The sequence below is a fragment of the Vidua macroura genome, chromosome 8 (genome assembly GCF_024509145.1).
Source record: "Vidua macroura isolate BioBank_ID:100142 chromosome 8, ASM2450914v1, whole genome shotgun sequence".
In the NCBI taxonomy this organism is placed as follows: domain Eukaryota; kingdom Metazoa; phylum Chordata; class Aves; order Passeriformes; family Viduidae; genus Vidua; species Vidua macroura.
Genome location: NC_071578.1, coordinates 13,747,014 through 14,014,235, shown reverse-complemented (window position 1 = coordinate 14,014,235; position 267,222 = coordinate 13,747,014). Strand labels below are relative to the sequence as shown.

The following is a 267,222-nucleotide window of genomic DNA, read 5'->3' as shown; positions in this document are numbered from 1 at the left end:
TTTATATACTGCTACTGAGCTTAAACTGCTTTAAATGCCAAGATGACAACTAGAAAGCTACAAGGAACCAGGATTTTTGAGGACTAAAATATATTAAGTAAACAAAAATAAAGTATACTTGGGGCCAAATGCCCAGTCCATTTCAAGAATGAGCAGTGCATATTTAAAACAACAGCAATGGTGTGCCTAACCTTTGAAAATATGAAGTTGCTGGGGAGGGGGAGAGGCTAACAGAATCAATTGTTCCAGAAGTCATTCAGCATCCCTAGGGCTCCCATGAACTTTGAGAAACCACTTTCACTGACATCACTTAATGCTCTCACACAAAAACTCCAATGCTTCTTTTGGTTGTGCAAATGGGGGGAAAAAATGGTAATTCTATCTACCTTTTGCACAGATTAAGACCAAATTGCTTCTACCTGAAGAACCAGCAATTACGATTTGGTCATGTTGTGGTAAGTCCAGTAAGTTCCACTTAGTTACTGACCACTCCCGCAGAAAGTATCAAAGATAAAAGTTCAGTACAAAACTTATCCTGGATCTCCACAGAAGCATAAAGATATCACCATACTGAAAAAAAACCCCAGATTTGTGGTTTACGGAGTGCTTTTTTTTATGGTGTTTAAATGCTTATTCTAGCATGTGCTAAACCACTATCAAAATAGATTAAATAAAAACAACAACAAAAAAGCAGGATTTAAATAAATTCCTGCTACTGGCAACTGTAATATTTAAAAAGGAAACACCCATTCATTGAGTGTTCGACCCTGACAGTATTACAGATAGATATGATGCAGAGCCTGAATTAGATCAGGCTACCAGTGTTTTACTTCTTCCCTGAACATTAACAAGCTCCTTCACTAATGTGGATATTTGGGCAGACTACTGAGGTTGTAACGTTTGAGATCACCGTTTTGTGGGCTATTTTTTTTTCTTTTTTTTTTTTTTTTTTTTCCCAGTATCACAGTAGTTTGTTACACAAATCCCCCATCCCTGGATTAGAGTCATTTAAACTAGCTGTTGGGACCACATAGGTTCAGAAAACTCAGAACCAAGTCTGTAAAAAGTGTAAAGGTCAAAAAGAACCATAGTTCTGGTATAATGAGGCATACCCTAATACATCATTTAGTGTACCCTGACTGCTCCTGACTGTGAGAAGCTTGTCTTCCATGAGATAAGGCTACATCCTCAAGCAGGTGAGTCTAAATATCACCCTTCAAAAACACCAAGTAAAATTACAGCGAAGGTAGTGTTATAAATAATTAACTGACATTTTCTGAAGGTAGTGTATGTAAGTTTTCCCTCCCCTCCCCTCCCCTCCGGGTGAGCACTAAGCAGACAGCAAATGGTAAGTACAGTTAATTTAGAAAGAAAACAGTGGAGAGCCTAATTAGACCCAATTGATTATCTATCTAGTTGACAAATCTGAGTTCAAGAGAGGTACCATTCCTAAATAATTTGATTTAGCTCAAACCTTTCAATCAACTGGATCATCAAAAAATAAGAAGGGGAAAAAAGATTTCTGAAACATTTTTGAAGAATGACAGTCTGATTTTCATTTGAAAATTGCCTGGTTTTAGGAAAGTGTCAGTTTAACAAAGTGGACTTATTTCTATAAAGGCAGATATGAAAAATCCAACATCAGAAGTTCAGGTAGGCTCTACAGGCAAGATGTCCACTTCTACAGATCTGCATTCTTTGTGAGGTAACTCAATTCTCTATTACAGAGAAACATGCAAAAGGCAAAAGAAAGAAAAAGGAACAAAGAAAGAAAGAGGGCAGTGGGCAGGTGAAGGAGGGAAACTGTGCCATATTAGGCCAGAAAAATTTACAAATGTGACATTCAGAGCACATCTTTCACCTGTGTTCACATAAGTCTATGCTAAACTGCAAAGGAAAGAGCATTGCAGTAAACAGGAGACTCAGGTGCGCTCAGTGATGGTTGAACTATGCAGTAGTGCTCACCCAGTTTGCAAAGTAATTGGCACTCTACAACATCCCTATTCATCCTTCAATTCATTTGCACTTTGTGCTGCTTCTCCCTGGGGATCTAATTCAATCTTTACTGAAACATCCTGCCCCTCCGACCTCATTAATTTCATTTTTTTCTTTGGAGGGTTTTTCAAAGTGCCCAGCCTCTCTTTAACTTTGTACTCCAGTGTACTGTGGGGGATCCCATAAATACTCTGAGCTTTGGAAACACTCATTTTCCCGCTCATAACCACAGAGATTGCTTCCTCCAGTATCTCGCTGTTGTACTGTCTGTATCTCCCTCTTTTCTTCCTAGGTTGCTTGGAGCCAGGATCTCCCTCTTGATCTGAGGTGGGATATGGCTGTCCAGAGGTAGACTGCTCAGCATCTGAGCCCCAGGAATCTGGTCCAGCATCCAGCAAACTTCTCCTATTTTGTTTTGGAAGGATAGCCCTTAACTTTTTGCTAAGCGCGCTCTCCGTTTGTGAACCCATTACCAAAGAGCTATAGCTGTACTGGTCACCAGTGCGGGACTCCCATGAAAGGTCCATGCCTCGAACTTGTGGTATCTTTAAATCCACAGGAGATGAATGGCTCACGTCCTTTTTCCCATCCTGTTTAGTGTGAAGTGCCATTTTTTGAAAGGCAGAGTTTTCTGTAAGAAAAGGAAGGTCACTGATGTTGCTGAGTGCACCATTTCCCCTGAATTTCATGCGGCTGAAATTGAATTCGTAGTGTGGTTTTGCCCAAGAAGCCTCCCTGGATAATATTAAGTGCTGTCCATGATTCTGTAGTCCAGATGGCCCATGGCTGGCAGCCGTAGAAAACTGGTTTCTGCTCAGCAGTTCTTCACTAATCTGGAGTGATCGAGCCAGCGGTACTTTAAGAGATGTGGAGTGGCCATAACCTTCCCTGGTTCCATCCTGCAAGCTTCTTGGAGGTACCCCATCACCACTCTGTAGTCCCTCCGGATGGTGCTGGCTGGGTCTCCCAGGTCGCCTAATTGGATGGAAGGAAACTGATGTGAGCAGGACTTGCACAGGTAGGGAGGGATGGGTGAGGGGGCCACTCCTTTATTAGAAGGCCTTGCTTGGGTAACATCACTTTTTGTGTTATTTATTTTTCTCTAAAATTTTTTTATTACTTTAATTTTTTTTTTTTAAGGTCTCAGCATCAGTCAGTTTTAAAACTTGTTCGCAAAAAAAGAGAAGCTTTTTGGGCAAAGAAAAATGAAACCTGTTGGCTGGTCTCTGGTTGGGTTCACAAATTCTCGGAGTAGAAAAGACTTCGCGCAAGCGTCTGAAAATAGCACCTTAATTACAAAGTAGTAATCAATCGCCATAGATCTACACACAACTGTGTTACTGGTGTGACGTTACCACTAAACAAGCACAGTAATAAAAGAGTAAGCCAAAGTGCAACATATTCAACATGTAAATATGACTGCCACCTGCAGTATCTACACACAGGTGGAAACCCTGGATAGTGTTTCTTACAGCATATTGAAGAATTGCTGCTCAGGATAAAAGAAAAAGCTTAGCAGGCCTCAGAGGTATTTGCCTGACTTTCATTAAGCACCAAATATGAAAGCTGGGATACTGCGGATCACAAAGAAAAACACTTACGCTAGACTTACCAACTGCTCTCTTAACAACTAATTGCATATATACAGAGCCCTGAATCTCATTTGATATAAAGCATGCCTAGGAACAGGAAGATCTAAGCGCCAACTGTCATCCAGATCAAGGGTTAACAAAAAAAAAACCAAAAAAAAGGCAGTATGTATTTTTACCATTTCCCTTTCATCACAAGTGTTCTTTCTATGAAATTAAGTACTACTGCTGCAGAGAATCACATCTATTTTAATGCTTCGATTGCTTAGCCCCGTGTAGTTATTAAGTCACATTGGTTTCAAAATCCACCTCCAAATTTCTCCATGTTCAGCATACAAATTAACAAAGAGAATCTATTTTAATGCTCTGGGACACTATACTGGCGTCAAGTCCTCTGGCTAAGTCAGCATTACTTAAGGATAGGATACATAGTACTGAAAAGCTACATTATTATTTTTAACATCACACTAGGATTAAAAAGAGTCTTTAGAGAAAAGACATCCACTGCAAGAACCTGGCATGTAACATACACAGTGCTTGAAACACATGCTGTTCACTTCTCTCCAGGATGCAACAAGTCATAGGATGTGCACAACAAAGTCAACAAGGATTCAGAACAAAATCCAGAGAAATGGATCAAAGTTTGCAGTTCCAGAGAACCATCTCAGACAATGTGCATTCTCCACCCCTTCTACAGCATGTATCAGCATCACAGTGTGCACCAGTGATTCTAACACCTAAAGGTCATACTGGCAGTTAACAGAGGGTTACATCCGACTTAGTGATGCTAAACAAACTGCAGCCAGCCTCATATGCCACACACCTGGACAAGTAACCACAGGTGCCAGTATGCCACATCCTCTCTGGACACACAGGACCGAGCAGGACAGTGCCAGATGCTAGCCCTGCCATCCCTGTGTGTTGGACTTTGGCCCTCACTTGGTTCACAAACACGGGAATAAACAGTACAGAGCCTCAGTGGCTTCTGCTGCCTTCCTAGGAAAATAAAGATGGAAATAACCTGTTCAGAATTAGAGGAAAAGTATTGCTGGGGAAGATTTATGCTAAAGAATTGTAAAAAGTATTAAGACTAAGTTTTAAAGAAGGATTGAAGTATTTTATTAATAGAAATATTAAACGGAAAAGTAACCTTGAAAGGAGAAATCTGAGACAGTATATTTTTCCATAGAGAAATGCAAAAATTCCATCAGCTGTTATCAGTACATGGGAATGGTGGTGGAAGAGGGTTGCTAGTTGAGATATTCAAGTTTTTCAAAGGCTATCATAAAGCTAAATCCAGCAATTAAATAGCATTTTAAACCATATACTATTTCTGTACTTCAATAAAAATATTTGTTCACAGTAGCTTCAAGATAATCAACACCCAAAATCCCTCTTAGTCCCAAGTCAGCCTCTCCAGTACAACCCTAAGAGTAAAGGGTTTCTAAATGTATGCAAATGGTGACCATTAGAAATATGAAACCTAAAGATTTTTAAATTATTTAACAGTATTTCACACCTCGAACTGATTAGGCAAGAGTAGTACACCATATACTTTGTGATTACTTTTAAAAAAACTTCTTCAGTATTACAGAACAATTGCAAATCCAAAGTTACATTTAAAGTTTTTGAACTACCAGACTCCTTGCCCCATGTCCTCTTCTAAGTTGTAGTTTATGCTAGGAAATATTAAAAAATAGTATGCAGTGATTTAAATCTAATTCAGCATGGTTTATCACCCAAATCATTGTCACCTCTAAAATAAATTTTCCTATTAGCTAACTTTGCCCTAAGTGAAATGAAGTCTAAATATACTGCAAAGCCTCTAAGACTCTTCATTATTTGAACTTGCATCTTCACGGAAATCACCTATCACTAAACCAAATAAACAGGTAATGGAAGGACCTATGGATAAGCACCAAACTGGCAAAATTAACAGATTTTAGAGTCTTTAACTGCAAGTTAAGCCTGTCTCAGTTGGCAACAACTCTTATTTGGCAGGTGGGGTGAAGGTATTTGCCAAAGGTACAAGTTGAAAACACATTACTCCAAAGGGTTAACACCAAAAGAAAGTTAAAATTAACAGAAGTTAAGCACACATTTTAAGTAAAAAACTGTTTTAAAAGGTCATAGTAAGTTGCTTTCTCTTACCCATTTCCTGAAGTACTAGAGCACCCTGGAGAGTGACTCAGAGAGGTGCTGCCAGCACAAGGACTCTTCTTAGTGGATAAATCAAGCACACCGTCTGCAGAGACAAAAGAATGACTTCAGTGTTTGAAGAAGCAGGATCAGCCATGCTGATCTTGTCTTCAGCTGAAAAGACAAAGAAAGTCTTCTGAACTGAAGTAATTTTTAGCACACAACATTTTTGGTTTATTGTATTTTTAAACAAAATAAGGCTTGGAATTTTTCTGCAATATGGTTTACATGTGACTTCAATATAGTCTTCGGAAATCACAATGAAAATTAACAAAATTAAAAGTGCATCTGTTACAAGAGCCATAGCATAACAAATTACCTACAAGTGACAGTTCTGGATACAATAGAGCCTATCACATAACTATCTTTCAGTGGTCCAGAACTGAGACTATCTTCAAGACTTGTCAACCTGAGATATTCCCCTCCTTAAAGGGAGGCTGCAAGCCAGTATTCTGATTTTTTTTCTTTTTTTATCCAAATCTCTTGTAGGAAAATTCATTGAGAATTTCATACTGAAATTAAATTAACACACATATAGATGCGAGATTCCTTCTCACATGGCAGCCAGCTTCATCTTCTTTTTTCATATCTCCAGTGGGTCCCTACTGGAAAAGCTGCTGCCTTCCTCCTCTATTGTGTCATTTTATTCACTGTCTTCCATATGCCAAATTGGTTTTCCTGTTAGACTGCTTCCTCCACTCTCACTAACGGCACATCCTCAAGCTCCCCCCATGCTCCCCTGCAAACCCTTACATAAACTCTGCATTTATAGGCACCAGAAAAGGGAGCATGTTTCACCAGAAAAGCCTTGCTTCCTGCTGCACTGAAGCAGCTTGAAATTCTGGTCGTTTTAATAAAGGCAATATTGTCATTGAAGCAGCCCAGACATCTGAAGTTCCTGGAAACTTTCAAACAAAGAATTTATGAGCAAGAGATAAATGAAACCTGTTGGCAAGGTGAACTTGAAACATATGAAATCTCCTCACTCATTCCATCTAATCAAGCGAATACCACCCAACACAAGAACAATGTAAGGCGGCTTTCAGATTGCTTAAAGTTCTCATTTGACATATGGAGAAAAAACACGATAAACAGTGAACTAGAATTAACTTACGAAAAGCTGTTCCACCCACTGCATTTGGGAACACACCATAACCCAAACTTAAGCAAGCAGAAAATTAAATTTTCTTTCTGAACAACACTTATGCAGGCACAAGAGACACAGACTGGATCAAGTCTTTCCTTCTTTTCAAGAGGCTGGACAGCACAGGCAGCTGCTGGAGGCACTTGCAGCCATGCTTCCTCCCTCAGAAGAGTCAGTATGACCTAGAAGCCTCTGAGGAGAAGCAGGGCCAACCTCATACCCCAGGGAGAATCTTACAACTAGCTGGGTTCCCTTCAACCTACTAGAATAAACTATAGCACAAAGCACCACTAGCAATCTTTCATGACAGCCTCTGAAATCTCTCATTAACAAGTTTGGCAAAATCTCTTTCCAATTACATTAAATGTAAATTGGGAAAAAAATTTACATCCGCAAACAGATTACTGTATAATTCAATATGCACATGTTCTACTCTCTTAACAAGCCTTCTGAACACTATACAGTATCTTACAGCTTTTTCCATCACATGGTAGCTAAAGAACAGTTCATGTACATGTTTCTTCTTCACCGTACCATCCTCTAATTAAAGAGACAAAGCAAAAGCAAAACTGATTCTCTCCCGCTTTCTTTCAGCAAAAAGTTTAACAGTGAGAACAGTTTAACCTTTATAAACATACATAACATACATGCAAAATACACTCAACAAAATGCATTTATAATAAAGACAGGTAGAAACAAATGCCTATCAGCTAACTCTACAGGTCCACATTTCAAGAGAGACACTATTCAACCTCTCACTGCAGTTTGTAATTGAAGTGCAACGACAGCTTTCAGTAAGTGCTGTAAGTACAGTATGTGTCCAGATGTCCAAGCAGCATATTACCAGACACATCAAATCACCCTGTTTACAGAAAGCTTCATAAACCAAATTTAAAAGAATAAAGGGATACCTACTTTTCTGTTGTAGCTAGAAAAAGGCTTTTTTTTTTTTTGCAGATGGACAGCCTATGGTGACAGAATGACTTCAAGCACTAACATTTTTCTGAAGAAGGATAAAGGGTCTAATTTTAATCAGTACGATACACTTAGGATTCAACAGTTTCAGAAAAGTTCATATACTATATCACTCACAGAATTTGCTTCTTCAAAAAAAAGGCATTTCTGATGGAAAGCAAGGTTTTTGAATTAAAATAAGCTCTGAAACACTGTTACAAGTTATTCAATCTGTGCTCTGCAGAACAAGTCTATTTTTAAGGTAGAAAAGAGACATTTCTTCCAAACACACAAACCTGGAAGTTTAGTGCAGTTCATGGGTATCATTTTCATAGCCTTCACAAAGAAATTTCTCACAGATTTTTAAAAGACTCTTCTCACACCAGGACCAGAAAGAAAATAAATTAGCCTTTCAGTCAGACTGTGCACTAATCTTCAGAGAAGAGACAACATTATGATTTTCATGACCACATTAACTTCTCATATCAGCAAGTGTACAGTCTATTTTGGCAGACTGTTTCTTGCAGCTCCCAGTAGGAACAGCACGTTTATCCTCAGAGTCTAGAGTGTGTCCATCCCCTTTGCCCTTCTTCAGAACAATCTCTCATATCTATGGGTCTACATTCTTTCAAAAGGAATTAATTTTCTCTCCCAGCCACCCTGAATTAGTCATTATTTTATTGTAAAAACATCTACTGCTTTTCTACTTTACATTTTATGCAAAAGTACAACCGTCTAATTGTCTGTTTCTGCAACAAGAATGCCATTAATGGATTGCCACAGGATGTGAGACACTGTTAAGAGTCCTACCTTGTTCACTAGGTTCTGACTGAGACTTTCTGACAGTAAGGTCCAGAGGTGAGTCTTGGTCAGCCATGAGCAGTTTGCTGAGCACAGGGTTCTGAGCAGTTGCAGCCGTGGGAGAGGAGGCGACCAGAGATGCTTTCAGCAGGCTTTGGTTCTTTGTGCTATTGGGCTGGCTGGAGTCCTGAGTAGAGCTATTTTTTGAGGTATATTCAGCAGCAAACTGTCGGATCATTCGCTGCATGATCTCACGGGCCACTAGGGGAATATTGGGGTCGGAGACCCTAGGACTGTCTGCAAATATTAGAGATTTCTTTTAAGGAAGCACTTTAAGTAAAACCGCTTTTATATTAAGTCATTGTTCATTTACAAAAACAAATCCAGGGAAAAAAAAAACCAAAAACAAACTAAGATAAAATAGTTTCTGTAGAAAATGCACTTTAGTCTTAGAATGCCTGAATAAAAACCATTGCTAATTCTGGTACAGCCTTCCCAAAATAACACTTTACTAAAAGAAATACACAATCTCATATTTTGTTTTAAAATATAGATATATTCAACCAGACCTTTAAGAGGTGTGGAAATGGAAAGGAGAGCAAAAGTACCAAGTAATGGAGCTCATCCAAAAATATTGAACAGGTTATACAGTGGAAGAGTTGCATAACTTACCTGCAGCTACAGAAGGGTAAAATGGAGATTAAAGTTGCAGCAGTCCCCTATAATTTTACTAAGAAATAAAGCCCTGTATTCTGATACTTTACATGAAGATGAAATGTTCAAGTGTCTTCCATCTCATTCTATGTATTCCTTTTGATATTTCTAACATTGTAATCAATGCAGGATCAGGAATCACCCAAAGAACTTGCATATACACAAAACCCCAAGACGTGTCACATGACAAGTAATTATATTTCTAGAAGCACTATTAAATCTATTAGTAATGGATGTGAAATAGAACAAGAAAGCATTGCAATTTATTTATATGAAATAGTGTATAAATAAAAAGGTATCTGGGCATGTGGACAACCCAAAAATTTATTGACAAAAATCAGTATTTTAGACCAGTAGTAATTTGTGATGTGAAAGTAAATATGTAACTCCTAAATCACCAAAGCTATGTCCTGCCACTTCACTTGAAACACTGTGTTTGTTCTCTGGCCAAATCAGTTTTGTGTTTTCAAACAAACAAACAATCCCCAAAAAACCAAAACAACAACAAACACCAACCACCCACTTTTTTGGAATACCCAATTCTCAAAAAATCCCCAAAGCACAAACAACCACACACCACTATTCCAGAAATGGCTCAAAAGATTTGATTTTCTATTACTGAAGAAAAATTCAGAAAAAAACCTGTACAGCAGAAGACCAAATAAATCTTTAAAAGCAGCTCTCAAGAGGGAACAATAGAGAAGTGTTTACTACCTCTTTTTAAAAAATTGCCTAGGTTGAAAGGTAATCTATTGAGATTGAGCTATTAGAAGCATTAGCAAAATCTTCTGTGGGACCTTTCAGTGTTAGATTTGCCTTTTGCCACCATTTTTGTCAAAAGTACATTAATCCAACAAACCAGCTTTCTGGTATGTGTAAAAGATGACTGACATGAAGGTTTGAGCAGAGCTGCCTACAAATCAAAGAGCAGCAGTAGCAGCCTGTTTCTTGATGAAACACCATATTGAGCTTTAAATACTTATCAAGGCCAAATTCCTTTCTGTTAAGCACAACTTTCTACACCTAAGATCTTATAAAGTCATTATGTACATTCTTACAGTAAATTTCTGTAAATCCTATAAATTTCCAGGATGTTTATGTAAATATGTAACCATTTTCTTTAAAACGTTATGTAGATTTTACTTGTTGTTAAGTATCAAATACTACAGTTTTAAGAAGACACCAAAAAATGAGTCAAACTTAAATTTTGGTACATTTATAATCTCACTTTTTCCCAAACTCCACAAAGACACCAGCCTGGAAAAGCGTGGAGGTTTTGTTCTGCTGTGGTGGCATTTCTTCTACTTTTCTAATCTCTTCACTCTAACCTCCTGAAGGACATAGAAAAGCTCTAAGGAGGCCCAGAGGGACACAATTTGATGGCATGACCAGACAGATACCAACTGTTTGACATGTGCTTGCAGCATATACAAGTGGGGCTGGCAGGAATGCAGAGCTTTACGGCACTTGTGTTTTCTGAACGAAGAATCCGGCCTTTACTCTGCACCATGTTCTTATGTTCATTTCAAAAATGCTTACATCTGAACATATTTATGCATTCAGAAATAAAGTATTACATATGCCTACAGGCATGCATCCTTGTAATCTGCAACTTCAAACAATCAGCCCAGAATGACAGCTTTCTAGTGCTGTTTAAGATAAATGCACTAATTCGGGTCACAAAATTCTGTTTTCAAGCAGAAGGGTAGGTACCTAGCACATTAAAGGCTTCTTGCTTAATATAAAGCCTGTATGCTGAGGATTAAAGCTGTTCAAAAGTGAGTGGAAAATATGTGCTGGTGCCCATCCAGCATCACTTGAAATCAACCACATATTTATCTTGACTCCACCTGTCCAGGCTTTTTTAAGAAAATAAAACTAAAATTAACTAAAACGTAGAAATTCTTTGAGAAGAAAAAAATACAGCAAAAAATTATCAGCTATACATAGTCTGGAGCAGTACCTCTGAGATTTAAAGCCTTAATAGCTTTTGTGTATTTTTATACCAAAATCTTAAAAGGGCAGTATCAAACAAATAAAGGTATGATTTCATTAAACCAGAAGAAGGTCCTGTCCTGCCACAAAGTAAAGGTAACAGACAACCAAGTACTACCACTCTGCTTTGACTAGAAAAATATGAATATTTGAAGGAAGCACTACTGGGTCAGAGTGCCAGGGACAAAAATTTCAGAGAAAGGATTAAGATTAATGGACAAAAAACCTGTTCAAAAAGTTTTCTGATCTTTTAATTCTCTATTCATGTTCAGTACATTAATGTGTGGCCAGTGTTCAGAGAGCAGCTGCATTTTCTCTGATCTACCCAGGCTACAAAATACCCATCTCAAATGTTACTGGCAGTGAGGATGGAAAGAAGAAAAAAACTAATTGCTGGCAGGAAGCCAGGAGAGCTCAGCATCTCTGAGCAATGTAGGAACGTTAGAGTTCTGCCATTCTTTGTGTCCTCTTTGGTATGACAGTGCCTTGGGATCTTATGGCAGTAGGATGAGTTAAATTTCAAGCAATCTAAATAGAGGCAAGCTTGAAAATCATGCATTAAGGATTCATAACTGACTTAGTGCCAGGCTTCTACCCCTCGCCTGTTACTCTTGCACCAAGCACAGCTTTGTCCAAGGAAGAAAAACAAAGGTATATTTTTTAAAAATTCTCAAAGATTCTTAGACATCTGACATGTTTCATTATCTTTTTTCTGGGTATCCAGCCATGGACAGAGTATTATACCCTTCATTAACACACTGCAATATCTGCTGCTGGCTCCTCAGTGAATTTTAAAAAGCCTACTTTCCTAAAAGACACACACACACATATGTCATACATAAAGATTTAAGTTTAGTGGTAAAGGAATGAGGTCTTTAATAAACAATTTGGAAATGATGGAAAGGCTTTTTTTTCCGACACCGGAAAAAGCAATATGGAAAAAAATTGTATTTTCTCTAGACTTTAGTTTTCTTAAATTCCTTCTGGATTTGAAGATAAATGGGATAAACTCAAAAGCAAAAGGAAATATTAAGCTTACAAGAAAAAAGAAAACTTGAAAAGGAAGCCTTGGAATAAAGGCATTATCTGAACTATTGGTAGTAGTGCAGTAACTATCCTCCCTACCATCCTGCATGTATTACAAGAAGTATAGAAGCATCATATTGTATACCTTGTATTTATTCATTTGAGTCATAAAAGAAAGGCTAAGATACTGTTATCTACTTAAAACACCTTTAAATATTTTGGTCACTGGAAGGAGGGGCTGAGGACTGGCTAGACCAATTTCTAATTTGTTAAACGGAAGCCTTGCATTGTCCCCCAGCAGATAGGTTGGAATTACTGATTTGGCAGATTTTCTCACACATGGGTTAGACTGATAAGTACGATGCACTTTCATTCAGGATGTATTTGGAAGCAACCTCTGGATTAATGTTTCTCAGATTTGTAGAAAACAGTGAAATGAGCTCTGTGCCTTCCTTAAGAGCAGTTTAAGCAACAACTCTCCAGAAGATATTTATGTTTCTAGCATTAAGCATGTTCTCAGCATATTCTACAGCAATTCTTTTGCTGACCACATTTTGAATTCTTCATGTATCACCCTTAGCATTATTCCAATAATATTTTATACTCTAGATTGTTGGGAATAGGGTAGGTAATCATTACCAATAGTGAAAAGACTGATGACCTTTAAGAAAAACTGCATTAGTACATATTCCATCAAAATAAAATAAATTAAAAAAAAAAAAAAAAAAAAAAAAAAAAAAAAAACACCAAACAAAAAAAAAAAAAAACACATTGCCCACCTACAACCACCACTGCCACTTGACCTTTCTTTCAAACAGCCCGCCCACCTAAACACTGGTTCTGGGGAACAGTTCTGTGGGCTAAGAACTGAGTCATCTCTCCAAAAGTGAAAACACCAGTGTTCTCATGGAGAGATTTGGTTTAGGGTTAAACAGTTTTATGCTCCCTAGGCATCAAAACTCTCTTCCAATGTCCCCACTGTTATATCATGACATTATTTGAGAGTCAAATTTTATCCTTGATAAATATATATAAAGAAGATGACTGAAAAATACTGAACATTCAACTTGAACATCAGATCTTTGATACCTGCATTACATGCAAAAAGACCACAAGAGAGACTATTTCCCGCATCCACCTCCCCCCATTAAAACCAACCTTTTCTGTAAAAGACTGCATTGAGGAACTCTTCCGCTTGCCTTTCAAAACGAATGATTTTTGCTTGCTCTTGTCTAAGCAGAGCTTCTTGTCCAGCTTCTGAGGCTGGCTCATCCAGACTGACTAAGTGTTCCTGAAAAGATATTTAAAATTTGTAAGATCTTCCAGACTCCAAAATTAATAAAGCATCCTAGGCACTCAATATTTTACTAAATTCAAAACGTTTTAAGGTACTCAGCACAGAATTGAATTTATTTAAATCAAAATTTGTTTTATTGGCTGCATCAGAACATTGTACTTTGTCCTGTTTTCTTGTTGTAATTTGGGCTGGTTTGAAGGTCAACCAGAGGGAGGAATTAACCCCACACAAATACCTTGCAAGTGATTTCCAGATGGAGCTACAATTTAATAGGAAAGTTACAATAAAGGCAATAGTACAGAAACACTGGCTTAAACTGACAGAGCCAGAGTACAACTGGGCACGCTGTTGGTCAGGGTGGTGGTGGCACTCTGATTAAATGGTGGTTGCAGTCCCATTGAAATGATAGACGTGGAATTGTCAAAGCAGCAGTCCTGTGGAAAGGTCTGGTCCTTCCCTGGAGGTCCAGTGGTGCTTCCCCCAAGTCCCCAAACCTCAAGATCATACACCCTCAAATCCAGGCAGGAACGTTCAGTACCTCCCCGAGGGCAGGGAATTTTACAATAGAATGATGTCATCCTATGAGACATTGGATATTTTGGGGAGTCTTTGATGCTGCATTAGCAGAGATGACCCCCCTTAGGCTGGGTGTAACAAAGAGAACGCTACACCCAACTCATAGTTGGTGTATGCAGCTGTTACAAAGGACCCACCACTAACAGTTCATCAGAGGGTGATGGTGGTGGCAGCAGAATACAGGTGGCACCTTCCACTGTAACCTAAGACATCCACCCCTTATTCTACACCATCTATATCATATCCAAATTAATATTCTTCTTTAACTCTACTTTATATATATACACATACACAATGAAACATTACACACAGTTCTCATTTAAAATTAGGTGTGTTGAGGTACACAACATGTTTCCCCATCTTTCTGCATTACCCTAAAAGTACAGCCAGGTCCTTGAGCAATAACAATCCCACAGATGGATTTGCCTTTGCCTGAGGTAGGATTAATCCAAACTATCTTTCCTAACATACCTCTCATGTCTACCACAGGGACTTTATCTCCATCTGCAGTGTGCAAGGGTTCTGATGGGCAGGACCAGCTCAGTTGATGGGGCTTTGGCTGTTCACCAACCAGGTGGCCTTTGCTAAAGGCATCTCCCAATCTTTGAAGGTCCACCTGCCCAATGCGTTCAGGGTGGTTTTTAGCAGTCCATTGCACCGTTCAGTTTTCCCAGCAGCTGGTTCATTATAAGGAATATAGTACACCAACTCAATGCCATGTTCCCTAGCCCAGGGTTTTTATAAGGTTGTTCTTGAAACAAGTCCCGTTGTCAGACTCAATTCTCTCAGGGGTACCATGTCTCCATAGGACTTGCTTTTCCAGGCCCAAGATGGTGTTCCAGGCAGTGGTGTGAGGCACAGGGTAGGGCTCCAGCCATCCAGTGGTTGCTCCCACTATGGTCAGTACATAGCACTTGCCTTGGTGGGTTTGGGGAAGGGCGATGTAGTCAATTTGCCCTGCTTCCATGTACCTATGTTTTGACTACTGTCCACCATACCATAAGCTTCATCCGCTTGGCTTGCTTGATTGCAGCACATGTCTCACAGTCATCTGTGAGAGATAGTGTCCATGTTTAAGTCCACCCCCTGGTCACAGGCCCATCGGTATGTCCCATCTCTTCCCTGATGACTGGAGGCTTGAGGGCCTAACAAGCTAGAAGTAATTCTCCTTTTTGCTACCAGTCCAGATCTACCTGAGATACTTTAATCTTGGCAGCTCAACTCACCTGCATGTTGTTACTTGATCAGCCCGACTTTTGGGTACACGTACATCAATGTGACAGACCTTCACAGTCAGCTTCTCTACCTGGATAGCAATGTCTTGCCAGATCTCAGCAGCCCAGATGGGTTTCCCTCTCCGCTGTCATTTGGCCTTTCTCCACCAATCCAGCCATCCCCACAGAGCATTAGCTACCATCCACAAGTCAGTGTAGTGTCTCGGCCACTTCTCTCATTCAGCAGTATTCAAGGCCATCTGGACGGCTTTAACCTATACAAGTTGATTTGATCCGCCTTGTCCCGCAGTACCTTCTGCAGCTTTCTGTATGGGGGTCCTTAGAATAGCTTTCCATTTCCAGTTTGTTCCTACAATTGGGCAGGAATCATTTGTGAAGATGGCATTATCACTTTTCATTCTCTGGTAGTTGGTTATTTGGTGGGGCCCCCTCAGCATGTGTCATCGCTCCTCTTCTTCAAAAGATAGTCCAAAACTCTCATCTTCAAGCCATCTTCTTATGATTTCCAGAATCTCAGTGAGATTAGGATTTCCTATCTAGGTTCCCTGTGTGATCAGTGTGATCCAGTTGCTCCACACAGCATCAGTGGCATGATGCGTAGAAGGAACCTTCCCTTTGAACACCCAGCCCAGCACTGGTAGCTGGGTTCACAGAAGCAGCTGTGCTTTGGTGACAATCACTTCTGAGGTGGCTTGAACCCCTTTGTAGGCTGCAAGAATCTCTTTCTCAATTGGGGTACAGCTGGCCTCAGACCCTTTGTATCCCCGACTCCAGAATCCCAACGGTCATCCTCGGGTCTCCTCAGGTTTCTGTCAGAGGCTCCAGGAAGGACCATTCTCCCTAGCCAGAGTGTAGAGAACTTTTTTTACATCCTGCCCTGTCCTGACTGGCCAAAGGCCTACTGCATGGGAAATCTCCTGTTTAATTTGTTCAAAAGCTTGATGTTCAGGGCCCCACTGGAAATCATTTTTCTTTTGTGTCATGAGATTGAAGGGGCTTACCATTGTACTGTATTCTGGGACACACATCCTCCAAAAGCCCACAGCACATTGGAAGGCCTATGTTTCTTTCTTGTTGGTTGGTGAGGTTGAAATCTGGCAGTGTCCACCTTGCCACTTTACTCTTGGAAACTGAATTTCTTGAGCAGGTGCCTTAACCTTACTTTGTTTAATGGCAAGCTTTCAGGACAATCTGGATTATCTTCTCTCCTCTCTCGAAGACTTCCTCAGCTGTGTTTCCCCCTATGATGGTGTCATCGATGTACTGCAGATGTTCTGGAACCTTACCCTCTTCCAGTGCAGTCTAGATCAGTCCATTGCACACTCCTACAAGTGAAAACAAACTGGGGCTTGCACTCTGCTGCCAAAGGAACAGAGAAAAATTATTGGCAATGTCAATGGCCGCATGCCACTTTACTGCCTTGGACTCCAGCTCATATGAAGATCCAGCACGGCTGGCACAGAAGCACTCAGTGGTGGAATGATTTAATTCAGGCCAAGGTAATCCACAGTCAGACTCCAATCTCCACTGGACTTACGCACAAGCCATAGAGGGCTGTTAAAGGGTGAATGAGTCTTGCTGACCATCCCTTGGCTCTCCAGTTCATGAATCATCTTATGGATGGGAATCACAGAATCTCAGTCGCTGCAGTATTGCCGATGGTGCACTGTTGCTGTGGCAATTGGTACCTGTTGTTACAGCAGAGGGTGGTCTGAGAGACCAGGCATGGTATTCAGTTGTCTGATTTGCCCTGTCTCTAGAGCAGCTATCCTAAAAGCCCAGCAATGTCATTTTGGGTCTTGAGATAGTCTATGCTGAGGATGCTGGGGACCTCTGGACCAGTCACAATGGGGTGTTTCTGCCACTCCTTCTCAGGCAAGCTCATTTCAGTGTCCAATACAGTCAGTTGCTGGGATTCCTCCTGTCACCTCAGAAATAGAAATGCATTCCACTCCCACATACCTTGATGACATCAGGCTACACTGAATGCTGGTGTCAACCAAAGCCATAAACCTTTGTGGGTCAGACATGCCAAGCCATTGGATCCACACAGTCCAATAGATCTGATTGTCCCTTTCCCCTGTCTGGCTAAAGGTAGGGCCCCTCTAATCCCAGTCATGGTACACACTGCTCTCCTCCTGTAAATATGACCTTGAGGTCCCTTCAAGAGGGTCAGTCATATCATCATTCCTTTACCACCTGGAGTCTTGTCTATGAGAGACTGGAGCAGCATTGACCCTAGATGAGCTTCTCGCAGTTGTTCCTCCTTTCAGTTCCTGTATCTGGGTGGCTAAGGAAGAGGTGGGTTTTCCACCCCACTTCTTCATGTCTTCTCCATGCTCCTGAAGGAAAAACCAGAGGTTACCTCATGGAGTGTATCCTCTCTACTTGGCTGGGGGACACCTGGTCCTAATGGCAGAGACTCTTCTGGTTCTGGCAAGATGTGGTAAATTCCTTCCTTAACCTCCTCCCTCAGTTTCTGGTGGTCCTCTTCAATTTTCTCTTCCAAGCTCCAGACCTACCCAGCCAGTTTTGTTTCCACAGATGAGATGTGAGTGCATAACAGGGCAGTGACAGCGTCCTTGTAAAGTCTTAGTTTATTGACCAATGCACCCACCTTGTCCTCTCTTTCCTTCCATTGCAGTGTTGCTAAGTAGTGGGAATATATTTCTGGTCCAAGCCATGTGAATTTCAAGCACATTTGTGATGTGCACTGGACATCATCTGGGCTCTTAGGGAATTTCTTACCTTCCAAAAAAATTATCTCCAGCACGCCAATTCCCTTAGGCATTAGCTACCTTGTTCCATTGTGCTCCATATTCCTTCTTGCACATGGACGTCCCCTTTACAAAGGTATCTGGCCCTTTTACTTGCTAGTAGCCACTGCCAGAGGCTGAGAGCTTCCTGGGTTTCCCTGATCCCCTGGGTCAATGACCACATTCTGGGACAGCGATCCCAGTTGCCCAGCCTCGCATCCTTTCAGAATGGTGTCATTAGCTGCGACATCCCAGATGCAGAGCAGCCAGCTCAGAATGGACTCATTTACCTGGCGGGTGAACTCCCTCTGCAGCTCACACAGCTCACCCAGGGACAGAGACCAAGTGATGATCTCCAGCTCCGTCTCTTCCACTGGGTGCGAAGGTCCTGCTGTCTCCTCGTCAGTCACTATGCTGACTGATTTGCTCTTCAATTTCCTTTTCTGAACAGGGGCAACTGCTACTGACTTAGGCTGTCCTGGCTCAGTGACAGTTTGTGTGGACACAGTGCCTGCTGATTTGCTTCTTTTTTCCTCCTCCTCCTGAATATGCTGAACCACACCAAGCTTGGTCCTGACTCCAAGCATGGTGTACACAGCACAGGCCTTACAGAGAAGACAGAGCAACACTAACAACAAGATTATGGTGTCCTTGACATCCAGACAGAACTCAATATTTTCAAAAACTGCTGTGTTGGGCCTGAAAGGCTGGAAGAAACCATTCTCTACTCTTCCCGTAATTGGCTGGGTGTGATTTTTAACAAGTTCCCAGAATCACCAGCCCAGATCAGGACAGGAGAACAAAACTGAATATACATTCTGAATGAGGTTTATTGCTACTGATATTATCATGCAATAGACATAAAGAACTAACAAAACCATTTTCATACCATTACCTGGCCTCAAAAGGAGCATCACACCTGGCAAATAGTTCCCCATATGCAGAAAAATATAGAGAGCAAGGTGCAACATCCATGCAAACATGTCAAGCATCATGGTGAATAGGCAATTTCTGTAATACAATGCAAATCGGCAATTCCGACTTCTCTCAGGATGCCATACATTAGGTGCTAAAATATGTGCTGGTTTGAAGGTCAACCAGAGGGAGGAATTAACCCCACACAAATACCTTGCAAGTGATTTCCAGATGGAGCTACAATTTAATAGGAAAGTTACAATAAAGGCAATAGTACAGAAACACTGGCTTAAACTGACAGAGCCAGAGTACAACTGGGCACGCTGTTGGTCAGGGTGGTGGTGGCACTCTGATTAAATGGTGGTTGCAGTCCCATTGAAATGATAGACGTGGAATTGTCAAAGCAGCAGTCCTGTGGAAAGGTCTGGTCCTTCCCTGGAGGTCCAGTGGTGCTTCCCCCAAGTCCCCAAACCTCAAGATCATACACCCTCAAATCCAGGCAGGAACGTTCAGTACCTCCCCGAGGGCAGGGAATTTTACAATAGAATGATGTCATCCTATGAGACATTGGATATTTTGGGGAGTCTTTGATGCTGCATTAGCAGAGATGACCCCCCTTAGGCTGGGTGTAACAAAGAGAACGCTACACCCAACTCATAGGTGGTGTATGCAGCTGTTACAAAGGACCCACCACTAACAGTTCATCAGAGGGTGATGATGGTGGTGATAGGATACATACTTTGGTCACACCTTACACTATAACCCAAGACATAAATGCAACAGAAGCCTGTAAGATCTGATAACTATACAGAAGAGTCCATTATAAAGAAGAATTTAGATATCATACACAATTTGGCTGCAAATCTCCTATCTAGGACTATTTGGCTATTATTTTTAGATCCAAGAAACAACAGTTGAAGGCAAAACAGACCCAGTTCTTCTTACTCCATACATTCTTCATGCAAATTAAGCAAAATTGACCAAGCATTAACAACAAACAGGACCTTTTGTGAGGAAGCTCAGTAATAGCTACTTTTAAGTGCAATAAATTTAACTTAGCTGTTACAACACCTACAATGAAATAAAATCCATTCTCAGAATTGGAAGCAGCTGAGTAATCTCAAGAATATACTCAAACTAGGGTAATTAAGCATGTGAGATGCCACTATACATCATTAATTTTAAATACACCCGAGAAACTAGAAGACAAGATTACAAAAATACAAAATCTAAATGCTTAGGTTCCACCCCCAGATGTACACACCTTTTCTCATTTCTTTCAGTTTAATGCCTTGTTCCTGCTCAGAAGAAAAATCTCTTTACTGGCCCTCTCCTTCCACTTTCATTTTAAGCTATATTAAAGATACCTGTATTTACCTACTCCAGGAATGTATACACAGCCACTCTTTGGCTTCAGGGAGTGTTTTGTTTTGCTAACCTTTATAAAGTATAAGTTACCAGAATATCTAGGCTGCATCTGTTTTTTTGGCCTCTACTATAGAAGTTGATTTCAGATTCATATCCACATGGAACTAGAAGGGAAAAACTGGAAATTCATTTCTAAACCACAATAAATGAAAAATAAGCAACTCTTAAGTTTGTGCTGTCTCAACTTCAAAAGGTTTAAGAAGCAAGGTTATATGACAAGCCCACAGTAAATTAGCAAACACAGCAGTCACATGAACTGAGTACTAAGGGTAACAATACCAAATGCTGTGGACTCTGGCCTGAACCACATGGACAGGCTTTCACATCGTATTTGTGATTCAACAGCTCCCAAAAGCAAAGGGAGATATTATCTCAAGGTACAGAGACAAAGTAATATTTTATGACAAACAGAAATACAAGGAACATGTGATGACAGAGCTAACAGCTGAGTAAAAACATCTTTGATTCTGTGAAGGTAAGAGCCTGCAGAAGTGAAGGCCTCACAAAATAACTGATGTTTTCTTCCATAGCAGAGATTCAAACCTGCTTGCTCCCATAGGAGAAACTTCTATTGAGACAGATTTTAATTCTTTCATATGAAATTGAATGAATGGTTAGCTATAATAAAAGTGTCCACCTCTGTGCCAGGCATTGCTGTACCAGTAACCAGTAGCAGTTCACTGGCATTTTATGAACACACTGAAAATGCAGTTGTACTTCTACAATACTAAAACACATTAAGTATCTGTACATGATTTCACAATAAAGGTATTTCTGGATAGTAAGCCAAATATCTTCTGAGAGATATTACTCTTCAGGTGGAAATTCACAGAACACACTTGTATCCTCTTCTTGTGTTGCTGCATCTGATAAAGCCTTATGCAGGATCTATCCTAGTTATTGACAGAGTCTGAGATCAGCTCCATTATCTTGTAGGCATTACCAGGATAACAGTAAACTCATCAGTTTGCATAAAAAGCAGATGTGCAAAATAACTAGTAATATAAGTAATCTAGGCACACAGAAATGTTGGAATAATCACTGAAATTTCTAAGCCTTTAAAGAAGTTTGCTTTACAAGGAAACTCTGCAGACTGATGCAGAGATTTGCCTAGATAAGATCCATTAGCTTTAACTGGCATCCTCTATCTAAAGTCCCATGAACCTTTGCAAAAAACTTTTTAATTCAAGAGACAAATAGAATTCAGACTTCAAGGAAACATTACTCCTCCAACCTTATCTGACACCCTGCCCTTTAACAGACTATAGCTCTGGAAGAAGCCTAAAATAAAAACAATCCTTGGCCAACACAATGCATGTCAAATCTTCCTAGCACTTTCTGCATCTGTAACAAGACACTGTAAATACTAGCCTGGCAACTCAGCCAAAAAATAGTCCAGTAGCACCCTGCCTCACCATAAACAAATGTATTTTATATTACTCATATAAAGGAAACATAAGAAGAGTACCATTTAATCTACTGAATCTAACCAAAGCTGTACACTTGCTACATAGAAAAGGAATGCAGAAAAAGGGATCAGCCAGAAGAAAAAAATTCGAAGTGGCTTATGCTGGTGAACAGCTCAGTAAAGGATCTCTTGATCTGCACTCAGGAGAGGAGAGGAATAATAGCAAGAAAATGGCAGTGCTTAGTTTTTATCCCCCCAATTAAGGAGCATCTCCTTACATGTATGGTTTTTACCAGTGTTTATGCTAAGACATCAAAATAAAGAAATACAGTTATATAAAAGAGTCAGATTTAACCTCACACTTTGAATAAAAAAAGTCTTTGGGCATCCTCAGTACAGCATTGACTATGTGAGACAAAATATACTGGAAATAGTTCTACTTATTGCACTTTTAAATTGTTTTCTTATCCATTGTACCATAGTTATTCCATGAATCTGCAGGTTTTTTCACTCTGGAAGGAAAATTCTAGCTTTCACACTAAGTATTTGATTGTGATTGCTATTCTACTTCCACAAGTGAAGTGTTTTTGTTTGGTTTGGGAGTGTCTGGTTGGTTGATTTCTGTTGGTTTTTGTTTTGCGGGTTTTTTTTTTTGATTGGGTTTTTTTTTTTTTTTTTTTTTTTTTTTGGTTTTTTTTTTAATGTTTTACATTTTCTAGTATTTCTTCCCAATAACCATTACTTAGAACCACTACTTTCAGGTTTACCCAGTCTACAGTCCTAAATCACACCAAACATTTCAGTAACAATATGCAGGTAGTAGGAAGAAAAAAAACCCAATAACATCTAGATAGCATTTTCATTGGTTATAAATACCCTGAAAAAAACGCCCAATCAGTTACTTTTAGGTATTATTTATAACACGGGATTCTTTCTGTTCTCTTTGTGCTTCTCTTCAGGTGGGAAGCATGCCCCAGAGCATTCCTAGAATCCACCAGTGAACATGCAGTATCACTCTATTGAACAATACACCTTCAGAGGAAGATACCTGGAGTGGTTTACACGTGCTCCTTGAGGGCTAAAGCTCTTTTTGTACATTAAAATAAACAGCATAACTATGTAATTAAGTCAAAGAGCTCAGGTTTTTAAAACTCAAGGTCAATGTGTGACCTTGCAAGACCACCTAATCCTGGGCAGCCCAGCCTCGTCAGCACTAGTGCTGGATGCTCACTGAGAGCCTTCTTGTAGGAAATGTTGATACAGCAATTCCAAATGCTAAACTGCTGACATGAAGAGAACTCTATGATGCAGCCTGTTGTTGTGTAGATGTGCAAACAGCAGTTTCATGTTTAAGCCACAGCACACACACAGATGGAATGGGAAGGGCCCACAAGCCAGAATAGGATGAGATAATTCCTATCCATCTTCAGGGAGAAAAAGGAGGGGGGCTGCCCAGAGACCACTCATGGCTGACTGGTAAACCCATGGACCCTAGGGATAAAATCCAGCCTCCCACCCTGCCTCAAAGCAAAATCAGGAACACTGAGTAAGAAAGGAATGTTACAACATCCCTAAGCTGTCTTCTCCAATGCTTTTTTTTCCTTAAGATTGTACAGATTTTTAATTCATAGCCAACACAAAGGAGAACAATTTTTCTGTAGACAACCTTTAAGGGTACCATACACTTCTTTCCTTCTACCTGCAAGAGAATATCATTCTTGTTGCTTTTATTTCGATTCTATACAGTTTGTTTACATGTCTCAAAATTCTATGGTCATTTGAGGCTTCACCAGCATTCAGGTTTTCCTCTCCAGGTATTAACACAAATTCTTCTCTTGAAACCGTCCATAAAGTCACTTACTACTTTGACAATCCTATCACTTTTATGACATCTGTAACTTGTGACTTGACAAAACAGGTCTGTCTTTAATTTATCAAGATCAGTTTTAATTCTGAGCATGTCCTTCAAAGCATCTACAACTGCTCCCAGCTTAGTATTAATAAAAATTCAGATGGTTTACTCAGTTTTAAGACCTCCCTCACTTACTGAATATATATACCTTTATAGTAAGATGACTGACATCATATTTATCAAATTCAAAACAAACAACTTCACTGATCCATAGCTATTGACTATCATTTATTGTCTATAGTAGGGGGAAAAGAAATATATCAGTGGAATATAAATGTAAGCATCTTGTGGTGTGGAACCACAACATGCTTACATTAACACTGATACACAAAAAAGCTCCTGCATTACTACTAAACACATCTGGAGATTATCACAATCTCTTCAAGTTTTAGCCTCCATATCAAATTATTTTAAAATGACACAATACAAAACTGACAGTCTAAATGCTTGAGTTTTTTAAGTGATGAAATCCATTTAAAATGTTTTATAGCATGCTCCAGCACACTTAGGGAACTCTACACAGCTTAAACACATTCTAAAGCCATAGAAAATTGTAAGAGTTCTGCAACTTCAACTCATTTTCAGATATTTCTTTCGCCATCTTCAATTATTCTACAAGTTAATGCTTTAGATGAGTGATAACTTCTCTTCAGAATTATTCAGACATTTACTACAGTTCATTTCTTACTGGTTATGTTCCTCCATAGTCAAAGGTCATCAGATTTGTGTAAAACAATTACAAGCTTTTAAAAATACCCAAATCATAATAGAGTAATTTTGAATTTTAAAATAACTTCTTCAAATTCTGTACCTTAACACACTTCTTCACAAATGAAAGAATTGTGAGAGGTCCTTTCACTGAAGCCCAGGTATTTCAGAGAACTTTGCAGACCAGAATAAATCTTCTGGCATCAAACAGCCTACAAATCCAGAATATGCTCCTGGAAGTAATATTTAAGCTACAAAAATTGCAAGAGAGAAAATATCTATAAAATAGTTAATGTGCTTAGGAGTATTATCCTTCTTGTTCTGCTCTCACCAGCTAATGAGATTAGTTGTTTCCATGTGTGTGTGTTCATTTTTTCTCTTAACACACATGAATTGCTTTATGTCACTGTAGACAATAGTGTTTTCTTTTCCACATGAATATACTCAACTGAACATTCTTAAAGAATTAATTTTCCAGTTTCTCCTTTCTTCTGGCCTTTCTTAAACTAGGCTTGATCTCCAGCTATGAGCAAATGACACTAGAGACTGCCTAATTTGATACAAACATTCTACATGGTGCCAAAGATCTCTCCTGTAATCACAGCTTAGTCAGATTATTTAACAAACCACAAAGAAAAATTAGGAATCATAATTAAAAAGAGATAAGGCAAGTACACTTCAATCCATCGCAAGTGACGAGTCTTTGCTGTACCACAACCTTTTAGAAGGAAAAGTGATAAAGACCACAAGCAATAGAGAATTACCAAAATTGCATATTATCCAAATGTGAATTTGTCAGATTTGGTCCCATAGAACCCAATCTTTCTCTCACCTTATGGAGGCAGCCAGAGCTGCTAAATATTTTGGGGTTTTTTTGTCTTTCAAGGTATCTGTACATTTCTGCACACAGGCACCCACGTTAATAACCTGGTAGCGGCACCTTAGGTAGACAGTTATTTTCCTATCACACCATACAGAAACAATTGTGTATTCTGCATTCTGTGATGAAAAGAAAAAATCCAGTTTCTAAAAGTTTTATATTACTGGACATAACCCTTTGGATTTATGAAAAAAATGTATCTGGAAGATGCTGGCTCCCTACTTTGTATTTTATTATCTCTTTCAAATGAAGATACTTAAGTCCATTTCTCTAACAACCTGTTTTGTATTTTGACTGCCAAAAAATGCAGGTATTTGCTCAGTATTTGCAATTAGAACTGCTGCTACAAATAAATTAATCTTTTTAGAATACTTCAGCAGATGGTTTTCCATCCTTTGAAGAAGTCATGTAATTGAACTTGACTGCCTGCAAGAGCAACAACGACTATCACTGAAAGAGTGGGACAGCTAATGTGGATTCTTACCCTGTAAGCAGCTCTGCCAATAAACTAACACTGGCCTCCAATTCTCACCCTAAAGTCCAGAACTAATTTTTACTTATGCATAACTACTGGTCTCCTAAGTTACAGGTAATTCTTATGGGCAAATGAAATCCAGAAAAAAAAAAAAAAATGGAGATATTTACTGGTTTTGAACTTGTTACACTAGGTACCTACATGTCACTTACAGGTGAAAATCAAGTACATTGCTTGATTATTCAACTAATCCAAAAGGAGGTATTGGTAATTATGTATTCAAAAAAAACCCCAAAAACCAGGCCAGCCACAGCCACATGCTATCATAATACATGGCTTGTGGCTATCCCACTCCCAGTTACAGCATCATTTACAGACCTTTTCAATCTGTAACTCAGCACTTATGCAAGCACCAACCCAAACCATGCCACCGTGCCCAGTTCTTTTCAAAACAAGGTGAGAGGATGCACATGAACAGCCTGCAACTCCCTGAAGAATTAAAGATCATTCCAGATGCTCAATGGAAGAGATGTCAAATAAACTAGTATGATCCCAAAATTAGTTGAACTAAATTAGCTGAAAACTGTCCATTATTTAGCTAAATATCAAATTAAGTTACAACCTTTCTTCCAACAATTTGTTCTCTGATCTTATAATTCCAATTAAGATGTTGTCAAATTCACAATATTTGAAGGCTCTTGTGAAAGAATCATATTTAACTCTGTATTGCAAGCTAATGACATCAGTGCTAGCGGGACATCAATCTGCTGCACACACAGTGGAAAGGAAGCACTCCCATCCTACCATCTCTCAGATGACACACAAAAACCCTAGACCTGAAAGGACACGTATTATTCCTTCAGAAACAAAACAAACAAGAAGACAAGCCAAAAAGCCAAAATACCCAAACCCAACAGAATTGTCAGAGAGGCTGGAGGGCAGTAAGACTGCCTTTTTCAATACCTACCCATACACTGTCCAATTGGCCCACACTATGACCAGTCTCTCACCCACCACAAAATAAATTTCTGAATCAATTCAATGGCTTCACTAGAGCTGTGCTTAACACCAGATTTTGTCCTTTTATGAGATGAGGTAAGAAAAAAGACAGAACTCCTTACACAAGAAGCATACATACATGTTACCTGCTGTCAGTCTCAACGAAATAACTATGACTTACATCTGTTCTAAATGCAAGCATTCCTAAACGTCCTCTTTTCCCTTAATAAAAGCTGTAATACAGAAACACACATGAACTGGCAGCATGGCAAATATCAATGCCACAAGGCACTTCCTTTATGGACAAGCCATGCAGCTACGTTTTAGCTGCTGCAGAGGAAAGAGTGCTTTTGTTTCATTCCTAAGTTGAAAGAGATCCATTCTGGTGCTGTTTTATATTGGGCAGGAAGAAGCAGTAGTTACAAATTTCAGTAAATGAAGTTTTGCCAAGACAGATGATCCTTCCTTCCTATGTTATAGAACAATCACAATTTCAATATGTGGGCTGAACAATAATCAGTATAGCACCATAGCTTTTGTTTTATATATGACTATAATCGCCTTAGGAAAATAAACTGCAAGTTTATTGTGTTGGCAAACCTGATTTGTCCATGTTTAGGTTTTGACTTCATTATGAACAAGCACAGCACAAAATCTACCATGCAGAAGAGCACTTTAATAAAAGGATATGGCCCACAGGGCCATGATTCCAAGACACAGAACAATTCTAGATTGTTAAAATGGACCACACTTCCATACAGAAGATAAGTCCATCACCTGACTGTAGCAAACATGCACAAGCCACAGTCTGGCTCCCTTGGGGAGGGTTTAATGATTCTCAACAAGATCCCTTACAAAGAACTCAAGAAAACCCAAAACAAATAAAAAACACCAAACAGAAAGAGGTAATGCACGGGGGAAAAAATAGAAACCCACTATCTGTATTACATACTACAAAGAAAAAGTTGCAGAGAAAGAGGCAAGTCTGTTCATTAACTTGCATATTTTAATTCAGAAAACCTTTTTCCAAAGGAGAAGAAAGGGGTAGGAGGTTGCAGATTTTCCATATTCAGTTAACTAGGAGCAGCAAACTCCCTCCCTTTGTCCCTCCCCTACAACTGCTAGCTTCACACATCTGTATTGTTACCTTCACTTTTTCTCTTCTCAGGCAGCAGAAAAGACAATTTTCATCAAAAGACCAATCAGAAACACCTTCAGGCTCACAGTCTGTAAATCAGAAGAATAGCAAATTACTTCATATTCATAAACCATGACACAACTGGAGCCAAAAGAGAAATGCTGAATTAAATACCTGTTTCACAACATTCTTGCCTGCTTTCTGAGGATTCAGGCTTCATTTCGGCCATTTTTCTAAATCCCCAGATTACCAAACTATATACATTTTATCTATGCACAACAAATCTGTTTTTCTGAGCACTGCAAAATACACTCCCAGCTACATAAAGATGAACGCACACTCATTAGTAATTTTAGCCAATATGAAACTAACTGTGAGCACTGCCTGGGGGAGGGGGAAAAAAAAGCACAAATCACCACGGTAACACACATTTTCTAGAGGCAGAGCTGAGGCTGCTTCTGTCATTAGAAATGCAGAACAAGATACAAACATAGAGATTGAATACCTTTAAACAAACTGAGATCTTTTAATAATCCGGGTCCAAACAGGCCTTCTAGAATACTTTCAAACCCTAAAAGCAAATAAAAGAATTGTTAGCTTTCTAGATTAGTACGTCACTACAATATTCACAATAGCAGTTCTATATTTATCTGTTCCAAGAACAGAGCTCAACACGTTTTCTCCAAGTATTACAAGATACACGGGTCAATTGTGATGACTGAACTACTGATAAATCATAGCACAATCTAGAGTCCACTGACTCCTGTACTTTTCTAAGTAGCTAGGTTAAAAAACAAAGAACATCACAACATTGAAATAAACCATTTTGAAAAGAACATAGGAAGTTGCAGGTTCTACAACATGACTGAGTAATTTCTACACAAATAAGAATACTCTCATTGAAGCCTCCAAACTGAAAGAAGGTACATTTTCCCAACTTAAAATATACATTCTTCCATCTCAGTGGCATTCAGTTACTTTTCTGAATTTCAGTAAACATTAGAATCAGTGTTTCCTCAAGAATGGCAGTTTTGAGGAGAGAAAATTAAAAGGAGAAGGATTCAGAGTTGCCATATCACTAAGGAATGAAATTTCCATCACAGATCCACATCCAAGACACACACAGTCCGATTTACTTCACTGCCACGATTTATACCTCACTTAAAACAAATCTAATCAATTTGAGTTTATTCCAGAAGAGGGAAAACGTGCACCAAAATTACTGCCATTATTTGGAAAAGTTCAATCAATATTACACTAACCCCCTGCTGGCGGTAAAAAATCTACAGAGCTATTAACTACCCAGTACTGTGAGAAGATGGGTTAGCAGAGTAAGCATGAAAAGTACAAAGGTTACTTTAAGGGTGATAGACAAACTCCACCTTATAAAAATGTATAAAAATTGGAATGATCAGAAAAATTCAAGACTATAACTTACTATATTGTCTGCCCTTCCCTCCCCCCTCCAATACTTTTTGCTTTATAGCTTTAAGAATAGTTTGCAAGCAGCTAGGGGCTTCTAGCTTCTCCTACTTGAGTCTTTGAGTGGCAGAAGAAGAAATAAAAAACAAATTAAGAAACAAAAATATGGTCTTAAATTTAGAGAAACTTGCATGGGTGAATCAGGGACAGATAAACTACCCAAAACAGCAATCTTTAAGATATCAGTCAAAATCTAAATGATCGTGTACTATGAAGGAAATAGTTTATCACACTTCAAAAGAGCGGTAATTCTAAAATAATTTTGACCTCATCCAGATCTAATATCTAAGTTATGTCTTGGAGAGCAGTGTTCAAAAGGAAATGACAAATAGTGTTTCACCTCTCTGGGTGTCAGCAAGAGTGTCAGTGCACCAACATCTTCAGCGATCAGATGCAGGATGTTACAGAATCTGCAGGGTGCAACATGACTTAGATGGCAAAAGCATTGCTGAGGTACAACACTAAAAATATAATCTCAGAAAGGACCAGGAACCAAAAAAAGAAAAAAGGTGAAATAACAGTCAAGAGTAAAGAGAAATAAGGAGAAATCAGAGAACAAGGTGGAAGAGGAGAAACTGGAAACACATCCCATTGAACAGCACCTTGTCAGGCAGAGAAGTAGCACTGCCTCCAAAAAAAGCCAATTCAGGCTTCAGGAAATGGCAGGAACAGTGGGAAAGGGCCGACCAACCTGACCTAGAAGAAAAATAATAGAATCAGGGTATTGACCCATAGGTTTATAATGCTGAATAGTTTATAATGTTTTTAACATATGGGTAGAGACCCTCAGAATTTGACTCTGGAATGAAACCTTAAGGAAAATAGCTAACCAACCCTGTTCTTGATATTTTTGTTCAAAACTTATATTTTATATATATGTATAAAAATCAAAATACTTCAGAAATTTTACTCAAACTCATCAATCTTTTAATAGTAACTGCCAGTGACTCATGCCCCACAGTTTGCTATGCATGCAATTGCACACTGAAGTCCCTGCCAAGTTTTACAGCTTGGATATTGTACAATGGTAGTTTGCTAGCCCACTGTTCTGAGTGATGCTAATGCCACTCGGGTTTTATTAATATTAAATATTGGATTTAGCAGTTGCATAGCAACAGCAGAACATCTTATGTGCAATGTTTGACATTAAAAAAGGCAAATAAGGGAAGTATGAATGTATTCAAAAATTATACTAGAGACTGGTAAAACTGCCATAAAGCTGAACTCTATTCCCCCCAAATGCAAAGTGCAATGCAGCAAAGGCAGTTTAAGCCCTGTGATGTTGTGTTCAGTCATTCAGGGCTCCAAAAGAGCAACTGTGTACAGTTAATCATGCAGAATACATTGAAAACAAAATCTTGAAAAAGGAGCTGCCTACTTTTTATAGTATTTTTTCTCTCCATTGTCACTGCTCTTAGAAGCTTGAAAAGAACATTTCTTTTCCCACCGATTGTCCTTTTCCATTTGGCAGATGATATTTTCCTGCATTTCAAATGGAACAGAGATTAACATGGCTCCCTCTGCTAAATTCCAGTTTCTATATTTTCATCATCTGTATTTCAGCGTCTGATAGTTCATAGCAGCTGAAGAGCAGAGCCAGTGGAAAAGTTGCAGGAATAACAGAAGAAAGAAAGAGAAAGAAAATTCCACTGTTTTAGAAATTAGTATTATTTATATATCAGATTAGATTTTCAATATCAGATGTATTTAGATCTCTGATATGCTCTTCACAATCAAAGCAGCCACATATTTAACTCTCGCAAATGATACTGGTGACCTTTCCAATAAAAAACATTTTTTGGATGTTAGTATAAGAATTTATTTAAAAATATTTGAATTAAAAAAGAAAAAACCCTGAATATAAAGTGTAAAACATCTCTCTTTTCCAGATGGCTCTCTAGGAAGCCAAGAATTAGAAAAAATAAATCCCAGAACAAAGAAAGAAAACCTTTAGTACTGAAGCAAGGGTGGAATAACTTTTTTAATGCAGAGGTTGTCACACACTTATTCCTATTTCACAACAGTTAGCTCTACAAGTAAAGCATCCCCTAAAACATCCTCTGATAAAAATCAGAATACATATGTGCCATTTTTCTGCTAAGGATAGCAAGGAAAGAAATTAAAACTAAAGAGAAGAGAGGGGGAAAAAAACTTGACTACGCAGTCTTCATCATGATCAATTTTCACTAGTTTTGTCTCTGCACCTAAACAGTTTTATTTTCATATTTTCTTGGCATTTTTACTCATCTGTAACCAAATATTTTGTCATAAATTTAAACTGTAATTGTAGTTTGATGGCTAATGATGTAAGACAACAATTTAACACAATAGTTTAATTTAAGCTTTGCAAAGAAAAAACCAAATCCAGTTAGGCCCTCATGTCATCTTCTCCCTTAAAACTGAGAACCCTTGTGATCATTAGGTAGGTACCAGGCTCCTTGGGATAACAGCCTTAGAGAAGTCACTGGCCATCTCTAGTAATGCAGATTAGCCAATGACACATTCTCTGCTATAAAAACAGGAATGCAAGATCTTCAGAAAAAGATAGGGATGCATTTCTGGAGTGCCATTGACACAGAACCTAGCATGTCAAACAATGCTTTTTTCCCCCTCAAGACAACACAGCTCAAATATACCTTTGAATAGTCACTACATAATTCAGCCCTAGATATGTATCTAGTCAAAGCAGTAAAGCTTGACTTTATCTTACAGGTACAAATCATTTTGGGGGTAGTAAAAAAGCACAGACTACAATTGCTCTGAATGCATGATTACACAAATTGTTAATAACTCAAAAAAAAAAAAATCAACATAGCAAGGCCAGAAAATTAAAATCAACATACATAGTTGTCAACTCCTCAGCCCTCATCTGTGCATATTAATTTAATTGGTAAATATCAATTTATAAACTAAACCTCAATGGAATTAATGAGTACTACCCAGGCCAGTAGTTAAGTACAGCAGGTCATAGAACCAGAGAATCAGAATATCCAGAGTTGGAAGTGATCCACAAGGATCAAATCCAACTGCAATTGACCAGTTGTAATAGAAATTAAGACAAGTGATTCACCAGCATTTATTTATAATAAACAGCCCAATATATAGCAATTTGCACATTAAAAGGACAACTTCAAAAAGCTGGAAATTTAGTCAAGTCACTTAAGACATTAGCTGGCTATATATTTTCTTTAAATTTCTTAACCATCTAAGAACATATTAAAAACCATCAAAACCATGAAGGAAAGAACCTGACCTGCTAAATGGGGAAAAAAAATTTAAAAACCAACAAAACCCAAACCCAAGTGACTAGGAGTAAAAGCACAAAGAAGAGACAAGCGGTTGGATGATGGACAGGAAGATTCAGAGCAGAAAAGATAAATCAAAACTCAGAAATGTTGTAAAAGTCACAGAGGAGATGCAGTCAGCTTAAAAGCAAGCAAAGATAAAATCAAAACCAAGGCACATTGGATTTTTTAGCTAATATATGTAAGAGTATAGTATATTACAAAACATTCAACAGAATGGCATATAATTATTCAACAAAATCTATCAAGGTGGTGTTACTAACATTTGTAAGTTAATTGTCTTAATATGTGCTGGTTTTCTTTCTGTGAGTTACTCAGAGTATTTGCAGCAGTGTTTAATTCTAGAAAGTCCTGAAATATTGTGGACGTCCCAATGGGCTCAAAAAAAGGAAAAAAAAAATCAGTTTGAAATGTCACAACATTAAACAAGCTGGTAGCGGGGTCTCAAATTGGTAAAGGTTTTCAAAACAAATGAACAGTTCTCAGGAATTGATAGCAAAAATGGTGTCAATCAACATGGGCTTACAGAAATTCTTATTAGAGTCTTACAAAACTAAAATTTAAATAACAACAGGTTTGATATAATATTTTTAGACTTCTGGGCTGGCTTGACACATCTTGACTAAAACCAGATATTAAAAAAAAAAAAAAACCCTAAGCCAAACCAAAGGAAAAAAGAATCAGTCAAATAAATACAAAACATTAGAAATCAATTAAGTGACAGCTCTTGAAATATTGGTGGCAATGAGAAATTACTGGCAGTGAGGTCCATCAGGTACTGGCTCTTGGCCCTGTGCCATTTGCCATTTCAGTCCTAGTCAGTGACTTGGAAGAAAGCAGTCACTAAATTTGCTGGAGCTACAAAGACAGGAAGAGCAGCAATTAACAAAAGGCCCAGGTCACAGAGGCTGCTTACGAAAGCAAATGCAATTAAACACTACTTGGAAAGGGGGGTAGGGGGAATGAAGAAAGCCACAAATCACACATCTAGGAACAGGAAAAACAGCTTCTCAAAGACATATCCATATCCAGCAGCTGAAACTGGAAGCTGATCATACTCAGCCAGACATAAGACACTCTTTAATTTTACAAGGGTCCAATTGAAGACACAAGACATGCACCCTAGGACTGGGTCATCATTTTCCCTACTCTAGGACTCTGAAGGTGTTATTTAGGAGAGCATAGGCTGGTTGCTGAGATCTATTTCCCTTTCATTCTCCCCTAGCACTTGGATTCATCTTGTTAGGAGTCTCATTAACTAGTTTGAAGCAAGAGCCACCACCATCACATCAGGTTTTTACTGGATTTCTCATGCCTACATTTTCTGGTCAAGATTGGTTATATTTATCCACAGCTATGGGATTTGAAGCAGGAATTAATTCAAAAAAATCCTATACTCTATGTGTAACACGGGAATTCTGTCTCTTTCAGGACAAAAATCTATTAAACTGGAATGTTTCAGTCACAGGCATCTTAATAGAAAAGCAAGACCAAGCAACAAGGGAGGTGGAAAAAAGTCACAGGACAGTTATTAATATACACTAAGTCTCATGACATGCATATAATTATAAGTTGTGAATATTCTTTTATTCATGCAACAAAATAAAAGAAACTCCCATCCACCTATGGTGAGAGATCTCGTTATCTTCATAGAGACCAATTAAGGACTCCAACTACAAGTTAAATCAACTTTGCTTTAGCTTCTTGGGGAACAAAGTAAAAGCTGCACATCCCAACCAATTTTTCAAATTTCATGCTTCCCCATTCTTATTAATGAAACTGCACTGTTCAGGGACTTACTGCAGACATTCCTGCTCCAGAGGATTATGAGGACCTTAAATATCAACCTGGTTCTTTAAGAGCAATATAGACACATGCATACAAAAGAACTAAGGATGTTAAGACAGGTACTGTTTAAAGGAACAGATATATCCAAGTTCTATATAGCAACACACAGCTCTTCTGTAGCTTTTTGCACCAAAATGCCTTCTGTTCTCAAGACAGAATACAGAGTATCATGTCCTGAGGTCCCTAAACAGGCCCTTGGAGCTCAAAATAGTTCTTTGGCCTTAGAGTAATGATTTATTCACTATAGAAGAGCATCTCCAGTAGAGAAGCAAGAAGTGAACAAGGTGCATGTTCTGCCAAACAGCCACTACATCACTGTTGCAGTAACTTACCACAGCAGTAAGCTGAGAAATCAAAAAAGCAGCAAAAAACTACAAGAACTGTTAATAGGGGTGCTTCTGACTGACCATCAATCCTTCAGGACTTTATAGAAATTACAAACTAGCATTGGAATTTTAATTAAGAAGCTGCAGCAGACCATCCTCACTCTGCTCTCCAAACATCCCTCTCAACCAAGCTATTCCTTTTCCTCTGAGAACCAAGTCTAAGAACACTTTCTCTGATGCAATCCCAAACTCACAGCAAGGCATTTAAAATTTAATGAGTTAAATATGACAGCATAACAGCTACATATCAGAACTACTAAAGAGCTGCAATGCACTTGCCTTCACAGCAGAAAAGCGCCCTGCCAAATACCCTAGAACTGGGAGATCTCTCTGCTCTACAAGGAAGAACAGAGAAGCAAAGCAAGTTACCAGCTTGTGTCACAGTACAAGAAATGGAGACAGGAGACTCTCCATCCAATGTTAGCACTCTAACTGGCAGGTTATTTCACTGATTACAACTGAAAATTCAACCCCAAAAAATCAGAAGTGACAAGTTATAAAGCTTGTTGCCAGAGTGCAGAGTATAGCAAAATATGGATCATCTCCTGCTCCCCTCCCACGAGGAGTATTTTTGTGTGTGTGATCTGATATCAAGAAGAGACTTACACAAAGGCATGCAAACCTCTTATCTCCAATCAAAACTCTCAGAAGAAAAATTCAAGAAAAGTTAAGGACATTTCAATGGCTGCCTCAAGATCCCCACAGGATACCTTAATTGCTCTGGCAGGGTGAGTTGCAATCTTCATAGGGATTTGCAGGGGTGAAAGGATCTTACAAATAGTAGATACTGCACCACTAATCCGGCTAGTTGTTCAAGTCAGGGGTTGTGGGTTTCTGGTTTATATTTTAGCTCAAAATCAGGAGACTGGTTTCCTTCACAGCTAGTCACCACTAATGCAGGACCTAACTGGAATCCTCTCATGTAAATACTTGCATTTTATTACCTTAGAAAATAAACCAGAAAATACCAACAGCACAAAATGACAAAGAATTACAGCAGAGGAGTTTCAGTAACTACCAACTTTCTACGCATCCTTAAAAATATAAATTTTACTTAATGGTAGAATAGGATCTAATTTTTTTTTAATAACTTAATTAAACTAAAATCGAAACATACAAATTTTTAAAATAAAAATTGAAGTGAGATTTGCTTTTCAGTTTCTCAGTTCAAAGTCAGTGCTCTTATTTGTTCAACCTCCAGGCACGGAGTTCCAGCAGGCAACCAGGTACAACTTTCACTGATAAGAAACTGTAAGAACTAGCTAGGAAGTTTACAAACAGATTAGAAGAGTCAAATAGCTCAAGAATGAGAATGCACACTAGCACAAATCATCATGGGCCAAATTACGAAGACCCAAACATTTCTCAAACTTGAGGCTATTTTTTTTTATTTTTAACCGTGTTGCATTACTTATTGCAGCAAAATAAAAACCTTGAAACTTTTTTCCCATTGGAGACAATCAGTTAATGCTTCACTCCCAAGCAAAGGTAAGGTGGCATTCATGGGGATAAACCACTGTTTATCCCCATGTCCCATGCTCCTAAGGCACAAACTTAAAAATAGCCTTGCAGTAGATGAAATTGATCTACCTGGAAAATGCCTCCCACGGAAAAGATAGGATTTCCAGCAGCATCAATTCTCTGCTCCGCTTTATTTCATGGCCACAGTAATGCTCGTATCACAGAGCAGGCCAGGTGTGCTATCAGAACAACTTGCCACAAGCAGGTACAGCAGAGGTCCAAGTCAGTCTAAACCACAGAAGAACCCTCCCTCTCCCACAGAAGCTGTCTATGTGGAAGCACAGGACACCAGTGGTTTTCATCCCAACCTCAAGAGACATTGGCATAGTCCAGAAGCATTAGAGGATGAGCTGAACTAGCTGAGATATGAGCCACATTTCATACTCCACAACTGTCCTGTTTGAAGAGGGTTGCCTTCCCTCAGCAATTCAGTCTTGCCTGACATTGTTCTCTGTCTGCAACACAGTCATCTACTGAAACCACGTTAATTGAAATAATTCAAAGGTAAAAAATCAGCCCAGAAACAGTTGGTACAAGCTGCTGAATCCACTTAAACATGGACTGCCAGCAGAAAAAGCATCTACCAAACCACAGCTGTGATCTAGAAAACTCCTGCAGTGTGATTCAGTTTCAACTACTTTACCACAAGAGGTCATTTATACCATGATTCATTACTGAATTAACTGAATACATTATTCTTTTCTTTCAGCTCTCAAGTTATAGATATCCCTTCCACCATCTCTACAGAGATTTTTCAGATTTATTCAGTAATCGGCAAATGGGAATGAAAACATGATTCTGTTTAGGAAACTAAACATAATTATATCACCAATCATTGAAAATCTGATGACCTTCAATGAATAGACCCATGAAAACAATTGAACATTTCTGAGTTGAGAGGTGAATATCCTGAGCTTACCTGTAAGGTAAAAATTGCCAAGAGCATTTTTACTCTGTTATTTGTGATTGTAAGTCTCTCTGGTGTAAAATGAACCTCCACAATAAGCCATTACATAATTGCCTCAATGAACAGTACACCTTGACTCCAGCTACCTCACAGCATCCTGAAAAATCTTGTGGTATGCAATGATACAACACTATTAAGTCAAGTGATTCTTTCACTACACCAGTGAGTATATCTATATTCTGATTAAGAAGCTAACAAAAGCAAAAAAAGCTCTAGGTTATGGAAAGAAAGCTGAATCATGACTATAGGGAATATGAAGCATGTGATGTTTTGAGAAGGCTTTCCAGAAATGCTACAAAAGTATCCTTAGCCTTTTCAGATGGATGGCTCAGTTCTGTCTCAAAAGGAAGGACGATCTAGGCAAAATCAGAAGGTGATACAGGCAGCTACACAAAAATGAAAGGGTAAATGAAAGCAGGCCAGGGAGTCACAGGTTATATACCTTAAACAAAAACCCTGAAAACAAATCAACTCACACAGAGGAGTATCTTAACACAGAAAGACACGGAATTCATACCAGCTACAGGGCAGGTTATAGTGACCAATTGTCATCACTGAAGTCACACTTGCAACTATACATCAAGCGAGGCATTATTCCATGAGTCTACAACACAAGGTGCAAACCCAAAGGAAGCAAAACTAAGCCTAACAATCTTCTCCAGCTTTATGGCTGTTTGCACAGCAGTAGTATTAAGAACACAAAGGTACAAAGTTAGCACATGACTACTCTTGCATACAGCAAGGAAGATACAGCTGTATTACTGTTGTTATTCTTGTGTAGAACCAAATACTAACAGAAATATTCTTAAACTGTCCTTCAGTCACCCTTCAGGTTATGCCTATGCTCTAAAGAAGCTGCAAGCCCTGACATTCGTCTGGAAACAGAAAAGCATCAGCACCGGTGCTAGCAACTTTGTAACAAAATGTTACAGCAGAAAAACCATTTGGTGCTGAAATTAACTGCGGGAACTGAAATTGCCAGATGTGATGGAACATTACTCAGTATAGATGAGGAACAGTAAACCTTTTCTAAAAAAATAACTACACTCAGATGCCAGAAATCCACAGTAAATAGCTGTAAAAAAGCTTGACCTTTGGGGTTTAGTGAAATTTTCCCAAAGAGCAAGTGACTGGTAAATCTTTCTCTCACTTTTGATGTCACAATGTCTACCATCATTTCATGTTGCAACCCTTGGAGTCTTACTAACCCTTTAGTCTCAGACACATATCACCAATTCTGTAAGCTGAGCTCAGACTGCTTAACCATCAGCATTTCTAATTACACTTTTGATTGGAAATATAAATTACTACATATGAACATACAGAAGATAAAAAAAAAAAAAAAAAAATCACTTTTGCTTGCCTTTTTTCTAGATTGGAACAATTTCCTGGCCTAGTCCAGTTACATCAGCAGGAACAAGTGGCAGGACCGGGGAGGGACATCATAAACAACATTGCAGAAATCAAGATATGTCCAACTTAGCTGTTTGCTCTCTCAGACTGCCTTTCCCTTATTCAGATTAAAGACAGATACCTGAAATAATTCCTAGATCAGAAGAGAAGATCATAGCCAGAAAAGATCCCTTGGGATTTGGTTGATGCAAAAGTAACATGATAAAGAACACAGATTTCATTATGCCCATTCAGTATTTCAAAGTTATTCCCAAGTACCTTTTCTGGATAGCTACAGTGAATTTTGTGTCCAATGGTATATTTAACAGCTTATAGTGCACCTGAGTTATATACATAGTAATTTCAGCTCCTATCATCATCTTTAAGTCTTCCTCAAACCAAGCAGTTATGTGCAGCTTTTTGACACTGCTGTCTTCTCCATCTCATTTATTCTAGACCTTCTGGAATTCCTGAAATATAGCATATATAATTGGCCTTCTTTAGTCAAATGTTTAATCCACTGTACTTTGGTTGAGGCCACCCTATACCCTCACACATTTGTTTCCAATCTAGTTGAAGTTCTTTGCTTCAAAGCATCCTTTGTGATCTGAACTTGAGAGAAGACAGCAGTCCCATACTTTCTGCACACTAAGTTTCTCAATGTCACTGTGTTGCAGTAGAATCTCAGGATATGCTAACAGTTAAACAAATAACAGGTTTCTAGTCAAGAACAAACAGTTACAAAGATAAGACATCCGAAGATAAGACTTCTACAACAGCCAGTCTTGCTCTAATTTTACACTTAGTATCTCAGTAAAAAGGTCTTAGTAAACCTGCTACACCTCCCTCAGATCTTTTCAAAGAATGTAGTCACTGTCATCACTAGGATGATCAGAAGATCTGAAAACAATTCTTTGATGCTAAGTGAAGAAACACTGGGAGAGCACTCAGCCTTCCAAATCAGAAGTTAGTCCTTTGTTCCAAATCAGAATTAAATTTTCCAGGTAACCTATACACAAATCTTTTCAAGCTTGCTCACTCTGTTGTATTGCTATATTCACCAGAAACTGAAGTATCCGGTACAACCTTTATAAGAAGAAACAACAAAAACCCTTCCCAATTTTGAGTGCTGCTTTGCTAGAAGATTCAGCTTTTAAGATCAGTATCACTGTCCACTTATAATCAAAGCAGCTCTTTTTGTAACTTCTTAATTGTTCTTTCAGAGCAAAATCTCAGAAATGGATTTCCTAATCCACAGCTAGGAAATGCCAGCAGTACAGCCATATAAACAGCAAAGGAATTTGATGCAAACTGAGCTTCTGCAGGCTACACCCTAATCATCTGATCCTAAGGGATTAAAAGTCTACAGTAGCACTAACAACTATTCAATGTTTGTGATGTCTATGACACTTTGTAAATATCTTCCCTTAAAGTCATTTCTTCCCCTACATAATTTTTCATACATAAGTTTCTCTAAAAGAAAAAGACTATCATGCACGCGTAATGCACAAAGTATGGCATAAAGAGGGAACAGTAAATTACTGATGACTGCGTGTGCAAGAAGCATTAATAACTACTTCATGTGAGTGCCCTGCTCTCCACTACCATAAATTTATATCTTAAGTACACTGAAAATTATTTAAAATATAGCAAACTTTTCGAAAAAGTTATCTTTGACACCATAAATATTTCCAAGTTCAAGGAATATTAAACTTCTAGAACACATTGTAGCGACCAAAACACACTTTTCTATAAAACCACAGCAATAACACCAGAGGTATTAGTGAAGGAAATCAGACACTAAAACAAAATGCAGGGGTATACTAGAACAAGTGTTGCAGAACAACTTCTTTTGCCAAAGTAGCCAAGCTAAAGAAGAATTGCAATTTTACCTGGATTTATAACCCATGTACAGAGCTGAACAGTACCAATTAAAATCCAAGCAGAGAAACTATATCTAATCACTGTAAAATCACAGCCAAGAAGGTCAGCAGCAGTTTTAACAAAAGAAATTCAAACCTCATGAAGAGAAGCTTCCTTTTATTTACAGGGGAAAAATAACAGAACACTGGAAAACTAAAGCTGGAAATGAACCTGCAAAATCCACAGCTCCACAATGAACACTGTATTCAGCATCCTAGTGACTTCAGTATTTTAAATTCTTGCTTATATTAGTGTTCAATAAGTAATTCAATTAAATACAGCAGTAGTTGAACACATGGAACACTCCCAAGAGAAGCCAAGTCAAAGACCCAACATTTTTCAAAACAGCACATAGTTTAATGCTGACTTTGTCTTTGAATTGCTAATTATTTCCATACAATTATTTACATAACAGAAAACATGCAATACCTCATTTTGTAGTAGTGATACAATCACAAAACACATTTTTAAGAAAGCTGCATTATCAAATCTGCAAAAATAGTTTAGCATAGGGCTTATTCTTCCAGACAACTGGCTCCTTACAAGTCCCAGAATAATAATATGACCTGCAATGCAGGGAATCGAAGAAGACTTCAGTGTGCAATTTTGGGTTTTGTTAACACTTATTTGATACAAGTATTTCTGTAGATATTTGACTATTTCAAGTATTTAAAAATCTCCATGCATTCAGAAGTCTGAAATGGTCTTTCATAACTATCTTGAACATAGTCTAAAAATTTTATATGTTCATGGATTAACCTACAGTTAATCTTATTACACAAAGAGCCAACACTCAAGAATGAGTGCTAAAGCTGTAACACTAAATAAGCTCATTTAAAAAGCAACCCTGAAATTCTTTTTACTCCTGCACCCATTTTAAAGTCACCAATAAGCACTAGTCAGACTGCAGAATGTTTTTACCAGCAAGCTTCTGAATATGCATAATGCCAATAAAATTAATTACATTTAAGAAATAATAGTCTATGTGCAATTAAGATACTGGCAACATTTTAATGCAAAAAAAATGTTTAAATATACTAACATCCTAGTCTTGGGATATCCAGTCAAGCTACGCAAAGAGATGTGTTTGTCCCTTGCATACTCCCAAATGTGGAAGTAGGATCAGAAACTGGATCTGGAAGAAAGGGTAAACAGCACGTTAGTTAAATTCACAGAGGATACTATGTTTGGAGATGTTGCAAACATTAGTGAAGACAAATACATAAATGACCCAGAGAAAAAACAGAATTACTTTGGAAACAAAAACACCTCATGAAAAAATAACTCCAAACCCTCAATGTAGAAGAACCACAAGGATAGCAGAATAAAATGCAAAATGAAAGGAACCTAGAAGCAGCAACAGTGGACAGTCAGCTAAATATCTGCATTGAAAGACAGTCTGGAGTTGCAGAGGCACCAAACAGAGCAGGGAAATTAAAGTTCTTTCTACAGTCTTTGAGCCAATAACAATAGCCATCTCTGCACAATTGCCAGGGACTGAAAAATTCCCCTTCATGCCCAGCAAGTAGAAAGCTCTTCTCAATGGCAAATCAAGTTCTGCAGGAGGTAGGGTTTAATTTTTTTAAGCAAAGTTAACATACGGTTAGCATAAGCCTACGCAGCAGGCTCTTCCAGTACTTCTGCTGCTTGTGGCTTTGTGCAGAACAGGAGGAAGCTAAGAAAACGAATCCATTTTTACAGGTGCAACTCAACCTTGCATTGTTCAGATTTATTCCTGTGGTCCTTGAGAAAATAAACCAAAACAGCTAGTTCAACTACTAAAAAGAAGAATTTAAAAAAAAAATCCTTCACCATTTACTTTTGCCTTAAATTTACTTTTCCCAAGAATGACATCTACTCATCCATCAAGGCAGATGCCAGCACTATCCAGCTTTAATAGTAAAGATAACAGGAGGAAAGCATGGACTCTGCCTTTAGAAAGGCTACAAGAGACTCCCCACCCACAGCAGACAAATGTAAATGTAAAAGTTACAGTAACCAGCATACATCTTCAAGGATTGTCAAGTCTGTTTCTAAGAAATATTTCTAGACACAAACTAAGAACCATTTATTCTGATTCATTCCCAAATTAACAAAATAGGCTAATTTTACAGAATTTGTTTCCCTTGGTAACAAGGGTTCCATGAGGCAACCATGTACTCATGGCAGTCCACAGAGAAAAAAAAAAAAAAAAAAAAAAACCAAAACAAAAAAACCAAAACAAAACAAAAAAAAACAACATCCCAAACCAAAAGGTTCAACATTTTACCACATTTTACCTGCCTATCATATTGCTGAATATTAGGAGAAGTTCCAGCATGGAGACTTATGCTCCAGTTTATACATCCCATCATCACAAGCAAACAGGAGACTGGAGGTTTTCCCTCTTCTTGACAACTGCTAAGCTATGTGATTTCTGAAATAAGTCATCCTAATCACATCTTCAGCTGCTGCTTGTGGTGTGATGGCAAGAACAAAACAGCTCCTACCAGCTTGCCTCATCTGTGACAGAAATTGGTTAGCCCTGCATATTTCAATGGAGATTTAAACAACATGTTGCCAGGTATCCCTCAAGCCAAAGGTACATGAAACATAGCTTAGGTTTTAAATTAGTTCAAACTATAAAGACAGTACAGAACCAAGAATCACATAATCTCATTGAAGAACTCAGTGTATTTCAGGAAGATGCAAGGCTTCAGATATAACAAAAATTAATCTCTGATTTTGTACCAGAGGACACTAGCAAACTATCTCTGTAATCTTTTGCCCTTTTTAAAAGTTCAGTGCTAGCATGAGGCAAGATTCATAGAGGCAAAGTCTAATCACTTTACAGATTCAAAGCACAGTCTCTGGAGCAGTAGCAACAGCAGGTTTTGCAGCTCTTTCCTTCTCTACTCCATCACTCAGTCCTACTCCTACACTGCATCAGTTACACTGCTAGAAGTTCATGAGACTGCAGAAAGGATAAGTGGTTTTGCACACACACCCCTCACTTCTCTCTTTTTTTTTAAGCAGTAACTTCTATAAGTTCACCTTCCATGAGAATGGGTGTTCTGTGTTAAGACAAAGGTTTAACTAACCCAGAATCCCAATTCCAATAAGGGCAAAAGTGTAAGTGGCAATACAAGGAGATGACTTAAACAATGCCATCAACGAAAAGCATTGCCAGCAAATCACAGAAAGCCTCTTTTCAGAAGTAGAAGCGTAGCTGCTGCTTAATTGTCTGTTAAAGAACAGCATGCAATTACTCCAGTTTGTCAGATGTATAACTGCACTGGACTCCTTGCAAATGAAAACCATGTGAGATGCATGGTACAGTAAAAATGCTGGAAAATCAAGGCCTATTAAAACAGGAAGGAGATAGAGTCAACAATATTCCATGGTCCACAGGTTTTGGCACAGTGTGCTTCAGAGAACAGGTGAGACACACAGGAGCAGGACAGACCCATGCTCCTGTAGGAGAGGCCAGCAGCACACAGATCACACAGCTCTTATGGAAGGCAATGGGACCCACTGCTGAATGAGCAGAAAGGTGTTACCAGGGTCTGGTTCTTGCTCCAGTTCCCTCTCATGAACAGAGGGCTGGTCGGACACAGCCCTGTCATACTTCTTGGTCAGCCATCAGGAGTTGCTGGCTGATGAATCGCAGATGAACTCAGCACAAGAGCTAACTGCCCTTAGCTCTACCTGCTTTTTCTCCCTAATGACGCCCATTTAGAAGCAAGCCCTATGAGAGTTTTAAACCTTGTCTTAACACAAAATCCCTAAACCAGTGCTGAATATGCATCCTGACTGGCTGACCACATAAAAAGCCCAGTCCAAACCTATGCATCCCTCCGTGGCAAGGACTGTTTTCACTGAAAATGGAAGATACTGCACTAGACCAAGAATGCTCTAAAGTCTGGTGTAATGAGGGGTTGAGCTCCAGGAGGTTCTAGAGGCTAGAAACCCACTGCCCCTGCTCTTTGGGAGAACACTGACCCCAAACAAGCTGTTTCAGCACTGGCCCATCTCCCTAGTTGACATTATAAACCTAAGGTGTAAGGTACCCTAGCAGAGATTGTTGTCATTTTGTTAAAGCCCAAATACACAGATTACCCAAAGAGGTAAAGAGAATCCCTTCCTTTAGGCCAACATTCAAAAATGTGTTGACTCTAGTTCAGAAGGAGAATTTAGACTACCATTATTTCAAAGGAACCAGAACAAGGAAATACCTAGGAGAATGACTACTAGGGGATATAAAGATAGAGTCAGCTGGTTTCTCCCTGAAAACCACTTTTTGCTAACTAGTGATGACCGTAATGTCCCAATTACAGCATGAGTTTCTCTGTAACTTCCTGTTAATTTTATGAAAAACAAACATATTGGATAAAGATCTTTATCTGCTCAAGACTTACTGCAACTTAAGGCACTTTGACTAATAAGGCAGCATCAAGAGTAAAATGAGGCTTGCCTGACTCAAGTGCATTAAAGGAGGGTGATAAAAATTAAACAGCAGTAAAATGCATGCAAAATGTATGACTGCAAAATATACTATACAAAAATTGTTAACTATGAGAAGCAGAGTAAGAAAACTCAAAATTCCACAATTCACTCATCCCAAGTCACTACAAGACAGATTACTGCAAACTGAAGGTTACTGTAACAGGGAAGTTCATTCTGCAGCATGTCTTCAATGTTTTGAAGCTATGATTACTGATCACCTGGCATTTTAATCCGTGATAAATCCACCTCTCCACTGAAAGAGCTGATCCCACTCATCCTCCCCATCCCCCCAGATGCTCACTCATCTCACATTTGCACAGTAACACAACAAGATGGCTCAGGGATCAGTTTCCTGATCCAACCCAGCGCGCATTTACACAAAGTGAGGGCAGTGGCACAAAGGGAGTGGTATGATCACCCTTCTCCTGCAGCATTTTAAATCTATATGAAAGTAAAAACTGCTGTGCAACCATGACCTGTGTTTTTATACAGAAATTCACTTTTACTGCTATGCATCACTTGGACACGTATTCTGTTCACCAGTGGTGGAACCAAAATGTTTCCTGAATAATCTTATATACTGGTCAGCATTAAACAACTATACTCTCCCATACTGCTCATTTACGTTAAAAGACAAACAACTGTGATTTCTCAGAAATTATGGTAGGAGTTACTGCCCAAACCTGTACCTACTTTAAATGTAACACTAAATTGCAGTTTGGCAAGGACCGAAATGTGGACTTGCAGATTCTTCAATATCAGGGTGAAATGCTTTATTACAGTTGCTCTAGCATAATCTCTCCTTTATTTTAAAAAGGAAAAAGTCTGCTTAATGTTTCCTATAGCATCTTCTACAAACACTGAACATCACTTCTAGGGTATATAAACTTAATTAATACATTTCAATATTTTTCACCAAAAGAGTGATATTGCAAATAGAGTAATTTCATGCCTTTTCAGAAATCTGACCCTCTAGAAAGTTGCTTAATGTCATGCAATACAGTTTAAAAAATAGCATAATGTTTAACTTCATTCTGGACAAAGAATAACTCACAGTTCAAAAGCCAACAGTAATTTTATTAGATATTCTTGAGGATCATTTTCTGTTAATTTCCTTTAAAAAAAGATTCAGAGAACCTATCTAGGCACATCCCTATGCTGTCCTAACCTTTAAATCTTTAACTGAAAACAGTATGTTTTTAGAATAGCTTTTTGATGGTGACTTCCATTTGACTTTTTAAGCCTAAAACAACAAAAACAAAACGAAACCAAAACAAAATAAAAACCCCCAACCAACCAAAAAACCAAAACAAACCCACCAGAACCTGTTACCTTGTCCCACCAGTGCCTCCCCAAACACTGCCCCCTCAAGTTTCACATTAGAACTTTAATAAGCAAAGGCTTCAAAAGAATACACTTTTCTCTTTGATGGGAAGATCAGGTAGTTAGTTACCTGGAACTGTTTTTTCTCTATAGTGGGAAATATTTTGACCATTCCCCAAAAATGCTTTAAGATGTATTTGGGAAACTTTAGTCTTTACACAGCTATTAAAGCTCATCATCTCCTTTTCAAAAAGCATTCTTTGTGAAGCATCCTCATTTATGCTAAAGCTGGATTTTCAAGAGACCTAGTTTTGAGGATACATTCATTTTCCTTCACTGGTTCCAAGAAAAACTCTTAGGATATTTCAATGCTATGATGTCCTGTTAGTTCATTTTCATCTCCACCTCCCCTCAAAAAAAAACTAGCAGGGAGAAGCATTAAACAATGCCATAGCAAGGTGTTTGAAAGCCCACAGACAAGTATTTTACATGTCATTTTGAAAACAACAGGAAGTTTATGACCTTCTGTGAGGTCATCTGAAGCAAGAGATCAATGTCCTAAGACCACCTGACTCAAGCTGCTTTAGACCCCAGCCCTACAGGAGTGTGGACTGACAGCAGAGGGTGAGGCAGTTATTGCACTACAGCCAAAGCACATTTACACGCTGGCTGCCATGCTGACAGAAAGCAGGAATTAATCCTCAGGAGAGCCTCACTTGTCACACATAGCCACGAGGTGCTCCTGCAGGCACTGGTGTCCTTTCACTGTCACTGAGAACAGACGGTTCCTAGCTCAGAGGTAAGGACATCCCTGACAGGGATTCCTCCACACACCCACATCCATGGCTCTCATTCTGGCCCACTCACAGCTAAGGTCCCATAGCCTCTGTTCACACTAACCTGAGATTTCTCATTAGAGCCAAGGCTTATTAAACCTTGTCTTCACAACCCAGCTTAAAACTGGACCAAATAGAGCTACACCAGCAAAACTACAGGGCAGCAAACAGTGTTCAGAGCATGATTTATTTATTTATTAGAGAAATTTTTGACACCACCAACAGACTCTCAAAACTGCACAATAAATTCAGCACCCTTAACCCTTCAAGCCTGCTAGTACAAACCAACTCAGAAATTAGCTCTGTTTGCTGCTTACCAGCGGAATCATGAAGACTCCCCTAGGCAGCACCATGGCATGCTGAGAGCAAAGATCCATCTGCCTTAAAGATGAGATCAGAGGATTGCTTATCTCTTTCCCCTAACTGAATAGGAACTAACTTCTCTTCTTCCCTTACAGCAATGGAAAGCCCTCCAACTTTCAGACACTAGAAATACAAGAAGAAACATCAAGAGGGATATAAGGTTGGGATGCTGAAATGCCCACAAACATGATAAGCAGAAGGTGTCGATTTCTTGGGAAAAAAGTGCTTTTGCGTAGACTTTTTTTTTTTAAGTAGGTTTAGTAGTTTTAGTCCTGAGGGGAAAAAAGTTTCCAAAAATAACTGCTTACTTTCTGAAGTTTCTGAGGTGTCATCACAAGCGCATTTAGCTGCTAAAGTTCATCACCATGCCAGTAAGTATAGACCAAAGCAGCTGTGATCGACTTCTTGCCTTCCTCTCAAGCACCTCCCATTATATACCAAGCTGTGTAAGGCATTTCCTACCCTAGGGCCAGGAGCAGTCCTTGGGCTACAAGGAGTTGAGAAAACGTAAAGTCCTGTCTGCTGTTCTTATTTGGAGCACAGAATTCACTTCAAAGTACAAGCAGCAGAAAGATACAAATTCAAGATTAGTCACAGGCAAACAGATGATTTAAGAACAAGAATCAATCTGTCATAGGAAAGGAGTGCAGCCTTCATGGCAAAGTCAACTGCAGTTCTGCAACATCTTTAACATACAAAGTCAAATTTTAATCTATTTTAAAACTGAGTAACTTGTTGAGCAGAGTAACCTCTGAACTCTATTCAATTTTGTACTGTTAGCATGCTCAAACTGTGACCTCAGCTATGGTTCTAGCAAAAAAAGTCAGGTGGACAGTAGCCAGGGTGGAGACTATTTGGGTTTTGATACCCAGAACAGCAGTGCACTAAGGGATTACCAAACAGCTTAGCGTCCATCCTATACTTCAAATGCCTTCTAGTCATTAAAATAAATAAATCCATGTCCTCTTGAGACCCGAAAGGCAGTTTACCTGTTGTTTCAGGGCATCTGCCAATGCGCTGCATGGAGACTATGTCAGTTTACGCTCAAGCCTGCATATTTAAAGTTCCTTTCACAACCGTGTAAGGGAGGAATGCAATGAAATCTTTAGATCTAACACACACTAGCAGTAGTTTGGCCTTCATAGCAAGATTCTTGGAAGGGAAAATGCAGAAGCTCTACATTCACAGAGTGCAGTTCTGTAAACAGACCTACTAAACACCACTCTAACCTTTTCTCAGGAGTCAGCTTTCAAACTGAAGTTTTCCAGACTTAGTATCCTCCATGATATCCATTTTTGGATAAAATATACTTTTAAATAGCTAAGTATAAGAAGAAGGAAAGATAAAAATCAATACTAATCTAATAGATCACTAAGTATCAGCTCATACTCGTTAACACCTACAGCCACTTTGGAAAGGAAAAATAGCCCTCATTTACAAATCATTTCGAGCAGTAATTTTTAAGTTGTGGAATCCCGAAAAGCATAAAAATGCCACACAATTTAAACTACTGGCAATAGCCTTGTTTTTCCATAGTTGCTTCTTGCCAACTTCAGATTGAAAAACACTGTTTTAAGAGAGCTCTGGCAAAACACAGCTCTCTCAGTACTTTAGGGTTGTTCAAGAAATAAATGCAGCATCTCTGCTGAATTCAAAAAATCATATGCAAAATGGACCTCTGCATGGCCTGTGTCAACTGAGCACTAAAGCCATTCATTCCCAAATGACTGTAAATCACTCAAGAAAAACTGCAGAGGCAAGACCAAGGCATTAGATTTTGTGAGTTTACAAAAATACTCCTGTAAGATACAAGAACTAGGTTCTCATAGCATCTTACTGTACAGTTACAGATTATTATGTTTTTCTTATTTTGTATGAATGCACAGGATTGACAAGGATGATAGAAAAGCATAAAAAAACCAAGAGAAATGTGTGGGCAGTAGTTAGGCATTTAACCAGAAATACCAAATTTAGTGTTATACTTGATACAATTTTGCCCACCAAGTATAAGTTAGAATAAACTAAACATTCATGGGAAATATTTTAGGGAAAAAACTACTTTTTCCCCCTTCAAGAGACTTTGACACTTCGTTTTGACAAAGACTCAGTGCACTTGTCTTACACAACACATTCTGCAATATGTTCCCTCACATGTCTTCATCCTTTTCTTAATCTTGTAATATTTTGAAAGATAGTAAGGTACAGCATGCAGATAAAGAATAACCACTAAGGTAACTGAAACTTTCAACTTCCAGATGAATAAGAGCATAACTTTTCCAAAGGGCATTTAAAACCAGCAAGGAACACTCCTCTTACTTACCAAAAAGGACAATTAGATCAAGAAATGATCGCTGACACAAAAGTGCAGTAGTTTTTTTTTAAGAAAAGTTTTTCAATGCTCGTTTGGAAGTGAACACTGTCAGATTTTTTTTTTTCTTCATAAGATAAAAGTAAGACCCTTGAGAGAAACCCCAGAAGAGAGATTCTGCTATCATATAAACTTAAGTTTCACTAATGACTTTAAAATAGGAGAGAAAGCTAGGTATAAGGTAGCAATGCTCCTCCTATTCTGAAGGATGTAAATGGAATCGCCACTTTAAGATTGCTTTTAAGTTTGTTTAGATCAGAAAAGGAAATTACCCCCATGCTTTCCTATTCTCTTGCTTTTGCAGAGTGAAATGGAAGTTAAGCATCCACTTCTGCAAAAATTTTCTTTATGCATGGTCTCAGAAACACATCTGAAGTCCCTGATAAAGCATCACCTAGACAGCAGCTCTCCTCATTTTTGTCACAATGACAGACCTTAATCCAGGAGATGACCAAACTTCAGACAAAGGTCTGCTGTAACACTAGCTTAACTTCAACTTGTTCATAATGAGGACCAAATAACTCCCAAAGAAGGCAAGAAGTCAGGTTGCTGTTTAAACCAAAGTAAATCTATTTTCTCCATTCAAATATATAAAAATATTTCTCTAGAAGCCCAAGACTACAGGAAACATGGCACAGGCTGAGAGGGCTCTTCTGATCACAAGACTCTCCACATGAAGTGCACAAGCACAAAACTCCATTACTCTGACTAATCTGCGACAAAGTTTCAAAACTGACCTGCAAGTTAGTCAGCACATTAAGCACAAGCAGACCACCAAAGAGCTTGGTGTACATGAATCTCTGTGGAGAGTTTAACAGCTGCAGGTGTAACCTGTCCTTGCAAGGCTGCAGGCTGAACTCAAAAGTTTATTACACAGGTAACATAGCAAGCTGCCTCCTGTTACACAAACACAGCAGCAAAGGGAACCAAACAGCACATTGCTACAGACTTATTACAGACACCACCACAAGCACAGGAGCCTCAGCACTAAGAACCAGCCTTGAAGTATTAAGAGCAGGGAACTACAGGCTGTGGGCTGAAGCTTTCACATCCTTTTGTTAGGGCAACCAACAAAAAAGAAATAAAGAAATTAAGAACTCTGACTATTGACTACCTGTTCCTCTTCTTATTCTGACAGTTAAACCATTTTCAAAACGACCACCACTCCTGCAGCAGCAGAGGGCAAAGGACATTAGATGGACTTGCCTCTCCAGTTACACAGTGAAACACCTGTACTATAGGTGCATGCAAAAAGTAATCAAAGATAACCAGGAAAGTTTTCATTAGTAAACTCAGCTCAAGAGTTAAGATTGTCTGGTGGCCTCTGATGTCTTTCCATGCTGCTGGATTCAGCTTCTGAAAGCTTCCTTTGTTAATGAATACTAGGCTCTTGTCCAGTCCTCTTTTCTCCCCCTCTACTCCCTCCCATAAAATATCATGGTCCTCAGGGCATAAGGAATATCCTTTGTCTTCCTGCAAGTCTTCCCTGTGCAGCCACTTTGCCACCCCTCCTAGAAAATGCAAGAGGAGTACCATCCTTTCTCTTCTCTGTAGGAACAGTGGAAAAAAACACATGGAGACATCATCTAGTAGCAATTTTACCATAGAGGAACTGGTGTCCCACAGAAATGTTGCAAAACCATAACCTCTACTTCATCTTTCATGTGTCAGCAGCATTGATGTGTAACTCAGATCTCCTACTTAGCTTTGAGAGTTCAATATTTTCGTCAACTCACCATAAAGAGCACATGATACTACATACAACATACAAGGTGAACTAAATCTGAGGAAAAAGGTAAATGACTCAAAGATATCCAGAGAAATAACAGTAAGGCATTCTTCAAGAGAAAAAGAAAGACACTGAAGCTCTCATTTCCCAAAATGGCCATATAGATTCATCAGAGAGAAATGAGAAACCCCAGAGGCCTGCAGAGATACGAGGAGAGGAGGTATAAAGCTGCAACTTTATTAAAGAGAAACTGGTTAGGAAAGCAAAGCCCACAGTTCATTATCAGGGACAGACCACGAAGAGGGAGATTGCTTCAACCTTCCTACTTCTGCAATGAACATGAAGCACACAAAAACTAACACCTACTCAGTGAAAGATATATTTTTGCATGTGTGACAATTCCTCACTCTCTGTGCCTCTTCTTCCTCTGCAGATGTTATAGCCAAAAAGAAAAAAAAAAAATTGTTTTCCAGTCAGGTCTAGTCAGGGAACTGATTCACCCAGCTGCCACACATAGTTGTGCTTGAACAGAGGGGACTATTTAAGCCAGTTTAGACAGCGCTACTGTCAAACATAACCACTGTCTGTAGCATGGTTACAAGAAACAAGATACAAACTAGAAGACTCTGTGCCTTTGGAATAGACTATTCTACCCACTTCCCTTCCCCCCACAGATGGGATCCCATGGAGTGTTTCAGATGAGCTCTCCTGATCATCTCATTCCCACCTAGGAAGACTCAGGTTACTGAACATCACCAGAAGATTAGCTGGTTTTGCAGACTTCTGTCAGTTTAGTAAAAATAAGCACTAACGTCCCTCTTAGCCAGAGGAAGACCCTAAATTGGCTCAGCCCATCCCATCCAACCCTGCTGTCAGAAAATCCCAAAAGCTTTGTATTTCTCAAAGAGTTATAAATACCTATGCCAGCAACCTTTGAGAACCAAAGCCTCATCCTCTTAAGGGTGAAAACATGTATACACAGAAGGGTGAGGAAGAGGATTGGAAAGTCACCTGTAAAATACTGCAGCAGTGTTTGCTCTGCCCCAACCAGTAAGACAGCTAATTTTCTTTAACCCTATTAAATGCCTGTTTTTCCTCAAACCTTGCCTAAATTGACTTCTAGGAAGTATTCTCGATGTGATTTTACAATAGCAATGAAAGAACACATGTTCTCAGACTAAAACAAAGCAAACAAAACCAAGCAAACCCCCAAAACCCCATAAGGACACATGACAGTACTTGCCTGGATGTACAATAGCCTAAGATGGCAGACTGTTGAGTCACAAAAGTACCACATAATAAGGATTTAGACAACTGAGCATAGAAATCGGGATTTTTTTATCACCCATTATTAATTAAAGTGCAGTTACTGGACTTCAATACATAATAGCATTTGGACTATCATCAACATATGGCACAAACTGTCAAGAAATGGCTTCAAATTTTGGAAGAGTCCTTCAAGTACTCTTCTAAAATGGTACTGTATCACAAAGCTGTAAATCTGTAATATATACATCCTTTTCAGCATAAATGTTGAAAAGATTTTATCTAGATGGAGTCTTACTATTTTCTACATGCACGGAATGGATTACTGTGATTAATTTTTGAAGTTCTATTAGAGCAGATGAATTCTGAATGTTATTATTTCTTAGCTTAAAAGTCCAAATGCCTATACTTGCTGCAGGACAAACATATCCCAAGAAGGAAACATCTCACCTTGCAATGATTGTTATTACCTCACACAAATTAAAATACGTTTTTGTTGAATGTGAAAAAAACCCAAATTATTAGGCCTCGTCTGAAATTTCATGTCACAGGCATCAGAGGAATACCTCAACATGGTATAACTCAAAATGATTACAAATAATTTTTTTGAGTATGCTTTTGATTGGTTGACATCGTCCCTGAAAGAATAGAAGTTATTCTCCATGTCCAAGCAGGGAAACAAGGGCAAATCCAGAGTGATTTGTAGTGAATTCAAAGAATTTGAAACTGACCTAGATTCTAGATTCATCCCCTGCAGTTCAACTTCTACTGTTCTTCAGACACATACCATCCTTCCATGCACATTTAAAGTAAAACTAAAAATCACACTGTAAATTTTACTCCTTCCAATGAAGGATTTTTATTTTTAAATGATAGTTGCCTCAGTCTTTTCCTGGCATAACTTTGTAATAAAAGGGTAATTCTCCTTCCCTCTATTCATACTGCCAACAAGCAGAAATGTTGGAGCATAGAACAGATCTTCTTGAATGAGCCTTCAGCTACTATACTGTAAAACTGCTGTACAATGGATTTATATTAATAACAGAAACCACAAGCTGCAGCTACATTGCCAGCAGGTTGAGATAAGGCAAACAGTACCACTCACGTTTGCTGGGGACAAAGCTGGGGGTGTATATAAAACAAACACCAGTATAGAACAGCCCTACATTTAAACTTTAACTTGCTTTTTATTATTATTTTTCATCAACATCACAGCTATAATAAGCTTTCTCATTTTGGAACAAAGAAATACAATCTGACCTTTGAACTAGAGCCACATTAAACACTTGAAGACTGGAGCCTACTTCCAAAACAAGGTAACACAGCTAACTGTTTGGAAGCAGCAGCTAATTCATATCACACACAGGCTGGAGCTATACAGGAGCCATAATCAAGATAAGAAAAGTAATAAAGATTTCAAAATTATTCAACTGCTATACACCTTCTCTTGATTATTATTATATTCTAACACTTCCTGATGTATCATATTTCTTCCTTAGAATCCACACTTTAATCCTAAGTATCCAAGGTCACAGAAGACCACCACCATACAACGAGCTAAACAGAAAGAGATCAGGCACTTAGGTTGCAGTATTTAATCAGCAACAATAACTTAAAAAAAAAAAAATTACTTCAGCTTATTTTGACAGTGTAACAGCTAAGCAGCATTTCAATGTAACACTGGCAGAGCTCAAGATGATTGGAAATCTTACGAGAATGTTACAAGTTTTCCCTTGAAATCCTCATTTTGCTCCCAAAACTAGGATCACTTCTGAAGAGTAGCGAACCATTCCCTCCCCGCCCCCACACCCCCAACACAGACCATAATTCAGTCAGGGAGTCTCCAAGAGTACAGCTAATATTTAACAAAGGGCTAAGCATCACCAGCTAGAAGAAATGCATGCGATCACCTCACACTACTCCAGTGATCACGCAGCACTACCATGCTATTAACTGCCTGTATAAAAGGTGTCAGGAGGGTTTCAGGGATCTGTGGGTTATTTCCTTCCTCAAACTCCCCATTTTTAGCAGATCCAATCTCATCAACCATTTCAAATTCAGCAAGTGCCTGAACAAAAAATTATTAGAGTCTGGGGGAAGGAAAAAAAATTAAAATCACCACATGCCTTTGTGTCTAGGTATCTGCTTTTGACCACTGAAAAAGATGTTAACACTTCAGACTGGTACAGAGAACACATATGTCAGCATCAAATAGATGTGATCTGGCACACTGTATCTCTACAAAGTCCTACCAGGGCATCAAGAGCCATGCACCAGTCCCAGCTACCCCTGCTCTCTGGTTCCACAGTCCCATTACAAGTCACTGCTAAGAGAGCTTAGACAGCCCTTCTCCCACACTTCCTTCCACCTCCAGGCCATGGCATGCTGCTCCCTTTACTTCATCACTGATCAATGGAACTGCTCACAGACCTATGCTCCACCAACCTCACCATCTCCCTCCTCAGAGAAAGGGGATGAAATGCATGACAATGAAGGAAAGTTTCAGCCAGATCAGTTCCCTGAGCTATCTCCCACAAAAGGCCACACTGGGACAACCAAAGATGCAACTCCAAGACAGTTCAAGTTTATCTGTATCTCTGCTGCTTTGTTTTCACTCTTTTCTTTTCCATCAGCTTTGCATTCTCACACTCTTCCCTGTGCTAATGCTGGTATTTGCTTGACCTGCCAGCCAGTTCAGAGAGCTAGACCAGCAGAAAATTATTCTACTCCCTCCAAAAGATGTTTTCTGCTAGGACAGCTCCCCTGAATTGGCTCCTTGTGGGCAGGTGGTCTGTCAGTCCCTCTGTGGTTTTGCTCTCTTAAGAGCACAAGCTTAGTTTGATAAATTGCCATGAACCCACAGTCCAAAGGAGCAGATAACTGCAGAAGCAAGAAACAAGAGGGGAAGTGAATTACTTAAGCCATATTTATTGCCAAATGCACAAGTTCAAACCACAGGTACACTTCTTCTGAATGCCACATGGTGTGGTATTAGAATGATTTTTCAGGGAATGATGTTAACACAGAAAATCCCACACACTTCATTTACTTTCAGAACTAAATATGAATGAGTATGTCTAATTACTACAAGAAAGATTTTCACATACTGATGCATAAATACTGGAAGACAGAGTGTTTATTACAGGAAAAAAATTCTCAAAGACTTCTACAAACACCCAAGGTGAAACAGAAGTCTACATCACTTAACAATCTACTTCCAAATCTCATGGAATATTGTCAAAATTCACTTAAAAAGATGACAGAGGTATATTTAGAGCAAGGGGATCTTGCTCTAAAAGGGGATCACAACATAATTTCAGCTGGAGATCCTGGGCAAGTGCAATAAATCCTTTATAATTTTATAAAAATATGAAAACAAAAAAGGTAACAACACATTTACATGACCCAACGATTTATGCAAGATTCATACTAGGAACGAGGCAGGTCCTGAAACCCCATAAAACTGATCAATTTGAAGCTGAAACTATTTACAACATACTGCCATGAAGATAAAAGTCACAGAGCACTGTTACACTTTGGACTTTATTTTTTCTAAAATAGTTTTGTACTTTACCTCCAAAAAACCCCATTCAATATTCTGTGCTTAAAAGCATTCTCAGTATCCTTTGTTAAACACACACAGAGGGACTTTCAGAGAGGGAAATCTTTTGGAAGAAGAAAACGTATCAAATTTAGGTATGAGGAAGAGATATGCAAGAGACAAGAGGAGGAAGCAACTTCACCAGAAGCTGGCAATTTAAATTACTTTAGGGAAATGGAACAGGGTGTGTATTAATGGGGGTGGAGGTGGGGTGTTTGTTTTAAGTTTTAGCACTTAGGGTTGCTAAGAACTTCAATAATGTAGTGTTTTCCTTGAGTCCGTAGACATAAACTTATCTAGCTACCCAGGATTTTCCCAAAGAGCAGCACAATGAACAGAGACAATTCTTGCATTTCACCGCAACACAGTATCTTCAACAGAAGCTTTGAAACTGTCCTTTTTGGTTTCTTTTCTTCCCCCCCAAAATTTACTCCTCACAGCTATGTAAAACTCCGAGCAGTAGGACAGCTCCACTGGAGCATTCAAGGACCCAATGCTAGAGCAGCAGGGACTGAGAGGAAGACAAGATGACATGCTGCAAATAGAGAGTTTAGAAAGGACTAGAACAGCTGAACCCCAGCAGCTTGAGGTAAGAGGAATTGAGAAAAAGAGACAGAAGTAAAATACATCTGGTTGAAGGAGAGGTGGAATAAAATGTAGCAGAGATAAAATCAAAATAAAATCCCACAAACTGAATTTAGAAATATTAATTATTCGTTGGGAAAAAAACCCAACACTTTTATGTAGTGGGAATTTCTCAGTAACATATTGCCCTTCAATTGCTTCATATGTAAAACAAATTAATTGCTTGAATTAATCTGAAGTTAACAAGCACCTAGAGCACACTTTAATATTACAGAAATTTAAACATCTAGATGAAGCCAAAAATATACACAGCAGTTACACATCCCGGTGTAACCAAAAATGGTGTTTCAAATCCCTGATAATGAACTGGGATGCTGAGCTAACTGACAATAAGAGGTTTAACTCTGCACACAAGGAACTAAAGTGAATCTGTGACTGTTATTACAGATTACCTATGCTGAGCAGTCACTGGCAGATTATGGCCATATTTGCATATTTAAAAATAAAACGAGGATTTGTGCTCAATTAGAAACAGAAGGCCAAACAAGATGAAACATACCAATGTTCTAGACAGGGATTTTTACGATTACTCTGCAAGTTCACAATCTACTGTTCTCAAAACCTTTTTCTTTCGAGACACACACTGAATTACTGGCCTAGAGCTGACGTTTATGTGCATGTTGGGACCCACAGAAAAGGTTTGAATTTCTTCGTAGGGAAAGAGAAAAGGGCAAAATCTGTTTTTTGAATGGAAAAAGTTACTCGAGATGAAAGGGACTTCTTTTTCAAAACCCCAGACATTCGATTGCAAGGAGCCTACCCAACAAGAAACGCGCAAAGGAGAGGAGGAGGGGGAAAAAAGAAAAGGAGGTGGAGGGAGAACAGAAAAGCAATCACACATCCTTTTAACCCCGCGGCCCCGCTCCGGATTCACGGCGTCAATCCGGCACCGCGATCCACAACTTTCCGCCTCCCCGGCCGCTCCTCCCGCCGGCTCCGCGGCCTCGCTCCCTCCCGCCTCGCCGGGCCGGGGGCAGGCGGGCCGGCCCCGGCTCGCCCCTGGGCAGTGACAGGCGGGCCGCTGCCCGCCGCCGGGCGCGGCCCCGCCGTAAACAAGTTTGAAGGGGCCGCGGCCGGGCCGGGCCGTGCCGAGCGGGGAGGAGCGGGCGCGGCGCTGACAGGGGCCGCACAAAAGGGCAGGGCAGGACCCCCTCCCGGCTCCCCCCCTTCGGCGCAGGGCGGGGCCCGGCCCGGCGCGGCGCCTCACGGCGGCAGACGGGGAGGGGGAGCGGGGCGGGCCCGCAGGCCGCGGCGCCGCTCGCCTCACGGCCCCCGCTCCGGCGGAGCCTCCCGCCGCCGCGGGGCCCGGCCCGGCCTCCCCGCCGCGCCGCCGTCCCTCACCTACACAGTGAATGAGCTTGTGTCGCCACGAATCGAGCTGGTGGCGGACGCCGCGCCTCTGGATGGAGCACTGCTGCCGCCCGCACGGGCTCGCCATCTTCTGGGCGGGGGCGGGGCGGGGGCGGTGGCGGCCGGCGGGGCGGGGGGGAGGGAGGGAAGGAGGGCCGCGCGCGCCGCGCTCTGCCACGCCCACTCGCGCTCGGCGCTCTCTCCGCCCCGCGCATGCGCCGCCCGTCCCCCAGCGGCTCGCACGTGCGGCGGTGCCGCATCCGTCCGCCAGGGGGCGCTGTGCAACCCCGGAGCCTCTCGTGAGGGAGCGGGAACGCCCTGAGGGGTCATCGTGCTCTGGGAGGTCATTGTGTCCTGAGGGGACATGCACCCGTGAGGGGTCACCGTGTCCTGAGGGGACACCGTGTCCTGAGGGGACAGCCCACTCCTGAGGGTTCACTGTGCCCAGAGCTGCAATCTCTCCTTGAGGGGCTATTTCAGCCCTGACGGGATCACATGGTTTTCCATCAGGAAGAGATGAAATCTCGTCTGCTCCACCGTGTAGTTATAAAACCACCAGGTGTGTTGGTGGCCATGTTGCAAAGGGAAGGCACGTGTGTCTGCAGTGGCCGGGAGGTCCTTCAGTGACAGCTCCATGACTCGGCCACCTCCTGTGCTGCAGCCTTGCACCACAAGCACAAGGACCTCCCTCCAGGTGAGCTCAGATGTTGTAGGGGTGCTGGTGATGTAGTAACACCAGTTATAACAGCAAGCAGAGAATATATTGACAGTCTAGGGAAGGCATGGCACTGCCTTGTGCCCTTGCAGGAGGACAGGAACACCAGTACTCGCTTCTTTCAAGCTCAGGGGATAGGATTGTAAAGTGAAATCTCTTACTTCAAGCCTTGCCATAAGGCCAGAGATGAAGGTGTATGAGCCTTTATTTCCCCACCCTAATCACTGGAGCCATTACCCTCATCTTGCCTAGCCATACATGATTAGAGAGTTAAAAAGGTGTAGAGATCAAAGTTGGCTGTGCAAAGCTGGCTGGTCAAATGCAGCTGCTGTATTAGGATGTCCCAGATGAAGTATTTCCTGGAGAGAAAAAACTGTTTGAGCTACTGTTCAGGTGCTGTTGTAGCTGCAGTAAGCCACCTGTCCTGTTCAAGGGGAACTCCAAAAGGCATTTGGTGTGGGCAGGTAGGAGGGCAATGAACCTGTCCTACAAAAGGAGATCAGGACAGCTCAGTTTGGCCAGTTCAACAAAAGGAATGCAAACCCAAGGTGTACTTGCTCTGCCAATCTACCAGGGAAGCTGCAGTGGGGAAAAGATGGACAGAGCTATCTGATGGCCAATGGTAGTACAAGGAAAGATTATTGGTTGTCTCTTAACACTGTCCTGAAGGAAGTCAGAGGATGATTTCTTACTGTAGGAGGTGGAACTTCCCAGAGCAGACAGCAACCAGAATAGCAATAGGCAAAAGCCCATTTCAAGATGCAGCTTCCATACAAGGAGGGCAAAGTTAAGCCTGTTTTCATGAGCAGAGCAGATAGGTTTAGGGAATCCCAGTCCTGGTTTCAAAGCCATTAACAGTGAAAACAAGGAAAGCATGACCTATGGAAAATTTCTGTACCACAAAGAGTAGGAAAGTTCTTTGGGCATCTCTGCTCAGGAATGATCCCCTTAGCTGCATCTCATTCCAATTGCTGATGATATCCTGGTCTTTGTTCCACCCTTTTTCAGTGTGAGCCATTGGGGCCTACACGTCTTCATATCCAGAAGAGGGCAATCTCCATTCAACTCAAAGTCCGGGCATGTCTTTCACTAGAGCCTGAGTTCCTAAGTCTGTTAGGCACTATACTAATCACAGAAGTATGTATTTCCTGAGAGGTAGATAATCTAAATAAAGGGATTGTAACATGAATGGCCTAAACTCCAGCAGGTAACTTCTATCTACAGTCTGCATGGCAGCTAGAACAGTGGGTGGACTCCCAGCACTAATTATTAGAGAGTTCCAGTTTTGGGGGTTTTTGCAATCCTCTGTTCTTAGACTGATGTTTTAATAGCAAACTCTTTGAGACAGCCCCATGGTTCTACCCTGTGCTGGTATTGAACCTACCATAAAGCTTCTAATTCCTGATTGGGACCCATATAAAAATTAATTAATTTTCTATAATGTTCTGCCCTCCCCAGGGCTAACCACAGACTGGTAGCATGATAAATATCAATGGTTTGGATTTCTTACCCACCACCAAAGCAGGGAAGAAGAGGATGAGGAAAGCATGAACCTGAAGATCCAGTACATAAAGCAGGAGAAGCTGTTTAAGAGCTAGAGAAAGGCAACAGTCCTGTAATCTAAAAAATGGTTTAATACCACAGGCCTCCTGTGGGGAGGAGCAAACAAAGGGCCAAGGTCCACTTTATAAAAGAGCAGCAGCATCTAGAATCACAAGCTAAAACTTTTGTGTTCAGGGAGATGGAGAAAAAGGGTATAAAGAACAGTGGGACTGGCCTCAAGGGTCTCATCAAGAGTGACAGCTAAGTGAGTAATCATGAAACTACGAAGGCAACGGGCAGATCTGACTTGATCCTAGTGTTAGGCTGGACCAAGTTTGATAAACCAAAGCTTGCACCATGCTGCCACCAACGCAGTCAGGCAGGTTTGTTAAACCAAAGTGGATCGACCATTTTTCCTGGCCAGGATCATCAGCAGGCCCCAGCAGCCACTCCTGTACCTTGCTCCTGTAAACATCTCAACACAAGTTCTCTAGCTGGGACACAGCTTTGGCCTCCCCCCATTTCCCATGAGCCATGAGACTTGCTACATTTGAAACGTTTTTCCCCTGTTTCACAGTGGCTCCCCTTTGATGTTGATTGTTTGCAGGCAAAGCTTAGGTAGCTGTTCTCTGGTCTGTTTGCTGGTTACTACTGAGCCGCCCAGCCCAGTGGAGAAAATGCTTTGATGTTAATGAGCTGCAGACAATTTCACTTAACACCGAGCAGGGCCTGGCATCTCAGAGGTAAGACTTTCAAGGCAGAACCTACAGCAAGTCCCTCCAGCATCCATTTTGCCATAGCAGAAAATACTCAGAAAGACATTTGAGCAGAAACCTGTCTTCTCACAGTCTTGCACCACACCACAATATCATTACAGCCTCAGAGATGCCAGAGGTGGGGAAATAGTGGGAGTTAAAAATGGCCCTATAGAATCGCATGACCTTTATGGGACTCAGTAGGAACATGATTTACCCTCTTGTCCCATTAATTGCCTGCTTCTGTGGTCCTGCAGAAGGAATACACCAGAATGGGAGAAGAGGATAGACCCTGAATTGCTGATTTGCCTGATTCCTGTGTGGCTGGTGTTCAAGGCAACACCATTCAGAACATGGCAACCTTTCCATCAGCACATCAGATATCTGAATGAAAGGGGCCAGCTGCAGTAAAGTGAGACTTGCACGAGGAGCCTTGGACTATCCTCTTTCTTGAGTGGGTATTTCAGCAAAACCTTTCCTGTCAATCTGCTCCAGGCAGCAGCATGTTGCCAAGTGCATGCAAGCCTACAGGTCAGTGATTGACCCCTCAGAGACAGGGTACGAAAGAGTCTGTGGGCCTGTGGTAGCTTCCTTGGCTTCAGTCAGCTGTTATTGTGGGCCTCAGACCAGGAGGCTGGGATTTCTCCCTAGGGTAACACCTCACGTACTGGAGAGGGCCCAGATTAGGCAGAATTCCTGCTGTGGAGAGATAGTGTGGGAAGTGGTGAGAAAGATATCTGTCCAGTGGAAATGTGAGGCACCACAGTCTCAGGAAGGAAGCACTGAACCACAAGTATGAACAAAGACAAATGAGAAAAAGGCATAAATTCAATTTTGTAACCCTCTGCCCATTATCAGCAAAGTATATTTATCATATCACACAAACTGTGCTTCTATCCAGACTCTGCAAGCTTTTGAAGGGAATGACCCAGTCCTCTGAGAAGCCCCAGCCAAGCAGAAGCAAACACAGACTCTGTCCCATCAAGTAGAGCAACAAATGAGACCACACTGAAAGTTAGGGAGAAACATGCCCTCTTCTGAGGATTGTGGCATAATTCCAGCATATCGCCTTTGTTAAATGATTTATCGCAATGAGAGAGAGAGATACAAACTCTTTAGTTTTCTTGCCAGAACAGGATTATTCCCTGCAGCAAACTGGATTACAGAGTTAAAATAATGCAAGCCAAGTCCAAATGCTTGTGCCATGCTCACTGCAGGGAGGAGCTCACACAAAACTGTGTGAGCCCGCACTGAAATAAAACTTAACGGGGTAGAAAGTGACATCATGGATGAGGCCATGACTGATCACAGGCCAAGGAGACTGTCCAGCAAAAGGAACACTGCACTTTGGAAAGTCTACCCAAGTCAGTGGGAAGAGACACAAAATTAACCTTTGACAACATATTTAACATTTGTTGAGCACCAAAAGACATTCCATCCAAGCAAAGTTTGTGGGCCAGGTTTTGACACAATGAGTAAAACCATACATCCTGCAAGAGATGAGGCTGGCAAACAAGAGGGCATTGACAACAGCATGGAGCAACATATACAATGATTCACAGATAGCAGTAAGGGAAACACTGTGACTTACACTGCTGGGCAGGAGCCTGAGAAGCACTGTGGAGTGTGTGCAGGATGGATGAAGAGGGAAGCTATTTGATCCCTTTTTCAAAGGGATTTATTCTCACATGCAATAGCAGCTTCACTAGAGATGGGCAGACTATCAGTCTGAAAGCAGAGAGATATTCATTAAGTTTAGGATGCATTTTGGGGCAGAAGACAATGTGTTGTCAGAAATTATAATATTAATATAAATAGTAAGCAATAGATTTTTAAGGTGGATGGGAATAATCTGGGGTTTACAGTAGGGCGTTTATTCCCATTAAAGGAACAGGAAAGCTAGACAGTTGAATAGAATGGACTATAAAAGATCATCTTTGTAATAAAAGGAAGGGTGATGCACCCTGAAGCAAGGTGAACACTATGTCAGCTTGTAACTGTCTCTAGGGGATGAGGAAACATTCACCTGAAACCAGGGTAGAGCTGGAACTGGAATAGCCAAGTTGTCCACAACATGTTTGACTTAAGACTGCAGCATGACTTGAGTCAGTTCTCATGGTCTGAATGCCTGGAGAAAAGGAGACTCAGGGGCGACCTTATCACTTCTACAACTTCCTGAAAGGTGGTTATAGTCAGGTGGGGGTTGGTCTCTTTCACCAGGCAGCAACTGACAGAACCAGAGGACACAGTCTTAAGCTGCATCAAGGAAAATATAGGTTGGATATTAGGAAAAGGTTTTTCACGGGATGAGTGATAAAGTTCTGGAATGGCCTGCCTGGGGAGGTGGTGGAGTCACCATCCCTGGATGTGTTTAAAAAAAGACTGGATATGGCACTTGGTGCCATGGTTTAGTTGAGGTGTTAGGGCGCGGGTTGGACTCAATGATCTTGAAGGTCTCTTCCACCCTGGTCATTCTGTGAATCTGTGAATGCTTTGCTCCAGTGCCACTGTCCACTTTGTGTGGCACACACAAAGCCTATATTCTCTGTGTGACACATTCATATGAGGCAGCACTGTTGGTCATACGTGTGCATGATGCTTCAGCCATTTTGCTGCCAAAGGAACAGAAAACTGCTGCTTTCTGCTTTTCCCCCACTTAAAGGAACAGGATTAGCTATTTTTTGTTTATGCCACTGCTGACTGTCAGGAAATTCATAGGAACTTGTCAACTTTGGTCCGATTCTATGAAATTTACAAGAATGGTGGCAAATTGCAGTATAGTTCCAAAGCTCTTAGCAGAGTGATTAGCAGACAACAGCATCTTTGTGTGTGCCAGCTCATTAAGGAGCTTGGCCAAAACTATAAATGTTGTAGAAACAGGAAACAACAAAACATTAATTCAACCAAATATGCAGGTAGCTCCAAGGAAGGATTGGTGCATCCTAAGAGACAGGCAAGTGGAACAAGCAGTTGCACTTTACAAGTTTTCCACACCAGCAACTTGACAGGTGCAGTGTCCCCAAAATAAAGGGTGCAAAGAGTTTGAAAATATAAAGCTGCTCATCATAAAACCTCTCTCTATATATACTACAAGAATGAAGGCAGCGCTCAAAATGGCTTCAAATGGTCATGTTCTGCATTCAACAGCCACACTCAAAACTCTGCTCAATGTTAAACAGGTTTGTGGTCACCGTGAAAGCATGAGGGAGGTGCTGGAGGCTCAGTGACAAGTGACTAATCAAGACTTCAAAGCCTTTCAGATGTGAAACCACTGACTTACTTGATGCAGTGTACTATGTTCTGCTTAAGCTGGCTCTCATAATCAAGAAGTGAAAAATGGCAAATGCTCTGCAGTTTCTGAATGGAGACTGAGAAAATTAGGGAATGATCACCATACCCATCATCCTGGGAAGAACAGTATGGATATAAAAATGCTGAGTGTCTTCATACACAGTAAGCTAATTTTTATGAGCAATGACCATAGAATACTTCTTGCATTATAGAAAAGGTGGGGGACTGCACACAGATAGAAAATATCTCCACCCTTCTCCAAGGTGATAAAAGTTTTCTTTCAAGTTACAAATGTACATTCAGCAAACTGAAAAAACAGCTGGTGAAAGAAGACATTTTCATGGAGTGAAGTCCAGAGCTAAAAATCAAACATTTGAATTTCATTTTAAAAAAGCAACAACAACAACAACAACAAAAGAAACAATACAAAAAATCCACTCAGGCCAATGTAAGGTTTTGTCTCATTTCAGTAGGAAAATGATTGCCAGAGTAGCAGCTCAAGATACGAAGCCACAGAAAATTATTCAGGCTAGTAGCAGAGTATTCGTCCAAGGAAAGGGAAAGGGAAAGGGAAAGGGAAAGGGAAAGGGAAAGGGAAAGGGAAAGGGAAAGGGAAAGGGAAAGGGAAAGGGAAAGGAAAGGAAAGGAAAGGAAAGGAAAGGAAAGGAAAGGAAAGGAAAGGAAAGGAAAGGAAAGGAAAGGAAAGGAAAGGAAAGGAAAGGAAAGGAAAGGAAAGGAAAGGAGAGAAGAGAGAAAAAGAGGGAGAAAAAGAGGGAGAAAAAGAGGGAGAAAAAAACACACGTGGGTTGTTGTTTAAACCACTAGAGAACAATTATGCATTGACATGTGGCTAAGTAATACTGGGCATAAACTACTGATCACCTGATTAGAATAGTGGAATGAAAAGCATCTGAAGGACTTGAGAGGTTTTCAATAATGATAATGGGAGACATTAATTTCCCCCATACAGACTGAGTAGACACCATGTCAAAGAATGATGCAAAGACTGTATTTTTAGCTTGCATAAATGGATATTTCTTAGAATGACCACTCAGAGGAACCAAGCAGAAGATGAACTCTTGATTTAGTCATGAGTAGTACATAGGAGGGAGTTTGAAATGTAATAATGAAGAGTCACCTTGTCTTTATGAACACAGTGTGCTCAAATCCAGTATTATGGCTGGAGAGGAAAAAGCAACAGAAAAGTACACTGTAGTGCAATGTAATTTAAAAGGGGGATGAGCATATTCTCCTTCCAAAGGGAATAAGTGTAAAAGTCAGCAGAGTAATTAAGAAGAATTTTTAGGTAGCTGATGTGTTGTCATAGTGCAACACTGATGAAAGGACAAATGCTTGCAATGTCATTGAGACCTTTCATTTAAAGCTTTAAATATGTCATCACTCAAGGTATCCTAACAACAAGCTAAAATAATAAATAACCCCAAGTCTGGCACACTTAATCAGTAGAACAAAGATGACATTTAGAAGAAAACAAAACAAAACAAAACAAACCACCAAAAAAAACACTTCAAAAATAATAAGTATGGCCAAAGAAGAAATACAGAAAATGCCAAAGTCTGCCAAATTAAATAAATAAATAAATAATGAGACCCCACAACCCAACACATTAAGCCAGCCAAATTAATTTTCAAAGAACAGCTTTCTAAAAACATGAAGATTATTAATAAAGACATGTTTACACAGTAGGGGGAAGCCTACAGGGACTCAGGGGCCCAACAGAGATCTTTAAGGGAAGAACAGTGTGGAAAAATTACCTTTACTAGAGGCTACTATCACCAAGCAGTTGTGGACATCCAAACACTTTTTAGCTGTAGTTTAAAAGCAATGGGTATATGTAAAATTTCTACTGAAGTTTGGGTCCAGCCTTGTAATTCACTCCAACATGTGGCTTCCAGCATGCTGAGGAAAATATTGTTGAAATAATAAGGTGGTGATTGAGGGTCCCAGACCAGGTTTTAGTCCCTGTTAACTTACATTTCATTAATAGATAGCTCTGAAGTGAATAGTCAAATGGGAAGCACCGAGGTCTGAGGAATTAGCTACTAGTCAAAGGACCAGGAGAGAGAGAATAAAAAGACAAAACTTAGCCCAGCTTGTGGATCTGGGAGGGGTTATGGATTCACCAACCTTGCTATCACATGGAAATGTTTAGAGATGTTTATAGAGATGGGGATTAAGAGAACACCTGTCCACAGCAGTTAGTGGTGTTGGCTGCTATCACCTCTTTCCCTGGTTGCTACTGACACTCCAGAGATCCTGTCCTGCTCTGACCTATTCCTTTTATCTGGGCCATTAATAGCATTGCCTTCTCTGAAGTCTGCCTCCAGCAGCATCCGGAGGAGTCTGATTTATTCATTTTCCTCCAGTGGCAGCTACAATTCATGAGCAGATACATCCTGCAGGTCTCTTCACTCACATGAGATTGTAGGTAGAACTCATTCTTGTCCACTGGTGAGAATGGACCACACTCAGGTCTACCTGTCCCTTAGCCAGACTTCAAAGCCTATAAAAGCCCAAATTTAGCCTGAAGTAGTTCCTCATTCTTTGTACCAGGTGTTTCCCCAAACATTATGATAATCTCTTACTCACTTAATATGCATTTTTATAACAAATTGAATGCTTTGCCTACAGGCTAAGTGCAATCCCAGGTCTTGGAAGTTCCAATACACAGACATTGCCTGGTCTCCACATCTTCATTGCACCACACCATCAGTGTTCTTTGTACACTTCAGAAGTCCTTTGATGGGTGATAGACATCGTGCTCCAGGCCATCTGAATGACACTGCCAAGCATGTCTGCTCTGGGTTGCATGGCTAGAGCTGCTAAAGTCCTGCTTCCGAGCTTATGCAGCATTGCTCTAGAGAATGAGTGGGATTCAGAAATCACTTTACCCCCAGGTACTTGAAGGAGAGCTGCTTTACTTAGGGACAAGCTCCAACTGTCTCTTGGTAACTGAAAAAGTGTATTTTCTGCTACTTCTCTACATGCTTCCTGCCTCTAAAAATATGCTATTTTTATGCAGTTTCTAATACCAGTTCACCTGGGAACAGTGCTTGTATGCTATATTGATATTGTACACAATTTCACAACCTTGTAACTCACCCATTGACTAAGCCTTCTAGTCACACTCAATTTACCTTGTTTAGCATTTTCACATGGACTTGTGGTTCTCCCTTGGATTAAGCTGAGAGGTGTTAAAGCCATTTGTCCTGCCAGTGTTATCTCCTAAGGCACTGTCATCCCCTAACCAGAATCATTTGAGGTTAAACTGGAAATACCATGTCCTTTATCTCCGTCATCCATTCCTCATACAAGTTTTTTCTCCTTCTCAGATTTTGTCACAGCCTGTGCTACTGATTTTGTAGGCTTCTCCCCAAGTTTTGCCATTTGCTGTGGCCACATCAGGCAAGCCAGAGTGTTGGCATACTGGAAAGGTGTTGAGCCAGAGGATAGTGCATCCCTGCATGTGTTGGAATGCTTGGTGCAGGCAGAGTGTGCACCTGGAACAAAGCCGCAGAGATTAGCAGGAGTAGAAGCTGGCTGGCAGCACCTGGTCAGTAGGAGGAGAACAGGAAGTCGTGAAGCACTGCTAGTAAATCAGGTCCTTGTAGTGACATAAAAGGGAATGACGTGGATTAGATATGTCCTGAGGAGGTGTGTGAAAGGGTGGTAGGAAGGACCCTGCACAGTTATTCTCAGGGGCTGGCTACATATACACCAGACACAGCCTTGAGAATAAACTGTGCTGTCTGCAAGGCTACAAGATGGATAAAGAGTAGGAACTGTGCAATTAGAGAAGTCTTTAATTTCACAGTGAATGCCAGGCAGTAAATCGTGCCAGAATAGCAGTGCTCAGATATCCTCTGACAAGACATTTCAGAAAGACAGAAAGCAAATTTCCATATAGATTCAGTATAATATAAAACACAACATCATTTCAGACACAGCTTCACTGAATGGCAAGCCTGCTCCATCAGTCAGGGAACAGACCTGCAGGGAGGAGCAGACACCAAATGTACCCCTGCAGGATGAGAGGTGAGGGGAGAGGAGACATGAACCAGCTGCAATCAAACCCCAAAAGTGGGTTTAACTGTGTTTCAGTAAAGGTGATGAGGGGAACATAGGGAGTGAAGAGATACCTAGCGAAACAGGAACAGCACAAAAGAAATAATCCCTTAGATGGGGCTGCCAGTTTCTTAGACTGAGGCACTCTGTTCAGAGTAAAGGATGGTGCACTACAAACCAGAAGAAACTGCTGCTAAAGGTGAAGATCAGTCCCAAGGTTGGAGAGGAGATACAGGAGAAACTGGCCAGGCTGCATCAGACACAAGCATGACCAGGCTGCAGGACAGGTATTAACCACAGATTCTGAGAATAAATTCAGGCTAGTAAATCCATTGGTAATTTCAGAATAGCCACGTGCAAGCTCCCAAAATGCAGAGGGAGCAGACGGTTGGGAGGTATTGCAAGTGCTGAGAGTAATAGTTCCTCATAGGGGAAGAAGGGGACCTTGACCTTGTCAAGGGATGAGGGAAGCAGGGTGAAATTTAATGGCAGAAAGGGCAGATTAAACACTTGGGGACCAGCAGCAAGGACATTTGCTACAAACTGATGAAATGAAAGCTCTGAAGGAATAAAAAGACCTTACTGCACTGAAGGATGAATATGAAGCAGCAGTGTGATGCTTCTGTGAAAAAGGAATGGCACTATGCTAGGATGCATCAGACAAGTTATTTTTAGCAGAGACAGAAACATTATTGCCATTGCGCAAGGCATTCTGAGACTTCCTCCAGAATATCCTTGCAGCTCTACATCCAGGAAGGATACTTTTCCACTGCAAAGAGAAAAACTATTTGGATGCTGAGACAAACAAACATCAGCTGATTAAGAATCTACTAAAAGAGTTTGGTTTCTTCTGGCCAAACGGGCTGAGAGGGGACAGATGCATTTCTGAAGAACAACTGAAAGGAAATTATAAATAAAATTGTTATGAAAACATGTAAGATGTACAATAATGACAAAAAGTATTTAATAAGTTTAGATGGTGAATTAGAGAGCTTATACTCCTGCCAGGATTGATGTTCTGGACCAGCCTTCTGAGAAGGGTAATGAGGCAGAAAAACCTGCATCATTTTAACACACACTTTGATAGAATTCCCTCCATTAATTTGTAAGTGAAGGAGCCCTGGAAATGGGTGGCTCAGCCTGGAACACAGATCCAGGCTGGCCAAGGAGTCAGCAATACTAAGGGTGCTTGGAGGAGGTGTTGCTTTACCCCAGGCTTCTGGGTTTTTGCTGGCCATTGTGATGATGAAGAATATAATTTCCCTCTTAATTTGCTTCTAAAGGTACTGAGATTTTCCTTCCTTTGGGAAACTAAAGACAAGCTCTAGGTCTCATGCATTGGTGCTCCTTGCATTACAGTCTCAGAGGTCTGCTCACACATCAGGCTTAATGCTATTGCCAGATTAGGGTCAGGAGGGAATTTTCCTAGATTGACAGGAAAATTGCGGTTGCATTTTTTGTGTGGTTTTGACTGGGGCCGTTTTGTTTTGCTTTGGGTTTTTACTTCCCCAAGTTCACATCTATTTTCTAGATCTTATGTAATTTTTTTTTCATTAATTCTCTGCTATTGCCAAGCTGCAGACCAATAGTCCCTTAATCTTCCTGCCTGCTTCCTGTAGCATGTTACAGCTGCAGTCTTTTTCTGAGAGGAGTCAGAAAGTACTTGCAGAACCTAGTTTGTGAGGTGAGTGGAGCAGGTGTCCAGATTAGAAGCACCAACAGGATGTTCACTGCATGTTTACTCCCAGCTGCAGACACTGGACTACAGGGTAACCCTGAAGGACTGCCCAATGCAGTCACAGTACAACAAGAACACACAGAACTGCAGCAGTGGCTCTAAGAGGGAACAGGGGCATTAACCCAGGCTCTCAGCTGTACAAGCACAGATTTAAAGGACACACAACCACTGGCTGACCTCCAGGGCTTATGTGCAGGCAGGCAGGGATTTGGGATGAGGAACGTGTAAGAGAGCAGAGAAAGTGTGGAGAGAGTGAGGGAGCCCCAAACCTGCAGGTGCTACATGCCAAAGTGGGGTGAGCACCTCTCCCAGCTCTCTGGGGCTCCTGTGAGCCCACCTGCATCAATCCCAGCACCAGGCTGCCATGGCCACTCTCAGCAGGCACCCTGGAGCTGGGTACCCCTGTGAGGCTCCTGGTGGAGGGAACCCAGGTTGGAGAGGCACAGATATGCCACAGCAGCAACCTCTGCTTTGGGTCAGGAGCTCTGAGCCCTTGGGTGTGTTGAGTAAGTCTGAATCTCGAGGACTGGTGGTCCCAGGGACTGGAATGGGTGTCAACAGTAAGGATCATAGCCAGGTTCCTCCCTGGCACCTCTGCCCACAGGGGTCCCTGTCGGCTTTCAAGATGAGTATGCTGAACTTCTTAAGTGTGAATATCCTGAGTGTGGGAAAGCACATCCACCTCACAGAAATGTGGGTACTCCGCACCTGGCAGCACCCAGCCCCACGGTCCCAGAATAACCTTTCCTGAGGATATGGGACTGTGCTGTTGCTGAGGAAATGTTGGGCTCTGCAAAGCAATGAGGACAAGGGCTGTGCAGTCTTCAGCCCTGGGCAGAGATATGCAAAGAGTGCTGCTGTCAGCCTCTCCTGCTGCCCCATTGCCTTCTGCTCATGGGCTCCAAAACAGCTTATGCACAGAGCAAAAGTCCCTCATCTTGTGGGTTTTACCCACTTTGAAAGACCACTTTGGATGCCCTTCTAGCTGCTTTCTAGCTTGGAGATCATGTTCAGAACATACTAATGCAAGCGAGAATGAAAATGGAAAGGGAGAAGGAAGATGTGAAATTAGCATCAATCCCTTAGAGATTTGTTCCAGAAGAAGACTGTAGATAACAGGGCCTGGTGCATGAAGGGACAACTGCTGGAGTCTGTAGCAGGAACAGAAAGGGAAAGGCTGAGAGTGCTTTGAAGAGAAACAGAGTGAAAACTCCCAGCTCTGCTTAGTGACCTCTCAGAAAACACCCTCTGTGTGGTTGCCAGCCATGGGCTGCTGCACCTCGGGGCAGAGCCACTCGCACAGGCAGCAAAGGGTGCTGCTGCTTGCAGGAGGAAGGTTGGCTGTCCTATGGCAAAGCAGATTTGTTTCCAAGAGAGCTGGGGTTCATACAAAGCCTCACCTTTGCTCCTCACCTCTGGCTTGCCTGCTAGGGCAAAGCATATGCTCTAAGTGCTGCTCCTTGCCACTGTCCCCAATTCTCTCTAGACAGCTTCCACCAGCACCCATGCTTCCAGAGAGCTGGCTGTGCACTGCTTTCCACACTCCTGCCTTCTCTTTGCAACAGTGCCTTTGCCACTGGCTGGACAGCAGGAAAACACCTTTCTGCAACTCTCACACCCTCCACAACAAACCTTAAATCAATAACCAAGAACACAGGGACAAGTTATTGCTAACAGAAACCATTAAACTGTAACACAGGGGAATAAAGCCAACCTCTAACACTCAAGATTTATAGGGCACAACAGCAGGGTGTTAATTCTTTTGGCAACACAAACACTTTCATACCCCCTGCCTTTCCTCACCCACAGGAGCAGTGGGAGGAGAGGGGACCATGTGCAGCCCAGCTGTAGGAACACAAGGACACAGCCTTGTTCACGCAACAGTTAGCAGCACACATATTGGGGGTGATGCCATGCTCACATGGCTACCCAAACGCACACACTCTATGGAATAGCATATGCCCAGGGGTTCCCGGGGTTGCTGACAGCAGACATCCCCCATGCCCGGCTCCTCTTTGCCTATAACACTGCCCACTCCTGCCTGCCTCTTAGCTCCACCACAGTTTCGAGCAAAGAAACTTTCAGATCACCTAAAGTATTTGTAGAAAAAAAGCCCAGCTCTAAGGCATACAAGTCCTTCCTCAGGCCTGAATCACCCAACAGCTGGAAGTGTTTTCACAGCTGCTTTAACAGACACTCTCCCTGTAACTTTTGGATTCACATTTGCCACTAGTGTGGCAGCTCTGAGACCAGGGAGATGCTGGTCAGCACCATCGGCCCAGCAGCTCTGGGCAGGAGAGGGGCTGCAGGTGTGCTGCAGCCATAGAGCTTTGCATGAATTCACAGAAAGGGACACACATCCTCCCCACAAGACCCCACTGGGCCCTGGCTGTCACCCCCTCCTTCGATGTCCCAGGAGGAACTGCATTACTGATTAACAGCCCCCTGCCTGCCTCCCTCTATTCCATTCACACCCTTGCCTGCAGCTGCCTCGTTGGACCCTCCCTTGTGTAAAGTCCAGGGCCAGGCAGGAGAGGACAGGGTGGGAGCTCACTCAGGGCCCACCTGCAGGCAGCCTTACTGTACCCCACATCCCTGGGTACTGCGAAGGCCCCCCAGGGCTGAGCAATGCAGCAGCACAAGTCACCAGTGTGCAGGCAGGAGCAGGAGACCTCACTCCATCTAGGGGGGCAGTGAAGGAAGAGGTGGGCTCCAGCCACAGTGCCAGACCATAAAAGTGCTGCAATACACCCAGGCACAGCCACAAAGGGCTCAGAGCCTTGAACACAATCCAAGCGGCAATATCAGCATCAACTTGGCTGAACCTCCCACCCTGGGTTTATTGCCCCTATTCCCCTCCATGCTCTCACACTATTGGAATGGGTGCTGCCTCCACCAAGTGAGGGATCTGAAGGGACTTTGACCAGCCCCCTCCCACCCCAAACACCATGAAAAATCCTGGGAATGGCATGGGGGTCAATCCCCTGCCCATCGCTTCCCTCCACACCCTCCCAGCTCTGCACTGCCCAGTTGGGCAGCTGCAGGCTTCCCTAACCCAGGGTGTGCCAAGAGAAGGCTCAAACAGGTGCCACTGCACCCCACTCCAAGCCTGTCCCAATCTTGAAGCCAGGGTACTCGATGCCATCTCGGCGTTCCAGTCAGCACTGCCACCTGCAAAGGACCAGCCCCACCTGCAAGGGAGCCCCAGGCTTTTTCCAGCCGAGGAGCAGTCCAAGGCAGGGCTTTTCTCTGACTCCCAGCACAAGAGCAGGGAGCAGGAAAGATGCTTGGCAGCAGGCCCAAGCATGCTCCCTTGGGGGCTGCCTGTGAGTGCTCCTCTCCTCCATGAGCTGCAATGCACTGAGTGGGCCTAGACAGGCGTCATCCATCCCTCCGTGCCACTGGCCATCCTTTCCTGCCAAGCACCATACCACTGCAGACAGCTGTAATCTCTCTGCAGTCACACAAACACCTCTCCCTCGGGGGAAACCCAGAGATGAGATGTCCCCCCTCTCTTTCTGGCAAGCCGGAGCAATACCAAGGAGCAGGCTCGAAAGGGACAGGCACACAGAGCAACGGGCTTGGAGCCAGCAGAGCCCTGCCCGAGCTCTGTCCAAGGGCTAGAGCCCGTTCCCAGCCCACAGCCGGGAGCGCCGGTGGAGGATCTTACACTGCCCCCCCGTGGCCATTGCGGGTGGTGCAGGTGGGCCCAAAACGGCTGGGAGCCTCGGGGTGCCAAGTCCTGCAGCCAGCAGAGCCCAAGAGACTGTCAGAGGGGTCCTCAAAGAGGCACTGACTCCGTGCCAGGCCCCACTGCAGGCTGCCACGGTGACAGTCACGCGCTCGGTGACCTCAGTCCTGCCCCACTCTCCCCAGACATCCCACTCCTGTGCCCAGTCCACGACCTGTGCGACATTTCATGGGGCCGTACCACAGGCAGAGTCCCTGGGGTCTTGAGGGGGGCACAGCCTAAGCGCACACCTGGGAATAGCCCACGCAAAGGAGGAAACAAGGCAGTGCTGCTGTTTGAGCATCCGTATTTATTATATGTCTGGGGCAAGCCCAGGCTGCCACTTGCCTGGACTGCTCCAGTTGAAGGCCAATGACCCATCCTCCTTAAATATTGGTTATAAAACAAATTTTTTTCCTTTTTCATTTTATTAAAAATCTCATCTCTCTCTCCATACTTTTTTTGCCTTTTGTATTTGAGTATAAAAGTGGGGGCGGGTGCTCCGCCTTGCCTGCCGCTACCTCCGCAAGCTGCGCTGTGCCTGCCGCAGCAGAGTGTCAAAGTCCAGGGAGTCAAACTTGCTCTTGACGGGAGCTGGGTCAAAATCCTCACGGTTTGAATCTGGAAGAGATGGGAAGAGGCTGTCTTGAGCCCATGGAAACACTGGCATAGTCCTGGCCATTCCCACAGCAAACGTATCTTGTTTCACCTGCCAGCCTCTAGACCTGGAGTTGGGCCAGCCTCCAACACAGTGCTGGAGAGACAGGGAGCCCCCATTCAATCCTTCAGGGCAGGACAGTTCCTAGATGCGGCTCTGCTGCCAACCCTGACTGACCCCAAGGACAGGGACTCCTACCTATGCCTCTGGAAAGAAGAGAAGGACCCAGGGAGGACAACCCCCAACTTCGAGGTTGTGCAACTCACCCAAGTCAGCGTAGTTCCTCCTGCAGAACTGCCTGCGGCCACCAAAGCACAGGTCGAAGGGCTGCTCGTCTGGGCGCCGCAGCTTGTGCCCACTCTCGATGGCGGCAAAGGCTTCCTCAGCATACCGGTAGGTGACAAAGCCATAGTTATCCCTGACATTGGAGGAGATCAGCAGCAACAGTTATGTTTGTCCCCCCCTTGGTCTGCAACATCTCCTTGAGTAATGGGAAAAGGGCCAAGAGGAGTCATCCCTGAAGGGACAGACCCATCTTCCCACAGCTCTTACCCCTCAGAGCGGAAATGCAGGGTACACTCCTCAATGTCCCCAAACACAGAGAAGCGGTGCCGCAGCTCTGACCGTGTCATCCTGCTGGGGATCTTGCCGATAAACACAACTCGCCGCTCCTCCTGCGGACAGGGATGCCCCATCCATGAGCAGGACCACTCACATAGAACACCCTTCCCTGCATGGCCTCCCACCACACTGTGCCCTGGCCAGGGCCTCCCAGAAATTCTGCTGGCAAAGCTGAACCCCCGTAGCTTTTTGAAGTGACAGAGGGGCTATGGACCCCCAAATTTCCAGTCCCAGATTCCCAGCCCTCCATCACTCACTATTGCACGTTCCTTCTGGAGGATCCTCTGCCTTTGGTAGTGGTCCTGTGCATCGTAACTGTATCTGTCAGGGCATAAACCAGACACATGAGCTACTGAATCATGGGGGTGTCAGAAGAGTGATTCCAAACACAAGGGAGATCTTGAAGGAGTGGGTCCATCCCTCCTCCACAGGAGGCTGGGAGATGGGTTGGAGAGCTCACACTCCTGCAGGATGGCGACACTCACCTTCTCCACCTGTTACTCCTCCTGCGGGGCGAGGGGGAACGGGACTGGCTGCGGGATGTCGACCTGGATGAGTAGGAGGATGCTGATGATGAGGATGAGGACCTGTCTCGGGACCTGCCACACGACCCACAGCTGGAGCGAGAGGAGGAGCTGTGGGAACATCTTGAGCGGTACCTGGGGGAAGGAGAGATACAGCTGAGCCCTCCCTCTGTCCAGCATCATGAGGCTCCAAAGCAGAAAAAGATATCCATCGTCCCCATGGTACCCAGCATCCCACTCAGACAGGACCTATCCCCAGGATGGGGAAGCCTCTGCCCAAGATTGCCAGGGCAGCAACAACACTACAGAAATGTTGCTCCATTAGGCTCCCAATGCCACAGAGAAAAGGAGCAGGCTCACAGGAGGCACAGCTTCTGAAGAGCAAGAAATAATCATGGGGGAACTGTGAAGCACAGGGCTTTGCCTGGGAGGGCCCAGAAAGGGCTGGGACTTCTGTGCTGAGCCCCACACGATGCATAGGACAACACTATATCCATGTCCTGCTCAACAGCCATGTCAACAGAGACTGCAAGAGCTTCTACAGCAGGGCCAGGGAAAGCTTAAGGACAGCAGGATCGAAACACATCTGGGATTAAGCTGTGCTGCCTCCAGCCAGGAGCACAGTCCCTCTCCAAACATGCTGGCCATAGGTGGTCCCTGCTATGGGCAAACCCAGGCCTGGCAGGGCATGCTGCCTGGCTCTGCCACATATTCTCCTGGAGGACAGCAAATCAGGGTGGCACAGTACATGGGGACATTTTCCAGCACAAGGCCAGCTGATTTGCCAGACGTGTTGCTTGACAATCCCCAAGCTGCACATCCATGGAACATGGCACTTTTATACCTGCCCTTTCCAGCTCCAGCCTCTGCATTTACTGGCCATCAGTGAAGGGGTCTTGGACAGGCCCCTCATGCCCAGGGACGTCTCCAGAACTGGCTGAACACCAAGAGAACAGCAGAAAGAGAAACCCTTCACCAGCTCCAGTGCCTCCCAGCCCAGCTGGGACAGGCTGCACATCACTCAGATGCACAAGGACTCCGAAAGAAATGCATTCCACAGAGTCCAAGGTGTCCCACTTTCCTACACAGCCACCTGCATAAGGAGAACATGGAGCCCCCAAGGCAGCCAGGCCAGACAGATTTTTCCCTGCTTGCCTCCAGCAGCTCCCTGGAGAGCTCCACTGTGGCTCCTCTCATTTCTATACCAAGGGCTGCAGCAGCCCTTGAAAGCAAAGATGCAGCCAAGGACTTGTAACATGGTCTGGATGTTCCAGAAGGAGTAAGGAAGTCTGGCTCAGTAGTAGTTTTGCAGGCATATGGGCCCAGATGTGGGCTTCAGCAAGAAATGGATGGGCAGGGTGTTGCTGCAGCTCCCCCACCCTCTGTGAGCCAAACATGTCTTCAGAAGGGACACAAGGACAAAAACATCAAATCCAGCCATCTTGTAGGACCATAAAGATGTGTCTGGGCTCTTGCTAAAGACCGGCCACTGGACAACTGCCTGTCTTAGGTTGCAATGAAAGATGTAACCAGAAGTATGTATTCTATCACCACCTGTTGAAACCAAGTGGAGCAGTGCTCTTCATCTCTTCCATGACCCTGCCCTCATAACTCCGGGGGTTGGGGGCATATCCTCTGTTAAAACCAGGTGGGGCAGTTTTCTTTATCTCTTCCATGACTCATCCTCCATCCAGAGAAATATCTTCAGTTAATGGGCCATTGACACTCACTGCATAAAATTACATCATCCCATTGTGAGATGCTCCACCCAGGGGGAGGAGCCAAGCATTCCTACCTAAAGAAAAATCTGGTATGTGGAAATCCAGGGGAGCCTTTTTCCACTGGATTCCCAGAGGAAGACCAGGCCCATCTACACCACCACTGGCCCTTCAGAGGAAAACTACACCCTTCTACAGGATCACTGCTTCAACAGAACCACACCTGTCACTCCAGGAGGGCTGCAGCCACCATTTAATTGGACTGCTACCAACACCCTGACCAGCACAGTGTCAGGTTGTATTCGTGCTCTGTCAGTGTTTTACTGCATTTTTATTTTAATTTTCCTAGGAAAGAACTGTTATTCCTATTCCCATATCTTTGCCTGAGAGCCCCTTAATTTCAAAATTATAATTTGGAGGGAGGGGGTTTACATTTTCCATTTCAAGAGAGGTTCCTGCCTTCCTTAGCAGACACCTGTCTTTTCAAACCAAGACACTGCCCCAAGAGCAAGCAACAATCCACTGCTTACCTTCGCCACCGCTTGGGAGGTGGGGAGAGTGACCGTGACCGGGATCGGGAGGATGAGGATGAAGATGAAGATGAGGACTCACTAGCTCCATCCGAACTGGAGCTGAAAGAACGGCTGGCACGGCTCCGGCCAGCCCTCCAGCTGTCAGTTGAGGGGCTGGGTGAGTCCTGGGGTCTCCGGTAGCAGCGCAGGGACCTCTTGGCAGCAGCATGGCTGGGCTGAGCACTGGGAGTCTGCACCTCCTGGTCCCGGCAGGGGGATGCAGCTGGAGACAGGAGCACTGAGGTGGGGGGACTGCTGCACCCAGTGGTGGCCTTGTTGGGGATGGTAGTCCGATAATCCAGGGGAGCTAGGCAGGCCATCCCCAGGGGCTCCGGGCTGTGCCCCATGGTGGTGTTAGGGGCTGGTGGGGTGGGCTCAGGTTGGTCCAGCGTCCGTTTGGTTAAGGAGGAGATGGGTTTGATAGTGATGTCCCGGTGGTGTTTGACATTCCAGCGGGAGCCACTTTCGGCAGGGGGCTGCGTGCCAGGGATATTGCTGCTCTCGGGCTGTGGTGCACCCAGGATGCAGTAGTCATGGTCTCCTGAGCAGACGTGGCTGGGGGCTGTGCTGGCAGGGGCTGGCACCATGCTCTTCACCTGGATCTTGTTTGGGGGCAGTGGCTTGGCTTTCATCAGCTTGGTTGTCTTCTGGGACCCTTCCTGGGGCATGGACCCAGGTGACTTGGTCTTGGCCAGCAGTGAGACAACAGGCAAAGGCTTCCAGAGCTGGTGAGGAGGTGTTGCTGGGGGCGTGAGGCCTGGGAGAGCACCAGAACATTTACAAGAGCAGCCCTTCACTGCAACCCACCCAGCTGGGGCTCCCTCATATCCCAGCCCCCCTTACTCCCCAAGGTGCCCCCCAAAACATACAACAGCCCTCCCATGACATGGCAGACTACCCTCCCTTGCCCCAAATATTCATTACCTGCTACATTGGCCAACTCAGAGGCCTGCAGGCCATCTGGGGGCTTCCTGTCCTGTTGGGTTGGTGCATCCTGCTGGGTCTCAGGCCTGAGAATGGGAAAAGAGCTTTGTCAAACACAGCAGGCAAAGCCCAGCCCCACTCCCCACACCTGGGGCACCCACTCAATCTGCCCCACTGCCCAGTTCATGAGGACAGAGGATGCCAGAGAGCTGCAAGGATAAAACGTGCACAGCCTGGTCATGCTCATCACTGCTTGTCTCAAGTTTTCCCCCTAAGTGCCAGCTCTGTCCCAGTCCAGCGACAAGCCCAGCCCCTTCTGGGGCGATGGACACAGCCCCAGCACACTTCAAATCCTGCCAGGACTGAAAGCTGCCCTGTGCCCTTGCTCTGCTGGGCTCCATGCTGGGCGCCAACTGCCAAGGTTTTGATACTCACCCAGAGCTCCCTGTGAGCTGCCTTTCCTCAGGGGGCTGTACAGGAGTTTCCTCCTTCTTGGCTGAAAAGACAACAGGTAGGTGAGAGTGGCAACAAGTGGGGCTGAAGAACAGGGTCAACGAAGAACCCCAAGAACAGCTCAGAAGAGCACAGCACCTGAAACCCAGCTCCCTGAAGGTAAGAGCTGTACGTCCTTTTTCCTTTACAGACTCTTCACCACCCCTTTAGTTGCCATAGGGACCCCCAGGTGTTTCCACAGGCCAAGGAGATGGAGGCACAGACAGCCACAGGACAAAACACCTGGGGCAGGGTAACATGAGCCCACAGGCAGCAGCATCACAGCCCTCCCACTACCACCCTGACACAGGGAGCATGGACAGCCCAGGGAGGTCAGCATGGCATGGAGGAAGCCCTGTGGGGGACTGCATGCCAGATCCGCACCTTCAGACTTCTCAAACTGCTCCAGCAGGCTGGACAGGTCGGTGGCTTCAATCCCTGAGCCAGGGAGAAAGCACAGTAAGTCAGATCAGCTAGAATTCCCCCAGCACCGCAGTGATGCACCCCAAACCCATTCTCCCCCTGCATTAACCTCCCTGGATGGTGGGGCAAACACTGGGGAAGAAAAGAAGTAGCAGAGCCTGCAGCAGCTGTGCATCTCCCAGAAGGACAGGAGCACCCAGCTCTGCAGTCCCAGAAGGGAGTAGTTTCAGGACAGTCAGGCCAGACCATCCATTGTAGGCAACATCCTAGCAGAGTACTGGGAAGAGACTGCAAGCCTGTGGGCATGGCTTTGCCACCCTCACCCCCAGAAGTGCCAGGAACCGGTCCTGCTACCCAGGTTGCCGGCAGCACTGCAGCCTTGCTGGCTGCTGACACTCAACCCAGCGTCCTGCAGCCCTCCCACTCACCGATCTCACTGATGAAGGCTTGCACAATGTCCTTGCTGCTGTCTCTGGGCTGGGCTGGGCTGAGGAGTGGCTGGTGCCTCCATGGCCGCACAGTGGATGCCTTGGTGGGAAGGCTGCTTTCTCGACCTGCTTTCCGTGGTGGTGCCACAGTCTGGGAGGTGGCTTTTTGGCCAGGCAACTCCTGCCCAGCAGCTGCCTTGGGCTCCAACAGGGCTTTCTCTTCTGCTTCCTTCCCTGGCGTGACAGCCTTCTCCGTGGTATGGGTGCCAGGGGACTCCCCAACAGGGGCAGGAGACACCTCTGCCAGGCAGCAGATGGCAGCTGGGGGGGCCTTTGGGAGCTGGTTGGGAGTTGCAGCTTGGGACTCCTCCAGAGGCTGGGTGGGGACAGCCTGGGGGCCTGGCACTGCAGGAGGGACCCTGCTGGGGTGGGCAGTGGCAGCTGAGGGGGCTGGCAGGGGCTGGGCTGGGGCTGGAGCCAGAGGGGCCTTGGAGAGGGAGCTCTCTCCTGCCATCCGTGCCTGCCTCCTGGGATCTGACACCCTGCCAGCCGCCGGCCTGGCCGGGCCACCTGCAGGCCCCATCTCGCTGCTCAGGGCAGCAGGTGACTGGGCAGGGAAGGCTGGTGGCTCCGGACAGCTGAGCATAGAGGTGGCAGGAGACTGCCCATGCAGAGGGGCTGTGCCAGGGTGGCTGCCAGCTGGGAAGGCAGTGGCAGCCTGCACTGCTGCTCCAGGGTCCCTATATGCAAGGGAAGGCACCGGAGGCGGCATGGGGATTCCAGGCCAGTAGGATGGTGGTGCCCACCCAACTGGGGCATAGGGGCCGCCTGGGCCAAATGGAGGCGGAGGTGGCAAAGGTGGAGGAGGCCAGGCCATGGCTGGAGGCGGGAGGCCAGGCACCACGTGAAAAGTACTGGAGGAGCTGGCATTGGGTGGTGGGGGCAAACCATGGCAGCCCATGGGCTGCGGACTGAAGCAGGGCCAGGAAGGCACTGGTGGGTAAAGGGCATAAGCACCGGCGGAGGCTGGCGGCATCCCAGTGGGGGCCACCCCAGCAGCTGGGGGCACATTTGGTGCGACAAAAGGCATTGGTGTTGATGGGGGTGGTGGAGGTGTGGCAGGTGCTGGGGCTGAAGTCAGAGCAGTGGGAGCTTTGCTGGCAGGAGAAGGGACAGCAGCAGGGCTGGTGGGTTTCTCTGGTCCCTTCTGAGCACCGTCTGCCTCGGTGGCAGAGCGCATGGGTGACACAAGGCAGGGGATCTCTGCCAGCTCTGTTGGAGGCTCAGGGACACTGGGCCACTTGCTGGCCACTTGCTTCTTGCCTTCCTGGCTGCCACTCGTGCTGGGCTGACGGTGCAGCATGCGGATGCGGTACTCACGCAGGCTCAGGGCCTTGGGTTTGGCTTCCTTAGGCAGGCCCTCACTCGGCTCTGCTGCTGGCAGGCTTTGGGCAGACTCCAGCACAACACCCTGCTCTGGGAGCTGAGAGGCAGCCTCCGAGACCCCACTGCTCTGTTCGGCAGACGGCTGCACATCTCCCTCACCCTCACCCTGGTCTGTCAGGCTGGGATGTGCAGCTGCTGGCTGCCCCTCCACACTTGGTGCAGTCTTCTCCAAGGACACCAGAATCTTGTTCTTCTCCAGGACCATATTCACGGTTTCTGGTGCTGGCTCCTTCTGCAGCTCCTGCTTCACCTTCTTAGGAAGGAAGGCCCCTGCTGTGCTCCGAGGCCTGCCCCGGGGCCGTGGTGCCCGCTCAGCATGCAGCTCCATCTGCCCCTCCTTCCGGGCTCGTTCCAGCTGCTGTGCCAGGAAGTCTGAGACCTGAACAGAGGGACACTCTGCCCGCTGCCGGCTGCCGGCTGGCTGGACATGAGGCTGTCCAGAGCCAGCAGAACGGAGCTGGTGAGCTACCCAGTCCCTGCCAGGCCTGGCCTGCTTGGTTTGGTCCTCCTCTGCTTTCTTTTTCCGACTCTTCCTTGCTCTCTCACGGCCCCGTCCCTTCTCAGAGCATTCACGTTTTCCACCTGCTGGGGCTTCTGTGCTGTGCCAGGAGCTGCTGTTGGGACCTGAGGCTCCAGGTGCCACTGTCTCCAACGGGGAGGTGGCCTCTGGAGTAGTGCATGAAGGCTCCTTCCCAGGCAATTTTTCCTCTTTCTCCTCTTCCAATCCATTTTCCTGGGTTGGAGCTCCTGGCAACTCCCCTCGATCTTCTGGGATTGACTCCTTGGTGGCCTCCTCTACTCCCAGGAGCTGGGGCTCCAGGTCAGGGGAGTTGGGAGTCAAGGGCTGCAGAACCACAGGGATCTCCACACTCTCTCCCTCTCCAGGCACAATTTCCAGCAAGACAGGACTGCTCAGAAGTTCCTTGGCCACAGGCTCCGTGTCAGGGTCCAGGCACACGGTGAAGGTGGGCAGGCAGTAGGGGTGCATGGACTTCACCAGCTCACTCAGGGATACGTCACCTGTGTTGATGATGCAGGGGTCTTCATGCTCCTCCAGCACTGCCCCTGCCTTGCTCGCACAGAAATCCACAGCTTCCATGCTGCTGTCTAGCTCCAGGCTCAAGGCAGCCTCTTCCTCTTCTTCCTCCCCATCGCTGCGCTGTGGCAGGGGCTGCTCTCGGGCTCGGTGCCAGCCCACCTTCCTCTCCACTCTTGGGGTACTGCAGACTTGCTTCTTTGGCAGCACTGGGTCCTCAAGGCCATGAGTAGCACAGTCCCAGGCCACGTCTGTGTCAGTCTGGGAAGGGGGACCACAGCAAACATCAGTCCCTGGGCTTGTGGCAGCACTCCCCCAGGACAGCCAACTGGGTCTGCTGCAACTCTACAGCATAGCCCCATGGCTGACAAAAAGCTGGGACACATTTGACCTGCCCAGTAAAACACAACAGAGCTGGAAATCTGACACTCCTATGGGAGCATCCCCAGTCTCTGGCACCCACCACACGAGGCAGACCCTGCTCCCACTGCCACTGGTGCCTTGCAAAAGCATCGTCTCAGGGAAAGGATGCCTGTGCCAGGAGGGAAGGCCGGGGCTACAGAAGAGGCAGTTATCCCAGCACCACCCCAACGATGCTGCTTCAGCTTCCCCTGCTCAGCTACTCACCTTCCCAACCACAGAGACGCTGCCGCTGCTGCTGAAAGGCCTGAGAGCCTTAGGCTGTTCCAGGGTAGAGCTCTCGCACTCCAGCAATGGGCGGGATAAGGTGAGAAACTTCTGAAACTGGAAAGATGGACAGCAGATGAGACAGTGGCAGGTCTATGCTGCTGGAGGGGACAGGCCATCTCCAGCCCCACAGTGCCCACACACTTCACCCCACAAAGCCCAAGAGCAAACAGCCCTGTTTCACCCACACTGCACGCAGCTCCCATCGGGGACATGCTGCTCCCCAAAACCTCTGGCACATCTCTGGCTCTACATAAAGACTCAAGGGGGAGGCATGGCCCTCCAGAGCACTTCTCTCACATTGGAACTGTCACGAGAGTACTTCTCAGGGTACTGGGGAGCAGGCTCCTACTGCTTCAGGGCACCCTCATGCTAGAACCTAGCAGAGCCCTGCCTGAGCATCCTCCCATGGGCTCTGGGGTCAGGCTGCATCTGTCCCCCAACTTACCGAGGGATTCTCCCGCTCACGAGGTGAGGTCAGCAGCTCTGCATCCATGATGGTATCAAAGGGGGACAAGGTCTCATCATCCGTGCTGTCCAGGATCTCTGTGATGGCAGTCAGCAGGGACAGCTCGTTCTGTGCATCCAGGCAGGCCTTGCTCTGCTGCAAGGGTAGGGATGGTCTCAGAGGGCGATGGGATACAGCCCTAAGACCTGGACATTGAGGACACTGCCATCACCCCCACCCATGCCACAACCAAGGCCAGCCTGGCCACCACATCCCACATCTGTGTGTGAGCTCCCACCTCGCTCAGAGAAAGATCCTCAATGATGGAGATCACAGAGGAGTCAAGATAGTTCTGCATTGTCCCCAGGATCTCTTCAGCTTCTAAGATGGTTTCTGCATCCAACGATGTTAAGTTCAGGTCATCGTCCTCAAGGGAAAAGCACTGTTGAGGAGCATGGGGAGCCAGGTAAACACTTTGCACAGCCCCACTACCAGCACTGATTTCCTCACAGTACACATGGGCATCCGACAGATTCTGCTGCAAACAGTGGCTGGGCACCCCCAGCTCCCTGAACACGCAGGGGAAGCAGGTGGGACGCAGCTGCAGGTCAGAAGGTGGCATAGGGGACCCTTTCCCTTGCTTTCAGGAGAGTCCACTGCACAAAGGCCTGGGCTGCTTTCAGCCCGAGACCCTTCCAATTACTCAGGATGCCTCCACACCGAAAAATTCTGCCTGATTCACTCTGCAGCTGCACGACTGGGAAAGATGAATGGATGAAACACCAGGCTCTACCTAATACCACACAGTGGTCATGCAGGACAGGGAGGGGACAGGCTAGTTCCAGCCACTGTCACGCGCTCCTCCAATTCCGGCTGTTGGCGCTTCAGATGAGCCCAAAACCATTATGAAACTCATAACAAAAGTGCAGGAGTCAGCAAGAGGGGTGTAGCCAGCTGCCACTGCTGGAGCCCTACCCCAATACCTCTGCTGCAGGCTACAAGAGGACATGGTCCGTGCTTGCAATCCAGGACCAAACCAGCTTTGTTACTCTTCCTCCTTCAAATTCCTAACCCTACATCTTTTCCTGTCCCCCAGCCACCTCCGAGGATGCTTGGGTAATTTCAAAAAAGTATTTGCACTGCACTCCAGGGTGTCACACAGCCATGCTGCAGGATGGCCAGGAAAAGCCAGATGCTGGGCAAGGGCAGGGGCTGCAGCCCCCAGTTGAGCAGAGCCACAGGACATACAGAGCAGAGCAGCAGCGCAGGCGTGCCACCGGCACGAGACAGGATGGGAATTCCTGTTTGTAGATGGGCTTAGGCAGAGAGATAATGGAGGCTGGGAAGATAAGGGCACCAAGGACAGAGCCCTGGGAGAGTACACCTCCCTCCCAAAGCTAGCTAGATGGGAGCAGGCTGCAACCCATCTTCCTGCCCCTGGAGCAGCACCAGCACCGTGAGAATACGGCTGAGCCTTCAGGGATGCACATATGATGCAGTTCACCTCTGTATCATGTAAGTACCACACCTTGCATGAGCCTGTGCCCATGCAGAACAAATTGTATCTTGTCCCTAGAGAGAAGCTGCTAATACTTTGAAATCCTCTTCTAACAAGCAGTAAACTGCACCAGAGAGACAGCAGGCATTTCACAAAATAGGTGTTTCTAAAATACAACAGTACCAAAGCCACGTGCCCAAACCCCTGGTCCCTGGGGCTCTTCAAAGACTCTATCTGATAAGACTAAGCAGGCACTGCTGGCCACAGCACAGCCAGGAGCCCTTTGCAACCCCAGAACACAGGCACCCCAAGACCAGGCTGGGAATCAAAGCCAGGACACCCACAGCAATGCTCTGAAGCTACCCATCCCAAATTCCCCCAGTCTGTGACATGACAGCCCAAAGGACCAGGAGTGTACAGTGGTTTGGGGCTCAGCAAACAGCTTGCCAGCCCAGAGCAGCCTCTCCCAGGGCCCTCTGCCTGGAAGTGGAGCCCACCAGTGATACCAGGACACCACTCCACTCCACCCCATCATGCAGATCAGGCTATGGAGCAGTTTTAGAGCAGTTTTCCTGCTCTGCATCTCCAGTCCCCTCCCTCACCAGTGCTGGCTGCTGGTCAGAGCGCAGCACAGAGCCTGCTGGCAGCTCTCTAAGCGCAGCCTGGCTGCGATTCCCGACCAATCCTCACGCAGATACTGGGAGGACATCCAGGCTCACACGCCCAGCACCGGAGTGCAACCCTGAGTCAGCGATGACCGGCAGGCAGAGGTACCCGGGCCACCGAAGGAGCCAGCAGGAAGGAGCACCAGCAGCCCAGGGACGCAGGAACCATTTGACCCCTGCCTGTAGATAGCAAAGGGATCCGAAGGACACCCCGGGGCTGCACAGCCCTGCCCATCTGGCCACAGGGCGGCTCTCCCCAAAGAAAACATGTAATAAAAGGTTTCCAGTTGTGATCAGTGCTGGACATTAGGAAGAAGGGAAGTAAAACCCTCCCACTCAAATGGCCTCTTCCTGTGGCTCCTGCCCGCAGCCCGGGAGGGAGGGCGGGCAATCTCCTATGCTTTCCTCGATTCCCTTGACTCAGCGCCTTGCAACAAGGAGTCTCACAGCCGTGAGTCACCGGCCTGGGCTGTATTCCCCCAGGATTCCCTTTGATCCACCTGGGGACGGGCAACTCCTGAAGGCCTCATCACTTGAGCATCGCTTGTGCGTCGGGGCGGGGGTACGAACCAGCCCAGCCTGCTCCAGCGTCCCTGCCCGCTCTCCTCCCTGCCAGAGACCCCTGTCACTCCTAGCCCGGAGGGAAGGGGGGAACCCGCCGTGCCTTCCTTCACAGCTCCCTGTGTTTGCTTTAAGCAGCGCTGCAGGGAAGAGGGTCACGGGAATGTTCAAGGACAGGCTTCGGCTCTGGCCACGCGGTGCCCAAGCCACCAGCACTGCCGGGGAGAAGGGAGGATGCCCACAGCCCCAGAGTGGCCTTTGGGCACGCGGGGTACTGGGACTGGGGCTAACTGCTTGCAATGGACGCAGTCTAAGCGATGCCACCAGCTCTGCCGGCACCCACCCGGCGCAGGGTACGCTGCGCTCGCTGCTCTGCTCCCCGGAAGGGACAACGGAGGCCCCCGCAGGCCGCTGCTGACACGTGTGCCCGGCGTGCTGCGGCTACGCCCCGAGCACAGGGCGGCCATGGTCCCCGGCTGGCTGCCAAGGCTGCTCTTACAGCGCCGGAGCTGCCGGCAAGGGCGCGGGGTAAGCCCGGGAAGCCGGGGGGCTCCGCCCGGCGAGCGCGGCACAGCCAGAGGATGCTCCGTAAATTCCTCAGCTGCTTTCGGAAAACATCAGGCGGGAACACACCTCTCTTCCCCCGTACGCAGCCCACTCTGCTCGCGTCGGGGAGGGGCGAGAGGGGTTGGCGTCCTCCAGCCCGAGGTCGGGATGGGGGGGTCTCCCCCGCAGCCCCTCAGCCACGCAGGAGGACCCTGACGGAGGCAGAAGCCTTTTTTTCCCCAAAAAAATCCCGACAAACGCACAACACAGGTGCCCCCGCGTCCCCTCCTGGGGTGCTGCATCCCCGCGCTCCCCGTCCAGATAGCAGCGCACTCGCACCCAGCCCAGCCTCGCCAGGGGCCCACGGGGACCGGTGACAGCGGCAGCGCCGCGCCCCACACCTGCCCCGGCGCGGGAACCTCTTGCTACGGGATAAAGTCCCGCTCCCCGTGGTTAAGCTTTCTGTAAGGCTGGGGGAACATCCCCCGGCCCGGGCCACGTTCTGCAACCAGAGCTCCTGCCACCGAAACCGGCGGATGTCGGTGTCCCAAACCGCGCCAGCCCCAGCTCCCCGCGGCCGCAGGTGGCACAGAGCGCCGCCGGGATGGAGGGACCGCGGGGAACGACGCGAGCGGCATCCCCCTGTCTCCCACTACCCAAGGCCGGGGTGTCATCTCCCGCAGGGGACACCAAGCCACCCGTCTCGCCGGGTCCCGTGGCCGTGGTGCGGCACCCCTAGCCCCATAATCTCCCCGCGCCGACACCCCACGCCGGCGAGAGCGCTTCGGGCACCCCATTCCCCCACCCAAAGAAAGGGCGCCCCACTCCGGGACCAGCGGAGGCGTCGCCGGCCCGTGCTGCGACCCCCGCCCGCCGCCGGTGCGGCGGGCCCGCTCCGGCACACGTGGTGCAGCCGCCGCAGGAGCCGCCCCGGCCTCCACGTGTCACGGGATGGCGCGGCCCGCCGCGCCCCGCCGCCCCTTACCTGCAGGGGGCTGCCGGCGCGGAAAGGCGGCTCGCGCAGGGCTCCGCCGCTCGCCGGGCCCCGCGGAGCGGCCGCGGCGGCAGCACCACCGGCCCCGGCCCCGTTGGCGGCGGGCACCGCTCCGCCCCGCCGCGCCGCCATCTTGGCGCCTGTGCTCCCAGCGCGGCCACTGCCGAGAGCGCCACGTGACCGCCGCCCGCCCCGCACTACAGCTCCCGGCGACCCCCGCGCCGCCCGGCCCGCGCGCGGCACGCCGGGAGCGCACCCTTTCGGCGCTGGCCGCGCGCCGAGAGGCGAGCACCAGCCCGAGGGGGCGCCCGGCCTCGGCAGCGCGGGCGGCCATCTTGAGGGCGGGCAGACCCTCGGGCTTCGCCGCCATCGTTGCGGCGGGCGAGGACGAGGAGGGTCGGCCCAGCCCCGCGACGCGCGGTGGGAGGGGCGGCGCGGGCGGGACTGGCGGGAAGCGCCCCCTGGGGGCGGGGCAGGCGCGCGTTTTCCCGCGGCGCCACGGGCCCGCCCCGCCGGCTCTGGCGCGCACGTGTGCGCGGCCGACCCGCGTGTCCCCGCGCTTCCCGGAAAGCAGGGGCAGAGCTGCTGCGGGCCAGCGGCTCGCCGTCTCCTGGCTGTGAGCGTTCCCTCTGCCTGAGGTGCTTGTGCTGCACTGCCATGGTGCTCCATTGAGCCTAACCTCGTGTGGGGCTGGTGGAGGTGACACGCTCACGTGGTGGGCACAGGAGGGATGAAAAAAACTGTCGGGTATGAAAGGAGGGATGCGCACCGTGAGCTGCCGTGCAGCCTCCTGGCATGGCAACGAGACAGGGTACCCAAGTCACTGCTTGTGCCTAGCCTTGTGCTGCTCTCCAAAGCTGGCACACGGAAAATCACCTGGAAAATGTGAAGGAGCCAAACTGTGCTCACTGGACACAGTTGCTGTCCAGCCTGGCTCCCCAGGAAGGCAAGGGATGCCGGTCTGCCCAGGTGCTTGGCCTGGCCCTGTTTGGTACCCTCTGTTCAGGAAGCCCAGGGTCCCTTTGGGTGCTGTCACTTCCTGTGGCTCTTCTGGCTTCCAGACAAACAGTAGGGTCATCTCATGGAGTTCAGGGAAGTGCTTACAGCAGCACAGGTGCAGTGTGGACATGTCACTGGAGCTCTGAAGTGCACGATTTGCCTGGCGGGGGGTAATCGTCCCTGCCTCTACATCAGTCCCTGGAGCACAGGCCTGCCCAGGGCAGATTCCCTTGGGGATCCAGAGGAGAGAGCTGCTTTTCTCAGCCTTGTGTGCCTGGTCATTGGGTTGAACTATGTCTGACACACGGAGCCTCATCCTGCTCTCCTTCCTTCCACCCCTGGCACAAGGGACTTTAAAACGTGATCACTCATCACACATCACTTCCTGCCTCGCAGGGGCTGCTCCTCCCTAGCCACAAACACGCTCTCTGAACAGGGGAGCTGCTCCCCTCCACCTCCTTGTCCAAGGAGCCCATAGCACATCTCACCAACACTTGTCTCTGGCCAAAATGCTGTCTGAGCAGCAGGCAGGCCGCTGTGTCCTTCTCCAGGGCTATGGATCCATGTGTGAGCGCTGCAGAGCACACCTGCTGCAATGGGCGAATGTGAGCACACCGCTGGGGTGTGGGGGATTTTGCTGGATGTAACTGGCTCCTCAGGCCAGCACCTGCTTCTGGCACTGCAGAGGAAGCTGGGGAGACTGGGCAAGTGCTCCAGATTCTCTGCAGCCCAGGTGTGGTTAAGGAACAAGTCACTTTTGAAAAGTCAATGTGTCTGTCCACTGGCCTGAGGAGAAGCTGTCCATAACCTAGCACCCAGAGACCTGCTGACAGGGATGTGGAGCAATGTTCCCCTTGGAGCCCTGCAGCTTTCCTTATCCTGCTCCACACCCTCCTTTCCTGTCATGTCCTCTCCCCTGGGCACATCCAGGGCATGTAGTGACCTGCCTAATCCCTCTGTTCCTGTGTTTGGCAGGACCCTGTGGCACAACAAGGCTGATCTCTGACAGAGCAAGCCTAGCCTGGTGTGCATCCTGTAAAGTGGGACCATATTCCTTGCACATAGGGTCCTCGGAGTGTCACCATAGGGAATCCCATCTGCAGGTATCTCCCTCCCCCAGTACAATCCCCAGCAGGGAGGCACTCCTGGCACAGGGCAACACCAGGCATTCCTGCTGGTTTACAAGAAAAACAAACAACAACCAGAAAGGAAAATGCGCATTCTACATCCCTAGCTCCCTTCCCTCTCTGTGTTGTGACCACTCTCTGGCCAGGCACAGCCAGATGCTGCTCAGGGCCATCCAGTTTCAGCCTGTGCAGCACCCAGGGTGGGCAGCTTGCTCAGGGCTAATAGGCACAGTGTGAAAAGGAGAGCTCAAAAACCCATCTGATGCTTAATGGACATCTCCACTCAGTAGAGGAATGTGAGTCCCAACCAGGCAGGAGCAGATGGGCTGGAGTTGGCCCTTCAGAGAAAAGAGAGGGCTTTGGCTCCCTGGGGCAGTTTGCTCAGCCCAGGACGCTGCTCTGATCGTGGGGCTGGGGCTGCACCTTGGCAGGGCAGTAGAGGGACAGTGCTTGCCTTTGCAGACTGGGCTCTGGCCCTAGAGCTGGTGTGCAGGAGCAGAGCTGCGTGGGGCTGGGCCTGGATCCCTGATGAGATCCTCTAGGGCGGGTGTCCCCCAGAGACCTTGTCCGTATGGCACTCTGCTCCTTCTGCCCTGGCATCTCTCTGGCCCCCAGCCTCGCCCGAGATGCTGTCACACTTCTTCAGCACAGGTGCAGCACAGACCAGAGCAGCTCCGAGCCTCCTGTCTAGCAGCCTCTGCTATCCTCGCACAAGGCACAGCAATCGCCGGTCACACTCTCCCTGATTGTGCAAAGCGCTGAAGCGAACCGCCTTCCTTCCTGCCCTCTGGTCCTCTCTGGCCCCTTCCCTCCCACCTATAACCTCCACAGTGCCGTGTTGTCCCCGTGCCCCGGGGCTGGGAGACTGGCATGGTCCCAAAAAGCACAAGCCTTCAGCATGCTCCTCCATGCGGAACAGCCGTGGCGTCCTCTGCTCGTCCCCCGCGGCCTCCCAGGTGGAAACCCCAACAAGCTGCCCTGAGACACCGGGGGTGTTCATCGGCCGCCCCGTGCGTGGGTCCCTGAGCACTCGTCCCTCCAGCTGAGTCTCTCTCAGGCCCGGGGAAAAGCAGCCCCGTACGGGGGGGGGAGTCGGAAGCCTCAGCCCTGCGCCGCCCCCGGGAGCCCCCGCAGCCCTGAGGACCCTCACCCACCCACGGGGGTCTGGGGAGAGCGCTACCCCTGCTCCGACGGCTGCAAAGCCCAGGGGGCAGGGCCGAGAGCCTCCTCAGAGCGGAGGGGGGACCCTTCGTCCTTCCCTTCATGCCCTCCCTCGCAGACTGCCCCGTCACACACCGGAATCCCCCCCGCCCCTCACGGTGAGGGGGGAATCGAGGGGGGGGGCGCGCGCGTGCGAGCGCGGCAGCGGCGGCAGCGACGAGCCGGGGGGGCGCGCACGCACGCAACACGCACGCGCTCGCGGCGGGGGGGGAAACGGGACGCCCCGCGCACGCGCAGAGGCGCCCCCACCCGCCCGCCGCCGGCGCAGCCGCCCCCGCCCCCGCTCCCGCTCCACCGCCGCGGCCCCCGCCCCGACCGCCCCGACCGCCCCCGCCGCCGCTGCTCCTGCCGCCGCTGCCGCCGCTGCTCCGCCGATTCGCGGCGCGCCCGCCCGCCCGCCTCTGGCCGCGGCGCTACCCGCCGCCCGCCGCGCCGGAGCCCGCGGCGCGCCGCCCATGCGAGACCCCCGCGGCCCGGGCAGCGCGCAGCGACCCCCGGCCGGGCCAGGCATGTGAAGATGTCAGTGGGCTGTGCATGCCCTGGTGAGTGGTGCGGCGGCGGGGCGCGGGGCGGGGGCTGCCCCTTGGGCTGGGGTCCCCGCGGCATCGGGGCTGGGTGGGGAGCTGGGGGCCGCTTACGGGGTGGGGGCCCCAGTGGTGTCGGGGTCTGGCTGTGGGGCTGGGGCCCCAAGGTGTTGGTGTTGGGGTCCGGCTGTGGGGTTGGGATCCCCATTGCATTGATGTTGCTGTCCTGCTTTGGGGCTGAGATCTCCAGCTGCGAGACTGGGGTCTCCATGGCATTGGTGATGGGGTCTCCATGGCCTTGGTGCTTGGTATCTCCGTGGCATTAATGCTGGGGTCTCTTAAGGCATTGGTGGTGGAGTCCAGCTATGGGGATGGGTTCTCCAGGGTATTGGTCCCTGGGACTGCATGGCATTGGTGCTGGGATCTGGCTATGGGGCTGAAGTCTTCACGGTGTTGGTGCTGGGGCCTCCATGGCATTGGTGCTGGCATCGGGCATCGGTGCTGGGGTCTCGGTGGTATTGGTCCTGGGGTTTGGTTATGGGGCTGGGTTCCTGGGGCATGGCTGCTGGGAGCTGACTACAACACAAGTGGCTTTTCAGTGTAGGTGCTGAGGTTTGGGCATGGTGCTGGTGCTGGGGATAAGCTATGGGTGTCAGCAAGGTGTGGGGACTGGAGTCCTAGTCACTATGGTGTGGCTATTGGGTCCAACCATGGGCGTGAGGTCTCCATGGTATGGACTGTTGGAATCCAGCTGAAGGGCTGCAGTCTCTAGAGCATGAACACTTGCGTCTGACTGTGGGATTGGAACCCCATTGCATGGGTGCTGGGATGTGGTTGTGAGGCTAGGACTCCGTGGCGTGGGTGCTGGAGTTCCTATGGCATGGATGCTGAGATGTGTTGGACTAAGAGATCTGGGACTCAAGAGCACATGGGTGCTGGTACCAGCCTGGAACTGGGACCCCCACAGGCAGAGTGCTGCAGGGGCATTGGGCAGGCATGCAGGTGGCACTGTGAAGAATGACTCCAAAGTGCCCCTGTGGCAAGAGCAATAGGTCTGTGGGGTGCCACAGCTCCCCGTGTGGGTGTGAGGCACAGTGTCCCTACAGAGGCTTGGCAATGCTGCTGGTGGACATGGATGCTGTATGGCCCCACGTCATGGCCATTGTGGGGTGTCTGCTGGAGAGCTTGTTCCTAATTCTGGATCCTGCGGGCTAGCAAGGCTGCAGGACTACATAGGAGGTGTGATGAGTTGGTGAGGTCTCAGCACCTGGGAGGGTGCAGCCGCAGGGATACTCATCTGCACGCCTGGGCTTGGGGGCAGGTTTGGGGCAGCTGGATTGCCTGGTGCTGCATGCAGAATGTTACCGTGCCAGGAGCAAGGCAGGGCAGGGGTCTCAGAGGGCTGTGGAACCTTGTCCAGCTCCAGGTTCCCGTGGTGCTGGCCAGCAGACAGGGAGCCAAGTATGGGGGGCCCTGGGGAGAGGGTTTTGCCATTTCCCTGGGCATCTGGTACATGGGGTCCCTGTGGGGGGACAGCAGGGACGCTCCTCAGCACAGTTCCCGTGGCAGCATCCCTGTGGTCCCGAGAGAGCCTCCTGCCAGGCCAGAACCCCATGCTGGGGGGCTGCTGGAGGCAGTGGGGTGCTGTGACAGCACACGGTCCCCGTGCCTCCCCCGGAGCCGCCTCTGCCGAGGGGTTTGCAGCTGGATAACCGGGGTGGGGAAGGGGTGCCCCTGCAAGGCGGCCCCCCGCCCCTGCGCTGCCTGCGCCTCGCCGCCGTGTTTCTATGAAGGCAGGCGGCCCCTTCCCCCATCCTCCTCCTCCTCCTCCTCCTCCTCCATCTCCCACTGGAAGCTGCCAGAGCGCTGCTTCCTCAAGCAGAAAGTCACGTGAACCTCCCTGCGAGCCAGGCCGAGCAACCACAGCACCCGCCCCGCAGGCACCCCGCACCGGGGGCACGACACCCCTCCCGACACCCCCAGCCTTGGCGGGGGTCCCGCCTCGGTGGGGCGAAGGCCGTGTGACGGCCAACGGTGAGGCCGTCGTATTCCCCGGGAGCTGGCCGCACGCCACTGGGAATGTCATCGGCATGTTGGTGGGTGCAAAGAGGGGGGTCCTCCCTCGGTGCGGTGATGGGGAGCCGTGGGGTCACCCCTCACCTGGAGTACCCCTGTGGATGGCTTCATGTGTTGTGTCCCCCGCCACGCCGCCCCTGCTCGTTGCCCCAGGGCAGGGAGGACACGAAGCTGCTGTGCAGTGGTGCCGTGCAATGTACTGTGCCCCCCGCGTCTTCCCCCACTCCCCCGCCAGGGCTGGGTGGCACATCGAGAGCCTGCGCCCCCTCCCCCTTTCCCTCCCCGGACTGTTTATCGGAATATAGAAAAAACAAGCTCTGCCGCTGGCCTCCCGCCAGCCAGAAACATTTAATGAGCCGCTCTGCCCAGGCTGCTCTTCAGGGCTGCATTAACTTGAGGAGTTTCCTGCTTGGGAGCTGCTGCCGAGGGGGTTTTGGCTGCCCCCCTTCCAAGTTGTGCCCTCCCAGAGGGATGATGTACTCCTTGCCATCCCTGGGGGTGCATCCTGCCCCACTGCAGCTCCTCTCGCATCTCTCCAGAGATGTTTCCCTGCTCCCTTCTTCTAAGAGCTTTGGAACAGGGAGGCTGCTCAGCTGGGAGCCTGATGCACTCTTGTGCCCGAGGATGGTGAGGAGCTTCTGGGGCTAGTGGAGGCCTGAGGGAGGCTTTGCCCTCCACCTCAGATGTGGAGAGGTGAGCAGCAAGAGTGTAATGGGCTCAGAGAGGAGGTGGCAGTGGCTGGGGCAGCAGCTGTCTGGTGCTGGTGCCGGTGGTGCTGTGCCCAGGGCTGCTTGGAGCAGGGCCGGCAGACAGGTCTTGGCATCCAGACCCCAGCGGGGCCCTGACCCCTGGGGGCACCTCTCACTCTCCCAGCATGCTCTGCACTTTCTTCCTTAATTATTTTTATTATTATCATTGTTTTTCCCCCTGTAGTGATGGTGTCAGTGCAGAGGGGGAGGAGGAGAGCAAAGCAGAGTGGAGCTGTTCTCCCTCCCTGCGGGGCTGGCTCCAGCTTCATGGCAGGGAAGCAACTTTCCCAAGGTCAGCACCTTCCCTGGGACACCTTGCAGAGAACCAGCTTGTGCACCCCTCTGGCAGGAGGGAGAGCTTCCCAAGCCACATGCTTTGGGTCCCGGGATGGACATGTCCAGTCAGGGCACGGCCCATTGCCGTATCCCTCCCTTCTGCCGAGCTGGCGCCGTGCATCCCCCACTGTCACGAGGCCGAGCTGTGCCACATGCCTTCTGCGACAGATGCGCTGGGAAAGGGATGGCAGCGAGCGGGCTGAGTGCCGCGGCGGGGGGGCCAGGCAGCCCTCACTTGTGTGGGCTCTGGCTCCCAAACACCCCCGGGGTGCCTGGCACCTTGGGGTGCCCCTGGGCCTGTTGGGGAGGAGGGCAGCAGTAGGGGTCCCGAGGCCTCTGTGCATATTGATGTGCTCTAGTCCAGGCTTTCTTCATGTGACCAGTGATGTTTGGATGAAACGTGTTTCTTGCCCCGTCCCCCTCAGCAGCGAAGTGCCTGACACTAGATACCATGTGTGCTTGCCCACTTCTGGCATGCTGTGGCAAAGTAGTGATGGGTTTGTGGCTGTCTGGTGCTCAGTGAGGGGATTCCTCACGGGTCCTGTTGTTGGTGTGAGGCACCATCACAGCACTCCTTGGAGCCAGTGTGAGCTCACCCAGGATTTGCCTGGAGAATCCTGCATGGGTTAGTGCCACACCAATGCCAGCGGGTTCAGCACTATGTATTTGCACTGGGCCCCAAGTTTATTCCAGGAATGTTGTTACCTGCTCAACATAAACTGCTGAAAAGCTGCTCCCTGGGGAGTGAGGGCATGCCCCTGGGGGATGGGACCTCCAGGGCAGGGAGGTACCCCTGTGGCCAGGAATGCACTGGCCAGGTAGCTGTATGCCCCCAGGCATGGCAGGAGCCAAAGCAGCTCAAGCATCCCCTGCCCGTCCCTTTTGTGTCAGATCACTCGTTTTCATGCCACCCTCTCCTCCCCCACTCTGCTCTGAGATTCTCCCACCATATCTATGTTGCTAGAACATGCGAGGCATGGATCTCCGTGGTGTGCCAGGAGCACGCTGGGACACTTGGGAGCATGGTGCCCATGCACAACAACTGTTGGTGTGTGCTGGTGCCCCAGCTGCACTGTCGGTGAGAGCCCCCAGCTCTGTGCAGGATGACACTGGGCCGTGGGGCTGCCGTTGTGCACGGTGTGGGTGCACCCCTGGGCCTGGGGAGCAGTGGGTGTGGGGACAGCTCCCTGGGTGGTGGGGTGCAGGCAGGATGGGGCTGGGTGACCGTTATCAGCTGCCCGCAGGCTGCGGCTGTGGTTTCCTGCTGGTGCCGGGGGGAGGGTGCTGGGGAGCAGGCAGGGCTGCCAGGGGGCTGCTGGGCCCCACCTAGAGCAGGGATGGTGGCAGTAGTCTGCCCCTCTCCCAGGGTCTCTGCTGGGCAGGGTTGGGGTGGCTGCAGCAGGGGTGATGCTTGGCAGGTTTTGGGAGGTTCACCGCTGCGTGCTCATGAGGGTGTGGGAAAGTGGGCTGTGCACCATTGTTGGATGTCCCTTTTGAGCACAGGTGCTGGTGGGGCTCAGGAGTCTCCAGAGCTGTCAGACCAGCCTCCCAGTGCAGCTCACCCCCTTCTCTCCTGGGCAGGTCATGGATGGGGATGAACGTTAAACCCGAGGCGTAATCTCCGCTATGGCAGGCGCTGGCCCCTGTCCAGCACTGACCTGCCCTGCCCACAGGGTGACTGATAACACCCTGCCCGCACCCCTCTATTGCCACTTCCTTTGGGGGGCCCTATGGGATGTAGCTCCAGCCCCTCTTTTGCAGGGTGTCCCTCTGCCTGGGTTTTGTAGAACCCACAGTCAGATAGCAGAGGTTACCCTGCACCAAGGTGACGGTGTCTGTGCTCCAGGATGCACCCATGGTTGAGAGGGTGGCACACAGGGGGTGGGAGGGCCCCTGCTTTCTGCAGGAGCAGCAGCCTCAGGCCCTCTACTACACACCAAGGGACAGGTGTTGTGTATGCAGCCAGGTTTCTGCAGTACAGCCCAGGTGACTGACTGTACATAGTGCTTGCAGCCCAAGCCAGGCTGGGACATTGGTGGTGTTGGCTGGACCATTCTACAGCAACCAGTTGCACCAGCCTCTGATCTGCTATGTGCATTCTCCTCCAACCAGGGTCTTGTGCAGCCTGGGGGGTCTCCCTTCCAGGACAGAGGTTGCCCCTGCCTACTGTGAGTAGCTGCAGGATGGTGGGTGCCGGCTTTTGCCTACACCAGCTCCTGCCTCCCTGTTAGGAGCCCGTGGCAGCTCGTGGCATTGCAGGCATGCAACTCTGCTGGGCATGGGGCAGGTCCAGGCACCCCGACCTGCCTGCTTCAACTGGCCCGGGGTGGGCCAGGGGTGAGCCCAGGGCAGCTGCGGGCAGGGGCAGGCAGGAGCACGGCAGCGGGAGCTCTCTCCCTGCCGGGGATGGCAACGCAGAGCTGCTGGAGGAGCCTGATGTGGTGTGGCGTTGCATGGAGTTGGGAATGGGGGTGCTGCCTGGGTATGGAGAGTGCCAGGCTGCCAAAAGTCCTTGTGGAGGGGCATTTCCCTGCTGAGGCTGGGGAGATGTCGTTATACTCCTCCCAGCTTGGTGCCCCTGCCAAATCCTTTGGGCAGCCACGGCACGCCGAGTCGCCCTGCCTGCTGCCAGCGCATGCGCAGCAGGAGGCTTGGACGGTGGCAGGGTTCCCCCCCAGAACCGCAGGCTGCCCCCGAGTGGCACAGATGGGGCTCTGTGTCAATCCCTACAGGAACTGGACCTGGAGCTGTGGGAGCTGCCGTCACCATCTCACCGTGGCTGTGTCCCTGCTTGGCCTAGCTGGTGAGGAGGAGGCAGCTGCTAACAGGAAGGACACGCATGTTAGCAACAAAAACACGGCAGTGAGAGGAAGCAGAAGCAATGCATTATTGATGGAGCTATTTGATGCTGCTATATTCGGAGAGCTGCTCCAGAGTGTTCAGCAGCACCGTGTGGGGGGGTGGCAGAGGGTGGGCTCAGCTGGTGGAGCTACCTGCTTCAAGTCAACCATGTACAGCCATGGCCCTGTAAGATGTCGCTTACCTTCTCCCAGGGGAGCTTCTAGAGTGGGAGGGCACAGTGACATGGGGGGTACCAGGAGGGATAGCAGCCTTAGTGGGTGGGGGTGGGGGTTTGGTGGGTGGCTATGTAAATCTCTTAGGGATGCCAAAGGTCCTCTGTGGCTTGAGAGACAAGAGTGGAGGGAATGCAGGGGGAACAGTGGGCCAGGGACCAGGGTGCTCTCTGACCAGGGTTGAGTTCCTGTAGCTGGAGGTCTGGGTGTGGAGGATTCTGCTTTGGTTGTCTTTGAAGAAGCATTGCCTGTCCCTTGGAGGGTAGATGGTCTTCTTGGGGGACAGAGGGCAGGCGCAGGATGCTGGGGCTGTGCAGCCATGCTGCACGTCACCCCCTCCCTGCTGTGGGTTCCCAGGCCAGGAAAGGGGTTGTAAAATGAACCATTCTTGTAACATGAGAGAATCCACCTGGAGGCTCTGGAGGAGCCTTAAAACCCTGCAGCTCTGGCAGGCTAGCCCTGGGCTTCTGCAGAGCAACTGGGGCTCACTGCTGTGGGTGGTCATCCTGGGGCTGAGGTCTTGCAGGACGTGCATTGCAACGTCTCAGGGACAGCACAGGAACACTGTGGGGCATTTCTCTGGTGCTGGTGCCATGGGGAAACCCCATTCTAGCAGGATGTGCCAAAGCTTGTTTTTGGACTGCACCTTCCCCTTGGAGCCTGTGGGCAGCCCAGTGGTGATGAGACTGACCCACGACACCAGAACAAGGTGTGATGTGAGGGTGGATGCCCCATATGAACCTCATGCACTCTGGGGTTCTGCACCCCACTGTAACCTTTCTTCACATCCTATTGTTTTGGAGAGGATAGGCACCAATGCATGCACTTGGTTGCTGTTTGTCCACTGCTCACATATTCAGATTGATTTCTCTGTCCTATGCAGGATGCTCAAGATGTGGCCCTGTAACTTCTCATCCTGCTCTGGCAGCTTTTCCCCAGCCCCTTGGCTTTATTTCTGCCTCTGGGTGTCTGGAACTGGTTCTGGTTTTGAAGGGTTAATCCCAGGAGCCCCCAGGATCTGCTGCCTGCCTGGCATGACTCACCATGTAGTTTCCAGCCTCCCCCAAACCTCCTCTGGAGAGATGTATCTGTGGCTTCTCCAGCCAAAAATGGGGGCCCCTCCTGCTCCAGAACTCCCTTTTTATCTGGTCATGCGTATCTTTAGGGAGGAGAAAAGCCCCTCCTTGAGAAACAGGGAAACAAAGCATATTTCTGTTTGAAGGATGGTAGGATTTGAGGGATCGGCTCTTGTGTTCTGGAAAGAGGGGGCTCCAGGATGCATGCTGTGCTGCAGGCTGCATCTGCATACGTGCGATGGTGCCCAGCTCTGGCTGCTGTTTGGACAAGTCCATGAGGTTTGGAAGTGCCAGGCCAGTTCATCTCCCAGTGCAGGCTGTGCTGTTTGCAGAGCTAGCAGATTTTTATTATTATTTTTTTTATGTAAGCGCGTGTCTGCGTCCCTGCTCTACGCCTGCGCTTGCCAGGGCCCCGGCCGGGTGTCAGTGTGAGCATGCCCTGCCTCCTGCCCAGCTCGCCTGGGATCCCTCACGCACGCTCTGCAGGCACACCAAGCCATAGCCACAGGGATCAGAGAGACCTGGACATCCCCTGGCTACGCTGGTCCCCACCAGGCTCTTCCCATCCATTTGCCTGGGATGTATCCCTGTGCTCATTCCTGCTCCTGAGCTAAGACCTGTACCGGGTGTTGGATCAGGGCTGGACTCTGGGGAGACCAGGCAGGCATGGGGCCCTTGCTAGGGGGAGAGTGGAGGCTGTGATCTGGGATGTAGTGCCCTACCACAAAAACTGGGTAGCCCTCTGCTCCCCTCACAGTGTGGGCACGAGCACTTTGTGAGGAAGGGGCTCCCCCACACCGTTGCTGCCACACACGCTTCCCAGCTGCATCCCAGCCCTTCTGCTCTCCATCCAGCATCTATTTAATTATTAACTCGGCTATAACCATAAACAGCTGGGGCTGCTGCAGCCACGTGGACCAGTCCAGTGCTGTCGTCAGAGCTGAGCAGGGACACGTGAGCAGTCCCGGAGGGCTGCTGAGCCCCGGGATAAATTGCTCCAGGCATGTTTGCTGTGGATGCACTGGGCTGGGCCACGGGGCCTGGGGATGAATGGGGGCTGCTTTCTGATCCCCTGACCATGGCACTGGTGCCAGGAGTCTCTAATATGGGGACAAAATGCCCCTTTTTTCACTATTTTGCAGTAGCAGTGTGGTGTTCAGTGCTGGTGGGTGGTTGTGCCGTGTGTGTCTTTGTGCCTTGGAGTGGGAATGGGGTGCAGGTGGACTGTGTTCAGTGGCAGTCTTGGCCAGGAGGGCTGTGCCATCCTGTAGCTGTCACCAGCATTGCAGCCAGCACTTTTTTGGCCTAATGATGGTGGGGGTCAGCATGCTGCAGCCCCATCTCACCCAATGCCACAAGATTTGGGCTGGCAGGAAGACAAGGCAGTGAAGGGCCAGCATGCTGGGGGCACTCGCAGCATCCTTGTGCCCAGTTATCAAGGCACTGACAGCATGAGTACCTCCAGCTGCATGTGACTTCCACAGAGGAGGGTGTCACAGAGGTTTTTAGGTTCACAGTGAGTTTTTCTCTCTGTAAATCTAGGGTTTACAAAGAGTTTTGGTATATTTAGCTATGTGGCTGTGGAAAATGATACTTCAGGGTGGCCTGCAAGAGGAAGGGGAAATCATGATGGTGTGATGCGGAGCAGGACAGGGTTGGAGCCTCACTCAGCTGATGAGTGTGAGGGACAGGAGTGAGAGGATGCTGCCTGTCCCTCTTCAGTACTGGTCCCAGACAGTGACATGCTTGGGAAGCAGGGGGTTGCCCCCAGTCTTCAGGTGCAGGGCTATGGGGGTACACAAGCACAGAGGGGAGGAAACCCCCAAAAAGTAATGGAAGAGGCTTTGCACCCACCATGTCTTCTTCTCTATTGAATGGAGGTGGGGGGTGCGGGGAAGCAAGTGTGCTTGGCAGGATCCAACTGGTTGTACCTGCATTACCCCAAGGCTTGGGGAGGGGATGAGGTGCGCGCCTGGCCCTGCAAGCAGGGGGATGTGGGAGGGTGTGCTTGCCCCAGGCATGGGTGCACACCCAGCCGGGGCTGTGCCGGGAGGCGTTTGGGAAGGCATGCAAGTGCATGCCAGCCCATCGGCGGCGTGCACACCAGCCCATGTGTGTAGGGTGAGCTGTACCAGCACACATGTGTGTGTGTGCGCTGAGCCCATGGGCTTGCCGCCTGGGCTGGCAGCAGAGGTTTGTGCCAGGCTGACTTGCCAGGGCAGGAGCAGAAGCTGCAAGGGGCAGATGTGGGGCAGAAGAGAACTGGGAAAAATGGAAATTTTTTTATAACGGAAATTTTCATAATGGAGTTTTTTGAAAAATCTCCTAACTGGAAGAGGTTGCAGTTTTATCAAGGAAATGAGACCCTGGGGGTATGATGTCAATTGCAAACTGGAACATTTTATTTTTCATCCCCCCTCCCAAACAAACCGGTTGTATTTTTCTTTTCTCATCTGAAAGTGGGGGAAAGGGAAACAAGTTTCAAAAAGAAAAACAAAAAATCCTGAAAAAACTTCAGACACCCCGAAACCAAGCTAGGGAAAAGGGCTATTTTTATTCAAACTTTCGCAGGAGGGAAGGAATCCTTGCCCCGGCTGGTGCCGAGCTCCTCGGCGGGACACGGCTCCCTCATCCCCATCCCGGGGAGTGCTTGTACCGGCGCCGGGCCGGGGGGACAGCTCTCCAGGGACCCCCTTTCGGGCGTCACCCCTGGCCCCTGGGCCCCCGGGCGGTGCGGGGGGAGCGGGCCCCGCTGCCGCCGCCGCCGCAGCCATTGTGGTCCCGGCCGCGGCGCAGACAAAGGAAGCGCCCCCGCCCCGCCCCGCGCCCCGCCCGCCCCGCCCCGCGGCGGCCCCGCGCCGCCCGCCCGCCGCCGCCGCGCCGCCGCCGGACCCCCGCCCGCCGCCGCGCCGTGAGTCACCCCGCCCCCCCCGCGCCCCCCTTCCCCCCCCCGCGGAAGTTTCCCGGTCCCCCCCACCCCGGTGGCAGCCCCGCTCGGGCGGCGGAGGTGAGGGCCGGGGTCCCGCCTGCGCCGCCCCCGCGTCTGCGAAGTTGTGCGCGGCCGCACCGCGCCGCCGCTCCCCACCGGAGCCCCGTACGGCCCGGGGTCTCCGCGGCAGCCCCCTACCCGCTCTCTGTTCCTCCGGCACGGCTCTCCCTGTTCCCAGCTCCCCTCTCCCTCCTCGGCTTCTCTCTCCATCCTTACGCAGTTCTCCTGTCCCTCATCCCTCCCCAGCTGCTCAGTGCATCCTTGGCCCCTCAGCTCGTTCCCTCCCCCCCAGCTCCCTTGTCTGTCCTCCCCCTCCCTGCCTATGGTGTTCCTCCCTTCCCCTGGCTTCCCTTTCTTTCCACCACGTATTGGCTTTTGGAGGAGCACCCCCAGCCTGGTGGGGTGCTGCCAGCAGCCCCCATGCCCTGCTGTGCCCTGCTCCATCCCAGTCCGCAGCTCCCTTTGTTCTTCTCCGGGTTCCTTCCCCTGCCGAAGCCCCTTGACAGCTGCCCCACGCCCTCCTGGTCCCCCTGTCTGTGCTGTCACGGGGTTTACAGGGCCAGTGCCCGGCTCTTGGGGCTGCTCGCCTGCTGCACCTCACTGCTTGCTGCAACTTCCTCCTTGCTCGCGGCTCAAAGGGTCCCACCAGCCTCCCACGGGTGCAAAGGGGGTAAAAGATCCAAGGAGCGCAAACACATGAGGGCCACACATCTTTCAGAAGCTGACTTGCTGGGTGTCCAGGCACAGGGGGCCATGGGCACAGGGGGTTCATTCTCCCTGGCAGACAAAGCACTGGCTTTACCTGGGCCAGCCAGAAGTGGGGACCAAGCTGAGGGTGAGCACAGCATTCTCGGGAGTGGGGAAGACTCAGTGGCTCCAGTTTAGGAGTCAGCATGAATGCCAGAGCTGTGGAGGGGTGTCTTAGCTTGGTGGGTGTTTTCCTGGAGCCCCTTTGGTAGAGCCTGCTGTGGTATGGTGCCCTGATCTCGGGTGTCTGGCCTAGTAGTAGTCCCTGCCAACCCGCCTGCTCGGGATGGGTGATAAGCACTACTGGGGCTCCCTTGGCTTAGGCAGCCCCCAATCCCATGCCTGCAGCCTTAGCTGGCAGAAGCCAGGCACCATGGCAGGAACCTGCTGAGCAACTGCCATCCCTAGCCAAAGCCAGTGCCCCAGCAGGAGCCAAAACCAGAGGTGTCAGCCACTCTCAGGGTGAGGTGTGAGCAAAGGGTTCCAAGACTGTGGGGTCTAACAGGGAGTCACCTTCTGGGGGCACACAGTGTGCACTTACCCCACACTGCAAACCGTCACCTGCTTTCTTCTTACCAGGAGGGTCTGAGCCTGCTCGAGGCTGGGCCAGGCAGGTGTGAGAGCAAACACCCCATCCCAGGGTCTTCCCAATTGTTCTCCATGTGCTTTCAATAGCACCTTGTCTGAGCAGTTTTGCAGCGACTCCTCCAGTGCTGGTCAGGTATCTATCAGCTCTTACTGCTTCTGTTGCAAGTACAGGTAAATATCAGTGTCCTTGTTTCCTTAAAGCCTTAGGTTTTGGAGTGTTCTCATTGTGGGAGAATTATGGTTTTCACTGAAATAGAACTGAATATGGTCTTTCCACTCCTGATGCTGTAGAAATCCCAGATTTGTGATCTGAGCACCTCTTAAAGACTGAGTAGTGCTGAGCAGAATGACATAAAGTTGTGTTGCCTCAAAGTGGAAAACTTGTGATCCAAGGGGGACAGGCTGGTGCTGGAAGATTTGGTGACACAAAGGTTTTGCTGCTGTTTGGTGACTTTTCCCCTCACCAGGAGCAGGTCACAATCCATGTAAAATAGGAAAAAGACAGTGAAAAGCCACAGAAGTTCAGTTGAAGCAAAGGTGCCCCAGGCTGGGGACCTGGTTCCTTTTTAGAGAGCAGCGATCGCTGGAGGCCCTGAGCTTGCCCAGCTCCTCAAGATGCGGCAGCAAAGGTTGATATGGACCAGTCCAGCTCCAGGACTCCATTCCTGTTCCGTGGCTGGCAGGGTGGCAGTAGTGTTTGTCCCAGAGTGGTCTCTCTCAGCATGCCCTCTTTCATGTGCTTGCAGCTCTGCACTGGTGTGAGCTTGACATCTGCATCAACAATATGAACCTAAAGTCCTATGTGGTGGCAGAGTAGGATAGCACTTCTCCTGGCCCTCTCCCTTGGAAACCTCCCATCCTCTGAGTGATCTGGGGGACACAGTGCTCCTGCTGTTGTTTGCCCTGTGTGTGTGTTTGTGGGTTGTCATGCTTGCCACAATGAGGTTTGCTGCCCCGTGGGTTGCTTTTGTGTCGTGTGGAGTTGTAACCAGGGATGCTGGGGTAAGAGGGTTTCCCTGGGGCTGGGTTCCTCGTGCCTTCAGGGGCACTAGGCAGGTGTGCTTGACCCATACCGTGTCCTTTTGCTTCCTGTGGTTTTGGCCCCATCCTGCACTGGTTGTCCAAAGGCCTGACACCAGTGGCAGCATGTGCTGCCTGTGCAGAGGTGCGAGTCCAACAAGCACTGCATTTGCTCTGTCCCCAGTGCTGCCGGCAGCCTGCCTGTGCCTCGTTCAGCCACTTCCATATTGCCTTTTAACCAAGTACTGAGAAGAGAGAAGTTCTGCCTGAGCAGGAGGGCAGAGGCTTGCCCTGGCAGCTCGAAGAAGCGATGGAGGTGCTTTGTAAGCTGCACTGAGTAGGTTCCCGCCATGCTCGCACTGTCCCTCCTCTCCATGGGCATCTGTGAGTGGTCCGGTCCTTGTGGCAGGCGCTGCACGCCAGCGTCGTGGTTTGCCCCCGGGCGCATGCTGCCCCAGCGAGGCCAGCTGGATCCTCGCCGCGGGAGTTATCCAGCCTTTTTCCCCCCTCCGGAGCGGGCGGCTGGCCGGCTGCCAGGGCTGCGGGGCTCCACCTAGGAGGCAACATGGAGCAAGGCGGCCGGCGGCGGCAGGGCCGCCGTCTCCGGAGACTACGCGTCCCAGCGTGCAGCTCTCGGCGCCTGGCAGCGGCAGGGAGCGAGGGGGAGCGGTGCATCCCGGGATCGCAAATCTCCATGCGCCACGTGGGGGCTGACAGCCTCCTGCGCCCCGAGGCAGCGGCGCTGGGGGTCCTGCCGGCCTGGAGGATCACTGTGGCTCCCCTTCTCTCAGTCTAAGGACAGACCTCAGCCTCTTGCTGTTACTTCCCTGCACTGTGGCTCTCGGCTCCAATTCTCCCGGGCAGATCTTGCCCCTGGGGGGGGGCTGCCCTGAGCAGCAAGCCCACAATACCACGCAGAGCTGTGTAGTTTTGTTCCACCATGTGCGTGGCAGGCAAGCATCTGTGAGCAGGGATGTTGGCTTCATGTTCTGCAGGGCCATCGGCATGGTTAGCTATAACTGATTTTTTCTGTGTTGCCACAGAGCCTAGAAAACCTTTGATGATGAAAATCCTAGTTTGTCAGGAGGCTTTTATTCTAGGTATGCTGACAGGGTTTTTTTTTCCAGCCCCATGGTTCCCACACGACATTGTTCGTTTGTTTGCCAGTGCTGCATGGATGCATGCTGCAGGAGGGATGTGAGCCTGGTCGCTGCAGGGTGGCAGGGCCCCAGGGTGAATAGGTCTGGGAGAGAGGGAAAGTGTCTGAAAATTTGAAAGGTGAGTTTCTGAGGCTGAAACCGACAGTGTTTGATTATGGATAATCTTTGAAACAGTGAACTGAAAGGAGTAATTAGGGACAGTGGGATATTTCACTGAGAGTTGCAGGAAATGACTGCCCCATGGTAAGTTGATAGTAGTGGAGCTGAAACTGGGTTATCTGTGGGATTGCATCTGGGGCTTGCAGCCGTGGATGTGATTCAATTTTCTGGATGTTTTGCAATTGGCAGGGTGTGCTTTTCTACCCTTTTTTCCTCCTGGAGAATTCTCCGTCTACATGTCTGAATCATCTGAGGAAGAAAATGGGAAAGGGGAGACTCTTGCTGTCCCTAGGTACTGCAGGGCAGTGCAGTTCCCAGGGGCCCCAGCTGAATGTCCAGCTCCAGAGGATGCCTTCCTGGAAGACCCTGGACCCTGGCAGAGCTGGGCCTGTGGGACTACGCTGAGCCCTGACCTGCAAATCCACATCCCGGCCAGGTTCTCATCACCTGATGCTTTCAGATGGCACTGCTTTGCAGCCTACATCAAGATTGTCACTTTGTAATAATTAGCTGCAGGTAATTATCCCTTTTCTGGCTGTCCCCCTAAACTTGTGACCTGATCTGCAGAGAAGAGCACCCTTGGGTTCAGATGCTTTGTGTGCTGCTGTGGAGGACTTTTGCACTAATATTGCAGGATGTGACCTGGGGCTGGGACACCATGCACACGGTGTGGTGTGGGCAGGGAGGCAGCTTGTGGTCCATATAAGCTCTGTCCACATAAGCTCTGTGCAGCTTGGGAAAAGTGAGAGAGTAATCCCTGCATGCAGCCGGATTGCATGCGGCGGTGATGCAGGTTTTGCCTTCCCACAGGTCAGGGCCAGGCAGTGTCCTGGCTGGGGTCAGCCTCTGGATACTACTGAGTCCGTGGCACATGGTCTCCTCCAAAAGTGATATCTCCTCTTCCCTGGAGAGCCCAGACTCGTGGGAGCTTCAGCTTCACCAGTTGTGCATCTTTAAAGCAAGCGGGCTTTCTGCAAATTGATATTGTCACTGATAATGTCTCAGGCCGTGTCTTGGTGGGTTCCACCTGGGCTCCTGTGGGCTTAACAACAGCATCAGAGTTTGCAACTAGCCTCTCCCAATCCCCTCTATTCCAAAGAAAAGGAGAAAGAAGGGGTGAAGGCAGGCTTGTGTGGGCAGACCGTGGTCTGCTCCATGTGCCTTTGCCTGTCCCAGTCACTCTGAATACTTCGTGTTTGCCTCCCAGCCCTGCCAACTTCCTGGACACCAGGCACTGTCACTGGGCAAAACCACGTGAATTATTTGAGATGCTGCCCTGCATCCAGTCCCAGATAGCACCCTCATGCCAGCAGTACTGGCCTGGGAAGATGTATTTCTTCCCGCTATCAGGGCGCCCACACCCTATCGAGGCAGGCCTATGAAACAATGCCGCTATTTACACTTTAAAGCTTCGTTAGGCAGCCAGGAAACAGGCACAGAGCATTCCGGGAAGCACCGGCTGCCTTTAGCGAAGGCTGGCCTCTCTTCTTCCCGGGCTGCTGGGAGGAGCAGGACACTCCCCGGCTGAGCTGTAACGCTGCAGCCCCTTTCAAGCCCCACTTCTTCATTTTTTTTTCATCATTTATGTTTTTAGCCTCTGCCTTGTTGGTGAGCTTTGCTGGTTACACAGAGAGCACACTGGCTGCCCGATCAGGGGTGGCTCCTGTCTGGTAGGGGGGCACTGATTCCTGCCAGCAGCCACAGGTATAGGAGGAACAAGATGAGCTGCTTCGCCTTTGTCCTTCAAGGAGCAGTTCTTTGCTATTTGATGATAAACTGAAGTTATGGGAGTTCAGGCAGGGCTTTTCTCCTTGCTTTCCATGTCCCCTGCCCAGGCAGGCAGCTCCATGGTGCTGGTCTCGGCTCACAGTACCTTGCTATCTCCTGGCTGTGTTGGCTCTGTGAGGTGTCCACCCTGATTTTGGTGCCTTGGAAAATCTGATGTTCCCCAGCTCTGTGAGCTTGGCTGGGATGTGAATCATTCCTGCTCCGGCAAACCCACCACAGAGTGCACCAGAAGAGCTTTCCTCATAGGGCTGATAGTTCACAAGCAGGAACAGCAGAGGAGAAGGCATGTGGAGGGTTGGGCAGTGCTGGGCTGTACATGAGTCATGGGCAGAGCACCTGCCTTCTGTTCCCTGGGCGGTCACCCACCTGGAGCTGTTTACTTGCCCACACTTTTGTGGCAGGTCTGTAGACCTGGCCTCGGCCGAGGATGCTGAACTGTGAGATCCCTTCCTCGGGTTCCCTTCTCCCACACTTCCATGCTGAAGAGCAGCCATGGAGCCACCCACCTGGCCACGAACACTGCGCTGTTTGCCCAGACCTGCCTGGGCCGGTAGATCAGCAGCTGCAGCGTCAGCCTGATTTTTTTTCCCTTGCTGGATGTTTTTGTGTCGCTGGGCCAGCACCTTTGAGCGGTCACAGGAAGCATCTCATGTTGCCTTGTGTTCCACAGGGGCATTGCATGCTCAGCCACCAAGCAGCATCCCTGTTTGCACGAAGCCTGCCTGCATCACCAGGTCCTGTGCTCAAAGCAGGCAGAGCATGGGCATGCAGAAAGAGCAGCTAGGGCCAGGCATTTGGGACAGGCCCATCCTGCGTGTCAGTGTCACTGCACCTGGCTGGACAGGGCTTGCAGGCAGCTGGGGCAGTATGAAGAAAAGAGGTGGTGATGGAGGGAGCTCCCAGACCAGGCGTCATGACCTATGTGTGAGTAAAAGTTGGTGTTCCTGCTGCTGTAAAGTAATTGTGTTACTTCATGTAATGTGTGCAGTGTGTCTACAGTGAATGCAGAATTTGGACAGCTTGTATCAAATCCTAAGGCTGTTGTTAGTGTTATTTCAAACCACTGCATCCAGTGACATATTTTACACTGCATTAAAAATTATACTTGGTCAGGATGCCAGTCTTGCTGAGGTCATATAACAGGCTTCTCTCCACTCCTCTAGATCCTGACGCAGGTCACTGAGAGCTCCAAAAGCAGGGCGTCTCCATATTCACCTGCTGGGAAAGCCCCAGGATGGAAATAGAGGCTTGGGTAGAAGTGATGGCCTGTCTCGTCTGCTGTCCCACCTCCAGCAGCAGGGAGCTAGGGAAGAGCATGAGAAGCACAATGGATGGAGAGTGATATGTCTCCCTGGTCTCACCACCCCAAGAGACCTTCCTGCATCCTGAAAAACAAGATGGGGACTCAGGACAGCAAGAAGCCTTGGGAATTTAGTCTTCCCATGTCTTATCAGTGAATAAAAACAAAGAATTGAAGGATGAGACCTGCTGGGTCTGATTTTTTTTTCTGCCCCTCAGGACATGATGACCAGCAGTGCTTCAGCCACTGCTGTCTCTGCCTAATGAATTGGTTTGTTTTCAACAGAAGTTGGGGAGTTTTGGGAAGTTTCCTATGTGCTGAACATGCTTCAGTGTCATATTGTATAACAACAGAATGGAGGAAATAGAAATGCTATGTTTCTAGTACAGTTTGGGCTGAATTATTGTCTGTTAGGCACAAGTTGATGTGGATAAAGCAGAAAGCAAAAACTCCTCTGCAGCAGCAACTGACTAGCACCAAACTCCCTATTAAAACTTGTTTTATCTATGAAAACATTCAGTAAGAGCAAGGGGCTGACATTGTTAGCAGCTATATGAGAAATTGTGCCATGTCCCACTTATCCTCACTGCAGGCGGGCAGGAGTGGGAACAGTGAGCCACGGCTGAGTGGCTGGGCTGGCTCCAGCCCCACAGGACTGGTAGATCCTGGTGAGTGCTGGGGAGGAGCTGTCTTCAGCTGCTGTGGGGAAACGCGGTGAAAAGGCCCCAAGAAAATCAAGAAGTAAAACACGGATTTCCCCCATTGGAAGTTGGATTTAATGCTTGGGAGGCGACCCCTTCTATTTTCGACCAGCCCTTGCTCAGCAGTGTGTGCAATCCCTGTGACTGCTGACTTGGGGTCCCAGATGGCTTGGCAGGGATGAAGGTGATGTCTTGGTTATTCACCTCTGTTGGCTAATGAGTTCTTTGTTGCAACAAGCTGGACGTCTTGGGTCCCTGTGCTGGTGGCACTGCTTTTCTTCACTCCGATGCTTCTTACTCCCCTCTTGTGTCCATCATGGTCGAGCTGCTGCTCCAGTCCTGCCCTGGCACCCTTCTGCACAGCGTGGCCATGGAGTGGAACCCAGAGGGGCAGTGGTGTGTCTGGGACACTTCCTTCCCCTGCTGGGTTTGCTCTCTGCAGGACTGGGTGGCAATCCTGGCAGTTCGTGGGTGTTGGGAAGTGCCCATCCCAGGGCTGTGTGCAGGCGGGCAGCCGATGGGGATCCCGCCTTGGCCCCGGCTGCAGCGGTAGCCCGGCACGGCCGGCTCCGGGGCCCTGCCTGCAGCAGGACGGGGGGGAGACGTGTCTGTGCTCGGCAGGGCCGGCTGAGCCGGTGGAGCCGGAGCTGCCTGGCAGCTCGCCCACTGCTGCGCCCCATCCAGGTCAGCCCGTCTGCCCGCCTGCCTGCCGGGAGGGAGGGAGCCGCGTGCCTCAGCAGCATCCTGGCGCAGCCAGCGTGCCGGGTCCTGCCAGCCGCGGGGCGTGCTGGGGCTCCCGCGGGGCTTGGGAGCGGTGCTGGCAGCCACTGCTCCCGGGAACCTGCCTTTGTGGTGGGAGTGGGCTGGTGAGTGTGGGAGCCCCTTGCTGCTCCTAAGGAACCTGGATGGGGCTGGCTCTGCCTGGCTTAACTAATGTCTTCTATTCTGGGGCCCCCAGGTTGTTTTCAGGATGTGTGCTGGTTTCATACATCGTGTGCTCCGTTTCAGACCCCATCACACCCCATACCCCTCTATGGGCTCTTTGTCCTTTGCCCTGGTGCTGTGGTGGGCAGTGAGGTTTTGGGGTGATTTGATCACAGCTGGAGGCTGGCGTATGGGATCTCTCTGTCCGCCTGGATCCGGGTGGCCGCTGGCCTGCCTGAGCGGCAGATGGTGGCTGCCTGGGGACCCGCCATCCATCCCTCTGGGCAATTATTCACCCGTCACCATGACGATAGAAAGGTCAGCAAAAAGATCCTGTGTGGTTCCCGGGTTGGTCAGTGGGATTAGGAGCAGTGTGGGAGGGAGGGCTAGGGCCCAGCCAGCTCCTCTTCAGGCTCACCAGCTGGACTGTCCCCCTCGGGCACATCCCCAGAGCCCAGCCAGCTGAGAACTGACAAACTTTGGGTACCAGTGAGAAACCCTGGGGATGCGGTTGGGCCCCTCTGGCTGCTGATCCTGAGAGCTCAGCCTTGACCCTGTGAGTTCCATCCTGCACAGGGGAGGCCTGGAGCTGTGTGTGGGATGAAGCGAGTAGGCTGACATCAGGGGGGAAGCAGAGGAGGGATGGGGCTGTGCTGATGAGGTTTGACTGGTGCATCCTTACGCCTCCTCTTCTTCCTCCTCCTCTTCCTCCTCCTCCAGCAGCAGCGTGTCTCTCCTCACAGGGTGCCCCTGACTGACCCGTGTCCCCTCTCTCTCTCCAGGCTGTTCCTCTAAGTCGTTCAAGCTGTACTCGCCAAAGGAGCCCCCGAACGGCAACGCCTTCCCCCCCTTCCACCCAGGCACCATGCTGGATCGAGATGTGGGGTGAGCTGGGGCCCAGGGAGGGGTCTGCAATGTCGAGGACACTCTGCAGTTTGCACCCTAGCGTCTCTGTGTTATGCTTCCCAGCAGCAAACAGAGGCTGCAGTGCATGGAGTTCAGTTAGCACAAGAGCAAAGAGGGAATTGGAGCAGGCACAGGTGTTAGTGGGTTGAGGATGAGTGATATTTGGAATGAAGGAAGCCTCCAGGTCCTCACCTCTGTCAGGCCTTTGCCTGACCAAGCCCCTGGGATGACAAGGAGCCCTCCCAGCTCCTGCCAAAACAGCCCCTTCAGTGTCTGTCCTGCCTGGCACCAGTCACTGCTGCAGAGGAGATGGGTATGTCCCCAGGGAGCAGTTGGCTAGGTCTCAGGGGTGGAGGAGCCAATGATGTGGGATCAGAGCCCAGTTTTGGGCTACAGCTTGCCCCATGAGGCTATCAAATATTGGCAGCCAGAGTACAGTCTGCACTGTGGGGAATCACTCAGCTCCAGTGAGCCTGACTGCCTGCTCTAGCCAGGGAAGTAGGAGCTGTGGTGAGCAGGGAGATCCCTGCTAGCACTGACGTGCCTGCATCTCTTTCCACTGCTAGACCTACTCCTATGTACCCACCGACGTACCTGGAGCCTGGAATCGGGTAAGCATGGGGGGCTGGGGTGGACCCTGCTTGGGGGGAGCTCGTGCCTGTGGTGGGGGTGCCTCAGCAGGGCCAGCATGCTGGCTGGCTGGGGCTTTTGGGAGGATTGCTCAGACTCTGCCAGCCCTGGAGTGGCTGTATGTGTTCCCCCTGTGGGCTCAGGACCCCTCCACACCCTGTGGCTGCCTTCCCCTCTGATGGCTTGCTGTGCTCTCTGGGCAGGAGGCACACGCCGTACGGGAACCAGACCGACTACAGGATATTTGAGCTCAACAAGCGGCTGCAGAACTGGACAGAGGTAGGCAGCTGGGAGGGTGAGGGTTGGCTAGGGCCGTTTTTCGGCAGTGGGGGCCGCCACCACCTTCTCCCACATGTGGCTGTGGGACAGGGCTTATCACCCCCATCTCCGAGCATTCAGCTCGGAGCGCAGTCTTCCGTGGGTTGAGCACATGGCTGCTGTGCCTGGCAGCCAGTGTCTGTCTGTCTCTCTCTCCTCCCCATAACTTAGCATCTTTCTGCCATTCCCAGGAATGTGACAATCTGTGGTGGGATGCCTTCACCACAGAGTTCTTTGAGGATGATGCCATGTTAACAATCACTTTCTGCTTGGAGGATGGACCAAAGAGATACAGTGAGTACCAGCTTGAACCCTACTTCCTAAGGGTATTGCCCTTCAGCAGGCAACAGTCGTGTGCTATGGGGGATGTGGGTAGGGTGTCAGAGCTCAGCTGTTTCAGCCAGAAGGTATGGGGGGGGACTGTCATCATGTGCTTTCCAAGGAACATCTGGATGAGCTGGATTTACTGACCTTATTTTCCTCCTCCTCCTGCTGCAGCGATTGGCCGGACTCTGATTCCCCGTTACTTCCGCAGCATCTTTGAAGGGGGAGCCACAGAGCTGTACTATGTGCTCAAGCACCCCAAGGAATCCTTCCACAACAACTTTGTCTCGCTGGACTGCGACCAGTGCACCATGGTCACCCAGCACGGCAAGCCCATGTTCACCCAGGTACTGCCTGCACCCGCAGCTTCTGCTGCCCCTCCTGCCTTGGTTTTTTGTGCCCTCTTGATGGCTACAGTCCCACGGGGCTGTACATTTCGGGCTCGTGGATATGGCTTCTGCTGAGACTCACGAGAGGCAGAGGCAAACCACTATGAGTGTGTTCCAGTGTGCAGCAGTGGGGATCTGGGCTGGGGAAAGCTGGGGCAGCCTGTGCCTGACCCTGTGCCCTTCCCGCCCAGGTGTGTGTGGAGGGGCGGCTCTACCTGGAGTTCATGTTTGATGACATGATGAGGATAAAGACCTGGCATTTCAGCATCCGCCAGCATCGAGAACTTATTCCCCGCAGCATCCTTGCCATGCATGTGAGTACATCTCCAGGAGCACCCCTGGGCATGAACGACACAGAGCTGCTGAGCTCCTCAAGGTGCTGTGCAGGTGGGGGACCTCAACCCAGTCCTGCATCACATGCCAGGGCATGGGAGGGCTCCTCCCAGCCTGGATGCAGCTGAGCCTTCTGTCCCTTTCGCTCCTAGGCACAGGATCCGCAGATGCTGGACCAGTTATCCAAGAACATCACACGCTGTGGGCTCTCAAACTCCACACTCAACTACCTCCGAGTAAGTGTGCGAGAAGAGGAGGGTTGCAGCTCTGCCATGTCTTGTGCTCTCAGCTGCCTGATGCCTGGCTGCCCTAGGGTGTGGGTAGGCTGCAAGGCTGGCTTTGCGAAAGGGATCTTGTAGGGGGGCTGTAGAGAGCTATGGAGGAGTGGGTCTGCCAAATCCCACAAATTCACGGCGTGGCTTGGGTAGTTGCAGCACAGACGCCTGCCTGTAGAGGCGTTAGGGTCATGGGGTCTCCATTTTGCTGGGGCTCAGCGCATTGCAATCTAACCCGGAGTCTGTCTGTCCTTGCAGCTCTGTGTAATCCTAGAACCAATGCAAGAGCTCATGTCACGGCACAAGACCTACAGCCTCAGTCCCCGAGACTGCCTCAAGACTTGCCTCTTCCAGAAGTGGCAGCGGATGGTTGCTCCGCCTGGTGAGTCTCACACTGCCTGCTGTGCTGCCTGGGGTCTCTAGGACTGCCTGCTCAGGCCCTGCCCTTGATGCAGGCTTCTCCCAGCCCCAGAGCTGTTCTTGGCTTTGTTTTATAAGGCCGGGGGTGGTGAACCAGGCATTTGGCTTCTTTCTATGCTGGTCTGCCTTCCCAGTGGAGCAGAGCAGGGCTGCAGGCAGCCAGTGCTCCCTGCCTCGAGGCTGCTAGCTGCTTGCAGAAAGCAAAGCCGGGATGGAAATGTTCCTGCCCCCTCACCTGTCCTCTGGTCTGGGAGGACAGCAGAGCTGTGGAGGTGAGGAGGGTGGTGATATAGCCTGGAGGGGGAATGTGTTCCTTGAAGAAGTAGGGTTTGTATAAAAGGGCCTGTGGGGCACCAGCTTCCTCTTGTTGGGACTAACCATGTACGTCTCCATCCTTCACCAGCCGAGCCAGCACGGCAGCAGCCCAGCAAGCGCCGGAAAAGGAAGATGTCGGGGGGCAGCACCATGAGCTCTGGTGGGGGAAACACCAACAACAGCAACAGCAAGAAGAAGAGCCCAGCCAGCACCTTTGCCCTGTCCAGTCAGGTACCTGTAAGCATCCCGTTTCCATTCTCTCTTCCTGCTGTGGGATGGAGGGGAGGGTTCTCTGCCCCTGGGAGTTGCTAGGGGGAGACCCCCAGGGACTACCTATCTGAGCCACTCCAGTTCTTCCCATGTGATGAGGAAAAGAAGGAGGGGGTGTCCTTCCCTGTGTCCCTTTGCTCTCCTGCAAGGGAATGAGGACGTGTTTGCCCCACTCAGTGCCCGAGCTCAGGTTCTGCAGTGGAGATGAGGAAGTGGCCCTACAGCTGGGGAAAGGGGTTGCACTGATGAGAGGGGGGGTCTAGCGGCCCAGGCTCCCCCCACCTCGATTATGTTTCGGGACCGTCTCCCCTTTCAGGATGTGATGGTGGTAGGCGAGCCCACGCTGATGGGGGGGGAGTTTGGGGACGAGGACGAGCGCCTCATCACCCGGCTGGAGAACACGCAGTTTGACGCCGCCAACGGCATCGATGACGAGGACAGCTTCAACAACTCGCCGGCGCTGGGGGCCAACAGCCCCTGGAACAGCAAACCGCCCTCCAGCCAGGAGAGCAAGTCAGAGAACCCCACGTCGCAGGCGTCACAGTAACGGCCCCCCCGCCGCCCCGTGGACTCAGTCCCAACCAATCTACCTGTACATTTGCAACGGAGAGTGACTGGGAAGCGGCGAGGTACCGGGGGCGGATCAGCGCCACGTGAATGATGGGGTGCACGGCCCGGGGTGCACACCAGGCAGGCAGCCCCCAGCCGTCACCCCCGCCGCCTCCCCGCACCCCCACGCCTGCCTCCCTGACGGACCCCAGGGCAGGGGTGGGTTTCCGGGGTCGTAGCTTCATTATTCCCCCTTCGCTCTTCTTTTCTGCTTCTTACCCAGAGAGCTTCTCATCCCTGTCCCAACATGCCCAACCCCTCCCTGCCGAGCGAGGGGGAATTAGTGGGGAGGTGTTGGCAGCGGCTGGCATGACCAGATACCATGTGTTGGGGTCTGGCACAGTGCAGAGACCCTCCTCCTCCCTGGGCCCTATGGCTGGTGTTTGCTGAGCAGCCACTTGCACATCCCCAGTCCAGCGTGGGGCTGGTTGGGAGGGGCAGTGATGGAAAGCCTTCCCTGTGCCTCGGGCTCTGCCACAGAGTTTCCTCCTGCCAGGGTCAGATTCTGCAGTGCTGGGATGGTGTGGAGGATAGGACCCTGTCGCGTTTTCCCACTCTCCTGCACCTTCCCCTTCCCCTCGCTCCCCGGAGCGAGAGCGCAGCACAGCCATGGGGGGACTCTTGTATATAGGAAGTGCGTGGTGGGGGGCTGGGGGGGCACGGAGGACCCACAGCTCTGCTGGAGCAGCCGGTGCCCTTGTTCCCTGCCTGCAGCCCCCTGTGTTTCCCTCCACTCTGCGCGAGTCTGCCTGGGGCCCCTTTGCAACCCCTGGCTCCTGGTACCTCCTACTTTTGTCTTTTTTTAAGAAAAAAAAATAATATTATTAAATTGTAAGTTTAAAAAAGAGAAAGAAAAAAAAAAATGGGAAAATACCCCCTCAGCTCCCTTACCCATTCCCCCCTCCTGTCCTGAACCCTTTCACCCTGTCCTGACTTTTGTACAGGCTTCTTCTCTTGGAAGTCTCGTTTTATATCCAGTTCGGAGAGCTTCAAACCAAGGAGAGACTTTGCAGACTTCCTTTCTAATCCCTCCAGAGGCTGGGGGGGGCAGCCCCCCGCCTCTCTTCTCAATGTAAATCTTGTGTGCTGTTGTCCCCGCTCCCCCCCTCGGGTTCGTGTACCTCGTGCTTGTACATTTCCGCGCTGTAGACAGTGTGTACGATACTGTTCTTTCAATGTGTTATCACTAGAGCAGGTGCCTCCATTGATGTTAGGGGAAACGATGAGAAAAAGAATAATTTTTGGGTTTTTTTTTTTTTGGTTTAAAAAAAAAAAAAAAAAGAAAAAAAAATAATCCCTTCCAAGGCTTTTTCCAAGAAGATGGGAGGTGCTGGGGGAGGGTGTTTGTGCTAACTAACCAGTTCACCCCAGCAGCCTTGGAGTGGGGTTTTGGGGGAGGATGGGAGTCTGGGCTGCCTGTGGGAACCCCCTGGCATGCCCTGTGGTGGGGTTGCAGCAAGTGCTGCGGGGACTGCCCTAGTGGGGGTATAAGTGTGTGTAAGAGTGTGTGTGCGAGAGATTTGTGTGTCTGTCCGTGTGCGTAAGGGAGCCTGGGGCAGGTAGAGCAGCCCTGAAGTTTGGGGGAGTGAGGGGTGCACTCCATTCTCTCTCTCAGACATCCCCAAGTTCCCTGCTGGGGATCCCACAGTCTGTGTCTAACTGCCCCATGGGGCTTGGGGCTGGCAGGTGTCACTGAGGGCCTGCCTGTGCCCGGGGACTCTGGCTGCTGCAGGGGTGCTGCTAGCACCCCATGCTTTGCCCACTCATGGGTGAGACTGCAGGAGGTCGCTGAGATGGGGTGGGGAACACCCTGTGTGTCCTCTCCTGCTGTGCCTGTGGTTGGGCAGGGAGACAGAGCCTTGAGTCAGCCCTGGTCTGATCTCAAGCTGAAGATCCCTGGAGAGATGCCTGTGTTGGCTCCTGGGCCCCTCCATGGGCAGGCTGGAGTTGGAGGACTCGACCCCTCAGATCCCCAGGCACAGGGGTCCCCACAGCCCTTTTGCAGGCAGGAGTGGGATCCCAGTGTGGCAGGGAGGGGGGCTCTGTGTCACAATTAAGGTACGATTCTCCATGCCATGCTGCACGGCTGCTGTGGAGGGTGCAGAGCCCTCACTGCCATGGGCACACTGTAATGCCTTTTTGTTTCTTTTTTTTTTTTCTTTTTTCTTTTTTTCTTTTTTTTTTTTTTTCCCTTCCTTCATCCCCTCCATAGTTTGTGCCATTTATGAGTCATGTATGGTACCAATAAAATGACTTTTCGGTTTGAAGCTGTCCTGATCACTTATATCTGAGTATGGGACCAGGCTGATGTGGGCAAGGCAGAGAGGGGTGCCCTGGTGTCCCTGGTACCCTGGCAGGGAGTGTGGGCACAGGGCTCACTGTGTTCCCTGGATGATGCTGCTCTGCCTCTGCCTGCTGGTTCCCAGGCACACTACAGCTGGCTCCCTGCCATGCCATGGAAGGCAGAAATCCCAGCAAGGGTAAGGTACAGGGTTACTGGAAAATGGCCCAGTCCCCAAAGGCAGAGCAAACAAGCAGCTCAAGGCCTGCCGGACACCAAGGTGATGGGCACATTCCCTGGGGAGCAGTGGGGGCTGTGTAATCCTGCCTGGGAACAGGGCAGGAGCAGCATGGAGGTGATCTGGGGGGAGCAAAGGAGGGACAGGGGACTATGCCAATCTCCTTCCAGAAGCTGGGGTGCCCTGTGCCAGCTTTATTAGGGATATGAGGGAAACCGTGCTCGTAAAACAGGGCTGATGCAGCAGAGGGTGAGAGCAGGATGGGCCTGTATCTTCAAAGTTGGAGCAGGGGTTGGGTTGACATCTGCACTGAGGGATGTCACCAGGCTATGACAGGGCCGAGGTCAGGGGGGCTGCAGGATTCATGTGCTGTGGTAGGAGCTCATGGCTGGGCAGGTGAGGGCAGGGTGGCCCTGGTGAGCCCATGGGGTAGCACCCAGAGCTGAGGCATCAATAAATACCCTTGTTTCTGACATGCCTTGAGCTCTGGCAGGCTCAGTGGGATGCCCTGGATGGGAAGGGAGCAATGTCCTGCAGGAGCAGATCCTGCCATCTGTGATGGATCCTGCATAAGCCTGGCTGCATTCTGCACTTGCACCCGGGAGCTGCTGGAGGGCCCCAAGGCAACACTTCAGGGTTGAGATCTGACCTGGAAAGCCCAAGGGTACCTGTGAAGCTCCCAAACCTCCTTCATCCACATCAGCTCCAGTGCTGTGAGAAACTCACTAGTTGTTGCCTTTTTTTTCCTCCTTTTTTGTTGGGATGAATCTGTGCCCTCTGCTGCCCTGCCCCAGTGCCGGTGCCGTGCCACAGGGTCCCACATGGCACTCTGGCATCCAGCATGGGCCAGACCAGGAAGAAAACCTGAAGGAAGACTGCCCTCCTCCCTGGGCCACCTTCACCTAAGGTCACGGAGTGTGGTAATGCCCGCTTGTGCCAAGGAAAGTTAAGCAGTAACTGGGAGGTGGCAATGAGCAAGCCCTGGGTGCTGGAGGGGCCAGGGAGCCCCCCATGCAAAGGTCATTCAGGTACAGCTCACCCAGCATCCCTGCTGGTCCCTGTCCAAAAACCCGCGGTGTCCCATGCAGGGACACAGGGCAGGGGCCAAGGACCATGCTGGGGGCTCCAGCTACTTCGGGGCAGGAGGTGCGGGGTGCAGGGCACAGCTGAGGGCTGGCACAGGGGCAAGCTGGACAGCGGGGCGGGCTCTCGGCAAGGGTGCTATGGCAGGGTGGGCTGCTGGAGGGGCCAGCAGTGGCTCTGACGGTGTGGGGTGAGTGCTGGTTCTCTTAGACAAGGAGGGAGCATCCCCAGGCAGAGGGCCTGAGGGTGGCCGGCTCTCCCATGCAGGACAGGGCAGGGGTCGGGGTCTCTGTGGGAGATGCAGGATGTCAGGGTTGGCTGGGGCCAGGAGCAGGGTGGAGAAGGAGTGCCAAGGTGCAGCGGGGAGGGGTGGGGCAGAGGGCTCCCCCTCGGCAGAAGAGGGGGCCAGCGCGGCTGCACGTCCCGGACAGACCCCGGCGGGCCGGGGCGGAAGGGGCGGCTCTGTCCGGCCCTTCCCGCACCTCCCGGGGCCACCCGCGCCGCGGGCTCGGTGCGGAGCTGGGGAGCTGGGTGCCGAGCTGGGGAGCTCCGCCTGCCGAGACGTGACTCCCGGGACACCTGCCCCGCGTCCACCGGGTGCGTCCGCGGCTCAACCGGGAGCGAACCCCCGCCCCTCCCCGCTCCTGCCCCCGGTTGCGGCTCCCGAAGCTCCGGCGGCGGGGCGGGGAATGGAGCCACGCGGCGTGGGAAAGCTCCGCGGGGAGTGGGGATGGAGCCGAGCGGGCGCCCAGCCTTTGGGAAAAAAATGCTGTTTGGGGACCCCTGAGGCTGTTCCCCGCTTGGGAGGACCGGGACGCGTGTGAAAAATGCCGGGTTTGCCGCAGTGCCCCATTTCGGAAGGTTTTTAGATGCAAAACCTGCTTCTGTGGCCGCAGCTGGTTTGTGTTGAAACTCTGGACGGCTCAACGCACCCCATCCCGAAAGGATGCAGATAGTGTGGGGCGGAGCGGGCGGGACGGCTGCCCTCGGGATCACCCCGGGCCACCCAGCTCCTGGGATGGGGCAGGAGGAAGCCAGCACGGGCAGGGGAGCTTAGCGGAGAGGGAGGAGAAGGACTCTTCCTGATGCCTGCGTAGGGACAGGTCGGTGGTGACCCTGACCCCGGTATAGAGAGGCGGCCCGAGGCGGCCGGGTGCCAGGAGCCGTAAGGGGCAGGGTGGGGCGATCCCGGCATCGCCGGCTGCCCCGGCAAACAGCTTGTCAGCAATCATCGCTGAAACTTAAACAAACCACAGACCTGGGCGCTGGCACGCTGCGGCCGGACCCTGCCGCAGCTGTGGGTGCAGAGAGGTGTCAGAGGACAGGGTGAGTGCTCTGAATCCGCTTCATCGCCCACAGCCCCCCGGTCCCTCTTGGGCATCTCCTGCCTGGCTTGCCACCCCACTGCTCATAGGGGTGGGGATGGGTGCACCCATCCTTCCTCGGTGCTCTCCCGCAGCTCTTTCCTTCCGGGCAGGAGCGGGCAGGTGCCTGATTTTTTCTCTCTGCATTTCCTGGTCGGAGGCAGGAGGCAGGGCAGGCTGGATGGTTCCAAGCCCCGACGACAGCTCCTCTCGGTGCCTAGCTGTCCACAGGAGCTGCTGCGATGGAGCTGGGGAACATCTCGAAGCCCACGTATGGCCCTGGCCCCGAGGCGCCGGGGAGCAGCACGCCGGGGGTGGTGACAATGGCACACGGCTTCCTGCGGCTGGTGCAGCCCAACCCCCTGCCCATAGGTGGGTGCATGGCGGTGGGGGGCTGGTAGTGGTGTAATGGCTGGGGTAATCGGGAGTGGGATCCCAAGGATTGCCAGCTGCGTCCTGCTCATGTCCCATAACAACTGTGGGGTTATCTTAGCTGGGCCCCAGGACAGATGTTAGTGGTAGTGCCACCTTGCAGAATCCTGTCCCATCCTCCCTCCAGGTGTCTTAATCCTAGGCCCCCAAAAATGTGCAGAGCAAACCCCACTCTGCCTGCAGGGTCTTTGCCTGTCTTGCAGCCCTCTGTGCTTGCTGGCCACCAAGAGTATTGTGTCCTGGTGCCAGTGGCAGCACTGTGTGCTCTCCCTGTGCACTGCCCTGCTTGCCAGCGCTTGCCCTTGCTCCTGTCGCTGTCACAGCTCTGTCTTGAAGCCGCTGCAGGTTTGCACAGGTGATACCGGGACCCTGCAGCTGCTGCATATTCATGGAGCAGGTGCTGCCCACCTGGAGGGAAATGCCACTCTGGGTACGGCCACTTGTGCTTCCCCCTCCACTGGCTTCAATCCCTGCTTACCATCAACATGCTGGCAAAGGTGTGGCTGGCACCACAGGTCCTGCTTTGTGGACCTGTGTCACATGGACACCAGGGTACAATCAGTGTCCCCATGTGCCATCAGGGCTTTGTAATGAGGGCATGCGGCACAGGCAGGGAGAGCCCTGGGAATGAAGGAGGCAGCGTGGCAGTGGGCCTTTGCCCCAGTACTCATTCCTCACTGGCAGTGTCCTTGGGCCTCTGTGTAGGGCTGGGCTGCAGGAGGGCAGCCCCAGGCGAGTGTCCCTTATGCCCATGGTGGTGAGGAACTCCCTTGTTCTGTGAACCCGAGAGCCTGGGAGCTGGCAGCACTTTTCCGGGGTGCAAAAACGCTGCATGATGTGGTGGGTGGGTAGGGCAGCTGCAAGAGAGAAAAATGCCATAGTCAGAGCTGGTCTGAGCTGCAGGTGATACCTCGGGCTGGGAGCGGTGAGCAGGGTCTGGGGCCCTCTTGGGGAGCCCCACAGGGCCTAGCACCTACTCACAGCCCTCTGTGCTTCTTGTCTCCCAGGGCTGATTAATTTTGGGCAGTCTGAGAGCGAGTTCAGACAGGAGGACATCCGTGAGGTGAGCAGGCAGCTGGGCTGGGGAGCTGGCAGCCCCAGACCACCGTGGACTGGGGGATGCTGGTGGGTGCTGCTCTGAGGCTGAGCCCTGGATACTGGGCAGCAGCAAGGGGATATGTTCTGCCCCCTGGGGGGACCCATTTTGTCCTTTTGGGCCTGGACAGGCTGTGCAGAGCTGAGGAGCCTTCGGGGGCACCAGTGTTATGCTGCTTCTCATTCTTCCTATCCCAGCTGCTGCTCTACGAACTGGGTTTCCTGGTCTGCGCGGCCATTGGAGTCCTCCTCATCATCCTCGTGCCGCTGGTGGGATGCTGCTTCTGCTGCTGCCGCTGCTGCGGGAACTGCGGGGGCCGCATGTACCAGAAGCAGGGCCGGCGGATGGGCTGCCGGCGCCGGGCGCTCTGGGCCTCTGTCCTGCTGGTCTCCGCATTCCTCCTGTGAGTGCACTGGCCGGGAGGCTCCGGATGGAACCCAGGGGTGGCTGGAAATGCCGGCGCTTGGCGGCTGTGCCAGGAAACTGCCATTGTTCCCGAATAGATCCCGGCACGGCGGGACAAAGGAGAGGAAGCAGCGGCGGTGGGGAGCTGGCCCCGGGGGGCTGCGCACTGGCACCGTGCGGACCTTTCCCGACAGCTTCCCCACGGCGTACCGGGCACTCCCGTGCCTCAGTTTCTTGCGTCCCTCCTCTCTGGTCCCTCAGGGCAGGGCATGTGCTGGAATGCACTGGAAGCAGGAGTCACTGGTGTGCTCCAGACCCTGCAGGCTGGGGTCTGTGTGGGTGGATTTGGAGGGTACTGGGGGGAGCACTGGGACTGAGCTCCCCACCTGCTGACTTTGTCACCCTTCCCTTGTAGGGCTGGTGGTGTCTGTGCCCTCATCAGCAACACTCGCTTCTCCCAGGCTGTGAAGGGCACCTTCCCCAATGTGAACAACACTCTGGACAACATCCACACCTACCTGGCCTCCATCCCCCAGGCACGCATGGTCCCCCTGCCATGTCTTGGGGGCAAGGGGCCAGGCAGGAGGAGCGGCCCAAATAGCCCCCTGGGGAAGGGCAGCAGAGGGGCTGGCAGCAGAGAAAGGTCCCCACCCTCACTGACACCATATCTCTGTCCCTACAGCAAGTTGACTTTATCATCAACAAGAGTGATGTCCCGCTGGACTATGCCAACCACAGCCTCCAGGGTGAGGGTGTGCGACGGGAGGGGCTGGAGCATCCCCATGGCCCTGTGGCGAGCTGCTCCAGGGTTGGGGGGTCTTGGGCGGTGGGAGTGTTGTGTGGGTTTACCTTTCTACCCTGTGGGTGGTTGCCGACCCTGCAGTCTGCAACCTGTTCTTATGGGGATGTCTAAAGGGACTGGGTCTGGAGGCTCTTCCAAGCTCCAGCTCTGCTCCAGTTTCTGCTTTTCTCTATTCAGGCTCCTCTCTGGGAAGGGTGATGCAGGTGGTGGGAGAGTGGGGATATCCCCACTGGCCCCCACCTGGGGGGTGGGTGAGAGAGGGCTGCTGGTGGTGTCAGTCTTTTCACCAGCTTTCCTGCAAGCCCCAGGACCTTGCAGGGATCCTGTTATTGACACCACCTCTCCCATCTCTGCAGACATTGGGCACGAACTGGGTAGTATGATTGCCTCACACATCAGGAGCAGCACAGAGGGGGCTCTGGGATCTCTCCGGAGCCTCTTGCAAGGTACTGGCCCCATCCCCTGGGAGACTGGCAAGGGACTTAGGGGGGATCAAAAGATGGGGTGGGTGCATGTTTGGGTGAGGCTTCCATGGAGGTGGATCCTTTTGGCCTCCCAACCACACCCTGGGGCAAGTGCCATGACTTTGGGGGTACCCCTAGGTTGTATTTCTTTGTGGGTTTGCAAGGTTCAGCTGGATGAGAACGAGTCCCTGCCACAGTGGCAGGATGAGGCCCTGAGCTCCCCGCTATCTCCCCAGGGATGGAGACGCTGAACGACACCTTTGCCAACATTGCCATCAGCCGCTCAGACCTCGAGGAGCTGCAGAGCAACTACAGCCAGCGGCTGGTCAGCCTGCAGGGCGAGCTCAACCACACCCTGCAGAAATGTGGCCTCCCCTGCGGCCGAGTGTCCCTGGACGGGCTCACCTTCACCGCCAACTTCAGCACGGTGAGGAGGGGCAAGGTGTGGGTGAGAGGCCCCAGCACACCCTGCCCCAGCCCCCACAGCTCCCTCACCCCAGGCTCTTCCCTGCAGATCCCAGGTGTGGAGCAGCAGCTGGAGGCACTGCATGAGGTCTCTGAGTCAAACATAGAGACTGATTTAGAGGAGGTAAGGGGTGTTCCCTTCACCCAGGCACAAAGCTGGGTGCTCCTGCAACTGTGAGGGCTGTGCTGACAGGGTGTGGGTTGGGAAGAGCTCTGTCAGGAGCTCAGTGTGTGACATGGAGGGAAGGGCTGGCCAGAGGTCTGCTCATTGTCCCAGCCATCCCTGCACACTGGTAGTGTGGACTGGGTGCTGTGGAGAGCCTAGCTGTCATGTGTTACTAGGATCTGGGGACAAGGGGATGTGCTGCTCAGCCCTGGATTGCAGGCAGGGATGTGAGTTCCATGCTGTGCTTCTCTGGATACAGGTTAACAGAACGCTGGGCATGACCCCTGACAAGGTGCAAGAGCAGTCCCAGCAAGTGGTGGCAAGTAAGCAGGGCTTTGTGTGCTGACTTCTCCCTCTTCTAGGGTTCCCTCCTCCCTTCTCAAGCCATTCTTTCCTGGAGGCCTTCCCTGCAGCCCTGGCTGTCCCCAGCTGCCATCATGCCAATGTCATCCTTGGCCATGACTGCCCCTTTCCTATCCTTTCTGAGCCCCCGCTGCCCTGCAGGACCTGGTCAGCAGCTCGCAATGTCGGCATGTCCCCATTCCTTACAGAGAGCCAGGACCAGCTGGGCCTCATCAGGCAGGAGATCAGAAGCTTGCAGGAAGGGTTGCCGCTCCTGGATGCGGAGGAGAAAGTTGGGGCCTTTGTGAACAATGCCACATCGGTGCTGGAGAAGTACAGGGAGCCGATCATCGCCTGGGATGGGCTCAGGTGGGCGAGGGGCTGCGGCCCCGGCTCCGTTGTCTGGAGAGTTTAAGGTTCCTGCTCCTCCCATTGCTGGAGGTGGGGGCTTGCTGGGTGGTGGGGTTGTGGGTGCAGGGTAGTCAGAGCTGTGCCTTGCAGACACACATGCCCCTTCCCTGCTGTGGTGTCTGGGACCTTTTTCCTCCCCATGAAGGCAGCCAGTGGGCTGCAGGGTGCTGCTCAGGGTCCCAGGTTGTGCTGCCTGACTCCCACCCTTTGTCTTGCCCCAGGTTGATCGTGTGTGCCCTCCTGTGCTGCACGGTGCTGCTGGTGGTCCTCTGCAACGTTTTTGGGCTGCTGCTGGGGCCCCTGGGGCTGAAGGAAGGTGTGCTGCCCACAGAGCGCAGCAGCCTCGCCAATGCTGGCGGGAACTTCTTCATGGCGTGAGGCTCAATTGGCTGCCAAGGACGTGTGTGGGAGCGCTGGGGTGGGTGGGCAGGGCTGGCCTGGGAATGCTCGAGCTCCTAAATCATCAGTTTACTGCAGCTTAATGGCCTTCCCCGTGGTGACTCCCCGTGCAGGTGGTAAATTGAAGGTCAAATGTGGTGCTGGTGAGAGGCATTTGAGTGGAGCCCATTTGCCCCATGACAGCGAGGGCTGGCACTGTGTGTGTGGGTCCTGCAGCTCTGCAGGGGAGTGCTGGCTTGCAAAGCTGTGGGAAGCTATTCTGGAATCCAAGCTCTGGGGTAGACCCCGGTCATGCTCTGGGGTCTGAAGGCAGAACAGAGACAAGCTTGTGGGAAGGGTGGTGTTCCCACAACTGTGGGGGTGAGGGGTGTGCAGCCCCTGGGCTCTGCAAGCTGGGGGGCAATGCCAGCATCAGTGCTGGGCCACTGGGCTGCTGGTGCTGATAGCATTTCTGTCCTGGCAGAGGGGTTGGCTTCAGTTTCATCTTCTTCTGGCTGCTCATGCTGCTGGTGATGATCATCTTCATGCTGGGGGGGAACATTTACATGCTCTTCTGTGAGTCCTGGCGCAACCAGCAGCTCTTCCAGGTAAACTTGTTCTGGGGAAACTGCCTGGAGATACTGCTTCCTAAATGAGGGCTGCTGGTGGAGCAGAGGCAGCACTAGCCATTTAGGATGCTCTTCCAAGGTGTCTTGCCCTGAACTATGTCTAGTTTCTCCATCTCTTTCCTTGCTCTTAGCTCCTGGACAACCCTGGCAAGATCCCTAACTTCAATCTCTCAGAGCTGCTGGGCCTGAAGGGTGACATGACAAACTTCTCAGAGATATACAGGTGGGTTCCAGCCCTGACACTGTGTCTTTGGTGGGAGTAGAGCTGCTCAATGCCCTCAGATGCTCTCCAGGAGCAGGGCAGCATGCCCTACCTTCCCAGGCTGTGGGTAGGCACTGATTGCAGGGAAGGAGCAAGGTGCAACCTACCTGCACAGGTGAGGACATGCTCCTGGGAGGGGGTGGCCCTCGCCTGCCCTGTTTTAAACACCATGCTTCCATCCTGCAGGCAGTGCCAGCAAGATGCTTCCCTGTGGCAAACTCTGCACTTGGACCAGAGCATTTCCCTGGACAAGCTCTTGAATATCAGCCAGGTGAGCATGGGAGTGCCAGGGTCTTGAGGGCAGGAATCCAGACTAAGGGCTGAGGGGACAGTGAGGGGCCAGCACGTGTCCCATCGTGGCCCCCTTTGTTCTGGCAGTATGCAGGAAACATCTCCACAGCTTTTGAGAAGATGAACATCAGCCTAAGCCCCATCTCCCTGCTCAAGCAGAGCCAGAAAGACCTGCTGCTGAATGCCAGTCGGGCTGGACAGCCCCCCAACTTCACCCTCACCCTGGAGCAGGTGTGCTGGGTGTAGCCTGGTCTTGGGATTGGGGTGCGGGAGTTGGATGTGGGTTGAGAAGGTCTATTACCCTTAGGGTAACAAGGCACATCCTCTGCCCAGAAGGCCCTGGTTCCACTCTGTCTCACAAAGAAGGGGCATAGCTCCCCTTGTGAACCCCATTCCTCATTCTCATGGCTCTGTCTCTGCCTTTTCCAGTTGGATCAGAATATGACCCAGGGAAGCCTCCTGGATCTGGCTGCAGAGTTGGAGCAGCTGGCCGAAAAAGTGGTGAGAGACCGTGACACCCCAGGGCCGTAGCCACCCTGTCCCCAAAGCCACTGGTTGCTGGGCTCCTCTGTACCTGCCTGAGTGTTGAGGGAAGGCCCTTTACTCTTGCCCAGCTCTTTTCCCCAGCCTGGCCCATCAGCTGGCTGTGGTGAGGCACAGAGCTGGGCACTGCTGACTGCAGCTCTTCCAGGGCACGGACGTGAAGAAGGACCTGGAAGATAACGCTCGCAAACTGAGGGAGCTGGAAAAGGAGATGCAGGCGAGCTTCTCTGGGCCACTGGTGAGCTGGGGGATGTCCTGGGGTTGCTGGGTTGGGCTTCCCTAGAGCTCAGAGCCTGCTGGCAGGGTCTTGTCTGAGCTGTGGGGTCTGCACGTCTGATCCCCCTTCTCTCCGTCCCCAGCAAAGTCTGAAGGAGAACATCCACTCCGTGCAGAGTGGGGCTGCCCAACTAGAGGTAAGCTGTACAAGGGGAGTGCATGCCAGTCCCAGGCACCCTGCAAAACAACTTCGAGGTCCTGCAGTGGAGGTGGTGGGGCTAACCCGCAGTCTCGAGGCTGCTGTGGCACTCTTCATGTGCTGCAGGGGCTGTTCATGGGGTAGAGGGAGGGAGGCCATGGACCCTGCCAGGCGCAGGCTCCCTCCACCTGAGGTACTTAGCACTACCAAGTGTGTGACTGCTGGGACACCACAGCTCTGAGAGGCTATGCCCCAGGGAGTGCTGCTGTGCAGGGCTGGTGAAGTGCAGAGACCCCACTTAGATCACAGTGCTAAGAGCACCTTTCACCTCAGGGACAGACAACAGCTGCGCTGGACAAAGCCAGCAGAACCCAGGAGTTCCTGGAGAGGGAGACACCAAACATCATCAAGAACGTGAGCTTGCCTTGCCCTGCTGTCACGTCACATGGACCATACCCCCTCACCAAGACCTCCCTCTATAGAGGGAAGCCAAACCTTGTCTGGCTGCTCATCCTGCTTGCCTTCCCTGAGTGTCTCCTGCACCCCTGGGTGCCCCTTTCCCTTATGGCATCCCTGGCAAGGGAAGGGGGTGGGATGAAGCATTCAGCCCTGTTGCTACTGGGCTGAGGTGGTCTGAGACTTCTGATCCTCACATGGAGGGGACACGGGGCATGGAGGGGGCTGGTAGTGGCAACATTTTCACTGTGTGCTTGCCCCTCCAGGAGACATTAGCCTTCCTAGAACAACTGTTGGATTTCTTTGAGACCTACATTTCATGGGCCAAGAGCAGGGTAAGCTGAGCCTTCCTCAGTGAGGTGGAGAGAGGGGAGAATGAGCTGCAGGGCTTGGTGGATGCTGACATATGCTGTCCCCACCATGTCCCTAGGTGACAGAAGATGTGGCACGTTGCAAGCCCATAGCTCAATCCTTGGATAATGTGGAGGTCATTGGCTGTGACTATATCATGGACTCTGTGGTGAGTGGGGCAGTGGTATGTAGAATGACACACGTGTGGGGTGGCAGTGAGGTCCTCTTGTCCCCTTCATGCACAGGATGAGGGATGCAGGGAAGGATCAGGGATGCACAGGATGAGGGATGCACAGGAAGCAGTGCTCAGCTTCTGCCCAGCAAACTGCTGTGGCTAAGAGGAAAGGCCAGGCTCTGAGAAGGAGTGGGTGGTCATTGGGGGAGTGCTGGGAGGAAAAGAGATGCTCCCAGTCGCTCTCTGGACCTAATGGCTCTTCCTCCACCCTATGCAGAATGCCTTCTGGTTCAGCCTGGGCTGGTGCACCTTGTTCCTGCTGCCCAGCATCATCCTGGCTGTCAGACTTGCCAAGTTTTACCGCCGCATGGATATTGCTGATGTGTACAGGTGAGGAGCAGCCCCACCCCATGTGATGACACTGGGTCTGGGGTCCCCCTGCCACCTGTTCCTCCATGTCCTGTTGTAGCCTGTGGGGCTCATGCTAAAGTAATGTGGGCTGGGGAGAACCTAAGAGGTGACTTGGGGTCCTCAGCCTCTGAGGATGGGGATGTTCTGGAGCTTTTCTCTGCCTGCTCTGAACCTCCCGTTTGGGCAAAGAAAGGTGCATTCCCTTTTGAGGAAGGTGCCTGGCAGGGCTGCAGCCACAGCCTGCCTCGAGTCCACCACCTGACTTGCCCTGTTTTGCACCACTTTTGTGCTGGAGCACTGGCATGAGAGCTGGATGCTGTGACAGAATGCAGTGTGCTGCGTGGTTGTGGCATTGCCACGAGGGTGCAGTGCTTGGTCACACGCCTGTGGCCACCAGTGTCCTGGGGCTGCCCCTCAGCCCTCTGGGACACTCTGCCTGGCAGCTCCACCACCAGCACAGGAGCATAGGCACTGACCCCTGAGGATAGTGAGCAGTTTCTAGTTGGATTTCCAGCTCCTGAGGGCTACATCGTGGCCCTGTGGTGCAGCTGCTGTGCTGGGGGCTCCCCAGCTCCTGTCACCCCTCTGAGCTGGCTGGAGACATGGGCTCAGCTGCCCAGGAACCTCAGGGAGCTCAAGTTGAGGCATAGGGAGCTGGGTGCTGCTGAGTGTGGGGCCCTGCTCTGCCTGCCTGGGAAAGGAGCACAGATGTTCTGGGGGGCTGTAAGAGCCCATGCTCTCTGTTCAGATCAGGCAGCCAGGATGGAGGGGATCACAGCAGCCTGAAGCCCATGTGGTCTCTTTTTGTGACCCATGGGAGACCTTGTCCCACCATCAGATGCTGTCCTGTCCCACAAGGCATTTTCTTGCCCCACTAACACTGTCTCCTCTTTTTTTTCTCCCCTCTAGGAATGAAGACTTTGAGATGTAAGCTACTTACACTGCCAAGTCCCTTTGTGGGGTGGGGGGCAGCCCCTGTAGTAGAGGGGGGTCAGGAGACAGAGGGAGGGAGCTGGGGACCAGGGTGAGTGCAGACCAAGGAGTGTGCTGGTACCAGGGGATGGCTGTGAAGGTGGGACTTCTGTAGTGCACACAGTTGTGCCGTCCCCTATCATATTCCCACGCTCCTAAGTCTGGAGGTGTTGCTGGTCCCAGTCTCCCAGGCTGGTGGGTTTGGGGAAGCTGTCTCCGTACCCTGTTTCCTGTGGGACTGGGTGATAGGAGTGGAATGATATTTGACCATCCCAGTGCATCCTGAGCTGTCCCTTACTGCTCTCTGTGGCTGGAGGTGACATATATGACCTTGGTTTTGCAGGCCACCAACATTCAACTCCTACAAAATCCCCAGGCCTTCCACAAGGCATTAGCTCCCATCACCCGCAGATGGAGGACGAAAGGGACAGACCCCCTCACTTGAAAAATGTGACTATTTATTTTTGCAGAGAATCTGCCTCTTTCCAAGGCTGTAATTTTTGGTGTCAAACAATAAACGGTGTGTTTGTGTGCACTGTGGGATGTGACTGTGCTCCTCAGGTCTAGCAGTGATGGCAGTACGCAGGGCTAGGGGCTGGAGGGTTCCCCACTGCTGGCACAAGCTGAGGCTGTGCCTGGGACCAGAGGGCTCTTTCTGGTGCTCCCAAGTGTGCTCTGCCCACAACCAGCCTATAGGTCGATACAGGATTACTGCTCAGTGTCACTGAGACTGGGTGATGTTCCCCTCACTGGGCAGCCCTTTGCACCTCTGACTGGGTGAGTGCCAGGTCCCTCCATGGGACAAGCCACACAAAGAGCCTCCTGTCCATGAAGTGCCACCACAGTGTGTTAGCTGTCCCTAGCACATGAGCACTTCCCTCTGGCAACTCTAGTATTATCATCTGTGGATTTCCAGTGAGTTTATGGGGTGCCTGCAGCCCACACCTCTTTCTCTCTGCAAGATACAGTGCCATGGGTACTTTCTCTGCCCACTCCTGCACACCCCATGCTCTGCACAGAAAAAGTTGCATGAAGAGATAAATCAAGGGTGATGGTCTAGAGCCTTGGGGCGAGCTCAGGTATTGCTTTGTGCCACTCCTTGGTGCAAGCGCAGGGACCAACCCGAAAGCTGTGTCAGATACAGGGGATATATACGTGAGCAGCTTGACTCATCTCCTTTGTTGCAAAGTCCAAGTTTCTCTGGAGCAGAGTGAGAGGGCCAGGCCGGCCAGCTCCCCCTCCATTATGTGCATCTCTTACTGCTTTTTCCACTTGCCTTCAGATCTAATTGCTAGTTTTCCCTTTGGGCTTTATCTGAGGCTGCACTGGCCTTACCTCCTGCTGTCTCCTCCCAGCAGAGTCTGACTTCACAGAGAGCCCTGCATTTGCCTATCAATCAGCTGAATCTGTCCTTCAGATTGCTTTGGCCCCTGCTTCCCCCAAGGATGCTCACCCTTCCTGGTTCTTGGTGTGAGATATCCAGCAACCCCTTGGAAAGCATTCAGCTCAGTTTTCTGCCCTGGACCCTCAGCCTCCAGAATTCTACTTCCTGTTTGTCTGGGGCTCATGCATGGAGGCTTCTGCCCCCAGGCCTCAGCCTGTCCCTACTGCGTCATGTTCCCTGCTTCCTCTTCCCTTGCTGTGCCTCGGGGATGCCAGCTCACACAGGACTGCTGCTAGCTTCAGTTTCTGCTTGCTGGCTTTGTGGGCATTGCTTCTTTCCTGCTCTCCTGTTTCTGCAGAGACAGTGCTGGAAGGCAGGGACCTGCATCCTCGTTCACTGTGTCACTGTGGCCACCTGCACCCAAACCCAGCCCTGGCAATGAAGATTTCCCCCCAAAATGACTGCACAGCCTTTGCCAAGGTGTGGGGCTTGCTCTCAGCAGCTCCCCATTCACTGCACCTCCAGGACAGTGTTCCAGTCTCTGGAGCCATGGCTCTAAGAGGTGCTGGGGTCCATCCATCATCCTCCTCCCGAACAGACCTGGGAGGTGGGTGAGACCAGAGTCAGGCAAGGCCACCAGCTGCCTGGAGAGGAGGCAAGGACAGCTCATCACAGAATGCCCACAGTGGATGCCACCAGCTCTCCTTTCAGGCCCCGCTCCCTCCGCTCACGTGTGGCAGCTTCCGGAGTGAGAGGGAAATTTACAGTGCCCCGTGACCACAGCACAAGGACCCCCACAAGGAAGGTCTCATCAATAACCAGCCAGTCTCAAGGGAACCATTGCAGCAGTTCCTCTTCCTCTTTGCCAGACCTTTTTCCACCACAGGGACTTTCCGCAGCCAAGCCTTTCTCTGGGGGAGACCCTGCCACGTCTTTACAGTGGTTTCACAGACAATAATCTCTCCAACGGCAGCTTTGACACTGTGCCTGGCAGCACGATTTTGCTGGGCCAGCCAGGTGCTCTCTGTTGGTAGTTTTCCTAAAAAGTAGACAATTTGCAGCTCTTGAGAAGAAAATCCTCCCTTCCTCAACTCTCTGTTGGGCCCAGCCAGAGCCACGTGTGGATGGCCTGGATGGCCCTTCCCTGTGGCACATAGCTCCAGCCTGCCCGTGCAGACTCCTGCCCCCATGGCTTCATAGTGGTAAGCAGCTGAGTACCACAGAGGGAATGAGCTATCTGGGTATGCTCTCTGAGCCCAGCTGTGAGCCATGCTGGGCAGCACCAGAGAGATCAGCCTGGCCACTTTTCACCAGAGGCAAAACAAGGTTGCCCTCCTCCTGAGGGTGTGTACCCTCATAACACCCACCACCACCTCAGCAGTGCTTTAGGAAGCTTTATTTTTAAAAGGAGTCTGTCTTCCACACCTAAGACCACTTTCAAGAGGATTAATGCAGGTGAATCTCCTGCAGCCCAACAAGGCAACAGACAGCTCCTTTACACCAGAGCCCAGAATGCAGGGGCAAAGCCACAGTGAGGGTCTCCCTCCTGGTGGAGGGGGCCAGGCACCGGGCACCTGAGAGAGGCTGGAACCTGGATCTTCCTGCACTAACTGCTCTCAAGTTACGTTGATTTTGCAAACAGAGGCACAATATGAGCCAGACAACCCTGACAAAGCCCCTTTGTATGCAAAGGGCAAAGGTAGAGGAAATGGGAACAGAGGGCTTGGGTGTCCTGCAGCATAATCTAAGCTTCCACAAAGGAAAGGGAAAGACAGGGCCAACCCCAAGCTCTCATAGCCTGCTGCAAGCTTCTCAGCTCAGCAGAGAGTTTGGGTACTGTCTGGGACAGAGAGATAAGGGAATTAGGCTGCTCTTTTGAGCTAAGTAGCTGCAATCAGTCACAGCTACAGGACTGATCCCAGAGGAGTTGTGGCAAGACAACGTGTGGTGTGCTGCAACTGCCAGCATGTGTGCTGGGACCCCCAGTGCCATGGAGCTGTGCCACACAGGCATTTAGCATCTGACTGAGCCCAAAGCAGCAGGATTCAGTGACCCAGCTGCAGGAAACATGCCCTGTCTCTCACAGGCAGAGCTTGAAGGTAGCACCCAGCTCACTGACCAGAGAATGGGGGGGAAAGACTGTACTGCCTACCACCAGTACCAGAGGATCAGGGAAGTAGAAGTGGAGCTAGAAAGGAGCCAAACAAACTGAAAAACAAAAAAAGTGCTTTGGGCAGGGAGCAGTTCTGTAGTCCTGTAGTGCAGCCAGTGTTTTCATCTGCAAATGCACCTGGCATTTGCTCCTCCACTGGCACACGCACAATTGCACTTGCTAGGAATAACAGAAAACCTGCCCTGGCTCAGAGATCCCCCAACCTCAGCCACCCACCAGGCTCTTCGAGATGCTGCAGGGATGCTTCAGAAAGGAGCAGGCTTCTGTACTGCCAACACAGGTAAAATTTCCCTTCCTTGTGCACCCAGGGCTTGGGATGACATTGTCCTTCCCCCCTTCACACACTGTCATCCCGTAGCAGTGTTGAAGGCGAGGAAGTCCTTGCCATAGATGGCTGAGGAACATCATCAGCCACTACTTTTGAGGGGATTTTGTGCTCTCGGGGTGGGGTGGGAGGGGGGAAGGTGGTGCTCTGCAGGGCATCTGAGTACATCTCATCTTGGACACTGGGACGCTGCACAACCCTTTGCAGCAGTGGCTTAAGCAAGCCCACAGTCAGCTGGTTCCCCTCACTGGAGAAGGGCACTGGGTCCTCCTGGGAATGAGGAAGGTGCTGCAGAACCATGGTGAGGATGTTTGAGGCGGTGAGCTCAGCAGGGCACAGCGGCCACAGCCTGTCCAGGTAAGGGTCCAGCTCCCGGTGCTGGGCAAACTCAGCCAGCAGTGTGATGAATATCTCCTTGTTAAGCAAGGGGCTGAGTTTGGAGAACTTCTCTGCCACCTCCACCACCCGCTGCCACTGCTTCAGATGGATGAGAAGGTGCAGAGCTTGCAGCACAGCCTTAGGCCTCTTGCTGCAGAGCAGCAGTTCCAGCTCCATCTCGTCATCTGCCTCGCTGTGTTTGCTCTTTCGGGCCAGCACTCCCAGTGCTCTCTTGTACAGTGGCACCCGGCCCTCCGGGCCCTCCTTGCTGCTGTATGACCACGAGCTGCTAACGTACTGCTGGGTCAGCTCCACAAAGCTGGGCAACCACTTGGGTTTGAACCTCAGGAAAGAGGCGCAAATGAGCTCAAAGAGTGGGACCATCCCATTCTGACCCACCTCCTCCAGCTGCGGCTGACACAGGACCTTCTTCCATACCTCTGGGGTGGCCCTGGCTACCAAGAGACCATCCCCATTCTGCTGCAGCTGCAGGCAGCTCCTTGTGGCCTTCCAGGCAGCCTTGGGGAAGGAGGCAAAGACAGAGTTCAGATAGGCCAAGTTGTCTTTGTCCATGTCAGACTGGAGAATGCGGCTGACCTCCTGCTCCACCAGCTCCTTGCAGTAGCTTTCCACCTCACTCTCTGGGGCACACACCACACAAGTTTTGAGGAGCTCCAGGCTCATGTAGCTCTGCAGCTCCAGGCTCACTGTGCTCAACAGCTTGGCATACGTGTCTTCTAGGCTTCGGGCTGGTTTCTGCTTCTGGTGGAGGCTGTGCTGCAGGATGGCAGCGAGGACCACAGGAGCCTGGAATGTACCACCTTTCTTCAACTTCTCCACCGTCAGCTTGGAGCTGCTGAGGCTCCTCCTCTGATAATATCTGCAGGCCTCCTCAAACACCATCTCCACCAGGCATGGCTCAGGCCTGCTGCTGTCCTCAGGTTTGGAAAAGCTAAAGCTGTAGATGCCACTCTGACTGAGGAGCTGGATACTGTCCTCCTCGTCCTGGGACTCCAGGAAATGCACTTCTTTCATGCTCAGGACTTCCTTTTCTACAAGCCTTCCACTGTTCTGGTCAACAAGGTACAGTACTCCAGCCAGCACACAAGCCAGGATGTTGCCAAAAGTCTTCAGCTGGACAGGACTCCCTTGGGCCAGGGGGCCGCCCTCCAGGTCAAAGATATGCCTCTGTGTCCCATCTGGCTCCACGATACTCACAGAACCCTTTGTGCTCACCAGCAGCAGACCCCCGCTGTTGGACATGGTGGAGGTGTGAATGTCCAGAGGCGCAAAACCTGAGAGAAGGCCCACAGAACCCAGCAGGAGCTTCTTAAAGTCTGAGTCACTGCTGGAGTGCAGCACCTTGCTGTGGATGAAGCCTGCAGAGGGGGCTGTGATGGTGAATTCTGCCTTCTCTGGATGCCAGATGAGGAGGAATTTGGAAGTGGTGGCAAAGCTGGCAGCAGCAGGCACTAGGAAGACATGTTGGGGAGAGGCCAGGACCTGGTACTCGGGGCTGTTGTGCAGGACTATCCTCGCAGCGCCCAGCCGCACGCCCTGCTCCCCCACCTCCAGAGCACGGGCACACACACAGAACCTGAAGGCACACTTGCTCATGTCCGAGTGAGCACCCAGCGGCGGCCTCTCCTCACACCACACCAGGTTGGCTCCCTGGCTGCACACGGAGACAACTCGTGCCCGGGCACCCTGGCAGAGCTCCAGTGTCTGCAGCAGCTGCCAGCCCACGGCCACCACAAAGTGCCAGACCTCGGTCCGGCCATGTTCCCACACCACGGCCAGTACCCAGGAGTCTGGTACCACTGGGCTCTGCAGGAAGAGCAGTCCCACAAGGGCTGGCTGGGGCGGCTCCCAGCTCCTCTCCAGGTCGGCTCCAGCGATGCTGTGGCGCTGGAAGGCCACCACCCGCGGCAGGATGGGCGGCCGGCTCTTCTGCAGGAGCAGGACATGCTGCCCGTCGGGGCTGGACTGGACGAGCTTGGGCTCTTCTCCGCGGCACAGCAACTCCCGCAGCCAGTGGCCTCGGCTGAAGTCACTCAAGTCGGAGACCTGCCGCAGCTTCATCCTGTCAGCGACAGCGTGCAGCAGGGCGAGCTGGGGCACGGAGCCACAGCCGCCACTCAGTCCCCTCCCGGAGCCCCGCCACACCCTGCTCCCCGGCACCCTGCTCCTTCGGCTCTCTAGGAGGCCCCCACGGACACCTTCCCCCCCCGGCGAGCCGGTTCCGCGGCAGCAACTCGCAGGGACGGGCCGCACCCGGAGCTCCCCGCACACCCAGCGCCGCCCGAGAGAACTCTGCGCTGCCCCGGGCACGCCGGGTCCCCCTCCCGCCGGGACCCACCTGCCGCGGCAGCGACTGACGGCCGGGGCCGGGGCCGGGCCAGCGGCAGCTCCGCTCAGCGCTGCGCAGTCACGGGGCCGCAGGTTTCCGGGCGGAGCCGCTCCGGGCCGCCGCGGGCCGTCCCGCTCCTACTTCCGCCGCCGGTGCGGAGTGGGCTGCGGGGCCGCGTCCCGAGGGCGACCCGCGTGTTCCCGCAGACGGCGGGGCCATTTGTTACCGGGGTGCGTGTGTACGTGCGTGTGTCAGCCCCCGCGGGGCGAGCCGAGCTCCAGCCGGCCCGGGGAGGAGCCTTCCCCGCCCGCCCCGCCTGCGGGAGCCGCGGCCGCGCGGGGAACCGGCGGGCGCACGCGCGGCGCCTGCGCGGTGTGCGGGGAGCGGCTGCCCGCAGGTGAGTGCGGGAGCGGCGGGGGGGACACGGGACCCCGCCCGCGGGGCCGGGCGCGCCCCCGCTGCCCCTCCGGCACCGGGGGCTCCGCCGCACCGGGGGCTCCGCGGGGCGGGCGCGCTCCCCGCCGCGAGGGGCCTCGCCAGACACCGGCACCCCGTTCCAGGGCCGCTCGCTGCCCACCCCGGTTAGCTGCGGGAGCGGCCGCACGCAGCCCGTGCAGCGGGAGGTGCTTCTCATCGCCCGCCGGTGACGCCGCGGTGCACCGGTGCGTGCCCCGGGTGCCGGCCCCGAGGAGGCCGCGGGGCCTGCCGCAGCCCAGCCCTTCGGCTGCTCGTGGGCCGCGCCGTCCCCGGCTGCCGGTGGTTTGCGCTCGAGGTAACTCCTAGGAAAAGAACGAGCGTTCGCTGAGCATTCCAGTTGTCTGGTTTACCTCACCCTTCTCCGAACACTTGTACGGGCAAAGCCAAGGGGAACAGCAACAGTGGTAAAGCAGCGGGAGCTCGCAGTGTTTATTATGCTGAAGGCAGAGACACTTGCTGCCTGAGCAAGCTGCGGCCTCGGTCAAGCCCTGTTGCGTATGTCGCTGTAACAAAGTTTGTTCATCAGCACAGACTGTAATCCGAATGTATGGCGAGAGCCAATTAGGGTGAGCGGGTGGGTGGAATATGCAAAGCAATGAGATAATTTGAATCATTGCGTTAGATGGTGACTGCAGTTCACCAGCTGTTTGAGCTCCAGTAGGACATGTGACAAAAATGTAGAAGAGGAATTTCGAGGGGAGGCAAGGACAACACTTTGGCTTTCCAGTAATAATAGGTTGATCCACTGTGTCATTTATGGCACTTTCGCAGTGTGCAAAGAGATACTGTGGGCAGGGTACATACAGTGTAAAAAAGTTAAACAGTTATTGACTAGCATGCACAAAAGGAACAGCATGACTTTAATGGGCTGCTGGGCTAAGCGTTCATCTCCTCCCTCCCCCTGCTAACACACCACGCAGCCATGCAGATGTCCCTTAGGAGGGGAAGGGTCAGCTTCTGCTGCTCAAGAGTTGCTGAATTGCTATATTCTGACTCCCTATTTTTGATTTTTTTTTTAAACTTACACCTTTTGATGTTTGCATTTTAATTCCTGAGTACTTGTTCTGCTGATGGTCTGTATCTCAAAAATGTTACCCACTCTGCAGCTCCACCTTTTTTATCTTGGCGTGGGTTTACTGTGCAGCTTCTTAGAACATAGCAGCTACTTCAGAAGTCAGAGCTGAGGTCATGCAGCTGCACTGTATTCAGCATGGGCCTCGGATCCACACCACCAGCTGAAGCCATGGGAAAAGGGCAGGGAAGGTTACAGGGAGAGCGTTTTTCTTCAGAAGGAAGGCATTTAAAAAAGTCTGCAGGTGACACAAGCTTTTAGGTGGGAATGTAAAGGCAGTGCATAATATTTTGTGATAAACTATGTGGGATGGATTCTAAAGGGCTTGAAAAGTGAAAACCCAAAGTCAGTTTCTGACATAAGAGAACTGGTTGTGGTAGCCAGGAATACAGAGAGAAAGTGTGGTGAAATGAAAAAAATTACCTTGTATGAAAATGGTGTGAATAGGTGCTGGTGGAAGCATTCAGCACTTGTCTGGATGGACTTGACAGGAAGAAGCATAGCTAGTTGGTAGTGTGAAATTGATGGATTGGGTGTTATTTTAACTGGACATACAGAAATTAAATGCAGTTATGCATGACGTGTTAAAATTGTACTTCAAATATATCTTTTATATCATATATTTTATATCTTTTATATATATTTTATATCATTGCTAAAGCTGGTGCAGTGGGAGAGGTAGCATGTGGCTGTATTTGCATTAGGAAGCTGCTTTTCTCATTTTTTGAGGTGTAAAAAATAGGTCAGAAGTGGTGTAACTTTAGATTGTACTATGTTGAAGCACATAGACTGCTCTGAGTGGGATGGAAAGAATTTCTAGTAAAAATATATATACTGTGGCTATGCTGGGGGTTGTTGCTTTGTCCTGCAGAAAAAGTAGGATCTCTGGGTTTTTTGTCATCAGCACACCTTCAGAATATGTTTCTCATTACATACTGCCTGAAGCCACCTGGAAATTCTGCAGCATGGATCCAAAACTTGCATGCTGTGTTACTGTTTCCCTTGGGTTGAGCACCTTAGAGTTGTAGAGCAGAGCACAGTTTGAGCAGTTTTTATTCCAATGAACAATATACAAGTGAAGTTGTAAGCAGTGAATGGAATATGAAAGCAGTGTGGATGTACTTGCACAATCTGTAACTGCCAGTGCAAGAGTTTGTGGAGAATAAGCTGTAAAAGTTCTTATGGCAGAAATTTGGCCATGATGGTTTCTAAAGCGTTGACAAAAGCCCTATGTGTTCTTGCTCTCTTTGTTTTCAGTAGTGGTCTGCTGGCCTGCTGATGGGTGTTCCTGGGAGTTTTAACAGAGGAGCTGGAACTGGGTCCAGGGACTCTCTGTGCACTGGGATTCATAAATTCTTGTGCTGGGTGCAAGTTGTCTGTTGCTTCCAGTGATGGATGGGTACTGGACCTGTGTTGTAACTGCCTGTTGTTCAGATCCAGTATTTACTCTGCAGATCATCACATGGATTAAGTGCAAGTTTTTCCTGGTACTTCACAGAAGAATTTAATGAGTGCTTAGCTTGTAGCACATTGCTTTAGAAGTTGTGAGTTAACTTTTAGACTTTAGGGGGTTTATCTCCCCCTCTTGCATGATGGAGGCAGTTTTTGAACAAATTTCCTTTAATCCTGAGTGGTGTACCTGCAGAACACCTTGAAAGGCAAAGCATGATCACACTGAGTCCCAGGTGCATACGCTCAGGGAGAGAGGAGGCTTTGAAATGTTTGAACAGGTGAGTCCAATCTTAGTAGCTCTGGCAAGTCAAGGGACATTGGATTCTAAAATCAAAAATATCTTAGTTCTTATTCAGAGTCTTTATAAAATTGATTGAGGTTCAGGGCTTTGACATTAACAAACTAATACAGGTCACATCATTTGCACAGACTTTTCCAGGTAGTGAATAAATGGTTTGCCAAGTCAGTCATATGTGAAAATACAATTTTGCATCTGTATTCTTTTTGTCTAGCCAAGAAGTGTTGCAGCATATTTTGTGAAGGGTCCACACTGGAAAAAATACACTTCTTCATGTTTGGTTGCATGTGGGGGTTGTGTATGTGCATTTATAATCTTGAAAACTTTCAGGTTTGTTAGCCAAGGTAATTGAATGCAAGTGCTGTGCTTGATGGGCTGCATGCAAGATTACACAAGTTACAAGTTTTGGATCCTGATGTCATTACGGTGTAGATGTGCATTAGTGTTATCCTCTTGACAGTATTTTTGCTGTTAAAAGATGGTCTATGGAATACTAATAAGTCTGTACAGGAGCTGAGTGACAATGTGGAGCATTGTGTAGCAGTTCTCAGTGTGCACAAGTCTGAGTAAATCTCAGACTCAAATACCAGGTTCATTTTCCCCGTGGCTACTCTAACGAAAAGCTAACAGAGCTGTGTTCATCGGAATGTCATATGTTTGGTTGGAATCTCTGTTATGAGTTCTGGAGTGAAACAGAAAGGAGGTGCATGGTTGGATGTACTCATCTCTTCCTGACTGGATCAGCTGATTCTGGGGTTGATGAGAGATAAAGCAAGAGTCTGTCTGAACTTGTGTCTGCCATGGCTTTTATCTTCCTGCCTTTGAGCTGCCAAGACTCATGCTCTGTCAAGTTTTCTTTTAGTTCCAGATGAAGCATCTTGGATCTTCTGCTGCACAGCAAAGAATTTGTTGTTCTAAAAATCCCCATGCGTGTGCTTCTCTTGGCCCTGAGGGGCAGTTCTCCTGCGCAGTCGGTGAATACAGCAGGATTCACTTAGCAGCATGTGTTAATGGGAATGACCTATTGACAGAATAAATTATCCATTTGAACCTAAAATGTGGAAAATGCACCCATGCCTTTTAAATGTGGTGTTTAAAGGAAAATTGTTAATTATCATCAAGATTGTTGTTTTCATAAGCTGTCTGGGCATCATGATAATTTGACACCTCTGCAACTTATTTATAAATGTTTTGTGCATTTAACTGTTGTTTTCTGCAGCTGTGTAGAAGGTCTCCATTAGCAAAATGCAGTTTTCTGTTTGTCTTTATGACATCTAGAAAATGTAATTGCATAAAGTGAAAAGAAAAAGCCATTTGTATGACCTGATCATCATAGGTCATGAAACAAACACAGCCTAATAAAGCGTTGGCATGAGAGTCATGGTTTACGTTTCTCTCTTTGCTCCTCCATATGCTCATTTGTAGAATAGCAAATTATAAACAAGAACATTATTTAATCCTTGCCTCTAGCAGTTGTCTTTGCATGTGCTCTGTGCAGCTTTGGTTGAGAGAATGTGGATCCTAAGACCCATTTTGACAGAGACTAGAATTTTCACATGGTCATGTGATCCTTCTTGTGCTCACCCTTTGTATCTTGATGTATTTAGATTTTTCTGTCTTTCTGGAAATGTAGGAGAAGGGTTAAAATACAGCTCTGAAAATGCAGGGACTAAGCAGAGCTTATTGATCCCCTCCCATTCACGTTCACATTTGATACGAGAACGCTGACCTAGAAGCACTGAGAGTTAGTTTATTAGTTTTGACATTGGGATTCGTTAGCTCTAATTCAATTAGAAGCACACTGATGGATGTGTTTGTATGCTGGAGCTGGCAGCTTTTTTAGGTCAAGAAACTTACAATTCTAGTAGGAAATTTGTTTTGTGCAGTCTTACCCAAGATTTGCATTCCTAGGCTAAAAGTGACATCACTCTTGGTTTGGTTTTTAATAGATTTCTCAGTGTTTCCAGTTGTTTCTAATTAGAATAATGTCTTATTTCCCTCGACAGTTTAAAAATAATGCAAAGTCTGTAAAAGAGAAACTATCAAGATGATTGAATAATGTTTTCTTTTTTGTTTGTTAGTTGGAAACCTTCTTCCATCTTAGTTTGATACATAGACCTACTAGGCTATGGGAATAATTTTGGTCTTTACAGAAGGTTATGGTGCAGTTGTTGCTAAGCTTTGTTCTGTCAGGGTGTCTCTGAGCTCTTTCCATTCTCACCCCAGCCCATAACCAGCCAGCTGGTTCCCTTTCTAGTGGGAAGACAACACCTCTCTGCCTATGTAAATGTTAGCTTTTCAGGTGTGAGATCTGCTGCTCTCTGTCCTACCCTTTCCCATCCCGGCAAAGCTCCTTCCCTTTGCACCTGGGGCAGGGTCTTTTGCAGCAGAATTTTTTTTTCTAGGCCTGAAAATGTTTTCCTGCCACTTAGAACCAAGATTTATGGCTAAAGGAATGGATGTTTGAATAACTGACTCTGGAAGCCTGAGAGTCCTAGTTGAGAACATAGTTGTAAGTCAGCTAAAAATTGTCTGCAGTGGAAAGAATGTAAGGGAGATCTGGAACTGGTATTCAGTAGTTGATGGAACTTGCTCTTTGAGGGAAAGAGAGATCTAAACCTGTGGGAGGGGGTTCAGGCAGTCTGGGATTGAGGCTACATGCAGAGCTATCTACACAGCTGCCAGCTCAGAAAGCTCTGGGGTCCTAGATTCGCATGGTGAACTGAGCTCTCTGTGCATAATTTATCATGGCTGAGTGCAGCTACCACAAGAGCCTGCCCATGTTTTTCTGGAGCATGACTTAAGTCAAGCCTCTCTGTGTGAGATGCTGTTGCCATGTGTGTAATTACCTTTGGAGGTATGGGAGGAAGTCTAGGAGCTCAGGGGTATGAGGAGGGATGGCATTCCCTTTCTGCTAAGTACTTCTGACATGCTGCAGTGATGGAGGAGGTTAGAACAGTACTAAAGCTGTGATGCTTGCCAGGAAAATCTGTGATTGCAGATAAATGTGTATTTGCGAGGTCAGAGTAGTGCTGCACTTGGTAGCATCACGCATGAGGTTGAGAATATGTGGCAGGTTGTGTGTTCTGACTCAGCCCCTGGAGTGGGTTGTCTCTCACAGAAGGCTGAGGACCACGTTACTTTGTGTAATGGCTCATTTTGTAATAAGGATACTCCTTTTTTTTTTGTAGTAAGACACCAATTAATGATAGTAAAACTTCTTTGTGTTTTTAGAAAACCCTTTGCTGTAAAATGGATCATGAAATTAATTTGGTTAAAATAAAAAATCTCTGTAAAACTTGTCCTTTGTCTTGCATCCTCGTCCCAAAACTGAACCACATGGGATGCTTTTGAGGCTGAGGTTCTTCTCTGGCTTGATTTGCAGAGCAGCTGGCCCAGATAAGAATGCCAAGGGTGGCAAAGTGCTTTATGGAAGCTTTGCTTGTTTTGGATCCACCCCAGAGTACAAAAAGCAGAATTTGAAGTGCTTTGGTAGGCAGCAAATTAAACAGACAAGAGAATACTTCCAAATAGTTTCAGGAGCTTCTTGTCACTAGATGCCTTTGCGGCTTGACCAGCATCAAAAAAGACTGGGTACCTATTTGATATCAAGTATCATAATTCCTCCACTGAGATTAAAAAATATATACTTTCCTAGATGTAAACTGCATTGGTCTGGATAATGAATCAGTTTCTAATAGAGAAGAATTAAAATTTATCCATAAGGAGCTTATTCTGCTTATGCCTGTGTGTGGACTTCTGCATGTCTTTGAAATGTGATATAGAACTAGATGGGTCCTTTTATCTGATTTCTTATCTGGTATAGTTATAAATGCCCCTATTTACAGCTTGTGAGAGACTGTTAGTGTTTTAGTGCACTGAAAAAAATCTTTCATGGTTGAGGCAGGCCAGATATGCCTTGAAGAAAAGTTCAAATTTTCTGAGCTTTTTTGTCTGTTCTTATCTTCAGGGTATACAGCATGGCCCAAACAGAGAAGAAAGGTGGGCTGCTCCGGAAGTCTTCAGCCTCCAAGAAGCCATTGAAAGAGAAAGTGGTATTGATGTATGATGAAATTTTCACGGTAAGGAGTTGAGCATCTCTTTTTCTAAAGTGTTGTGTTAAATGTTCTTGGTTTAGTTTATGCTGAAGGTTTTTTCCCAGTGGATTTCTTTCCTCAAGGTCAGGCCTGCACAGTGTAAGCACATCTCCAGGCTCTCCTACTGTCGTGCAGAAGTCTGTATTCTGCTCTCTTCCAAAATGTCGCTGTCTCCTGTTGCCTACCAGAACCATACCATCTATGGGAAGTCATGCTTTCCCAGTATTTCTCAAATACGAATTCAGAAAATAAACAGAGGCATCTCAATTGAGAGCTGTGTCTCTTGGTTCTTCATTTTTCTGGAAATCTCTGTAGCCAGAATTCTGCACTTTGAGACCTCTTGGTCATCCGGCAGGTGATGCTGACTCAGAGCTACCCATGATTAAATTTAAATTCTGCCTGAATGATTTCTTTGCCATCATGCCTGTTTCTTTTCCTTACAGACAGAGGACCCCAGTAAATGCAACCCTAGGTTTTGGGAGGAGCTATTTCTCATGAAGGTAACAGAATGTGAACATCCTGTTGCTGTACTGCCTATGAAGTGGCAGACAGTCAGTGCAAGGACTTCTGTTTCTAAGGTGCTGGTGATGGTATAATGTGCATGGACTGCTTCTTAACCTGACAGGTCAACCTGGAGTATCTAGAAGGCAAGCTGGAGGCTCTGGATGGGGAAGAATTAATGAAGATAAAAGATAACATCAACTGCTTGTTTCAGCATTGCATCCAGGCCCTGGGTGAGGAGCACCCAATCAGAGTGGTGAATGCATTACAGGTACCACGCTGGGAGGCAGGGAATGCTGTCCTTCTTCTTCTTCTCATGAGATGTATTTGCTGCTGGTATCAAACACCTTATGCTTGTTTCTTTGTTACTGAGAAATTATGTCTGCAGAGCAGTGGCTACTTGTCTGTGGAGGTTCCAAACATTCATAGTCTCTTTACTCTTGGCACAGCAATAGATGGTTTCAGAATTCAGGAGGATCTGATGATGGAGGGTGAAGTGGATGGCAGTGAGGAAACAAAGGAGCTTGTTCACATTGCAGGCTGTCAGTTTGAGGGTCTCAAAAGTCCTTGGGCTGTGTAGCTTTGTGTTTTACTTTCACCTCTTCTCCCTTAGTTCAGCTTCCTTTTTCAATTTCCATATGGGTCAAAAAAGAAATAAAGCTCTGGAGAAGTTAGTGTGAAATTTACGCAGGAAATTGCCTCAGCTGGACACTTCCTAATTGGAAGCTGTGAAGAATTATCACTCAGACTTCATAGCCATTTTTATGCAGGTTGTTCCTTACCAAAGCTCTGCTGTTCCATATCTAGTGTGGGAGACTCCCCTCAGTCTTGATATTTGATGTTACTAGTTCACAAGCTGATTCTCACAGTTTGGTGAATGCATTTGTTTTAGGAGTATGCAGAATGCATTTCAGCTTTAGGAGTACAGGATATGAAATTCAGGTTTGAAGAAATCATCTGTAGGAGACTTTGGACCAGCAGTGAGCTGGGGAAAGTTGATTTAAAACAGAATATCTACATCTCTGATGCACAATCTTGCATTGTTTTATTGTTATTTTTAGAATTAGTTTGAAAAGGTGCTACTAAAATTGTAGTTATAGCTATACAGACAGCTTAGACCAGCCCCGAATTCTTAAACTTGTATCAAGACTCTTGGAAGAACTTAGGGCAGGTCACAAGAATCCTGCTGTGTGCGTGTAAATAGGAACAGGTAACACATCCTGAGCTCAAATTGGGAGAGTGTTCCCTTAATAAGACTATTTTAATGTGGAAAGTGATCCTGAAGCCAAAACTTACTTAAGCAATCCTTTTTTTGATTGCATGATGACTAAAGGTATGTTTAGCCCAGTATCTGTTTCTGACAGTAACCAAAAAAAGGATGTCTACTTTACCTTTTTGCTTTTGTGTGGTTCTAGAGGTCTGCTAATTCCATCAGGTCTGTTTTGTCTCCAGCTTTACCTGTGAAACTAATTATCTCTCACTGGTGAATTTAAGCTGGAATCTAAAACTGCAGTGGTTGTATTCCTGCTCATTCCCTTCTTCACAGGCCTGAGAGGTGCCTGGTGACAAAAGTCACCCCAGACATTTCTGTCTCTTAGGACAAATGAGTAATTTGCTGCCCATAAATTTTCCAGAGAGTCTGCTGGAAGCATAGTGTGCTGATACCTGTGTATCTTGAAGAACTTGGAATGAAGCAGTAATTAAGCTGCCTGATAGACGTGGAGACTTTTTTTGTGGGAAGATTGGTTCTTCTTGTTGACAAAGACAGTTTATTGGTCCAAATTGGTATAGCAATGTGGTAATCAAACAGAAATTGGTGCTCAAACAAGAAAAATATGGACAAATATATTCTTCTCCAGTTTGTACATGTTTTCAGCATCCAAGATCCCTTTTAGAAATGACAGAGCTGGAGGAGAGGTCAGACAAAATGTATGGCTTCCAGGCTGGTGGTATTAATTTCAGTATCTGCCAGTGCTAGGAGGGGATCATGCAGTGGGTTTTGCTATTGAGTTGGAGGTGTTGCTTTACATCTCACCTTCTGTTTTTTCCCTTTGCAGACTTTGTGTGCATTAATTCGGGGTGTCCATCAGAAGAACAAATCCACTTCTGGATTTGACATCATCAACATGCTTGTGGGTTTTGACAAGGCAGAGCTATGTATGAAGGTGAGGCCCTGGCAATGTAGAGAAGCAGTTTGCACAGCAGCTGTGTTGCAAGGGCAGTGAGTGTAAATGGGTGTGTGCCCCCAGGCAGCAGCTTTTGGGGGAGATATTCAAGCCACTTACTAAAAGTAGCTGTCCTGAAGTTCTGTACCTGCCAGTAGCACAGACATTTGGGGTCCCTGGGTTGGTTAGTAATATAACAGCACATTCTTTTTCTTTAGTTCCACACTGTGTAGTCACTGTTGTTGAGAAACCTTAAAGCCAGAAAAGGCTGTCACAGGCAACCACAACTTAGTATTGAACCTCAAATCTTTTTCTTTATCTGAGAGTCATACCCTGTGTTCTCACACTCAGTCAGCACATGTACTGTTTTAAACGTACTTGATGCTCTTCACTGTAAAGATGTTGAGTTTGAGAAATGACAAAGTAACCAGTGATAAAGCTGAATTCTTGTTGTATCTTTCATCTCTTTACAAGAGTAGCAATTTTTCTTCTCTATACAAACTGTAGTATGTTTGAGGAAAACATTAAGTAGTAGTTTGCCTATCAGATTTTTAATTATAACTTATATATGTATTGTTAATTAGAGGTATGCGACTGCATCTAGAGAAAACTCATGGAAAATGATAATGATGTTCTACCAGTAGTCATTAAGCTGTAGTTAACACAAATAGTGTTGAGAAGCAATAATATGAATATGGCCTGTGTAGCAGTAGTAATGGCTCAATTATTTATTCTGGAATAGCATGGTTTTATATTGATGCTCTGCTACTTGAATCTTACAGAAAGCTTTATATAAAAAAGACTTCAAATAATTTAAAATACTACTTTTAAATAATGTGAGTGTTGTTGTTTAGAATCTGATGGAGAGCTTGGACTCCCTCCTCTGTGCAGAAGGTTCTGAAAGCCTCAAAAGCTTGTGTCTGAAGCTACTTCTCTGCTTGGTGACGGTAAGTAATTAACAGCTGTGCAATAACTTAAAGGCTTACATGAGCCACATCTGAGGGATGGAACTGTTTCGAAACTTGAGCAGAATGCTGCAGTGTGAAGCTTAAGGAGGAGAAAGAAATGGTGAATGAGAGCAAGCGTCAGTGCAGAATATGCATGATGGCTCTAACCATGATGCCAATGCAGACTAGCAGACACTTTTCATCCTGTTAGATAGGTGCCAAACGGGGCTAAAGGGGAGAGGCAGGAGGAAGTATCAGTTGGATTCACAGGTGCGGGTTTTTTTAAGGAAAAAGCTACTTAAGAAGTCTCAGATAAATGAAAAGGAAGGGAGAAGGATTGAGGAAAGAGAGAAAGTGTGGAGTAGACCAGAATGGTGAGGATGTGAAGAATGAGGAAGTTGTAATAAATTGACTCTTACTGGCTTTTGGAGATGGTCAACTGTTAATTATTTTGACTGTGATAGGAGATAATTGTGAGTGGTGGAGATCTTCATTGCCCTGTTCATGATGGGAAGGTTCTCAGTGGAGCATATTGCCCTGTTTTTCATTCTCTGCCTCCTATGTAGAGCCTGCAACAGCTGATGGCTGTTGTCATTCATGCAGCTGTGTAAAATACCAACGTGTGGAGGAATGGGGGAGCTCTTAGTCCGTGGGTAGTGCTTCTTGGCAGAGAGAGGGCTGGGAGGCAGGACAGATTTCTTTTACTTCATGTCTAGCTAGTCACACCTTGACTTGCTAAGTGTGAGATTCTGAATAAATGTGTCCATCTGGAAGGAAAACTCTTCTGTTCCCAATGTGTGCCAGAGGCTACAGCGTTGGTGGAGGTTTCGGATGAGATTTTAAAACTTGTGTTTGTACTCAGGTGACAGATAACATTAGCCAGAACACCATCCTGGAGTATGTGATGATTAACAGCATATTTGAAGCTATTTTACAGGTAAGGGTTCTTGCTTCTACTGTGGGGGCTCTTCCATAGTGAGAACTTTCAGTAACGTGTTTGCTTTTCCAGCTTTTTCAGTGCGATGTAGTTCACCGGCACTGGCTTCCATTCATAGCTCAGTCGTACATATATTTTGTATGTTCTCTCCCCTTTACTCTAATCTGCTGTTTTTAGTCACTACTATTTAAAGTATTTTCACTTGAGATATTTCTGCACAGTTAGAATCTGAACAGATTTCTGGGCTAATTTCACACAGAATTTCTTTACTGGAGAAACTGTTTTTCAAAAGGTAGTGTGGATATATTTTTTTCTGCTCTTGGATAAATTATACTTTTTTCAGTGGAACTGAGCCTTGGAGAAACCCAGAACGCTTGCACAGTTTATGATGAGATACTATACAATGCTGTTGTGAAATATATTTGCCCTTTATGCCCTGAAAGCCTATGTGCATCCTTTCTGTGATAAATGAGCTTCTCTGTGTGCAGAACTTCCTTGAGGCACTGACACTCCCTTCACCCTAAATATCCTCTTTCAAATAGGACATAATTTGCTCTTACACATACATTGCATGGCTATGCTCTGAGTCACTGCAAGCTTCCTGAAGCAGGCCTGAACAGAACAGTGTGATTGTTTATTCCAGATCCTGTCCAGCCCTCTTAGTCGCAGGGAACACGGATATGATGCCGTTGTCCTTCTGGCCTTGCTGGTCAACTACAGAAAGTATGAGGTAGGTGTAGAAACATCACTTCTCTCTACTTTATTAATTTAGAGTGGCCTCTGGATTATGAAGGCAGCACACAGTACAGTTTCTAGCAGTGCACACTGTAGGATCAGGGCATCAGCACGGAGCAGGAGAAGCTTTGCAAGGCAGCCCTGTTGTGCTCCCTATGTCTGTCTCTGATGTATGTGTATAATCAAATGTGTATGATATTCCTACAGCTCGTTCTGTGCCAGCATGAAAGAAACTACCTAGGGAATTTGCATTTCCTTTGTGGAAATAGTCTGAGGAAGGTCCTTTTGGAAGAGTTGCTGTTGTGCCAAACTGCATGTCTGCTTCTGTGTGTGTGAGTGTGTGTGTGGTATATATAATTTCCAAAGTAAAATGAGCTGTCAGTCATCCTGGGCTTCAGACTGAATTTGTGATTCAGGACCTGACTGAGTGAAAGAGCACAGATCCTCAGAAGAGATGGTGAAGCTGTGACCAAAGAATGAACTGAAACATCACAGCTAGTAGTTCCAAGAGAACTCTCTCTCTGTCTCTCTGATGGATTCCTTTTTGAAGAACTTTATTCATCATCCTTTTTATGTTTATGGTATATTCCCATTTTTTTCCATTATTCATCAGCTTGGAAAAAAACCAAAACATTTCAGATGTCAGAACAACACCTAATGTTGGCTTTTCTTTGTATGAGGCACGATGCTTTAATGATCAGGGATTTTTTCCTTCATAAATAGGAATATCTTAATATGCTTCATTAGGCAGCAAATAGGAAAGTTCTGGAATAACTCACCCTTCAACAGAATTGCTAGGAGGGAGCAGACTTCAAAACCTATCTGGTTTTATAATAGATCTTGTTCTGAATTATGAATTGACCTAGAGAATATGCAAGGACAGGAACTACACTTGGTGTCAAAGTAATGCCTGTCAATTTCTTATTCCTGTCAATGATGTCAGAATCATGAATTGCAGATTTTCTTCTTTTTGTGCTGTGCATGGAACAGGAACATGGAGTTTGATTTCAGTACATGGCTATGAGGGAAAAGTGTTGGGAATTATATGTAAGTGGGGTTACTTAGGAAGGCGGACTGGGAAGACCAGAGGTCTCATTGCAACATTCAGACAAATAGTGGAGAGCTGTGTAATCCCATTCCTGAGGCATGGATCCCTGTGGACTGCAGTTTATGTCCTTTGTAAGGTAGAATGCTGTGAGTGCAGGAGACTTGTCCTTGGCTTTCTAGGGAGTATTGAGTTGGGGTTGAGTGCTTTGGAGAGTTCTCTTTGAGATGTCCTGAAACTGGGCACTCTCAAGGAAGTTGTGCTGATGTTTGAATTCAAAGTGCAATCCATACAGTCCAGCTGAAGCAGACGTGTAGCAAGGGGAACTTCAGCTCAAGCAGCTCCTCTGGCAAGGCTGAAAGCTACTCCCAGAAGGGTTTTATGTGACAACTGCCCAACACTGCCCTTTGTAGCAGTGCTACAAGCCAAGCCTCCAGTAATGCAGCCATAATCTTTGTCCTTGAGTAGCTGCTTTCATTTGCTGTTCTTTGTCCCTTAGAGTCAGTATGGTGGTTGTCTGGTTGTCAGTGAATTGTAGCACACTTTGATGCCTCAGGTGCTCTGGAGTTCTCTTTTTAGTTAACTGTGGTGCAGCTGAAAGGTTCTCTTTTGGTCTGGACTCCATTGGTTATGTTTCTAGCTGTTTAAGAAAATCTAATAAGGCTCAGAATTCATTAGCTGACTATGATTTTGTGTGTGTTTTTAGTGTAAATACCAGTATGTTTTACATTAGGATGTTCTTTTGTATTTTTGGGATGGGAATTTTGTAATACCTCAAATTCCTTGGAGAGTCTCTCTCCATGTTGTCATTAGTTGTGTTGATAAGATCTTGGCTTGCTTATTAACTTCTGTTCTAGGGATTTACATGTGTTTATTTGGAACCTTTAAAGGGATGCCCCTGATTGAAATCCTAATAATTTTCAGGAGTTGTTCCAACTATATACTTATCTAAGCCATCAGCTATATTTTCTTTTTTTTTTTTTTTTTTTTTAATACTAGTCCTGATTTCAGAGAAAATACTTTTGCATTGATACTGTGAGAAAGAAAATGCTTTGGGAAAAAGTATTTATTTGATCATTTTCCCAGTGTTTTAAGGGATGGCTGATAGGATAGCAAGTTAAAACATAAAATCAAGTAGTGACTTTTGAATACGTACTCATTGATAACATCTAGGCAGAAGTTTGTTTGCATCATGTCCAACCTGCTAGGATTCCATTGTATCTTTTGTTAGAGCTGAAAGAAATTAGGTAAAATGTGGGGTTTTCCCTTTGTGTGCTTGTCTGGCAGTGTATAGTCTTTCCAACAGCCCTTCCTGTCCAGTTTTGTGCACTTGCCTCTCCATGGAATAGACAACTATAGGTGCTGAAAGACACAGCTTTGGAGAATCAGAAAGTTCATGTGTTTTTCTTTTTTTTTTTTTTTTTTCCCAAAGATCTTGCATAACTCAAATTATTTAAAAAAAAAAATCTCTTTAACAAAAAAGTAATTATTCAAGCTCCAATTCCCTGCAAAATGACCTGCCTGCAGATGAGACTTTTCTTCTGTGTCTTGATTCAAAATCAACTTGTTTAGTTTTGCACTGACATATATAAACCGGGGAAAATGTGCATTGCTAATCTGAAATGCTCCTGAAATTATTAGCATTTGTCTTTATAGATGAAGCCTCTGTGCTTTCTTCAGCTAAATTCAAGACATTTATATTCTCTAGAGACTTCCAGCTCTTAGTGGTGTAAGCAAAGTGTTGCTCTCTAACCCTGCAGCAGATGAGTCTAGAATGTTGTCCTGCCTTCCTGGGTGCTGCTTTAAGCAATCTTTGCAGGGTGTTGCAGAAGGGAGATAGCAGAGCACTAATGCTGCATCCAGCTTCACTGCCTGTTCCTGCTGCAAAACTGTGTGTGTGTCACAGATAACAGGCTTGCAGCATGGCTGCTCCACTTTGCAGACTGACAGATGAGCTGGTGGAGGGACAGAAACTCCCTCCTCTTCTCAATAAAATCAGGAGACTGCCTGGCTGAGCCAATAAGGGGAACATGTCCCTGGCCTAGTGGTCTTAGCATGTGCTGTGACTGCTTATTTGTGTGTATTCTGTTTTATGGGACAGTGTGACAAAGATTCTTCCCAGGTGGTTGTGTAAACTTGGAAACATAATAGTGGGTTTTTTTCCTCTGAAGGCTGACCTTAAAACCATTTTTTCTTTCTTCTTTTTCGCTGCACCTTGAGCAGTCAGTGAATCCGTACATTGTGAAGCTGTCCATTGTGGATGATGAGGCCACACTCAATGTGAGTACTTGGCTTGATTCCTCTGTGCTGCTAGAAGTACTCTTTCACATGAAGTGTAGGGTAATGGATGCCAGCATGGTGTGTGGTAGCAATCAGGTCTCAGAACAGTGCTGCTCTAAGGAGCACCAGTGCAGTGGCTCTTCAGCCCTAACTGCACTCTTGCAATAGGTTAGGCAGCTCATGATTTGGACAGTTTGATCACCAGTTAAATGGTGGGGGTGGTTAGAAAGCTAGCTAGCAAGGAACATGCTAAAGTTGATCTATTATTCATTCATGAACTATCTGTACACTATTTGCTGTCATGTGCCAAAGATGATAGGATGATACATGCCAAAGGGAATCTCATTTCCCGTGCTGTGTCACTTGATTTTACCAGTCCACAAATCAATTCTTATAACTCAGCAGAAGCTCGTAACTGAGTCAAGAGTCCTGCAATATAACAGTATACTGTTGTAGCCACAGTCTGCGTTTTTTATCCAGGCCTGGATTAAAATTGACAGCAGACTGAGTTATGTGAGTTCTGGACTTGGAAGCTGCTCTTTAGGCATGAAGTAAAAAGCACCCTCCATGCTAAATAAAGGGTGAGAACTGTTAGTAGTTCTGTAATGGTGGAAGCTGTTTGCAAGAAGTCAAAGGTTATTAGTGCCTATGACTCTTTATTTTGAATTTTTGGATGTCCTTCCTCTGACACCAACTTCTTTCTAAATTTCTTGATTCTTTACTGAGGCTTCTTGAGTGAGAGCTCTATCTGGAGGTCCAAGGAGATTAAACGTTTTCTGTTTAATTTAGTAATTAGATAAATAACTTTCAATTTTGTTGTCTGGGTTTTTGTGTTATAATGTTGTTGTATCGTAGCACATCTTAATAGTTCAAACAGCTTCAAGGGAAATTCTGCATAGCATGCTAGGTTATCTTGGAGGGGACAGCATTACTATGTGTGTTCAGTATGTGATTTTCTCCCTTGAGATTTTAATATGAAGTTTTTTTAAATGCTTTTTTTTCAGGGAATGGGACTTGTAATTGCCCAGGCTTTATCGGAATATAACAGGTAAAACCAAATTGTATCTTGGTTTTCAATACATGATAGTTATGGTACATTTTCACAATTTTTTTTTTTTTTATGTTAAAGCACTTGTTTGTCACCTGACAACCTTGATGCACGTGGAGAGGCAGGGAATAGTCTTATTCTTTGAGGTACTTTGCTTCAGTTGATGCAGTCATTGCAAGTCTCAGTGCATCTGTACCAGCTGGGCTGACGTGCTTCAGGAGAGATCTTGCTGTAGGGGAAGATATCCATTGTATGTTTTTACTGTTGTGGATTTTACCTCTGTATGAGCTGTGCATAAAATCTTAGTCACAAGTGAAGAGATAATAATTTGCTGACAACTTCTCTGTTGAAAAATTGATTTAGCTGTAGCACTATCTACAACAAACAAACAAATGTATCCAGGGCTGTCCACATGCCAGTTCAGAGACGATTAGGAGAGATGTAAACTCTTCCAAATGGTGGAAAGCAGTAACTACCGCTAAAGAAAGAGCCATAAAGTCAGCAGAAAGGGTAACATATTCTTAGCTTCTGCTTCATAAGTAGCAGCATAAAACATGTAAGCTTTCCTAAGAAGAAAGTGCTTTAGAAAAAGTTGGAAACTTACAGCAATTCCACCTAAGAAACTCAAGAATTTTTTTTGTGCAGTAGGATTCTCAAAATATACAGAAAAATGTTTTGATTAATTTGAAAGCCTGCTGTGATAGTTATGCAGGTGACTTGCAAAATCAGCAAATCATGTAGATGTATTTAACAGAGTAAATTATTAAAGTAAAGCAGAAAAAAACTTCACCCACCCAATTTCCTTTGTTCTGACAAAAGCTGTCTCAGAACATGGCCTGTTTTGCTTAGCTCATTCCTTCCCCCTTTCCCAAGAATTTAGGGTTGGTTTCTTGGCATGTTACATTGTGTGTGATCCTGTGTGACAGACAAAATAAATGGCTGTGTGAGCTTTGCTAGTCCCTTTGAGTGCCAGTTGAAGCAGTGTAGCTTAAATCTGAGGTACCCAACCTGTTTGTTGACTTCACTTGCTCTAGTTCCAGTCTCTTCACTTGCTCCAGGAAAGTGGGATCAAGCCATGAACCATAAAGGTCCATGTGGTTTCTGCTGGCCATTTCTGCTGGTTTCTTTCTGCACCCAGTTGGATGCTCAGTTCTGATTTTTTCTGTAGTGGATGATGAAATGAAACTGTTCTGTGGTTACTGACTCTGTGTGCTCATGTGGCTTATTACCGTTTGTCCAGTGCAGGACAAAATTTCTGAAGTCACTTGATCCCTTTCCTTCAGAGTTAGCCCAAACTGCTTGTGTCCTCTGTAACAGCACAAGCATTGTTCAAGTTTCACATCTTTCAGCAGCCTCACTTCAACTCTACACAATTTAGAAATATTTGAATAACCTTTATCTCTTCTTTTGGGAGTTCTTGAAAAAAAGTTCTTGAATGTTGAAGTTTCTTCCATCCTGTATTCTTGTCAAATAAGGGATTTAGGTGAAGTAACTCTGGTTCCATTTCTAACTCTGAAACTTCATCCTTATTCCTTTTTGTTCAGGCAATACAAAGATAAAGAAGAGGAGCATCAAACTGGTTTCTTCTCAGCCCTAACTAACATGGTAAGCAAGGAAATGGTGTTTTTCCATTCTTAAAAAGGTGCATTCATGCAAGTTCAGCAAGAGAGTGTTTCTAAAAAGTATGAGTTTGGAATGTCAGTTCTGGAGGTGGAGATGGATTGAACAAATCTAAACTAAATATAACTAAAATGGTTGTATTCTGAGGAGTGTGTTGTCTGGCTGGGAAAGCTCTTTCAAAGGAGGAGACCTCTACTCTTGTGTTGATAGCTGAAATTCTTTTCCTGCATCTTCTTCACGCTAGGTGACTTTATTTTAAAAACCACCCTACTTTAAACTTTTAATCATTTTTTTAACTCCTTAATCCTTTGAAACAGCCATGTATTTTTAAAAACTAGTTACTACTCTGGTGATGTAGTCTAAAACATAGATGCACATAGTCTGGTCTGTCACTAGTCTTTGAGGTTCTGTTTCTTTACTGTTTTGTTTCTCAAGCATGGATGCACTTTAGCTATGGAGTAAAGCTTGGATTCTGCAGTGGGCACTGTCTGCATTTTTTTAAGGGGTACCCTTCAGAAGAAGTTGTGAATTTCTTCCTTGTAAAGAGTATCCACTGTTTCCCTTGTTCAGTCTGGCTTTGCTTTAGTCAGAGATTTCATTGTATTCTGAGATCTAACTGACAGAAAAATTTCCTGTAGGTAAGGGTAGTTCAGTGTAGACAGCTCTCTGTCAGGAGTGACTTGGGTAAAACTGCAGCCACCCTGGGGCAAGCAGGTAGGAAACAATCTCTGTTGTCCTCTTACAAAATGGCAAACTAATCCAGGCTGGGATTCAGGATCCAGTCTTTTTTTTTTTTTTTTTTTCCTTGTTTTGATTTTGACAGAGATGAAGCGTTGGTCAGTGACAGTACAGCAAAATAAAATGTGTTTTTATCCATGTGTTGTCTCTTGCTGTCTAATAGCTTTCCCAAATTCCTGCTGTGCAATGCTCTCTCTTTCCATAGGTGGGCAGCATGTTCATAGCAGATGCTGATGAGAAGATCTCTGTCCAGTAAGTGCACAGATGTTATTTACACAATGGAGTGGTCGGTGCCATCCGTTCCCTCGCGGAGCTATTTAATGTCACAAAGCAAACTAGAGGAGCAGGTTCTTCTGTCGCTAAAATGGTACCACACCCTGCAAACTGTGGATTTGCCCTTCCATGAGAAGGGTACAGCAGGAGGAGACACAGCTGAATTGCTTGTAATGAAGTCTATAAAAAAAACTCCAGTGGTTTTTATGAGGTATTTATGACATATAATAGGTGTATCAGAGGTGGCACATGGGAAGCAAAGGTTCATGCACTCTGGCCCTCCCAAAATATTTTCTAAATTAAGGGGGCAAGTGATAAATATGAGGGATTTTAGTGTCTTTAGGACCCTCTGCTCTTAAAAGAGAGGACTTTAAATGGAAAACACTGAGCAACTAGGGACACCTTCAGTGGGAAGGCAACAAAGATTATGGATGTGCTCTAAAAATAGCTGTTTTTATGGATTGCTACTACTGTTAGTTAGTTAGTTAGTAGTACTGTTATTAGTACTATTAATAGTTGGAAGAACAACTGGATTGCAGAGGCAGTTTTCCATAGTTGAAAAAAACTTCTTTTTTCAGATAGGCTATGCTTCTGAAAAACTTGTCTCCTGGTATTGTGATCACTAACTGTGCCTTTGTCTGTATCCTTCCCACAGAACAAATGAAGCAATCCTTCTAGCCCTTTATGAAGCTGTTCACTTAAACAGGAATTTCATCACAGTTCTGGCACAAGTGAGTTTCAGTGGAATGTTTCCCCATTTCTTTGTAGTGGATGTCTTTGAAATCAGAGAGCCAGAAATGGAATTGGTGAAAATATACTTTCTTTTTTTTTCCCCCTTATGTACTTGTTATAGGATCAGCATGAAAGAGCAGAAGCAGGCCAGGGCCAGGGAAGAATTTTTATGAAATACTTCCTGCCTTGACAATAAATGAGTAGAGCTTTGAGGTCACAGTTCATGTTGGAATGAATAATAATAATTTTTGCCACTAAATGGAAAGGGCTGCATGGAATGCCTTCTCTGCCCTATTGATAGTCCAGTTAGGGGGAGAATGGAGTGAGCAAAGCAATTGCTGTAGCTTTCAGAGCAAATCACAGTTTTGTTAAGTTAGGGTTGAGAGAAAGAGGCTGATCCAATTCCCAAATTGGATGGCTTGTCCTGTATGTGTGTGCATGGACTGCGTGTTGTTGTCTGTTTGGGTATTCTTCACTTAGGAACTAATTGACAGGTGATGTTGTTTCAAATACTATTTCATGTTCAGACTTCCTTGAAGGGCCCAGCCTCTTTGGCATGAGAACCAGTTGTTGGAGCACAGCACTTGTCCTTGGGCTCCTTATGGTGGAGAAACAGCCTTCTGAGAGGCTGCTCTGATCACAAGTCTCGGGATGCTTTTCTAAACGCTGTGTGAGTTTGGAGAGGTGATTGCTGCTGTGAGGCAGATAATGAGCCTGTCTGATGCAGTGATTGTGCTGAAAGGGTAGCCTGATGTGTTTAGGAAGACCTTCAGGTTCAGGCTTTTAATTTTGGTCTCTAGGTACTGCTTGTAATCTATGAGAAAAACAACATCAACAAAACAGTTTGTTCAAGTCCTCAGAGTGCAGCCATAGATCTCAGGCTAGACACTTGGCATGACAGAGGAGACCTCTGGGGACTCCTGACAGTAGTGCTGATGGAAGAGGTCCCATAAGTAGATCTGCAGCCTCTGAAGAAAGCTTCTGTTTCATGGATTTGCTGAAGTTCCCTGCTTGTCTTTTCCCTGGCTATTCATTCCTACCACTTCTCAGAGATTTCTGCTCTTTCAGTTTTGTGTAATACCAACTCAGGCCTTTCTGTGGTCAAGATATTCCTGAGGGAAGAGAGGCATTTGGCAGGGAAAAGAGCAGAGCAGAAAAAGATCAGATAGAGTAAAAGTTCTTAAAAATAAAATGATAGACTAGTTACTTGTGAAAGAAGTTGAAGCAGCCACTGATCAGTGGGTTGAATTGGAGAACTGATACTCTTGGGTGGATTGTCTGTAATGCTTCATTTAAGAGAGGGCAAGGTAGGTCATGTCATGTTGAAAAAACCTCATAAAAGCTGATGAATGCTCTTGCCTAAGCTGGTGTCCATTGCTTGGTGCTGCATGAATGGCTTCCTGCTGCTGTGTGGCACGTGGGAAGAGCAGGGATTCAGTTGTGTGGGTATCTGGAGTGTTAAGTGTGCGCTCACCAGCTGTGGGTGCTCAGGTTTGCTGCTGGGTGGCACTCTTGTCTCTCAACTGCCAGTCAGTGTTCTGGAGAAACAAGGTAAGCCCCCAAAACCTGTCTAAGGAAATCTGGCTTATGTAAGACTTCCAGTGAAAAATTGTGTTTTAAGTGTAAGTTGGTAGCTGTAGGGATGTAAATTGTTTTTGAGTTGTAGTATGTATATGTGTGCTTCCCATAAAATATATGCATTTATAGTTGTTCATAGAATTAGATGTTCAAAGGCAGTGTGAAGGATATCCACTTGTGAAAAATCCTGTGGAACTAACTAACATCAAATCAGCAGTTCTGTATCTTCCTTTTATTTTGAAATTGTGATGATATATTAAGGCAGATGATACATTTATGTAAAACTTGCCCTATGAAATGGACACTGCTTGGCAGCCAGACTCAAAAATAGCATGGCAGATTGCCTACGCTCTCACCAGTGTGGATGGGTCCGGAAGCTTGCAAAGAGTGAAGTCAAAGCAGTAATTAGGCAGGCAACTATTAGCAAAGATGAAATGGGGAGAGTGACTGGCTGATGGAAGCTGAGAGGATCAATAATGATAGTATTATTTATGTTATGCACTGTTTTCCTGCAGTGTCTTTCCTGCAGGGCTTTACAGTGAGACAGGAAAGTAATAAATTGCCATTATGTTTGAATATGAACAGGTGGGGGGCAGGAGCAAGGAGAATTTGCTCTTAGAAATAGACGTAAAAGGATCATGGGGGAAGACTTCAAATGCACTTCCTTGGGTTGTTTCAGGGGGAGTTAGAAGCTATTAACATTGTAGGCTTTTGCAAATCTTCTCCCATTCTACATTAGGGAAGGGGATTTTTTCTGTCTGCTGGGGAGAGCCACCACTTTCTGATGTATTTTTGTGTTTTGTGGAGTAGAGAAATTGATGTACGGTTTAATCGTTAGACATCCAAGGTCAGGAGCCACGGCCTGGCTCTTTGGAGAAGAGGTTGAAGTTTCTTGAGACTTCTTTAGTCATGTCCAATGTGCAAGAGCATGGAACAGTACAAGTAGGGTCTGTGTTTCTAGTGCCTGGGGAAGCAGTTGACCTGTGCATTTGTGTTTTCTCTTAGAGCCATCCTGAAATGGGCTTGATGACATCACCAATGAGCCCAGTTCCAACGACACCTGTCACTCCACTTGGAACCACCCCGCCTTCTTCAGATGGTAAAAATGCAATGATCTCCTGAGGAAAAATAATTTAAAACTGTTAAATAACTAGCAAACTATTTTCTAGAGATTGCAACTAATGAGGTCTGTCTGGAGCGGATGTAACTCGGTGGTCTCTTCCTGGAGTAATATGCCTTGCTAAACATAGCAAGGTTCTTTGACTCAAATTTATTTTTATTTTGCCTTGTGTATTGCTCAATTAAATTATGCTGATATTCCTTCTGAAAATAGTACTGCCCCAATATTTGCATGAAAGTACACCCAGCCATTAGTTATTCTGTGTAGGCTTTTACTTACGAATATTTCTAGTGTTAGGTCCTTTGCCTGGGATTATTTGTCATTGGAACAGATTTACAGAGAATCGCTGTGGATTCCTGCTTCTTGTTAATTCACTTGTCCTTGGCTTTGAATTAATTGGGATTTGAATTCAGTCTGGGTGTGGAAGTATTCCTCTCTCTTATTATTGCCTTCTCTTTGATAGGCTTTGTAAAGGACTGCTTAACCTGAGATCTCTTTTCTAAATGAGATGTTATGTGTCCACATAAATATGCTTTGAAATCATCTATAATAAAACCCTTTCATTTTAAGGTATGGATAGATATAGCCTAGTTGAAGAGAAGAAAAGAAATGGCTGTTTTCATGTACTTTAATGGCATCTGAGCTGAGGAGTGTTTAATGAAGGAACAGACTCAATTTGAATAGAGCACAGTTTGGAAATATTTCTGGGGAAAAGCAGCCTGGGTTACTCAGTTATATCAGCTATTCAGGTCATTTGATACCCTAGTTAAGGATGATCCTCCTCATGGATGAATTCTATCTGGTTGCCATGGATAACAAAAGCTTCAGATAAAAAGTCCCCTATGTCTCTGTGTGCATATAACATAAAATGTGGAGGGATGGGCATTTTGTGGGCTTCTGTTCAACATGTTCATTGCAAATCCATCCACCCCCACACCATATTACACAACTGACAGAATTTGTGCTTACCTACGTCTACAGCTTGCTTGCACTTTTTTTTCTTTATTTTTTCATTTACCACAAGACAAAACAAAATCAAAACAAAACCTCCATCCTGCTTTCAGCAGAGGCAGTGATCTTGAGAAGTTTGAGGCTTCTTGTGGCTTGTACAGTTACTAAATTTAAGAAAAGGATCTGATCTTTATGTGCAGCAATTGCATTGGGAAGCTTGCTTTATTTTTATCTGCTTATTGCTTGTTGATCCCTACAGTGTGATTATTTTTTGTGGCCCTTGGCTTGGTTTGGTTTGGTGGTGCTTGAGTACTGCTGTTTTAAAAATTTGTCAGAATTTTTCACGTTTACTAAGATCTTGCAACTCAGCTGTAAAATTTGCCTATGGCTGCCAGTTAGCAAGAGGCCTTTTGACTTTGGAATGATAAGATTGCTTTCTCTTTACTGCACTAAAAAATGTGTAGTTGAACTGTTTTGAAGTTATGTTAACGTGTAGAAATCCATCTGTGAATTTCAGGTGCTTTTCTTTTATGATGTCTGGGATAAAAAAAGTGTTCATATTCTGGTTGGAAATTTCTCTGACTTTTAACCTATAGTGTAAATTAAGACCTTGTAAAGTTTCAAAATGTGTGTTAAAAAAGGTCTGTATCATGAGCCAGGATAAGCAGTAATGTGGGCTTCAGAGTGATTTCTTCCTTTTTTTTTTTTTTTTTTTTGAGAAATGAGGCTTTTGCTAGAAACTGTTTATCTATAATATGTAAATCAAGTGTGCCTGTCACCATAGTTATCTAAATGTCAGTTTGCTTACTGTTGTTAAATATTCATTCACTACGTTCATTGTAACAGCTCAAGAGGGATCCACTGGGGATATAAATACATTTTTCAGACTTTGAGCTAAATCTTTGAGCTATTCATAATATTGGGAGTGAGAAAGCTTCCAGTCTCATTGCACAGACTTTGCCAACAGACATGGCACATTAGTAATGTGTCAGGAGCCCCAGGTCTTCAAGACTTAATGGACTAAACCAGCTCACGCCTGGGCATGTGCAACCTTTATAACCTAAAAGCCCCATTATGTTTTTTTTATGTGATTCAAACAGTGAAGTTATATTGATCTATTTGACCTGCTGTTTCCAAGGGCTACAGTTTTGTATTGAAGGTGATTGTGTAATTCTGAGTTCTATGAGAACCTCTGCTGTACTCTGGGCCTCTCACTGCACAGTTTAAAGAATCCTGGGTTATTCTGGTGGCTTGGCTTGTCTCCTTCATCCTTCTCTGCCTGCCCTTGCCTCAGTTGAAGCCTTACTTGCCTTCATACAGGGTTATGAGATACAAGCCTTAAATTTTGAAAGGTGTTTTATATTAAAGCAGACTTTTCTCTGAACCATAATACAGTTGTGTACAGGATGAAATTATTTCCCCTCGGAGCCCGCAACCTAGTCATCCAGCAATCAGATGTAATTCCTCACTTCTTACAAGGTCCAGTCTCATGATAAATACCTTTTTCTTTCTTAAAAGGTGAGAAAAGCCTTGAGCATTCCTGAGGATAGGCAGAAAAGAGATGAGATAATACTTAAGAATTGTGTACTAGTGGTCTGCAAATCTGTTTCTAGTGCAAAAGGAGCTCTGTCTTAGGCTGTCTTTATAGCATGAGAAGAGAGGGACTTCAGTCAATCATAATTCAAGCCATCTATGACCTCCTGAATGTGAGAACCTGTGCATTTCACCCCCTAGGCAGCCAGAACAGTCATGTTCTTGTCATGTCAGGACAGTTGCATAGAGCTGGAAAAGGTCTCCTTAACTCTGGAGCCTAGCGCCCTGTGCTTGCAGGCGTATCGTCATAAAATCCCTAGAATTTATCAAGCTCTGACTGAATCTGCTAAAATTGTTTCCCAATAATTTCTGTTTGGGGGCAGTTTCAGCATCTTGTTCCTTGGCTAGAAGTATTCAACTTTGCAACCTGGGTTTCTTGTGAATTCATACCCATTTGTCATGGTGTTAAGCCTCCCTTGAAATGAAGGTTGCTCTTCCTCATGTGTTGGTTTACAAGGTACTCTGTTCTCCTGATCAGCATACTAGCCTGTCTTTAAACTTGTCAAAGTTTAAGTTCATCCTCTTTGAACACAGCTTCTGCATAATTATGCACAGTGGTTGAGACAAGGCCTCACCAGCACCTTGTGCAGGGCATTACAGTGTTTGTGTCTCTGCTGGAAGTGCATTTCTGGATATATGTTGTAGACCTGCCCTCTTGAGCCCTTCACGTTGGTAGCTTGTCACCTTGTGATCTGATCATGGTATTTTGTTTGCAGCTGATGAGCTCTCAGCTGGCCATGGAAATAAATCCCTGAATTCCTGACCCTATGGCTTTCATTGTTTAATTTCATCTTGTGTTCATTAACTGGTTTTGTTTATATCCCATTCTTTGTGTGCAGTCTGATACTTCTCTCTGTTTACATATCCCAACTTTCTGCCAGGTTAATTAGCAGGTTCATTATCAAGCAACTGTTTCTTATGTCCAGGTCACACAGAAAAAAAAAAAAAAAAAAAGACTTATTCTCTAAACTGATGTCTACAGAATTCAAGCAGTAATTTTTTCTCAGACCAGTAATTTCTCCAATTGTATCTTGTTTGCCAGATCTTTGATGTGAAAGAGAAAAGAAATTTAATTTAATTTAAATATCTTTATGGGTTCCCACCTATCTCCTTCACTTTTATTTTTTTTTTTTTCATACATAACTGTATTAAGTACTTTACTGAAGTGTTCCTAGGCTAGCTCCATCAGTCTGGGGATTTTTTTTGTCTGAGCTACTTTATCTTAAATGGTATCAGACTTATCTGTCAGGATCTGCAGGTAAATGCATGATGCATGTTTCCCACTGATCTTTCTCGTCCCTTTCAATATTTCTTGTAAAGCTCTCCAAATGGAAAGGCAGAGAATGGCCCTTTAGGATAGCTCAGGCTCAGTCATCAGTAAAAATGTGGCTCAGTCACATGATAGAGGCTTGACAGCTCATAAACTCAGTGCTTTAGATGGTGCATGGGGAATGGGGAATGAGTGTGGAGGCACGCTGTGCAATTAGCTGAGGAAATGAAATAGCTTCTTGTAAAGTCTTAAGGCAGATGATGTCCACTGTTAAGGTGTCAAAAGTACAGCTGGTGTCCTAGAGAAATGCCAATGAACTGCTGTGGGTATGGAAAGTATGTTTCTGCTTCCTGCTGTGTTGAGATGTATCTAGCACAAACTGTGACCGCTTTTGCTTCTTGGTTTTTATAAATCTTCTGTTTCTGCCTTTGTTTTTTATCTCTTTGGTCCTGCAATAATTGTTACATTATGTCTTGTGTTTTGCTTCTGCAAGAGAGACTGTTGTTGAGAGGGAAGAATGGAATTGACACAGACCTTTTGGAACTCATATTTAAAAATTCCTGAAACAGAGAAGGGCCTTTCCTGGGCACGTCTCTTTATAAAATGAGAATTGTGTGACTGTTATCTGTGTTGCTTGTAAGAATTAATTTGGTGTCAGTGCAAATATCCAGATTTCCCTAGGCTGGAGATGTTGATGAGTGCTAAAACAGTGGGCTCATCTCCCTGGAAGGAGGAGCAGGGGCAGGACAGAGAAGGTTATCACATTGCTTAGAGCAGATGAAATGGTCTCTGAAGGAGTGGTACCAGTCTTCATAACAAAATCTTTCCTGGGTGGTCATGGAGGAGGAGGAGGAAGTCAGGTGGCCCTGCAAGTAGGCTGATCCTACTCCAGACCTGTGAGTCTGTGTCTTAGTTCTCTGTATAGTTATTTATTGTATTTGTATAGGATAAACATGTCTTACCTGCTTTGTTCCAGTTATAAGCTCTGCAGAGCTGCCTTTGGATGCTGATGTGCAAACTAGCAACCTGCTGATAACCTTCTTGAAGTACAGCTCAATTGTGATGCAGGACACAAAAGGTGAGTGAATTCTGTGGATGCAGCCAACAGAGCTTCTGAAGTCAGGAGGGCACAAGAACATGCCTAGTGACTCCAGAAATAGAAGTGGAGTCTCTTTATAGAAAGATTGACGATTTGACCTTTTGAAAAACTAAGTGATTTCTTATTGTGAGATAAGACTTATGAAAGTAGGAGAGATGTCAGGTATGGAAAGAATGTAATAATAAATGATAATGCCTAATAACCAAGCCTGTCTATGTGCTGAAGGTGCAAGTATATCTGATTCACAACTATCTGTCAGAAAGAGGAAGTCTGAGACCAGAGAACTGTATTTTTAAGAACACTTAGAAACTGACACAGAGGGCAAAGCTCAGCAATAGAAGGAAATACTTCCTTTGTCCTTTGGTTAAACAGGTAGCTCTGTAATTAAAATTAGGGCAGCAGCAACTTAGACTGCACTGGCAGTAGTTTGCTTGAGAAAGTATCTTTTTGTGTTGTGTTTTTGTTTTTTTTTTTCCTCCTGTAGTTCTGTGGGGGTTAATTTCAGCTCGCTGGAGTTGAAATATTGCTTAATCTCCTGCTCAGGGTACCCAAGGGTGCTGTTTTATCCAGTGGTTATAAGGGCAGGACCACAGTGTGAACATAACAAGTGATCTTTGCACCGTATTTCAGGCTGTTACCGACTTTTCGCTGTTAAGTTAGATATAACAACAGAAATATGGAGATCTTTGCAGAGCTATGTTACATCAATTACTGAATTTCATGAATGCTTAGCATTGAATAAGAGAGCAGGCAGTTTCCTTTTATCTACTAGCTTGCAGTGAAATTGTATTTGGCTGTCTTGCACTTGTTCAGTAAGCAAGCTAGTTGAAGAAGAAGTAATAATTGAAATTAAGACCGGAAGGAACTTTATGCACCCCTATATGGTTTTGGCTGGGACAGAGTTAATTTTCTTCTTAGTATCTGGTACAGTGCTGTGGTTTTGGGTTCACTATGAGAATGATATTGATAAAACACTGATATTTTGGCTCTGGTTAAGTAGTGCTAACCCTATGTCAAGGACTTTTCAGTGTCTCGTACTCTGCCAGCGAGGAGGTGCACAAAAAGCAGGGAGGGAGCAGGGCCACGATAGGTGACCTGAACTGGCCAAAGGGATATTCCACACCACAGAATGTCATACCCAGTATATAAACTGCAGGAGTTACCCAGAAGGGGACAATTGTTGTTTGGGGATGGGATGGGCAGCAGGCAGTGAGCAATTGTATAACGAACTGTATTGTGCCTTGCTTGTTTCTTTTTGGTTCTGTTACCCTCTCTCACTCCGCTGATGATTATCATGATGAGATTTCAGTTATTAAATTGTTCTTATCTCAACCCACATGATTTACTTTTTATTTCCAATTTTTCTTCCCACTGTGGGGAGAGAAGCATTGCGAGTGATTGAGCAGCTGCATGGTACTTAATTGCTGTCTGGGGTTAAACCACAACTCCTTGGAACCAAGGCAGAATCAGGTTTGCCTGTATCTTTTCTCAGAGGTTTTGCTGACAGGTTGGATGAAGATACTGTGATAATGGAACACCATTTTCAGACTATCCATTCCAGTGTTTAACTATCCTTACTGTGAGAAAGCTTTGTGTGCTTCCTAAATTCTTTGCTGTGATTTAAATTAATTACTAGTTATCTTCTCCAAGATAGATATTGAGAATGGATTATTTCTTTTTTCTATGTGTCAGCCCTTGCATATTTGAAGTCTGCTTTCATGTTTCCTCTTGCTTTTGTCTTTTGAACTAAGCCACATCAATCTTGGCTCAGTCATTTTAGTAGATTGCACATGTGAGGAGGGTTTACCAGCTCTCTAATTTGCTCATTCTCATTTGCTTTTCTCAGGGTCTGTCTTGCTGATCCAAGGCTCTGATGGAACAATTTTATATTTTTCAATTTAACTTCTGCCCTTATTAGTCACTGTAATATGGAAAGTCTGCACAGGGCCTTGGAAACTGCCACACAGGATTAGTTTCAGATAGAATGAAATCTGATAGAAGGGATTCCTTACTAAACAAGACAGTGAGAGATAAGTTTATTGTGTTATGAGACAGGAGTTTATGTTTCTTTCTTTCTTTCTTTACTTTAGTTCTAGCTTGTATAAGTTCTGAAATTTGTGCAGACCTTCCCACCACAGTAGTTCATGGCAGTGAGCTACACTGATTGATCATTTAAAAAGTGTGCCTTCCAAACCAATACTTATTAATTCTAGTGGGTGTATTCCTGACTTTATATTTTGATTATAGATGGAGCACTGCCTTATTTTCTTTTCTTGTATAAGATAAAGCATGGAACTGACTGCCCAGGGAAGTCCTTGAGTCACAATGCCTGAAGGTATTTACAAGACATATAGATGTGGCAGTTAAGAACATGGTTTACTGGGAGATTGGCAGTGCTGGATTAACATTTGGACTCCATGATCTTAAAGGTCTGTTCTAACATAAACGATTCTGTGCTTCTACGTGACACCAGTATAACAAGAGGAATAAATAATTCTAATTTACTCCTTCTGTCTTGAGACAGGTGAGAACACTTAGAAGGGAAACTGGTTTGTTCTTCATCCAGGACTAGACAGTTGTTTTGGTCCTGTCCCAGAGAGCATAATTTAATAGATTGTGTTTGCTAGATCCTTCTCTTGTTATCCTCCCTTGTGTCAGTCAGAGGCAGCTGCCTTGGGAGAAACAAAACCTCTGTGTCATTTTCTCCTGTCTGTGAAACAGGTCTCATACTGCTATACCTCCCTGTAGAAAGTGGTCTGCTTTGTTACTTTAATGAAGGTTTCTGTGAAAGTGTGAAGTATGTGTGCAAGTAACTGCTAGCATGGCTGCCCCATAGCTCCTGAAAATGGTCTGATGTTCACAATACACTGGCAGAGGGCAGAGTCCATGGTGTGAAACAGGAGCCTTGACAGCATGATCCCCAGAGACAGAAGTGGGAGCAGCACCTACAGAAATATACAGTGTGGCCTTACAATATAAAAATAACAAGCCTCTTGTGTATCAGTTTTATTCTAGGTCATTTCTCCTTCTTGCTGAAGTACAAAACTTCATACTTAAACGTTTTAGCTGAGGTAAGGAGATGGGAGAGGCTTTTAACTCTCCCATTCCAAAATTCCTCTTCATCTTAGTGCTGCAAGATGAAATCAGCACACTTCAGGACACATCTGTAAATATCTGTCCTTGAGCAGCATAGAAAAGAAAACAAAACAGGTGTCAAGCTAGAGAGAACAGCTAGCTAATCCTATTCTATCTGTTTTTATAATTACCATATACACACCAGCTAGCAAAGTGTTTGTCAAAGTCACCTGCAAAGAAGGAATTTGGCTGATGCTGTTTTCTGCTTTATATGAAAGTGTGTCTGACTGTTTCAGATATCCCTCTCCTTTGAGTTTGACTCTAAGGCAGATGTCTGAGATGGTGTGTTTAGTACTCCTGTGCTTTAGAGTAGCTTTTGGAAATCTTGGGAATGTGCAATGTTAAGCCTCCTCAGAATTTAGTTATCAGTGTGTTGTTTTTTGTTGGTTTATTTTTGTTGGTTTTGGGGGCGTGTGGTCCAAGCACATTGTTTTTTAGAATGAAGATTTTTTAAAATGTGCTTGATTGTACAGTACCTTCTACAACATGATCTTACCTGGCCCTGCTTTGAATGAGGATTGAACCAGAGGTTTCTTCTATCCTGTGTTACTCCTTGACTATATATATCTTGGGGTTTTTTTTATATTCAAGGTTAAAATTGAGAGGAGTTTTAAATAAGAATTGCATTCTTCTGCCTTAGTCCCTCTGTTTTGTCCAGCTATCATTCAAGGCAAAAGCTGTTTGAAGTTGTGAGATGAATAAGAATTTGTGGAACGTGATCAGGGTGAAACTCTTGGCTTAAAATGCTAAGTCTTTGCAGACTCCCTTCTTTCATGGTTTTGCAAAGAGCAAAGTAGGTTGTGTTTCCCAATACTGGGGTTAAAACTTGGAACTTAGAGCATAATGTCAGCAGTTTTGCTACACAGTGCTGTGCCTCTCTGAAAGCTTTGCTGCTTGTTTCATAACCTGCAGCAAAGGTGATGTTTTGCTTTCCACCTTGTCTGAGGGAACAGTGTATCTCTGCTGTGACAGAAGGACAGTATTTAGAATATCTGCAGAAGTAAAACTGAATGAGACAGAAGCCCAGTGGATAGTTACAATGCTGTTGGAAGTTCAAATCTGAACCTTTGCTGTTGGTGCAGACTGTAGGGAGCGCTGGACTCCTGGATGGTCCAGATGGATGGAGATGAGAGATCTCTGAAGTCAGGTCTTGGAATATACGGTTTATTGCAAAGGGCGTGGGTGTGGGGCCCTGCTTGGAGCTGCCGTGGCAGCTCATGGCAGGCCCCAGGGAGTGGGGGCAGGGAGAGATAGGGGGAGAGAGAGAGATAGCAGGGGCGGGAGAGGATGCCAAGAGAGGGTTCCAAGAGAGCGTCCGGTCCCCCGGGCACACCTTATCAGGGGCTTCAAAGTGGGCGCGGAACAAGACTCGGGCCAATGGGATTACAGATACCTGATGCTTCAGGGGAGCGATACAGGTGTGGGATGAACCATACATTTTGAGGGGTGAGACAGAACATTCCATTTGACCTTTGGACCTGTCTGTAGGTAGAGGGCATTGTTTAATCAAAGAGGAGATTGCCTACAGCTGGCTATGCTATTGTCTTTTAGTTGTTCAGTAACTAAGGTTTGGTATCTCAAAGCTTGTTCTCATTTCAATCTCACTTATAGTTCCTGTATTTTCTAAATCTTTTGCCAGGCAATCATATTTATAAGGCTTTCCTATTTCATCTTCCCCAATAGCAAACTGGTGACAAGTGGGTGGGATTTAGTGGCCAGGCTGGAGGGTGAGTGCCTCTATGATACTATTAGCTATCATGGAGGAAGTAGGACTGTGAAGATTCTCCAAGCTGGGCTTTTCTTTTGCTGCAGCAGCTGTCTTGCTCTTCAGCCTTGCTAGGCTTGTGTGGCTCATGGCAGACTTGTTTTCTCTCCTTTGCAGATGAGCACCGGCTGCACAGTGGCAAGCTGTGCCTCATTATCCTGACATGCATTGCAGAGGTAGGTTTCTCCTGTGAAGCTGCTCAGCTGATGGTGTGTTACAGGCCTCTATCCCCCTGCCTCCTGTGGGGTGGGAGCTGAATATCCACAGTGGCACTGAGTGGTGAGGTCCTCAGGCACTTCTTGTTTGCTAATATAGTTGATGCAGTACTGTTAAAGTTGACTTGAAACTTGAAAATTGGATCATCTTATTTGAGTTAGCCAGCTTCTGGGGATGAGGAGAAAAAAGAGTGAACCTAAGCCTTTTCTCTCTTAGCTTTTGAGTGACCCTGTGGTGTGGCTTTTAGATGAGTAATGTGCTAATGGCTTTCAGCTCTGTGCTGTTCATGGTAAACACGGGCTGTGCCCTATCCCTTCTGCCTAAGAAGGATACAAGTCTGAAAGTAAGTCACGAGTTTGTAGGTCCCTACAAGCAAGACAAGTAGCAAATGTGGTAGTAGGTGAGAAAGCAGCGTCACAGAGTTATGCCCTCAGTTCTGGCTGAATGTGGCCCTGTCTCATGGGGGCTATGTCCTAGTGGCTGACTGATGTCCTGAATGGGGGTTGTGTTTGTGTGGCATTTACATTTTGCTTGCTTGCAAGTAAAAACCTTTTATCCTTAAAGAATAAAAAGCAGTGAGGTTGATAGCCTGTGTAAGGATTCTGTAAGAATGTTTCTTCAGGGTGCAGCCTGAAAACGAATCATCTACATTTAAATTTTTTTTAATTAAATGGTTTTGGCACTTGTTCTTTAGGTGGCTGCATATAACACAAGATAAGAAATTCTGTTCCTGCATAACAAGGGCATTCTTTGATTCTGATATTAAAGAGAGGGTATATTTATTACCTATTCTGGCTGTGCATTATCTGGAGAAGACTCTTTAATTTAGAGGTGGTCTTGGAATGAGATTTGTTTGAGGGGTGGAACAGCTCATAAACCTATCTGCTAGTACTGCAGTAGCTTCTGGAATCAAAATGCCAGAAGAAACCTTTATCCACACAGTCACAGAACTGGTGCTGGAGAACCACCTCTTATACACCTGGAACACTTGTTAAACTTGTGACACCATGATACGTACAGTCAGAGTTTAAATGAGCAAAGGGGGGAGAAAGTTAGACTGAACTACTGCTTGTTTTGTTAGTAATTTATTTTTCTGAAGTGGAATTGGGATCAGGAGGGGTTTACTTGTGTGTGACATGAGTGGGACAAGAAGAAATGGATAGATCACTTTATAGCTTGGTGGTTGTATCTTGGGAGTTTGACACTGAAACGCATGTGATTTGAAAGGCAACTGGGTGTTTGGCTTTTCATATTTCTTCCCTTTTCTTGCCCTTTTCAATAGGATCAATATGCTAATGCTTTTCTTCATGATGACAACATGAATTTTCGTGTAAACCTACACAGAATGGTGAGTCTTTTGCTCCAGATTGTTTTCTCTTTAGGATGCAAACACAGAGGGTTTGAGTATGTATGAAAAGTATATGTTGAAAATTGTGACACAGACATCTAACCTACCTTGCTAAGGCATGTGGAAATACTGTCAGAAATGCAGTAGTTGCAGAGTGATTTTGAAACTGCTCTCAGAATGTCTCCATTCTTCAAAGAACAAAGAGCTCTTTGCCCTGTCAGTGAATTCAGAGGCCTGTCTAGCTGGTGAGGAGCTGTGTATTAGGAGGTCTCTGAGGACACCAGTGGTAGAGAGAACGTTCTGCCTTAATCTCCAGCAAGCATTAGCCCTCATGTGATACATAATAGCCAGCTGGAGTTACACTGAGTGCTCTTATTTGGCTTATGCTTCATTCTGGGTGGAGCAATTCACCTGCAGGGAGGAAAGTATTTTTTCCAGAGCTTTTTCCTTTGGTGAAAGTGTCCTTACCTGACTCGTGAAACTCTGCAGTTACAAGTAACTTGAATGGTTATCCTAACTTGATGCATTCTGTCTTTGTGGTACTGGCACAAAGTTCCACCTCATCTGACAGTGAAGCAGCACTTGAAAGTCACTCACTGTTGAAGAAAGAAACAAACATCTTACTTTATGGAGACCATACTGCAAGAATGCTAGTCATTACCCCTTAACAACAGATTTGCTATCCGGTTTGCCTTTCTGGTCTGTTTCAATGAACACCAAAGCCATTGACTACTGTACACACAGTTAAGAATGCCAATCGGACTCCTGGGTCAGAAACAAATCACTATGTTAACCAGGAGGGAGGAATTTCTGTGTGATTTGTTTTTGTCTTGGGGTCCCTCCCCTCAGTAGAACAGTGCCTTCCAGCTACACAGCTAGAGAAACAAACCCCCAGTATCAGCATGCTGGAATGCAGGCACAATTTTGCTCCAGCCATGGCCTTTAGGGTTAGTATGTGTAAGATGGCAGTTGGAGAAAAAGACAAAAGGAAGCCTGTGCTGATTGTACAGTTTGCTTGAAAAATACAATAATACACAGACTGTCACTTCAGGCTTCTGCTGACTTCTTTTCATCTCTGTGTGTTTGAAGCCAATGAGGCATCGGAAGAAAGCAGCAGACAAGAACCTGCCCTGCCGCCCGCTGGTGTGTGCGGTGCTCGGTGAGTGTTGTCAGAGCACGTGTGTGCTTGTGGCTCCTGAAGCATCTCTTGTTGGGCAACAGAAACCTGAGATTTGAGGGTTAAGTGGAGCAGTGGATGGACTTAAAAGAAGGACAGTTACATACTAAAGATGTTTCCAGCAATCCATGCCCATCTTAGTACTTGGCTGCCTCACAGGCAAATCCAAGATTGCAGCTCTGGAGCAATAAATCGTATATACATTTACAGAAAGTTTTACAGATATTGCTTTGCCCATTTGAGCCGAGTTTTTAACAAGAGGGAGGGCAGTTGATTAATAAATTCAGTGTTTAGGTGAGTGTGGTACAAGTACTTTGTAGATGATATGACGATGGCAGACTTATGGTTCACAAAAACATACTTGTGAACGTGTTTGCTGGGCATTGAGCCTTTTCTGAGCCAAAAAACAAGAGGAATGTTAGCAGCTAGGATTGGTTTTGCCTGTGGATATGGAGGCGTAGTTGAAAGCTTTTCATGCAGCACATGATTAAGTTGTGACTCTCGTTACTGTGGAGGCCAAAAGCACATGTGGGTTCAGAAATGGATGGAGCCTGGATCCCTGAATAGCTGTTCAGCCTGATGGTACAGAAGCAGTCTTAGACTTCAACATTTTCAAATGTGATTGTTGAAGCCAAGACACACAGCTGCATGAAGAATCTTACTAGAGCTATCAGATCCCATACACTCTTCACCTGCACTGTTTTTAGTCACTATTGAGTCACGCTGCTGGGCTGTTACTGCCCTAGGAGGTTACAGCTCACGATTGTTACCAGTGGCTTGGTATAAGCATTTCATGCTGAAGTTGGGTTGGACGCACCCCCACACACATTCAGTTATCATTAGCTCCTCTCAATTGTATTTCTATACTCCTTGCCTCTTATCTTCATACTGGAAGCCCTTAAATGTTAGACACATTCTCCTTTTTTCGTTTTTCCCCGAATTAGTCTTAAGCAGAAGCTTAGCCCATATTGAGATCAAACTAGCTTTACTTGCTTCAGAATTTGTTTTAGGAAAAATAGATGTTATTTACAATGTCTCTTTAAGTAGCATCTAGGTTGTGCATTGTTTTTGAATAATTTTCTAAATTGTGCTTCTTAATGGAATTTTCCATTCGTGACAGGGCTTGAAATATTGCTTGAGCAATTCTAAACATCAGAATTCATGGTGTAGTCTTTATTTGACTAATAGTGGGGGAAACCATATGGAGAAGCAGTGCCTCAAAGCAAATTACAGTATGTGCCCTCAGTTTCCAGGAGGTTCTTTTCTAGTTCTAGCAAATGTCTAATATTCTTTAGAACAAACAAACAAAAAAGTGAAATCCCTTTCATCTAAGCAGGACTATTGTCTGGTAGAGATAGGTAGGTGGGGCAGTGTGACTTCCTTGTAGTCTACTAAAAGCTAACAGTAACCAGCTCAATACTTACTTTATCATTTTCTTTTCTGTCAGATTTGATGGTGGAATTCATTGTAACACACATGATGAAAGAATTTCCTATGGATCTCTATGTGTAAGTGTCTGTGGGGTAACTCACTGTGATTTCGTTTGAAGTTTGAATTTAGGTAGAATGCTGCTCATAGAGCAATCTTCTGGCTGAAATAACCCTTTGTGGCTGGTGGGGAGCAGGATGGCTTTTCATGAACTCTTCCAGTAACTTTTTCTACTTCAAAAATTCTCTGTGTGCTAGAAAATTGAAAGCAATTCAATTTCAGACTGTTTTCCTAATCTACTTGATCTAACACAAAGAGCTTTTCAGTCTAAAAGAAGTTTCATAACACAGAGTCATTGCAGCAATCCCCACTTCCCAGAAGATGAATCTTGGTCTAGAAACAGAAAAGACAGTTTTGAAAAAGTGAGGATGACTGGCATGAGGCCTGGAAGGCAGTGGGGAGAGGGAGGTTTAAGCCTGAAATGGCCTGCTAAGCAGAAAGGGGTAAAACTTAGCAATGGGCAAAAGGAGACAAGAGGCCCCGCAGGGGCCTCTCCAGTGCTTTGTACTGCTTTAGCCTGGAAGGCAGAAGTAGGATTTAGACAGTGTGTTGGCTTTGCTCTGACTGTTTGTACAGTGCTGAATTTCCCCAAGGCGTGAACAGCACTATATTCTGTAGGGAAGATAGAGACACACAGGATGTTTTCTCTTAAGGTGACTTTTCAGCATATTCTGATTTTGCCCAAATAGCCTTGCAATTACCATTCCTTTTCAAGGATTGTACAGTTCAATTGAGTTTGTGAGAATTTTTTTTTATGACAATGCAGAACTAATTGTAGATGGGTATAATGCTCTGGAATTTCACAGGAAAGGTGTGAAATGCTTTGACTCAAAAGCAACATCACATCTAGAAACCCCTTAGCACTAGAAATAATGAGCAGTAGCAGCCATCAGTGGACATTCGTATCCATTTATTTTGTCATGTTTGTGCAGTCCTTTCACTGTACTCCTGTCTGAAACCATCCCAAAGCAGACACAGTTATTGCAGACAAAGTGGGTATTCTGAATGCACAAGTAGTGTCATTCTTCTCTGCAGTGCATTTAAGAGGTGATAATATGAAGCTGCACAAGGCTGGGCATATTAATATTTAAAAGAAAAATCCAGGTTCCTTAGACTAAGAGTACTTTTTGTCCATTATTTGTATTATGAATCCTCAGCACAAAACTTTTAAAAACCAGAGACACCCCTGGACACCACCTATGGATAACTTCATAACTTGACTTACAGCCAAGCAGATACAGAGGTGAAAAGGTGCTGGGCATTGTCCAGTACCAATAACATCAGAAGCAGGAAGTTTCTCCCCATAGGGATTGCTGTTCCTGATCTGAAGACAGCTGTCTATCCTAGCTGGTTTGCGTCCTTTTCTTGGTTGAATTTATGAGAATCCAATTTGAAATGCAGCACTTAATGTCATACTCAGTGATTATAAATAGTTTTGCCTTTATTCAAAGTTAGTGTCAGTCTTGCCTTCCTGTGGTATTTTTGGGATTATCTATGAGTCTGAAAAGAATAATACATACCTTCTGCTTATTTTTTTGCTACAGCCTTTTTTTAAAGCCTTGTCTTGAACTTTGCACCTCATTTTGAATAAATTCCATGCAAATTTTTAGAATTTAATTTCTCCGTGTTTATCTGATGTGCCGTGTCTGTCATCAGTGTCTTTTCAGAAAGATGTGGGTTTTAATGAGATAATGTGTTTTTGAGAAATAGGGATTCCGGGGGGGGGAAAGGATTTTTCCTTTTTTTAGTCTTCCTTCTATTTTTTTTTCTACATGTTAATAGCTAAAAATAGCTTGGCCTGACAAATTCAAGTTTGTATGTATTTTTTGTGTTGTCTCTAATGATAGTGATAGAGAATTTATTCACTGTACTGTATTTTTAATTTGGATGTTATTTGTGAAGAATGTTTGTGCACCTAAGAGTCTGTATGAACACTACGTGCTATAGAGACCTACAGGATTTGGAGACTTGACAAGTGCACTACTTGTATTTTGGGGGATTCCCAAGCTTGCATGTATATTGTATGAACATTCCAAAGCTCATACTTAAATTGTTTTTTTTAAGGAGACTGGAAAATTTGATAGAAATACATTTCTTTTATTTTTTAACATAATTAAACTGTACACCTCAGTCAAACTAAATTCTGTAGTTTTTCTGACACCCTCATTTCCTTTAGTCTCATCACTGGGGCCAGAGAAATGGAGAAGCTCCATTGTGTCCAAATTTTACAATAGCTTGTAGTATCTCAGATAAATGGAGTCTGCAAGTTAAGTAACTCATTTTGTAGAGTTTATGAGGCCCTTAGGTTACGGTAGCAGAGAGTGAAAAGTATTTCTTGAACAGCAAACATGCATTTGTGGTCAGTCCGATCCTCTTGAGTGTAAACTGGCGTACAGGCCCCTTTTTTCATTTTGTCAGATTCTTTATTTGTGAGCATTGATTCCTCTTAGGAGGCCAAAGTCACAACTCCCATCCTCTTCTGATAGTCTTTGAATTTGTCTATTTCCCTGCTGCTGATTTCAGCAATTTTTCCAGGCTTGCTGTAGAATTGTGGGAAGATGCAATGTCATTAATCCTTTGCCCTCTCTTTTCCAGACGGTGCATTCAGATTGTGCACAAGCTGCTGTGCTATCAGAAGAAATGCAGAGTGAGGCTCCATTACACTTGGAGGGAGCTCTGGTCAGGTACTTGGCCTCTGCAGAGACAGTCAAATAGGAAAAGCCTACAGTGGTGGTGGTTTTGTGGCCGTGACTGCTTGTTCCATTGCTGCAGGTTTGAAAAGGAAACAGCAGTTCTGTTAAAGGATCTTTATGTTGCTCCTTAGTTGCTACATGCAAATTGCCTCCTTTGGAAAGCCAGTTCATTATCATAATGGTAGCTAATTTACTTTCTTGTCTTCCGTGCTCACTATGGTATCCAAATATCTTTGTTTTTCTGTTCCATTACCTGAATCTCTCTTTACTTGATTGGAGAAAATGGAGTAATGTTTTATGGAGTAGTGTTTCTCTCTCAGATCTTTGTGAATAGAAAGGAGGTAGGCTCTTGGGTAAAGGGAGATGGACCTTGCTTTTCCTTTTACTGCAAGAGATGCTCACACGCAGAATAGTGTATACAGCTCCTGGAGAGCAGCCTTGAAATGTCAGTGTGAGGGAAGAGAGGCTTTTAACTCTGACCTTTGAGTTGATGGTAGATAATCTGGTTCATGCCACTTACATCCCAAGATAGATAAATAAGTATTGTGGAGTCTGACATAATCTAGTGGACAGCTTTGTAGGACTCTTACATGATGCAGTCATTGTGTGGGAGGTCTGGGGAAGGGAGTAGCAGAATGGATGATGAGACCTAACAGGCGTCTTTGGTGGATATGGTTTGTGCTTCAGTTCTTACCTAGCAAGCAGTGAAGTAGCTCAGACAGGAAAGTACAGTTAATCCCCTTGCTGTTGTGGCTTAAACAAGAGCTTTATGAAAATTCAAGGGAACACGGCCCTAATTGTGTACTCCTGGAGCTGTGCTTGAGACCTAGGATCAGCGACTTGCCTGGTGTAATGCAACTCCCATCAGAAATTTGAGAGGATGGCTTTTGAAAGAGGCAGTGATCAGTGGTTTGTGAAGCTGTTCTCAATTGGCACTGAGTACTTCCCTTCAGTAGCCTTGGCCAGCTGAGATGTAGCTACTGAGAAGTGAACCAACAACCTGAGTCATTTTCAGTTACTGAATTTTCACCTTGTGTGACATGTGGCCCATTCAGACTTTCTAAATGATCCCTGCAGAAGGTGAAGTGGGTGCCTCTAATTAAGGGATTAGCAGTTCCTTTTCAGTTTTCCTCAGAATAGAGCCCCTAGAGGCACGGCTGTAGTGTAGTGCCAGTTCAGGAGATGAGTGTGTACAATGTGGATGTCTGTTGTGAATGGAAATTGCATCTGATGATGTGTGTGATATCTTCCAGCAGTTACAGTGAACCAGAGCCATTTCTATTTGGCCAGGCTGGCCTGGGTCTTTTCTATGCATTGGCAGAATTGAAGTTGGAAATATAGCACCTTTTGCTTGAAAATATTGTTCCACAGTTCAGGGAGCACACTCGTAGGCATCTTTAAATCCTTAACTTTCCCTCTTTTAGGGAAGGAGAAAAAAATTAACATACTCACTACACACTGAGATTCAGCATCTTGGGATATTCTTGTTAGCTGTCTTGAATTAGGTGGTGTTTATATAGACCTTTGGAAACATAAAGTGCCTTAGAAGTATTAAGTACTGCACATGCTTTGAAAGCAAAGCAGTAATATAAAAACACTTGGGTTGGTCAGGTTTCTGTGAAGGAACTGAAACATTGGCACATCTGATGCAGCTGAAGGGCTCCATGCTTACGATAGATTTTTGTGTATTTTAGGTGATCCTCTTCTGGGAGTAAACTACCATAGAATGTTTCAAAATTATTATTTTTTTTAATAGGATGTTGAGGTCAAGAGAGAGAGATTCTTCTGTAGCTGCTTAAGTGGTTTATGCAGGCTGGAAGACCCTGGGTGAAATGGTGCAGGTCCTGGCTGCTCCAGGTGTGCTTCTAGAATGCTATTTAAGTTGCAGAATAAATGCTAATTGCCTGCCCTGTCTTGAGATCTGTTTCATACTTAACTCTTACCCTGTCAAGGCTGCTCTTTGATTACCCAGAATGCTGCTGCCTTTGATGTGAAAGAATGTCTCTTTCTGTGGTCTTGATCTATGTGACATACAATTCCAAACCAGAGCACAAGACTTCTGAAATAATTTCTGTCTCTCATATGACCATCAGGCTTTTATTTTGGATTGAAGAATTAGCTATCACTGCTGGATGAACAGCTAAAAGGGAGCAGCTATTCACTGTAAGGTCTGAGATACCAGGTTGCCCCATCAGGTGTGCTTTACAGAAGCTCTTCAAGCCCACACTTGTCTTCTGGAATGACAAAGTGTGTGATGACTTCAGCAATGTCCCTATGGTGCAGTGTGGATAATAGCAGTGGAGGCCCCCCAACAGAGCTGAGTGGAACAAAGCAGCTGGAGGGAATTTGTGTAAGGAAGTATTGAAAGAAATAGAGAGAGTTCTACCTGGCACATAAAAGGAGGAGAGTTTTTTCAGGCAGAAAACTGAGTGGGAGAAGACAAAGGGACTACTGGGGGTAGGTGGTCGGTATCGGGTGCGGAGGAGCTGAGATAAAGGTTGGAGGTGGAAGCAGTAGCTGTGTATGGAGCCTTCTGTTCACTTGCCAGTTCTAATGTTAGCTAATCTCTAATTAAGGAAAGCCACTTGGGTGTCATCTGATGGACTGATGCTCTTCCTTTGTGGATGCTTTGTCTTCAGTATGGAAGGCCAGAAGCACTTAGAGAGCTTCTGCATTTATTCTGTTTGATTTTAATTTGCAGTGATGGCAGAGAAAAGCAGTGCAGCCAGGTGCTTTGGCATCTCTCAGGACACGTATCATGCCGTTTATGCAGTCTGTAATACTTTATACTTTTTTGGATATGCCACTATTTGGCACATTGTTTCCATATGATTTTATTTCTGTTGAACTTTCCTCTGCAACATTTGAGCTTAAAGAAGAACAATATTGTTACAGTCTTTGGATGTGATCCAGCCTGAGCTTCTCTATTAGAATAATTTTTTCACATTAAGTTAAGGGACCAGGGCAATGGCACTCAAAGCAGTATAAATCTCTGGCTGTGCTAATCAGATGACCAAGAATGTTTAGGTGACAGAGAAAGATGCAGGGATTTGAGAGCTGGAAACAGGATTGACAGAAAGGAAAATCTGTGGGTGGCAACAGTAGTATGTAGAAGCTGGTTCTAGCTAAAAGCAGTGTGAAAATAAATATCAGATCACTAGTGGAGCAAAATTCTGGAACATCTTAAAAAGAGGGCTGGAGAGTGAAAAGCAACTGTAATCTGCTTAACCTATGAAAGTGATTGGCAAAGGCATTTACTGCTAGGTAGATCAGACATTCAGATCAAGAAATATCTGCTGATCTTGGTTCTTTTTAGTAGCCCTTTTCAGCAGCCTGTTCACTTCTGTTCCACCAGTGGTTAGTGTGCAGCTCTTCCCTATGAGTGCTAAAGAAAATCTTCAGGTTTTTCACCACTGACAATGTACCATTGATGGTATTAGCCTGGAAATTTGGCCAAGGTCAGAAACTCTAAGTGGACTCTATTGACCTGTTTGCTTGCAGACATTTTGGCCAACTGGAAGTCTCCTGGACTGTTATGCCAGGTACCTTATTCTATTTAAACATTGATTAATTGAATGTCAAATGTAAGGTACTTCCTAGAGCCATTTAGGAAACTTTTGGGAACAGCCAGTTCACTGGTCTCAGAAACAGCCTGTTATGCCCAATGTTCTTGGGCTGGTTTGTACAGCACTTGAATGATGGACAATGCTGTATGTGTTGTTGTTGCTGTCAAGCATGTATGAGCTATGCCAGAAGAGTTTTCATGAGTCACTTAAGCTTTTTATATAAAAAGACCTCATTTCTTCAACTCCTCCCACTTCAAAATTAGCAATGCTTGAGCAATTCACGCTGAGCTTAGGGGATGCAGGTAACTTCTTTGCAGTTGCTATGGTTTGCTTTATGCAAAAGCTGTGTTTAAAGAAACAGAAAAGCAATACTAATAAAGACTTCTAATAGCAAGAGTAGAGCCTAAAAAATCTGAATTATATTAATGGTGAAATAGCTATTTATTGGGGTAGTTGAATGCAAAGTAGGATTAACAGTGAGTACTGCTATTAGTAAGTGTTGAGGATCAGTTTTCAAATTGTTTTAAGATAAGGCTGTAGTTCCTTATCTGGTAGTTTAGTTAATTTGGTAGATGCAGAATGCACTGTTAAAATAAGGGTGCTTCAAATACGTACACCATCAAGAAATTAATTTTTCTCCTTTTTCATGTTAGGGTTATCAAAGCAGACTTCTACAATGCTACTAGACAAAATACACTTTTTTTTCCCCTTTTTGTACACTCTTCAGATCTTTTTGTCAGGTTCTGTATTTATAACAAGGATAGTACTGCATTCAAAAAATTTTTGGGTGCATACTAAAAATGTGAAAGGTTCCTCTGTGGAAGATTTTCAAATAAAGAAGCAATTTTTTTATGAGAGAGAATCTCCCGCCAGACTTTCAGTATATAGTGAAAGTATATATAATACTGCCCTTATGCAGTACATATTTAAAATTGTATGGCTCAATCACTTTGCTTTATTATTTTATGACTGAAATGTTGATTACTGAGAGTGTGTTAGCTGTGTCAGTTGTGGTTCTACAACTGTTGATCAGGTCTGCCTCAACCCTCTGATTTATGTTGCTGAACAGACTGGAAATCAGGTGATGTTGTATTTTCACTCCATCTCTAATCCAGCTGTCACTGTCACTTTCTGCAGCAGCTATCTGGCAAGGGAAGCTTATCATCTTGCAGCTCTTGTGGAGACAGGATTCACACACTGGTGTACTAGACAGTTGAGTTCAGTGGCAAAGTTCCTGGTCACTAGATGCCATAAGAGTTTGGACGACCGTAGAGCTGCTTGGTCAATTAGCAAATTACTTAGTTTCTCACACAAACTAAAGGCTGTAACTGTTGTGTGCCATGGAATACATACCAGGAGTCTGCAGCCCTTAGGGGGTCCTGTTTTCTTTATTATAGGAGTGTTGGTGCTTGTGGTATGTGGTACTGTGTTGGCCCAAGCTGGGTTCAGGAATGCTATTGTTAATCCTGTCATCCATTTCACAGTATGATATATCTATCATTCTGAAGGAATTCAGGAAAGGATTGAAATGGAAAGATGGTTTTATGAAATAATTTTTGTTTATAGTTGTGGTATGTGTTGTGGGTTGATATTCATTGATTTGTTTAATTTGTACTCCTGGCAGAACTCCATGTTACCCCAAAGAAAACTCCAGTCCCATCTTAGAAAGCTCACTCACAGGCAGCAAGATGGGAAGGTCAGAAGGAAGACTGCAAATGTCTGCTTGTAGTATTCTGCTGTCATTCTCAGCTGGTGGGACAATGTCATGCTCACCTTTCCACATTACCTCCTTCAACCAAAGCTAGAATATTTTCATGGGAACACTCCAGGGCATTTAGTGAAATGCCCTGGTATTAAACTCTTAAAGAAGATAGTGTAAGAAATGCAGAAACTCAGTGGCTTTCTTGTAAAGGAGGATGTTCTAAATTCCCTATATGGGTCATTTTTAGGAAGCATCTGCTTTTACTTAATTCTAGTTTACCTTTACTTTATGTTGACATATTTTAATACTGATGAGAAAGAGTTTGACCTTGATAGCTAGTGAACAGAAAAAGAATAGTTGTGGCTGTTACTGATCACCTGGTGAGATGAGGGTGGGAATTTCTCAACATAGCCTTGCTCAGATAAGCACAAATGGAGTTTAGTCATTTGCATGGATAAAAGTCTGGCAACCTTTTGGTCATCCTGCCTCAGCCTGGCAGGTCTCATCCAGATACGTTGCTCTGTCATGTTTTAAATAAAGCTAGCAAATACTGGAGAACTTGATTGTGGATCACTAACAGTTTGCAGATCACAGTGACCTAGTGGAAATAGTGTGATAATTTCTCCTGGGAAATGGTCCCATTGATGATAGAAGTGTTACAGTCGCTGTTCAAAGCTGATTCTTTATCTGCAGGGGGGATTGCGGCACTCAGAATGCAGTCATTTATCCTGTGCCCCTTTTTGTGTTCAAGCAGCATCACTCCTGGGTTCCTTACCTTGCAGTCTTTCCATGTTCTCACACAACATTTTTTCTCTTTCTCCAGATTTGCCTCCTTTTCTGTTTTAAAACCTGAGGCAAAAATGTGCAACGTTAACTCCCAAGACTACTGTTTAACAGTGTGAACCTACACTGTCAGATAAAACAGAATTGAGCTCAGTACTACCCTTTCCTCTGAAGAGGGATGAAGCTTGTGGGTGTGTGCTTTTTAAAAAAATATTTATTTATTTATTTGTAAGAAAAAAGCATATTGTTCATCTGAGCTTTAGCCGAAGTTGGAAAATTTGTGTTATTTCTTACTGCTTACTGGATTGCCATCTAGCAGCATTGCTCTGGCATCAGCAATCAGCATTTCCATTAAGCTTGCAATTTCACACTGTTGGCTCCATTTAGGTGGGAACAGTGAGTACCAGGGATGGGGGCTATATAAAGAGAGTGAAGGGTTGGAAGTGAAGTAGCCTGCTCGACTGATCCTGGGAGTGATGGCTTGTGCCAGCATGTGCTCCAGCCCTCTGGCAAGCTGTTGATTCTCATTAAGAAAACAGCCTGCTTTCATGGATGTACCCTTGAGAGCGAGTCATGGGGAAAAGAGAGGACAGCTGTAGAGTGCTGGTGATGGGGAGCCTGCCAGTTGCCAGCTGCTTTTTGCCACAGAGCTGTGGTGGCTGGGAGGAGGAACTCAGCACTGCCTGTGGCAGCAAGAGGGAGGGTAGAGGAGTGTCCAGGCAGGTGATTGTTACAGCAGGGAGCAGGGGGAAGGAGCTGGAGCATGTTGACTTGGGATGTTGACAGAGCTTTTATTGCTTCCTCTGCTCCCCTGAGATGGGACTGCAGCATTGGTGCAAGAGTCTTTTGTTTTAGTGCTGTGGTTGATTGACAGGAAGCTGCAAGTGCTGTCCTTGAGTAATTGCTTCACTTGTCCAAGGGTGCTGGGATAGTTTGTGCCTCAGGGAGTTCTGGTGTGTTAGTTAGTAATAGCAATGTAACTATTTCTCTGACAGGATTCCTATTCCTACAACTCTATCTGGAAAATACCTCTGTTGGTTCTTTCCTGTCAAACCCAATCTGTACATTCTTATCTCCTGCAGAGTTTGTTTTTATCACTGTTCCTTCTGAGTGCCTGCCAAAGCTGAATATGGCCAGATCTGCCCCTTCCTAACACTTAGGTCATCTCAGAATGTCATATTTGAGCCTTTTGCTTCCCTAAATCTGAATTACCTTTCAGGTATAGCGTTTTTCTAGAGGTGATTACTCTGTTCTGGGGTCTCTTCTCCTCATAGCTGCACAGTGGGCTGTATGGTTATCCTAGCTTAGCCCTTGTGACTTCCAGTCAGGAACAAGAGAGTGGACTGGTCTGTGGTTATGGTATTGTCATGTTGTGAGAATCTGCTTTTTCCTCATTCTGTTCTGTAATTTCCTCTCATTTAGGGGACTCATGCTGAATTTTAGAATCTGGAAGAACATATTAGAAAGCATTGTTTGGCCTATTTTTCAACAAGTGTTTGATGCAGACCATTTAGAGACAGAACATTAAGTGTAGGTGGACCTTTGATCTGGCTGGGTACAGCCAGGGCTTGTGGTGTTGCTCTGTTTATACTTCCAGTGCTGTTGCAGACAGAATGCTCCTGTTTTCTCTTGTATGTTGGAAGAACTGAAGCACAGAAAGACCAGTGCTGCTGGTCTATTCTTATTCTGGTCTATTCTAATCCACTCTATTCTTAGTTGCAGCCTTAGTTGCACTAGGCCTTAACCAGATCTGGCTTACCTTGTGCTACAGTGAGTAGTGTGGACCTTGTCTTGGCAGTATCTACATGTGAACAGGGTGACTGTAGGAGGTGCAGGGTGGTTACTGTGCTGCTGTGAAGCACTTGTAGGCAGATGACTTCTCTGCAGCATGGACGTGTTGCCCAGATGTCATGATCAGCTGCCTTCTAGTGATAGATGGGTGGGGATCCTTCTAAGGGGGTTGTGATTTGAGACACTGGAAGGAGGACATTGAATACACTGTTGGTTCAATGGTAACTTCTAGAGGGAAGGGGAAAGTCACTGTTCTTCCCTGTGTGCCCTGAAAGTTGAAGGGTAGAAAATTGGAGACTTTTAATAGAGCACTGGATCCTGTTAATGGATGTTATACTGCAGCTGAGGAGCCCTCACATCTCTCTCTCCCTTGCTCCTTTCTTGAGGGCCATTATATGTACCATTAGAAGATTCTTGACCTGTAAGCACAGCAGATACAGTGACAGAGGCCTCCGTGCTGTGCTCAACCCATCCGAGCTCTCATTGATGAGTGTTTCAGAGCTTTTCTCTTCTGCTTCATTGTGCAATAACACATCAGAGCCTTCTGATGCTCCTGGCAGAGTCTGTGCTACATTCTGACTTGCCCAGGGGATAATATTACTACTTTTTTCCCCCCGTTTTCTCTTGGCCTACCTCCATGGTCCTGTTGCATTACACATTACACATGATCCAAACAGAGAACACTGAGACACTAAATAAAAAAAAAAAAACTTTGTGTGAATCCAAATTCACCTGGGGCACAAAATATACTTCTGTTTGAAATAAGGCTTACAGGGAGAGAAGGTAAGTCTGCTATGTGAATAGGAATAGGGGAAGGAGAGAGTGAAGGGCAATTGTAACAGGAATTACCTCCTTCCTGGTAGAAGAAAAGGAGAGATGGTGGCTGCCCACAGTCTGCTCACAGAGGACTGGCTTGAGGGAGGGCAGCAAATAACTGAGCAGGCGTGTACTGTTGCTCCTTAGCAGACAGAGTGGCTACAGAAGCTGATAAGGGAAAGTGTCTTCAAAAGCAGCTGTGCAGCAAAAGAGCTAAGAGGTTCTTTCACTGTAGTCATTTCAGTTTAAAAAGTAGGGAGGATATGTATGATGTCACTTTTCATCCTTTTGCTATAATAATCCTTTGGAGAGAAAATTGTCTAAGAGCCAACCTGCTATATACCACTTTTCACATACAGCCTGTCACATGGCTCTGTGTCCACTCAGCATGCTTGTCTGCTTGGGTTTGAGGCTCTGAACATAGGTGTCCAAAGCTGTGTTCTCTTCTTGTTGATTTAAGAAGCGTAGCCCATGTGCTCAGCTCAGGTCACTTACATGAACATACTGGTGGCTGCTTGTTTAGTTACAGCCTTCTCCCTTTATTACTAAAGAAGTCCTACTGACACTGTTGTATTGTGAAATTATGGATGTTCAAAACTCACCACAGTGGGTGTTTCAGGTCCTGCTAATGAATGCCAAGAACAGGGAGGAAAAAAAGGCTCTAGAGGGTACTGCAAAAATGGTGCTGTTTTCCAGTTAATGTTGAAATAGATCTCATACCCAAACCATCCATTGCTGTTAAATCCTGGAGCATAATTTGGGATAAGGTGGCTGAGCCCAAGCAAGGAACACATTTGTGTCTGCCTGTGCAGCTGGGAGACTGAATTGCTCCTCTACTGGGGAAAAAAAAAAAAGATAATTTGTTGGCTAGTGTGAGAGGGCAGCCCGCAGGTGGGGTGTGAGAGGCAAACAGTTGATTGCAGCAGTGAAAATGTGGCACATCTGGTTTGGCTTCAGATTGTTTAGGAATAGAGCCATCAGTGCTCTGTTGGAGCTCAAGGGCAGAGGGGTGTTCAGTCAGTTGGACTTTCCTCTAAAGGTTTATTTTGTGTGTGTAATTGTTGCTGAAGGCATATGAAGCCAGATCTAAAAGTTGCTAGTTCTGAAAACTTCAGGGCATAGCTGTCCTAATTTTCAGTGCAGGGTCTGCCTTACAAACAACTACAGAGACACGGCAAAGGGGTTTAAAGGTTCCACAGTGTTTGTGGTCCTTAGAGACACTTGAGTAGAGGCTGCTGCAGAATGTGCTAGCATGGAAAAAGATTGGTTGCTCCTTTAGCATTGATGTAGTGTATATCCCAGTGAGGAACACTGCAACTTTTTTAGGAATGTGTGGTTTCCTAACAGTTGATAAATTTTTCAGTGCAGGGCACACAGTGACTGTAAACCTTTGATGGGTTAGTTCTTCTGACCAGGCTCTGAGCCCAGCACTCAGTTTCTTCTTCATGTGAAGCATGTCCCCCCCCCTTTCTAGTTCTTAGGGAAGGAACAGCACAGATAGTTTTGAGTAGGCTATGATTCAGTGCAATTCAGGTATAAATACTGATTTCAAGCAGAGGTAATCTCTTGTCTTCTTTCTAACTAACACAGGAAAATTAAACATAGATTCATCACAATGGCTGAAACAAACTTAGGGATAGAACAGACAAAGTTCTCCTTCAAGTGTTGTCACCAATATAGAGCAGTACAAGTGCTTCAGGGTGGTCTATGAGAAGTACTGCAGCGAGCAGTTGTAGAGTGCTTGTTCTCGTCATTTAGTAGGTGCTTGTGCTCTGAACAAATACACTTGTTCTTTTAAAAATAGTTTCTCCTCATCACGGACAGCTTTCATGTTCACTGTTTTTGGATGTTCGGTGGTGGCTTCTTGTCATGCTATGCCGTGACCTGCTGACAAAGGCCATTCAGCAGGGCTCTTGTGGGAGAGTAAGAGGCAAAGAAATGAAGATGAGGCTTCTCACCACTTGTCATAGGAAATCCAGAGCTCTGCTACTTTGCTTCCACAAACCCAAGCTGCTGGTAATTGAACAGCAGCACCTGGTCGTGAGCTGTGGCCCTGTGGACTTTGTCGCTGGGAAAGAGGTAAAACCAAGCTTGTAACCACAAGATGGAGAAATGGCCAATGAGCTGCTGTGACAGAGATGCAGGGCAGCTGTCTGCAGTCCAAGGCACTGACTGCGGGAGACTCTTTTGCTGTGGAGGTTTGGTTACCTTGGCAACCTGTTTTTAGCTGGATCTTTGCTCCGGTGGAGAGCCCATCTGTACCTGCTACTTTGTTTTGAAGTGTTTGTTTTGCAGGAAAATAACTGACAGGGGTATTTTCAGAGCTGTGTTATTGTGGAATCCAGGCTCTGGTTTTGGCTGATGGAATTTGTCTGATGATGGGGTGATGATGGTATGGAGAGTTATGTGACTGGATTGAAAAGGTGTTAATGTGTCTGCTTCATGAGGTGAGCTGCTGACATGGAAGGGAGAAATGCTATTGCTGATGGTTAATCCTGCAGTGGCTCTGAAAGATACATCACTTGCTTGTCTGGAGTTTGCAGAGAATTTTGTTCATTCCTGGTTTTCAGTTCATCATCAGCCACCTGCTGGAAGATTAGATGGAAGTAGCTTCTGCCTGTGATGAGTAAATACCCACCTTGGGGCTGCAGGCTTCCCTTTTGGTGTGCATATACAAACTTGTGATACTCATGGTGAACTTGTACTATTGTAAAGTAGAGGTTGCAGGACTGCATTTGGAATTGGGCAGTTTTGTTTAATTCAAGATCTGACTGGTGTGTTCACATGGTTTTGCTGTAGGTTTTTTGATTTTACCTTTTGTGAATACTTTGTAATCTTGAAGGGGATGAGTATCTAAATTCTGCCCATACCTCATTCCTGTTCCCTGTGCTTTGTCTCTTCTTCTTTCATAGGCTGTACCTTAGGCTGAACGGTCTTTTCTGCATTCACTGTGGAGTTCTCCCAAACCACAGTTTATTTTCTCACCAGTTACTGGATAGTGTGTGACACTTGTGTAATGGTGAGGGAAAAATGGATTAACAAGTTCTACTTGTGCCTGTAAGAAACAGGAGTAATGCCTGGTATTGTTCTGTTGGATGAAGTTACTAATTAGTAGACAATTAAGAAACTTTTTAAAAAGATGTGTACAGTGTTCCAACGTTGACTTTTCAGGATTTCTTAATTCAGATGTTTTAAGTCTTGAAATGTGTTGACTTCAGAGCAGAGAGTACATTAAGAACCCCTTCTAGTCAGGCATCAGCTTTCACTTCTGAACAGCTATAATGCAGAAGAAACTAGTTTTCTGAAAATTTCAACAACTAGGGAAAAAAAAGAAGATAAGAAACTTTACATTTTATTCAAGTGCCGGAATGCAGTTGTTTATTGTAAAGTCTGTTTGATTAAAGCATTTTTAGCCAACCTTTTTGTTAATTACCACTGCTACTAACTGATACTGGGTGGTTACAGCAGAAGCTTTTGTTGTTTTATTATTTAAGACAAGTGTGAACCAGATCTGTAATCTTTATGGCACAGCCCCAGATAACTGACACAATAAAGCACTACATCCTTCTTTTTACCAGTGCAGCAGCACTGACACAGAGCTACAGAAAAGCTGTGCTGTGGGGGTTTTCTTACCTTTTTTATTTTTTATAACTGTGTGTATCAACAAGAGTGACAGTTTGGGGCTGACTGTGCATACATCATCTTGGTGATATATGAAGCAGAAACGAGACAGTTGGATTCTCCAACCCCAAAGCTCGCTCCAGGATCTAGCAGATAGAAAAATCTTGCACTGACTGAGTTAAGAAGAGACATACCTTGAGCCTGAGTAGATTTGATTGGGAAGTCAGTGAAGGAGAATAAATGTAGGAAGGCAAAATGGCTGTCACTTAGCTGTTTGGCAGGGTATTTTAGCAACAAAAAGCACCGCCAAACCCTACATATAAATTGATATATTTCTGAGATGAATAGCTGGCATTTAGTTAAATTTACACTAGATAATGTAAATGCATCTGTATATAAGTGACTTGTTGAGAATGGCTTTGCTTTTTACAGTATTTAAAAAATACTTATTATTTTCTCCTAGCTTTGATCAACTTGTTGAAGTTCCTCATGTCTAATGAGACTGTGTTGCTGGCCAAGCACAACATCTTCACCCTTGCTCTTATGGTGAGCATCTTTACCCTTGCACAAATACTCTTAATTTTATTGTGAATTAATATTAGGAAGGAATTGTAATGCTGAAAGGACTCCAGAAAGGACTTCTGGCCTGTTAAGGAGATGTCAGAACAAGGCCATGAAGCAGAGGAATATCATGTTTGGATTCATTAGGTGTTTGGAAAGGGGCAGTGCTTTGACTCACTATAGGGTTGGCTTATTGAAATAAAGAAGTCTGTGTGAGGAAAGGCCTAGTTTAATTTTCCAGATTTGTTAATTTTTTTTTTTTTGTTCTGTGGTCCTTTGTATAAAAAATAGAAACGTGTTTCTAGATAAAACAGTATTTAAGCTTCTTGTCTGTCTCTTTGGTACTATAAGGAAAACCTGCTGCAACTGCAAGCTGTTCCTTTGAAGGTTTTGGACACAATGTGTACTGCTTCTGTTGCAGAATAGATTTGGGATAAATGTTCCTGTTGCAACTTCTTTTCACTTGTATAGGTTGTGAACCTGTTCAACATGTTCATCACTTACGGAGACACATTTCTGCCCACTCCCAGCAGCTATGATGAGCTGTATTATGAAATCATTCGCATGCACCAGAATTTTGACAACCTTTATTCTATGGGTGAGTACCTCCTGACTCGTCAGGACTGCTGCTGCCTGGAAGTGAGGCTGATGGAAGAGGGATGTTTGTGTCAAGTGTTTCCTGTCTACCTGCTACTGATGTGTGCTGTGCTGGGTGAACATGTTTTGTGTACTAAGGCATGTTGGTAAATTAAGAATTGAGAGAGGGATAAACTTATTAAAAGGATAAGGTTTTTTTAATGTCACAAAAAAATACGACCAGGCTCCTTGCCCCTCCCTCTGTCACTTAATGTTGGAAATATAAATTTGTCACAATGGCGTATGTGGTACTTAATGCATTTTGTGTAGTTTTCCTCTGTTACATTTTACAATTTCAAGTCAAGAAGCAGGTACATGCTGCAGAACCACCCAGCATAGAGAAACACTGAATGCAAATAAGAATTTGGAAAAGAATTTGAGAAACTTGCAGCAAGAAGCTTGCTGTGCTAGACAAATCACATCTACTTCACTCATTGCCAAAGCAACCAAGAAAACAGCCCTCACAAACCTGCTTGCAGTGACAAGTGAATCGCTGGACTGAAGAATGTGCCCCCTGGCAAAACAGGGAGAAGCTGCCATCTTTCAAGAGAGAGGGAAGGGAGCCAAGTGACACCCAGCAGGGCAGAGGAACAAAGGAAAGCAAGGAATGCATGGAGGCATAATCAGTCAGTGTTATACACTGGCACCTGCAGCCCAGGGTAGCTGCAGCAGCACTGGTATGCTGCATACTTGAAGCTGTGAAAAAAGGAATATAGCTGTGTTCTTTGTTTGCTTCACTCCAAAAGGACCTTTCATTCCTTCACCCTCTGCTCCCTTCTCAGTGTGATCACCCAACGAACCCAGGAATTAATGTAAGTGTATAAGGAGAGTTAAAGGGCAGACAGTTGGCCACAGCCCTCTTCTGACATGGGAGAGGGACATGCTCACCTAAATGAAAGTAGCTGACTACCCCCTGTAACTGCAAGCAGAAACAAACTGCCCTTTTGTATAAATTTCCCACAGTTTTCAGCTGTTGCATAAGGGAAGGCTTGGCCATTTTTGTGCCCTCTGAGTGCAAAAGATTTTTTGCTAACCCATTTTCTACTCCCAAGAATTGCAACTAGTAAGATGAGGTGCTTTTACTAGGTAATATTTTTTCCAAACCCATCCCCTATAGAAGCTTAAGGTAAGTGGAGTAGAAGAATAATGCACTCAAATACTTCCTCAGTTAGGTTGCAAAAGGCACAACTGAGCTGCTTAAACAATTTCTCACATGTTTGCCATCCTCCTATGTAAAGTAAACCTCGTTGAATTGCTCTTGCAGATGCCTGGATTGAATATATTACTTCAGATACTCTAGTACAGTACCTACTGTTTGACAAAACAGTGTTACTCAGAGATGACAACTTTTTTTCTGCAGATGACATGTAATGGTAGAATAGAAAGTAGCACCAAGTAGAAGGTAGCACCATCTCAAGCTGATTACAGTGGCCCTTCTGTCCCCTAGTCTTGGGGTATTTATTAGCACAGATGAGAAAGCTACTCGATCCTTTAGTTTTTCTGTTAATGTGGTTGAAACTTTCCATATTGGGAGTGGAGTTGGAATCTAATTGACTTGTTTTTTTTTTCTCTTGTTCTAAAACTGAACTTTATGCAGATCTGCAGGACTGCAAGCTTCTGTCCTTCAATTATAGGCATAAGTATTGCAGCCACTGTGCTTAAGCATTCACTTGTAGAATCCATGTTTCTGGATGATCCTAAATTTGGATGGTGAGCTGTTCCTTCACTTCTAAATTGAGGGTGAACCTTTCTTGTGGAGTCTAACATCCAGAAAACCCTGTATGTACAAATTCATAGAAAATTCCCTTTGTTCAGGCAAAATGGAAATTAATCAAAACATCTGCTACAGGATCTGTTATTGTTTTGATGCTTACCAAGAGTTGTTCAAGTAACTGCCACCATAAAAACACTACATATTTTGACCTAAATAAATATTTTTGGTACTCTGGCAAAAATGAATTGGATTCCCTAGAAGTTCTTCCTGTTGCAGAATGTTTTCAGATCTGCTCTTAAGACTGTCAGAGACCATCTGTGCAAGAGAACACCACCCTTCTTCCTACAGGCAGCGTTTTTTTCTTTACGCTGGTGTGTAATTCCTCTCTACAGCTCTGGATAAATGGGCATGTAAAGAATTCTTCATTGCTGGAGAGGGTTTTAACTGCAGTGTGTAGTCCAGTTCAGATGGAACCGTGCGTTAGCGGGAGCTGGAGAACAGCTGTGTGTGGAATAAGAGCTGTTCTAGGCTTGGGATGTTTCTCTGTTTTTGGGGAAAATGCACTGTGTATGTGGTGGTGAAAGCAGTTTGGAGGATCCAGGTTCTTCCATCCCCTCTGGTTCAAGTCATTATTCTGTTCTGCTCACCCCTTCCATGTTCCTTATGTTTCTTAGATGGGCTTTGAAGGGTACTTCTACCTGGATCACAGATTCTCAAAGATGACCTTTGTTTTGATGTGGTTCCTGGATTGCCATCTTGCCAAAGATGGCAGATTTTTTTTTTCTCCTGTTTTGAATTATGAAATTGCCAATTCTGTGCCAGCACTGTTAACTGTCTTCTCCTTTCAGTTCTAAGGCTGTCTACCAATGCTGGTCAATGGAAAGAGCCTGCAAGCAAGGTGACCCATGCATTAGTCAATATTAGGTAAGGAGTAGAAGTTAATTACTCTTTTAAAGTTTCTCATTTCCTGTGTGACTACATTTTATCATGACAGTTACACATTTGTTTCAATGAATTTCGTTTTGCATTTGTTCTACTTGTTGGGCTAAGTTGTTACTCTAAGGCATAAAGGAATGATCACCAGGGTTTGATTGTCCCCTAATACAGCTCTTCTGTAGACTAAGTGCTTTCAAAGCATAGCACAAACTGTAATGAATTAATCTTCATATCATTCTTGGGAGAAGTTATACAGTAGAGAATAATGCTGTGCTGGCAGAGCAGTTGTGAACCTATTGGATTTCTGTTGTGTAATTCTATAGCAATTCCACAAAGCTATGAAGGGGACTGTAAGCCTGCTGTAATAAGAAGATTTGAGGCTTCCTAACATTGCAAGATTTTTGTGTGTTTAAAACTGATTATTTAAGGACATTTCAATGTTCTCTTAAACCTCCACTTCCTGTTCAAGGCAGAAGGGGAGAAGTTATGCTTTATTTGTAAGGCTAAGGAGTGTAAATCTAGGTATGAATTCTTTCACAATGGCAGTAATTAATTTTTCTGGCCCCTAAAGCAACTACTACTGACCAAGTTGGGTACTGGGCAAGAAGACCATGGATATGAGCGATTGGAAAATGGAGGAATGTTGAGAGGGAAAATTTACTTCTTAGCTCTGGCTTGTAAACAAATCATAAAATATAAAAGTACTTACACTGAAAAAAAATCTGTACATCGCTTCCCTAGTCACCCCCGACACTTGGTGTCTGTGCAACACCAAGTAGCTCAGTAATCTTGCATTGCTACTACTCATTGTTTTCCTCGCTACAAAAGACATTGTGTAAGACAAACTCGCTGAGAGCATTTTTCAAGTCAATATACATCTTACATGTCTGTAAAACACCTTAAAGGTCTGTAAGCTTGATAACATCATATATGATCCTAGACTTATTTTTGAGTTTTTGAAACAGATGTAAGTGAACATGTGTGGGTAGATAGTGCACTTGGAGTGAAGCAGCAGAACAGATGGCTGTTGACTAATGTCACTTAATGTGACACAAAGTGCCTGCTCTGGGAATGCTCTGTATAACCAGCATGAGAAGTCTACCCTTGGAAGAGAGCAAAACCAAGTGATCACAGAGAGTTTGTGTTCACCCCTGGTTTGTGGAACCAAGACTTTGCATGGGCTTTTTTCCTGTTGGCTTTGCAACTGCTTTTTGTGAAGATCAGCATGCAGTTGAGACAAGATGCAACCAAAAAACCGGCAAAAAACCCACTTTGTGTGTCCTGTTATGGTATGAACATGATATGCCTTCAAGGACAACCTGTATCAGATGTGTTCAGAATGTGGTGATGTCTGAAATCAGTGAATTCTCTAGTCTGTTTCTCTTCTGGACTTCTGGTAGCTTTCCTCTGCTCCACCCAACTGCTCATCTATGTTGAAATTTCATGAATGACTGCTTTTCATTCAGTGAAATCAGTAAAGGTCTAAATTACAGATGATTCAAGGCCTTGAGAGTTAGAGTTCTGGAGAAGTTAGTCTGTTTGATTTACCCATTTCCTTGCTCTCAAAAAAGGAAGGAAGGGAGAGTTTTGTCTTCTGGTGGTAAAAATACTGTGTTTGAAGGGTTCTTTAGCTGAATAGATTTCAGAGCAGCCAGAGAAGTCCAAAGGTAGTGTGCTTTTGTGAAGGTGTTTGACAGAGTGATGGTTCAAAGTGGTGACTGGGACTAAAAGCTGGCTCAGCTCCCTATAATCTGGGTTTCCTGTTTGTTTGTGCCCCTTTGGTTTTCCTTTAGAGGGGTCTTAGTGTACTGTGTCTCATTTGGATGCTTTTGCCGTGAAGGGAATGAATTTGGAGAAATCCACACTGGATTTTTTCCTCACCTTGCTTCATCATTCTGTAAAGGTTTTATGAGCAGTGATTACCTGCTTTTTGCTGTAACTGTGCAGTGCAAAGTCATGCTTTGGTTTATATCTTGGTCTCATTACACAAGCTATTTAAAAATAAATAAACATTGCAATTTCCTTATCCTAGGGCTTTTAGTGGGTTTTAGAAATGTAAAAGCATCTGCCTGTGCATGCATACAGTGGGCTTTAACAAGTGTCTTAAATCCTAGTGTACAATTTTATGTGCATTTCTGCCGGGAGAAGAGTGGTGAGTTGTTTAAAATGTTTCAAGGCTGCAATGCATTTGTGTTACAGGAGTAGCTGTTGAGGAGACACCAAAACAGTCCTGCTTGTACCCCACAGTGCTGGACTGATGAGCTCTGCTGATGAATTGCTTAAATAGACAGGATGAGTAATGCCTAGAGACTCTTAGACACGTTCTTCTTTAAACTCAGCCGCTGAAAGATCCCGCTTTGTGTGTCCTATTATGGTATGAACAGTACCTTTCAGTTGGACTAAAAATTCTCCAGTAGACAGTCTGAGTTTTGTTGTTGATTATTTGAATTTCCTTGTCCTTACTCCAGTCAAAAAAGCAGTCATGAATATTCTTTTTGAATATTAAGAGATAGGGAGGCTATTCCTGCCTTCTCTCCTTTCTACAGATAATTTGTAATTTCTGTCCAACCCAAAGAAAATGAAAAATTGAAGAAGAAAGAATAATAATATCCTTATCTGTCTGAAAATCTTACATACCAAACCGGGATGAGTGATTCTGATTGCTGTCCTATCTCATAATAGTCATTTTAATTTCTGTCTGTGGATTTGTCTCTGTGGTTTTCATAAATAATTGAGATATGATAGACTGCAAGATATAGCTGCAGCACTGATGAGGTTGAAACAGGAAGGTGCAGCAGTTGGTGGTTTGAAAACTCACCTTCTCACCTCTGAGGAAATAAACACATTTTGAGACAAGTTGTTTTTTTTTAAACTAATGAGCCTCTTCAAGATAACATTGTGCAGGTTTGCACTTAATGAGAATTTTATTAATGCAGGGTTCAAAGGGGCATTTTCTGATTGACTATTCAGTGAGGAAGGCAAATCCCTGTATTCTTTTAATAGACTTTCTTCTGATCAGGATTTTTCCAAGGTGAATAAATAGATTAACTCAATGATTAATAGGCTGAGTTTCTCCCTTGTCTGAAATTCAGCCCCATCATAATTTTTAAAGTAATTTTATTTTTCTCACTGAAACACCTTTGAAAAGCAGAGACTAAGTTTGTAACATGGAACTGGGCGATAGGATTTTTTTTTTAAGTGTTTTCTGTGCTGTTGTAGCATATGCTGCAATCCTTGCTTGTGTGCTTTCATTCACTCTTCCATTTTGCAGCTACTTTTGTTCCACTTGAGCCACCCGGTGTGATGCTTTTTCCTTGAATGGAAGGTGCTGCTTCTCCCAGGGCTGCTTTTGGGATTGTAAAGGAGAGACTGGGGATTTGGGAGGAGCACTCAGAGCATTGCGTGGATGTGTATAAAATGATTATGCTTGGTACCAGTCTACATAGGAGCACTCTGAAGGAACATTTGCAATTTTAGTTAGGCCAAATTGGACTGTGCTTGTTTGTTGTAGGAACTTGTCATCCTGGCCCTGAAGCTATAGCTCCTGATAAATTACCAGCAGTCACAGAACTGCACTTAATGAAAACCTCGAGGAGGAGAAGGCTCCATTCAGATATTTTTTAGAAAGGGGGTGACTGCAAACAGTCCACCTAGTACCTTCAGGATTGTTCCACCAGACTGCAAGGAATTTAGCATTTGTTTAAGGGGAGAGAAGACCAAAATGCTGCTGACCTAGTCATGTTGCAATGGCTTTTATGCAGGATATGTGAAAGTGAACCTGCTGATAGAGAAATGCATCTGTATTTGTGGTGTAGGTGGTGACCTACGGATTACAGTCAGCTGAGACTGTGTGCAAAATATGTGTTTATGTCTGTACACACACACTCTCTTCCTTCCTGCTCTGTACAGACTAATAGACATACAGACACATTTCTTGCCAATATGAATCAGAGTGAAAATGGGAGAACAAGCTTAAAGCCTGTTTATGAAAATAAATGGTCAAGAAAATCTATGTGCATATATATTAAAATACAGATGTCTGTATGAACATTATAGGTATGTGCACCTATATAAATGTGAATATCCATATATGGATGTCTGTGTGTATATAAAAACATACATAATATATATAGAGAGAGATAGACATATATATACACTTAAATTATATATATTTATTTACATACAGAACACACACACAGACATGTTTCCTTTGGCAATGGGCTTATTAAAGCCTTAATCTCTGAGCTGAAAATACCAAGCACTTTCTTGTTCCCAGCTTCTCCCAGATGAACCAAAAGGGTTGGCTATAGATGCTCAGGTGTTACTTCTTCCAGCAGCATGGTTGCAATGGATGAGTCCCCTGGGACTGTGGGACCATGTGGAGCTGCTCAGGGCCAGCCAGTGCAGAGCCCCAGAGTGTGCTCAGGCATGCAGGTTACAGCCCACAGTGATCTGGAGTTCATTGCCTGCAATTCTTAAAACTACCTGTGAGGACTACACTGGTGGAATAACAACTCCATTGAAGTGTTCACTGAGGTGTGTTTAATGGTAATGACCTCTGACATGCTATCACTGCTAATCAGCCTGACTGAGCTCAGATCACAGGATAGTGCAAGACAGTCAACAATTTTTTTTTTTTATAAGAAAAAAGCAACAAGGCCCAAAGAGAAACTCGGAAATGTATTTTATCAGTACTTTTAAATTGTAACACAAGTTTGACAAGATTATGGGTCAACTTCGTATTAAAATGATGTAAGAAAACTTCTGAAGTGTATAAGTGAAGCTATCTGAAGAATTAGTTCACTGCAATTTTCAGGTGGTAGCATGGTAGCCTGAAAAATTCTAATGCTGAAAATCTCTAAGCAGATTTTGGGTGAGGAGTCTGGCTTTGTTCTGGTTCTTTTTTAGTGATCTGTAGTCATTCCTCACAGAAGTAGCAAAACTAGCAGTCTCTTCTTGTAATTTCATGTGTTTCTTGTTGCATGCTTTTCTGGCTGCATAGGGACTTTGGCCCAGCAGAACAGCTCCTGAAATGCCACAGTAGTTATAGCAGAGTTATAGTGGTCACTCAGAGTTCACCTGCTACCACTGCTTGTTTTTCATGCGACCTTGCAGTATTGTGGTAGAGAAAGTTCCTTTGCTAGGAGCAGCAGATCTTGATGTGAACAGGTTCTGGCATTAACTGGCACCTGAACAGAAGAAGCAGGCAGATTGAAAGGGAAAAACCTTTGACTAGCAACATATTAACAGAAGAATCTAAAAAGAAGGAAAGAAGTATTCCTATTTTGGGTTGCAATGTTTCATCTTTTCACAGCAGTCTAACCCATGTTCCTGTTATTTTTATTAGTATTTAAGGCTATCATCTAGTTGTGTAACTTCAGTGCTTCATTTATTGTACATTATCTGATTTTTTCTCAAGGCAGGAATGTTAGTTTTCAGTTATTGCTCTTTATTTACGAGCTGATTCATCTTGGTGTGTTTCTTTTATAGAGCCATAGCCAATTTCATTCTGCTGTAATTTTCTTTCATTCTTTCTCATTTGTGCAGTGGCTTAATTAAATGTTGTCTCTGCCACTGGCCCAAATCCAGAGAGCAAATCTGTTCGTTGAGTGGCATTGTATGACCAGTTCCACAAACACAGCATCACAATTTGGCAAGTCAGGCAAGTCACCTTCCTTCTTTCTGCCAGTTACTTCCGTTTCGGTCATGAAGGGACTCTGCCAACGTCAAGCCTGTTTTCTCTTTAATGAACTTCTGTTTTCAGTAGGTTTTCAAAAGGATTGATTTCTTTGTTGTTTACTTCTTTCTGTGATGACTTACAGTTTCTGGAGCTGATGCTTATTTTAAGCAAAAATGTTTGTATGGCAAAGAATGCCTCTGTCTGAGATACTGTAGCCATGGCTTGCTTTCTTCAGTGCATTTGGATGCCATTCTGCAGAGATTACTTTTGCTCTAAAATTTCATCCTGAAAGTAAACAAGGCTTTTTGGATTGGGGTGGGGAGGATCTTGAAGTGATTTATTCCTAGGACTGTAGTCTCGCTTAACTGGCTTTCGTAGCTTTTTTTCCAAGGTCTGCAATTGTATCAGCAGCTTTCATCTCTTTTCCTTGTATCTCAAAGGTGAGAGGCTGGCCTTCAAGAGGGGCCTGGGAGCAGGATCCACTTCTGTACTTCAGCTGCTCTGTAGGGTTTGCTGTGGAGGTGAGCCCTGTGTACAAAGGAGGATTGTTTGCTGCGTGGAAAGGAAACTCCTCTGCAGAGCAGCCACTGCTTGGTTGCCTCTTCTGAAGTTCAGCAGGTCTCTTAGTTCATGTGATTCTTGTAAGGTAAACATCTCGATGCAGTTTGCCCACTTGTGAACTTTTGTCCTCCTGGACATTTTATTGGAAACATTTCTCTCTTGAAATGTGAAAGATTTGCAAAGTTAGGCAGGATCTCTAGGCTACTGACCAGTTTGGTGAGAAATGTTGCCTCCATTGCAAATGTATTAGAACCCAGATTTCATTTGTTCTTTGTCAAATCCAGCTGCTCTGTGAATAGGGAGTTGCTGTCTGCAGATCTCTGCCGGACTCATGGGTGCAGATTTTAGGCTTACAAGGTGAAGTTAGTTAACCTGCTAGCAATTTTTATTTTTTTGAAAGCTGTGTATGCAGCCTTGGAAGTGTGATGTTGGCACATAATTTCAGCTTTTGTGCCGATTAATTTGAGGTGTGAAGCTTTGGGAAAACAGTAGAGGAGAGAAGTCAGAGACTTCTCAGTGCAATTGTGGTGTCTTGTTTGATTTATGGGAGTGACTGTGCACGGCCTGGTCTGAAGAAATGTGGCACCAGGCAAGAAATTGTTTTTTGTTTTGCTTGCCAAATACCTTTCTCTGTAGACACATCAAAGTAGTGGAGAGTATATGTCAGCATGGGGAGTACTTCTAGTTTATTTCAGAAGTGGGTATAGTATTTATTGGTCAGAAGTTATTTTTCTATGCCATTTGCAGATATTTTGGTCTTGCATCCCAGTGCTGGACTACAGGCAAGTTATGTCTGAGCTCAGTAATGCATTAAAGCAGGTGCTGCAAACCTAGGATGCAGACTTGTAAACATCTTGGGTTTTTTGTTGAAGCTCAAAATCCTGAGAGCTCTGCTGTTTCTCTCTCTGAATTGTTGTATTGTTTCCTCCTGTTTATGAGAACAATCTTCATTATTTCTCTCGTACTGTGGCTGGCATGAGTTCAGTTCCTAATTGATAGATTTCAACCTTGCAGTCAATGTCTTTGTTGGTAGCTCTATTGCAGCCAGGAAGCAACCAGATTCTTTTGGCCCCAAGAACTGGCTCTACTGGAACATGATTGAAGCACAGTTTGAAACAGCTGTTTATAGCTTGTCGAAACTTCATCCATGCTGGTTTTATTCTTTGGGTAAATATAAGGGACTCTGATCTCTGCTGGTCTCAAATCTGGCTTTCAAGATTCGCTTCAGTGGAGAAAGAACATTAAGCAACTTTCTTCATAACCCAAACAATGTAAAAATCATTGTGAGCTTAAATAACACCTTTTTCCCTTGAAAAGTGATGTAGTATAATGCTGTTTTGCTCTTTCTGTTTAAAAGAAATCTGTTGCTCACAGCAGCAGCCAGAATTATTATTCCCTCTGAAAGTCTGGGCTGTGGGATGTGTACTTAGAGAAAAGCTTTTCAAAAGCCAGTAACATGTATTTCTTATTATCTTATACTAGTGGGGAGCCTAAAATTTGGGTTTGCTCTAGGAATGTAAATGCCCTATTCTTCTAATCTTCCTTTAGGACTAAACTGACAAAGTACCCACTCATTAAGTACATCTGCTCATTAAGGTAATGAAGTACCTACCTTGTCTTGAACTGATACCCAGGATAATACATTGTTAGCATGACTGCAGAACTGCAGTCTGGTTTTGTGGTTTTTTTTTTTGTTTTTTTTTTTCTGGTGCACTCCAGATTGCACCAGAATCTGGAGCTCAGTTCTGAGGGAACTGTGAGAGGAAGACATCTTGTTTCTAAGACTTAGTTCTTTAAAATAAACACTCATTCCAGCTTTTAAAGTTAAAGTGTTGGGTTTTTTTAGGAGCTCTAGCCATGAAGGTAGAAAAAGTTGTCTTACCCTGCCAATAGGTTGTCAAACCCTATTTGTCAAGCAAAATAAAAACCAATTTCTTGCCTGGTGCCATACTTCTTCAGACGAGGCAGTGCAAAATCACTCACAAAAATCAAGGCTGCAAAGGGGCTGACTTTGCAACTCCCAGGAAAGTAAGATGCTGCTTGGAGAGGAGGGGAAAAACAGAACTTGAGTGAGTGTGATTTCCACATACTACACTCCCCCCCTTCCTCTGCCCCACCTTCCAAATGTGAAATCTCTGTGCTCTAATATCTCTGAGTCCAGATAGAATCTCTAAGATAACATCAGAGTTTCTGGTGGCCTGAATGAAATTGACTGCTTGAGAATCCTAGAATGCAGCCTTTTATTCTACTCTATGTAGTCTTTAAATTTTTTGTGTAACCCTTGCAGCTAGAAGAAAACTCAGAAAATGATGGCATAATGCTCAAGCAGTAGCAATTTAAAGGAGCAATGTAAAGGAGGAGACAGGGGGCCTGACGCAGGATAAGACTCAGTAGGCAGGACAAAAAAGGACAAAACAATGTGTTTTAACGTGGCTCTGCTCTCAAGCCTTCATTGGATACACATATGTGACTGGTTGTGTCAGCCTGTAGAGGGTGGAGGTGCAAACAGCTCTGTGTTAGGGACAGCAGGACAGTCTCTCTTAGCAGCATTGACCTGTTAAACTAGTTTTAAGCTGAAATGCTACCAAGTGTTTGTTACGATTATGTCCAGAGTCAACAGTGGTCACAGATGTGATGCTTTCCAGAACACACCTTCTCTTGCTTGTGCTGGTATAGTGCAGGGTGGTTTTTGCAAGCAGTCCTTGCTGTTAATATCAACATAATCATTGCCTCAAGCTTTGCCTTAAGCACTGGGCTTGAGACAATAGTACTGTGGGCCCAAAAAGTGGGAACTTGGGTGTTACTGGCTGGGGAGTCTGAAGCAGGACATCACTAACTTCTTGAAGGCATCTCACTGCAGTAGAGTCCTGTTTGATAGAATATAAAAGCATGGTCTCAAAAGCATCTTATTTTCAGGGTGACCAGAAGTAGAATGACCTTAAAAGCTCCCTGGCAATCCTTTTGCCTTACTTTGCTAGAAAACTTTGAAAGCCTGAAGCTTTTTCATGTTGCTGCTTTAGTGATTAATTAGGTCATCACTTTGTGTGTTAATTACAGTGACATTTTTCTTCTCATTAATTGGATTATGGAAAGTTTTTGAGTCTGTGTGGGATGGGAAGTAATGCAACCTTTGTGGCCAAGGGAAGGATGATTTCAAACTTTAGAACATTGAATTTCAGTGGTGGCTTTGGGTAGTGTAAAAAAAATACTGCAATCCACTATACAAAATGTGTCTGGTAAGTGCTTTGAAGGCAGGATAAATGCCTTTTATTCTAAACACACGTGATGTTGCACACATTTTGGATGAGGAATTTTAAACTGCATTCTTCTGCTGGAAGATTGTGTAGTTGTGTATTGTTTTAATTAATGTAAAACTCTTGCTGCTGACAGAGGGGTGTGAATATGATATACTTCATATAATGTCCTTCATGGTGTATCACAAAGACTTTACAGAGAGGTCATTAAGCAAAGCAGTGTACATGAATGAAGGCCAGTTGCTTTTGCTTACAATTTTTTCTAATTATTTATTGTTCTCCTTGTAATTTTGCAACACTGTTTGCTTTGAAATCTGAGCTTTTCATTAATTTTTTATGATGTTTGAGATGAGCTTGTCTGGGGCAGACATTTCCTTGTAAACTTAGAAAGCAATAGGTCTGCCATACGTTGTTCTTGATTCCTTGGTTTGAAAGCTGTGGTTAGTTTGAGGTTAAGCCCACGTGTGATATGTTGAGCCTTGCTGAGGGAGCAGACTGTACTACATATTTTTCTTCCTTGTTTGGTGACATTTACTCTTAGCATGAGCTAATGTCAGAAATGAAGAGTCCCAGAACAAGGGTGTCCAGGATCTGATGTTTGACTGGGAAATAAAGTTAGTCAGATTGCAATAAAGGAGGCTCTTCTCAGAATGAGTGATCCCAAACTGCACCAAGTAGCTCAGTGCAATCTCCATCCTTGGGACTTGTTCACACTTTGCCTGAACATAGCTGTGAGTTAACTGGCCCAGTGCTGGGTACAAAGTTGGACCATGCAACCTGCCAAGGTCCTTTTTAACCTAAGCCATTTGACTTTAGAAAGCAGTCTCTTCACTGCATGGTCAAATGGTAAAAGAAGCAAGAAAGCTTGTTTTCCTGGAGTGTCTTGTGCTCTGAGTTAACTCTGGACCTGTCTGCTAGATGTGCAGAGTAGGGCACTTACTTAAATCAGTAGGTGCTTGGCATCTATTTTCTTTCCCTGAAAGATTTTTAAAGGGTAAAAACTAGAGAACTTGCTATATGTGTTGTTGCAGATGCCCAGTATTGTCTGCTGTCTGTGATCTTACCATTAAATTGGATCCTGCTGATGAGATCCAGCTACACAACTCACTCATTTGTGAGGAGAAACTGTTCTCAGTGTGATTAATGCTGCGGTTGATGACAGGCATGGAAAGCACTGCTTTGAATAATGCCCATAATGGCACATTCCCCTGTGTGTGTGCATTTAAAGGAAGAGGCTATGCTTATATGGGATTGAGGGCATTTGAGAGACAGCTAATGACAAGTGAAAATGATAGTTAGGGTGGATTAATTGTTAAATGAATTGTGCCTGCCCTTGCCGTCGTTTTAATGTGGTATTGGTCTTAGTATGATGTTATATAGCAGGAAGGCATCAGGGAACAATTCCATGCACTTGGGTTCAGGTCAGAGGAGTTTAAAGGCTTAGCCATCAGGAGTTTTTCTCTACTTTAGACATTTTTTTTGCGGTGCGGGGTCTTCTTCTTCCCCCCTGGGAGTACAAAAATCTTTGTTTTGATTAATTTTGGTTTAATAAGTTTTTTCCCCATGCTTTTTTGACAGTGGAGTAAAGCAGTGTTTTCTCATAATCAGTTTAATATAAGCTTTGCATTAACTGTTTCTGGAATGAGATAACACTAACTGAACTTGGTCTAGACCATAGCTTAGGGATTTTTTTTCTTTTTTTTTTAAATTGTACTCTATCTCCAGGACTACATATTTAACTTTGATTTATCATGGGGCTGCTTTATATTCATGCCTTCAGTCTGAGTGCAGCATAAGGGAAATTAAGTTGGAAGAGGACTGAAAACAGCCAGCCATTGGTCTCACCCTGTCACTACTGTGAAGAAATTTGTCCTTTGAATTGATTTGGAGTGACAGCAGGGCAGGAAGGCATTGGCAGAAGTTGTATGTCTCTTGCAAGCTTTTGTTTATACATGGCCAGTAGCCTTATTTGAGTGAATTTTGTGTGCTTTCTAGATGAAATGTTATCACATATGTTTCAGTAAAGTTTAGCAGTCCCTGATAAGACTTAACTGTACTGAGTGTTCTTAGGGCCCTTTTCTCTGCTCACACTTTTTTATTTTTAAAGTATTTGCTGTGTTTGGCGATGAATCAGTTTGGGCCAAGGGCACTTGGAGGATGTGTGCTTTGATTGCTTTCAGCCTGCTAATCTTCATGATCAGTCAGGCAGAAGAAAAATAATGCCGTCTACACAGGAAGATAGGCTTTCTGTTAAGTATTTTCCTTTCCTAGGAAGAGAGGAGGCCTTCAAATTCATCTTATAGAAAGATAAACTTGGATGGGGACAGGAATCATTATTTCCTTCCGAAGGACTCTTGGCTCATGCTTTGTCCAATCCAGCAAAGAGAAAACTAGTGGATACTGCTAATGTAGTGGAAAACAGAAGTGATGTAGAACAGCTCCTGAAGCTGAAGGGTAGTTTGTAATGGGAACAAATGGATAGGGAGGGAGTGTCAGGAATAAATAAAAGTTGGAAATGAAAGGTGTTCTAAAATTAAAAGCACTGAAAGTCTGGGGCATTCCTGTAATCAGTTAGAGTGATGCAATCTAAACAAGGAAGGATTATTTTGAAGCTGAGAATATGAGAGGATGGGGAGAGCCAGAGCTCTATATTTGCACCAGGGGGAACCCAGGTGAAAGATGTCTGCAGAGGTTCTCAGTGAGCAGGGAAGGTGGGGATTTTGTGGGTTTGATTTTTTTTTTTTTTTTTTTTTTAATTCCCCTTCCCCCATCAGTAATGTTACCAGGGTGTTAGAGATGGATCAAATTGTGTTGGTCCATGGCTTAAGACATGATTCATGCAATGGGATAGATACCACTGCAGGGTTTTCTACAGTATAAGGCCTGTAAAAACTCATACCTGCTCTTACATTGTATGTAGGTTATTTGCTTCCTTCAGTGATTGAGAACCTGTTAGTGTTAACAGGCTAGCCACTTCAGAAAGACTGATACCACACCCTCCTGTCAGTCAGGGATCACTTTTCCACTGAAGGAAGACAGTAAATGTCTTCAGTAAAATTCAGGGGCTGGCTAACAAATTGCAGTTTAGAATACATTACAGATGATGAATGTGATCTCCTTAAAGGGAAATCTGTTCATTTGACTTAGTGCTCCTACGATTAATTGCTTGCCAGATTAAATTGCTCCATAAAATGCATGCTACTTTATTCGATCTCTTCATGATGAGATTAGCTAGGCTATGCTGGTTCTTTGTATGTTAATTACAGTGGTATTTTCTTCCTCAATTTAATTATTAAATTGTTTAGCACAGCATGCTTTCTCCTAGCCTCAGGAAAGTTGTCTGTATTTTTCTTTTGACCACCATTCTATAATCACACTGCCCTTTCTCCAGAAATATTCTGGGTTCCTTTTTAGGAGTATCACACACTGTAGAGGATACATCCTGAGATTTTTCTGTTTTCTTTGGTGTTCTGCTGAAACACAGAAATGGTTCCAATCTTGCACAGGTTCATTATGTGGCAGTCTAGGATGAAGAATGAGGAAAGTTTGAACTGGAGCTGTGGAGGCAAATTTCCAGGGTTGCTACACAAACAGGAATTTATCCAGATAAACTAAGCTTTCTGCTTTTGTTGAGAAGTGTAAAGCTCACTGAGTGGCCAGGATGTTTGCTTTTTGTCTCAGCTGGAAAATCAATACTACAGCAGTTCAGTATTCTGTGCTGTGGATGTTTCAGAGCAAATTTGGAAGGAAGGACAATATATGCTTTCCTTGTTCCTAGAGGACTTCTCTGTACTCAGTGACCATAACCAAGACAAGGTTTTCCTGAAAACCTGGGAAATGGAAACACAAGAAGTTGAACAGCGCTAGAATTGTGGTGACAGCCTACAATTACTGAAGGAGGCCAGCAGTAAAAAAATTACGGAAAATGTAAGGAAAAATGAATTTTTCATTACCGGACTTGTCCCAGCCTTTAGGATATTCCTTCATACTCCCTTCCTTAGTCAGGGACCTGAGTACATGTGCAACTACCCCCCACATGCACACACAAAATAAACCCCTGTTCTTTTGCAGTGCCAAGAGTCGGATTTGCACATAACTGAATGTTCCCACAGTAGCGTTACAGAGGCTCTGTTGAAAAATTATCAATTTTCTTTATTTTTAACCTTTTAAAATTTTTATTCTGCTTTACCAATTTAGATAAAATATGTAATATGCAGCAATTAAATTGTTGTGGTGTTTAAAATCATTCCGATCTCTTGGTCTAAAATGGAGCTTCTCTTACCCAGCTGTAATAACTTTTTTAAAAAAATTGCTTCTCAGTTTAACCCCTCTCCCTCAGAAAATAATGTATTATCTTCTATTAGAATTGATTCCCAAAGGCAAGGCCAATTTTTATATTTATTAGCCTAGTCTTTCATTTCCCATCTATCCAGAGCTTAGAAAATTCAAAAGGGTATAGGAGGACTAGGAAAGTTTCAGAAAGGGGCATCAAGAATGACTGAAGGCATGGAACCAGATGTGTTATGAAGAACATATATATACCTGACAAGTCTTCAGACTGGAAGAGATGGCAGAGAATATATACAAGAGTTAGTAAAAATTACCAAATGTCAGAGAGAAGGTGAAGGGGAGCTGTTAGAAGAGGGTGCATCAGAAGATCAGATACGCTTGAACCAAAGAGATACTGCTTCATGCTATGCTTAGTTAAGCTGTGAAATGTCTAAAAAATTATGTGAATTTAAAGCAATGATTATACAAATTAATGGAACAGAATTTAATCATGGGTTGCTGGATCATACAGATGTCACCTCTGCTTCACATATTACCTTGAAGTGTATTTGGCTGGAAGTAAGGGCTCTTTTTGGGGTAGTATCATTTTGGTTTTGTCTACTTTTATACTGTTACCTGAGCTCCAAATTCTAGACAGTTTTGAAGTAGGGACACAGAGGCCTTTGCTACCTCAGCATGGCAATTTTAAATGTTTACATAAATTTTATCTGTCAGCATTTTCTCAGGAATAAGTTACTTGCTTCGAAGTCTGCTTAACCAAGGGTAAATCAGCATGTCAGCATCCCCCTCCCACTGCTCTCAGGATGGAGATGTTGGGGTTTGCTTTCAGTCACACATCTGGTTATATACATGGTGTGTTCAGTCTGTCACTGCTTTCAAGTTGAGCAGGCTGAGTTCCCATGTTAGGGGTCTGTAAGTGTTTAATACCAGGTGAAGGAGTCTCCTCCCTACACTGTGACCCACACTCTCATTGTGGGCAGAAGAGGAGCCCTCCAAGCCTTTCTGTGGCTTGCTGCTGTTACTTGTGTGTGCACAGGAAATACTGTCTGGTCATTTAGAGGAGGGATATCTAAGGAAGAATATGAGCTGATCTCCTGTTTGACAGCCTTTTGGTCTTTTCTGGGAGTGGCAGAGAAGTGCATGATTTTCTGGAGCATGGGTGAAGACAAGAGTAGAATGAATAACCATGGAAGATTTTTCTTCCCTCATGATTATACTTCAGGATTTCAGTCATCGTCACTATTCCTTTTTTCTCCAGAAGGAGCTCATGGAGAGCTGTCAGGATCATGTACTTATAAATTTCATGAAAGTAAAACCCGTGCTAGCTGAGCAAGACATGATTTTAATTAAGACTAACAGGATTTTTGTCTTTTTTTTCTTCCTTGCTAGCCCCAAACCAAATATAAAGGTCTTCTAATTTCAGTAGCCTCTTGTTTGTCCGCTAAAAAAAGCTGAGTTGATGGAGCCTTTTGAGACTTCTTTGATTAAAAAAATTAAAAGTTAAAGGCCCTGTGGTTTTTTAAAATTTGCTTAAGGGGACAAATCCTTTTACTGCATCTGTAGAGCAAGGATTTGAGCAGGAATTTAATCAGGTTTTTTTCTGTTGCAGGTTACTGTTCTAAAGGAAGTTTGTGTTGGATAATTTATCATTCATTCCTTTTTCCTTCTGGCTACTGTAGATCCCAATGCACTGCTCTATAAATAGATGTATAAAAGGTTCTTTTGCTGACATCTCTGAAGACAACTTTCGATTTCGCTTAATCCAAAGGAAAAAAAAAAACTAGAGTGAATTCTCAGTGCACAAGTTAGAGGAGTTAGGAAAAGAAAGGGATCAGGGTAATCTGATCTCTGCTGTAAGTGCCTCAAATAATGATCTGTTCTTTGTGATGAGTGTTTATCTATGAAAACCAGCCAAGGTGAATTAAAGGAGCATTATCTGAAAGCAGGTGAAGCCACATATCCTAATGTTGTCCCCAAACTAGCTGTGTATGGAGGTGGGGAGGATTTTTCCCTTGCTGAGGAGCTAAGACCTTGTGGCTCCAGCTGGTTCTCCTGCCCAGTGCTGGTCTCACAGGCCAGTTCCACGTCCCTGCCTGTGCTCCCTACAACCAGCACCAGCACAGTGGAGGCTGAGAAGGGTGTCCTTCGGAGAACAGTGCTGACCTGTCTGAGTGCCAGCCTGAATTTGCTTCCCATCCATTTCTCCCAGTCCATGGTACCTCTTACAGGGAAAGCCATCTGTGTTACAGCATTTTTATCTTAGCTTGGGGAAGCAAATGAAACAAAACTATTGTGATGCTTGTGGACTGATGTGAAGCAGTTCAAGTTGCCTACTGCATGCAAACCTGGTTGTGACTGTTTAGGCTCTAAATGATGCAGGTACAGTTCTCCTGGAAAGGCTGGGTGCTGAGGGTGTCTCTAATTCCTGACTTTCTAAACAAACCTTTCCTTCTGTGTTACCAGTTATTCAGTTGAAAGAGTTTGCTTGATGTGGAACAGTGCTGCTGTGGAACCCTACTAAGGCCCCATCTGCTAAGAGCTTGTATTGATTTGTGTCTTAGTTTATAAAAGCCTTCAATTCACCTTGTGTAAATGCCATAAATAATGCAGATGTACTAGATGAAATGTGCTGTGGGAACATCCCAGAAATCATTTTGATCTGGGTTGAATACAGCTAATCTAATCATGGTTTGGAGTTCTCAATAGCTGTGAAGCAAAAAGTGTATTGTCTTATTCTAGCTTAATGTATTAGTCAATACACATGGGCAGGAAGATAGGTATTTAAAAGTGGTAATCAACTTTAATGAAAACAAGAATTTTTAATGTTAAAATTTTACAAAACTTCAGCTGAAACTATTTGTAGATTATATATGTAAACACACAGTGGAAGTATAGTCAAGTCCAGCCCTGCGCCTGTGATTTATCTGCATAATGCTAACATTTGTATGCCTCTGTCACAGGAGTGCAGTGCTTCAGAGGCTATATGTATATATATTAAATAAATCATTTTGCCCACTCATAGCAAATAGCCACTTTGTGCCAACAACATTGCAGAATGCATTTTAGTACATAGGGGACATTGATGAATATTTTGTCCTTTTGAAATTCCATGGGCTTTAGGGCACCAAAATATATTTCAGGTTGGACTAGGTCCAGGTGTGCATGAGAACTCCTTGGCAGTCTTGTAGAAAACATAGGGGAGTTTTAAAGGTGACCTCTATTTAGAAATTTAATTGTATTTTTCTTCTATTCAATTTTGTGTAAAGAAAGTAAAAAGGTAAAGGGATGTGGTATTTCTTAGCTTGTTCAGTTAGGAATATCCATCATATCAAGGCTGATTTTTCTTCAGAGTGGTCTGTGGGCATGGCATCTTGAGTTCTCTGCATTGGAGAGATCAGCTGATGTGCAGTGGTTCCTGTAGAAGAAAGAGAATGTATGCTCATTAATTGATTCTAATAAATGTTTCCTTGGTAATTACCACAACTTCAGGATGAAGAATGTGTCTAGGTACTATTAGCATTGTTAATTGAGAGGAAACATGGATGCAGCCCATTGTCAGAGCTGAGACTTGTCTTCCTGTCACTTTTCTGCACTTGATGGCCCCAAAACTGCTGATGTAATCAAACAGGACATTGCAGTCAACAGTGATAGGACAAGTCCAGAACTCATGAATTCTGCCTCAGATTGTTTATCAGCAAGCACTTGGTCTTGGCTAAAGCAGACAAACCATACAAACAGTTGTCCATTGGCAAAGAGTTTTTAGGAATTTGGGGTCATGTGTCAGCATTCATTGCTGAAGGAGTTCCAGGCGCCTAGAGGAACTTGGAGAGCTCTTGAATGTCAGTGCAGGGCAAGACTTCAGAACTCCTGGAGATTGCTGCTGGTGTGACTTGGCTCGATGTTGGTGCTCCAAGTATTATTTGCTGACAACTGTAGCTCACCTGCTCAACTGGAAAGCTCACAAAAGTAGACAGAAGTAGTATTTGAGAACCTTTGTGTGTCAGTTTTATATCAGAGATTACTGAGGTTCTAGGGACACGTGGAACTCACAGTGTTTCTTTTGGAGCTAGTAGTGGGCATCAGTGACAATGCTGGAGATGCCAAATGTGACAAAGCACTTGTCGTGGAGCATCTCTAGAAGACAAGGAGGGTGACTTTCTTAGGTGATAAGCATGAAAACAGTGCCAAATTTTTCAGTGATCAGAAGGGACGTAAGAATTTCTTATGAATGTTGCAAGTTACTGGAAGACTGGCAGAAGGGTAAATCATGAAGCAGATGAAGTGTGTGATCTGAATTGCTTTTTAACCTATGAGGCAGTTATTGAAATGCATTTCTTGAAAAAATAAGTGCCAGTTTGCAAAAAGGAAGTGTATCTTGAAAAGCAGTGTTTCAAGAAGCGTAGACTGACAGCTTTACTCTAGGACTTTTGTGAAACATTCAGCTAAAGAGGTTTATTTAACCCTAGAAATATTAACAAGAGACAAAAAGTGATTTTATGAGTGTATATATTTTGCAATTTTTTCTGGTGTCTGTTTCAAAAAGGATATTGAATAATTGGAGAAAGGACAGAGAAGCCCCAGTTATGAGAAACTAGTGAGAATGCTTTCAAGATTTCAGTATCATAATCTCTTTAAAACAAAACCTGTGGGATGCTCTTTAAAGTGTTCAAGCATCTTTGATGAGATAAAATACCAAAACAGAAAAGGAAAAGGAAAGGCTAGACACGGAAACCAAATTGCAGCTACAGATTATATAACCATTTGTTAATAGGTAGTTAATCATTGTAATAAATGACTGAAAGGTTTTCTCCTCCTGTTCCTGTCTGAATAGAATACCTTGGTGAAAGGTGCTCTAGCTAGCTTCTGACATGAGAGTAATGGTGTAAGGGTAATGTTGAAAAATGTGGTATACAGAAGTTCAGATAAGCTGATCTACCAACTTGTAGTGTCATGTATCAGGCAGATTGGATCAAAGGTATCATTTTGCATTTCTCCTCCAGGACATCAGTCATAGGCAAACTGAAATTTATCCATGAAGTAATTAAACAGAAGAGCAACCCTGAGAATTATTTTGAAACATTTTTTTCTCTTAAGACCACAAGACAGAGGTAAGATTTAAGGAGATGTCAGTAGGCCACAGCTTTTCATTTTTCTGCAGTTTGCAGTCACCATGATGGCTGTGCTGAGAGAGTAGGGCCCAGGATGAAGTACTTGGGCTGCAAGGAAGTGTGGAGAAATTGTTCACAAGCTTAACTCCAAGCAAAATTATTATATCTGTAATTTACATTTTCAGTAGTACGTTTCAATTTTTTTAGGGGAGAATGAATTTTTCCCATTGTGTTCCAGAATGGGAAAGAGTTTTGTACTCACTTGTAACAGCAAAAGAAAGCTAGAGTGCTTCAGAGAGCCCTTAAAAATAAGGTTTTACTGAATGAATTTTGCTCAGTTTTCCATGTTAAGTCTTGGAATTAATGGACAGGAGCAGTAAATCATGCTTGGGTCTTCAAACCCAAGGAAGGGTTAAGTATGCTGATTATTTCAGCAAAGTCTCTCTTTTTTTTAAAATGCATACACATAGAGTAAGCTGAAGTGTTGGTGTTGTTGAGCACTGTGATCTTGAGGATGCCAAGACACCCTTTGGCACAAGAGGACCTTGTTTACCAACTTCGGGGTCTGAAGCCTGGCACCTGGAAGAGGCCCCCTGTATCCATGTATCCAGATACTCTGCAATTGGAACACGACTGGCAGTCCCATAGCAATTCTTTGTGTGTAAAAGTAGGGCGGGAACTGAATCCTAATGATGCCCACCACCAGGAGAAAGGAAGCTGCTGAACTGTGCCACAGTGAATTGTGAATCCCAGCTCCTGCCAGAGCTGGAAGAGAGCTCGACCTCCAGCAGCTGTCTGACTGCAGTTTTCCTGGAATGGTTAAAAATACTTAAAAGTGATGGTGTGATTGATGATATGTTAAAAACCATTAAAGGAAACAGGAAAAGCAGTCAATACTTGATGCAGATCTACTGCTGGGTCATGAAGAGCTGCTCTGAGGGAAGGTGTAAAAAAGCCCAGGACAATCTGCTCTGGAGCTTTTAGTAGCTGCCCCAGCATGTAACTGCAAAGAATCTGCAAGGACTGCAAGTCTGTCTTCGCTCTTTTCATGCCACCCCCTAATTCTGCGTGCTGTATAATGGCAGAGATGTTTTGGGGCACCAAATCAAACTCTCAGGTTTGCCATTGCTATTCAGGAGGTTAAGCACTCTGTTTACTCCTGCTCTCCTGCGCCACTTGCACTGAGGCACAAGGTTCTTTGTTTCTCTGCTGGCACTCCCTGTTCATCACTATGCAGAATGAAACTTACAAGTTGCCTGAATATTAATTTTTCAGACTTTCTGAGAACTGTGGAAAGTAAAGGTCGGGGAAAATATATTGGCTTCTATTAAGGCAGAATGATGAACACGCTGAACAGTGAACAGGCATGCCAGCCTGTAATACACCCAAACTTGGGCCTGCTACCAGCACCTCTGGCCTCCTGCCAGGAGCCTGGCAGCAACTTGTACAGAGCAGTTGCACATCTCCTCTGAATGCAGGGATGTGTCTGAAGGCTTAGAGATCCATAGATCTTGAGATGAGAGTCCTGCTGTGTGGCAAGAGGACTCCTGCTAGAAAGGGAGGTGAACCATTGGTCCTTGGTAGGTCTGTTTTGTGTATATGTTCAGTGTGCAAGGAAATACTCTGTGCTGGAGCCAGTGGGTTTATTTTAGAGATTGCATGGAAAGAACTTGGATGTAACCATTTTCTGGTGTACAGCTGAAATCAAAACACTTTTCAATATTTGCCAATTCTTATTTTGAAATATCACCTCACTTTTTAAAATAGCTGGATGCTTTCAACAGGCAGGTTTGTCACTTACCCAAAACCTTGTATTTCAAAATGGAATTGAAATCTTGATTTTTGTCCAAAGTTTTGAATCAAGTCAATTTATGGACAAATATGGAAGGAAAAAAAAAAAAAAAAGCCCTTCTAAATTTTGTTCACCTTTCTTGTTGAACTATTTTGCAGCTTGACTGTGAATCATCCAAGTACAGTTCTGCCCTTTAGATAGCATTCATGGTTTTGTTTTATTTGTTTGGGTTTATGTCCTTTTTTGCTTTCCATATCTATTTTTTTTCCAGGAAGAGGTTTATACAGTTTTAGGTTTCTTGAATAATGAGCATGCTGCCAAGCCTTGGCTCTTGCAAACTGCTAAGTGCTGTTGCTCATTAGCATCAAATGCCACAGCCCATGTCACTTTGCTCCCTTGCTCAGGGAGTGCATGCTGGCTGTTGTATTGGGTTTGTGTGGCAAGGGTTTGGTGGGGGGGACTTCAGGGGTGGCTTCTCTGAGAAGCTGCCAGAAGCTTCCCCTGTGTCCCATGGAGCCAGTGCCAGCCAGCTCCGAGGTGGATCCGCTCCTGGCCAAGGCTGAGCCCATCAGTGACGGTGGTAGCGCTTCTGAGATAACTTAATTAAGAAGGCAAAAAGTGACCCCATGGGAAGTCCTTTCTGGAGCAGACTCCTGGAATGACCTGTGGTGCCATGGAGAGAGGAGCCCATGCTGGAGCAGGCTTATTGGCAGGATCCTGCAGAAGGGACCCGTGCTGGAGCTGCCTGTTCCTGAAGGACTGCACTCTGCAAAGGGACCCACATCAGTGCAGTTCATGAAGAACTGCAGCCTGTGGGAAGGACTCACGTTGGAGAAGTTCCTGGAGAACTGCCTCCCATTGGATGGACCCACACTGGAACAGGGGAAGAGTGTGAGGATTCTCATTACCCGTCCCTGATTTCATTGGCAATGAATTAAACTAACTTCCCCAAGCTGAGTCTGTTTTGCCAATGTTGGTAACTGGTGAGTAATCTCTCCCTGTCCTTATATCAACTCATAACCTTGTCATTATATATTCTCTCACCTGTTCAGCTGAGAAGGAAAAAGAGTATCTTTGGGGGCATCTGACATCTAGCCAGGGCTAACCCACTGTGACTGTTAAAGCAGCAATTAATTGCTTTGATACTGAATGGGTTCTGTAATCATCTGACCTGTTATTTAAAATAATAATTAAAGTTCTCTAATGACTTGCATGATTTAATTCTTTCAGGAGTCTTGCAACAGATGAGAAAATTTTGCCATGCAAGCTAACTTATATTAGCTGGAGAGCTGCTGGCAAAGAATGCTTTTTAAATACAGTCAGGAGAAAGATGTCTTAAGCAAGAGCAGCGTGGGTGAAGGGAAACAGGGTTTGGTAGGTGAACAGTGAGCAAGCCTGATTGCTTTCTGTTGCTCTAACACATTTTTTGCTGCAAATTGGACTAGAGTTTTTGGAGCAAGATTTTTACAGGATTTTACCCGGCAGTAAATGCTGTATCAGTCAGGCTGGAGCAGTGTTGGATCTGGGTTAAGTTGTCAGAAATTTCTAAGTGTGTGCCTATCAATAGTAAGTAATTATGCATATGCTCAGAAGGAATGCTAGCCAAGGGAAAGAAGACATGCAAATTTTTTTCGTCTCTAAATGTGGTGGAATCTGCAGTATCACAAAAGCATGCAGTAATCACTGACAGTATAAAACTTCGTAGTAGTGACCTGTATATGTGCTGAATGCCTTTTTTTTAAGATATGCCTGTTCCTCCATGTTTTCTAAAATGCTTAAATTGGGCAGCTTTCCCTTCATGGCATATGACAGCACTCCTATCTCAAATTCTAGTGCTGGGCTGATTTTGCTAATGCTGGTTCACAACACCAGAGAAAATATTCTGGCCCCTTGCCTGCAGACAGAAGAGTGGTGAGGTGGGACAGGAGTAGGAATCAGCCTGCTGCACACCAGAGGAGTGTTGTCTTCAGTCTTTGAATGGAAGAGCTAAAAGGAATTGAGGAAAAATGAAATAGCTGTCAGGTAGTTAACACTGCATTTTTGACAACGCGAAACGACAAGTCAGGATTTCAACAGCCTTTTAATGCTTAGATTTTGTTGTTCACTACAGCGACTCTGAATCACATAGAGCTCAGAGAAATGAATGCAACCAAGTGTGGTGATTTCCTTTTTGGTATTAATTATTTTTCAAAAAACTGCAACGCATGGCTTTTTTTCATTAAGTTTGGGGTTTTTTTCCTTGCAGTTTCACTTGATTGTGGATAACATTTATTTGTGTGGCCCCAGTTGTGGTTGCTGAATTGGGAAGTTGTGTGGTCTTCCTCAACTGCTGTCTGCTAACCTTTTCAGCACTAAATGAATACATGAATGCTTTGTGTTTCAAAAAGAAAAAAGAAAGGAGGGGATAAAACACAGACTGTGTCGCACAACTCAGAGGTTGACTCAAAGCCTGGAATATTGAATTAGAACTGTTGGTGTAAGACTTGTGCAGCTTAAGCTTCACAAAGAAACTGGCGTGAGCTATCCAAAACTATTGCCCTGGTTAGAACTAATTTACCTCCTTGGTGTGTAGTTGTGTATTAGCAATTATAATGAAAAAGCAGAGGCAAACCTTTAGCTCCCCTTCTATAGAGAGAAGTCCAGGGCTCCTTCCTTAGGTCTTTCAGATCCTCTGTCACCTGTATTATGTTACGTGTAACTGGTTAAAAATCATGTGGCCTTTTTTTGCATTATGTTTTTTGTAAGAGCCTTGAAAAACACTTAAATTCTAAAGCAGGAAAGATATATCAGTAGCAGAACACTGTAGGAGTTGGGCTTTTTGTTTGACTTGATGGATGGGAAAACATCAGCAGTTACTTGAAAATGTTTGGTGTGCTGCTGTTTCTAAGACTGGAGAACCATACTTCACTTTTGAAATAGAAAACGTGCTTCACTGGCCTTGCTTTTGCTAACACCCATACAAAGAACAGAGCAGAAAAAACCGTATGTCTAAATGACAAACCCAAAGCTTTGATGGAGAGGTGAGCATGTATAGATATGTCAGGGATGATAGTGGGTGATTTGAAAAGAAACTGAATTTCTCTACTTCTGCGACATGGGAAAGTCTGTTCTCAAAGATCTACACTTCAACGGCCGCTTCAGCTGAATGGGTTTTGTCAACATCTGCCTGAAATCCACTGCAGGATAAGGATGGGTAAAATAAAAGCAAAACCCAGAAAACCCCAACACTCTCAAAGTGATTCTGCAAACCCTTGGTGCGGCAGATAATTGAAAAAAAGTTGCCCCTTGTCCTCTGGGCTGTGATGAGTTGACTCCCAATCCTCCTGTGGTCCTGAATGGGCAGTCTGTGGGCACAGGTGAGTTTATCTGTGGCATTTTACTCTGCAGATACAATGGATTTACAGCCTGCTTGTTGCCAGTAACTCAGTTGATAACTTAATCAACGTCAATAAATCACTTGCTTCTGATCATCAGCTCTTAGTGAGAGTAGAGATCTCAGTAGTGTAGATCTTTGTGATATGTGTGGTTATTGGGATGAGGAGGACTAGGCTTTCAGGGAGATGGGTCAGGTTAAAGCAATTAAATGGGGAAGAAGATGGGTATACATGAAATACAGCAAAGGAGATGAGATGAAGCTTTCCACTGGTCCATTAACCAGGTGCCCTATCTCAGGAAAACAGAATCTTAATCAACTACAGGTCCTCCAGTCTTTCAGACATGAAATAAATATCCTGAAAAGAGTACCATTCATTCCGCTGTAATTCATTCAGGTGTTTGACTCTAGCTTTCCTTGGCATTGAAAACCAACTTCACCTTGTCCCAGGTGATGTGTGGTGACATCTTTATTGAGGATGTGGTATTCACTTGGGGTGTGTCTGGGGGTGTCAACAGAATCCATGCTCCAGTCTTGGTCCTGGATTTTGGAAGGATCTGAATTCCACTAGGCATTTTTCAACAAGTGTGATTCTCATTTGCACCTGTCTGACAAGAAAAACATTGTGAGGTTTGCAGCATCTTGTATTTTCAGAGGATTGGATTGTAAATAATGGGTTTTGGTTGGCACGGTAGTTGGTAGTGTCTCAAAGGCTGATATTGTGAACCCTGATTTACGTGGCTGTGCAGGTACAGCCATAGCTGACACTTGGTGTAATTAAGTTAATTAAATACCGTTGTGGGACTCATCTTAATTTCCTTTGCAAAGTAGGTTTGACTGTAGCTGATTCTTGCTTAGACAGTGTTCCTTCCCCTCCTCTCTCTGTAATTTAATATCCAACTACTTCACGACTCAATTGCATTATTCTAACCCTTTACTTACTCAGTACAGACAAATGCTGATGCTTCGGGGCCTTCCTTTCCCTCTGGGACTTCTGTTGCAGGCACAGGTTTTACTCTGAGTCAGTAAAATAAGGTTGTGCTCCATGACCTAAAGAGAGAGATTTGTCTTGCTGCCACAGCCTGCAAACAGGGTGTTCAGGACCTCATGGAATACCTGCAGCTCACACCTGACAAAATGAGGTAATAAGAGTCGTTTCCAGTGCGCTCTAGATAATACAGGGTTGATGGCAAGTTTTCACTAAGTTAATTAAACTAGCAGCCTACTCAGAGCCTTTGTCAGAGAGCTTTAAAAGGTCCCAGTGGGATGGCTTATAAACTTTTCTAAGTCTCACTCTTAGCTTGATGTGTTTGGAAGCTGGTGTGTGCATCCATATGGTATTCTGTGCTAGATGTGGTATCCAGTAATCCAGGCTTTCCTCAAAGTTAAACATCCTGTGATTAAATACTGATGAAGATACTAAAAGGAAGTTTAAAACCTTCAGGTTTAGATTCTGTTTGAGGTTTTGCGACGTGTCTTGTGTCTCAGGAGGCTTGGATGGCATCCTGTAACCTGAATTATGAAGCAGTAGCTAGATACTGACCCACTTAAAGCACTTGCAGAGAATAAATATTTGCCATAATGCTTTATTTCAGGTCCTAACCAGAGAAGGTGGCCATGCAAACATGTATGGTAAACTACTGTCAAATGTGCTTTGTTTTCCCCTTGTTTTGTTTTTTTCCTCACCTTCTGGATGAATTGTTCCTTCATACCTTAGTGTTTGTTTTAGAGAGCAGGTTACCTTGTACATGGGAGTTAAAAGCTGGTGTAGCTGAAGGGCTGTATTTGATGTTAAAGCAGCGTTCTGTAACCCTTTTCACTGCTCTACATCTACCAGCTGTAGGAGACTACCATGCTGTTTGCATCACAGAATGCTTGGATACTGAAAGAACCACAGCCTATTTGGCCTGTGGATTGTACTTGTTTAGTGCAGCTGAAGAACTTTGGACAAAGGAATGTATATAACGTAAAAAAACTGGGAAATGAGTGCTGCAGAAAAGGTTGTTAAGGCTTAGAAAAACTTACTTCCATATTAATACTGGTTGTTTTGGCTCTGTGCAGATATTAAGCCAGGACCACAGCCTGGCAGGAAGCAGTAGGTACTTTTTAAATGGATTTATTAAGGAACTTTCAAAGAAGAACTTCTCATATTAAAAGTCAGATGAATCTTCAAAATTGGTAGCACAGATGTGTAAGAAGCACAGACATTGTGCCTAAAATCCAGTATGCTGACATAAATCATGGCTGGCTCTCACACCTGGGAGTTGCTAGACCGAGCTGCAGGTTTTAGTGCTGGTGGCCTGAGCACCGAGTTTCTCTATTCCATCACACAGCTCCAGCTCTGTTTGTAGTCAGAAGTGAGCAGGTATAGTTAACTGCTGCTCTCTGGAATTGAGGTGTACTGAAGGGTTGGCTTTTTAATGTCTTTACTTTGGTAAACGTAAACTCTTGCCACACTCTCACCATTACTAGCCAGCTGTTTTGTAGTAGTGAAATGTGCCATAAAATATGTCATTTGATCTCTCATAAATTACATGTTTGAGATGAGAAATGTATTTGTTATCAAGTGATAGCTTTGTTGTCAAACAGTCAATTACAGATTGGGAGATGAGCAGGAGCACAGATCAGTCTGGTGTCCTGTGCTTCAATAGATATTTTCACTCTCTGTGCCTAGGTAATATTTTTTGTCATTCATACCACTTAAACTATCAGTGCCACTGATTATGTATACCTAAGAATTCTGATGCTTACTTATTGAGAAAAGATAACAGAAATGCTTCTTAGATTAGTTTCCAGTGATGCACTGGCTGCATGAAAAAAGGTGAGTGGATAGATGCCTGAAATTGTAGTCTCAAGTGAGGTTGTGCAGATGTTCCAAAAGATGACTTAACTGCTCACCCATGAGGATTTCCTTAGTTAAGAAGACAAATGGAAGTTAAGTGAGGTATTTCATTTGCTTGACCTAAATTTATAGACATGGGCTGTAAAAAGAGAAATTCAGCATATCCTGTAGCTGTGGTGATACCAGGTTAGTATCCAGCATACAGCAAAGTGTCAAGCTGCACTGTGTAGGTGCCTGGTGGTTCAGAAAGCACATCTGCTTCTGCCCTTGCAGAATGGAGCTTGGTGGGACCATGCTGAGAAATGTGAGAAGCTCAGTTGCTGTGTGTGCACTCTTTCGTCCCCTCCTTATTACATAAATAGACCATGTATCTCCTTCTGCCATGGAACCTGTCATTGTGATCAATAGTTTTCAGGATGGCAGAATTGAACAGGTGTAGCAGTTGCTTCTCCTCTGAAATTGCTGCAGTGCTGACTCGGATATTTTCAGTGAGCTGTAAAGCAAGTGCTTTTGACTAAAATATCCTTTTGTCTTGTATTCTTCCCTGCAGTTTATTATTGTGTCTGGAAGATGCCTCCCACTGTGAGCTGTGGACTTTCAGCTTAATGTCAGTACTCATTAAATTGTAGGAGCAAAAGAAATTTAACTGGAGTTAAACCACAGTAGAAGGAAGAATTTGGTGCACAGTTCCAGGGAGTTTGCTTGCTTTTAATTGCTGGAGACAGCTTAGGTATGTAGGTATGTGTACTTCATAGCAATGCTTCATGGACATGTGTTAAAATAATCTAAACCCTCTCACCTCCTGCCAGGTGGGGTACATATGGAGCAACTCAATCTAATTGTTGCAGGCATGGAACAGATGGGGTTTTATTGTCTGGAGTTTTGGGAGTGCCTATGAAAGCAATGTCAGCAAGATCCTTGCCCCAAACAGCACTTGCTGAGACACAGCTTGCTGCAGGAAGGTTGGCTTGGAAGCTTTGCGTAAGTCTTCAGCAGCCATGGTTGTGATGGCATGTATGGGAGAAAATGAGAGAGGCTTTGTGTTCATTTTGGTCTCTGTATTGTGTGTAATTTACTTGCTGCCTTGTGCTTGAGCAGTTTCCAGCATACCACATAGTAGAGCACTGAATCTTACCACCTTGGTTAAAACACTTTGTGGAAGTGATTGCTCTTATTTTCATTTCATAAAGGAGAAACTAAGATGTATGGGAGGGAGAGGGAACTGCTGTGGCAAATCACAGAGAAACTTATGATTACTTATTATAATTATGAAAATTATGATTACTTATATATGGTTACTTATGATTCCTGTTCCTGAACAACAACTACTTCATCTCGGGCTTCCTTTTTGTAGTAAAGCAGTTTTGTGGAGTATGATGAAAGACAGCTATGCCCTTTCCTGCTTGCCTATTCCTAGCCCTCATAATGGATGAAGCTTAGTGTGTGCTGGAGTGTTTGTCCATCTCAGATGGTGCCAGTTGTCATTGCAGAGGGTGAGTGAGCTGGCTGGCTTTGCCATGCATTCAGGTTTACTCAGTGGAGACTGAGATGCATTCCCTGCTGCCCAGTGTGCTGTGCTGGCATGAGCAGATGAGAAGATGAATGTCTGCAGTGAGTATAAAGTCACCCTTGATTTCCTGTGAAGGGGTGAATACCGGCCAAGAGCTGCTGCTTTTCTGTTCCACTTTAGTGCAATGTAGGAAGAAGCGAACTTGTGGTGTTACTTCTATTGTACAAGAAATGTTTGGGAATCCACAAGAATACTTTGTCAGGTACTGTGTGCTGGACCTGTGAAGTAGGTGCAAAGGCCAGGTTCATGCAGCAAATGATGGCTCAGCATTTCCATGTCTATAATAAGCTTTGCAGCCTTTCTGTTCTTCCCTTAGCCTACTTTCAGCACCTCCACAGTGCTTTACTTTGTTGCTCAGGATAAGAGGACAGTGTTGTCTTATGGGACTCTGGAATGTAGCTGCTGTCAGGCAAGAGTGGGTATTAGACAGCTCATCTGCAATAAGTTGATGGGGAGAGTCTGGAGGTCAGAGAAAATGTGCTGAAGAAATGCTGCCTGCCTGAGCATAGTGATTTTGCTTTCCCTGCACATTGGACCCAGACCAGCTCATTGTGAGGTTAAGGAGGGTGAGGTGCCTTCCTTACCATGGCGGGTCACCTGGGCAGGAAGATCCTGTTAACTGTGCGCGCAGTACCTTCGTGTTGCTGGTGCCTTTCACTTCTCACACTTGATGTTACAACTAGTGGCAGATTAAATTAAGGAATTAATTAAACCTTTTCTTTCCACACATGCCATATTAAGTTTTCTTAGGAGGTGTTTCCAGGCAGCAGACTTTGTATCTTCAGAAATTCTTTTATTCTGGGCCTCTCTGCAGGGCAACACTGATTGTTTCTCTTTATCGAGGAGTAACTCTAGGCAGTTTTTAAAGACTATAAACCTAAGTTTTTTAATGTTACTGTCTGGAGAGCTACTGCAGCCACTGCAGAAGCAAGTCCTGTTGCAGTGAACACATTAAGGGTAGGGGAATGCAGCTTACCTGTGGGGATTCCTTCTCTCACCATAGCTCTGTGTGAGAGCCACAGTGTCATGCCCCTATTTGAGGAACAAAAAAACAGTAAGGCCCACATGGAGATTCTTCTGCTTCTTACCTTGCAGCATATGTGTTTCTGAGGGAGAAAGGGCAAGTAACAGTCACTTCAGGACTGGCCAATTTCTGCAGCCTCAAGAATAGCCACAGTAGAAACTTTCCACCAGTTGGAGCTTTCCAGTTTGCAGATGATAGACTGCCCTGGGATCAGTTGCTCTTTCTCTGATCCTCTCTGTTTTGCAGTTTTTCACCTCTGTGTATCTTGATCCTATCTGCCCTTCTATCTCCTTTTTCCTATCTCTACTTCTTCCTTCAGTATTCTTTCTGTGTTTCTTCTATCCATGGTTTATCTCAAATTGAATTGTTTTGTGATGCTTAGTCAGGAGCAGCACTGTTACGTATTCTGTTGCCAATGAGCTTTTCTGTGCTTTCCCTGTTCTCTTGCATTTGAGATCCTTAGCCCCTGGGACAGAGGCTTTCCACCACTCTGGATTGGTACAATACCTGTTACGGTGGGACCTGCTTTTACTGTCTAATAACAAGATTGATACAGCTAGTACAAATAAATGATTCATCTGCACTTTGAGGTTTCTAAATCAGGGTGATCTTTCCTGCAATTATTCTCTTCTTCATGAAGAATTAAAAGAATGCAATAAATATACAATAAATGCAAACATACATAAATTCAAGTGTCCTAGGTTGTTCATGCTGAGAAATATGCGGGTTCATTCATATGTGTCTCTACATGTTTCTGGCACATGGTGTGTCGGTAGCTTGAAGAGCTGCATGAAGAAGTGATCTGAGATGTGTATTTTTTGGAGACCACTGTATGCCTTGTGTATTTACTGGGAGATCAACATCTCTCCCCAGGAGACTGAGGAATAAAGAATGTGGAGATGGCTTGTGATCTGCCTTAGAGCACTAAGCATTAACCTCAAGACAAGACACTGGGAGTCAGTTTTTTAATTCTTGAGCCTTCTGCTTATTCAGTATCTTTCCTTTGTCCAGTGACAGCCTCCTCTTGTCAGTTCACTGCTGAACTGTGGATGTGTCAGAGGAGGCAGTGTTGCTGAAGTGACATCTCTCAGTCCCTGGAGAATTGTGTCCCACAGGTGCTGTGAAATTTGTGTGACGCATGGCAGCCAGCCCCACCGAGGGACTTGGCAGTGTGGAAACGTGGAAGTGCACGTACTGTGGAAGGCTGTGGGGGAGCTGCAGCATTTTATCTTTCAGTTGACACTTCACCATTTCCTTGCTTTACAAATGTGTTGAAGATGTTCATGCTTCATGAATACCAAACACAACAGTTTTCTTTTTTTCCCTCCATGATCAATATGAAGATCTCAGTAGAACACATAATCACAAATCTTTTCTAAGTGCTTTAACTGCTCCCTTCCCCCCTCCTCAAAGCGACTGCTGGAATGGCAGTAATTGAGGCAAGCACAGTGTAAAAATAAATCATTGCCAAGAATCAGCTGTTATTTGCTGGTGTGGGAACTAATGGTGGCAGAACCACTGGTTCTTTTGTCAATAACACTGTGTTTCAAAGTTCTGGTCTCCCATTTTCTCCAGGATCAAATTGAAGAGGCATCTCTGCAAAGTGAATTCCAGCTGTTAATCAGTGAATATCCCAGGAGGCCAGTTGCTAAAAACATGCCACAGGGACAAGATATATTTTGAGAGATGGAAGAATAGCAGAGGTGTATGAGAGTAGCTGTTGCAGAAAGGTGCTTTTTGGCCTGGATAGCAATGGAATTTCATAGCAGATGAGTGGGAAGGAGCTGCTGCACTATGTGCAAAGCCTGGCCCTGGTGGGTATCTTGGGCAGTACAAACCTGGCTACAGAGAGCCAGGATTCAATCCAAGCTCTTCATGGTTCTCTGCCCCAGGCTGCCTGTGGGTTCAGGAAAACAGCTCTGCATATGGTCAGGTTGGGGAGGAATTCTGCACAGTTAAAACCAATTAAACAGCTGAACTTCATCTAATCACTGAGGAGTTGTCCATTCACCTTTTGGGAAATGAGGAAGGAGACTTGAATTCTTTTCCTTTCTTAATGTCTGTTGATTCTCACTGCAGTGGCAGCTGGTTGCTGGTTTTGCTTTCTCTGGGTGAATCCCAGCTGTGATTGCAGGTGCCGCTCCACTAACTCAGATCCAAGCAGGGACTTGTGAGCAGGCAGCCCATGTTGAAGTGCTTCACAGCAGTGGGTACAAATGAATGTTAAATCTGTTCCCTGGTAAATGCTGGAACCATGTGAGTGCACTGAACCCCTCTGAGCTGCCAAACCTTCTGTCAAGCCAGAAGTTAAGTTGTTGTAAGTCTGTGTTCCATTTTCTTTCAATAACTTGCAGTGTGTCCTGTAGGAGTATAATATGAGTCCAGCCAGGCATGAAGCATGCAGCTTGAAAGCCAGAGTGTTGGAGAGGCTGGGTAATGGACAGTGTGATTGTCACTCTGGTCACACTGAAATGGGAAGAGTCTGGGCATGTCTCCACCTGTGTGTTCGTCCTTCTCCAGAGGGAAGGGTGTTATGGAAAGCCTGGTAGAGGCACTGCTGAATTTTTTTTCTGGATGTAAGTGTCAAGGTTGGTGAGCAGGCAGAAGTCCCCCTGTGCCAAGTGTGTATGGGTGCTGTAGGAGCAGCTGCAGGAGTGACTGGCCCTGTGTGCTGACTGGTGCCTGGTGTGTTGATGAGGGGTGCCTGGGAATGTTGCAGTGAAGGTAGCGCAGCCAGGAGGGTGAGCGAGATGATTCTGTCCTGCTGCTCTGCTCTCTGAGACCCCACCTGGGGTGCAGTGTCCAGCTCTAGTGTCCTCAGCACAGGAAGGACATGGACATGTTGGAGCCAGTGCAGGGGAGGCCATGAAAGTGTTCAGAGGGATGAACCCTTCCATAAAGACATGCTGAGAGGACTGGAGAAGGCTGTGGGTACACCTTATTGTGGCCTTTCATTACTTAAAGGGGACTTACAGGAAAGCTGAGGAAAAATGTTTTAGCAGAGCTTGTTGCAACAGGATGAGGGATAATGGTTTTAACTAGGAGAGTTGATACAGATTATATATGAGAAATAAATTTTAAACAATGAGAATGGTGAGGTATTGGAACTGGGTGGATGACCCATCCCTGGAGACATTCATGGTCAGATTGGATGGAGCTCTGAGCAACCTGATCTTATTGAACATATGTCTGCTCATTTCAGGGGAGTTGTGCTAGATGAGCTTTAAAGGTCCCCCTACAACTGAAACAATTCTTTGAGTCTATGAATTGCGTATTTTGTTTGGGTTGGAGCTATTTTTGGGTTGTGTTTTGGGTTTTTTTTTTCCCCACTCCCTCTCTCCACTCCTTCCACACTCTTTATCTCTGTATTTAAGGAAATAAGGATGCTTCTAGGTTGGTTTTTATCCACCTGCTCTGACAGGCAACACTGGATATCATGTATTCCTAGACTAGGGCACAAACTCTTAGCTGTGATGAGGTCTGGAGAAAGCTGAAAGTCCTTCTGCAGGGGGAGGAGTGGGGAGGAGGGAACCCATTAGAGTACAACAGAGAGAACTGGAGTGAATTTTCATGCTGATGAATATGAGAGTGGAAGCCCTGGCTGCTGCTGCAGTGTAATCTGGTTGAGCAAGTATTCTCCAGGCACAGTCAGAACTCATCTGTGCTGAGCACTGACATGGCCTATTCCCATGATGAATATTTGCCTCAGCAGTGGGGCTCATGAGTAATATCCCAACTAGAGCAGTTGAAAACTCTCTTCTAGGGAGTCTTTTCTGTCCTGCCATTTATCTTTGCAGCAGCACCTGACAAGCAGAAGGAAGGCTGAGGAAATGCTCCAGCTGCAGTTTGGTGGGGCTTTTTCCCCCAGTTGTTATTTTACTTTTGATTTTAGATTTCTCACATCTGCTTCTAGATCCACCTTGAAGGGGAAGGGAGTGGTGCAGATTGGTGCAGCTAGTGGGAGAAATTAGGCAGAAGAGCAGGAGTGACCAGTATTTGCTGCTGTGTTTGTGACAGTGACATAAGTTATCTCTAATGATCTGAACTGGGGATGAGCACTGAAGTCATTATGGTAAGAATTCAAAATGTAGTGTTGTAGTGATGGATGACTACAAGTCAACCAGCTACAACATTTTAAACAGAGTGAAAATCCAAAGCAATAAACCATCAGCTTCATCATATCAGGCAACAAAGTTTCGCAAAATGTCAGGTGACACTGAGGGGCTGCAGTTCCCTGAGCAGCCTGGGGCAGTGATGGCCAGGTTTGCTGTTGCTCTGCTGGAACGCAGAGCAATTTGCAGCCTGTTCCCAGCAATTCCCCTGCCAGAGCAGCAAGCACAGGCCAGTATCTGCTGGGACAGATGCACCCATGTGTAGGACAGTGCCTGCTTGCGGTTTCCAGCGAGCTTGCGTCAGGATCTGCATTGGCCTCAGCAGAGAGTGTGCCTTCAGCACAGCAAACACTACTTTGTGGTGAGGGAGGAATTTCTTGCAGGACTGGCTCCATGTGCACCTACTCAGACTGGCAGGGAATTTCTGTTGCATCTCTAAGCTGTTCCTGAGACCTCTGAAAATTTCCCTCTTTTGTTTCAGAGCCATCATCAATCACTTCAACCCGAAGATAGAGTCTTATGCTGCAGTGAATCACATATCACAGCTCTCCGAGGATCAGGTAAGCCAAGCATGCCGTGGCCTTTTCTCTTGTTGACCTCTGGAATATGGATGTTCAGGAGGACCTTGTGCTCCCTGGGACTGATGATGTGGCAGCAGTAGGAGATGCAAGTGGGACTCTTGTGTTCCTTGTTCAGATGCAGGTGAGAGAAAGAAAAGGAAGAATTGCTTTAGCCAATTTTACCACCACATACAGAGATTTTGGTCCCACCGATGTAGAAGGATGGGTACAAACAAGAAAAATATTCAGCATTGTCAGCGAGTGTATTTGGACACTGTGAGGATGCTGGCATTTTAAATGGGACAGGAAGTTTTTGGCAGCAAACTTAGTTATCAGAGAACTGTTGAGCATAGTTTGATGTTTTTCTTTTGGTGATATTGGGGACCTAGAGCTCTGACAGCAACTGGTAACAATTTTCTAGGGTAATTGAATTCAGTTGGGTTAGATTTTAAAAAGCAGAGGTTTTTAATAAACAGGGTGATTGTGTTAGGTTTCCCTTCCTTAATTTGTTTGCTGGTTTGCTATCTTTGTGTTCTGCTTGTATTGCATAAATTTGTAAATGTGGCTTTTTGAAAATAGGCTACTGTGAGTGGTCTCAAGAATAGAAGAGATGGCCTATTTCCCAAAATAAAATATCAGAATTATACATTAATCACTCTTAGAGAGATAAATGACTCTGCAGGAGCATGTGGTGGACAAAATGCAGAGCTGCCAATGAGAGCTTGGGGAATCATCCCAGATACAGCTGCATCAACAACTCTGGACCTTCTGGAGAAGAAATTGTTTATGCAGTCCAGGATAGACTTCATTTAAGTCACCTTGGGTTGCCTCTTCCACTGGATGGGATCCCATGCTTGTGCATGCTAGAAGATCCTGACTGTATCCTGCTCTGCAATTCATTTCTCTTTCCGTCCTTTATATTTTTACGATTTCTTGATTCTACCCTTCCATGTTTCCCAGTAACCTTTTCATTTATTAACCTATTTGATCTGTAATATGTAACACCCCAAAGACTTAGGATGAATGCTGTACTGATGCAGTGGGGAAAAAAAAGGTGGCCCCTACTGGTTTTTATTCTCTTCTTGGTGTAGTTGGATAGAAGAACATTGGTTTTAATTTACTCAGTTTTCCTTATTGTTCTGCCTCTGAGAGTCACTGTATCCATAGCGATGGTTTGTGTTATCAATCCTCATTCATTGATGATACACTGATTACATCAACCCAGGTCTCTAAAAAAGAAAAGCCTTTGGTAGCCTAATTTAAAACTGGAGGCTTGGATAGAGAGGAATTTTGCATAGTCTTTGAGTTAGTCTGAGAAAGGAAATGAGCTTTTCACTGTCAGCCCTGTGTAGTATTCATCCCTCAGCAGTTCAGGGAGGTCAGGTTAAATCCTTTCTTCCTTGTGTGTTATTCTTTAAATAAAATCCCTAGCAGCAGGCAGATAATGAAATCAGTGCTGATGCATGGAGCATTTTGAGGAAGATGATTAGGAAGTTGAAAGGCAGACTGATTTCTCTTTTTTCTTTTCTCCCTTCATGCTTTCTCTCAACATAGGGAGAATATCAAACAAAATAAAGCAATAATAGCCCGAGATGAACTGCAGAGAAATAAGGGAGATGTCACTGTGATGAGGGAGTGTGTGGTCCCAGGGTGTTTATTCAGCACTCTGCAATTTACTGCACGAGGAGGAGAGGGATGGAGACTTCTTGCCTCCACTTTCAGTTATGCCAGTGAACTCTGTGTGTTGGGACTGTGGTTTTCCCTCTGTCAGTAGCTGTAAGTACTTGAGACATACTGGTAGTTGGCCCAGATCAAGCCCAGGGTCTGGCTTTTGTGGGCTAGCAGAATTTGCTGTTTTCATTGTGAGCTGTTCAGCATGTGTGTGGGAAGGGGAGGGATCAAGCTTGCCTTCTGGCTGCTGCACTCTCTTTCCTTTTTTTTGTTTTTCCTTCCAGCTGTACCTTTGTTTTAACTTGTGTGTTCACTTAATTACCCATTTCTCTGCTCTTCTTAAATATTTTGTACACAGTATCCACCATCCTTTACAGCCCTGTCTTTTGAAGAGTACCACATTGAAATATTTAATGCTGGCATTTAACTTGTGTGTCCACACACAGATACTACATTTGGGACTGGTCATTTTCTCCTTTGAGTTATTCCAGTAGTTTCAGAAGATTGGTATTTCTTTACTGGAAACATTTGGTTTTAGAATTTTAAGGGTCAAACTTTCCTTTTAATTAAGATTTCCTTCTCAGACACCAGTCTTTCTCTAGATTCTCATTGCTGCTCACAGTCCTCTGTGGTAATCTCCTGCTGCTCAGGCAGGTATGTGTTTGATATAGCTTTATCTGAAGGGGAATTTCCAGCTGCTCTGCTTTGTTTCAAATTCACCTGAAGCTAAGTTCTGACACCCTGTTCATGTGTTAGATTATTTATTTATTTAGTTTTATATTTTAATATCCTTAAATTTAGCTAAGTAATCAGCTGAAAGAGATTTTGCTCTATCTTCTTCTTTTCCTAATCCTATTGAAGCCTTTATTACCTTGTTAATTAGTGATGTCCATTTATTACTATTCTAAGTCTGTCATTTCAGGGCTTTCTTCTTTTTTATTTACAAGCATTAATTTTAACAATATTACATGCTGGGGGAATTTGTAGGCCCTTGAAAATGATGAATGTGGGATTGTTTTAAGAATAGGTTGTTAATGCCACTGTATGTTCTCAGCCCTAGAGATTTCCAGGAACCATAGTCTGAATATACAGGTTTCTGGTCTAGGCAAGTGTATTTGTAAGACTTCATGGAACTGCTTTGCTGACTGTTGTGGGGTTTATCCAATGTTAAGGGGTTTATCCAATGTTCTGATCAGAAATACTGGGAAAAGACCTTTTCCATTCCATATTCTCTCCAGCAAAGAGTGGGAGATTCCCAGTGGCAAGCAAAAGATGAGCCACTTCAGTCTGTAAACCCTATGGGACCCTCAGTGCCTTCTGCAAAGCATTTCCTTGCCAAGGCAAACTCAGAATCCTTCCTAGTCATTAGCTGTTTTGACCTTGCTGTAGTTCCTCACCATGAAGCAGGGAATGTCTTAGCTAGATATTGGCATCTTTCCTCACTTGCTAATTTGTTAAACCTGACTTTAGTGTTAATTTGTTGTTTTGTGGTATTCTCTCTCTCAACACATTTGGTTCCTCCCTGCACGTCCTTTAAGGGACTGAAATATGCTGCACAGTCAAAAAGATGGGATTGACCATTAACTGCCAATGTAATTTTAGCTCTTCCATGCAAGTGATTATTCCCATGTCTTCAAAGAGGTTTTGGTACATTCTTGAGTCAAAGGGCAAAATAGCCTTTTATGAAATGAATTCATAGGCTTATCTGTACTTTCCAGATGATTGGACTGCCTTGTACTTAATATATTGGAGGCAGTAGACTTTCTCGGTGCCATATCTGATCTGGGAAGCTCCCAAAATATTTTCTAGCATAAGCAGTTGTAGAGAACAGGGTCAAGGCAGTGAGGAAACAGCAACACAAGAGTTGCTCCAGAAGAGCAAATGCAGACAAACAGAAAGGATCAAAATGCAGCATGAATGGTCTAGGTGTGGTCTCACATCTGCCCTTTTCTGGATGTGAAAGAGCAGCTGTTTCTAAGAAGGCAGCTCTCTGCCTGATAGCAGTGTAGCACAGCTTTCAAGAAAGGCTAAAGTGAGAGGAACCCATTAGTTTGGGTTGAACCTTCTCTGAGTAGGAATGTGTTATGGTGCTTTGCATGCCAATTGAGTCTTGTGCCAGTTAGGAAATTGCTCACTGAGGTCTTGTTTTCTCTTTGGCATTTTTTCTCTCCACAATTTCCTCTCTAAGGGTCTTAAAAACGAGATGTCAGACACACAGGACTGATAAAGCTTGTCAGTCAGGAACATTTCTGTGGGTTTTTTTAAGTAGAAGCCCCTATTTCTTCCCAGCCACAGTGGGGACATTATGTCATCTCCAAAATGGAGGTAAAGTTCAGTGTGAGAGACTGCTGTGAACACGTGTTTTATGTCTGGTAATTGCAGATGGAAAGTGCTGGGAGCCAGAACAGATTGTGATGGAAAAGCAGGACAACTCTATCACTTTTGAAATTGTGACAAATGAGTGTAATCCTTGGGCTGTTTCACACTGTAGTACCTTTGTATCTCAGGTAGAACCATAGAATTGTTTCAGGTTGGAAAAGAACTTGAAGATTATCTAGTTCAACCACTAACCCAGCACTCCCAGCAGCTGCAGTCCAGTTTGGTCAGACCATCTCACAAAGCCATTTCCCTCTCACTGAGGTCATATCTCAGTTGTTGAATGCTCCTCCTTGCCACCCCAATCCAAATGGCCTTCTGTTACCTGGTGAGGCTCTGGGGGACTAACCTGCAGTGCTGCTCAAGGAGGTTCCACAAGTCACTTGCATAGAAAGACACAAAAGGGTGTCATTGGTTTTAGTTGCCCTAAAATGTTTTAATTCCAAGCCATTGATGTCAGGGTTTATTCAGTTTGTTCTGGTTTCCATAACTAGTAGCAAAATCACTGGCAGATACCAAATGCTTTGTCTTTTTTTAGCACTGCTGGCAGTGGTGTTAAAAGCCTCTTGTCAATGTCTGCGTTTGATATTTTTTAAATGCAGAGTACTGTCAGTGCTAGGTACTACCACAGTAAATCCCTCTAATCTCTTACATTAATATAAAGTGTCTTGAGGACTTGAGAAATACTTTATAATGGTCTTGGCATAATGGTGCTTCACTTCTGAAATGCAGTGAGCTTTGGGGCACAAGGTCTCAAGGCTGCTAGTGTTGTGTTGCACACAGTAGTGGGAACGTGAAACTCCAGCTAAGGAGGGCTCACCAAGGCAAGACCTTAATTTAAAGTCATCGTGTCTTTGCAAATGAGGCAGGGATGTTGGCTTTCCTGGTCTCATTACAGACACCTACTCATGACTAATGGCTTGAAACAGATTTTATCGTTTAAATAGAAAGAGCAGAGCTGCACCAGGTGAAATTGGAAACAATCTATATAAAAAGTCTTCTGGAATTGGCAAATTGCTGGTTTGCTTAGCTGATGGGTGTTTAACTATTGTCCTCTTTTTATGTTATTGTTGCTTTTGTTGTTTTCTGTTTTATCAGAGAAATGTCCCTACTATTTACTAACATCTCAGACTGCTCTATGCAGTGTGCCAGACTGAATGGGTCTGAACAGGTTCCAAGGTCTGATCAGCTTTGCAGCAAGGAGATTTGGAGCTGGAGGTGAGCTTTGGAGCAGTGACTTTGTGCTGTGTAGTGCCTTTTATTAACATGCAGAATGCAGTAAACTGCGTCAGTGGAGGAGGGGGGACAACTGTGCTAGGCCATTAGAAAGACAAAAGAAGGACTTTGATTTTTAAAAACAGCTGCTACTGGAGAGATGCAGCCCTATTCCACTAAGAAATGGGAGAAACCCTTCCATTCCCTTCCTTCAGGCTCAACACAAAGGTGCCCCAGCATCCTGCCTCTTACTGTTGGTGGGACTTTTAGCTGCTCTGGGCCTGAGAGGCAGTGTGATCCCAAAAAACCTTGGCTGCTCCTGGAGCAAAGAAGTCTTTCCACCCTTTGAGCACGGCAGATGCCGAGGCATGTCTTGCTTCCACCACTTTTGTGAGCTGCCCTCTTGGGCAGATAAGGGACTGCCTTGAGGTACAAACTAGTAACAAACTAAGTCCATTAAACTTCAAAGCAAGGCATGCCTTCAGTTCTTATGGCTGTTTGCACATCCTCACCTGGCTTTGCCACTACAGCAGGGACTGATAAAGGCCCGAAGACTTCAGTAGTACAGGTGACCACTGAATGCTGGGGACTTAGCTTGGAAGAGCTGCCTTGGGGAGGTGCTACTCTCTGCTGGCTGCCACTGAATGCAGTCTCCTGGAGTTAAATAAGTTTCTGTGCTGGGGCTACAGAAGCTACACTCAGTGGCGTGAGTTACGAGCCCAGCCTGATTCACAGCTGAGCACAAACCATAGGTTCAGCTTTGTAATGAGCTCCCAGTCCACATTGTGGAGACAGGCTGATGTTGCTCTAGTTCCAGTGCTTGTCCTCTTTACCAGTGAGCTTGTGAGCTTCACAAAATACTTCTCAAATTTGCTTTATATGTGCTTCTTTTGCACATACTTGCTTTTTATAGCTTCTAAAACTAGAAAAGGAGCTGTGGGTTGCCTAGAGGAAGGGACTGCAGGGTGGGGTCTGAACTCCTTCCTGCTGTCACTGTGCTGCTTTGAGCAAACCTTGAGCCCTGTGTCCTCCTAAGTGAGGGAAGCCAGTAGGGAGCCCTTGAGGAGCCAGGCAGCATTTGAAGTGCCCTGAGATCTGCCAGGGAAGGCTGCTGAGGAAGTGTGGAGCAGTGTTAGGGATTCCCGTCACCGTTAAGCGCTTGTATAGGGCAGGGAAAGCTCCACAGAGGATTGCAACAGAATGATCAAAAACAGTCTGCATTTATAAAGATTAAATTACAACTCTGCACATCTGTGATTAAAGCAGAAGCTGTCAACGTCTGGCTTGTGTGAACGCACTATTCAATTTGCATTTTGTAAAACTTCAGATTGAGAAGGTTCTTTAATCCCTTGTGAAACAGGAACAATAGGTGTTGGCTTTTGCCATAATGCCTATAGATACCGTGCACACTTCTTTGATCGTCCTCTGTAAAGCTGGATTTATAGCACTATGATTTGTTGCTCTAGTCCTGAGCTCCACCCTAAGCTTCCTTACACTCAGTAGCCCCTCTGCTTGGGAGTCCTGAAAGCAGACAGACTGCAGCCTGCTGTGCCAGCTACAGACAGCAGTGTGGCTGTGAGCAACCACTCCTGGAGTCACATTTTCCCCTCACAAAAGGGGACCGACTGCAGTGACTGCCAGCCCTGCTCATTCTGGAGCTTCTTTAAGGTAAAACTCCTGCCTTTAGAGACTGGTACTCTTCCTTCTCTCTGATAGTATCCTGCTGTTACAGATGATGTTTTTCTGCCTTCCTTTTCTGGATCCTCTAGCTGGAGCTGCAGCTGTTTCCCAAAAGTGACAAATTGGGTCACGCTCTGATTTCAAAGTGGGAAACAAATGGAGCTTTGTGGTCTCCACCCCTCCCAGAGCAGGAGAGTAAATGCTACTGAGCCAAAAGGTGCTACATCTGAACAGAGATCCACTCAGCTGTAAGATTAGTTTTTTGGCTCTCTGACACTTGACATTTGGATGTTAAGACGGTATGTAGAAATTTATTGTCCACAGTAGAGACCTCAAACCTTTTAATAGTGGAGAGGATGGCACCCCTGATGTATGTCACTCTTCCTGTCTTCATGGAGATCTGAGACAGGCAGTGGGATTGCTCAGGGAACCAAGATGTGCCATCAAAAGGCAGCAAGCTGGGGGAATGGATGTCTGGAGCGATGGAAGCTGGGGAAGGTGGTTCATCAGCCAAATGCCAGAGGCTATAAATCAATTCCACTGCCTTGGTCAGAGGGCCCCAGGATTCCCCCATGGCTCAGTTAAGGCACAGATAAGCTCCTGGGGAGCTAAGTACTGCTGGCAGCACATGCTGTTTGAGCAGCAGCATCTGCCTCATAGCTGGCAGGGGTGTAGGCCTGCAGAAGGATTAATTCATAGCCCTGTATTTGCTTTCACCTGAGCACCTGTTTGGAGGAGTTCCTCTTTCACATATTCCGATCTGTGGATTTATGTTCTCCACCAATAACTGCTTCACAGCAAGAATTTCTAAGAGGAAAAATGTGTTCTAGTCTCCCAGACAAGAAACTAGTAAAGTGTTGTGGAACATTGTCTGACAGTACATACTATTTTAGAATAAGCTGGTGCCACCCAGCAAGCATCAGTAGAATAAATGTTAACTGCTGTGTCACAGTTGTATCAATGTTAGTTTAAACTAGCAAGATTTTCTCTTCCGTGAAAACAGGTCTTAGTTAGGATGACCTTTGGCAGTAAGATGGATAAGTATGGAAAATCTAGTGTTACAATCTCAACAATTGGAGAAGGTGGTAATGTGCAGACTGTTACATAACAACATTGTTTCCAGTGACTCCTGCCATATGCCTTAGTCTCATAGCTGGAAACTTTGCCAGTAAGTGTCACTGTGTGCAGAATCCTGCTAATGAATTGTCCTGCTGAAGGCTTATTTGTGCACAAACCCTATCGTGGTTTCCCAAGTGTATTTTCCTCTGCAGCTGTAATTTGGCAGACTGCATTTGTTTTTGAGTTGGATGTAAAAATACACAGAGGATGCTGCTGAAGTCATACTCTATGGCTTCCTGACTACTCAGAAAATGCTGGTTTTGGGTCCTATATGAAAGCTGTAGAAGCTCTTATGAGTGCTTCTCCCACTTGTGATGGCAAGTGAACGAGCCTCTGTCTCTGAGACAGTGGCAGCTGCTTGCAGGGACAGACAAGGCATCATTATAGCAGTGAGATTTCGTGTCAGGGAGCTGATATGAGGTGGCCAGCTAACTCTTCTTGGGGTGCTTTGGCTTTAGGAAGGTCTGCAATACTTTTTTTTCAGAGCAAACTGAGCTGCCATGGAGCCCCGTAAGCATGTTTAACACAATGGAAAGCTGAAAATAACACAACTGGGGGAATACTGTGAGAATCTGGGCACTGCTGTCAACTCCCCTCTGGTTATATTTCTTCAGCATATTGTAAACCAAACTATTGCTCTTCCTGCAAGTAAGGCACCACTCTTTTCACTTAGGTAGCGCATTGTAATTTGCAGCCTTCTCCTAGTTCAGTGGCAAATAATGCTCCAAACCCAGGACGAATCAATCCGTATGTGAATCTGAAAGTCACACAGAGCCCTGAGATGTCTCATTCTGCCAGCAGTTCTCTTTCCAAGAGTTTAAAGGAAGACTGGCTGGCTGATTAATGACTGAGTCTCCTTTTCCAGTTCTCTTCTGCACTAGAAATACATATACTCCTCCCCAAACCTAGGTACCAGCTTCTGCTCAGCTGTGTTACGGTGGTGCTTTGCTGGACTCAGGCACCTGTCCAGCTTGCAGGAAACATTAGCTATCTCTGTCACCACAAAGTTTATCTGTCATTTTATAAACAGCTTACAACACAGAACGTGGTTCTAGATGGAGCTTTATGTGACTGTATCTGCAGGTGGTTTTGTCCCTTTCATTCCTGAAGAGAGGTAGCTGTGAACTGCAGTGTAGAGTTCTTAAAGGCTGTGTTTTGCAATGAGTGCTCTTTTTGTTGAACATCTTGAAACATTAGAACAAGAACAATCTTTCCGCTGATGAAAACAGAAATGTGGATTTGTGAGAGAGCTGAGGTAGGCATGCTGGAACTTAGACTTTGATTGTCTGCTTTAATTTTTTGCATCCGGGCTGCTTTGCTGGGAATTTTCTACCCTGCCATTTATGCTCCTGAAAACTAGTGACTTGATGGAAGCATCTCACTACAGAGTCTTAGTTCTCACCTCAGCTGTAAAGATGTGCTTTTCTATTTTAAGGGATGGACCTATTTAATTACAGTACCACCTACAAGTCACTTTATAGGCATAGAGAGAAAACTTAGGTCTGTTGCTGGGCTAAACTCCCCTTCTCAGAATAATAAAAAGAAATCTGCTGTAATACTTCATCTCAGCCTCTTTGCAGATACCTGAGCGTGACACACTTTTTGCAGGGTAGTATATTAACATGATCTGAACCTTAATTTCTCTGGTTGATGACAGTTTTCCACATCATGCAGATTTTGCTGAGCTTTCCACCCTCAGTAGTCCCCAGAGGGGTAATATTCCTGGACTGCTTGAGTCCTAAAGTGCTTCTGTTGCTATTTAGTGTGTTGATACATCAGAACTAGGAATAAGTGGTACTGGGGCTGGGCAGTTAATGTCATACCAAATGTTTTAGCATAAAGAAATTGGTCACTGACCACTCCTGTCCTAATTGCTCAGGAAGTTAGTTAACATGTGGTCGTGTTAGCTTAAGGCATAGCCTGGTCCCTCATCATCACCCAGAAACCCTTCAGTTGAGTAAGGCATGATTTGAAGATGCAAGTAACGTTCTGTTGTGAAATGAGGATTGAAGCTGCCATGTTTTTCATACAAGAGATCATAACTCAGAGTGACTTCAGCTTAGGTGTCATGGAGACCTTTTTCTGTGATGAGTTTGGAAAAGGTCAGGTTAAGATGCTTGAAGGAGAACGGCCAGTTGGCTTGATCCCGATCTTTATTTTAGGAAAGAATGATGCAAAAATCTGTGAAGTTAAATCTGGGGAGTAAGTGGCTTTTATTTTTATGGTATTCATCTGTAGAAACCTGGGGAACGGAGGGTGAAAATCACCTGCCTACACTCTCCCGAGCCTCTTCCCAATTCTTAACAGTGTTGTTATTGAAAAGATTAATCCAGACTCTGGGCTGTTAACCCTCTGCAGTCACCTTACACAGTTGTACCTGGGTGTTTACAGACTGCTGCAGATTCTTCTGCCCTGCCACTTGTAACTGAGTCAAGAACAGATGGTGGAGAAATAGCCACAAAATGCTTAAGACAACTGTCCCCTGTCACTTTCTCTTTGAAAAGGCGATCGGATTGTTCTGATGCTCAGTGTCCCTCCTTGGCAGAGGCTCTGATAAGCCTGCTGGAATAAGGGCAAGTAGCATTTCAGATCACAGGCTTCTTGTGTTCTCTATAGCTCCTACTGTATGTTCCCTTCTCTCTGGGTACTGAACTATTGTTCTGGCATGGTATTTGACTGGAGTTTTTTCCCTGCCCTTGTTTTTTCTGTGGGTGGCGGAGTGCTGTCGCACTGCTGACAGTGCACACATTTGAGAGGATTCCTTTACGTGTGCCTTTCTGACATTTTATGATTCGGTCTCTTTCAGCATGTGATAACAGAATATAAAGTAGGTCACTTTATTTCTTTTTTGCTTTTCTCGGTTCTGCAGTTCTTGTGGTGTTTGAATTTTTTCTGGCATCAGTTTTGGAGACTTGTGACTGGGAAAGTTCAGTTGGTTCCTAAAGCCTTGGTAGTCATCTTAGGATTGGGCCTTAAGAGGACACTAGGCATATCTTTTTTTGTAGCCTTTGTGTGCCTTGGGTAGCCTTTCACATATTTTAGAGAGTCGAGAAGGAAAAATGATGGCACCTTTCCTAATGCACAGCCATCATTTGCTGCTATGCTGCATCCTGTGGCTGCTGCCAGCCCTGCCTTGCTGTCCTCTCTGAGTTGATTGTGGATGGCAGTTGTTGTCTAGAAGCAGTAAACAAAGTGAACAGCTCTACTTATTGCATTTTGTGAAAATACACCAAATAAAAGCTCTAGGCACAAATCACAAGTTGGGCCTTGGAAAGGCATATGGAAGAAATTTAGTCTTTGCTGTGTCAGGCCAATTCAGGCTCCAAGAAACCCCAGACCTTTAAAGTACCTGAATTTTTCAACCTGCAGATTTGCTTCTGTGTTTTATTCATACAGTCTAAGATGATAGAAGTGTTGGGGTTAAATTATAGCACTGTTTCACTGAAACTCCCTTTAGCAAATGATATTTAGAACTGTAAGATCACAGTCTCTACAGGGTAATTAAAAATATGACCCCCTTTAGGTTCTGCCACTGGCTTTCGTAGCAAGATAAGTGTGGTACCAATTTATTCTGTGTTAGCTGAGGGTGAGAGTGGATTCCTCTGCTTTATCCTTAAAAGTGTGTTACTATGTGATCAAATGCAGGCAAACATTTTGAAGAGCTTCTTTGAAATGTTAGACTGAGTTGAAGACACAGAGAGACCTGGTCCAAAGCTTCCACCCAGGCCTTCTAGTGGTGTTGAATTCCTGAGGGGACTGCTCAGCTGTTATGTCTGGTTATTCAGGAAAAGCCAAGTAGAACTTGAACTTGTGTATTAGCATAAGGTGCAGTTTCTTAAGAAATTTGCTAAGCAAGCATGAAATCCTCTTTACGTATAGTCAAAAATTTGGATGTGAGAATAATATCAAGACGGCAATGCAGCAGCATTTTGGGAAGAGCAGGGTTTGATTCCCATTTAAACAAAAATAGTTGTGCAAGTAAAACAACCAGCTGATGCAGTACAAATTAAAGGTTTTAAAATCTGGAGAAAAAGCTGCTGAGTTATTAATCCCTGAACCTGAAGCCCTCAAGTCCTTTTAGTGAGTGACTTCAGCTTGTCATCTAATCCCTTTGACTCATAGAAAACAGACCCAGAGTTGTTCTCTGTGGTGTAGGAAGAGGAAATTAAACCAGTGAACTAAATAAATAAATTGATTAATTGGCAACAATAAGGAGTTGTGTATGCACTGTATCTAATTGCTTTCTTTATATTGTCTTCTTCAAACTCTGGAAAGACATGGGTTTATGGGTTGCTCATGCAAAAATATGCTAAAAACCCCCACTTCACCAAGGTTTTGAACCTTCAGCTTCAAAGCTCATTTGTGAGTTATCTTATGTTGCTTTGGACAGTCTCTAATGGGGACATTGCTCAGCCAAGCTGAATTTATGCAGTGGAAATTCAGGCTGAGATTGAATACACCTCAGGATCACAGAGTAAATCAAATCTCATTTCCTTGCATACAGGCAATGTGGATTGTGTGGACTTTGTTTCTCCTTCTCCTCCTCATCTTCCTTCTCAGTAATTTTTATTCTACCAGATCAGAGCTACCTTTTTCTCATAAGAAATACTGAGGAAGTGGCTTCCCTGAGCCTTCTTCAAAAACCCATCTGAGCTAATAGTTTTCAAAATGTTTAATGTCCAAGAGGCACTTGGGAGCATTAAGTCCTCACACAGGGATTTTTAGGCTGTAGAACAATGGTGTCCTCCAAGGACTGCATAAATTACAGTGGAGATGATATTTCCATCACAGATCCTGCAGGTACTGATCCATGGAATATAGCAAAAGAGAAATATATAGAGAAAGCAGAAGCATTGGTGATCAGCTTCATTTCCCCAGGACAGTGGCATAGTCTTTACCTAAGTCTCCAGTATATCCCATCTCTATAGCCAGCAGGTTCTGTTTAGAGCTGTGACAACAAAGGGTGCATGCTCTTGATTCAGAGGGCAGGCATTGTGGACAAGTACTTCTCCAGCTTGCTGCTCAACTTGCTGATAGGCTCAGCTTGAGGAGTGAACAGCTAAAGGTGCTTTGGAAAGGAAGCATAGGTTGGGTTCTTTTGTTCTCCTCATACTTTGGAGAGAACAGCTGCCAGCACAAGTCACCTTTTCCTTGATTGTCAGTGGTGGGTATACAGCCAACACTGTAATCTTATCTGGCCTGTCAGCAATAAACCTCACCTTTGTGTCATGTCCTTCCTGCCCTTCCAGCATCTGAATGTCTGTGGAGATAAAAGTTCCCTGTCACAGAGTTAAGATGGCTCTTTTCAGTCTTTCTCAGCTACTTATTCTGAAGAGATTTATCTCCTTTAGTGTTTGGGGTTGTTGCTGGGAGCATATGAATCGTGAGAGTGCTGGTGCTGAAGGGGTGGTAGGTCTGATATTTTAAGGACATAAGTGGAAGAAATGTTTACAGGATAAACACTGTGTTCCAAGGCATACAGGGCTTTTTTGTTCTTCAAGTATGTTTTGATTGCAAGATGCCATTTAACCATGCCAGGACTTCTTCAGAGGCATAGCTATTATCTTGGGCTCTGATAGTTTCTGTCATGTATAAGGAGAAAGGACTAGAAACAAATGAGTGTCAGCAACCTTTGGTGCCTCTGTGTTTATTCCAGAGATTGCACATGGATGTCTTTCTCTGAGGACAGTAATAAGCAGCAGACAGTTTAATTTCTCAGAAACATCTGAGCTGTTTTCTCTGTGTGGTCCATGCCCAAGTCTCTGCTCCCACTCAGCTTCACCTTGCTGACTGTCTGCTGGCCAGCTTTCCAGCACATCTCCATTTCAGTCAAAAAGTGTCTCAGCCTACAGCGTTCAGCATCCTATCAGGCCTGCCCTTGCTAGTGATTATCTTGGATAGTAGCCTCTGCATTTCCATTTGTCCCAATAGCTGTTTAAATGTTCTTTTTAAATTAATTTAGCAGTCAGGTTTAAGCAGTTCTGGTTTTGCAGGCAGAAAACGTTTTCTGTGTTGGCTATGGATGCTTCCAAGCATTAATGGTCTCGTTCTGTTTCAGTTCTGGTCATTGCCCAGATGGAGTTTCAGAAGAATGACACATTCCAACAGCACAAAAGGGAATAATTCAACAAATTAAAATGCTAACAAGCTTCACTCCTTCAGCATATCAGAAATTATTTGGTTTCCTTATTTTTGCCCTCATCACAGACTCTGTCTATTCCTTTTCCTCCGCTGTGCAATGCAGATTAGTCTGAGATCCCAGAGTGTGTCTGGGGTTTGTGAGGAGTCACTTAGTTGGGACAGAGTTGATCCCATTGTCTTGATAGGAATTTCGTAACTGCTGTAATTCTTATAAACCTGACTTGCACAGCTGCATTCTCAGTATTTTAGTCATCTCTACTCCCCCTTTACCTTCTCAGTCCCTCCTGATGTCAGTACTGCCTGGTCCCCAATATCCTTGGTACTTGTATTTAGAACAGAGAGAGTTCTGACTTGGACAGTAGAATGTCTTATTTCTGCAGTGAATGCCTTTGAAGGAAGAACTCCAGACTCTGGATTGCAGGCTAGGTGACCTGCACTTAGATTGACTTAAACCCCTTTTGGTACTGCTGCCTTAGAGCAGACATTGTGCAGCTGAAGTTTTCTTTTCACTACAGGATTTTCTGTAGGGTAAGAATCATCCAGCAGCTTATAGCTGTCTGTTCCAACTCCAGATTTGCAAAAGCCTTAAGAGCTAGAACTTTTATATGGGTTGAGTCACACAAATTTCCAAGCACTGCCCACCTTTCCTTATTAGCTTACTACCTTAGCATACTGCTACTACAGTCTTTCTAGCTATTTGTAGCTAACCAGTTGACTACAGATCTTCTATTTATTTTGGGCTCTATCTTTAGAAGGCATTTTTGCAGACTGAGAGACTTTTGTAAGTCTCTCAGAATCATTAAACTGTAGTTTTAAATCTGCTAGATATTATTATGCAGAAAAGGACTCCTGGAGTCACTGTGATAAGCCTGGGAATGTTGGCTCAAGACTCAACAATAGTCATACAGACAAACAGAGAATTAGAAATTATTAGAACACAAAAATAAAGGAGAAAAACTGTGTTGTTGTCAATGTGTAAGTCTGATAACCCATGCTTTAAATCTTGTGTATTGATTCCAGTGCCCTTAGATCATAAAACATACCGAAGAACTGCAAAATAGTGCAAATAACCAAACAGCTGTCTGCTCTATGGGTTTCTTGGCTATCCAGACTTCTTGCTTGTATTCAAAAATTTTTATTTTCCCTGAGAACAGACTTCAGTTCATTTTCCACATGTAGTTGGTTAGGTAGGTGAACTTAGTGTTTCCTCTTTCTTGGCTTCATTGCATTCCTCAGACCACTGAAAGACTGCCTTTTATCACTTCCACTAATTGCTGAAGTGTAAGTAGGAATTAGGGAACTGATCTTCCTAATGTCGGCCCCTGCAAATGTATACCTTCTTTCTCCAGTCCTAGCTGCTTTTCTCTAGCATGTGCTATATTGATTTGACTTACTTTAAATACAAGCATCCACTTGGTTTGTGGCCAGTTTTTTGGCATATTGGTATTTAGTTTTGCTGCTTCCTTTAATTAAATTTATTCATGCTGTGCAAACCAAGTTTAAAAAGATTTCTGATCATTAAAAAAAGAAAAAGAGCCATGAGCTAGATTAGCATCCACTTTTTCTCAGCAAGCATCAGACCTAGGACTGTACATTCATAAAGGCCATTGGCTTGCTAGTTGCTGTAAAAGATCAAAAAGAAAATCAAAATGCATGCCAAGCTCCAGAGCTTTTTGGAGTGTCTGTGTTCTCCTTTCACTTGTCTTGATCTTCAAGTCAGAGTCCTGGTGAGTTTTGATTCGGTTTTATTTCTATGTTAGTCTGCAATCATTAAAACCCAAAGAAGTCTGTGGTGGCTGTGTGAGGGGGCACAAGTTGTCTTGAATCCTCTACTGATTTCTATGAACCTGTCCAGGTGACATAGTTCCAGAAGCCTCATGTGACTGCAGGTGTTTGATTGGACCATAACCAGAATAAGCCTCCCCATTGCTTTTTCCTTGAGCACAATTAGGTTTTGCTTTCTTTGAACTGGAGCAGTACACTTACTTCTGCCTGGGTTTGATTGAACAGAAAGGGGTTTGTTGCATGTCCTGCCTTAATCTATTCTCTAGACAGCCTTATTCTTGAGCTGTCTTCTGGGCAAATTTGAATTTCTTTGCTGGGAATGAGTTTCCTCTGGTGTACATCAGATATCCTGTTGTCATTTCATCAAGGCAATCTCAGCTGAAAGCTGTGTATTTGAATTCCAGCATTTGCCAGGATGCTTTCTGGCTACTGGTCCTAGAAAGATTTTATTTCAAACTTTTTCTTAAAATATTCAGCTACCATTTTTAAGGTTCTTCTGTCTATCTTTGATTTCTGTAATAACTTTGTACGTCTTGGCTTCTCAGTTCAGCTGGAGTAGCAGTTCACAACTTAAAAGTCTTTTATCTTGTTTTGGGGACCAAGATTACTGGTCTTGCTTTGGTCAGTTAAATGGTGCTGAAGAGCTGCTGCTGACTATTTTTTTCCTCGGTGTTTAGGAGGATGAGGTCTTCTGTAAATAGAGAATTGCACCAAAGGTTGCACACAAATCACAGCATTCATTTGCTGAATGCTGGTTAGCCACTTAGGCTGAACGGGCAACATGAATGATAACAGTGAGCATAAGGATGCTCTTGTCCTCTTGTGTGATGTTTTGGTGACAGCAGTTGATTTACTGCTCTGTGAGAATGCAGCTGGTAGATAAAAAGCTTCTCCTGGAACAGCCCATCACATTTCAGCACTTAAGTTAATTGTAAGCACAAAGGGGAAATAAAAAAATTAACGGTCCAGTCCATTGCTATCTGCAGTGCATTTCGAGCCTTGGCAGAATTGCAAGTGCTCTTACGTACCTAGCAGTGAGAAATGTTTTCATAAATGCCACCAGCTGGAGATAAGGGTTCACAACTCCAAAATGAGCTGTAACTCCAAAATAGCAAATCTATCTATCTCAGGGTTTTATGCTCCTGCCATCATCCTGGCCTTTCTTAACGCTGCCTGCCTTTCTCAACAAAATTTCTAAAAACAGGCAAGCTTAGGGGGCCTCATTCGGTTTCTGGTGTATCTTCCCTTCCACATCTAAATGTCTGCTCTGGAGACTGCTTATTTTATTAACTGATAATTTTAAAGATAATTTGTTTCAGGATCTTTGACTTCTTATTCTCTGCCTGGGTTTTGAAAGCACCAGTGTTACGCAGTATACGGATTTTTGTTCCCTTGGCAGAAGCCCACTGAACCTGTTTTCCTTCCTTGAATGGTATAGAGTTGCCTCCTTTATTTTCCCTGGAGAGCCTGTCCCTGCAGTCTGGGAAAGAGCACCCAGTGTCCCACAAAGAATACCAGGTTCTTTGTGCCAAGTGGGATATGCAGATTACTATAAACCCACTGACCATCTTTGAAACTGGGAAAGGTGGACTGGGCTTGAGAAGAAGCATTGTGAGGCTACGTGCATTTTTGCTTCATGTGCTCCAAACCTGAATGGGTTGAGCAAAGTGCATTTAACACATGTGGCAGTTGTCATGTGTATGTATAAACATAAGTTCTGGAAATTACTCTGCAGCAAAAGCATTCCTGGCATGGGATTTCTGGTAAGGTAGACAGGCTATCAGCTACCTGACAGCTGGAGCTCAGAAGGTATTTATTGTAGCACAGCACTGCCTAGTCCTAGTGATGGCTGCAGGAATGTCCAGGGTTATCACCACATTAATCTGCTCTGCTTGTCTATACCTCTTACAAATAAAGTGTCCTGCAAGCTGTGCACGTGGAGACCATATGTCTCCTTGTTACTTGCCTTTGTCCTTGTTTGCAGCCTTGCTGCTTCTTAAAGTAGCTGTTGATTGTTGGGAATGCCTGTCCCGTGGGAGCTTGGAACGGGCACTGTTTTATACATTTGCAGTTGCTTCTTGGTGGAGATAGGTAACAGTTTTGGCTTTGAGATGTTTCTGAAAGCTGAGTGATTTCCAGATTGGCTGAATCAGTGTGTTTTTTACCACCATTAAATAAAGTTGAACATCTAAGGCTTCTAATGGATTGTGGGTTTAAAACATTTCTGAAACAGATAACTCTTGTCCTAAAATAGGATGCCATTTCTGCTAGCAGAGTTCAGAGAACAACAGTAATTTTCTGAGTGAGCTTATAAATTATTTATCTTTAGAAGAGGCACCTGTGGGCAGAAGAGAAAGACTGTAACCAAACCCTAACACTCCATGGATAGAAAGTATTGCCTTTGTAGGCTTATTCCTTTAAAGATCACAGATCCCTGTGAGATCATTGAACAAACATCTGAGCTACTATATATCATCTGAGCCTGACAGACTGGCTCTATGCTGAGGTGAGAAAAGGGGGTGTGAAATGTCCCTCCTTGATGTTGCTAAGTAAAATAATAATAATGATAATCTTTTAAGTATAATCAAAACCTTTTCCTTGTGTAGAGAAGTGATGAGGCCTGGATTTTGATACCACTCAAGTGCAGGTGTATAAAAGCAGTCCTCAGGAAGGATTTGGGATGCAGAAATTAGACTTATGTTTGGCTGGGCACAGAGCAGTTCACTGAAAACAGCAGGACTGCGAGAAGTGACTGCAGGGACAAAGGACCATCTAGTGGGCAGTGACAGTTCACTTCCAAACTCCAGGAAGCAGTGTCCTGGCTAATGCTCAGTGAGCTGAGCAGAGGGAGGTTGACAGTTTTTAGTCTGTGTTTGCCAGACTAAACCTGGTGGGAACTGTATGCAGGGGTCCCTGCACCAACCCTAGCAGTGGAGAGCAGGGTGAAGCACTTCTTCTCCCTATTTCCTGGCTCGCTCATCTTTGCCAAATGCTGCTCAGTTTTGGATTCTCCACAGCAGGACTGGAGCATGTACTCATGTCTTGTTGTTACCCTGGAGGTCAAGGGCAGCTGCACCCACCTCTGCAGGCTGTTTTTCTCCCCAGTGACCTCTTATAGCCTTACTGCTCAGTAGTGTTGGTGCATCCCACCTCAGTGGCATCCTGTTTCATACCTCAGAGGAGAAATTTGCCCTTGTTTGCTTTCACTTAATATTTTGGTCTGGCTGAACTTTTTACTATTGGAAAAATATCCTTCTTCCAGCAAATTTTCATGTACTCAGGGCAGAAAAGATGATGCCTTCTACTGTGGGAATGACAGATGTGTGAGCTGGTGGGGGCTGACTTACAGGCTCATGCTCTCAGCCCACAGCATGAGAGGGCCATGGGTCCTTCACTGCATGTAGTACAATCTGCAGCTGCTGGATGCAGGAGATCTGGGACACCGGAGCAGGATTGGCAATGTGCTGTGAGTCTTACACATATGTGGCATGGTTACCCTTGAATCTGCAGCCCACATCTTTGTCTTTCCTATCTGACCCTCTCCACATCCTCTGGATCCACAGATACGTGCTGTACACGTAGCATGTCTTGGGAATCTGAGTTGTGAAACTATCATAGCAACATCCTCCTCCTCTCCGTCTTAGTGTTCATGAACATGGAAATAATAGTCATGGTTTGATCAGCGTGGGGGTGAGGAATGGTGCTAAAGCATCAGCACTGCATTTGGCTCCAGGATAGCTGCAAGGGTAAGGTAGTGTTGGGTCAGACAAAAGCTCTGTGCTGCTGCTTTCCTGGAAGCCAGTGTGAATGGCAGCTGCTTCCAGCATGTGTGTGTAGCATTGGCAGCCTTAGCGGAGCCTCTCTCTGAACTTGGCTCCTGCAGACAGAGAAATCAGAAAGGGAGAAGGAGATGAGTGCAGCTGGGGTTTGGGCAGAGTCTGTTGGGAAATGTGGCAGCTGTGTGTGTGTTTTTATTTAACTTCTAATTATTTAGTTATGTTCTTTCTCTGTGGTGCTTCTGAGGATTAATTTCAACAAAGACTCCAGCCTGCATCAGCAACTTTAAAGTTGCTCTGTGAGAAGTGTGATGGCACTTGGAAAAAAAATCGTTTTCCATATTAATTAGAAGTTACTACTGTAAAATTGATGTCAATTATCCAGCACTTTATTATGGAGAGGCAATAGCCTCTTTGTAGTCCAGGTGTCAGCAACCTTTTTATTACAATGAGAAATGTTGCAATTCAGTTGAATTCATGAAGAGAAACACTCAGGGACTTTGAGTTGTTGTAGAGATTAAGGAGGGAGAAAAAGGGGAAGATTTGTACTAAACCTGGAATAAACAAGCCAGTTTGAGGACTGCAATGTAAAATGCACATTTCTACTGGAACAGGAAAACCCTAGCATCTCTTCCTACAGCCTCCACCCTCTGAGCTGAGGGGACAGACTGCTGAGTTTGCTGGTGGTGTTTTGTGCTTTGACTAGGTTTGGGAGGTGGGACTGCCAGAATTCCCTCTGGGTGTGGTACACAGGCAGTGACTCCACCACCTCTGCAGGGTGGACAGAAGGCATGTTTGGCTCCCCTTGGTCCTTCTGCCCTGTTGTGCAGTGCTCATGAGAGGTTGGCATTACATGGCCCATAGACTGGCTCCTCCATCCTCTGGCATGGAACAGATGGGACAGAGCCTTTGGCTGTTTTGTCCTCTGGGGGCTTGCTAGTCCTGACCTGGAGACCCTCCCCCATCCCAGCCGTGTGAGCAGCAGGGAGTTGGTGAGGGGGACAATGCATTTTAACCTGGGCATTGTTGAGGGGTTTTGCCTCTTGCTTGATGTGCAATCATTCAATCAGTGCTGTTCCAACTCCTGTGTCGTGGTAGTTAATGACTGTCTTATGGGCATGGAGAGGCTTTAGTGAGGTACTGGTGATGCTGACTGATTGCATTCTTGTGCTTTCCTGTGCTAATTAAAAAGACAGTGTAGAAACGTTGATTTGTTCTTGTTTCTGTTTTTCCTTTTATTTTTCTGTCATTACCTGTGCATGCTTGCCAGAACCTACCCACCATCAGGTCCTTTGCTGGGTGCTGGGAATTGCTGGTGCTCTCTAATTTTATGTTCCAGTAAGGCAGAGACTGCAGATGCAGATGATGGAAGATTCTGCAGGTTAAAAAGTTACTAAGCAATGAAGCAAATGATGTCTGCCAGATAGATGGGCCTTAGAGCTGCATGCTGCCCATTAGGTTTTGCTGCTGGAGCAGCTCCCTCTGTGACATTGCTGCTAACAGTAGCAGTGTTCTCCTGGGCACGATGGGAATAGGGGATTGCTGCGTGGAATCCCTGTGTTTCCCCAGGACAGGATCTTCCAGGAGGACCGGTCTCTCCTGGGGGAGTGCAGTGTGTTGGCTCTTGTTGAGGATCAGTCAGAGGGAACAGCTCTGGTGCAGTAAGGAAAAAATCGATGTATAGTGACTAGTACAGCAAAATGATTGTCTGTTTTGAGTGCTGAAAATTTCAGGGCAGAGGCAACTGCTTCTGGGGCAATGGTTTCAGAACTCGTGTGTGAGGACACTGACCCAACCAACCAAGACTGTCCATGCAGTTTGCAAGGTAGTGGTGAGCTGGTGGATGGAGCAAAGTAAGGAGCCACAAACTGAAATAATCTTGTTCCTCTGGGTGCAGGCCTGGTATGGCATGGGTGGGATGCTGCAGAGAGCTGAGCCCCACATCAGTCCCTCCTTTGGAAGCCAGCCCTCCTGCCATGTTCCTAAGGGGATGCCTCTACTCACAAGTTCTTGGTGTGACTGGGGAAGGAGAGTTTTTGGGGCACGGGCAGTTGTAGCTGCAGGAGGAAGCTGAAATCTGAATGCTAGAGAAAGCACTTGCTGTTCAGAGCAGCTCCTGAAAAGTTGGTTTGGGGACACACATGCAGGGACCTGAATCTCCAGCATTTCTCTGGAACTTCTGGAAAGCAGTCAGTGAGTGAGTGGTGAAAGGGGATTAATTTGATAGCAAATTATCTTTAAATTACTGTGGTGCAGCTCCACTGAGTTCTGGTTTGTTGCAGTGGAAAAAATGAACAAATGTAGCCTCTGGGGCTGATACAGGTAACTTAAGGAAGGGAATTCAGCAGCCTTCCCTCCTCTTGTATTGACCGTGTCTGAGTTGCTTGCTTCCATCATACTGCTTTTTTAAGACTCTGATCCCCCTAAGGTAACCTACAAAAAGACTTTTAGATTGTGACTCCATTAGGGTTTGTTTGTTGTTTTTTTTTTTTTTCCACTGTAAAGATCCAGTAAACCATTTAAAAAAAAAGAAAAAAAGCTTCCCGTGCATGTTTATCCTTGCAGTCTTAGGGGTGTCACATCAAGCTCCTTGAAGATCATCTACAGTCCAATTTCATCTGTCCTTGCCTGACACTAAAACTGGTGTTTTTCCAGCTTCTCATGAGATTGTAAAAATCTGAATGGATATTTAAAATCTGTTTGGAAGAGCAGCTAAAAGTCCCTTCCTTAAGTCCTTGACCATCTTGGAATTCATGTTTTCGAACATGAGACTTCCAAGAAGAATGGGTTGAACAAGACTTTGAAGGACAAATGCTTTAATCTCAAAATTAAATTGCTCTAGTTCCTTTGTACCTGACAGAAAGGTGCTGATAAAGATCTTGTGTGTTTAAGGAAAAAGGCTGTTCTTCCTGCAGTAGTTTTCTTGAGCAGAAGTCAAAGCAATTTGTAAGAAGGGCAAAGGATGCTTACATACAGTCTTCTATTACACAAAGGATGTGAGTTTTTTTGTCATCTGTGTAGGAAGTTGATGCCTTTTAAACCTTCCTGTTAGGTATTCTTAATACCTTCTCTTGCTCTTTGACCTGTCCTCTGTCTAGCAGCCGCACCTTAAAGAGAAGATGAAATCATCTCAAGGATGGCAGGTCCTAATCTCAGTAATAGTTTCTCTCCATTACAAGGTATGAAGTTGAAATGATCTGTGAGTGGGTTTATCTCAGATCCCACGTAGCATTTTTTCTCAGTAGCAGCAAGAAAGGGAAATTATCAGGCAGTGGGGAGAAGCTGTTTATTTTTAACTTACCCTTTCTTTTTAAGTTCTATTTCATAATTAAAGGAGATAAGGAGTGAAAGCCAATGAAATACATAGCTGAAGGGATAAGCTGATCTCACTGCAGTGATTACAATAAGTAACAGAGTAGAGACTTTGGGGGCCTCTTTTTTCTTCCCTGTCCTCATCCTAAAGTATCAAGCTGAGTTCTTAGCTGCCTTTCAAAGGTGATGCAAGTGGACAGATTTAAAGGATTCTGGTTACAGAGCTCACTACTGCCCTCAGAGTTTACTGCTCTTCACCATGGTTTGAGGATGCCTCTCTAAAGAGAGCTCTACTCAGAGCTAGCAAGGAGGAATCCTGATTGTTCCTAAAGAAACATGTGCATCCATTGAGTGATCACAACTGTGTGGCACTGTGCACACCTGTGTGTATGGGAATACAGGATGACTGAAGAGAAGGTTCCTGGGGAGGCAGGTAGCCCTGAATAAAATGCCTTTGTTCTTGAATTACTGCTGGAGAAGCCTGTTCAACTCCTCATCTTTCAAACCAGGTTCTTTCTCTGCAGCTTACTAATCTTGGTCAATTTGGCTTCCTCTGACTGACGGGAGCAAGCTGCCAGATCCTTTATTGCTCAGAAGAAGGTGCATTATGCTATTACACTGTGTCCCTAGTGGATAGTTATTCCTGTGCCCAGGTGGCTTTCTTTCATCATTGCTCTTGGCTCTGCAATACTTGTAGCTTCTGCACACAGGAGCAAGGAGGGCAGGCTGAATTTGGAGATGGATGTCATTGCAGGGGATTCTTTCTGCCACTGAAGCTGACAAACAAAACAGCATTAGGAAATGAGTACTGGAGAGGAGGGTGTGAGCCTTTGCAACACTGGCAAGCTGTTATTAAATAACATTGCAGAGTCAGAATCAATGCAGTTGGAAAAGGGCTCTGAGACCTTCAAGTCCAAATCCTTATTCTTATCCCTAGCTTGCATCTGCAGTGCTGGAGGACAGTTGAGCTGCAGAGACTGCTGCATGACCATCTCACCTGGGAGCCACTTCTGGAACCCCTTTTTTGCCCTCAGTCCTCATTTGGATGATTCCCTGTAGCTTCTGCCCTCTCAGGCCCTAGCATGAGTGTCTCTGTGCACCACTGCTACATGCAGAGTTTGGGGGAAACAAGCTTTTGGAGGAACCCTAAGCAACTTTAAATTTCTTAGAATAAAAGATGTAAGGACAAGATTCAGTCCTGTAAAGGGCAGGAGCTCAGGAGCTGCTAGCTGCCTAAAGGGGCAGTTGAGAGTAGTGCTTATATTGTTGGGAGGGCAAGGGCTCCTTGTTGTTGTGGTCACTGTTGTCATCAATCCTCTGCAATGCTCTTCTTAGGATCTTTTCTGAATTGTAATGCCTTAGAGCGGGGTCCTTTTCCTTTGCACCTTTTACCATGTGTCTTCCTGACTGAAGCTTGTCATGAGTGGGGGTTACTGTAGTGCAAACCTCAGATGTTCATATTCTGTTTAGCTCTCAGAGCAAATGGCAACAGCCTAAGAACGAAGTTCATGTGCTTAGGAGAATCATTTCAGGCATGTGTTTGCCCAGGAGTGTTGACCTCTATGGTTCCTTGTTGTCACTAACCATCTCATAAGTGCTTTGAGGAATATGTTAGTCCATGCAATGCTATAAAGGTAAAAATCATTGTGGGAGCCCCTCTTAGTGTTCCCTAGTTAGGAAAATGAATAGCTCAATAGAACAGAGATGTGTAACTATGAGTTTGCAAGTATAGCTCAACACTGGGAGCAGAGTAGAGCAGTAATAAAAGCTGGAACTGCTTTGGTTGCAGTGAAGGCTAATAGTAAAGTATCTCCTGGGCAGAAATATCTGGATTCTTGTCTTCATGTCTTTCTAAAAGCAGAGTCTATACCAAGGCTGGTCTTCTCTTAGTGCTTGTCAGAAGCTTGTTCCTGTCAGGAGAGACATGCAGTGCTCTTTGTGGAAGCTGACCTGAGCAGCTCTAGAAGCTGGTGATTTAGCAGGCTGTGAATGGTGATTCATAAGCCAGGAGGGAAGTGTGGTAACAAAACTAAACTTGGAAGGACCATGGGGCTGGTCAAGTCTGTGTTTGTATTGTGCTTCTGTGTTGCATCTGGGTGTACATGTGGTAATTAGCCGCTTGATTTATAAATTTGTCTAATTCTGATGACAGAAAGCTGCTGCTGTCATGGATATAGGTTTCATCTACCATTCTCATAAATGGAGAAATTCTGTAAATTTCAGGACTGTTCCTTGGCATTAGGAAGCCTTTAGTGCCCACCTCCGTGTTGTTAATCACGAGCCAAATATTGGCTGTTAAAGCCATCTCTGTTGTGAAAACAGGTGCCAGAGCTGTGATCTATCTCAGCCTTGCTCCTCTGTGGATTCTGATTTCTATGCTGTATTTGGCTGTTTCTGGCAGGTTCTGGAGGTGGTACGGTCCAACTATGACACGCTGACCCTGAAGCTGCAGGACGGACTGGACCAGTACGAGCGCTACTCGGAGCAGCATAAGGAGGCTGCCTTCTTCAAAGAGCTGGTAAGCTGCCTTGACTCTGAGCAATCAACAGCTCTCTTCAGAGCCTTTGCTTATGGCCTGGGCAGTTGTATTTGGGGTGTAGCTGAGCAGTCCTGTTACTCCATTGGACTGCCTGCAAAGACAGGGCAGGAGCAGGATCTGGACAGACACTGCACGTCTTAACAGATCTGAGAGCTTCCTGGAGCTCCCTGTGGGGCTGAAGAGGAACCTCCAGGCTGCTTAGGCCAGCACTGGTCAGATGGTCTCTGACCCTTCTGCCATGGGGATATGCTCTGCTTTGCAGTGGTAAATTTGTATGGGGAAAAGCTGACTGAGCTGACTGCTCCCACCTGGGGTTAATCTCGCAGAGCAGCTTTGCTTTTTTGTTGTTGTTAAGGGGACCATGAAGTTTGGGACCGGTGAAACACCGTCCTGCTCATTGTTTTCCTCCATCACTCACAAAAAAAGGGTTCCCAAGCAAAGAAAGTGAAGGCATTCCCTAGAAGTGTTACCATCTGCAAGAGGAGAAGACTGATGGTAGGAAGACCCACAAAAATTATAGAGCAAAGACAAAAATTAATCTAAATAATTCAGGTTGGTAGTTGTAATTCTTCAGCAAGCCAGCTTACTTACCCTTCTCCAGAGAGCCCTGATGGAACTTCTCATGTCCAACAGCCACATGAGCATGGAGGCAGTGTTTTTGTAGTGACTGATGTGTGAGGGAAGCCTCTCTCTTGAATCATTGCAGCCTCACCAAAAGGGAGAGATCTCTAACTTTGGCAGTCTTCTCCACCAGTCTGAGAACTGATTCTTTCTCCCAGCTCTGTCCCTGCTGATTGATGAGTAATTGATGCCTGCCTACTCTGTCACGAGTCTCCATGAGTTTGGGCATGTTGTTGTGCATCCTTCTGTCAGCTCTGCTCCAGAACAGGCACCTGAAATGGTTTTGTTTCCTTTTACAGAATGCTTTTAATTCCCTTGGGGTCATTCCAGCCCTGACATTGGGTAGTATATGGGCAAAACCACTTCAAATTGCTTCTGTGCTATTTTTCTGTGGTCATTTGTGCCTGTTATTGTCTCTCTGGCCTGCTGTTTGACACAGCTTTCCTGGAATACAGCAAAGAAATTTGGCCATAGCCTTCCTGTGACAGGGGCTTCTTCTATTACTGTACCCTAGAAATAAGGCACAATACTGTTTCTGTTGTCATCTGTTCTGTCCCAAGGGCTCCCACCCTCAGCCAGCATCTCCTTCCCCTTGGCTACAGGACTGCTCTGCTTCCTGCATGTCCCACTTCCACTTGGCCTGGCAGAAGCTCAGGCTGATCATGCCAATTGATTAAAATTACATTCTCAGTCCTATGATCATCACAGCCACGAAACTCTTCAGCTAAAATTATTTTCTTCCTAGACCAATTTGCTATTTTTTTCAAAATCCCAATTTTGTATCATTTAAGAATCTGTTTATCATAACCAGCCCGTCAACTCCCTTCTGAAAATTGCCCATCCAGGTACCCCTGGGACCCTCTCCTCAAGAGCCTATAAAAGCCTGAATAATTACTGTATAAATGTGCTGATTTGACCCAGTTGTGAATCAGTTTAATCCACATCTCTAGATGCCCTGAGAATTGGGACCCTATTAAATGTTCTTTACTCACAGCTACAGAAAATCCCCTGCATTCCATTAAGCTGTTCCCTCAACACAGCAGGAAATGAACCTGATACGTTATGATTTGTCTTCAGCAAATCCAGTTGGCCTCCTGGCCTCCTCGCTCTGTTTTTCTCTAGGTGCACAGTAACTGATGGCTTTATTAATTGTTCAAACAACTCATCAAAAAGGCCCTAATCTGCCCTGTCCTTCCCACAGCCCCTTCAAACCAGGTACTCGCTTTCTTTTTGTGAAGATTTTGAGTCTTTACTTAAGCTTCTGTTGCTGGTCTGATGCTGGATATTACCCCCCTACCCAGTGCTTTGTGTTTAACCTCTGAAGTTTGCAGGATTGCATGGAAGGGGCCAGAGGGAAGTTGGTGCAAATCTCTTTGTGGGCTGTACCAAAGGATCAGGGCTGGTGGTGAACTACAAGTTTCTGAATTCACATCGATCCCATCAGGTCTTCCTGGACAGGATCTGTTTGCAAATAATTCTTTCCAGATTCTGCCAGGTTTTCTTATCACTACCTGCAAATGTTTGCATCAAAGCAAACCCTTCTTGGGTGGGGAATGACACAGAGGAGACCTTTTCCTTTTCAGCTTCCTTTTTATGTCTCTTTGCTCCCATTAAGTATGTGAGCAGAAGCTTCCCCAAGCCATTCTGGGGGCTCCTTTATGCTTAGAAATCTTGTTCTCACTACTTTGACCTGCTTTGCTAATTCACTGCTTCACTTCTTTTGCTTTGCCTCAGTGCTGCTCTTTCTTGCTAATCCCAAAGAAAAATCTGCTTTCTTCTCCCATTCCCTTTACAAAGAGGTTTTCAAAGGCTGCGATGCTGTGGCCACATTGTGGTGGAAGGTGATGTGCAGATTGTTTTATCAGCTGGGTTTTTTGGCATGTTATGCTGCCTTTGAGGGGCTAAAGGAATGAAGTTAGGAAGTTTTCTAACACTTTTTATTCCTTTTCCTTTGAAGCCTCAGGGATGTCATTTGAGGTCTGTGCTGCTTTGATAGAATGAATGGTTTGGATGTGAGCTTTTGGACCCTCACATTGCAGCTGGAGGAATGTGTGGAAAGAGATTTAGCATCTTTCCAAAACATTCACTGTCTCTGCAGTTAGATAGGTTTCATCAGTCTCAACATATTCTGATTAGGGATTGATTTCTACTGGGGAAATTATCTTAATTTGACTTCTAATTAAGTGTAGTAGTCAGTGTAAACGTTCTTCTCATTGTACAAATAATTTAAGGGCTGCTTGTTGATTAGGAATAGGTTTAGTTGATGAGACTTGCTGTGAAATAGGAGTGTCAGTACAACCTTGCACACTTCCAGCTCTAATGACACAAAACTAAAATTTAATAGTGTTTTCCCCCCTGGTTAATGCCCTTGCTTCATCCATTCTTTCATTTACTCATTCTTTCACAGGTGATGTCAGTATTTCATGCATTTTCAATCTTTCAACGTTTGTGGACTAATAGTAAGAAAACAATTTTAAAGCTCTTCTGTCCCTATTTATCCAGGATGCTCCATACAGAAGCGAGAGAGGACATGTGCTCTGCTTGTACTTCCTAGCAGAATTAATGTTAAAGCTCTGACCTTAATTTCTGCAGTTTTGAGGCCTTTGTGTAAGTCTGGAGGGATCTGGTAAATTCCAGACTGGCAGCCGGGCCTGGGCTGCCCACTGCACCAAAAGCTAGGAGGCATCCTGGGGTGTATCCTTATGGAGCAGCTTAGGTAGACTACAGGAAGCTTCTGAAATTTATCCTTGTTACAGACTGACACCTCCCTGTGTAACTGTCTAGTCTTCCAACTCCAAAAGGGAGATGAGCTCTGGCTCCCTGTGCTGAGCCCTGGTGCTGGAGATAATTTGGTTTAACTTTAATTTCAGCTATTCTTACCTTTTAAGCGGTTTGGCTCAGACTGCCTGATTTCTCCCAGCAGAAGAAATGCTGGGCAGAGATTTGTGTAAACATCACTCTTGTGTGTTATCATGACCACTCTTCTCCCCAGTTTGTGTTAAGGCAGATCTACGTTCATCTAGACTGCTCTTGGCCAAAGTTTGTGTCTAAAGCTTCTCTTGAAACCTAAAGCTGTCTTTAAATGAAACTAGCTCCACAATAGGTTCAGGTGAGCTCCTCCACTGCTTCACAGCCCATAGGTTTTAAAAGTATTTCCTCTTTTCCTCTGTAAATCTTCTTTGTCTAAATTAGGCTGTGTATTTCTTGTCCCATCCCTGGGGAGCCAGATAAATATTACTCACTGTTCTCTTTCTGACCTCATTTTACATAATGGAGTGTGTTTGCTCTATTCCTCCTTCTCTTTGCAAAGTAATCAGGCTAATTAATTTCTTGTGCTCTACCCCATAGCTACAATTTCTGCTAAGCCCTGTGTTCTCATTGTGCCACTCCAGCCTCACTTTCTGGGCTTGCAGAGACTCCTTCTTGGAGACCTTGATGTGCATACAAGCTGGGAATCCTCTACTGCTGGTGCCCGAGTCCTGGCAGCAGTTCCTGAGGCCAGGAGCTCATTACTGCTTGTACTTTGTGTTGCTGGACCCACAGAAATGCTTTTAGTCAGAATAAGGATACTGGCTTACACTGCTTGTAGCATCTTCCCCTTTTCTTCAGGCAGTCATATTCCCTAGAGCAGAGAACTCCCCACAGCTCATTACTCACGTTCTTTCCTTCTTGTAAGAACTGACTGGATCACTGGCATTGGAGCACTTGCTAAGACTGGGGCCAAATCCTGTCAGTGGGACTCCTGTTTCCTGGCAGCAGGACAGACCTGTGCCAACCAGTGTTCTGGAGACCACTCACAGTGGTGTTTAACACAGGGTACAGCCGTGGTTGTCTTGCAAGACATGGTCCCAAACTATTTGAGGATGGAGTAAGAAAAGACACCTCAAGAAGAGAGTTGAGGGGATGCTCCAGGGGAGCAAAGATGCTTGGGGTCTCTGCCAAGCATCCTGATGAAGGAGAGTTTGTGTTTCTTGCAGATGACATAAAACTTAAGTACTTTGTCTTTTAGGGTGGACATCTTTGCTGGCATGCTTGGGTTGTTAGGGTATATGCCATGGGGCTCACTGAGGTTCATTTCACAGCTTTCCCTGTAAACCTTCCAAGTTTTGCTTTCTTTCCCTTTCTTACACATTCTGCCTTTTGGGTAGCTTTCTGCCCTTTCAGTGTGTTTCTCTCACCAGGCTAGCAAGTGAGACCCTCAGCAGTATGTATACATATGCTCTTCTAGCCCCTGGTATTGGATTCCTCATTATGCATCTATATAATTCTTCCTCCAGTGCTTTTATAAAGTACAAAACACTAACCAGGTCAGCAACAACCTTATTATCACAGGCTCCAAGTCTCTGGGAACTGTAATCCTGTTGTTTGGATGAGCTTGTGTCAGTTTTGCTTTCTGTCACTGCTGCACAGTCGCTGACACAGATGATGTTTGACTTTGTTTTCACGTTGCCAAGTGCAGCTGAGACTGAGCCCAGTCTGGGGCCTGTGTATTTGGCCCACGAGTCTGCAGGCACGAGGAGGGAAGGGAGACTGCTGTCAACAGGGCTGCCCAGCTCTTCTTTGTGCTCTGTGGGTGACCAGAAGTCTGGGTGTCGTTGACGCATGAAGGTGTCTCTTCTTCAGAGGCAGTGAGCCAGCTGCACGTGTACAACACTCAGAATACACACAGCTGGCTCTACCCAGGGGTTTCTGCCAGCCTGGGTGATAATTTGTGTTTACAGCACAGTGGCATGGCCTCTGTCCTCTCTTTCAGTCTGTATCTTTGGCTCTGTGGGTTTGGAGCAGGACAGAGGCCATGGCACTACATTAATCTGGGAAATGCTCACTGGCACTCTGGTGGGCATTGATAAAATATGGTCTTTAAGCTGCAGCCTGGGAGTGCTCACTTTCCCCATCTCTTTGCCCCAGAACAGGAAACATATGCACCCACACAGAGTGTCTTCTCCCATCCCTGTCTCATTGGGAATTTACTCTGCTTGCTGCGATGTCACTGTAGACATTCCTGTTTTTCCAAGAAACAGCTGAACCCCTCAGCATTTCCTTGCTTGGCTGGAGTCTCAGTAAGAGCTTGTTGCAGCAATTGCCGTGGAGCTGTAAATGCAAAACAGCTTCATGCTGAGCATGGAGGTCAGCAGTGTCAAAACTACCAGGCTCATGAGGAGCCAGGAAGAGTCCCGTGGCTAAAACATCTCGTTTTGTTTCTGTCAGGTTCGCTCCATCAGCATCAACGTGAGGAAGAACCTTGCTTTCAACACGCTGAGCCAGGAGCTGCTGCTGAAGGAATTCTCCACGATCTCTTGAAGCGGGGACGCTGCCGCTGCGCCGGCTGAGCAGAGACGGGCCCGTGTGCAGGGACACTCCAGCTCTGCGGCCGGTCGCCTCCTGCCTGCCGAAGGACTGTGTTTCTTTTAGGGGAACGCCTTGCTGCTGTGTGTTTGATCCCAAAGGAATGTGTTTAAACAGAACTTGGGCTGAGGAGAGGTGATTGGCATGTTGAGGAGGAAGCAACTTTTTATGGTGCCATGGGAGTGGGCAGCCATTCCTGTGACTTTGCAATGGGAGATTCCCTCCACGGCCTCAGGGAAAATGCACTGGAAACCTTTGTAGCAGAGCTGGGGAGAGCTCACAAGTGAAATAATAAAACCAGCCCAGCTGTGTGAAACTGTTCTGGGTAGAGATTGCTCACCTGCTCTATGGGGAAAGCTGTCTGGTCCCAGGTGAGGGCTGTTCTTTTCCATTAGCCTGGGTCAACATGTCCTCCTGCCATGTAAGTCAAATCCACTGCCACCCCATTGGGAATGGCTTTGGATTATAAAACAGTTTCCCCAAGGAGCAGGCCTTGCTCACTGCTGTCTCCTGATGTCAAAAGGTGTCACTTCAACCAAGCCATCAGATTACTGGAAAAGGGGAAACTTTGCCTCCAAGGCTGTTGGCTTGCAGGGTCCAGTGTGAGCCAGTATACAAGAATATGGGTCATTAAACAGAGCACTTTGTTACTGGAGACCAGCTCTGCTTGGGGTCACTGTTGCTTCCAGTAGCCCCAGCTCATCTGCTGTTTCTAAGGTAGAGGGACATTTTTAGATATTTGGTTTTCATGGGGCAGAGGACAGGCTGATTCCTTCTCCCCACTCACCTTATTGCCCACCAGAGACCGCTTTGCGACAATCCTCCTCTTCCTCACAGGAACATCTGCCTTGCATATGTTTGCAGGTGCCTGGTGACCTTCATAAATGAAGAAGTCTCCAGTTTTTCCTTTGTGTGTAGCACACAGTTAAAATGCATCTGGAGAAGTAGTAACTTCACTTTCTCGCCCTCCTGTCTTCACCAAGCGACTTACAGTCGTGGTCCACTGAGGGCTTCCTAAGGAAGAGCTCTGGGATGATGCTGTGGGGCACAGGCAGACCTTTCTGCTCCCAGAGCCGGTGCTTCAGAGGTGCCCAGATCTGGCAGAGCCTGTTTAGAGTGCTGTGTCAGGCTCCCAGCTCAGGAATACACAGCATAAACACCCGTTCCACACCTGTTCCCTGCTCATGCGTTTTCAGTTCCCAGCAGTGATGTTATGATATTAGAATCTGGCTTGACTTGGTGGACTGAAGTAGAGAAGTTATTTACATCCCAGAGCCACAGTTGGTTTTCCTCCCCCCACTAGAAAACAGGTGTTTTTTTTTAAAAGTGCCTAGTTCTGCTCTTAGCCTTGTAGGTTAGTGTGAGTAATGTGGATGTCATGCTCATTTACTACCATTTTTAGGCAAGGCTTTTTTCATGCTAATGTGCATTAATTGTGTTAATGTTTCATCTTACCTGCTATGAGCATGGGAAACTGAACGCTGTGTCCTTGGCCACCCACTGGGCACAACACTGATGACATCCCTATGTTTTCCTTGGGAGCACTGGCTTCTCTCAGCAGAGGATACTATTCCTCAGCAGGGAATTGTCTGGCTTTTAACAGCTAAGCCAGACATTTATTTGCTTTCTGCCATGCTAGTGTACAGGAATGTGTATGTGTCAAAGGGACAGTGCTTAGGGGAGAATGAGCAGGCTCCATAAAATCACTGCTTGAGAACAGACCAGGGCATGTAGAGGAGGCAGTGAAAAATGGGGAACAGTTATTTGCAGTACGTGGTGCTTGTCTGGGGGGATAGAGGGGGATCTCACCTCTGAGGGCGGAGTTCCTTCTCAAAGGGACTTGAGGTGCAGCCCCAGCAGAGCAGAGTCATCCAGCTGTCCTCATGCCTCCTGTTCTCTGAGCCCACTTAGGCTGAGCCTGGACACATACATGAGAGAGTTTGGGATGAGTCTGCTTCTGACTCGGCAACCTCTGGAATTTTCAGCTTCTCACTCTGGGCTCAGCTATCCTGTCTCCCTGAGGATGCTCCCTTGCTGGGATGATCACAGAAGCCCAGGCATGTGTGAGATCAGTTCCTGAGCCCAGCCCTCATCGTAGTCTGAGCTGGGGAAGACTGTGATACATGTCCTCTTGTCACACTGTCACTGAACCAAGCACTGTAAGTGGATGTACATAAAAACCTAGAGCTCAATAAATAGCAGAGCCCTGCCTGTCCAGAGTGTGCAGTGTTTGTCCTTCACTGGAGGGAGAGTGGGGTGGTTGTAGGAGTGGCCCTGTCACCATTTGGTGGCACACTGGCTGCAGCAGGGGTGCCTTGTCCTTGGTCCAGTGTGCAGGTACCATCCAGTAATCAGCATCCCTCTTCCTCTTACGTGTCCCTGTGGCTGGTTCTAAGGAAACCATGAGCAAGGGATGCAGGGACCTGCCTGTGCCTGCTGTGATGTTCTGTTGCTGGTGTCAGCAAACTCCTGCTCACAGATTCTGCTGCACATTTGCCTGCTTTGCTAAACACCCTACTACTATTTGTGTTTTGAGGCCAGCTTGAACTGAGCAGAAAGTCATTTAAATCTTAATGTTCAGCTTCAGGATGTGTGTGACAGCCTCAAACTTTCCCGTATCTGATCTGAGCAGGTGAGTGTATTTTGTTATATCTAATTCATGACTCTGTCTGTTATTGGAAGAGCTGTTTCTGAGGCTTGGGGAGTGTGGGGAGAAGTCAGATTGCTACCTTTAAATTATGCAGCAGCTGCAGGGAGACAAATATTTTACAAAATAATGACCTGGAAGAGAATTGAGTTTGAGCTAAACTTTGGAGGGAGTTACTAAGAGTTGTTCTGTAAGTGCCACTGTGATTTTTGATCTCTTTTTCCTGAGCTCTTACAGGTACCACTTTTCATGCAGACTCGAGAGAGAGGCAGCTCCTCAGGAGCTGATCCTTCCCTGTATGGGCTGGCAGCTCCAAATGGTGTTTTGAGTGTTCATTGGAGCTGCCAGGAGCAGGGAGTAGCAAACCCCTGATCATGTACAGCAGCCAGAGGGTAGGGTGCACTTTTGCCCACCTGCTGTTTGCTTTGCAAACCTCTTTGTCCTCTTCTTGGTCATGGCTATTGCCTGCTCTGATTCCCTATCCACGGCACAGGGGCCATTCCTCTGTGGGATCCATGTGAGCTGACTTCCATGTGAGCATGTCCTGCTGTCTGTTGGGGGGTGCTTTCTTCTTCCCACTTGAGGAATTGGACACTCCCTGCTCCTGCACACTGTTGCATGGTGGATATCAGCAGAAGTCCCAGGAGGAGATGTTTCCTAGACAGCACTTGCACAAGGGACCAACTCCAGTGTGCTCCAGCTGCTTCCCCACACTTCCTTCTCAGCGTGGAGCTGCTCTCTTTCCTAGCTCCCATTCCAGTACAGGGCAGGCAGAGGGAGCAGCTGTTCCCCCTGACAAGTCACAACTGGTGCTGTGTGTATTGGGACAGTGCGTGGCCAGCAGTCGGTGGTAAGATTTACAGCTGGCTCTTGGCACTCAAAAGCAGCTCTTGGTCAGCACTGAGACCTTTTGGGTATTTATTCTCATTTTCTGTGGGCTCTGTTTTCCTGTTTAGTGCTTGTTGGTATGAGCAGGGTCATGCTGGACAGAAGTATGACAGGGTTTTTTTTTGCAGATGAGGCATTGCAGTAAACTGAAAGGAAAGAGGTAAAGCCCAGCTCTGGGAAGTGTAGAAATCCAAAGGGGCCAGCACAAGATGTGCTCTTCCCCTGGTGGCAACTTATGAATGCCTTTGCTGATGCTTTCAGGGGGAGGGCAGGCAGAAAATAAGTGATGAATGGAAGTCTGGACCAGCAGTCTAGAGAAGGGCTGGTGCAAGGCTGGTGGGACCTGGAGGCCCCTGGGGCTGCTGAGAATCCTTTGTGCTGATCAGAGCTCTGGTTCTTCCCACCTACAGCACAGTGTGGTTGTGCCCAGGGGGACACTGATCAAGCAGAGGGGTGATCCCAAATACATATGATAGGCAGCACCCTCGAGGGAGCATTGCTGAATGCTGTTGTCTTTCTAAAGCTTCTTTGGGCCACCCTGGCAGGTGCTCAGGGATGCAGACCTCAGGTCTGACCCAGCGTAGCTGTCACCCCTCAGGGTTGTGACTGACTGCAAAGAGAGGTGCTCAGGATGGGGCTTCCCCCCCCAGCTGTGCTCTGCAGCTGCCCACACATCACTCAGGACCACCAGCTTGTGCTCAGAGGAGCCGCTGCTCTCAGGAACAGAATGGGGCTCCCCTGCAGCCCCTGACATCCCAGCACATCCCAGAGGGCCAGAACAAGCACAGGGTCCTGTGCTGCCCTCTCCCAGCTGGGCAGCTGCCGGAGCACAGGCTGGACCATGCTCTGCAGCTTCTGCTCTCTGTGCTGTCCCTCCAGCTTCTGCTCTCTGTGCTGTCCCCCCAGGGCTAATTGAATCATGTGGCTGGAAATTGAATCCAATTGAATAGATTAAATGAGCCGGGCTTGCCTCTCACTGCAGCACAGCTCAGAGCCTTGCCAAGCTGCTGCCAGAGGCTGGGAGCTCCCAGGAGTCCCGTGGGGGCAGGAAGGGGCTGGGGAGGCTGCTGGGAGATGGACACCCACTGTGCTGGGCTGCTTCTCCAGCTCTGCTGTGACAGATGGACCCTCAGCCATTTCTCAGTGATGTGCAGTCTGGCTGTGTCCCAGGACCCACAGGTCACTCTGCTACAGGCACACAGAGGTTGGGTTGGCTCGTTTCCCTTCTGAAGCAATTAATGAATAATTAGCTGGAGCTCCCCTGCTCCAGAGTTCAGCCAGGGCCCTCCCAACAGTGTACAGGGGCCAGGATGCTCTAATGACCTGTGGCTGCTCAGGAGTTCCAATCCTGTTGTTTCCCCGGCCTACAAGTGGAGCAAGTGGTGCTCCAGCAGCACCCCAGCCCCATGCCCTGCCTTCGGCCCCTCTGCTGCAACCATTGCCAGACCAGTGGGCTGGGATAGGACAGACTGGGATGGGCAGCTGGGAGCAGAGTGCTGAGAGCACAGTCACAGCAGAGACATCCCTTCCCATGGAGGTGAGCTCGGGCACAGGGCCCTGCCCTGGCAGAGCTGGAGGACACGTGTCCACAGTGTGGACTCGCTCGTGACAGAGATGCACATCTGTTCTCATAGCAGACCTGAGCTGCTGAAAGAGCCCCTGGTGTGGCATCCAGTGTGGCATAAATGAACGTTGGAAATAGTATCTAGTTCCTCTTTAATTAAAACCTGAGCCCACAGGCACTGAGCATACAAACATGAGACGCTTTGTAATGCTGGGAGGGCTTGTGGGACTCGGGGTATGTCCTGAGCCAAGGAATGCTCCAGTCTCCACTTCCCAGACTAAGTCTTTTCTTCACACAGATTTTTGTATCTGTTGTGAAGAAGTGGCAAAGAAACATTCTGGGTGGACACAGAGCCCCCTGTCAGGCCACCCAGCAGTGAGACCATGCTGGGGAATCCCTCCTTGCTGGAGGGATAAGCAGAGGCAGGTGACTGGCATTTGAGGATATAGAGTGTGATGCAAAGTCCTTTCTCCCCCCTGCACACCCAGATTTCTCACACCTGCTGGTTTGCATTTGACAGAAGAATTTCCCTTCCTCCTGCAGCATTCCTGCTTGCAGGAAGGCTCTCCCAGCAGCTTGCAGCATCATCTGTTCCTCCTCCAGCTTTGCAAGATTTTTCAGGAGCTGAAATTCCCCCCAGGTCTGAATCTCACAGTAGATCCCACCTGCCCGTGTGTCTGCAGGGTGGATTAGTGGAGATGGGAGCAGCCCTCCCCTGTGTGTGTCCTGGCTGATGTCCCCCTGAGGCATCACCTCCCAGGGACCTACTGGTCTGCTGTAGCTGTTCCAAGATCCCAGAGACCCATCTCTGTGCAGAGACCGAGGGGCTCGTCCTGGTCTTGTATCACCCAGATCCATTTCCTCTGCAGATGTAGTAAATATTGTGGTTTATTCCTGAGTGAGGCCGTTTGCCCTGCCTGGAGCCCTCTGCAAACACTTGCTTGGCCATGAACATCCCTGTCCCAGGGGGCCTATCTGGGTCCTGGGAGGGGAATAGCTGCTGGTGCAGAGCTGCTCATCTCCATCTGCTGGCATGTTTGCAAGGGGTGAAGCTGGTTTAAGGAGCTCCTCTTGTTTGCCCTCTGCCTCTGGAACCAGTCCCTGGGTGCTGCACCCTTTGTCCCAGCCCGGGAGCTGCCTGGGGCCCTCTTTGCTATGGAAGCTGTCCCTTGTTGCCAAATGTAAATCTGAGCCCAGAGACACCAGGTGACCACAGCCAAAATAGGATTAATGGCATCTGCTGGGAGCTCATCCCGAGGACTGCTATTGATGATCATGGGTTTAAAATACTGTTAACAGTGGGTAAAGCACTGTGATTTCGAGCACTCGACAATTACATCTCTGTTTGAAATTTCCTAAAGATAGGATCAGACTCCTGAGTCCTGCTCTCTGCTTTTTCGATAGAACTAATAAGAATGGAGATATGCAATTAGAGAGCGTGCAGGATGGTAGGGCAGATCAATGCCTCGTAGTTACCTAATGAAATGTTAAATTATGTCTTTCCCTCTCCCTGTCCCCTTATCACACCCATCCCAGGCTGCTTGCAGAGAGCAGAGGGCCTAGGGGAGATCTCCCTGCATCCCTCTACCCCTGAGGTGCAGACCCAAGCACTCCTGACTCCTCTCCAGGATTGTCTTCTGTGGTGTGGGACTGTCTTGGGTTTTGTGTTGAGCCTAGGGTTATCAGCAGGGGAGTGTAGGGACTTGTGGCCCCAGAGCTGGGGTGTCCCAGAAGGGAGCAGGAGGCAAAGATGAGCCAAAGGGATCAGTCCAGGATTGCAGGGTGAGTGTTCTGGAGGAGGAGCAGGGATGGTTGTGGGTGAGCTCAGCTTGGTCCAGCCTGGGTGTGGATGAGGCTGGTGGCAGCCTAGAACAGTTCTGTCTCCAGCCAGACTCTTAATCTGGTGAATTTCCAAACTTGTTCTCTTCCGTGGTTAGGACAAGGCTGCAATGGCCACATGATGAGCTGGGGACAAACAAGGCTCCTGGACAGCATGACCCTGCTCATACCTTCAGCCCTTCTCACCGAGTCATTCCTGGCTGCAGCTTCACTGCCTGGGGAGCAGCAGTAATCCTGTGCAGATGTCCCTTAGCAAAGCTTTGCTGTCTCTGACAGGGTGACAGATAGGCCACTTAGGGAGCGTGCCTCGTGCCAGGGCCAATGCGAATGGGTGATTTCCATCACGACAGGGTGTCTGAGTGGTCCCAGGGACAGCTACCTCCGAGAGGCACATGGCCTGGGGGCACCTCATGGGGCAGCACCATTTGGACCCCCAGCCTGTCTCGCTCTGTTTCATACTCATCCCACCCCTCTGCTGGCTGTGCCAAGCCCTGGGGCTGGTTTACATGGCCCTGTTTTTCTCATGGCTCTCTGCTGCCGTTGCAGAGATGAGTTTTGGGACTTGGGTGCATCCACAAGATCCCTGCCTGCCCCAGCAGGCTCAATCCATCTACCTGCTGCCTGCCCTCCACACTTCCCTGGCTCTGGGCTTTGGAGTATGGGTTTCATGGTTAGCTGTGCCTGTGGAGCCTGTGCCATGTGTTGGCCATCTAGAGCATGGCCCTTCCTCCCAGTTACCCTGTGTAACTGGGATCTGGATTCTCAGGAGCCGACAGAGTTCTTTCTATCCTCTGGACATAGTTAATCCAGTGACATCTTCTGCAGTGCAGACCACCAGCCCTGTCTGCAGCTGGCTCCTGCCCATCCTGAACCTGCTGATTGCTTTTGTGGTGGATGTGGCCAGCAGCAGCCAGGCTGCATAAGGCATGCTTTAATTAAAGCCTCAGACACTGCTTAGGTGATTTTCCTCAGCCTGGCCCACTCTTTTTGCATCTGCTGCACGTCCCGGTGAGATTGAGACGTGTTGCAAGGGATGCTCAGCATCCTGGGGTGACTTTGCTGCTGTGCCTGTCCCTGTCCAGACACACTCACTGAGGCATCTCTGCACCCAGTGCACCCACAGCAGGGCACCTGTCTGGG

General features: G+C 46.0%; 6 protein-coding genes and 1 long non-coding RNA gene across 16 annotated transcripts; 4 read left to right on the top strand and 3 right to left on the bottom strand.

Moving 5' to 3' along the window:
• Nucleotides 1-1,679: 1,679 nt before the first annotated feature.
• Nucleotides 1,680-59,028, bottom strand: LCOR (ligand dependent nuclear receptor corepressor). The gene is made up of 7 exons (XM_053983716.1): nt 58,926-59,028; nt 28,650-28,715; nt 28,154-28,233; nt 13,576-13,708; nt 8,692-8,979; nt 5,736-5,829; nt 1,680-2,970 (listed from the first exon to the last, which is right to left on the bottom strand). The coding sequence occupies exons 1-7, from the start codon at nt 59,020-59,022 to the stop codon at nt 2,001-2,003; spliced, it is 1,728 nt and encodes a 575-aa protein (XP_053839691.1). The 5' UTR covers nt 59,023-59,028; the 3' UTR covers nt 1,680-2,000.
• Nucleotides 59,029-75,081: 16,053 nt separating this feature from the next.
• Nucleotides 75,082-87,153, bottom strand: PPRC1 (PPARG related coactivator 1). 2 transcript variants are annotated; one of them, XM_053983745.1, is made up of 13 exons: nt 85,067-87,152; nt 84,769-84,924; nt 84,261-84,377; nt 81,152-83,894; nt 80,685-80,738; nt 80,244-80,304; nt 79,809-79,894; nt 78,843-79,641; nt 76,556-76,729; nt 76,328-76,391; nt 76,002-76,123; nt 75,716-75,867; nt 75,082-75,412 (listed from the first exon to the last, which is right to left on the bottom strand). In XM_053983745.1, the coding sequence occupies exons 1-13, from the start codon at nt 85,388-85,390 to the stop codon at nt 75,309-75,311; spliced, it is 4,956 nt and encodes a 1,651-aa protein (XP_053839720.1). In that variant the 5' UTR covers nt 85,391-87,152; the 3' UTR covers nt 75,082-75,308. The 2 variants fall into 2 exon arrangements, with proteins under 2 accessions (XP_053839720.1, XP_053839721.1); XM_053983746.1 differs by lacking the exon at nt 80,685-80,738 and having other exon boundaries at nt 85,067-87,153.
• A 4,939-nt stretch (nt 87,154-92,092) lies between these two features.
• LDB1 (LIM domain binding 1) lies at nt 92,093-118,646 on the top strand. Of its 4 annotated transcripts, none has more exons than XM_053983589.1 (11): nt 92,093-92,114; nt 112,373-112,475; nt 113,063-113,107; nt 113,330-113,405; nt 113,636-113,738; nt 113,943-114,115; nt 114,349-114,471; nt 114,643-114,726; nt 115,024-115,147; nt 115,589-115,737; nt 116,087-118,646. In XM_053983589.1, exons 2-11 carry the CDS (start codon nt 112,456-112,458, stop codon nt 116,315-116,317), a joined length of 1,128 nt encoding a protein of 375 aa, XP_053839564.1. In that variant the 5' UTR covers nt 92,093-92,114; nt 112,373-112,455; the 3' UTR covers nt 116,318-118,646. The 4 variants fall into 4 exon arrangements, with proteins under 4 accessions (XP_053839564.1, XP_053839563.1, XP_053839562.1 ...); XM_053983588.1 differs by lacking the exon at nt 92,093-92,114 and adding an exon at nt 92,823-92,921 and having other exon boundaries at nt 115,589-115,731; XM_053983587.1 differs by lacking the exon at nt 92,093-92,114 and adding an exon at nt 92,823-92,921.
• LOC128810593 (uncharacterized) lies at nt 108,863-110,147 on the top strand. The gene is made up of 2 exons (XR_008438078.1): nt 108,863-109,589; nt 109,829-110,147. It is a non-coding gene; the product is annotated as an uncharacterized LOC128810593 (long non-coding RNA).
• A 2,599-nt stretch (nt 118,647-121,245) lies between the features above and the next one.
• On the top strand, nt 121,246-131,346 carry LOC128810464 (prominin-1-A-like). Of its 3 annotated transcripts, none has more exons than XM_053983304.1 (25): nt 121,246-121,307; nt 121,510-121,717; nt 122,785-122,840; nt 123,071-123,276; nt 123,694-123,814; nt 123,961-124,024; nt 124,437-124,526; nt 124,781-124,971; nt 125,059-125,133; nt 125,435-125,498; nt 125,727-125,886; nt 126,150-126,302; nt 126,791-126,914; nt 127,067-127,158; nt 127,384-127,468; nt 127,576-127,719; nt 127,918-127,986; nt 128,180-128,269; nt 128,391-128,444; nt 128,780-128,860; nt 129,169-129,237; nt 129,333-129,422; nt 129,706-129,818; nt 130,749-130,766; nt 131,155-131,346. In XM_053983304.1, the coding sequence occupies exons 2-25, from the start codon at nt 121,588-121,590 to the stop codon at nt 131,204-131,206; spliced, it is 2,391 nt and encodes a 796-aa protein (XP_053839279.1). In that variant the 5' UTR covers nt 121,246-121,307; nt 121,510-121,587; the 3' UTR covers nt 131,207-131,346. The 3 variants fall into 3 exon arrangements, with proteins under 3 accessions (XP_053839279.1, XP_053839278.1, XP_053839280.1); XM_053983303.1 differs by having other exon boundaries at nt 127,918-127,989; XM_053983305.1 differs by lacking the exon at nt 127,576-127,719 and having other exon boundaries at nt 127,918-127,989.
• On the bottom strand, nt 131,253-137,722 carry HPS6 (HPS6 biogenesis of lysosomal organelles complex 2 subunit 3). Its single transcript, XM_053983302.1, has 2 exons — nt 137,431-137,722; nt 131,253-137,154 (listed from the first exon to the last, which is right to left on the bottom strand). Exon 2 carries the CDS (start codon nt 137,151-137,153, stop codon nt 134,706-134,708), a length of 2,448 nt encoding a protein of 815 aa, XP_053839277.1. The 5' UTR covers nt 137,154; nt 137,431-137,722; the 3' UTR covers nt 131,253-134,705.
• Nucleotides 137,723-137,736: 14 nt separating this feature from the next.
• ARMH3 (armadillo like helical domain containing 3) lies at nt 137,737-261,363 on the top strand. Of its 4 annotated transcripts, none has more exons than XM_053983309.1 (27): nt 137,737-137,818; nt 144,691-144,802; nt 145,261-145,317; nt 145,443-145,589; nt 147,376-147,483; nt 148,338-148,430; nt 149,293-149,367; nt 150,011-150,097; nt 153,371-153,427; nt 154,432-154,475; nt 156,020-156,080; nt 157,039-157,085; nt 157,762-157,837; nt 160,422-160,515; nt 165,327-165,428; nt 170,467-170,525; nt 171,848-171,913; nt 173,003-173,072; nt 174,538-174,598; nt 177,174-177,262; nt 190,014-190,096; nt 190,583-190,709; nt 193,310-193,385; nt 212,183-212,290; nt 227,485-227,563; nt 253,040-253,156; nt 259,007-261,363. In XM_053983309.1, the coding sequence occupies exons 2-27, from the start codon at nt 144,701-144,703 to the stop codon at nt 259,097-259,099; spliced, it is 2,178 nt and encodes a 725-aa protein (XP_053839284.1). In that variant the 5' UTR covers nt 137,737-137,818; nt 144,691-144,700; the 3' UTR covers nt 259,100-261,363. The 4 variants fall into 4 exon arrangements, with proteins under 4 accessions (XP_053839284.1, XP_053839281.1, XP_053839283.1 ...); XM_053983306.1 differs by lacking the exon at nt 137,737-137,818 and adding an exon at nt 137,862-138,193; XM_053983307.1 differs by lacking the exon at nt 137,737-137,818 and adding an exon at nt 138,372-138,393.
• Nucleotides 261,364-267,222: the final 5,859 nt, after the last annotated feature.

Excerpts from the sequence above, each read along its gene's own strand:
- LCOR (XM_053983716.1), bottom strand. The coding sequence starts at position 59,022 with ATGGCGAGCCCGTGCGGGCGGCAGCAGTGCTCCATCCAGAGGCGCGGC. Across the intron at positions 28,716-58,925 it reads CAAGCTCATTCACTGTGTAG|GGTTTGAAAGTATTCTAGAA; the intron begins GTGAGGGACGGC and ends ATTTGCTTTTAG. Across the intron at positions 2,971-5,735 it reads TCTAGTACTTCAGGAAATGG|GCGACCTGGGAGACCCAGCC; the intron begins GTAAGAGAAAGC and ends CCATCCAATTAG.
- PPRC1 (XM_053983745.1), bottom strand. The coding sequence starts at position 85,390 with ATGCCACCTTCTGACCTGCAGCTGCGTCCCACCTGCTTCCCCTGCGTG. Across the intron at positions 76,124-76,327 it reads TCCAGAAGGAACGTGCAATA|GAGGAGCGGCGAGTTGTGTT; the intron begins GTGAGTGATGGA and ends CCCTGTCCGCAG. Across the intron at positions 75,413-75,715 it reads GAGGAACTACGCTGACTTGG|ATTCAAACCGTGAGGATTTT; the intron begins GTGAGTTGCACA and ends CATCTCTTCCAG.
- LDB1 (XM_053983587.1), top strand. The coding sequence starts at position 92,897 with ATGTCAGTGGGCTGTGCATGCCCTG. Across the intron at positions 113,739-113,942 it reads GGATGGACCAAAGAGATACA|CGATTGGCCGGACTCTGATT; the intron begins GTGAGTACCAGC and ends CTCCTGCTGCAG. Across the intron at positions 114,472-114,642 it reads GCAGCATCCTTGCCATGCAT|GCACAGGATCCGCAGATGCT; the intron begins GTGAGTACATCT and ends TTTCGCTCCTAG.
- LOC128810464 (XM_053983303.1), top strand. The coding sequence starts at position 121,588 with ATGGAGCTGGGGAACATCTCGAAGCCCACGTATGGCCCTGGCCCCGAG. Across the intron at positions 123,277-123,693 it reads CTGGTCTCCGCATTCCTCCT|GGCTGGTGGTGTCTGTGCCC; the intron begins GTGAGTGCACTG and ends CTTCCCTTGTAG. Across the intron at positions 127,720-127,917 it reads TCACCCTCACCCTGGAGCAG|TTGGATCAGAATATGACCCA; the intron begins GTGTGCTGGGTG and ends TGCCTTTTCCAG.
- HPS6 (XM_053983302.1), bottom strand. The coding sequence starts at position 137,153 with ATGAAGCTGCGGCAGGTCTCCGACTTGAGTGACTTCAGCCGAGGCCAC.
- ARMH3 (XM_053983309.1), top strand. The coding sequence starts at position 144,701 with ATGGCCCAAACAGAGAAGAAAGGTGGGCTGCTCCGGAAGTCTTCAGCC. Across the intron at positions 165,429-170,466 it reads TGTGATGCAGGACACAAAAG|ATGAGCACCGGCTGCACAGT; the intron begins GTGAGTGAATTC and ends TCTCCTTTGCAG. Across the intron at positions 190,097-190,582 it reads TCTTCACCCTTGCTCTTATG|GTTGTGAACCTGTTCAACAT; the intron begins GTGAGCATCTTT and ends TCACTTGTATAG.